Source organism: Euleptes europaea, chromosome 21 (genome assembly GCF_029931775.1).
Source record: "Euleptes europaea isolate rEulEur1 chromosome 21, rEulEur1.hap1, whole genome shotgun sequence".
Lineage (NCBI taxonomy): Eukaryota > Metazoa > Chordata > Lepidosauria > Squamata > Sphaerodactylidae > Euleptes > Euleptes europaea.
The window spans coordinates 1,080,015-1,358,579 of NC_079332.1; the positions used below are offsets into that span (position 1 = coordinate 1,080,015).

The following is a 278,565-nucleotide window of genomic DNA, read 5'->3' on the forward strand; positions in this document are numbered from 1 at the left end:
TAGGCTTGCTGGCCTCCAAGCGTGGCCTGGACGTCTTCTGCAATTACAACCGTTCTCCAGATTACAGAGGTCAGTATCCTTGGAGAAAATGGCTACCTTGAAGAATGGACGCTATGGCATGCCGAGGCTCCTCTCCTCCCCAAACCCCACTTTCTCCAGGCTTCACCCTGGGAGATGGCCACCCTCCCCCTGAGTGCTAATGCAAACTGGGTTTTTTGTTCCTGCGTGGTGGCGCTGTTCCTCCCTCTATCCTCCAAAGCACAGAGGTTTTTTTTGGTGTGAATTCCTCCATTAAAGCAGACCAAAGCCCCAGGGGTAACAACACTTAAAAAGAGTGGTGAGGCCAACCTGGAGGCATTCTCAACTCTGTGAGATCCAAAGAAACCTATTATTTCACCAGGCTGGACTCTGGAAACTGCTCAGGCTGTGCATGATGCTGATTGGCTGCCCTCTGCATGATGTCACTTAAACTTCCTCTTTTCTCTCCCCCCCCCAAATCCCCAGATTTGTCAACAAATAAATCTTTCTTTCTTTCTTTCTTTCTTTCTTTCTTTCTTTCTTTCTTTCTTTCTTTCTTTCTTTCTTTCTTTCTTTCTTTCTTTCTTTCTTTCTTTCTTTCTTTCTCTTTGCAATTGTGAAGGAAGGCAATGCACAGCGAGGAATGAATATGTAAACAGATGCATAGTCATGTGGTGCATTTAAAACTCCCCAAATATGGTTGGGCAGCCCAGGAAGCAGCAGCCTTGCTCGGCTGGCGACTACGGTCAACGCCAGGAAAGGAGGGTTACCGAGGGGACCCCTCCTTCAGCCACCAACTAAAGTTCCGCGAAGGAAGAAAAGCAGGATGCCAACCATAGAATCATAGAGTTGGAAGGGAACACCAGGGTCATCTAGCCCAACCCCCTGCACAATGCAGGAAATTCATAACTACCTCTCCCCCCACACACACCCCTACTCCATGCCCAATAGGTGCCCAAGATGCCCTCCCTCTCCTCATCTGCCTAAGTTCATAGAATCAGCATTGCTGACAGATGGCCATTGCTGACAGATGACCATGTGAATGCCTGGTTGGCTGTCCTTTAAAAAAAATTATTGGGGTGCCACGTGGTCCACCCTCCTTCCTCCCCCCCTTTCCCTCCCACACACTGGAAAACTTTGGGCCTAAAATATTCTCTCCAAAACAAGCTTCGGTTATAGGTGTTTGGCAAACCGCTGCCCTCTCCTCTCCTCTCTTCCCCCAGCTCCCTGATGGAATTTCATTTTTGAAACGCTGTTTTTTTATGCCTTTTTGGATAAAGAAGCCAGCAGAATTTGGAGCCATCATACAGAATGTGTGTCTCATTAAAAGTATCCCGGCAGCTGCCTTGCAGAAGTTGCTGTGTTAGTTGGTTAAATAACAAAACACATTTGGATGGGCGGGGGGGGGTGGTGGTGGTGCCCAAATATGTGCTTAACGCTGATCTAGATTTCTCTCCCCCCAAATGTTTTCTCTGTTCCAAGATTTCTTTTTTGGGGAAAAATCAAGTATAAAACCCTGTGATTAAATAAAACGACCCTCAGCAAAATGGCCGCGAGCCCGTTTTGAGTTCTTGTGAATCCCCGTGCCTTTCCGTTCATCAAATCTAGCACAGACGGGACAACCTCTTATTTTCCCCCTTGGCACGTGACAGGACTCGAGATTGTTTCCTGGGATGGCAGGGCAGATCAAGAGGCATCGAGCCACTCTTCTCAAGCCTTAGAGGTGCCCCCCGCTCTCTTGCCTCAAGTAACGTACCTCTTCCCACCCTAAATATCACAGTTTCAGCCAGGGAAACTGGCCACAAATCACAAACCAGCCCACAACCAGATTAAAGCTACATAAAAAGAGAGAGAGAGAGAGAGAGAAGGGAAAGGAAAGCTATTAAAAGCACACTGGTGTAGATGCAATCGTGGCTCATGTTCCGTTAAAGAGATAAACCTCTTTTCACAATTTCTCTCCCCCCCCTTTCCAGCGCAATTTTGTCTACCCTCCCTGGTTGCTGCTGGAACAACATCTCCTGTAGACTCCCTTCAAGTTTTATCCTTGGAAAACTCAATCAATGTGAATCTCCTAGTCGGGGAGATGGCACAGAGAAGTGCGTGCTTCTGGCATTAATAATGTGGGCATTTTGGTGGCTTTATTTCAAGAATACAGAATGTCCTTTATGAGGGAGCAGGGATTTTGTGGCCCCCATGAAAGGGAAGATAAGCGACTCATGCATGTCCACGAGGGCACCCCCCCCTTACCCCTCATTTGCAGTAAGGAGGATCTGGCTTGGATGGTGCTGAAGACAACCCCCTCCACTTGGGAGGCCAGCATTTGTGGGAGGAAGGGGTATGTTTTCTGCCTCTCTCGCACCGCTTTTTTTGGATAGACAAGAGTCAAGATTTTAACCTGATCTGCCTGGGAAGACGATCTGGCTGCAGTTCGGCTCTGCTGAGCGTTCACAAGGCTCCCCGGGGAAGGAAGAGTGCAGGTGTTTTGGTGGCTGGCAGGCCGCCCGGCTCTAGCCTCCCAGGTGCAGCTCCACTGGGCTTTCCCCCCTTTTGACCGCCTGCCTGAAGGGGGCAAATCGGTTCATCCTTCACACCCAGACCCAGAGACCAGAACTTGTTCCTGCCAGCTGGGCTTCAGCTTCTGTGCAATTCAGAGGAGATGCCTCCCTTCTGACTGAGCACTGAATAGGAGAGACTACCTTGTGTTCGGGGTGTGTGTGGAGCAGGAGCTTTGGCCAAGAGCAGCCCCCTGTGGAGGAAGATCACAAGGAAGAGGAAAGAACCCTGGGGGCTTTGCTGTAGCCCCGGAAGCTTCCTTGGCAAAAAGAATCAGCTCTCACAGCAGAGGGTAGCTGAGCTCCATCCAAACTTTGCCCCATAGGCTATGTGCTACTTAAAATACCCTTGCCTTTGTCCGGCAGGCTGGATCAGGCCAGTGGTCCATCTAGTCCACCATCCTGGCTAACACAGCTGACAACCAGTTGCCCTGGAGGTCCAAACAAGCAAGGCAGATAGTCCGAGCCCTGGCCCTGATGCTGCCTCCTGGCACTGGTGTCTGCAGGTTTGCTACCTCTATATATGGAGGCTCCCTTCAGTCACCATGGCTAGTAGCCACTGATGGGCCTCTCCTCCATGAATCTGTCTAATCAATCCCCTTTTAACGTCATCTAAGTGGCCATCACTACATTCTCTGGCAGCGAATTCCGCATTCCCGGAGAAACAGCTTAACTCCACCTGGAAACTAGCCCACAGCATCTCACCTGGTGCAGTATGGTTTGCTAGCCTTTCCGACAGGGGTTGTGCGTTTGGGCATGTTGAATGCGGCCTTCTCTATCTTGCACGAATCCCAGGAGAGTGTCATCATCTCTCCGTCCATTCAGCAACACTACCCAGAGGAATCAAGCACCCCTGCAGGAGGGATGGATCAGGGACAGAGGGCAGTCTTGTTCTCACAAGACTGGGGGTTCTCTCTTGGGCGTGATGTGACAGCCATTCGCAGATCAAAGTGTTCCAGGAACTGACCACTTTTGAGGACCAAGCTGAGACAGCAGCTCTTCGTGGCCAAAGATCCCTCTTCTACTGAATAGAGAAAAGCAGAAGACTCTGTCTTCTATCACATGTGGCTCAGCGGTAGAGCATCTGCTTAATTTGCAGAAGGTCCCAGGTTCAATCCCCAGCATCTCCAGATAAAAGGATCTGGTAGCAGGTGGTGGGAAAGACCTCTGCCTGAGACTCTGGACAGCTGCTGCCAGTCTGAGCAGACAACACTGACCATTATGGACCAAGAGTCTGATTCAGCATAGGGCCGCTTTGTGCATGTATTTGAATGTGGCTATTCCATGTTTGCCACTGCTCAAGACAGTAATCCCAAAATGGGATGCAGCTTCCTAGGCACCAAATGGACACACGTGCCCTAACCTGCGCATCGTTTATTTAAAAGCACAGTGCTTTCTATTTGAAAAGTAATACTTACAAGAAAGGACAAAGAGGCATGAGATTTTCTTTCCCCCTTGAAGGAGTGGAATTGGCGTGAAGGAGAGGGGGGTAATCTAGCTCAAATTAAATGTCTCAGAAGATCTTAACAGCATCGCTAAACTTTGAAATGATTTAATAGCTGCGGGGAGATTCACTGATCCAGTCCTGCTGCAGTTTTTCTGCCCTAGATTCAAAGTTGTTCATCTTCTTTAAAAAGAAAGCGTTTGGATCCTACAGACAAGAGGAACTTTTCCACCTCCCCTCTTTAAAAACAGGCTTCTCTAAAAACCATCTGATTATGGCCAAATCTCCCTCAAACAGCAGCCGCGCTATACCGGGTGGCCCCTGTAGCTGCAGCCGGCGTTCCTGGCCAATGTAAATACGCCACAACTGCACATGCAATGGGAAACTCTCGCAGACAGGAGGATAATTCACAACCAGCCTTGATTTCTCTTTTCCCTACTCACTGGTGCGAAATACCCTCTATTTTGGATCCCCGCTTCATCTCTTTCTAACCTGTTTGTTTTGCAAGATGCAGTCCAGGTTCGCGGCTGCGGGCAAACCAAGCTGGGCCCCGCCTTGCCGGCAAGGAGAAGAATGGAGGATTCTTCCCAGGCTGCGTAACCCCAGGGCGCTGGCCACGAGCCTCTCAGCCAGTGGAACTGTTCAGCCGACGTGGATTTTAGAAGTGTTCCCCAGTGCCCACTTGCAAAAGCCACGGGACAATCACCCCTTTGCTGAGCAGCAGCCAAAACGGGGTCCATCAACGAGAGCCCTCCAAGGACCAATAGAGGCCATGGTTATTTCCTCCCAGATTATCTGCAAGACGGGGACAACTTCACTTCTTCATGGCCACATTCCTGGGTGCCAGGCCTGAAGCTCCAGCTGCTTTCCTCTCCAGTGGTTTTTCTGCTAAAAAAAGTAAGCAGTGAAGATTGCACTTTCTGTAATCCATGGGGCAGGGTGGGAGATATGGGACTTGTTGAGATAAAACGCCTCCTTCTGAGCTTCACTTATCATTCAATCCTCAGAGTGGATTCCATCCAGAGTAGATTCCACTTGGGCACCCTCTCCTGTGCCAGAGCAGAGCCACACCAGCATAGTTAAGCAGGACAACTTAACTCCTCCCCAAGAAAGGATTTTGGGACAGGCTTGCTTACATGTGAGCCTCAGCACTGAGAAGACTCTTGCCTGGTTGATCAGCGGTATCCCAAGAACACCTTCTTTACACCTCATTCTCCCTGCACCTCTGCCTCACCTTGCTCTGGCCTCGGCTCAGCAAGAAGAAGGTGGGACTGAAACTGCCTCCTCCCTACCAAGCAGACCACTGAAGACTCCCCCTCATTGAATCCCACAAGTTGTGATACTGTCAACCCAACTGTTGCCACTTAGGAGGGCAGGCACATCGCCAAGTTCTGCTCCAGAACCATTGAAGACATTTCTTCCATGCACCCTGCAGGAGTCCACAGAAAGCTACTGCCGAATCTTCCTTTATTCCCCCAAGCTGCCAAGAAACCTAGGCTGATTCTTGCATGCAGGAGAATGCAGTCGTTGAACGGACTGTTATCACTTCTGACTGCCTGTGACTGATTCCATCTGTTGAATGGCCCTTCGAATTAAAAAAAAAACAACTCCCCACAAACAAAACCAGTACAGCAGGAAAGAAAGCCCTGTTCCCTTGCTTTGCTTTCATGATTCCTATTCGCAGGGATTTTAAAAATTTAACTTCGGAGGCCATTGGCAGAGTGGCCTGGTTCGTTCTTCGCCACCTCGTTCCCCTTGTGTGTGCAGACTGGGCCCTGACTGTATAGGCTTTTTAAAAAGAAAAGAACGCCCGGGAAGCTTGCTTTCGAGCTCAGCACACCACATCCTGTCCCTACCCAGAATTATGTACCCGTCCCAGAAACTCTCCACTCTGTTCCTTCACCACTTCCAAAAGGGACTAATGCATGATGCAGCATCTTCCAAAGAAGGGACTGTGGGGATTGTCAATACAAGGCTGCATGCTCTCTCTCTCTCTCTCTCTCTCTCACGCACACAACACAATGTTTGGGTCTGTAGCTATGGAGCTTAACGAGTGACCAGCTCGCCTTTACAGATTAACCACGGCTCTCTGCTGCCTGCCAGCCCTACAGAGTTATCTGGGCAGCAGCCCGGTGCCAGAATCTGATATCACCTCTTTGTTGCTGCGAGGAAGCTAGGAACGGTCAGGTGATGTAGGGGGACCATCCATCCACTGCCGGGCAGCTGCAATAATTAATCGGCCTCCTCCTCCAGGGCAGCGGTCTTCAAATGCGCTTCTTTCGAGGATCTCTTTCCATGCGAGCTCAGCTGCGAAGTAATCTCTGCCTAGCGAAAGAGCGAGTCCTGCAAAGAGGATTTGGGGGGACACATTCTGGAGCACCCACTCATTTCATAGAATCATAGAGTTGGAAGGGACCACCAGGGTCATCTATGCAGGAATTTAACAACTACCTCCCCCCACACCCCCAGTGACCCCTACTCCATGCCCAGAAGTTGGCCAAGATGCCCTCCTTCTCATCATCTGCCTAAGGTCATAGAATCAGCATTGCTGACAGATGGCCATCTAGCCTCTGCTTAAAAACTTCCAGGGAAGGAGAGCTCGCCACCTCCTGAGGAAGCCTGTTCCACTGAGGAACCGCTCTAACTGTTAGGAAATTCTTCCTAATGAAGGAAACTCTTCTGATTTAATTTCAACCCGTTGGTTCTGGTCCAACCTTCAGGGGCAACAGAAAACAACTCGGCACCCTCCTCTATAGGACAGTCCTTCAAGTACTTGAAGATGGTTATCATGTCACACGGAGTCCTGGCTCAGGCAGCGCACACACAAATGTCCTCCGCCACCTCCTCTTAATTTTACTCGGTGCTTAAGTATTAGTATCCGTCTAAGGCTCTCGGCTGATTTTTACAACACCAGGTGACCCAGATGGGAATCCGATGCACAGTTTCAATCCAAAAAGTCACTCCGCTTGTGTGACTTTTATGGGAATAAAGCGACATCTGGACACGTTGGACAGAAGCCCTTGCTTTGCAGCAAGAAAAAAAAATCACCCTGATGACAATTTAATAGCTCCAATTGTTTCTTTGGATTAGTTAATTCGCTTTTTTTGAGATTCCGCTACGCTGTAAACTAGTTGCCGGCTGGCGAAGCACAGATAGAAAACCGCTTCAGGGAGGGAATTGAAATAATTCATTCTTTGCCTTGGAATCTCACGCCACCATCGGTATCTGCCTCTCAGAGCCATCTTATCAAGATTCAGGGGACTTTTACTTTGTCCTTGAAGGGGAAGAGGAGAGAAGCACACCGGGGGAAGTTCTTCTTTCCCACATGGCGCTTATGGAACCGCACGGCTCCCAAAAATACACGAGCACACACAAGGTAGGACAACGTGCTGTCATCAAAAGCAACCTCCATGAGGGACGGCAGAGAGCAAGATTATTCCAAACAATTCCATGGAACGGTTGCGTCACAGGTCAGCCAGACGGGCCCTCTGCCCGTTCACCCATCGCCCCTCCAGTTTCCGCAACCGCGAGCTCACTAAGCAAAGGAAGGGCCTCCATTTTGAGTTTACGGACCCTTTCACTGTGTCCTGGAACCTGGAGCTCTGCCCATGCAAAGCTAAAGAAAGCGTTGCTCCGAACACGTGCAGAGTGCCTTCCCTTACCGGTCAGCAGTAGCCACCCTGGGCAAGCACATCCCTGCATCCCAAATTAAGGGCGAGGGCTTCCAGACCGTCTCAGCTGCCAAATGGTGCTGTCCAAGAAGCGCCCCCAGCAACCACCAGCAAGGATGCTCTTGGGTCAAGCTCCTCTGTATCTCTGCAAGGGATTGTGATCTGTCACCTGGGGAAGAAAACACTTTGGGATGGCTCTTTTTTTAGGCTCTTTTTTATCAACCCAACATTGCCTTTAGTGGCATAAGCTCCACTGGACAGCACGTACATCGAGAGCAGTTTAAACAAGGGATATTGCTGACTTTCACTTCAGCTAGCATCCAAGTTAGGACCCTGAGTACAACATAAGAAAAGCCCTGCTGGATCAGACCAAGGCCCATCAAGTCCCGAAGTCTGTTCACACAGCGGCCAACCAGGTGCCTCTAGGAAGCCCACAAAGAAGACGACTGCAGCAGCATTGTCCTGCCTATGTTCCACAGCACCTAATATAATAGGCATGCTCCTCTAATCATGGAGAGAACCAGAACTGGGGTAGAAGCATTTTTGGAAGTAGAGCCAGGACTCATCAGGATTCCAGGCCACATTGTGTTGCAGGGAAGAGACAAAGAGTGTGGGGAGCAAGCAGTACATTGAGCACCTGCTCCTTGCACCAGAGCCTGGAGTGGCGCTACACCGGCTCCCGTGCTTTGAGTCTCAACTATATGCAAAGCCCCCAAAGACTTCTGCAAGCCCTCTGGCCTGGGGTGGAAGGCATCCATTCTGCTCTCCACCGACACCTTTGAGAGTGGAAGCAAACGGTAGCATCCACCCATCGTTTGTATGAGAGCTGCTCTTTGGTTCGAGCGTCTGCAGGATCTGTCCCCCTCCTGTTATTCCCGGCCTGCCACAGACCCGCCCAGCACCGGTAAGGGCTCTTGGCTCCAACCATTCCCTTCCCTTGGAAGGGAGGAAGGAACATTCCCATGTGAAAGCCATTAAGTCCGTGCACAGAAGCTGCGCACGAGGCATAACCCGTGACCATCCCCCTTTCGAGGGCTGGTTCCAGAGGGTGATCCCAATGGAAAACAGCAGCGGGAGCAAAGACAAGGCCCCACCTGCAGCCACGGGAAGAGGACGGCCCAAGCCCGGCTCAGGAGCCACCAGAACTTGCCAGCCCATCTACTGACAGCAGCTGGTGCTATTAAAATTCCAGCTCAAGAATCAGCGAGAAAAATCTGATGGGTCAATCAGGAGTAGGAGTGCGCTAACAATAATAATGATGTTGATAATGCTTAACTACTTCGACAGTACCCGAGACTGACAGTTCCCAAACCATGCTAAACTGGCCTGTGTCGGCAATACCTGAGAGATCTCAGCAGACCCTGAGGGAAGGCGGCAGTTGCTTGGACTACTTCCAGATGTGCCCTACTCCCTCTCTGCTGGCCCTGCAGCTTAGAACTTAACCAAGACGTAGAGGAGAGGAAAAGTTTGGAGGCAAAGATGCTAACTTGCTCAGGTTTGCACACACAGGCCCTCGGGAAACACACGTTTGGGTCTCCCAATTGGATTAAGTGAGGATCAGCAACGGATGTGGGAAAGAGCATGCCCAGTGCCTTTAGACAAACACCAGGATCTGAGAACCTTCAAGACCCAAACTAGCATTCTCGATTCTGCCTAGAAGACGAGAGGAAGGGCCTAGAAACTGCTTTTGGGTTGTAGGAACGGTTCCCACCAAATCACTGCCTTACTGGACTGGGTCTCTTACTGGATAGGCAGCCCCACCCCGATTCACACTCAGCGTTTCCCCCAAATGCTCTAAATTGAGTACCACCCTCAGCTGCTTTGGACAGCAGCTTCTTTTTTCAGCCGTCAGCCTTATCTTCAGGCTTTATTTCCCACCAGCTGTTATTTTTGGAACTGTTATGATCTATGCCACCAGTGAAGGAAAAGGGCCCAAGCAAGAGAATGATAAAATGCTAAATCGCTGCAAAGACTAACGATTGGAGGCATCGTTCAGACTTTACCCCATCGTTCAGACTTTATTTCTGTTGAAGGAAGAAATAAACAGAGCAACGCTTTCCCGGATCAGTTTCTAAAACAAGTGCAGAAGAACGGGTTGGAAACTGAGGATCCGTTCTGCTAATTAATCGCCAGCCTCTGCGATGGCTCAAAGCCAAAAGAAATCTGCATATTACCTAAAGCTCCATACGCGCACCTTTCTCAGACCTGGTTGGGAAAGGGCGGGATAAGAATCTAAAAAATCAACAAAAGGAAGGGCGAAATAACTTGCAATTTTATACATTAAAGCTACTGCCAGCAGTAGAAACAAGGTGAGCAGGTGTCCAAGTGCTCAAAAGCAGGCAGATGGGCCCTTCAGGCTGAACAAAAAATTGCCCGCCTTGTCCTCAGGGCTTCTGTAAAATCAGAAGAATCCCGTATCCTTGAAGGAGAGGGTGTCAAGCTGGTTTCCTCACTGCAGAGAGAGAAGGCGCTGGACGGCTGTTCTAAAGACAAGCTTGGAAATGCACATTTCCCCAACTGTAGCCAATGGAACGAACAAGGAAATTAGAGCTGTCTGAAATGTCTCCAGACCAGACCTGACATCATAAGACACTTACAAAGCTCACAAGGCCCTGCTCAAAAGCCCAGGCTGTTTCTCCGTTCCCTGGCATCATCTAAAGATCTTGCAAGCGGAAACAAATCCTAAACATTATTTAATTTCATTAGGGAGTGACAGGCTCTAAAATGGGATACACAAGTCATACTTGGCATGCCGTTTGCATTTCTAGTCATTAGAAAAATGAAGATCTGATAAAGAAAGGAATAGCGGTGAATCACCGATTAGCGTTCAAACAACCATCCAAGTTGCAAAGACTAAGCAAATGTTTTAATAGTTGGCCTAAGCCAACCAGGCTGTCTCTGGAAAGTTGATTTTATTTTCCTTTTGAGAACAGTACAAAAAGATTTCTGTGTGACTAAAGGTCACCGAGGCACTCAAAAGTAAAAAAAGCAAAATGTAAACAAAATAGGCCTTCTCCCCCTTTTTTTAAAAAGTACGTCAGGCCGCAAGAATAATGACCGCAGGAGTTAAAAATAAACCCTCCGTTGCGGATTTCTGTTTTTACTGCATTGTTTTCTAATTTCTGTAATCCAGTTTTTGCTGTTTCTTTGGTTGTGTCTGATCCTAGTCCGATGGCATTGTTTTCTATGTTTGTAATCCATGCATTTTCATATGGACTCGAGTCTAAGTATTATATATTGGTCTGTTGCATTGCTAAAAGTCAAAATGCACCTTGACTCTCACCAAGAAGTAAGTAAATACCGAGGGGCCATTTTGTCATGGACAAGTTAATTCACTACCGATGGCGAAACCTTCTGTGCAAACTGGTGCCTCTTCCCAGGAAACCTCTCCTGAACATCAGCAAGTAATTCTCACTTATTACATGGAGGACGAAGGGTGTTATAGATTTTGGCACCTGGCTGTTCACCCATTCTTCCACTGGACATTATGTCCTGTTAATGATTCTGGAATTACTGTCCTAGAAGAAGCTGATCAGCAAAAGGGTTTTTACGAATTTGACTGCGCACACCCCAAGAGGCAGCATAAGAGCAGCCCTGCTGGATTAGACCACAGATGCAGCGCCACTGACATCCTGTTTTCGGCAGCGGCCATCCAGATGGCAATACCCGTCCCTTGCCAGATGTCCCCAACATCTGGTCCTCAGAAAAGGTTCTAGGCGCTTTAGCTGTCTCGGGAGCAGCACGCCAGCATCTTCTGTGACAATGCCGTCATAAGCGTTTAGGACCTCAATGAGGCTTCTCAGGAACCCCTAAAACTTAGGCTGTGCAGCCAAGACCAGCCTGGGCCAAATCATCCTCTCTCTCTCTCGCACCATTCTGCTCACAGTTTCCACAAGGCGCAAACCATGAGCCTCATGTTTTCCCCTCTCCATCTTCCAAACCAAGTTACGTAAACATTTCAGCAGCACAGTCACACCTTCCTCGAGCAAAGCTCGTCCTTCTTGCCCCAAGCCTGGCAGCAGCAGAGTCCCTGTGCTGAGGATGTCTCACCCCACAACCACCGAGACACCCAAATCCACCCACAGCCCACTGATAGTCGGCATGGTGCAGTTTTTACTGCATTGTTTTCTAATTTCTGTAATCCAGTTTTTGCCGTTTCTTAGGTTGTGTCTAATCCTATTCCGATGGCATTGTTTTCTATGTTTGTAATCCAAACATTTTAAATGGACTCGAATCTAAGTATTATATATTGTGACGAGGATCCGGGAGATCCAGGTTCCCTCTGATATGGAAGCTTGCCTCTGGATCCCAAGCCTGTCAACAGGTCCCTGAAGATGCTGCTGCCAGTGTGTCGGACCCCAGGTTCTCCCCCCCATGTCACCCCAGCCAGCGGGAGGGGTAGAGATGGCAACCCCAGAAGGAAGCAGCCCAACTGCCAATCCACCAGGCTGGTGGCCCGTGGTCCGGCTAGGGAGCCAGATCGATGCTTGAGCATGCATAGCGCCTTGCAGGGCTGGGACCCCATCGAGGCTAGGAGCAGGCAGGGGTCTGTTTTCAGGATATTGAAGCCATGGGCTAAGCTGACATTCTTGCTGTTTGAGCCGGCGAAGGTGCGTGAATCACAAGGTGGGGCCGAGCGACGGCAGCACTCTGCTGCTGACCTCCGGGTTCTTCAGAAGGCCACACCTGCTCTCCACGTACTGCGCTGGCCGTTTCTCCTGAGGAGTCCATACACCACCACCCCAGTGCTTGCTGCTGGAATCCGGACAGGTATTGATGTATCATTTGCTATGAACCCTGCTCATGTTAACTGTCACGATACCAGCTTAACTTTTATTTGGAGCCAATGAGATGTGCGGTCGCCAAAACACCTTAGGAAGTAACTGTATGTGGTTGTTGTCATGATTATAGGGAGGGGGGCATTCATCCTCAAAGCAAACCAAGATAATTAAACTTTGGTTTCATAGCAACAGCAAAGTGGGGGGGGGGGGAAGACTGCCCAGTCTCTATAACTTGAGTCCAGCTGATGCGGGAGAAAAGCCGAGCGTAACAAATGTATGGCAGTATCATTTGTTGAATCTGCCTCTGGAGAAATAAGCACACCTCAGACTTACACAAAGCTACTGCATTGGGAGATAATCATATGACATCAGCTATTGCCCTGAGAGTTTAAACTGCAGTTTCAGGATAATTCAAATACAAGAAAAATGTGTTTATGTTGTAAAACGTGGTTGTCCCATTTGTTAAAATGGGCCTGCATTGTAAGTTGCCTTGAGTTACTTAAGGTGGGAAGGCAGCTATTAGATGTTGATTTTGTTGCTTATTTACTTGAAACAATACTTGAGAGAGAAGAGACTCTGCATCACTCTCCCAGGGATGCTTTTAATACTCTTTTCAAGACCCAGATGGCAGTTTAACGAGGGATATAATTTTACCCCATCAACAGTTCTTGTTTTTTTACAGAACTTGTGCGCTGCCTTTCTACCCGTCAAAAGCCCGTTCCTGGGTGCCAAAGGGGAAACAGCCTTCTGCTTGATGCCGACTCAGCACCTTTGCCAAGGGGAGGTTGGGGCTACCCAGGCCTCATTCTTGAGAAGAAAGGAGCCAGAGATAAACTCTAGCAGGGGGAGCGGGACTTGTTTGGCAGCCCACCCCCTGATGAGTCTGAGTTTGGGGTGGGGGCAAGGGAGAAGGGCCCCCAACACCTACAGGGGCTAACCACTGGCAGCTCCCCGCTTTTCCCGCCCCCTTCCTCTTATGGGTTCCTGTTGCCTGATTAGGGCTGCCAACAGGCAAAAGAAATGACCTGCCCTTTTAGGAGAGCAAACAGGCAGCCAAAGCTCCGTCTTTTGTGGCAGGGAGGTAAAGAGCATCACCTGGTATTTGCTGCAGGCCGAACAGATATTGAGGGGGGCAGCCAGAGGGGCAGGTTGGTCACATGAACACCTGAAGCTCCCTTCTACTGAATCAGACCCTTGGTCCATCAAAGTCGGTATTGTCTACTCAGACCGGCAGTGGCTCTCCAGGGTCTCAGGCAGGGGTCTTTCAGCTCCCCTACCTGCCTAGCCCCTTTAACTGGAGACACTGCCAGGGATTGAACCTGGCACCTTCTGCATGCCAAGCAGAGGCTCTACCACTGAGTCACGACCCCTCCTCTACTCTCTACTTGGCAGAATGTGAGACGGTCCGGCCACAAAACAACCCAAGACGAAAATCTGCAACGTTCAGAAGAGCTGGTCCGGCATCCTGTCTCCATTGGTGGCATGCCAGCTCGGCCCAGTAAGGTAGGCTGCCTCTCAAGCCTTCCGGTTCGGCTCTTCTCCCTCCTCCCCTCTGCCTAGTTATTTGGATATGTTTCGTTGTTTGGACTATGGCTGGTTTGTAATCTGAGTTTAATTGGGCACTTTTACACAGCCCAAATAATGTACTTTCAATCCACTTTCAATGTGGGTTTTACTATGTGAACTGTGCAAAATCCACTTGCAAACAATTGTTATGGTGCTGTTATGGAGTTATGCAAATATAAGGTTAAGAAACATAAAATACAGTTACAAATTGTGGCAATTAAGGCATGGAGGCTTTAAAATCCCTGCTGGAGCTTGGTAAGGGCAAATCGTTATCACTTGCTGAAGGCTAAAGAAAGTGGATTGAAAGGGCATTCTTTGGGCTGTGTGAAAGTGCCCTAAAGAAAGAGGTCAGAGGGAGACTGGAGTCCAGCAGCACCTTAGAGACCCACAAGATTTTGGGGGGTGTAAGCTTTTTTTTGGGGGGGGGGGTCAAAGCTCCTTTCCTCAGACTCTGGTCTCCCGGTCTCTGCCGAAGGGAGCTTTCATTCTCGAAAGCTGGCCCCCTGGAAACCTTGCCCGTCTCAACGGGGCAACCGGACCCTGATCTAAGCCCTTCTGGGGCGCACCGACGCGACCCTCCTCCGGAAGCAGATTCTCCCCCCCCCCCGAACGGGGCCCAGGGGCGCAAGCGCCGCATTTCCGACGGGTCTCCTCCAGCGCGTTTCCTCCCCGCCAGCCAGCGCCGGGTTCCCAGCCGGGCCGGTCCAAAGCGGCCAGCCCTTTAAGCGAGGGTGGGCGGGCGGCGAAAGGCGCAGCTCTTGCGGGCCGGGGGCCGCGGCCGCTCGCCCCGACCCCCGGGGGCAGGGCTTGGGGGCGGCCGGGCCGGGCCGGGCCTGCAGCGCCGCGCGCCCCGCGCGTCAAGACGCACGGCTCCCTCCCCGCGCCCCGCGCGCCCCGCGCGCCCGGGTACTCACAGCGAAAGGGTGGCGGGCGGCCAGGGCGGTCCGGGCGGGCGCGCCAAGCCCCGCGCGGCGCAGTCGACGGCGCAGGCGGCCCCGGGCAGGCTCCGGCAGGCGCAGTCGGGCCCGCAGGTCTGGCAAGAGCGGGCCGCCAGCCCGCCGCCCAGCAGGCAGCACAGCAGGCACCAGCCCGGCCACGAGGCGGCGGCGGCTGGCCGGAGGCGGCGCAGGGCAGGCATGGCTTCAGCGCGGGCATGGCATGGCCGCGGCGCCCCGGCCTGGCTCCTCGGCTCCCAGCGGCGGCGGCGGCGGCGGCGGCCCTGCCCAGCCTCCTCCGCCGGGCGGGACGCGGCTCTGGACGGCCTGCCTGCGAGGCCCGCCTCCGCCCGCCAGCCCGCCCTGCCTCCCCGCCTCCCCGCCTCCTGCCCAGCCCAGCCCCGCCGGGGCCGCGGCCAGCATTCCGCGCAGCCCGCTCCGGGCGGCTCCCCTCCCGGCCGGCCGGCGGCCCCACCGTCCTGGGGACGCGCGACAGGGAGCCTCCGGCTTGAGCTGAATCTTGCCGGGGACCCCTCCGTCCTTCTCTTGGGGGCCGCCCGTGTTTCACGCGGAGCTCCAAGAGTCCCCCTTCCCTTCTTTCTACAGCTGCTCAGACTCATCCCGGAGTTCGAATCCTAGAGCTGGAAGGGACCACCGGGGTCATCTAGCCCAACCCCCTGCACAAGGCAGGGAATTCACAACTACCTCCCCCCCACAAACACCCAGTGACCCCTACTTCATGCCCAGAAAATGGCCAAGGTGCCCTCCCTCCCATGATCTGCCTAAGGTCACAGAATCAGCATTGCTGACAGGTGGCCATCTAACCTCTGGAAAGTTTACCACCTCCCGAGGAAGCCTGTTCCACTGAGGAACCGCTCTAACGGTTAGAAAGTTCTTCCTGATGTCTAGACAGAAACTCCCCAGTGGGTAGCCGTGTTAGTCTGTTTGCAGTAGTCAAGAAGGGCAAGAGTCCAGTAGCACCTTAAAGACTAACAAAAATATTTTCTGGTAGGGTATGAGCTTTCTGAGGGTATCTGAAGAAGTGAGCTGTGGCTCACGAAAGCTCATACCCTACCAGAAAATATTTCTGTTAGTCTTTAAGGTGCCACTGGACTCTTGCCCTTTTTGACTACTAGACAGAAACTCTTTGCATTTAATTTCAACCTGTTGGTTCTGGTCTGACCTTCTGGGTCAACAGAAAACAACTCTGCACCCTCCTCTATACTTCTTTTATCGAGACAGGGTTCCTGGTACAGTGTTATCAGTACCATCACTACAGATCAGCTTCCTATACTGTTTTCCATGCTAATGGCTTACTGGTTTCCATCTGGGGTCCCCTCACCCCGTTATTCTCATGGCTTGCTCCTACCGCCAAATTCACCCCTGTTTTACCATCCAACACCGGAAGAGCTGATCTTTTAAATGTGGTAACATCTGCCCCATTGGAAGAGTTAAGATGTGTTAGAGGGTCAATTTAGATTTATATTATTTAAGGATGGAATGTTTTTAAACGGCTGCATGTTATATTGTTGCTAGCGGCCCTGAGCCCTACACTGAAATAATAAATAAGGAAACGGGAGTCCGATGTCATTCTTGCAGCTGAGAAGCTGTACTTTGAATGTGCGGGTGTAAGAGCCACCCAGCCTCCTAGGAGTGATCCTGCTTCATAGCCAGCAAGTGGCATTCTGAGGTATACTGCCTCTGAGCATGGAGGTTCCATTGAGCCATCATGGCTAACAGCCATTGATGGCTATCGTTTTTCATGAATTTATCAAAGTTTAGCAAATGTAGGTAATTCCCTTTTTAAAGCCGGTTTATTTAGTTTCTTCATTTATTTTGGGCAAAAATATAATAATCTAGCGGTGCTTTAATTTCATTTGTAGCCTGAGGTTCAAGGTTGCTTCCAAAATGTAATATAATCAGACAGAATCATGCATGCAATTGGGCTAAGTTTACAAAATGAGTGAAGCTCTTCTGGCCTCTGAAGAATGGGCTGATGCAATTCCAGCCATGGAAGCAGAGACGTAGTGCTGGGAAGAGCTTTACCTGTTGAAGTATGTCTTTGGAGGCTGGGCCTACGAAGAAGGTGGAGGCCACAGCAACCAGCCTATCCAGCCTCATTCTGTGTGTGGGCTTCAGCAAGCCCTGCTGCTGAGAGCACAGCTTTTCTGGGGAGAGGGGCTTCTTACCGGTAAACTGGTTGCCCACCAAAATCTCCCGCCAAGCTGCTTGTAGCCCTGTTTTAAGCCCTGCTTTTTAGAGAACCTGAGTTCGATCCCAACAGAAGTCGGTTTCTGGTAGCCGGCTCAAGGTTGACGCAGCCTTCCAGCCTTCCGAGGTCGGTGAAATGAGTCCCCAGCTTGCTGGGGGTAAAGTGTAGACAACAGGGGAAGACACTGGCAAACCACCCCGTAAACAAAGTCTGCCTAGTAAGCGTCGGGATGTGACGTCACCCCATGGGTCAGGAATGACCCGGTGCTTGCACGGGGAACCTTTACTTTTTTTAGAGAACAAACTCCTTTCTCATGCTTGAAATATCCCCTTCCGCCACAAGGAGGCAAATGGCTGCAGAGATGAGCCCTAGAAGGACCGCCTCTCAGTCAGACAGGCTTGCAGAAAATATCCCCAGGTGGTCACCTCCATGGTTGATGTGGTGCAGATGTCAAAGTAGTGACTTCCAGCCATGGCAGCTGGTGGGAAGAGCGTGACCTGTTGAAGTCAGTCTGGAGGCTGGGCCTTTGGAGGGCCTCCAAAGAAGGTGGAGGCCACTAACAATTGGTATAATTTATACCACAAGCAGAAACCAACTAGAATTGATATCTAAGGTGTTCAGTCCGCTTGGTGACTTTAAAGAAGGGGAGCTCCTTCTGGGGAAAGGGTTACTTTAATTTGTTTTTAGATGTGGAATGAGGTAGATGATTCAGTCACTTCAAAAATAAGTATCTTGAACATTATCCCCCCACCCTTCAAAAGTCTGGTGAAACCAATTGATCCGCAAGACATTTCGAGAAGCCTACCTCCTAGCGAAAAAGGCCATGCTTATTTTTCATAATGGTGTCTTTTGACCAGGCATCCTTCTAACTTCTACAGCTATAACATTGAGCATCTGGGGACATCCTGGGCACAATGGTGTGAACAAATGTGGGAAAGAAACGAAAAGGGTACATATCAAATCCTTCCATTCTGCAGAAGCCTGTAAGAGCATCCTGAGGTTAACCTGCTCACCAAGAAGATTAGAGACAATAATTTATTGTTGCCCTCATCAGGAAGGGAAGAGGGAAAATCTCATTAGGAGATTGGTGCTGGTGTTTTAATTTTCCTCTGCAACACTCATTAAAAATTAAATTCCGAGTACATCAAATATTGCTGTCCTAGCCTGTTACTTTAATGGGGGATTTTAATAGGGGAAATCAATTCTGGCTTGGTATTTGCAGGTCTGAGCATTGGCACTTTTTAAAACGCTGGCTGTATAAGCTGCAAAGCAAAACAAGTTCAGCGTCGCCTGAAAAACTTTTACTCAGGTGCGGCCTTGGCTATTTTGCTTCTTCTTGGCTCATATAATGACCAAGAAGGCAGCGTCTGGTGGCTGCACGATGCAGATATGAGCCTTGCTGAAGGACATTCCATCTTTCTCGCCGTAGATGCGCTTGGAAAGACTTTTGGAGCTCGGAACACGGGCAGAAAAGCTCGGAGCTACTGATCAGCCGCAACCAGGTCCTGCAGGGACGTCCTCGGAGTCCTAGAGAGAAGCCGACACGCTGAGTAAGTGGGATTTGTATATGAATTTGTGGCCAAGCACCGGTTTTGACACAGAAGGCCGCTGCTGGCCGCTGGGGGGCACTCTCTCAACGCAGGACACATTTCCCCACTGAGAGCCGCCCAGGCTGATCCCGGGAGATTTCCTCCCATTTTTATCCTTTTTTGTAAAAAGGCTCCCACACTCGGCTTTACTGACTTGTCACGTGTGTCAATTGGAAAGGACAGAGCCTCTCAGGGCAAATGTGACCCCTGCAAAGTCAATGAGCCCTTTGGCCAAACTTCCTGTTAAGTCTGAAAGGGGTGCAGCGAGGCAGGGATTCTCTGAAATGTGTCATGCAGGGATCAGTCTAGGTCTGGGAGCAGTCGCTCGTCAGCAACCCCAAACCCAGGTTTCGGCTCTTCGCCAGCCCCCACCCCGAAGACAAGAAGAAAGTGTGTAAACCAGAGGAGGAGACACCTGCTCTCCAGGTTTCCTCAGCTGGTGGTAGCCGGGGTGGCAGAGATCAACCCCTGCTCTTGTTTGCTTTAGTACCTGCTGACTCGTGAAGAAGAAGGAAGGGCCATGGCTCTTTGGTAGAGCCTCTGCTTGGCATGCAGGAGGTCCCAGGTTCAAACCCTGGCATCTCCAGTTAAAGTGAGTAGGCAAGGAGGTGATGTGAAAGACCTCTGTACCTGAGACCCTGGAGAGCCGCTGCCGGTCTGAGTAGACAACACTGATTTTGATGGACCAGGGGTCTGAGTCAGCATAAGGCAGCTTCATGTATTCATGTGTTCAGGAACATGTGTCCCTAATTGCAGACTGGCCCACATGAGGGTGGAGCACCTGATCAGGGTCCAGGCTCGTGTTTAGGAGAGCCTGCTGCTTAACTTTGTCTCCTCACAATAATCCTGCGAGGTAGCTCAGGTGAACAGTGTGTGGCTGGCTCAAGGACCCCCGGCCAGCCGGCCGGCCCCCAGAGCAGAGTGGGGCTTCTGCACACCAGCGTGCCTGGCCTAGGCCAGGAGGGTGTGCCTTTGCCCTGTGCCAGGTGGGAGGGAAAGCAAGCCCCAGGTGCCCTTCCCGGCGCCTCCCTTGGGGCAGGTGGCAGGAAAGACCCTTCTCCGCTGGGCAGGGGGGGAGGGGGGTTAGCCGTAGCCTGATGTGTGTGAGGCGCCAGAGATGGCCGGGCAATGCCCAAACGGCTTGGGCACGTTCTCGGCTGAGTGGTGCAGCACCTAAAAGAGTTTCTGTCTAGACATTAAGAAGAATTTTTTAACAGTGTGGTTCCTCAGTGAGCTCTCCTTCCTTGCAGGTTTTTAAGAAGAGGCTAGATGGCCATCTGTCAGCAATGCTGATTCTGTGACCTTAGGCAGATGATGGGAGGGCATCTTGGCCCTCTTCTGGGCATGGAGTAGGGGGTCACTGGGGGTGAGATGATGAGAGGGAGGGCACCTTGGCCATCTTCTGGGCATGGAGTAGAGGTCACTGGGTGTGTGTGTGGGGGGGAGATACCTGTGAATTCCCTGCAGTGTGCAGGGGGTTGGACTAGATGACCCCAGTGGTCCCTTCCAACTCTGTGGTTCTATGGTGGGTCGCCTTGCCAAAATGCCTGGGGTGGCAGGGACGTTTCCCAAAGAGGAGCCGGGGCGGGGGGTGCCGCCATCTGGAGCTGGGAAGAGCCTTCCGGCGGCCCTCTGCCACCTGCTCTGCCTCTGGAGGTGTGAGCGGCCGCACGTGTTGCCTGTGTGCCGTGGCTCCGTGGCAGAGCCTCTCCTTGGCACGCAGAAGGTCCCAGGTTCAATCCCCAGTGGCATCTCCAGTTGAAGGAACCAAACAGGTAGGTGATGGGAAAGACCCTTTTCTGCCCGAGACCCTGGAGAGCCGCTGCCGGTCAGGGTAGACAATACTGACTTGGATGGACCCTCAAAGGGTCTGGTTCAGCATAAGGCAGCTTCATGTGTTAGGGGAGGGGCCGTGTGGCTCAGTGGGAGAGCCTCTACTTGGCACGCAGAAAGGTCCCGGGTTGAATGCCCAGTGGCCTCTCCAGTTCAAGGGACCGGGCAAGGAGGTGATGGGAAAGACCCTTTTGCGCCCGAGCCCTTGGAGAGCCGCTGCCGGGCTGAGCAGGCGAGACGGACTGGGATGGGTGGGTGGGCGGGGGGGGGGGGCGTTTCTGGTCGCGCCCCAGGCAGCGCCAGGTGTTCCTGCGGGAGCCGGAGGGGGCGAGGCGAGGGGCGCGGCGCCGGCAGTGGCTGAGCGGCGCCGAGGGGCCGGCCGGCGGGCGGAGCGAGGCGCGCGGGCGGGCGGACGGCGCGGCAGCGGCGGGGCGGGCAGGCAGGCAGGCAGGCGGGGATGGCGGCGGCGGCGCTCCGGCGGGGCGGCTGGAGCCGGAGCCGGGTGGGGCGTGCGGCGCCCTGAGCCGGCATGTCCCGCAAGAAGAGCCCCCGCGGCAAGGGCTCCTCCTCCGCCGCCGCCGCCGCCGCCGCCGCCTCGTCCGCCCTGCCCGCCGCCCAGCAGCAGCAGCAGCAGCAGCAGCAGCGCGACGGGCAGGCGCGGGTCGCGGCCGGATCGGGGCCGGCGGGGGGCGAGGCCGCCAACGGGGTGGCGCTGCCCGGCAGGCCCTCGCTCAGCAGCAGCGGCGAGTTCTACGACGTCGCCTTCAAGGTGAGCGGGGCGGGGAGTTCCGCGGGCCATCGGGAGGAGGAGGAGGAGGCGCCTGGGACCCCCCTCCCCGTCCATGCAGCAGGGGTCCCTGGGGGCGTGGGGGGCAGGTCGTTGGGAATTTCCCGCCTGGTGCAAAGGGGGGGTGGACTAGATGACCCTGGCGGCCCCTTCCAACTCTAGGGTTCAGTGGAACCGGCTTCCTCGGGAGGTGGCGAGCTCTCCTTCCCTGGAGGGTTTTAAGTCGAGGCTGGACGGCAATCTGTCAGCCGTGCTGATTCTACGACCTGAGGCAGATTGTGAGCAGGAGGGCATCTTGGCCATCTTCTGGGCATGGTTTTTTTTTTGGGGGGGGGGGGAGGTAGTTGGGAATTTCCTGCATCGTGCAAGGGGTTGGACTAGATGACCACGGTGGTCCCTTCCAATTCTATGATTCCCCTTGGTGGCCCCTTTGGGAAGCTGGGGGGCGGGGGAGGTGGCCCCGGATTGGCCTCGGGGGTGTGGGGGACCCCCAGGAAGCCCCATGCTTTTTTTGGGATGGTGTGTTGTACTTGCAGGGAGAGTGCTGCTGATGGTATCGAGCAGGGAGGCAGAGATACTCTGCACATGCTCCATGACGCAGGGCTGCATATCTCCGAGGCTCAGAGCCTGGGATCAGAGGGGCTGCGGCTGGCTGAGCCAGGGGGTCCCATTAAGACTGTGGAGTGGACTGATCACATTCTGAATCGCAGCATCAACGGGTGCCCTTTTCTCCTGACTTAAGCCTTTTGCAGCTGGAGGATTTGTACCAAAGAAGTTGCTTCTCTGGCCAGGGAGCGGGCGCTGTCCAGGGTCCCCATTCAGGGTCTTTCTCATCGCCAGTCTTTTCAAAGAGCCGTGAACTGAACCTGGGACCTTCTGTACACCAAGCAGCTGCTCTGCCACTGAGCCAGTGTCCCTTGCCTGACATACTGTTTGGCAGTGCCAGAGAAGGAAGGCGGTGGCGTTTGGCAGTGCTCCCAAGGCCAGGGGCGTCCTCTGCCAAGCTCCTTTTTAGAAAAGTGGACCAAAACAGAGGCTCTTGGGAACGCTGCAAAAACCGTAGAAAGCGCAGAGGGCGGGCGCCGTCTGTCCGGTTGAGTTGCTCTCCATGAGCAGGTACAGCTGCTGTGGTCAGTCGCACAGGATGGGCAGGAGAATTCAGGGCTGGGTCCCACCTTGCAGTGAAGCCGGGCGTCCAGGTTGGTGCCCTGGGCTGCCCTCTTCTGCCACTGTATTTAATGCACGTTTTAAGTCACATTTGAATCAATTAATGACCGTATCGTCTATTTATTTGTTGATTTACTCAATACCCTATCTTTTCCCCCCAAAGAGGACCCAAAGCAGCTTACATTGTTTCCTCTCCTCCTTTTTTATCCTCACAACAACCCCTTGAATAAGTTAGGCTGAGAGCGTGTGACCGGCCCAAGGTCACCCAGCAAGCTTCCCTGGCAGAGGATTCGATCCTGGGCCTTGCATATCCTCTTCCAGGGCTCTAACCACTACCCCACTCTGGCTTTCTCTGACAAAAGTCGCAGTATTTGCTTTTGGTGGGATTCTGGGCTCTGTAACTGCAGGCCGCGAAGCAGCCCTCAAACCAGCGAAAGACGTCCAGGTGTAATTCCTGTGGAAACTTTGCCAGGGTTACAGAAGAAAGATTTTTACGATCTGAATTCTATACCTTGTTATGGGAGCCCCTGATGCCTGGGAAGGGCTGACGCGGTCAGGTTCCGGGCGGAGACCGCTGCGTGTGCTGAGGCTCCATCGCTGCAGTTTTGCAAGTGCGGCCGAATGAGTCGGCTCTAGCTGAGAATTCAGGTCTCTCTGTAGAGCCCTTCTGGCCGTGCGTCTCATTCTGGGGTGGAGCTTCCTGCCCTGAAAGGAACCAGCTGCCCATCTGGCGCGTGCAGATTGGGACCCCTGCGAGAGAGAGGTGATCCTCAGGCACAGAGGGAGGAAGATTGGCAGGCAGGCAGGAAACCTTTCCTTATTCCCTGGAGCGTTTTCTTGGGCTTTGAAGTCCAGGATGCCCCTTTTATGGGGGTGGGGGGAGAGGGAAAAGGTAGAGAATTGTGGGAACTAAGGAGCGAAGGCTTTGTCTGAAGGAGATGCACAGCCCGTACAATTTCTGGCAGTGTGGAAAACCACTCCAAGGCCTGGCTGCCAAGCAGATGCAGTTCTCGGTACTCCGAGGGGTCAGGTTACACGGCGTTGCTCAGAAATGGAATAAGCTTGAAATGGTGATCTGAATCCACCCTGTTGCCCGTTGCATGAAAATTGTGGTGGAAGAATATTCTCAGGGGCTACTTTGTTAGGGAAACAGTGGTCCAGAGGATGGGGCGGGGGGACACACCGGGCTTAAAGCCCTTGCAGAATTGTGCTCTAGAAGGTGCAGCCTTACATTGCACTATGCTTATGTACGTGGTTGTGTACAAAATCCTAACAATGTATGTGTTTATTCAATTCATTTATGCCCGGCTTTCCTCCCCAGTGGAGACCCAAAGAGGATGACACAGTTCTCTTCTTCTCCATTTTTATCCTCACAACAACCCTGTATGGTAGGTTAGGCTGAGGGTGTGTGACTGGTCACTCAGCGAACTTCCATGGCCAGAGTGGGGATTCGAACCTGGGTCTCCCGGATCCCAGTCCAACACACTAACCACTACGCCACGCTGGCTCTCAACAAGGAAGGTGTTCTGCAGAATTATGATCTGTCTTCTTCTTTCCTTACGTTTTTTCCTTCCTATATTATTTTGCCATGCCTGATTTCAAGTTTGGAAGACAAGGGAAAAATGGCTTCTGTGGGCTAAATCTAGGCCGCCAGTAGACCTGCTCTGATCTGTGGGAGTGGGAACCCGGGTTGGAATGAAACAGAAGGTCCCTGTGCACAAAGTCAGGTGCCTCCGCCCCTGGTAGTCAGCCAGCAGTTCAACCGGTGACGAGCAGCTGCCCAGCAGAGTGAACCTGCCAAGCAAAGGCTGCCTGCTGCTCAACCCCTGCCGCCTCCTCTGCCTCTGACCTCTCCTTCCGTGTTCCTTCCTTAGGTCATGCTGGTTGGTGATTCTGGCGTTGGGAAGACGTGCCTGCTGGTGCGGTTCAAGGACGGCGCTTTCCTGGCTGGGAGCTTCATATCGACGGTGGGGATTGACTTCCGGGTAAGTCAGCTCCGGGGAGCTTCGTCCCTTGGCCGACTGATGGGGTTTTTGGTGCCTAACCCTTAAAAATCCACATTAAATCAGGACGAAATGCAGATGATGATTCTTTCCACCGTCAGCCACACTGGTTTCTGACCGGCATCAGCTCTCCAGGGACCCGGGCAGAGAAAGATGTTTCCCCACAGTGGCCTCCTGAGACATTTTGAGATGCTAGGGGTTGAACCTGGGACTTTCAGCATGCTAAGCAGGGGCTCAGCCGCTGAGCCATGGCCCCCGCCCATTCGCCAGGAAATTCTTCCATGTCAGCTGGGTAGAAATGAATGGGAGCTACTAAGGATTGTGCCCCGTAGGTCAAGGCTGAAGGCCGCTGCCCGAATTACCTGTGTGCTGCTGTCATCTGGCTGTTGCTTAGACATCCCAAGATGGAGGGTTTCCATCTGGTGGCTGCCCCCCCCCCCCGCCTGGGCATAGCGAACGTGGCACTGCAAGTCACACTTTTGTGGAACAGAAAAGAAACCTGTGGTTCAGAGTTTGCATGTTTGGCCTGCCAGGATTACCTGCCAAAGGCCCCTTCTGGAGGGATCCCTCTTTATTGCCAGCTCAGGGGCTGGCTTGCTCTTTCCCTGTCTGGCCGGCCACCCGTTTCCTGCTCCATATGGAGGAGCAGATCTTCTTGCATGGGTGGGGGGGGGTGCGGCTTGTTAATGCAGACTCGTCTCTGCAGATTTCATAATGCTGGTGAATGGCAAGCCGTTGGCTTTGAAGTGGAGGAAGCTTTTTTGTATTTGTGTTTTTTGTTGCTGTCTTCGGTGGGTTCTTTCATCAAGTCCTCTTTCTCCTGTGGTGGAGAAAGAGGGCTTGATGAAACATCCGGAGTCTTGGGATGTAGAAGGAAGGAAGCAAAACGTTTGTACAGAAGCAAAACACTTCTTGCAGAATCTTCACATCTGTCTGCCTGTGGCTTGCATCTTCAATTCAGTCATACAAAAGAAAGCAAAAGGGACATTCAGTTGGGAGAACAAGACTGTCGTGTGTGATTTCAAATGGTGGTGTCTTTTTTTTTTTAAAGCATGTCAGAAATTGACGGAGATTATATTTCTCTACTAGAGCATGTGGCAGGCACTTTTAAAATTGGGCCATAGAATGTCAAACCTACCCAGGGTAAAACTTTTTTTGGGGGGGGGGGGAGTTAGGAAAGCCTCTTAATTTACATCGCTGGTAGCTGTATGGTTTGGCTTTAAAAATGGGATTCTTTGCTGCTGTTCCCCCCCCCCCACTCATTTTTAATTGCATTATTCTCCTGTGCTGTTGTGGGTTGTTTTTTTTTAATGGACATGGTTTAAATAGAGAAGCAAAACAGATGTATTTTTTAACAAAGTCCATGTCAGGAACATACTCCTGCGTCTCTGGTCCAAACTGTTGCATGTAAGGACATGTTGCATGTGGGGAAGGGGCCGTAGCTCTGTGCTACAGCACCTGCTTGGCACACAGAAGTTCCCAGGTTCAATCCCCGGCACCTCCAGTTAAAGGGACTAGGCAAGTAGGTGATGTGAAAGACCTCTGCCTGAGAGCCTGGAGAGCCGCTGCCGGTCTGAGTAGACAAGACTGACTTTGATGGACCACGAGTCTGATTCAGTATAAGGCAGCTTCATGTGTTCATGAGATTTCCCCGCCCCCCCTCGGTAACGTCAGCTTTCTATTTCGGCTGCCTTTCTTTGGCCCCCTACAGTATCTCCTCAGATCTGTCCTGGAGGGATTGGGGGAGATCAGAGGTTGCTTTCAAGCCGCAAGCTGGCCAACAGGTGCCGTCTTTCACCTCACTGTGAATCCAGGGTTTGCTTAGAACTCTCCCCAGAGTGCTTAGAACCATCGAGTGGAAATGCCCACGAGATCTCAGCGTCGGCTGACTTAACTGGTACCTTTTCCTGAGCTTGTAAAGGAAAGGGCAGCTTTTATCCTCTGGTGTACTGGTGCTCAGCTCCTGTGGGCAAGTCTCAAGTAGCTTTTTCTTCTGACAGTACCCGCATTCCCTTGTTCCCTTGTAGGGGTTTGATATCCGTTTGTGATTTATGGATGGAGCCTCCTTACCATCTAATTTCTACCTAAAGCGGTGGAGTTGGCGAGATAAGAGTCTGGCCTCTCCAAAATATACGAATTCATCAACATACAAGTCTTCTTGGTTCTTTATTTACTATAGTTTTCTTTATTGCTTTCCCATGAAAGCTTGAACACCCCCTCCCCGGCCAATGCTTTTTATGTTACACCTGGTCAGACTATCTCCTCACCAAATGGTGGACGTCTAATTGGTCCTGGTCTGATTTGGGTACTGTGAACATAACTGCAAGAAGAACCCTGCTGGATCAGACCAGTGAGGGTCCATTTATTCCAGCATCGTCTTTCGCCCAGTGGCCAACCAGTCACTCTAGAGAGCCACTCAATCGAGCACAGAGGCTGGGGCCTTCCCCTGATGTTGCCTCCTAGCGCTGGGTTCCAGACGTTGACTGCCTCTGAATGTGGAGGTTCACTGTAGGCACCATGGCTAGGAGCCTCCAAGGGGCCTGGCTGCCCTCCACTGGACAGCTGGAAGTTGGGTTAGCAAAATTCAGAGCCCGGCGGAGGTCTCGCTTACTCGGGCAAGGCCTGAATCCCCTGTCCCTTGAGTGGGGGTGGATGTCAAAGCGTAGTGCTGTTCCGGTGCCGTTGAACGGCACCTTCTCCCACAGGGAACCCCATCCTTCAGGGGTTAATGTGATCTTGATAGGTGATGTCGGTGGCCCTGGCAGCAGCCTGTGGTCGTGAGTTCAGGAAAGCGCTTCCTTTTTTGTCCATTCTGAATCTGCTACGCAATCAGTGTCCATTGGGAAATCCTCAGCTCTGGTGTTTTGAAAGCATAAATAATGTTTCTCCTCTTCTCTGTGCTCTCTTTTCCTCTGCGCTGTCAGGGAACATATTTTGAAGCCTCTGTCATGTTCCCCTCCGGTTTTCCTACAGTCGCCTCGTTCCTGAGATATGGAAGGCTGTGCCGTCTCTTCTGAAGGGAGTGGGAGAGTTTTGCTTATTTATGGGTCCTGTGTAATTACCCGTCCTCTTCCATTTGAGTTGCAAAAACAGACAAGTCCGCTGCTTGGATTGTGCAGGAGGGTTTTGTTTGCCTGAGCTTTGGGGGGTGTTACGGTAATTTGTTTTCCTCTGGTAACAACCCTGCCCCCCTGTTTGCAACTTTCCTGCATCCATTGGCCCTTCCCTGTCCTGGAAAATGAAGTTTGTTGCTCTGCTTGGGTCTTAAATGAAGATTGTTGTTTTCGCTGATGCTGACAGCTCTTGATTCCCTGCAGGAGGAAAAGTAAACGGATATTTCCCCCCCTGTAATTGGGGCAGGGGGTGCCGACACAGGGAGACGGTAATATATTTGCACGGCTCACCAAGGTGCCTGATACTGGGTCAGTTCTTGAGCAGAGAAAGGACTCCCATGTCACCTAGGACCTGATCCTTTTAAGCGGAGATGCCGTGGGCTCTCCTGTATGCAAAGCCACTGAGCCTCAGCTCCTCTGCTCCTGGCTTTTTGGTGGTCTCATCAACGTTTCCAAGTCAGGCTTGCCAATATCCTCACCTGTAGCAAGTGAGAATGGGCTCACAGAGAGCAGACAGGAAACCCTTGCGTAAATCAGAAGAAGCGCGAGGAGGAGTTGTTTTCAGTCTGTTGACGTCTCCCAAATTTACTGAACTTTGGAGAAAACAAACTGGAAGAAATTTGACTCAGACCAGCCTGATCTTGCCAGATATCGAAAGCAAAGCAGGGTCGGCCCTGGCTAGTATTTGGAAGGGAGACCACCGAGGAACAGCAGAGGCAGGCAATGGCAAACCACCTCTGAACGTCTCTCTGCTTGAAAATCCCAATGGTTGCCCTAAGTCGCCTGTGACTTGATGGCAAAAAAAGAAAAAAAAAGGGGGGGGGAGAAAAAATAAATTTGGAGCTAATAATGGAACGAGCTAATAAGCTTTTGTGGATTTGTTTGCAAGGCGACTATAAATATTTAGGGTTTCTCAGGTTCACTGAGAAAACCGGACACCCCGCAAGGAGGCAGGGGGAGAGACGGGAGGGCCCTGCCTCTTCCCACTGACGCAACCTTGGAAGAGTAGCAGCAGAGGGGGAGGGATTTTCACCTGGCTTCTTCCCTTTCCCATGCGGCTCCTGGGGGCCTGCTTCTTTCAGGGGGGGCTCAGCAGGACCATCTGGACCCTACTTAGGAAACGTTCCGCTGGTGCCAGAACCACTTTTTCGGCTGTTGGTTTGGGCTTGGTAGCCAAGCGAAGAGCAGTGAGCTCGGAAGGAGGATGAATTCTGGCAGTCCTGGGCGGGGAATCTTGGTTTTCCTGACACCCCTGAGGTGGATCCTTCCTGGATGCTGTATATTCCCCCCCCCAAATGGGTTTCAAAATGCAGGTCGCCAGGCAGCGGCTGCCTTTTTAGAAGACGTGCTCTATTGGCGTACAAAGATATGCCAGGCTTTTTAATTAAAATGGGTGGTTATCAAGCCCGTGTGCGCTGGTAATTATTCTGCTGCCACAAAGTGGAGACGGAGCCAGAATTCTGATAGGTAGTGAGGCCGTCCTGATTGGCTGTCATTTTTTCGCTTCTCCGACATCCAGTTTTCTGGGGGGCAAAATCATGGCTAAACCATAAGCTGGCAGAGCCAGTTTACTGCCAAGCCTGAGCCCCCTTTTGGGGCAATGCCAGCCAGTTCCAAGCCAGCCTCTTTATTTGGGTATCCAAAGGATGTGTGTATTTAGAGTTTGACTTGAGAATGTGGGGATCTTGTAGGGGGGAAATGGCAGAAGTACTCTCATTTGTCCCGGGTCTATTGCCCGGCAGTGCTCTGACTTCACATTTTAGTATTCTGTGTGTATGCGAGAGAGATGTCTTTCTCTATGCTATTCATAAGTTTAGAAATCTCTACTGTATTCCCATCCTCTCTTTAATCTTGCTGTGTACATTTATATTTCAGAGTAAGCCGGCCCAGAATGCTCCTTAGAGTAGGCAGGCAGGATATGAATTCTGTAAATAAACCAATTACTTATCTGTTTTATAAACCAGAAAGCCCTGGACGCTGGGGCCCTCCCTCCTACAGAAGTTGCTCCCAGGTGTTTCTCCTGGCCTCTTCTGTATCTTTTTTCCATCTCTACAACAGCCTTTTCTTTGGGCGGGTGGGGTGAGGGGAAGATGCGGTGGTAAGGTTCTGTCCCCAGGAGCGTTCTGCATCAGGAACGCTCCATCGGAAGGTTCCTGCAAAGAGACGTTATCTGCGGGACTGATTGGCAACCCAATCCCCGTGCATCGGAGGAAATGGCGAGGAGGGAACGTTCCGGCTGTGTCCTTGATTGCTGCGAGTTTAATCAGCGATGCTGCCGGCTCTCGATAAAAAAGCTGCTGTGACGGGGTGGCCCTGAACTCCCAGGTATCCTCCCGTCCTTTTGGGCTCAAAGCTGCCGGTTGGTTCCCAGACTTCTTCCGTGCTGCTGATTCTTCTCCCTGCGAGTGCCTTTCCCCTTGGGCTGACACCTGCCACTCTAGTGCCAGGCAGATGTTCCTGTGGATCACTGTTTGCATTCCAGGGACTTCAGCAAATGTGGCTATTATTTTTGGAGCTGCGGCCCTTTCAGAGGGTGCCCTTTTTCTGCATGGGATTCTGCGGAGAACCAAATCCCCCACGCTGCCCTGTGTACCGGGCCCAGTTGTTCCGTAGAAAATACTTAATGTTATCTGTCATGGGTGGAATTGCAGATGTTGAGAAGCAGGAAGGCTCGGCTGGTAGCGGGGAGAGTGTGTGTTTACTGCTGGGCTCTGGCCCTTTTCTCCAGGTGAACCGACCTCTGTCACCTGGAGATCAGTTGTAATAGTGGGGGGGGGGATCTCCAGCCACCACCTGGAGGTTGGCAACCCTAGCTGTGGGCTTGTAAGGCTTGCTGGAAATGGGGAGTATGAGTTGCTACTCAGGAGTGCACCGGAGCATGTGAAGAGAGCCTGCTCTTACTACTGAGCCCCTAAACCCTGCTGGGGTTCATGGGTAAAGTCTCTGGATTTCAGGCTGGTGCCGTCATCTGTTGTTTTTGCAAAAAATGAGTCTTGGGCGCAAGCAGGCTGCGTCCTTGTACTCGGAGGGCAGTGTAAGATCACACATACATGAAGCTGCCTTCTACTGAATCGGACCCTCGGTCCATCAAAGTCAGTATTGTCTACTCAGACCAGCAGCGGTGCTCCAGGATCCCGGGCAGAAGTCTTTCATATAACCTACTTGCCTAGTCCCTTTAGCCAGAGATGCCGGGGATTGAACCTTGGACCTTTCGCATGCCAAGCAGAGGCTCTACCACTGAGCCATGGCCCCTCGAGATACTTGGAGACGCTGGCCGTGGAGACAGTAGAAAGCAGGGGTGGGAATATCAGGGTTTGTTAAAGACACTGTGATTGTGTTCAGAATGGTCAACGCCTTGAGCCCTTGGTTGCCTGGGCACCTGTGAAATGTGGCGTACAACCTGGTAATAGAATTGAAGGGTGCTCCGGCTGGAGGTTCTGGGAGATGTCACCAGCCACTCTGGACGGAGAGAACCAACGCCTGCTGCTGATCCCCAATATCTGGCACTTGGAGATATTTCGTTTATGAATGAGGAGGTTCCGCTTCTGCCTTGGAGCTTCCTGTAAGCTTATCCCCCTAAGAACCAGCGTGGTGTCATGGTTAGAGTGTCGGACTAGGATCTGGGAGACCCAGGTTCAAATCCTTCTCCTGCCCTGAAAACTTGGAGGGTAAGCTAGGGCCAGTCGCACACTCTCAACCTAACCGGTTGTTGTGAGGAGAAAATAGAGGAGGGGGGGACAATCTAAGCTGTTTTGGTCCCCGTTGCAAAGAAGAGCGGGGTATAAAAGGAGTAAATAAAAATCCCTGCAGAATAAAAATCCAAAAGCACTACTTTCAGCTTTAAAATCTTCATCGTTCAGCACAGGCCTTTGTGTGCTTCACCCGCATTGTGTGCCGAAGGGGAAGTGTGTGGACTTTGTGCAGCCGCAGCAGAAGAAATGGGCTGAGGAGGAGGATCAGAGCGATGAAAATTAGCGAACGGCGGACCAATTTGAAGTTTTCAGAATGGGCGCCTGAGGATTTCATAACCTCCCGACAACAATCTGAATTATTCACTGCAGCAGAAGAACCAAATTGTGTTCTTGTCTGATTTAATAGGATAGATATTGAAACTCCAAACGCACGTTCGGAATGGCAGATTTGCAAAGGCAAAGACCAACGTCTGGTTAACTAAGGAACGGCTTCAGAATGAGTTAGGAGGCTCAGAAGCTGCAAGGATATAACGCAGGTGCTTGTTCACCGGGAGCTGTGCGTGGAGATCTCAGATTTAGGGATGAGGCTGTCTTTCGAGCACGGCCAGGTTCGATGCCATCCCAATTTTGTTTCTTCCTTGCAAGACTTGAAACTGGCAACTCTTGGCTTTGCACCATTTTGCACCTGACGGCAAACTTTTCTTGTTAAAATGAACACATTCAGTGTTGATTTTCCAAAATTGTGTTGGCATCAATTGAGTTTTTTAAAAAAACGCAGCAACGAAAATGAGACAAACCCGAACTTAGTGAGGGCAGAGCAGAGCTGTGTACAAAACTGAAAAGAAACAAGCGTGGCTGTCGCTTGAGGTTTCTCTCTGCTGAGAAATTTTGCAGCTGTGCTAACTTAATAAAGTTTGGGCCCTGATTCTGAGGAGCTGTCTCTTTTTATTTTAACATGCCGAGCATGCTTCTAGTCCTCGTCGAGACCCAGAGAGTGAATCCAGTGGTGGTAAGCCAGCTGTGGGGTCGTCCACAGCTGAGGGGCATGTAAGCTGTTGACTCCGCTCCCGGATCCCATCCTGGGCATGGTCCCTGTCAGCCGCTGACCTGGAGTAGGGACCGAGGGAGATGCAGCGTGCTCTTGGGAGATTTGGAGCCGTGCTTCCGAACACGTGGCTGCAGCCCCACCAGCCAGTTCTGACCACTGCCAGGGACACATAGAATCATAGAGTTGGAAGGGACAACCAGGGTCATCTAGTCAAACCCCCTGCACAATTCAGGAAATTCACAACTACCTCCCCCCGGCATCCCCCAGTGACCCCTACTCCATGCCCAGAAGATGGCCAAGGTGCCCTCCCTCTCACCATCTGCCTAAGGTCATAGAATCAGCATGGCTGACAGATGGCCATCTAGCCTCTGCTTTAAAACCTCCAGGGAAGGAGCACTTACCACCTCTCTCAGAACACCCAAGAGTCCCAGTGTGTGAATTACTGATTTAGCTCGTTACGTAAATGTGAACAGTTAGATTTGAGTCCAGTTAACACCTTAGAGACCAACAAGAATTTCAGGTGTGTCAGCTTTCGAGAGCCACAGCTTCCTTCTAAACTCTTGTTGATCTCTAAGGTGCTACTGGGACTCAAACTTCACTGTTCTACTGCAGACCAATGTGGCCACCCTCTGAAATTAGAAATGTGAAGGGGTAGTTGTGAATTTGGCGGCCCTGTGTTTATAGCACAGTCAGAATTGTTTAGAGCCCTTTGCAAGGGATGCAGCGGTGTTAAGAAGCCGAAGTAGAAAAATAAGCGGTCCCTTGTGAGCTGCAGGCAAGAATGGGGGCCTTAGCCTTATTTCCTCGGCCAAGAACAACAGTCTAATTTGTAGCTTCCGACACTGATTAGCTCCCTTAATGACTGCCTGCAACTTCCTCTCCTGTGGGCCATTGCAACTGTCTTCCTTGCAGGAGCTGGGCAAGAAAGACCCGCTCTTCATCTAGATTCACGCAGGGAATTCTCTGTGCTTTGAAGGAAAAAAAAATCCCAGTTTTGTGCCAAAAGATGCTACGTTCTGTGACCTGTGCATGCAGCGAGTGTGTGAAATCTTCACATTTTGCATAATGTTATCATGGTGCAAGCAAACCCCAGGAGACTTACAATGCAATCCTAAGGAGAGTTACTCCAGTCTAGGCAGCCAGCGTGGTGTAGTGGTTAAGAGCGGTGGCTAGGAGCAGCATTTATACCCTTCCTTCCTCCCCAGCAGGGACCCAGAGCAGCTGACGTTGTTCTCCTCTCCATTTTCTCCTTACAACAACCCTGTAAGGTAGGCTCGGCTGAGAGTGTGTGACTGGTCATCCAGCAAATTTCCATGGCGGCGTGGGGACTCGAACCTGGGCCTTCCAGATCTGAGGCCAGCACTAACCACCACGTGACGCTCACAAGAAGGCTGATAAACTTTCTATATTTGAATTTTGCGTTGAAGTGGGGCCCGTGGGCCCCGAAGCTCTGGCTGCCCCCTCCAGCCCCATTTTGGTGGAAATGGCACAAGATCGGCGCTCTTCTGCCACCGCTTGCCCTTTCCGTTCCTTTCCTTTCCTGTAACTATTTGTGCTTGGAGGTGACTCACCGCAATGTCAGAAATATCAACTGGCAACAGCAGAAAATATCTCGAGCACTTCAAGTCAGTTTATTCGTGCCTGGGAGGTAAAAAAACGAACCTTCATTTGAAATTCTAATTCTTCTATAATGATGCACTTTAAAAAAGAACAGGGAGTGCAGTGTGCCAATAATGCAGGGGTTGCTTGCGAACAACGGCAGTCCCTTGAAAATGTGGCATTTGCTCTCCCCTATTCTAGAGTCGGTAAGAAGAACTTGGGGGGATTCCCCCCCCCAGTTAATCTTCTTGATGTCCTGAAACGAAAACTTGCTCTGTATCACAGGAGTGCACATAGCTTTTGTAGAATCTTTTCCCCCCTCAAAGGCACTGCTTGTATTTATTTATTTAAACTATTAATAAGTTTTTATTTAAAATTTCCAGTAACATACAAACAAACAAACATCTACCATCCACATCCATTCACAATGTACAATGTAAACTGTCTTTCAGGGGGTTCATATTGTATTAATTGTACAGATCTTACTGGTCATTTGTTTAATCAAAATTCTACTTAAATCCTTTGTCGGTATCCCCACTGTTTCCAAATTATCTCTCAAACCAATACTCATACATAATACTTAATCCCTTCCAAGCTATCTAACAAAACAATAACAGTACTTTTAATAGTACAATTCTTCTTATCCTACTATACTTCACTTTTGTAGAATCTTCTCTGGCAAGGTCGAAGAGACGGGACTGGTCAGCAACCAGAAATCAGCCGGCATGATTCTGTCCATTTGGAATCTAGTTCTGATTTCTCTTAACTAGTGGCAACTTTTCTGGTCACCTGTAGCAGGGATGCTTTTGTGAACAGGAAGTGGTGTCTCCCCCCCACCCCCTTCTCTTCCAGGCCATGCCAAGCAGACAGACCAGTAAAAATGCTTGCGGGGGTTATTTGCAGGCTTGGGATGGAAGCTTGCTTTTTTTCAATAGCCAAACTCTTCCTTGCCCTGAAGGGAGATGTCGATAGAGACAAGTGTTTTCTAAAAAGATAGGCAGTTGGGGTATTGGAACACTTCCAGTTTACTGGAGGCAAGAAAGAGAAATGGCTCTGTAGAGGCTAACAGTGAGGGTGGCTCCGGCGAGCCATCGATCCTGCGGTGTGCACAAAGGTATTTTTCATTTTGCTGGAAACCATTCTGATTTTTACTCTGGCACTGGCTGATCCTTACTTGTCAGTGAACAGATGAGACCTGTTTGCAAGCTCAGAGGCGAGGGGGGCTCTGGCAGAGTTGGAAACCTGCTAAATGTAGCGAGAGCCTTTTAAGGGCCGGGGGGAATGAAGGAAAAGTCTGTTCCGCTGACCTCCAGCCGTGGCACGGAGGTGGGGCGCTTGAATGAATGTGCTCCCATTTGCATCAGTGTTCTGGGATGAAATTGGCCTTGGAAGTCTTCGATAATGTGGCTTGATGTTTGTTTGTGCTTCCAAATTAATAGTTGCAAATTAATCCCCTGCTTGCATAATTTCCAGGCAATGGAAATTGCTGCCCCAGTTCTGCTGGGAAGTTGTTGTCTTCAAAAGCTTGTTCTTTTCCTGGGTGGACTGAAGCAGTGGGAGATAAAAAGGCAAACTGAAATTCAAAATAGTGATCAGGGCTCCTGAGAAGAGGGAGGGGACAGGAAGGGGTGCTGGGCACATGTGAGTTTGAGGGGCGGGGGTGTCCTGGGCCCTCCACTGCTTAGAAAGAAAACCCCATGCTTTCTTTCAGCAGCTAAAATGGCATGAATGCTGTTGTGTCTAGTGTAACTGGGGAGATTTGGGGTTCTAATCTCTACTCAACCCCTGAAACACACAGGCTGATCTTTGGCTGGTTACTATTTCTCCATCTAAGCTACCTCACAGGGTTGTTGTGAGGTTAAAATGGAGCAGATCCTTGTGCCATACACTTGCAGGAAAGGCAGAGGAAAAAATGTCAAGGGCAGAGAGGCGCATTCGGCTTTCACCACCAGGAAGCCAGGCAGGATCAGAAGAGGGGCCCAGTTTGCATGTTTGTTCATTTCATTCATTGACGCCCCATCTTTCTCTCCAATGGGAACTCCAAGCGGCTTACATTCTTCTCATCTCCTCTGTTGTATCCAGGAGAGCCACTGCTGGTATGAGTAGACAATACTGACTTTGATGGACCGAGGGTCTGATTCAGTATAAGGCAGCTTCATGTGTTCAACCCTGTCAGGTAGGTTAGGCTGAGAGAATGTGACTGGCCCCCCAGCCCATGTCGGAGCTTTACTGTCCAAGTGCCGGCGTCCTGTTTCCACTCTGGGCTTTGTGTCTGCATTCCCAGCCGACAGGAAGGCGGTGGGTCGCTTTCCTTCCTTCTAGATCCCAGTGGCAGTCGAAGCAAAACAAGTTAGCTCTCCTGTTGGCATTTTCAAAAACTCCTTCTCTGCTTTCGAAGGGGCTGGGGGAGGCGGCTTTTGCATAGTCCGGGTTGGGATTTCAAAACAGCAGAGCACAGAGCGGAACGTTCATGGTTGCCGACCCCAGGGAGGGAGCTGAAGAATTACAGCTGACCTCCAGACTCCAGAGATCGGTTTCCCTGGGGAAAAAGAGGCAGCAGGGGAGGGTAGACCCAGCTTTGGAGGATCTGGCATCACATCCCCAGCCTCTGCCTCAAATCTCTAGGAATTTCCCAGCCCATAGTTGGCAACCGTAGGTGTGATAAATGCCCCAGAACTGTTCTCCACAATTCACTATTAGCTGCCTCTTGGTATTGGGCGTTTTGTCTCAATTGGTATAGTGGTGTAGCCAGCGTGGTGTAGTGGTTAAGAACCATGGTTTGGAGTGGTGGACTCTGATCTGGAGAACCGGGTTCGATTCCCCCACTCCTTCACACGAGCGGCGGAGGCTAATCTGGTGAACTGGATTTGTTTCCCCACTCCTCCACATGAAGCCAGCTGGGTGACCTTGGGCTAGTCATAGCTCTCTTAGCCTCACCTACCTCACAAGGTGTCCGTTGTGGGGAGGGGAAGGTGATTGTAAGCCGGTTTGATTCTTCCTTAAGTGGTAGAGAAAGTCGGCATATAAAAACCAACTCTTCTTCTCTTTTCTAGGTCAGAGATGTAGATATGAAGGGAGGGTGCGAGATAATGGCCGAATTGCAGGTTGGAATTATACCCTTGGGGTTTGGGGGTTTGTGCAGCCCATACCAGGGCAAGGCACTTGGCTCAACCATGGAGAGGATGGCTCCTTTGATTAATATTTTTGCATATTAGCAAAGTCTCGATACGAGTGCCCTTTTGGAGATATCGATTGCGGGATGTGATAATTGATAGTTTAATCAGCTGGAGTTACTGGTGTACTAAAAGTGTTTTCAGTGCGTTTCCTCTGGCTCCCCTCTCGCAACAAACCTCCAGATCCAAACTGATGAGCAGGTGTGCTCTTGACTCTCTGCGGCTGATTTAAAAATGGCCTCTTGCAGATTAATCAATGAACAGCTGAATGAGCAAACTGAATGCCTCAGTGATGGATGGCCCTGCTTTACATTTGGTGTGGGTTTCGCGTTAAAAGGGGCAGCAGCGGGGAAAGTCTTGGAGAAAAGGAAGGCCACGGGCCAGACTGAAGCACCGTTAACTGGTTATGCAGTTGGTTCTCTGCAATTGATTTTGGAATGGTGGTGACATTGAAAAGCATTTTGGTCATATGACATTATAATCAAACAATCAGAGAGTTGGAAGGGACCACCAGGGACATCTAGTCAAACCCCCTGCTCAATGCAGGAAATTCACAACTACCTCCCCACACACCCCCAGTGACCCCTACTCCATGCCCAGAAGATGGCCAAGATGCCCTCCCTCTCATCATCGGCTTAAGATCATAGAATCCAGAGGAGTGGCTGTTGTTCAGAGGGGCTGTTGACCAGTGGAGAAAGAGCCAAATTCTGAATGGGCTTGCTCCAGCCTCCCGGCTGAAACTGAAATAGCTCTTTGGATCCTCCTGTGTGTAACGTGCTCTCCTACAAATGGAGTTTGCATTGATCCACCCGTCTCTCTCTCTTTCTCATCTGCTTCCCTGGGTTCTTGGCTTGTGGAATGGCAACCTGGGATGACTGGGCATTGCCATTTGTGAATTTATTTTGTGGTTGCTTTAGGTTTAATCAAGGAGTTTTCATCTCTCTTCTCCGCCACCCCCACCCCCCAAATATACTGCCTGTTTATTTTATGGACCTGGAGGCTTTCTCTCCCACCCCCGACCCGAGATCTCCTTTATTTAATTGTGTGAATGGTCTCTGTTTTTGCTGTTGATAGCTCTGTAGAAATAATGAACTGCTGCAGTTGCCAAAGAGCACAGTTGTCAGAGACTTTGGGAAAGAAGAGTGGATTTGCAACAGATCGAAAGCAAACATGCTTTACAGGCAGACCCAGTCTCTCTTTTCTCTTTATTTAAGGGTTGGGGTGTTTTTTTTGCTTTTTTTGTGTGGCCTTTGGGCAGAGTATCTGTGAAATGGGTACAGATCATATAGCATGTGGGCATGGTGGAATGGAGGATGATACTTACCTCTCTTGCATTTGCCAACTGCACAAGAGTTTGGGGACTTGGGATCCCATGCTGAAGTGTCAGAAAGGAAAGAGAGCCCTCTCCTCCCTCTCCTGGAAGGCTTTTGGCCTAACCCCCTCGCCCTCCTTCCTGCAGAAACCGGCAGCATATGTCTCTTCTTCGCTGGTTCCTAGGGTTGCCAACAGTGGGTTGGAAAATTCCTGGAGATTTGTGAGTGGAGCTTGGAGAGGGGCAGGGTTTGGAGAGGGGCCTCACCAGGGTATAGTGGCATAATAGTCTGCCATTGTCTCCGGGGGAACTGATCTCTGGGGTGTGGAGACCAGCTGCAATTCTGGAAGATTTCCAAGCCCCACCTTTAGGCTGGCAATCCTACCTTTCCCCCTCTTTCCTCCCTCTGAGTTCTGGCAAATGTGCTCCTCCTTCTTTTCTTTTTTGGGGTTAGATTTCAGATGTTACCTGCAGCCTTTTCCTTTCACCCATCTTTGTCGCTGCGCTCTTGATTATTTTTAATGCCGTGTTTATGTCAAAGCAAACCCAAGAGTTCAACAGGTAAGTCCGTGTTTATGTTGTAAAGGGATAGATAGTCTACTGTCAAGGGCCAAGAAGGTCAGGTACATATAGTCTCCAGAAGACCCCTGGCAAGAGGTAGATCAAGAAGACTAGCTCTCCGGAGGAATTCTGTGCTCCGTTTATGCTTTTAGCTTCATCAGTTGCTTGATCCCCAAATAACAATGTTTTCCATATGTTTTTTTTAATCAGACACTTCTTAAGAGTCCATTTCTACTGCATCGCTCCCAACGTAGGCTGCCTAACACTGAGAGCAATGCAGTAAAAACTGATGAAGCTAAAAGCATATAGCTCATAAGACTTTATAGCCTAGTGTTGTTCTGTTTTGATAACTCGGTAGTTTGCACAACACTGATTTGTTTGATTGTGTTTATGTCCAAGCCAGCCGCTGATTTCAACAATAATATTTCTCTCCGATTGCACTCAGTGTTGTTGGGCAGGGAAAATACATCAGCTGCGGTTCCGTCCCGATCAGAGCCAACCTGCGTCAGAAGCGGGAATCTTCTGATCCAAAGAGCGGGGCCGTGGAATTTAGTTTCCACACTGGCGATCCACGGCCCCTTTTCAGAGGTGTTCCAAAACTGAGCAGAAACAACCACCATTTATACCACGAGACCCTCAGAACAGGGACTTCTGTTGCCGCCGTTGAGCTCTGAATTGCCGTGTCTTGCGGATGGCTGCATTAGAAATACTATTATGATGATGAATGTTGAGTAAAACACCAGCGTGGGCTGGCGGAGGGAGTCGAACGGCCCTCTCCGGGACTGTTCTCCACATTAGCTGCTATCAGACCATCAGCAGCACACAAATCTCAATGGATCTCCTGCCTAAGCAGAAAGCCATCCCATAAATCAGCCGCTGCGTGGATGACGTGGGCTTCATGGGACTCTGTGCAATAACAGTGTTTCTTAAAAGCTGCGCCTGGCGATAGAAATTATATTTTAACGCTAAATGCAACTCAGGAGCACGCTCCCCCTTTTCGGCTCGGCCGCTAAAAGTCTTCGCAGGTTTGTTGCAGCCATGTTGACGGAACTGCAGAGGGCATTGCATGTATCGTGGCAGTGGCATGCGTGTCAGTGTAGGGAGCTCAGTGTGTGCTGGGGGTAATGCTGAGAGCCCCCCAAGTAAGGTTGCCAACCTCCAGGTGGTAGCTGGAGATCTCCTGGAATGACAGCTGATCTCCAGAATAGAGAGATCAGTTCCCCTGGAGAAAATGGCTGCTTTGGAGGGTTGACTCTATGGCATTATACCCTGCTGAGGTCCCTCCCCAGCTTCCGCTCCCAAATCTCCAGGGATTTCCCAAGCTAGAATTGGCAGCACTGTACCAGACTGAGGCCCTGGTATAGAAGACATACCGGTTATCACGCCTGTGTGGTTAAAAATCAAAGTTCTGTACCAAGGAAAGGGCTGTTCTTGACTTCTGTAAACCATAAGTACATAAGAAAAGCCCTGCTGGATCAGGCCAAGGCCCATCAAGTCCAGCAGTCTGTTCACACAGTGGCCAATCAGGTGCCTCTAGGAAGCCCCCAAACAAGACGACTGCAGCAGCATCCTGCCTGTGTTCCACAGCACCTCATATAATAGACATGCATGCTCCTCTGATCCTGGAGAGAATAGGTATGCATCATGACTAGTATATGACTAGTATGCATCATGACCATGCAAACCTGCTGATCTGTGTTAGATGGTCTTGCATAATCTCTTCTGCTTTTGTTTGTCTTGGGGGCCACACAGGGTTCTGAAACCTGCCATCCCCCTCACACACACCACTGGCACCTTCTGTGCTCTCTGAGGCCTGTACTTTTGAAAGAAACAAAAACTTTGAGGAATTTGCAGTCTTCTTCTGGCCTCATGGGAGGGAATGCGGCCTGGTAGGAAAAGTTGAGGGCAGCAGGAAAAGAGGAAGACCCAACAAGAGATGGATTGATTCAATAAAGGAAGCCACAGCCTTCAATTTGCAGGATCTGAGCAAGGCCATCAAAGACAGGACATTTTGGAGGACATTGATTCATAGGGTCACCATGAGTCGGAAGCGACCTGACGGCACTTAACACACACACACACATAGCCCAATCTCGGAAGCTAAGCAGGGTCAGGACTTGGATGGGAGACCACCAAGGAAAATTCTGCAGAGGAAGGCAATAGCAAATCACCTCTGCTTCTCACTTGCCTTGAAAACTGGGGTCACCATAAGTCAGTTGCGACTTGATGGCACTTATGTACATAGGTCTGGCCCCACGTTCTGGCCCCATGTTCAGGTATTTTTTTTACAGAATTCTTGCCTACAGCAAAGGCCTGGCAGCTCCCTGCCTCTTTTTCGTGAGCGACCAACCATGCGAGAGGGAGAGACCACCTTCTGTTGGTGCCTTTCAGCCCCTATAATTGGGGACCTGCAGCCTCTGGATCTGGAAGCTGCATTTAGCTCTTATTGCGGTTGATAGACCTTGATGGTCCCTCCTCTGTAAATGTGTCTCGTCTTTTCTAAAAGCTGTCTCGAAATGATGGCGAAGGCTGTTGACTGCAAATTTGCAATACTTCCCAAGGTCTGCTGCCTTGCTTTCCAATTGTTCATCGGGAGGGAGAAAAAGACTCCCTTTTCTTCCTTACAGATGACAGCTAAAAGCATTTGATTCAAATAGCTAAAAGGCAGAATGGGCTGCCGCTAAGGTAATGCGCTGCTTTTATCAGCGTCTCCTTGGGAACAGGCTGGGATGCCGATCAGTTGAAGATGGGCAAGCCCTTGGCTTCGGGATGGGGCCGGAGATGGAGATCCAGCTGAATTGTTCACCCTCTTTAATTGCAGAGGAAGAAAACAAGAAGGGCGGATGTGAGAAATGCACATAACACAAAGTTTAAAAGCAACGGCTGTCTGTGAGCCTCCCCTTCTGCCTTAGCCATTGGCCAAAGGGCTATGATGTCACAGCAGGTCCACAGATGTTCAGGGTGTGTTGTGGAAATGTGTGCAGGAAGTGGAAATGGGGCGGGGAGACGCTTGGTAGCTAGCCGTGAGAATGGAGTTCTCTGTGGTTGGCCGCTCTTGAATCCAAGGCATTTGGGGGAGGCCTGGGGACACAACCTGGTCGCTTGGGGTGGCTCTAGGGCAGGGCTTGGCACACACTGCCGGAGAAACGAGCACTTCGAGGACAGGTGGGCTGGGGAAACCGAGACCGAAGGAGCACAAATGCCTGTAGAAAAAATGAACAGCAAAACAGAGGGGCTGCTGAAGCATGCTGTGAACAAGCCAGGAAACATCCTGAGCTGGGGAGTTGATGGGGTGAGTGTCACAGGCTGTAGCCAGTGGCTGCCTATGCAACTGCGGGGTGGGTGGGGAGTCGGCTTGCTGACGTTTCCACTGTTCTGTGGTCTCTGCCCAAGCAGGAATTGCGTGTTGGAAGGAGCCGTGGCTCAGGGGCAGAGCATCTGCTTGGCATGCAGAAGGCCCTGGGTTCGTTCCCCAGCATCACTAGTTTAAGAGGACCAGGCAGCAGGCAACGTGAAAGACCTGCACCAGAGACCCTGGAGAGCCGCTGCTGGTCTGAGTGGAGAGTAGTGACTTTGATGGACCAAGGGTCTGATTCAGTAGAAAGCGGGTTCGTGTGTGTGTGTGTGTGTGTGTGTGTGTGTATGTTCAGACTGAATGAACAATTCCCTTCGCGGTGGGATGGCCACGTCCCTCAACAGGAGTGCTCAGTCTTTCCAAATACCTTCTCCTGCCTTCCTTAGGCACAATCCTGCAGGGTCCTTCTTCTGAGCATGGGGAATGTTCGTGTCCACTCCACTGGGCCTTGTGCCCGGGCAGCCGTTTGGAGCATTTACCACATCACCCAGCACTTCCTCACTTGCTGTTTTCAGCTCAGGATCTGCACTTTCCCAAACATATAAACGCTTCTTTTCTCTTCCCGCCCGTCCCTCCCCATTCTTCGGAGGCTAGCAATGATAATATTTATTTTGAAAACCCCTTTTAAACAAAGAGATTAAAACAACCCAGTTCAATCCCGCAAAGATAATTGCTAGAGAGCTTAAGATTTTTTTTGGTAGAAAGGGCATACCAATTAGCAACAATTAAAGCATTTAATTACAGAGGCAAATGCTGTTTGGTTACAGAAAGGAGGCTTTTTATTGGGGAGGGGAGGAATTAAAACCCCTGCTGAGTGCAAAGAGGGATCAGGTCTCTTTATTCCATTTTGGCTTTCTTCAAAACCCAACAAAAAGTTGACTTGATTGTGGAGAGGCGCAGAAGTGTCTCTCCATCCTCCTCCTTTGATTTTGAGCCCTGAAGATCAGACAGGCTTTCTAGATTTGCAGCTTCACACCAACACGCATGAAGTTGCCTCCTACTGAATCCGGACATCTGTCCGTCAAGGTCCGTGCTGCCTACTCAGACTGTCTGACACTCCTGTGGGCCACGGTTGGCAATTTAAGGCATGCTGGAGATCTGCTGTTCAGGTCTCGAGAGCCGACTCTTCCTTTTCCAGGATGGAAAACATTACTGAGCTCCCCCCTTCCCTCCCCCCTCGCAAGTCACGTTTTCTTGGCAGCTGCCGTGCCACGTCCCTTCTTCTCCGCTTCAGGCCGGCTGCTTTCCATACCTGTTTCTATGGTAATTGCAGGTCTAAAGATCAAGTGCTTGTTTACCTAACTGCCACTGCGCAACCTGGAACATGCAATTGTGCAAGCCCTTTTTTTTGGTGTGAGATTGCGGAGAAGAGAGCCCTTCAAAGTGGGGGAGAGTTTTGTCATTGGGATGGGATGTATTGTCACTGAGTATTTTCCAGAGCACTTTTTTCCGTTTATTCCTTTTCAGTTTGCATTATTTATAGCCTGCCTCAGGTCCCAGTAATATTGGAAGGGTGTGTTAGCCCAGAAACTCACAGTGTAAAATGTATCTCCCTTAAGGTGGCAGACTTTAGCTTCCTCCCCTCCCCAGCCTCTTACTGTTAAATTGGGACTTGGTTCTTCTTCAACTCACGAACACCCTCGGTCCATCAAAGTCAGTCTTGTCTACTCAGACCGGCAGCGGCTCTCCAAGGTCTCAGGAAGAAAAGGGTCTTTCACATCACCTACTTGCCTAGTCCCTTTAATTGGAGATGCCGGGGATTGAACCTGGGACCTTCTGCAAGCCAAGCAGATGCTCTACCACTGTGCCACGGACCCTCGTTTACTTGCTCCCCACTTTTTAACACTCCAGCCATTCTACCTTTTCCTGAGTCCCTTTATTGTTTATTTACTTTCTAGCCCACCTTTCTCAATGAGACGGCTTAGGGTGGATTTCACAGAGACAAACAATACAATCAAATAGCATGAGGCATCCAGAAAATGACAGTGCACGAGGATAACAAGAATGAGAAACAATGCAAAAAAGTATCAGGCGTGGTATATCGTGTGTGTTATGTGCCACCAAGTTGCTTCTGACTTACGGCGACCAGCGTGGTTAAGAGCCGTGGTTTGGAGCAGTGGACTCTGATCTGGAAAACTGGGTTTGATTCCCTGCCTCCTCCACATGAGTGGTGGAGGCTAATCTGGTGAACTGGGTTGGTTTCCCCACTCCTACACAAGAAGTTAGTTGGGTGACCTTGGGCTAGTCACACACTCAGCCCCACCTTCCTCACAGGGTGTCTGTTGTGGGGAGGGGAAGGTGATTGTAAGCCGGTTTGATTGTCCCTTAAGTGGTAGAGAAAGTCAGCATATAAAAACCAACTCTTCTTCTTCTATGAATGAACGACCTCCGAACATCCTATTGTTATCAGCCTCGTTCAGGTCTTGCAAGCTGAAGGCCATGGCTTCCTTGATTGGATCAATCCGTCTAATGTTGGGTCTTCCTCTGCCTTCGATTTTTCCAAGAGGTATTGTCTTTTCCAGTGAGTCTTGACTTCTCATGATGCGACCAAAGAATTATAGCCTCTGTTTAGTGATACATCATAAACAACACACTAAAAAAGGAATGGAATTACAAAAGTAGAAAGTAACACCATAAAATAATACATACAACTAGCAGGGGAATAGGCTGCAATCATATTCCCTCATAAAAGCACCCTTCGTTGGAGTGTGTGTGTGTGTGTGTGTGTGTGTGTGTGTGTGTGTGTGCAAAGTGCCGTCAAATTGCAGCCAACTTATGGCGGCCCCTTATTGGGTTTTCAAGGCAAAGAGACTAACAGAGGTGGTTTGCCAGTGTCCTCCTCTGCGCAACAACCCTGGCATTCCTTGGTGATCTCCCATCCAATTACTAACCAGGGCCACCCAGTCTTAGCTTCTGAGATCTGACGAGATCGGGCTAACCTGGGAAATCCATTTCAGGGCTCATTAGAGTATACTACTGTCTTATTCCCGGTATGCCCTCCTGAAGCCTTCCGTTTTACACATTCTGCAGAATATGCCTTCCAGTTCCTCCTCAGGCAGACCGTTCCTCAAAGAGGGAGCCGCAACAGAGAACGCGAGCGAGAAGTTCCCCAAGTGGTCTTGTTCTTTGCTGCCGCTTTGGACTGTTACTCAGTTGGAAGAGGAGTTGTGTTCCTCCTCTCCTCCTCTCATACAATTGTTTCTGTCAAAAGAAAGGGGGGCGAGTACACCCTGTACGTGGCAGCCATGATAGACAAGGACAGCTAACTGACAAACATCTCCCTTTCTTTCCCAATCTGCTTCTCTTTGGATCGTGCTAAATTTCTACCTCCCTGACAGGTATGACTCTTAACACAACAGTGTGAATGCGCACAATGCGCATTAAAGAGTCAGGTCTCTGCCCCCAAAGGGTCTGCAATGTGAAGCAAAAGAGAGGGGGGAAATGAGGGAGCCCTCCTGAGATACCCATGTTGCGCGTGTCAAGCCCTGGCGAGAAAGTCTGCAAAGATTTTGCAGAAAAGGCAAGATGTGAAGGAAAGAATAATAGAATCCTAGAGTTGGAAGGGACCACCAGGGTCATCTAGTCCAACCCCCTGCACAATGCAGGAAATTCACAACTTCCATCCCCCCCACAGTAACCCCTACTCCATGCCCTGGAGATGCCCAAGGTGCCCTCACTCTCATCATCTGCCTAAGGTCATAGAATCAGCATTGCTGACAGGTGGCCATCTAGCCTCTGCTTCAAAACCTCCAGGGAAGGAGAGCTCATCACCTCCCAAGGAACCGCTCTAACTGTTAGAAAATTCTTGCTAATGTCTAGACGGAAACTCTTTTGATTTAATTTCAACCCGTTGGTTCTGGTCCGACCTGGAGCCACAGAAAACAACTCGGCACCCTCCTCCATATGACAGCCCTTCAAGTACTCGAAGATAGTTATCACGGGACCAATTATGTCCTGGCAGTAGCCGCAGGGATAAGAGGGAGTGAATGGGTAGCGTCTGGGGCCAGTTCAAGGGGCCGTGTTGGCCGAAGCAAGGTAACACCCGTCCTCTTCCTGGGCCTGGTTGGGCTGCCACAGGGGCATGGCTCAGTCTGGCCAGTAATGGTGTGGGCCCAGAAGATGATGCCACTCATCTACTGTGCCGCCCCACACAGCCCCTTGGCACCTGTGTTTTCTAAGCAGGGAGGGCTGCCTGCGCTCCTGCCTCGGAACAACCTCCCTCCAGGCATCTCCGGCTACAAGAGAGGCTAGGCCTCCCACGTTCGCTCCCGCTTTGAGTAATTCGTCTCCGAAGCTGAGAAGCATAATTCATCCGACCTTTATTAGTCTAAGAAAGACATAAAGTATTTTTAGCATTGGCTAAACATCAGATCATCGCCTGAAGAAGAATATGGCAAGGATTTGAGGAGCGGCGGCAGCCCGTCTGTGGGGGACTTTTGCCGAGCTGAGCCTTCCTCTAGCGGCAAGTTGGTGCTCTCTGTGGAGAAGAGCCCTGCGTGACACGGAAGCTGGATATCTCCGCCAGTTCAGATGATGTTGCCTGTGCTATCAGAAGGGCACGGACACTAGTTTTTGGGATGTATCTAGTACATTTTTCTTTATCCTGCCCTTCCTTCAGTGAGCTCAGGAGAGCATGCCTACTTCTCTCTCTGCCATTTTAGCTTCACAAAAACCTCATGAGGCAGGTGAGGCTCAGAGAGACTCTGACCCAAGACCCACTTCATGGTGGATTGGGGGGGGGGGCTTGAACCTGGACCTCCAAGATCCCGCTCCAACACTTTATTCACCTGGTTGGTCACTGTGAACACACTGCTGGACTTGGTGGGACTTCTTATGTTATGTTCTTACGAGAAGTGAAATGCAACGAAGAAGTAAAAATCCAAGCTTGTGAAATTTGGTCTTGCCCCCATTCCTAACCATTGTAGGAGCAGGTCTGTTGTTTTTTTCACTGTCCCCATGTGGAGCTAATCTGATTCCCGGTCCCCTTTTCTGTCAGTGTTTCTGCTTTGCATTTGAGGCTTACCTTCCTTCCTTCCCTCTTCTCCCTTCAAGCCGCAATGATTCTACACCCAAATGTCTCACTGGGGAGAAGGGAGGCTTTTTCCATTTCATGCTTTGCTTACACCAGCATTGCTATGGAAACTGCTTATCCCCCCCCCCCTCGTCCTTGCCACGGGCTCTTTAATGGAGTAGCTCTAAGTGACAGGGCCTGTATGACGCGTCCTGTTGAGTTGTGTTAAAAAGCACGATTATTTGGAGGAGCGTTCTCCTCTTTGAGCTCTATGGGTTGGAAGCAAAGGGCAGAAAATTAATTGGCTTTTTATTTTTTTGGCTCCATGAAGGAGGTTAGGCTGAAAGATGGCGCCGGGCCCAGGACCACCCAGCGAGCTGGAAAACGAGTCCGGTTCTTCCCAGTAGAGTGGAACGTGAGGAGATTTGCAAATCTCTGGGCTCTCTTGCCAAGCTAGGATTTATAGTTGCCGTTGCCAACCTCCAGGTGGGGCCTGGAGCTCTCCTGGAATGACAACTGATCTCCAGACTACAGAGATCAGTTCCCCGGGAGGAAATAGCTGCTTTGGAGGGTTGATTCTGTGGCATTACCCCCCACTAAACTGCCTGCGCTCCAGGCTCCACTCCCCAAATCCCCAGGCTTTCTCCACCCAAAGTTGGCAACCCTACCCACACCCCAAGGCAATAATTTGTAGGAGGGGGACTTCTCATCTTGGGCTGGTTTCTGAAATGGGTAAATGAAAACTACTTTCTTGGCTTCAGGATATTGTTCAGCATCCCCCCCCCCCCTGCCTCGGTCCACATCTTTCCTTGCCTGATTCCCTAATGCAATTGCGTTCCTCTTTGGAAACGGACCTAAGAACATCAGAAGAGTCCTGCTGGATTAGACCAGTGGTCCATCTAGTCCAGCATCCTGTTTCACGCAGTGACCTGCAACCTCTACATAACTACGCTCAGCTTTCACGCGATGCTGCCAAGTCAGCCCCGATTGTCAGCTGACACTGAAGAAGGCCAGAGGGGGCCCACACCTCTTCCTTCTCATGTGCTTTCCACAATGGAGGCATGAGAGACCTTTGTCTGTTCCCCTGCCCTCCCACCCCGAAGACTAGGGTGGGCCAGGAATATCAGTGAATATCTGGCCATTTCGGTTAATGATGCACATTGTGGGCAGGAGAGTTTGCGTGGACCTTGGATGTCTCTCTACCACCTCTCTTGTCCATTCCCCACATCGGAGGAAGTAGACTGTTGTCTCCGGCAGCGCTTCATGCCAGACGTCTGCCTCGGCACCGATTTGCGAGAGTTATTTGCGGCACTCGAACGTGGGCCTTGTGAGAGCGTTGCCTCCAGAGCTTTATTTAGATGGCCACGGCCCCCTGAACGGAAATCCTAATGAGGCACAATGCCTGGGGGGTGTTTGTGCAGCTTGTGCCGTTTTCAGATTCTAACGAGCCAGGCTTCCCTACAAAGAAGCAAGCATCATGTGGATGGTGCCAGCCGGGTCGGTTCCTAGGCGGCCTCTGGTGTCTTGGGAACAATCTGCAGATTACTTGTCGGAAAAGCAGGGGACTCAGCGAGAGAGCTATTCAGATTTCATCCAGGTTGTGGTGGCTTTGGGCTGCTGAGGTTTCTCCAGGCCTTCCGGGCACCCTTGCAATTTTTTTTGGGCGAATAGAAGAACAAGAACCCTTTAAAGGGTGACTTTCTTCCCTTTCTGTGCGCTTTTCCTCCACTGGTCCAGAGGGGCGTGGGGATTTAAGGCCTGGACTTAGTTTGCAATTTCCACAGAGCAGCCTGTGGAAGGATGTTAAGGAGGAACATGGCTCTCTCTCTTGCTTGGGATGTAGAAGAAGAGTTGGTTTTTATATGCTGACTTTCTCTACCACTTAAGGAAGAATCAAACCCATCACCTTCCCTTCCCCACAACAGACACCCTGTGAGGTAGGTGGGGCTGAGAGAGCTCTAAGAGAGCTGTGACTGGCCCAAGGTCACCCAGCTTGCTTCATGTGTAGGAGTGGGGAAACCAACCCAGTTCACCAGATTAGCATCCGCCGCTCATGTGGAGGAGTGGGGGAATCAAACCTGGTTCTCTGGATCAGAGTCCACTGCTCCAAACCACCGCTCTTAACCACTACACCACTCTGGCTCTCCTGTGAAGGATGGGTGGTTCCTGCACAGTCTGCCTTGGTCTTAGGAGGACTCGGATGAATATCCCGCAGAGGGATGCCAGGATGTGGGGTTTCCCCAGTTGCACCCTTTGCGCTTGACCCGTTGCTGTGGTGGTGTTTGAGCAGAAGAGCTTTGCAAGCAAAGAGCTGCGGGACTCTGTGTCCCCCCTTCCCCCCCCCCCCGCACCAGCTGCATGTGGCAGAGATGTCGGGTGGGTTTAGCAGGGCTCCTGCTTGCTTTCCACGTGGCATTCACCTGGTGGGGGTGGGCTCCTGTGTACCTTTAGTCAAGTTCACTCTTCGAGTTCCCTTAGCAACAGCATGGTAATTGCCGCTGTGGTGTGTTCTCCTTGAGATTTTTAAAATTTATTTATAAAATTCTGGTTTCTGGGTGAAGGCTGGAACTCCAGGCGAAAGCAGATGATTTCTTTCAGCTGCCCCAAAGTCTCATCACTGGTTAGATAACATCTAGGGTTAGAGAAGCAGGATTGAGGAGTCTGGTCAGAACTGAGCCCCAGGCGGTGCAGATTAGTCCACGGCTTCCAGAGATGTAAATTTGTTTTGCTTCACTTATAACCTGCCCAAAGCAGCTGACGTCATTCACCTCTCCATTCGGTCCTCACAACAGCCCTGTGAGGAAGGTTAGGCTGAGAGGCCGTGACTGGCCCCAGGTCACCCAGCAGAGCTTCTGTGGCAGAGCAGGGATTCGAACCTGGGTCTCCCAGATCCTCGTCCGACACTTCATCCGCGACGCCACTCTGGCAAGGCTTTTGCTCCTTGGCTCACCTTGAGTAGGGTTCCTACTCCCTCCTTTGCAGTAAGAGTTGAATTGTGGGTCACCGTCAAGGGCCAGAAGCCCCGCCTGCATTCGGTCATGATGTCGTGGTGCATCGGGGTGGAGCCAGTGGTCCTGTGGTTCTGTATTGCTGCTGCAGTCTTGCTAGCATCTTTGGCCGAAGGCGGCCTTCCCTTCCCACATGTGCTGTGCCACGTTCTGAGCTCTGGCACTTCGTGGACCTCCAGATTTGACGGCAGAAGGGAACAGCTGCTGCCCCTGCCAGAGGAGGTGTGAGATGCATCTCTCTTGAGGAGGAGCAGTCAGGCAGCATAAGCAGCTGTCCAGCTGGTCTGAATTCTCCTCCAGCAGGTGTCTTATGCCCCTGCTTTTTGCAGGCAGGGATATGTTGATATCCTGGTGTTATTTCTCCTACAAATGCTTCAAAATATTTAACATATTTTAGACTGAGAGGGGATATAGTTGCGCCTGAGTAATCATACCTGCATCACTCTCAGACATACACACAAAGCATACACGCAAGCTACACGCAAAAACCGCTAGCTGACAGAAGCCACAGAACCGCAGAAGCCGCTTCCCCCTCGCCCCCTTCCTTCCCTGCACAAAGATCCTCGTGCACACACAAAACAGCCCACTCTCCCCCTTTCACTCAGCTTCAAGTACTTGAAGGGCTGTCTTAGAGAGGAGGGTGCCAAGTTGTTTTCTGTTGCTCCAGAAGGTGGGACCAGAACCAACGGGTTGAAATTAAACCAAAAGAGTTTCCGTAGACATTAGGAAGAACTTTCTAACAGTTAGAGTGGTTCCTCGGTGGAACAGGCTTCCTCGGGAAGTGGTGGGCTCTCCTTCCCTGGAGGTTTTTAAGCAGAGGCTAGATGGCCATCTGTCAGCGATGCTGATTCTGTGACCTTAGGCAGATGATGAGAGGGAGGGCATCTTGGCCATCTTCTGGGCATGGAGTAGGGGTCACTGGGTGTGTGTGGGGGAGGTAGTTGTGAATTTCCTGCATTGTGCAGGGGGTTGGACTAGATGACCCTGGTGCTCCCTTCCAACACTGTGATTCTATGAGGCTTAATAAATCCCTTCTTTTAAAACAGCAACAAAGGCAGTTATTGAAGAGAAAGAACTGTCACCTCGTCTGCCTGCGTTCTTGCTGCCTTTACATTCCTGCTTTGCTGGTGTGCAACGTTTTGTGTGTTGGCGGGGGGGGGGCACTGCACCAGCAGCCCTTCAGCTGGCTGTTCAAAGGGGGTGGGAAGGTGCTGGGCTTTTCTTTGAACCCAGCACAATCAGGACTCATCCTGGCGAGGTCTGCAACTTGGCATCTTATTCCTCCTCCAGTGGCGTTTGGCCTTTGAAAGGCAGCTGGCTTCAGCAAGTGGGAGAACAGACTAATTGCTGACTCGAGAGGGAATTGGGCCCTCCTTTCCTGTGGGTCGGGCTACATGCCCTGATTTTGGAAGGGCCTGTTTGGGGTGCTGGAAAGTCGCTGGCCATGCTGACGGCCCCACTGGGGGATCTTCATGAAATCTGGAGCGTGGCCAGTGAGTGGAAAAGCGTCCGTCTTTCTTTTTAAATCCTAGAATGGGTTTGTTTCTAAATAGCCATGAAGGGATGTGGGGTTTAGGCCCTGCAAATAATTAGCAGTGGTGCTTTTGAATCAAGACGTTTTACCCAGTTGCAGTTCGTGATTTGCTTATGAGCTGGGAGTCTAAACCGTAGTTTGCGAGGAAGGAACGAACACACCGGCATCAGTAAAAAAGCACCTGATTCAGACCTGGCAACCAAGGAAGGACATTTGTGGGAGACCTTGACCCTGGCAGATTTTAGGGATCTAGCACTCCCCAACCAGTTATTATCAGGTGACCCCCGCATGATGTAAAAGGGGTGTTTCTGGCACCATGGAATGCTGGACGCTGTTTGAATGCAACAATTGACTGGTCAAGACAGTTGAAGAGCTGACTCTGAAAACTACCTTGTGAGCATTTATTAGCACAACATTTTCCAGCTGGCGTCTTCAGAACAGAAATGAACAGAAAAGAACCAGGATTGGGGCCAGCAGTTACTGTCAAGAGCCAGCGTGGTGTAGTGGTTAGAGTGTCAGACTAGACTAGATCTGGAGAGACCCATGCTCAAATCCCCAGTCTGCCATGGAAGCTTGCTGGTTGTCCTTGGACCAGTCACACACACTCAGCCTACCTCACAGGGTTCTTGTGAGAGTGAAATGGAGACAGGAGAGTGTCCGTGAGCCCCCTTTGGGTGCCCGTTGGGGAGAAAAAGCGAGGTATACATGAGGTAAATGATAGTCTCTCTTGGATCTCCTCCGTGGCCTTTGCCGAATCCTGCTTTTCAAGGTTTGAGCCTCCCGCCCCCACACAGTCTCCGCCACAGCCGGCTCCTGATGTCTGACACGAGTTTTTCAAAATGACTGGCTTATTTTTACAGGCCTGCTGCTCCTGTTCTTTGCCAAGAAAGGATTCCGGCTGACTTGAGATTGTTTTGACAACCCCGACTTGCAAGTGAAAAGTGTGATGTGTGCCACCTTCTTTCTTCTGGTTCCTTTCTACACCCTGGTAGAGTCGTGTGTAGCTGGCATCGAGGGGAGGATTGGCAGCTCCGGGGACTCGGTGGTCTGTTGTGTGCCGTTCATTCTTTCCCCCCTTTTCATTCTAAAATTCTTGGTTGGCAGGGAGAGGGGAAGTTTTCCTGGGAGGAATCGGCAGTTCGAAGGAGAAGAAGAAGAACTGGTTTTTATATGCCGACCTTCTCTACCACTTAAGGAAGAATCAAACCGGCTTACAATCAACTTCCCTTCCCCTCCCCACAACAGACACCCTGTGAGGTAGGTGGGGCTGAAGAGTGTGTGAGTAGCCCAAGGTCACCCAGATTAGCCTCCGCCGCTCAGGTGGAGGAGTGGGGAATCAAACCCGGTTGTCCAGATCAGACTCCACCGCTCCAAGCAACCGCTCTGAACCACTACACCACGCTGACTCCTTGCTTTGTACCGTGGTCGGACTCAAGGGCCAACTCAACGGCAGTCTCCGTTTCAGTTATTTAGACAAAATTCTTGCCCTTGTGGCTGCGAAGGTTATGCTTGGAACTGCGTAATGCCTACCAGTTTTGAAGCCAGAACAGATGTGGCTATTGTTGCGGACGCCACACACCAGCTGCCCCGGGGGCTCAGTGGGGGTGGCAAAAAAACGGGTGTGTGTTCACAAGGCCACACTGACAGTCCCCGCAAGGGCCGTTCCACCCCCTACATGCACACACTTAAAAGTGTTTTCTGTTCTGCAGGTGTGTTTGCATGGCAGGCGTAGCGTGGATTGCTTTTTACAGCTCGGTCTATGAGTGGGCGCCGAAGGCACGGGAACAGTGAAGCATACGTACTCGCTTGGGGACCAACATGTTCACAAGGAAGGATGCATTTGTGTCCCCGTTACCAGGTCACCTCTGCCAAGCCGGCCTCCCGCTCCTCTGTAGTCTGCAACCTGTTCTGTTAAGCGCCTGTATCTCTTGACCGTTTGGTTGTTGCTTCGGGCTAGTTTTGGTGGTGTTGAACGATCCCTGCTACGAAGGGCTTGCTTTCGAGAGGGAAAGGTTCTTGCATAAGGCTGTTTCTTTAACGCCACTCCGACAATAACTGATTTTTAAAAAATAGACTGTGAAATTCACACTGCAGCAGATGCAAAGTTAAAAACCCCTCACGTTTACTTAAATCACAGAACCTCATTTAGCGGGAAGGAACGAACAAGCAGATGTCTTACTCCGTGCCGGAAAGCTAGTTTGGCAAGCCATCGGAATCGCCTGGAAGGTTGCCTTCTCTTGTCACACACGTTTTAAGCTGACCTTTTGTGGCATTTTGCGCGCATCCTTCCAGAAATCTTCCTTTGCAGACATGAGATCCAATTCTTGGTTGCCTGCCAGCCCTGGCTGTCCCAGACCCAGGGTGCGGGAAGGAAGAGAGACAAATGTGTACCTTGTGGAGGCTCCCATCTCTGCACAAGGTGGCCGAGAAGGGGGCTGCTGCTTTAGAAATCTCAGAAGCTTGTAAGGTTCCCCCCTCCCGCCGCCAGTATATCTGTAAGCTAATAACCAGCTTGTTCCTGGCCGGGCCATAAAAAGGTGTACCAGGTTGTGTGTTTACTGAGTGGGGGAGACGGGAACTTCAGAAGGAGCAGAACCGCGAACTTTAATTAAAATGTATCTTGACATTTTGATAGCGTGCGGTCCGAGCATTAATATTCATGAACATTCATACTTCCTGCCTTGTTGTGTTCTGCCTGGGTAATGAGTCTGTAGGGTTGGAGGAGCGGAGCCGCAGCCTTCGAAAGGGGAAGGCAGAGAAGGGCAAAGAAGAACAGCTCCTGGTACACAGCAGTGGTTTATTTCCTCCCTCCCAATCACCTTCCTTTTTTCCCTTCAAATTTCGTTCAGATTTTCCTTCAGATTCCTTCAAATTTACATGTCTTGTGAGCTGGCTGACTGTGGCCGGTTTTTGGGGTACCTTGAACCACAAGGCTTCCTTTGGGGATTTGTAGAGGCTTATTGACTGTGTTGATTTGGGGAGGGGCTGTGGCTCAGTGGTAGAGCATCTGCTTGGCAGGCAGAAGGTCCCAGTTTCAATCCTCCATGTCTCCAATTAAAGGGAGCAGGCCAGGAGGTGATGTGAAATACCCTTTCCTGCCTGAGACCATGGAGAGCCGCTTCTGGTCATGGGTCAGTGGCAGAATATCTTCTTGGGAAGCAGAAGGTCTCATGCACAATCCGCAGCATCTCCAGTTTGAAAGGATCTGGCAGCAGATGATGTGAAAGACCTCTTCCAGGGGGACTGGAAGAGCAGCTGCCAGCCTGAGCAGACCATACTCACCTTGATGGACCGATGGTCTGATTCAGAATAAGGCAGCTTTGTCTATCGCTGTCATGCCTGCCAAGCTGAACTGGTCTCCTTTTTGCTGGCACAGCCAGGGGCAGCATGTGAAATTGTGTGTGTGTTGTGCGTGTGTTGTGTTTGTTTGAGAGAGAATTCAGATGACAAACTCCTCTTCCGTAGGTTACTGTTGGGCACAATCTGCCGGGAAGTTCTCTGGCATAAGCCCTGTTGAAACTGGGCACGAGCAGGAGAAATTCCTGGCAGACTGCTCCCTGGGGTGGGGTGATATAGATCCATCTCTTGTCCACGCCGTTGTGCTCAGAGAAACCCAAATATCACTCTCATGTGTGTATAAAGCTCCCTGGAGTTTTTCTGACCATGGTTCACATGACTGGATGTACTCCGGGGTCCACGAAGTGTGTCTGGGCTTGGTAGCCAACCATTCCTTACTGCTAGCCTGAGCCTCTGCCATATTGTATATCAACAATACACAAGGAGCTGGGTATGTTTAGCCTGGAGAGGATAAGACTGAGAGGTGATATGATAACCATTTTCAAGTACTTGAAGGGTTGTCATATAGAGGAGGGTGCCGAGTTGTTTTCTGTTGCCCCAGAAGGCCAGACCAGAACCAACGGGTTGAAATTAAATCAAAAGAGTTTCCGTCTAGACATTAGGAAGAATTTTTTAACAGTGCGGTTCCTCAGTGGAACAGGCTTCTTCGGGAGGTGGTGAGCTCTCCTTCCCTTGGGGGTTTTTAAGCAGAGGTTAGATGGCAATCTGTCAGCAATGCTGATTCTATGACCTTGGGCAGTTCATGGGAGGGAGGGCATCTTGGCCACCTTCTGAGCATGTAGGGGTCACTGGGTGTGTGTGGGGAGGTAGTTGTGAATTCCCTGCATTGTGCAAGGGGTTGGACTGGATGACCCTAGTGGTCCCTTCCAAATCTATGATTCCATGAACAATAAGACACTGCTTAGTCTAACCAGACCTGATGCTAATTGAGTTAATTAAAGGAAAACTGCTATTTGTTTAGTTTGTAAATCCACTGACTTGTTATTAGTGTGGGGCATCTGGTCCTAGGAGGTTTCCGCGCCAGGAAAGAAAAAATCTCGCCGCTGGCATGTGGGCGCACATGCTTTTGCAGAAGGCTGGGTAGAGCGTATGAAGTTCGAGCTGTAATTTAGGGTTCTGCCTCTTGCATGAACACTGCGCCACTGCAGAGATGGGTTTTTCCCCATAATCCTATCAGAGGAGCCTAATACATAAACGAAGGTGGTGTTGGGTGGGGTCTATGGACCAGTCAGAAGTCTAATATTGGATGTAACCTTTTCTCTCCACACCCTGTATAAATTTATAAACCTCATCTCGTCTTCCAGAATCCACTAAGGCTGGTTTGCACTGGGAAGTGTGTAGGTTTTCGGCCTCTTTAGTTCCCGTTTTTTATTAATTAATATCGGTCTTTTCCATAACCATTGTTATCCGCTTGTGACCATTCTACTGTTCATTTATCGTGGGGTGGAAGTAGGAGTTGGAAGCAAAATCAATTAAGGTCTTTTAATTCTAAAAAAAAGTCTCTTTTAATACACAGACTCATCGGTCCTATTCCCTGGATAACAGTTTGGACAAACTGACCTTAACGTCTCTCTGCTGTTCCTACTTCTTTTTCCTGGTCAGCAGCTTTGTTTAAACCAACTGGCTCCCTAAATGAAAATCGTTAACTAATTATCAGCCTGTTGGCTTTTTGAAAGTTTCCCCATTAATTACATCACCCCCCTTTATCTATTGCACTCTGTGAGAGAAAGTTTGGGAGCTGCCAGGAAAATGGCAGCAGAGCTGTGGCTCTGTTTAAGCGGAAACAATTTGAAGCCAGTTCCTCTTGCTTGGAGCCATCCAGTGGCCCCGGTCTGAGTAGACAATACTGACTTTGATGGACCCTCAAGGGTCTGATTCAGTATAAAGCAGATACATGTGTTCATGTGTGTTGTGGACACATTTTGTCTAAAGGCCAAGCTGTCTCAGGCCTGTCCCGATCGTGCCCAGTGCTCGGCCGTGTTGACACGGTGACCCCTCTGAGGGTCTGTTTGTGTTGGTGACCCCTAGGGTTGGTGCCAGTCCTGTGCAAAATGTTGGTAGCCATTCAGGGGACGGACTAGCGAGAGTGTGATAAGTAAGCAGACGGGTGCGCTGTGTGTGCCGCCCCCATCGTTGAGTTTGGGAGCTGTCTTTGGGGCCCTCCCTGCTGTGTCCGAAGGGCTGGGGGGTCTGGAGAGATTGGGCCGCTCTGCATGTTCCCTGCTTGGGAGGATTGTGGCATTTTGTGCGCTAAATATTTTGTATTTATAGCTGTAGAGTGCAAATGTGGAAACCACCGGGGAAATAAATAAATCAATAGCTGCAGCAGGAGAAGAGAAGGATGTTTTTCTCCTTGCAGAGAAGCTGATTTCTGTGGAAGGCGGGCGCCACACAGCCGCTCCCCCTCCTCCCTTTGACTCCACCATTCTCTGCCCGTTGCCTGAACCAGGGACTTTCTGTGGCTCATCACTTCCGCTTCTCTGTATACTTGCCGGTTTTTTGCTAAATGCATAACAAAACTTTCATCAAGGTCACCCTCAAGAACCCTGCGAGGTAGGTCGGTGCTGTCCCTTCAGGAGACTGGGGACACGAGAGAGATGCGATCCGAGGCTGTGTGCTGAGTCTGTAGCTTGAGTCCGGGTTTTCCGTCTCTGAGCAAAGCCGTCTTCCCCCAGGGCCTCGCTTACCCCCTCTCCCCTTCCTCATCCACAAGCTGATTATTTCAATCCCTGATTTATACAAAGTGGGTTAGAGAAGCTCGGCCCCTCCACGTCTCAGCTGCTCCCCTGACTTTCTGCCAGCATGGTACATCTCCCCCCCCCCCAAATTGGGGACTGACACAAACAGGGCAGCATCTGTTTTTCACCCCAGGGGCCACGTTCTCGCCCCCCCCAAAAAACCTCCCCCCGCTGGTTGGCTTGTCTTCCAAGAATGGGTCATTGAACACGCCTTGTTGCCAATGAGGGGAGCATCGCCTGATCAGAAATAAGCGGGGGCGGGATGGGGGGACGACGACTCCATACATGACGTCCTCTGTGTGTTTGCCATGTGCCGGGTCTCTGGGCAGGCTTGATAAATAATGCAGCTTCAGACAACTGGCCTGGAAAGCCAAACAAAGCCCCCCCAGAACAAGAGATCCCTTAATTATAAGCCTGTTTTTAATAATGCATGTTTAATGCCTGCCATTTTCAGCTTTGCTTTTATCTCCCGCTCCCAGTGTCTTGTTATTTTCTCTCTCTTTTTAAAAATTAGACCATGTATAATTTGGTAATTACACAGAGCAGGTCTAGAGCGCATTCACACCTCCTAGCCGTGACTCAAACTGGCACATTCTCTCTGGCTTCCCTCTGAGCCTGCCGCTGCCTCCTGGAATGCCTCTGCGATTTCTTTCTCTCCCCCTTAAAATCCCTCCTCAAACCCACCTCTCCTACAAAGCTTTGGGGTCAGCCCCTCTGTCCTGATCCTACCACATAAGAACATAAGATAAGGCCCTGCTGGATCAGACCCAGGTCCATCAAGTCCAGCAGTCCGTTCACACAGTGGCCGACCAGGTGCCTCTAGGAAGCCCATAAACAAGACGACCGCAGCAGCATTATAATGCCTGTCTTCCAAATAGGGTTGCCAACCTCCAGTTACTAGCTGGAGATCTCCTGCTGTTACAAGGGTGTCCCTTGGTTGCTAAAAATGCAGGGTTAGCGGGGAGAGGTCCCCCATGTCTTCGACGGGTGCTGGGTTGGTGCCTTGACATTACACGCTTTTGCGCACGGAGTGACACAATTCAAAGGGGACGCCTGTTTAAAGCGGGCCTTTCTTGAAGGCATGGGTAGGCATACCCCATGTGAACTCACCGCAGTTCTGCTGGTCAGTTCCCTTGGTTTCCCCTCTTCTACCATCTGGCTTCTGCTGTTGCTGCCGCCTCTTGTCACCTGGCCACTAGTTCAAAAACGTGAGCACAAAAAGTCAAAGGAAGTGACCCCACCACCCTGGGTCTCCCGCTGCCCTCTCTAAACCCGAGCTTAAGGTTACCCTGATCGGACTGATGTCAAGCTGATGGATCGGGGCCCTGCTATTGTTGATAGGCCAGGCATGCTGGCAGCGATAATTAGTTTCAGGTTAAACCATTTGTCTCTGTACACATTTTAACGAGCACTGGCACGTTTTAATTCACCCCAGGGACGCGGCTTCTTCCTTGACTGCTCTGCCCATGGTAATGAGCAGATCGGAAACCTCAGCTTGGGTACCAGTTCTCCAGGGGTTGGGACTTTTCCCTCTCTTTAGAACAGCAACGGTTTCTTCCTTCCAGATTCCAGAGTCCTGCTTGTGGCCATTCGAGGGGGGGGGGAACCCCTCCTTAAACCAGGCTGAGAAATGCAGTTATGGATAACAAGGTTTGCATAGCGGATACATATCTTGGTAGTACCTCCACAAGGCAGAGCCAAATTATTGCTGGTAATTAACTTGGAGGTTGTTTTAGGTTTTTTGCACTCGGGCCCCCGAGCGCATCCTATTTTTCTTAATCATTACTTCAAAGTTTCCCTGTTCATTAAGCCTTAAAACAAACAAAGGCTTAAAGGCAGAGTTAGCTGTTGGGCCCAGGCAGGAGCCCCGGGACTCCGGCCTCGGAGGCTGTGCATTGTCTGGCCCAGGCCGGAGGCCAGGGGGCTTGAAGGACAGACAGTAGAACTTCCAGCTCTAGGTTGGGAAATACCTGGAGATTTTGGGGTAGAGACTGGGGCTGGGGGGAGTTCGGGAAAGGAAAGTTTCTCAGCAGGGACATGATGCCATCGACTCCACCCTCTGAAGCTTCCATTTTCTCCAGGGGAAACTGATCTCTGGCATCTGAAGATCGGTGGAAACTCTAGGAGAACTCTGCCCCCCCACCTGGAGATTGGCAGCCCTGTGCAAAATGTCACATGAAGCCGCCTTCTACTGAACCAGACCCCCCCCCCTCGGTCCATCAAAGTCAGTATTATCTACTCAGACCGGCAGCGGCTCTCCAGGGTCTCAGACCCAGAGGTTTTTCTCATCACCTGCTTGCCTAGTCCCTTTTTAACTGGAGATGCCGGGAATTGAACCTGGGACCTTCTGTATGCCAAGCAGAGGCTCTGCCACTGAGCCACGACCCCTCCAATCAGTATTGTCTACTCAGACTGGCAGCAACTCTCCAGGGTCTCAGGCAGGGGTCTTTCAGATCACCTGCTTGCCTAGTCCCTTTAACTGGAGATGCCGGGGTTGAACTGATCCACGGCCCCTCCCTCCCGCTCGGCTGACCATACAAAGGCCGCGTGGAGCATTTTCGCCATGCCTAGCCAATCTAGAGACTTTACACTGATTGTTCTTCCCCACAAGACCTGTTCTTCCCCACGAGACCAGCTTGGCTCCATGCCTCAAGTCCGATGGGATCTTTTCTCTTTTCTCCATTCTCCCCTCGCCCCCCCCCCCCAGCAAAAAAAGCTAATTTCCCTGTGGCCAGGAGAATCAGAAGCTACATTAAATGGGGAAGGGGAGAGCTACTATTTGAAGTTTGCAGTCCTGAGCATGTTGGAACTGGGTTTTCCCCCCTCTAATTTACTTCTAAGAAAACATATAATGAGCTTGCGCTTAGGGCTGAGCCAAGGGGGTTATTATGGGGAACTGAGCATTATTTTAAGTATTTAACTAGTTGAGTGTTTAACTATTTTAAGTGCTTTGTGGATTTGCAGTTTTAATACTGCGTTGTGCTGGTTATAAAGATCTATTGCCTCCCCATTCCTTTTGCGTTAAATTTAGGATTCAGATCCTTGGAAGTTACCCTTTATCAATGGACTCTCTGTTCAGCTGCCATCGACGCATGGGCCCAGGTTAATCTCCGTGCCGTTCTTAAAAACAAAGCTTCAAGTCTCTGTGGGGCCAGTGCTGGAGTGTGACAGTATCAGGTGTGATCACAAAATCACAGTAAAGGAAACTGGGGTGTGTGGAACAACCTCAGGAGTGCTCCTGATTTGTAGGGAAGAGCGCAAGCCGTGAATAGCGGTTCAAGAATGTATTTGTTTGCCGCAAAAGTGAGATGAGGTCACCGTGTGTGAACTGGAGGATCACCCCAGGTGCACATGCATAGTGGCAGGCCACACCTGTGTGTGCACAGCCTAGCAAAATTGGGTCTGGATCGAGTGTTAAGCTTCTTGTTTCTCTCCCAGGTCTGGCATTATTTATTTATTGGAGCGGTGGACTCTGATCTGGAGAACCGGGTTTGATTCCCCACCTCTCCACTTGAGCGGTGGAGGCTAATCTGGTTTCCCCGCCCCTACCCATGAAGTCAGCTGGGTGACCTTGGGATAGTCAAAGCTGTCTTAGAGCTCTCTCAGCCCCACCTACCTCCCAGGGTGTCTGTTGTGGGGAGGGGGAGGGAAGGTGATTGTAAGCCGGTTTGATTCTCCCTTAAGTGGCAGAGAAAGTCAGCATATAAAAACCAACTCTTCTTGTTCTTGATCTTGTTCTTCTTATTCTCCTCCTTCTCCTCTTCCTCCCCGCCTTTCTCCCCGATGGGGACTCTAAGCGGTTTCCATCATTCACCTCTCCTACATTTTATCTGCACGACAACCCAGTCAGGTAGGTTAGTCTGAGAGGGTGCGATGGGCCCGAGGTCACCCAGTGTGCTTCCATGGCACAAGTAGGGATTGGATTCGAACCCGGGTCTCCCAGATAACTAGTCTGACACTCTTAACCACTGCACCCCGCTGACTCTCATATTTGCTTATTTGCCCACACAAGTAAGTTAGGCGGAACAATCAGAATTATGGCCGTGTGCCTAATTTGCAAGAGACGAGTTGCAGAATTCATCTTTCTGTGGTGCAGAATTTGGATATACACGTATGTATGTGTGTTTGGGTTGGTCTCATCAGCTGGACCGGAGCATTTCGGGGTGCTCGGTTGCTTTCCTCTTGTTTACTCAGCGAGCAAGCCCAGGGAGACCCCAGCAAAGTGAGCGGAGTCTGTGGATATTAGTCCTGCGAACTGTCTCCAAATCCCGCTTCCGCCATGGACCAGTGGCGCTGGGGTCCTGGGTTGCTCGTTTGCTGTTCAGGATTCTAATTGGCATTAAGCATTTTATTTTTCTTCCAACCAAATGTAGGGCAGTGCTAATGAGGACGAATCCCACTGCTGCCAGCTCTGCTTTTAATTAAGCTTTTCTGAGCGCGATGCAACAACCACCCCGGCTCCGTGGGCCCTGTTGCTGGAGAGCAGAGGGGGCAGCTGCTCCCCCTCCTTTGCCTTGGAAGTTTGGATGCCGCAGAGAGGAGCAGAGGGAAAACAGACGGGGCGGTTTCTGTCAGCAGAGAGAGGCTTAATGCTGTAAGGAGTCTCTTTTCAGTCATCACAACATCTGGTGTTTCTCTCGTGCAATCTGAGACGTCAGAGCACTTGACAACACCCCTACGGGGCAGGCCACTTACTTATTTCCAAGGGGAGGGGGAACTCACATGAACACATGAAGCTGCCTTATGCTGAATCAGGCCCTTGGTCCATCAAAGTCAGTATTGTCTACTCAGACTGGCAGCAGCTCTCCAGGGTCTCAGGCAGAGGTCTGGCACACTCTTGCTGGATCTCCACCGGAAGATTTGGACTGCTGCCAAAAGCATTTTCATTTTGCATCCATCCATCCATCCATCCATCCATCCATCCATGCATCCATCCCGCTTTTCACCCCAGTTGGGACTCAAAGCAGCTTTAGAACATGGTTCTCCCCTCCTCCACCTTCACACAACAGCCTTGTGAGGTAGGCCAGAGGGTGTCTAGATAGAGACTTTTTGCTGCCCAATGCTTCTGATCCTCATTTGTGTAAAAGGACATGAGGTGTGCTCCGAAGCTGCCCGAAATCTCTTTCCAGCGAGCCAGCAAAATCAGTTAGTTCCCTGGGGTTCACGTAATTATCCCTGCTGCTTTGTCACTCTGACAGTATATTGAGGATGGGTATTGATCTTCCTGAGACTCTCCCTAACCCCTGGTGCGCTGAAGCCAATCTCTGCCTGGAGATCGGAGATGCTTCGGGAATACACATGGGCAGTGGCTCCCTTTCCAACCTGTCAATTGTAGCTGAGTTCATAGCTCCTCTGAAATCCTGCCCCCGGCTGCCTTACTGATTTCCTTCTTCGGTTCTTCCCCCTTTCAATCTAGGGTTTTATTGTGAACTTTTAAGAGGGGGGGGGGGACAGCAGTCTTTGCCAAGAGATCTGTAGAAGCTGCAGGAACACAGGAAGAGAAGACAGAGCTGGTGTGGATGTTCTCCAGAGCTCTGCCTGGGGAGCTGCTTTTGAATCGTCTGCAAGGGACTCTCTAGATCCTGAGAACAGAATGCAGTGGCTTTGGGTAGGTTAGAGAAACGAAGGCATCTTCCCCAGAAGCGATTACCTTCCTTGCAGTCATCTGGAAGCGGAACGGAAACTGGGCACGGCACACTGCTATATTCCTTACCAAACCCCTACCGATGTCCATTTAGATTTAGACTTTTTTTTTAATCTGCATTATTTATAGCCTGCCTTTCTCAGAGGGAGTCAAGGCGGATTACGCATAGTGAGTGAGTACAGTCAACAAAATGGGAAACGCAGAAACCGATGCTTTAGGATTTTTGAAGTCTAGAACCACCGGAAAGAACTGACGCATCGCATGAGCCAGTGTGGTGTAGTGGTTAAGAGCAGTGGTTTGGAGCGGTGGAGTCTGATCTGGAGAACCGGGTTTGATTCCCCACTCCTTCACATGAGCGGCGGAGGCTAATCTGGTGAACTGGATTTGTTTCCCCACTCGGTTTGAGTCTTCCTTAAGTGGTAGAGAAAGTCGGCATATAAAACCCAACTCTTCTAAGTATTAACAGGACACATTAAGCGGTACAGAGATTACATAATAGGATCCTACTACAATAAGCTATGCATAGCAGTATAGACTGCAATCCTGATCATTTATCCAGGTAAATTTGTCAAACATTTTGGACAGTGCAACCCTATGACCGACAAGCCCTCATGAATGGTTCGGTTTTGCACAGTTGCAGAAGGCCAGGAGAGGGGGGAGCTTTCCTGAGCTCCTTGGGCAGGCCTGTTCCACAGGACTTAGGCTTTTGGCGACTCTCCAAAATCACACAAGCAGCCGACCGGCGTTGGGAGGGATCCATTTGTGGGCTGTCTGAGGAAATATGTCTGCATGATTGTGAGGAGTCTGCATATTGAGTGTGAGATAACAGTCAAAGAAATAATCTCAGTTGCTCCAAGTGAGTTAACAAGATGTGTAAAAGCAGTTGTGATTTCTAGATGTTTTGAAGGCGGGGGTTTCAAAGTCCCAACAGCTGTGAAAAAGTATTTTAATTTTTTAGAATTGTATTACATTTTGATCACATTGCTTCATCTAGGCATTCTTGGAGATTTGAGTGGTTCTCCACCCCACCCCGTGTTTATATTCACAGCAACCTCACAGAGGAAAACCTAACGTCACCTGGTGAGGCTAATGGCAGTGTATGGATTTGAACCCAGGTCTTCCCAGTCCTTGCTGAGTGTCCTGAGTGTTGTCCTGCAGTGGCTCTTTCCTTTAACTGTCGGAAGCGTGGTCACAGAGAAGTAGGAGGCAGTGCTTGTAATTAAATTTTTAATAATCGCTGCTGGAACAGATGGGCAAAGCCGGCCCTTTTTTATCGTCCCCCAGATGTAGCTGGCGGGTAGAACTGTGTGGCTCGCTGCTGGTCTGCTTCATTTCCCCTTCAGCAGTTTGCTCGCTCCTGAAATTAGTTCACTCCGGTTGTTTGATGCTGCTGGGCAGAGCAGTTTCCACGATGCCAGGGGTTTGCTTGGAAAGACCCCCAACTCCAAAGCCTTCATGAAATGTCTACCGAGCTGGTCCCCCTTCCTCTGTCCCCACATAGCCCCCCGCCTTGAAGCTCTCGTCTGTGGCCAGAAGCAGAGTCTTCTTGACCTGGTTTGTGTCCTTGGGGTCAAAACACCAGTGCACCTATTTGGAGCTTTGGAGCTCTGGCATAGAATTGAACACGTGACGCTGCCTTCTCCTGAATCAGACCCTCCTGGGTCCATCAAGGTCTGTATCATCTACTCAGACTGGCAGCGGCTCTCCCGGGTCTCAGGCAGAGAAAGGTCTTTCACCTCACCTAATCCCTTTAACTGGAGATGCCGGGGATTGAACCTGGGACCTTCTGCACGCAAAGCAGGTGCTCTACCCTTGACCCACAGTGCTCAGTCCCTTAATTCAGTATCTCGGCTCACAGGTTTTTGGGAGGGGTTGTAAAGTTTCCAGTCTTTAGGGCAATGGGAAATAGACGTGGAAGTGTCTGGGCCTTGCCTTGTGAAGGGACCCTGAATAGAGATTGGATCTTCTGTGTCTCTCACAGAAACCCCAAACTCCTGCACCCGCCCTAAGCTTGTTGTATTTCTAGCATCTTTCACATCTCCTGACTACGTTCTCCTCCTGCTTGCTGTTTGTTCCTTGGCAGTTTTATCCACCTTCTCCCCACTGTGCCGTTTATCTGCTGTTTTTCCATTTCAGCAGCTCTTCTGATGCGACGGCTCCGCTTCTCCATGCTGGAAATGAAGCTGCCCCTCCGCTTTACACAAGCAGCCATTTTCCAAAAACAGGCGATGCTGTTCCAGGGGTCTAACAGTGCATGAGCCCCCCCCCCCCGGCCCCTCCTGTTTTTCACTGCAGATGTGCCATCTGTACCATCACTCCCATGAAATCAAGAAATCACATTTGTGTGTGTGGGGTGAATCAGCCCTCATTTGTGGTTCTGCCTATTCCAGGTGGGCTCGTTCCAAGAGCTTTCGCCGCTGAGAACATCTGCGCTCTTTGGGGTGGGCAGATGTTGCGGGGGCTAAAGAGAGCTTGTGGAGGGATGTGAAGGGAAAATGCAGTTGGCCAAGGCGAATTCTGTCTGCTGCAGGACAGAGAAAAGCACCACCGTGGAGTTCATTTTCCACCCAACAAGTGTGAAAAGAAGGAACGGGTTTGGGGACTGACCAGTCCCCCCTTAGCACCTTTTGCAGTTTTGTTGATGGGCTGTGTGTGTGAATGGTTCTGCTCTTTAGAGGAGGAGGGACCATGGCTCAGTAGTAGAGCATCTGTTCGGCATGCAGAGGGTCCCAGGTTCAATCTCCGGCATCTCCAGTTAAAGGGACCAGGCAGGTCAGTGATGTGAAAGATCTCTGCTTGTGACCCTGGAGAGCCGCAGCCAGTCAGAGTAGACAATGCTGACCTTGAATGGCCTGATTCCGTAGCCGGCAGTTTCATCGGTTCACGTGTGTGTGAGGAGAGATTTCTAGCTCTTTTCCAGCCCTGTTTCCCTTTCGCTCCGTCGGTACACCTCAATAATTGGTCAGTCGGCTTCAAGTTAAAGAATAAAGTGACTGTTTTGGGAGTTTTTCTCCTGCTCTGTGTTCGAGGCCTGCGTGCTGGCATCCTTGCACATGGTACCTGTACAGCACCACTTCCCATCTTTCTGGTTGCTCTGGAGTTCAAGGGGCCCAGGCCAGGCCGAGGCCTCGGAAGAAAGGGTTGGCAAGATTGGGGCCGGGGGAGCCCCACTGTGCAGGCTAGGAAGGTCTTCAGGCTGGGCCCGAAATGGACAAAGCAGACAGACCAAGAGGAGGCCAAGAGGAGATCTCTATCTCTTGCCAAAGCAGGACCAAGCTGTGAAGGGTACATGCCACAGACCCCCCATTTCGACGCTGTGAGCTGGCAAAACACGGCGCTTTCATGCTTAGCACGAGGTTACAGTTGGGTGAGACCCCCTTGCATGTGGCAGAAGGGATTTCCCTGTCACGCCAGAGAGTCTTCCGTCAGAGGAGAAGGCCTCTGCTGGTGGAGCGCAGCTGCAGAATCCAGCCCCGTGTCTGAGCTTACCAGGTGGATTGCCTGACCTCTGAGCACTCTCCAGCTCTACACAAATACTACTGCAGCTTCTGAACAGGGGTCTCCTGGCTCACTTGTACTGGGGGGTTCAGGGGTGCTTAGAGTAGTCAAACCAGCCCTGCGTGCTTGTCTGGAAGGGCCAGACTGGCTCCCCCCCCACCTCCGTGGTGCCAGCGACCCCCTGCTCCCAGATGCCTGCTTGTCCAGGAGCTGCGGCTGAAGCAAGCGTACCCACCCGCACCGCTGTGCAACCTGACGAGTTTTATGCTTGTGTTTTTAAAAGCCACGGACCTTGGGAAGGTGCAAAGTGACCCCTAGAGCTGCGCGTTGCCCTGGCAGGCGTCTTTGGTGTGGGAAAGAATCCTCTCCTGCTTGCAGAATGCCGGCAAGAGGAGCGCAAGCAGAACTCAATCACCGTAGCCTTTCTCCGACACGGCCGTGACAGCTGCGCTTAGTTTGCCTGGCGGAAGGAAGGAGCGAGTGGCAAAAGCCGTCTGGTCTCGCCGCAGTGAAACGTGCGAGGCGGCAAGGAAACTTCCGAGCGATTCTGTCCTCTAGCTGCGGGCAGGCACAGCTGTTGATGCTGGACGGGGACGGATTGGGGACTGAGGGTAGCTGGGAACCGCAGCGGGCTGCCCTTTCCTGTTGGGGTTGGGACAGGAGACCAGATGTCTGCCTCCAGGGTCATGGGGCAGGGGAAAGAGGAGGCAGTGCTGAGTACCTGGACAGCAGGGAGGAGGCCTGCCGGGCACTGAGGGCGTGCTGTTTGCTTTGAGGAAAGGGATGCTTTTTTGTGGGCTCTAGGGATTCGGGTGTCATATTTTGGGCAGGCCTGAATGTTTGCTTTTTATTTTTTCCATTAGGGTCCTAGTCCTCATGGTTGTGGAGACTAGCTTGGATGAGATTTCCGGGTGCCTGAGGACTGGCGTTTATATCACTCCAGCCCAGTGTCTGTTCCAGTGGGGCTTGTGCAAGAGAAATTATGGGGTGGATTGTACCCAGTGGGCTACAGGTGTTCTTCGCTCACTCTGTTGCCTTGAATGGTGCTCAAACCTGACCCCACCTTGACCCGTGGCTGCCACGGCTGGGAAGGCCGTTCCAGGCGACTGGTTCATTGCAGGTTTGATGCAGGACTCAGCCGTGCCCTTCAGTGAGCAGCCACTTCAAAGATCTTTTCCCATTTCTGCCCCCCACGTTTCCCCTCCGTTTGCCTCGGATGGAGCTCGCTTCCTTTCTCCCCCTTCTCCCAGCACTGTGATTCATTCTCTTCTGCTGTTCAGAAGGTGGCTTTTGAAGGTATTTTTAAACCTCCTCGATCCCCATTCCCTCTCCTGCAAACGTTGTAAATTTAGCCCTTTCTTTCCCCCCTTTTTCTAAAAGGCTTGTTTCGTGCAACAAGAGAAGGGAGCAAGCAGCTCCCGGATGGATCCTCAAGGAAGCCGCCGCAGTCTCAATCTCTCCAGTCAAGAAAATACATGGATTAGCCACCAGACTCTCTCTCTTCTGCGTGGATGCGTGCCCACAAAGTAGTTGGCAAAATCTGTCCCCCTTAGTACAGAGGGGATGGCGATAGTTTTGAAGACGTGCCTCAGCTTGCAGGTTCGGCCCCCGCCAAGACTTTATTTGGGAATCTTTCCTAAGAGTGATTCCTAGCAAGGGAAAGCGGTAACTCGGACCCAGCTCGGAGCGCTTAATGACGAGAAGAACTGTGTCAAGGAATTAAGAGGTTGGTAGAAAAGGTGAAAAAGAGCAGCCGGTGAATGTCGTGTTAACAAAGCAGAGGAAAGCTCCGTGCTCTTTTCCTTTACTTGTCGGGAGGGAAGAGGCCTAAATTGAGCCTGGTTGGCCACTGTGTGAACAGACTACTGGACTTGATGGGCCTTGGTCTGATCCAGCAGGGCCTTTCTTATGTTCTTATGAGCCTCTGATTCTGAACGGGTGTCACTTGATGTTTTCCGCTGGGATAGCCCACCTGCGGCAAAATCAGCCCGGAGACCTTGTGGCATCTTAAGGACTAATCGCATGTATCATGGCAAAAGCTTTTGTGAATGGGAGCCCCGCTTCGGCCGATGCGTGAAGGGTTCTCGGTTGGCAGACATATGTATGTCCTGGGGTTTAGTTAGATGGGGTTCCCTGAGGCATCTGGCCTATCCCTGTCATCACCAAGAGAACGCTGGCCTAAATGGCCACGCTTCATGTGCTCTCGGCCTGCAGCTGACTCTGGAGGAGCGGCTCCGTGGCTGGGAAAGGGAACTGGTTTGGGCAGCATTTCCCTCCCTCTGCTGCTTGGCCCATCAAGGATCGTGCGGGAGGACAGGGCCTTCTTTCTCTCTCTGGCCAAAGACCTTTGCTCCTAAAGGGATCGGCCTGAATGGAGAGAAGCCGCGGCCCCAGCCAGTGTGTCTCTGTCTCCTTCACCATCTAGTGGAGGGGAGTTCCATAACCTCCTTCCACTTGGGCCCCTGGGCCCGTGTTGGCTTCCCGTGTTGATTTTCAGTTGCACCCAACGGATCGTGGTGCATCAGCATGCGCAGACTGTGGCCGGCGGGTTGAGCGGTGTTTAATCAAAAAAGAACAAAGGGCTAGGATTGATTTCTTTTTGAAGCAAATTGGCGAGCGTTGATTTTGTGCGCGCTCTCTTTCTCTCCGCTCCCATTCTGTTGGCTTTGCACCGGGGGTGTTGTTTGTTCTCTGGCTTTGTTGGCACCTGGAGACTCTTGTGGACTTCTGGCTCAGAAATGAGTTTTCCCACAATTGCTGAGGGCCTTAGACGTTCCTGCTTCCCAATCATTTGCTAACTCGACTGAGGGAATCTGCCTCTGCCCATCGGTGGGCGAGAAAGACTGTCTCTTGCTTGCAAACAAAGAAAGAAAGTTTCTGTACCCCTGTGGAACCGGCACACACAGAGACAGCCCTGAGTATAGGACTGAAAGGCCCTCTCTTTAGCAGAAGCCATGAACACCCTTGACTCTGGTCCCCTCTGCCTTCCTTTGTCCGTTCCTGTTAGATCTCTGCTTTCCCCGCCTCTTGCATGCTGAAGGTTAGTTCTCAGTTGTCTCTCAGCCTCCCCCCTTCCCCAGTGATGGCATCTGATTCAAGATTCCTTTGTAGCTCTTTCTCCGAAGCATCCCTTCCTGCCAGTTCTGTCTTGCCCTGTGAAGTCTCTTTCAAAGCAGATGCAAAGATCTGAATCCCTAAAACTAATGAGTCTTACAAGGGGTGGAGGCCACTGATCTACAAGGGGCTGCTAGGAGGCTCAACCCCCCCTCCCCTTTGGGGCCAAGACTGAGGTTGGAGACCTGGGTACCGTATCAAGGAGTCGATTTGCATCTCCATGCGAATTCCATATGCTTCCATTTCCCCGGTTTGCTAGGAACTGTCCTGGCTTTGGGGGAACCTGTGTCTGGTACCTGGCAGCCCCTATTTTGCCTTTGAGGGAGACTTTGGAGATTCTTTTGAAGGGAAAACACACGTTATCATTGGGCACCTTGACTAGCCAGTCTCCAAACTCAACCCCCTCTCCTAGATCTCTAGAAAAGACACATCACAAGTGCTTGTCTGCAGTGTGTACATATGTGTGTAAATGTAGGTATGTTAACTACCTGCTCTTTCCCTCACTGCAACTGGTGAGGGGAGGGCCTGTGGCTCAGTGGTAGAGCCTCTGCTTGGCATGCAGAAGGTCCCAGGTTCAATCCCCAGCATCTCCAGTTAAAGGGACTAGGCAAGTAGGTGATGTGAAAGACCTTTCTCTGCCTGAGACCCTGGAGAGCCGCTGCCGGTCTGAGTAGACAATACTGACTTTGATGGACCAAGGGTCTGATTCAGTATAAGGCAGCTTCATGTATTCATGTGAAGTTTATTTGGGGGCTGTTGATAAACGACTGTATTTGTTAGTAAGACCACCCTGTTTTGCACCAATGGCTTCCCACTGTTGGGGCAGGATGCCGGTCTGCATAGACCGCTGGCCTGATCTCGTAGGGATGCTGGTGAAGCTCTGAGCGGGAATCCTGACGGGTTCTGCTCCTTCAGCACTGGCATGATGATCCCCAGCTCGGGTCCAAAGTGGTTTCTTGTAGGAGAGGGCAAATCTGCAGGGAGGGCATCCATGTCCCCGTGTTTAATGCAAGCTGTTCCAGGCGTCTAATCTGGCTTCCCTCTGGGTTTTATTGACGAGTAAATTGCGCGTTGAGGGAGCGTGGGACGAGGCTGAACATTTCTTCCAGGACGAATGGCCAGATTTGCATGTTTACACAACACCAAGCGTCTCCCGTTTCCCAAAAACGCTGCCTGGGGCTGGATTCTGCTGGCGGGGCCGCATTTTGAAAAAATGGACGTGGGCCCTGCACATTGGTGCTGAGGTTGCCAGTCAGCTTCCCGCTGTGTTTGTGTGCAATTAAAAAGATACATGGAGAAACACAGAGCTGGAAGGGACCTCAGAGGTCATCTAGTCCAACCCTTTGCACCACGCAGGAAGTTCACAACTACCTCCCCCCCCCTCCGCCTGTGGCCACTGCTGTCTGTTCACCTGTTTCGCATAGGATGTTGGTCACACATCGTGCATAGTGAACACATGAACACATGAAGCTGCCTTATACTGAGCCAGACCCTGGGTCCATCAAAGTCAGTATTGTCTACTCAGACCAGCAGCGGCTCTCCAGGGTCTCAGGCTGAGGTCTTTCACATCACCTACCTGCCTAGTCCCTTTAACTGGAGATGCCAGGGATTGAACCTGGGACTTCTGTATGCCAAGCGGATGCTCTACCACTGAGCCACGGCACCTCCCATGAGATGCAACCCTTGATAATCAATTTCAAAAAGAAAAGGGCGCTTTGTGGATGCTGGGTATCCTGCTGGGAGGACTTCCAGATGGCTGTTTTGCCAGAAAATGCTTTCTGTCTCTTTCAACCAGGGTTCCTAGCCGATGTCTGAGAAATGTCCAGGAGCAGAAGGGAATTGGTCATCTTGGTGGTGAATTTTAACTCCAGGGGAAAATAGCAACCCAGGCCTCCCCGCCCCAACACTGAATTTATCTATTTTTCTCTCTTCCAGAATAAAGTCTTGAATGTGGATGGTGTGAAGGTAAAGCTACAGGTGAGACTTGTGTACCTTTCCCCCCATTTTATCATCACAACAACCCTGTGAGGCAGGCTGTTCTGAGAGGGGGGTTACTGGCCAGAAAGCACCCAGTCAGCTCCATAGCTAAACTGGGGGTTTGAACCTGCCTGTCTCCAGTTCTAGATGCAATATAACTTCTGTGAGAGACTACTCTCTCCTTTTATCGGCTTGCCGGTCCCTGATAAGGGTCAAACCCAGTGAAAAATGTCCATGCATACCAACAGCAGATGTAGTGGCCTCAGTTTGGATTGGGACCTTGGTGTGGAAGGGGGGGGAGGAATTTCATCCTTCCCCGTGCAGTTGAAACTTGCAGATTGCCTGGAGCATAGAGCTCTAGGAAGAAGTTGTGAGAAGAAGGGTGGTTAAGCAACTTTCCTCTTCATGAGAGCCAGCCTGGTGGTGTGGTTAAGAGCGGTGGTTTGGAGCAGTGGTCTGGAGAACCAGGTTTGATTCCCCACTCCTCCTTCACATGAGCGGCGGAGGCTAATCTGGTGAACCGGGTTGGTTTCCCCACTCCTCCACATGAAGCCAGCTGGGTGACTTTGGGCTAGTCACAGCTCTCTCAGCCCCACCTACCTGACAGGGTGTCTGTTGTGGGGAAGGGAAGGTGCTTGTAAGCCGGTTTGATTCTGCCTTAAGTGGTAGAGAAAGTCGGCATATAAAAACCAACTCTTCTTCTTCTTTCTGATGTGGCCCTATTCCAAACTGGGGCTCATGAGGAAACACATGCTGGAGATCCGTATCTCATCAGCGTTGCCCTGGGCAAGTCAGCATTTCCGCCCAGCATCCACCATCTTGTTTAATAGCAGTAGTAGTGGTACCTTTGGCCTTTAACACCGTGTAGAGTGAAGACAGCCCAGTATCTGGAGAGAGGGCCCAGAAAGATCCTTGACAGAGGTCCAGGCACCACGCTTTGCAGGCCGTTGTATTATTCATTCGTTTTTGCCCGTCGTCTCATTTTTTTGAGCAAACCTGGGGTGGGGGAAAAACAACACTAAAGGTTTATTCTTTTATTTATTCATGCCACATTTTTTTGGTCGTTGTTCTTAAAGAGAGCTTTTAAAAGTGAACCGCTTGGGACTGAATGGTTGACGTCACAAGTGCTAGCTAATCAGTGCCTTTCACAGCTGGCTTTCGCTGCCTAGCAGACCGGGTCCAACCATCCAGGCTTGGAATGCTGAGTTTTCCCTATATGCCTCTCCGTTCTTGCCTCCCCCAGAAAGGCCGGACCTGAATGGTGTGGGTCTGGGGCTGGATGGACAAAGGGCTGGAAGCATTCCTGTTCCCTGTTCCACAAACGGGGTGTGTGTGTGTGCTATTTCATCCCCTGACTGTGGAAATGACCCTTCCCGGAGCCGGAAGGGCCCACAGGAATGTAGAGGAAAGGGGGGGATATCTGTGGGTTCCTTCCACACACAGATGGTTAGAGACAGGACAAAGAGTGTTTGAAAAAAAAATTGTGAGATTGTAGGGGAAAATTTGGCAGAGGAGTAAATCCGAGGTGGAAAGGTGCCTCTGTATCTGATGTTTTAAAATGGAAACTAACGAACCCAACTGAGTTCCTGAAAATAGACTGCTTGATGGTTCGACTGTTTGATGGTATGCCAATAAAGGTATTGAAATTGACCAACATATGGGGGGGCACGCATCCGCTCCCACCCCCACACCTGAGAGGTGCACTAGGAGGGATGGGCACGAGAAGTGAGTCTTGGTTCTCTCTGCTCTGCTTGCTTCACCAGCCCGATGGGGTGAGGAAACCGCACAGCTCCGCTTGAAAAATGTATTACTCATGTCCCCTTTTGTCTGTCGCTGTCTCTATCAGCAACCCCCCTCCCCTGGACTAGGAATATGAATAATCTTCTGAATTGATTAGACCCTTCGCCTCGTCACTGATGAAGGGCTCTTTCTAAAGAGCTGCCTTGGTGATGGAGGAGAGATGTTTGACTTCCTGTTCATTTTCAGAAAGCGGGGCTGTATTATTTCCCCCCACCATTTTTTCCCAAGCCTGTTGCATTTTCTGTAGTAAGTCAAGGGCAGCTGGTAGCTAGCTGACAGCCAGCATGGTGTAGTGGTTAAGAGTGGTGGTTAGGATGGGTGGACTCTGATCTGGAGAACCGGGTTTGATTCCCTCACTCCTCCACGTGAGCGGCGGAGGCTAATCTGGTGAACCGGGTTGGTTTCCCCACTCCTACACATGAAGCCAGCTGGGTGACCTTGGGCTAGTCACAGCTTTCTTAGAGCTCTCTCAGCCCCACCTACCTCACAGGATGTCTGTTGTGGGGAGGGGAAGGAAAGGTGATTGTAAGTTGGTTTGCTTCTCCCTTTAGTGGTAGAAAAAGTCAGCATATAAAAACCAACTATTCTTTTTCTTCTTCTTCTTCTTCAGTTCTCTGTCCCCTTTGTTCTGGAGGCTTCCCTTGCCTGGACCAGTTCTTTGCCCACCCTCGTTTCAAATTCTACGTACAAAATGTAATTTGGCAGGTGAAACACAGTGCGCTGGCCTGTAATCCTATGTAGCCATTGGCTAAATTGCTCTGCTGTCACAGAATGACCACAGACTAACTGTTCAGGAAGAAACTATCAGCGACGGAATGTTAACAAATTGCAGGCTATAGTTTGGAAGAAAAAGAGTGCTGTGGTTGGAAAAATTAATCGATAAGCTATATTTTTATCTTGCTTGACTCTTGCAGAAGAAGGTCTAAATAAATAGGCTGGGGTCCCGAATCTGGTGCAGAGGAAAGGGTATTGAATTGGCAGAATTTTGGAACAGTTCGGATGACTGAAAAGTTGTTAGAGGATGAACTGTCCCTTAAGTTGTCCTGTAGCACACAGCCTTTCCAGGAATCACTCCCTGTCTGCTTTCGTGGCCTATATTTTCCTCCCTTGGTTGTCTGAGTCTCAGCCAACTTGACAGGGGTGGAGATATTTTTGTGCAATTCAGCTGCTGCTTCCTGATGAGCTCTGCCCTCTTGCCATTCTCAGATCTGGGACACGGCAGGCCAGGAGAGGTTTCGGAGTGTCACGCACGCATACTACCGAGATGCCCACGGTAAGGAGAGCCACATGTTTCTTGCTTTGTGACTGAGCACAGACTGGGAGGAGGCCAAGGAAATATTCAGGGTTTTTACTGAGGCTAAAATCTAGGGTTGTGCCAAATGTTCTCCTGTTTCGATTTCTGAGTTATCTTTCCTTTATTCATTCAGAATGGTTCATTTTGCATTTCAATTGGTGCCATCATTGAGATCCAGGGCCATTATTTCCGAATAGGTCAATTAGGGATCCACTAGAGAACAATTAGGGATCAACTTAGAGAACCAATTAGGGATCAACCAATCCAGGGATCAATGTAGGGAACAGGTAAAACATCCAGTTTTAGCGATCAACTAGGGATCAACTTAGCCAATTAGGGATCAACGTAGAGAACAGGTAAAACTTCCAGTTGCAGCCAATCCAGATGGAGAGGAGTTGAAACATTCCTGCAAAACAGAGCATGCTTCCAGCTCGGCTGTGAATTGCCTGCATTGTGCAGGGGGTTGGACTAGATGGCCCTGGTGGTCCCTTCCAACTCTATGATTCTGGGATTCTGCCGAAATGTCTGAGGTGTCATACCTTTCTGAGGACCACTGACAAGGTCACTGCTACAGTAGGGAGGGGGAAATGGGGTATTTCCTTGCTGGGAAATTCCTTTAGCACAAGAGTTCCCCAGAAAACTTGTCTACTCAGACCTGCAGCGACTCTCCAGGGTCTCAGGCACAGAGGTCTTTCGCATCACCTACTTGCCTGGTCCCTTTAACTGGAGATGCCGGGCATTGAACCTGGGACCTTCTGCATGCCAAGCAGAGGCTCTACCAGCCAGGGCCTCTCCCCAGGACAAGGGCTGCTCGTGATGGAAAGTTCCAGTCTGTCGTTCATGAGGTTCTTCTGGTGGCATGAAAGGAGTCCTGTGTGCCCAGGGAAAAAGCCCTCTCTCCCTCCCCCAGCCTGGCTACCAGGTTTGCCCTGTGACACTCTTTGGAAAGGGACACCGTGCTCTGGGGTGGGTGGGGGGATAGATCAAAAAGGCTGCTCTGCTGGAGGTGACTAAAAGGGCTTGGTCCTAACTGGGGGTGGGACCGGGCGCTGCCTTTGTAGTGTGTTTGGAGGGGTGGTGTGGGATTCCCAATGACTTGAAAGTCCCCTTCAAATTGTCAAGGGCTGAAGCGGGGAGGCGCTGGCAGCTTCCTTTCTTCCGCGAGGAGCTTTTTATTCAGGCTGGAGTCCCGTCCCCCCCACTCAAAGGCAGCCTTTGTGAAGCGGCTTTGACATCTCACTCTGCTAATTAGGGATGGGGAAATTTTCCACCCGTGGTGGAAGTTTCACAGGTTTGCAGTTGCAGGGAGCAAGTGAGATGCAGCTTTCATTCTTGATCTGCTGCCTTCTTAGGGTGACCGGCGGCTCCCCCCAGCCCCTGAAAGGGAAAATTTGCAACTGCAACTTCCTCCCCCTGGTGACACACCCTTGGCCCATGGAAAGACCACTGCCCGATCAAGCCTGACCCGGGAAAATTGGTTCACAGAACTCCCCCCCCCCAATACATACCAGAATTATTTCTTTTGGAAATCGGAACCTTTTAAGTCATTTGCATCCAAGAGACTTTGCGTTCAAGATGGGCGCTGCACCGCTGTTCAGCTCGGTTTTATTTATACATCTTAGTCACAAGCTGAACATGAAGAGTCTAGATGGCCATCTGTCAGCAATGCTGATTCTGTGACCTTAGGCAGATGATGAGAGGGAGGGCATCTTCTTGTCACTGGGGGTGGGGGGGAGGTGGTTGTGGGTTTCCTGCATTATGACGGAGGTTGGACTAGATGACCCTGGTAGTCCCTTCCAACTCTAAAATGATTCTATTATTCTATGTTTTTCCCGGCATCTTATTAAAAATTGGCTAATCAAATGTATCCTTCCAGTAACAGCAGAATGGTTATTATCCAGTTAACAGGACCCCAGTTGCAAGTTCCTTCGTCTTAAAAGATGCTTCTCTGGGCAGGTTTAACATTGGCCTAGGTGCATAATATCTTTTTATTTTTTTTTATTTTTGGAAATGCCTACGGTTAAAAGAAAAATTTGGTATAACTTCCTGGCTCACCCCTAGCATTTTAGAATGTGTAGGCTTAATAAATCTCTCCTCAGTTGTTCTAGGTTTACTTTAGGAGCTATCGATCCAAAGCAAACCTGAATTCTCCCTTCACCATCCCCTGATATTTACGGACGCTTTTGTCTCTGTACAATGGAAATTAACCTTCCCTGACAGAGCAGCTGGTTTATTCCACAGAGTTATCCATCTTGGCTGAATGAGAGTCCTCTCCAGAGGGGCCTCCGAAGTGGACGAATGCTAATGGGGACAGCTAAAGTTTCCTGGTGGCACACACAGCCCCTAGAACTGTTTCTCCGGGAGAGGGGGATGATGGCTTAGAGGTGCCTGCTGCCACAGCGGCGGTGGGGAGGTTGAGAAACTTCCCAGTAACCGTAGGTTTTACGGCTTCACCTCAGAGTGGTGAAGGATGAAGCCGTTTGCAGCGATGATTTTCTGTCAACTGCTTGTTCTGGGGGTTGTGGTTTTTCTAAGAAGCGAGCGGTTTCCTGGATGCCGACATCAGTTAGCCGGGGAGGCTCTTACTGGGGAAAGAGGATTTGTGTCCCTTGTCACAAGGGGGAGTTCCTCGTCCATAATCAAGTGACCGGGAGAGCCCCTGTATTGCGGGGGGGGGGGGGCTGTTCTTGCATGCAGGTCCCCATCAGGTTCCTGGAATCAGGGGTTGGCTCTGGACCAGGGCTGCTTCTTCCAGCGGTTCCTCAGTGGGACAGGCTTCCTCGGGAGGTGGTGGGCTCTTCTTCCCTAGAGGTTTTGAAGCAGAGGCTAGAGGGCCATCTGTCAGCCATGCTGATTCTATGATCTTCTATGATCATGAGAGGTAGGGCACCTTGGCCATCTTCAGGGCATGGAGTAGGGGTCACTGGGGGTGTGGGTGGGGAGGTAGTTGTGAATTTCCTGCATTGTGCAGGGGGTTGGACTAGATAACCCTGGTGGTCCCTTTCAACTCTATGATTCTGTGATTCTGTCTCCTCCCTCTGCCCTCGGTGCGTGGCCCTGAGCACCAACGGCCATATCTCAAACCCCTCTGCATGAAGTCTTGACCGGGTGTTTTTTTCAGTTAAGTAGGCTTCTTAAGAAGCACCCACTAAATATTTTTTCCCTTTTCTCCTCAGCTTTACTGCTCCTGTATGATGTCACAAACCGAGCATCCTTTGACAATATACAGGTAAATTGGCTGCTGTGATGGCTTTTGATGGGGGCTTTGAACCAAGCGGCACAAAAACATGGGTTCTCCCCCCACCCATGCCTTGACTGGATCCTGGAAGTGGGGGCTGCCGAAGAGGGCAGGAAGTGGAGGGGGGGGTCTTCTTTCAGCTCCCAGGTAGTGCCTGGAATGAGAGGCGGAAAAGTCAAATTGGTCTCCCCCCCATCCCTGCAAAGCTCATTTCTTCTCCTGGAGGGGCAATTTAAATAGTGGGTCCCATTTGGGAGGACCGGGTTAAGCACTTCCTTCCCCATCTTCTGCTGATCGGGCTTGGGGGCTGCTAATTGGATTAAAAACCGACCTGCCAACCTGTGAGCGATCCTAATCACAGGTCTCCGGCATCTCTCTGGCTCTGAGCGGCTTCCTCCTCATTAGGATTTAGGCCGACAAAACAAATTAGATAAGGAAGGGGAAAAAAACTAATTCTTCGGCTTCCCGGCTTCTCTGGAACAGCCCAGATGTCTTAGAGGTGCGCTGAATTGTTTCTCACACCTAGAAATTGGGGTGCCCCCTCAGCGTTGGTGTGCCAGATTTGAGGCCTGATTTGGTTGTGCATGGGGGGGGGGGAACCTGTAACTCAGTTTATCGGCTGGCATGAGAGATGTGGCAGAACAGATTGAGGGGAGAGGCCGCAGCAGAGGGGTGGAGCTCCTTCGCGACATGCTCAATGTCCTGGGTTCGATTGCTGGCATCTCTGGTTGTGGATCCCTGATATCAGGGCTTGGGAAGCTGTGTCCTGAGAACTGGGGGAGGGGCAGCCCGTTGGAGCAGATGAAACTGGGGCAAGGGGTGGGGCTCATGGTCCCAGCCCCCTTTGAAATCATGCAGTCTCCTTGGACAGTTTGCTCTGCTGCTCTTTCGCTTAGGAAGTTCTTCCTACCGTTATATCGTAATTGGCCTTCCTGAATTAAAAAAACAACAACTATGCTTTCTCATGCCGAAGCGGCTGGTGCTGGAGCAATCCTCCGGAGAAAGTGGGGACTTGCGTTATTGCCCTCGAAACATGAACTGTCTCGACTTCCTGCTTCGAGGACCTCTCTGTGTCCCGCTCGCACGGGGACAGCTCACCTGGTAGACTGACCAAGAAGGTCAGCGGTCTGTGCAGGTGAGCGGCTCTGCTTTCCTGGGACTTTTGGTGCATGGCCCCTCCTGGTGCGTTCTTTCCGCGTCGGCATCTCTTGGGCTGGGAGCCCAGTCGCTGCGCAGTTGCTCTTCTGCCGGCATTTCATTATGCAGATTTCTCTGGCACGGTGCAGCGTCTCTGTTTGTGAATAGAATGTTAGATGTTTGTCAAAGGGGGCTAATAATTACAGCGTTCTCTCCCTGCTCAAATAAAAATAAAGAATTAGACATCTGCTGACTTAAATATTTTTCTGTTCTAGAATGGAAGTTTATCCTCTCTGAGGAGTCTCTTTCCCTCTCCCTGGCTCGGTTTGCAGTTTTCTCGCGTTACTTGCCTGCAAAGGATTTTTGGGGTCACCGAGGTCTTTGCCCATCCGGCTTCCATTGCTAGTTCATAGAATCATAGAGCTGAAAGGGACCACCAGGGTCATCTAGTCCAACCCCCTGCACAATGCAAGAAATTCACAACGACCTCCCCCCCCCCACACACAGTGACCCCTACTCCATACCCAGAAGATGGCCAAGGTGCCCTCCCTCTCATGATCTGCCTAAGGTCACAGAATCAGCATTGCTGACAGATGGCCATCTAACCTCTGCTTAAAAACCTCCAGGGAAGGAGAGCTCACCCCCTCGCGAGAAAGGCTGTTCCACTGAGGAACCGCTCTAACTGTTAGAAAACTCTTCCTAATGTCTAGACGGAAACTCTTGATTTAATTTCAACCCATTGGTTCTGGTCCAACTTTCTGGGGCAAAAGAGAACAACTCGGCACCCTCCTCTATATGACAGCCCTTCAAGTCCTTGAAGATGGTTCTCATATCCCCTCTCAGTCTTCTCCTCTTCAGGCTAAACATACCCAGCTCCTTCAACCTTTCCTCATAGGACTTGGTCTCCAGACCCCTCACCATCTTTGTTGCCTTCCTCTGGACACATTCAGTTTGGACGGATGCTGGCGAGGTGGCTCGTGGTCCTTGCAAGCCGTGGGTTCCTTTCAGACTGGAAAGGAACCCACTGGCGCGTGCACCGGCTCGCTCTGTGCGGCCCCGCCCGCCTCCCAGCTGGCCGTCGGGGTGGGGAACGCTACGCCGTCCCGACGGGCACCCGCCCAGCCGGCATTCGCTCCATAAGACGCACGGACATTTCCCCTCACTTTTGAGGAGGGAAAAAAGCGTCTTATGGAGCGAAAAATACGGTATACAAATGTCAACGTCTTCCTTGCCAGTAAAAGGGGTGGGAGGGAACACACAGTGACAAGCTTTGGAAGCAGGGGTGGGGGCCAGACTGAGGGCTGAAGCAGCATTGCCGTCCTTTTGTGATGCAGATTGCAAAGTCAGGCAGAAGCGCCACCCTCCCCTCCTGGTACCTTTGGCAGAGAAAAGAGTTCCACAGATGAAAGGGCATTTATGACCTGGACCGTGTTGAGTCTTTGTACTTATTGACTTAAGAAGAAGAAGAGGAGTTGTTTTTTATATGCTGACTTTCTCCACCACTTAAGGAAGAATCAAACCGGCTTACAATCGTCTTCCCTTCCCCTCCCCACAACTGACACCTGGGTGAGGTAGGTGGGGCCGAGAGAGCTCTGAGAGAGCTGTAACTAGCTCAAGGTCACACACACACAGCCTACCTCACAGGGCTGTTGTGAGGATAAAATGGAGGAGAGGAGAACAATGTACGCTGCTTTGGTTCCCCATTGGGGAGAAAAGGGGGATATAGATAAAGTAAATAAATAAATACAAATGCATTTTCCGCCAAGCGCCTGATAGCAACCAGGCAGCAGTTTTTGTGCCTACTGGCTTTTCTAAGTTAACTTTAAGGGCAGCTCCATGCAGAGTCCATTGCAGTAGTGCAGCCTTGAAATATCCATAACATGGATCTATTATTATGGATTTTAGTAATGAATACATTTTTTTCTTCAGTGGATCCAATGGACTGTCCTCGTATTGCACTGCCAAAAAAACACACGCATGCCTCACTGTTGTTCTACCCCCTAAAGAGGGAAAAGGGAGCTCTTGGGGGAGGTTGTGTTGGCACCCCCTTTTGGCAACCCAGCGTGTTTTTCTAGGGCCACGGTGGTAGGTCGGGGCCCAGAGCCCTGCCAAGCAGTTCAGGCTGCTGAAGCGATGCCCGTTTTTTTGGAGCCCTGGCAAATTAGTTCCGCACAGATGCTCCTGTTTGTCCGGTCGTGCACAGAGTGCGCGTTTGTGGCTTATTGTCGTTTGCAGACTCCAGGCAATAATTGTGCTAATTGTGCCGGAAACACCCCTCCTTGGAACATAATCGTATGCGTTTGGAATAGGCCTGTGGAGTCAAGCCCTTGGGTGCCAAGCACAGCTGTCCTTGTGGGGAAGCAGCCTTTACGGTCCGTCTAGCGTGGAATTACCCACTCTGATGGGCAGCTGCTCTCCAGGGTGGGAGGCGAAGAAAATGGCTTTTCTAACGTTTGTTGCCAGAGATCCTTTTAATTTGGAAGTGCCGGGGATTGAACCTGTGACGCCCTGCATTATGCACCTCTTTCCTGCTGGCTTTGGCAGGGGCTGGACCACTGCTTGCTGGTTACCCCACGGCGAAAGCAATAATTAGTTCCCGTCCCCTGTTGCGTTGATCGTTCCAAATGCCAGCATGAAGTGAACTCGTCCTCCGAGTCAGTACCAGAAAGAAAAATTTGTTGTGGTGCAAATTAAAGGCCACCCCAAGGTCTTTGTGTCCGTTTTTGGAAAGAGGCCAGATCAGTTATTCTGCTCTATCAGCCCTTCCAGGAAGCGGGGAGAGGGGAGTCTGTTTGAGCAGCTTCCTTTGTGACCGAATCTCTTTATATCTAATTTGTGCAGCTAATTTTTGAGTGTTTGTATGTGTATTGAAACAGGAAAATGTAGCCTTGCTCTTCCAGGTGTCGAGTGGCAGGGGAAAGAGAGTGCTTGCAAGAGAGAAAGAGAGAGAGAGAAAGAGAGAAAGAGAGCTCTCCAGGGCCCGGCAAGTACACCTTTTTCTGTGCAAACTCTTGCGTGTGGCAGACGGTGCTTTTGCGAGCACCCATGTGTGCAGGAGTGGCTCATGACAGATTGGAGCATCGGTGACGAACACCGCTTGTGCGCTGGACCTGGGCCAGCGCTTCAGGGTTGCCGGTTATTAGTTGCCATGTGGAAATGTTCCTCTGATGCACCCAGTCGCCATGGTGGCAGGCCGTGAGGGAAGTGGGGGATCTCTGCCCGCTTCTACCTGGGCTGCTGAATCCGCAGCCAGAGGGCACATTCGACAACCCGAGGTCAGCACGACCCATCGGGCGCTTCGCCTCGTGGAAGCTCGGAGAAGCGAACTCTTCTTGTCGATAAAGAAAGCAAGTCTCTGAGTCTCTCTCTCTCTCTGTGGGCTTGCTTTGGCTGCAGCTGCTGAAGCCAGGGAAGGGTCTTGAGTGGCAGGCACTGCCCGTCAGAGCAGAGCAGCGTGGTGTGGGGCAGACAGGCCGAGCGCTCTGCTCTGTCGGCCAAGCGAGGGTGGAAAGACAGAGCTCGGGGGACCCAGGGCAGGCCCCGCTGGCGCACAGGCTTCATTCTCCCTGCCAATCACAGGCACTGATGTGCCTCTCGGAGGGCAAGGCTGAGGCTGCTCGCTAGTGGTAAAATAAAGGGGAGGGGACAAATTGCTGCGGCCACCCATATGTTTAAGTAGAGGCTTATCTAGTGATAACTGCCCCCTCCTACACACAAGGCGCCCCTTTCCAAATAGCTCAAGGGAGTTAAGACATTTTGAGAATATTGGATTCTGCCCTCCCACCTCCACCCGCTCCACCGTGCACAATATGCCGGCGACAGTTTTTGGCAATTTTATGCCGTGCGTGATTGTCAGACAGACAAGGTAGCTGCCGCCCAGTAAATTCCTGCAGCCAGTTTTATGGACGAGACAGCAAACTCCTTGAAAGAGCTCTCATTTGTCTCTCTCCTGTCTGTAAATCGATTCCTTGGCGGGGTGTGCGGGTGTGTGTGTGATCAGCCGCAGGCAAGTTCTGCGGCTAATGAAGCTGGCGTGCTCTTCTTTTTTTTTGAACATTTCCTATTTTTGGTAACTTTTCGGCTGGGCCAGATCCCCCTGGTGTTGGAGAGCCCCCCCCCCCAGCAGATTAAACCCACAGACCAGGATAAATTCTTAAAGGCTTCCCGTACCGTGGATTTTCCCTTCGCAAGTCAGGAGTGTCGAGCAGCAGCGAAGCCGCGGATGGCTTCGGAGTGGCGGGGATTAAATCCCCGGTATCTGCGCTCCCTCTTGGAAGCTCTGCGAAAGACTCCACACCCATCTGTCAGCGGCCTGTTTTGGAAGGCGGAGAGCTTTGAAACCAGCCTGCCTCCAGCCATTCGAAAGCGGAACCTGGAGATGGATGTAATATTAAACAGAGCTCACAACGAGTCCCTCTGAGCCCAGCGTCTCCTTGGCTCGCCTGCCAAAATGACAGACGTTCTTCTTGGCAACTGACTGAACTATTTCTCCCCCACCCCCAATTACTTTCAAAAGCTCTGCCTGCGCGTCCCTGGGCTTCTCCATTCTTTCATCCATGCCCTTGTTAAAAATGGATTGTGGGTGGTTTTGTTTCTGTTTTGACATGCTCTGGGGATGGGAGGGGGAGGCTTCTTGGCGACAGCGTGGCAGGCCAGCGGATCAGCGCTGGGCACAGCCAGCTTGCGTTACCAGGACTTCCCCAGTTTTCCTAGTGCAGGGGTCTCGTTCGCTCCCAATTCCTCCAAGGTAGCAAATGTGGTTTTCCCTGCCTCCGTTTTATCTCTACCACAACCTTTGCCGGAAAGATGGTGATCGGCCTGTATGGTTGTTTACCATACAGATCTCCAGCTGATAAAGATCTCTTCACCTGGGGGAAATGGCCGCTTTGGCAATTGGGCTCTCTGGCATTGGAGTCCCTTTCCTCTCCAAACCTTCTCAGGCTCCGCCCCCAAAATCTCCAGGTATTTTCCAACCTGGAGCTGGCAACCTAGTGTGCCAGTTTGCCGGCAATTCACCTGGAATTTGGCTTTTCGTTCTGGAGAACTTGCTTTGAAAACCCAGGGTGCTTTCCGGGCCTGGGATGAACGCAGCTGTGTAGATGGGCGGCCTCCGGCAAAATCGGCAAGACGCCTCCTCATATGATCATATGAAGCTGCCTTATACTGAAACAGACCCTCGGTCCATCAAAGTCAGGGTTGTCTACTCAGACCGGCATCTCTCCAGGGTCTCAGGCAGAGAGGTCTTTCCTGCCTGGTCCCTTCAACTGGAGATGCCAAGGTCAGACCCTGGGACCTTCTGCATGCCAAGCAGATGCTCTACCACTGAGCCACGGCCCCTCCCTTTCTTTATTTCATAGAATCACAGCCCCTCTCCAGTCATGTTCCTGGTTCCCATTTGCTCCCCGACAACTGTCTACACACAGCTCAGCGCAAACATCTCATTTGCAAGAGGGAGATTTTTCAGCCATACGGTGCGTCTCCTTCCCATTGCCACGACAGGCAGGCTCGTTTGGGGGAAAAAGAATTAATTAGCTGTTGACACTTGGAGGCTCCTTGTGGTCCCAAGTGGAACGCTTTCCCTGAGCAGGGAATGTGAATGGCAGTCAGGGGAGAGAGTGGGTCTCAAGCGCAGGGCAGGCCTTCTGCCGAACCGTGGCCCTGCGGGGGTGTCTTAATCCACCCTTTTTCTGCATGCCTGGGTTGCCGAAGTAAGCATCTGGACCATATGCGCTTTTCTCAGCAGAGGGCTGAACACAGAGAGAGTTCCCTTAGGGCAGGGTGTTCAAACCAGCGGCCTTTTAAAGCATATTTTGTGAGAATGCATGCATTCATTGTATTCAGTTTGTAGCCTGGCCTCTCGTGGGGGCTCTGGAAGACTGGGAAAGATGCGGGTTTCTCCTCCATATCCCTGGCCACCAAATGCCCGCTTGAGAATGAATACAGCAGGCTGTTTCTGGCAGGTACATAATGTCAGAGTTTGAGAAGAAGAGAAGAAGAAGGGTTGGTTTTTATACACCGACTCTCTACCACTTAAGGGACTCAAACGGGCTTAAAATCACCTTTCCTGCCCCCCTCCTCACAGCAGACCCCCTGTGAGGCAGGTGGGGGCTGAGAGAGCTCTAAGAGATCTGTGACTAGCCCAAAGTCACCCAGCTGGCTTCATGTGTAGGAGTGGGGAAACAAATCCAGTTCACCAGATTAGCCTCCGCCGCTCAAGTGGAGGAGTGGGGAGTCAAACCCGGTTCTCCAGATCAGAGTCCATCGTGCCAAACCACCGCTCTTAACCGCTACATCACGGTGGAGAATGCCAGCGTGGAGAAGCGTGCCTATCTGAGCGAAGGTGCCAACCTCTTTCCACACACAGATGCTGAACGTGGTCATGGTGGAATGGAGAGATGGAGCTGGGATCTTGGAGTGGCCTCAGAGAGCACTGAATTGCCCTCTCCTGGCTGGCTCATTTCATTGGCGTCATTTATACCCCACCTTTACTCCTCAACGGGGGCCCGAAGCAGCTTTCGTCCTGTTCCTTGCTCCAAGCCAGTCTGTTGCCCCAGAAGGTCGGACCAGAACCAACGGGTTGAAATTAAATAAAAAAAGTTTCTATCTAGACATTAGGAAGAATTTCCTAACAGTTAGAGTGGTTCCTCGGTGGAACAGGCTTCCTCGGGAGGTGGTGGGCTCTCCTTCCCTGGAGGTTTTTAAGCAGAGGCTAGATAGCCATCTGTCAGCAATGCTGATTCTATGACCTTAGGAAGAATTTTCTAACAGTTAGAGCTGTTCCTCGGTGGAACAGGCTTCCTCGGGAGGTGGTGGGCTCTCCTTCCCTGGAGGTTTTTAAGCAGAGGCTAGATAGCCATCTGTCAGCAATGCTGATTCTATGACCTTAGGAAGAATTTTCTAACAGTTAGAGCTGTTCCTCGGTGGAACAGGCTTCCTCGGGAGGTGGTGGGCTCTCCTTCCCTGGAGGTTTTTAAGCAGAGGCTAGATGGCCATCTGTCAGCAATGCTGATTCTATGACCTTAGCCAGATGATGAGAGGGAGGGCACCTTGGCCATCTTCTGGGCATGCAGTAGGGGTCACTGGGTGTGTGTGTGGGGAGGTCGTTGTGAATTTCTTGCATTGTGCAGGGGGTTGGACTAGATGACCCTGGTGGTCCCTTCCAACTCTATGATTCTATGTTTTGTACCGGGGTGGGGAGAGGGAGGGAAGGGAGAAACCAGGAGCAGAACCAGCGATCGCATCCGATCTTGTAGGATATTCCGCAAGAATTAAATTGCAAACGAGACTAATGCCCCTAATTAAAGCCATTATCGAACAGAGGTAATAAGCAGGCGCTGCTCGGCGGTCGCCGTGCCTCCCCGTGTTTAAGTCATCTCACGCTGCCTGCTGGCTTTGTGTGGGAGCGTACAGCTCCTAATTGCTCGTCCCTAGGGGGGGCTGAGCCCTGTGTACACGGAAGGCATAAGAAGTGTGTGTGTGTGGGGGGGGAGCACAGTACGCACTCCAAACTCCTGCATGCTGGAAAGAAGCCTCTCTTTGTGCGGAGTGCTTAGCTGGAGTGCTTGCTGTGACAGGAGCGGTGGTAATAGCTACTTCGGCATTTAAATGTTCACTGAAACACTTGAAGCTGTCTGCCCTTCCATAATTCGCCGACCCCCGGGGATTTAGGAAGAGCGGGCTGTGGAAATATGAGCATTGTCTCTGTCATGACTCGGCCTTCCATCCTTCTGAGGTTGGTAAAATGAGGACCCAGCTTGCTAGGGGTAAAGGGAAGACGACTGGGGAAGGCACTGGCAAACCACCTTGTAAAACAAAGTCTGCCTAGGAAACGTCGGGATCTGACGTCACCCCATGGGTCAGGAATGACCCGGTTCTTGCACAGGGGACCTTTTCCGTTTATATTTATTTTTAAACATTTGGTTCTTGCCATTAGTTTTAGAGCTATGTAAAGTTTTGCCTGGTTTTTAATAGTGTCTACAGACGTTTCCCGCCCCCCAATGCGATACTTTTAATACATGCTGCTGTTTTAAAACGAGCTAAATGCTAGTTATCTAATTGATATTTAGATGCATGGATGTTCTAACGTGATAGTGAGAACTGCTTTATATGGAGAGTGGAGGCTAGGTTTTCTAAATCCCTCTATCTGAAGGAAGAGAGGGGGTGGCGTAACGCTTCCAGCACAGATTAAGCAGTGGAGATTGGCTGAACGTTGCCTGTGTTGTCTTGAACGTGATGCTTTTCAGAGGGAGCCAGTTCATATGAACAGCTGTAGACTGTCCAGTGTGGAATAATCATGTCCCCAGTCCAAAGAGAGGCATTAGAAGTGAATCCGGGGCAGGGGTTTATACCCTGACAAGAGGCCGGGTCTGCTCTGTCCCCTCCCAGGATTTCCAGAACATGAGCTGGGAACTGGTACCCATTTTCTGCTGCTCTCCAGATCTTTTCCATTTCAGATACTGTGCATACAAAGATGGTTCTCTCCTTCCCATCTCAAAAATGTCTCTTTAGCACCATCTTGTGTTGAAATCCCATCTTGGATGTAAACAATTCTGGCTGCTTCTACTGACAATTTTTCACATGTTTTTCAAATAGCGCAATCGATATGTGGAGGCAGTGGGATGCAGTGGGATTCATAATTTTAATCGTTAAGTGACAAAGCGTGGATGAAAATATTTGGCAGCGCCGGCGGGAGGAACGCCAGGCCTGGGATTGGTAAAGCCAGTGGAGGGAGACAGGGCTGCATGGAGGAGCGTGGGTCCTCCCTGGCCCTGGGGGCAGGGGGCATGTAACTCCAGGAAGATCCCTTCATTACAGATGAGCTGCCACACACGAAGCCACACAGAAGGGGAAAAGGGCTTCTTGGCGTGTCTCTATGGTAGATGGAAAGCCAGAGAGCAGAAGCTGCTTTTCACAAGACAGAAGCTCAGTCACCACCGTGTGAATTGGTGCCGCGGGCCGTTTGCCTGGTGCCTAACCTTTATCCCCCCGTGTCCTGTCCTTGTTTCTGTTTTCTCTGCTAGGCCTGGCTGACAGAAATTCAAGAGTATGCGAAGCAAGACGTGGTTCTGATGCTTCTGGGAAACAAGGTGAGGCGGGTGAGCATGGGACGGATCCAGACCAGGAGATGCCCCAACACCTCGGTGGCACCAAGGGAGGCTATTTGTGGGAGGGGTGTGTGAGGCTCTTTCCCATGGTGACTTTGCTGGGGAGTGGGCTGGCGGTTCTCTCGTGCACTGGCCTTGCAGCCGGCTTGGATCAGCAGCACTAGAGGCGTCCAGGAGGCGTGGGGTCTTGCACCGAGCGTGCAACCCAAGAACGGGTGGATGGTCCGCTCCCCAACGCTGTCGCTTTCTTGTTGCTCCTAGGTGGACTCTACTCAAGAGCGAGTGGTGAAGCGAGAAGATGGGGAGAAATTAGCCAAGGTATGGGGTGCCTGCTGCCACCCAGGGTTGGGTGTACTCATCACGGCCACAAACGGAGATTCTGCTCCAAGAAAAGATTGTTTCTGGGAAGAGCTGGACTCCTTCCAAGAGCATCAAATAGGCTTTCTTTTTATATAGTCAAGTTTATTAATACGGTCGACTGACCAATCACATGCCAACACATCAAAATTTCGACACAATAGTTTTGCACCGCAGAATCAGACTGCCCATACATATAAAGGTGTAAGGTCAATAAAAGCAACCCCTGGTTAAAATTATCACATTAAAATTGATAAAATTGTAAAATATTTGTAACAATCATTCTCTAATAAAGCTCTGCGTATTTTAATAGCAACAGTGCAGAACTTGGCAGTTTGGAGCATAAGTTGAGGGCCTTCTCCTAATAGGAGCTTCTTTGCCAAAAGCTCAATTGACTCGTCAGGGAATTTACCAAGTAGGGGGGAAATAAGCTTTGATCTAACTTTGTGGTAGAATGGGCAACATATCAGTGCATGTTCGATGGTTTCAGTGTCCCCTTCTTTTTATATATCATTTATTGTCTTTCTGCCAGAGCCACGCTGGGCAAGAAGGCCATCTCCCCATCTCTGTGGCGAAAAGCACAGAGGTTTCTCAAAGGGAAGCGTGAGACCTGTTTCAATCTTTCATGGATTTCCCTACACGCACACAATGCCTTTGGTCCACGCTTATCCTTTGGGTTCCCTGTGGGGGTGGAGAACATGGGTAACTCTGAGGGCTTACAGGTCAGTCAGCCAGATGACGTTCTGTTCCTTTAGTTATGCTGTTGATTAAGGGGAAGAAAAGCCCTGGAGGAGGCAAACAAGACTTCATTGAGGTATCTGGATACACGGAGCCCCTGGTGTGTCCGGACTGTAATTTGTTCAGGCCTCTCCAGAGAGTGTGTATTGAGGAAAGGCAGCTTCTGACGCTTGTCTTGTTGGACAGGAATATGGAGTGCCCTTCATGGAGACCAGTGCCAAGAGCGGCTTGAACGTGGACCTGGCCTTCACAGCCATTGCCAAGTAAGCAGCTCTCTGTGGGCTTTCCTTCACACACGGAGGTTTTTAAGCAGAGGCTAGATGGCCATCTGTCAGCCATGCTGATTCTATGACCTTAGGCAGATGATGAGAGGGAGGGCACCTTGGCCGTCTTCTGGGCATGGAATAGGTGTCACTGGGTGTGTGTGGGGGGAAGGCAGTTGTGAATTTCCTGCATTGTGCAGGGTGTTGGACTAGATGACCCTGATGGTCCCTTCCAACTCTATGATTCTATGACTCAGTTGACCTCTTGCATCCCGTTTGCAGGGAGCTGAAGCACCGATCGATGAAACTGCCCAATGAGCCCCGGTTTAAACTGCACGACTATGTCAAGAAGGAAGTCAAAGGCCCCGGCTGCTGCAGGTCATAAGCGCAAGCACTTTCCTGTGTGCTTTGCCCTCCGCAGGGGGGTGGGGGGGTGCGCACCCCTTGTACAGAGACTCGCAACAAGCATCCCTTTTGTTGTGCCGGATCCATCCATATGCTGCTCCGCTCACCCCCTCCCTGCCTCCCCGCTGCGGAAAGTCCATGTCTCTCCTGCATCTCCGTTCCATCTCCGTTCGTGTCTCCCGGTGAATAGGGCAGCGGGAAGCTTGGAGGTGCAGGTGGAAGCCGGTGTATTTTTCCCGGGGGGGTGGGGGTCAGCTCTGGCGAAATGGCTCAAACATGAATCAGTTGGAGGGAAGTAAATTGAGCCACCGGCTGGCCCCAGCAGGAGGTGGGGAATGGAAAACCATGGCCCGCTCTTGCAAAGGCCATGAGAATGGGAGTTGCGTCAGCACACGAGGGCTCACACAGACCCCATTCGCGCCTGCAGCACTTATGGATCCTACCTCCTTGTTCCTTCCGTGTTGTTGTGGGTCAGTGTCTGGGTGGGAGGTGTCCCAGTCCCTCCAGGCCTCGATCCCCCACCACTTCTGGAGGTTTGGGTTTGTGCCTCGATTGCCCCACATGCAGACCTGGTGGCTCTGCCCTTCCGGGGCTTTTTGTTGTTCTCAAAGACCAGCGTGGGCCAGTAGGCTTAGCTAAGCGTAGTGTGGTATGCGTGCTATGCTTGACAAGTTGTGTTACCCACACGGGTTTACTGTCATCCGAGCGGGGGAGGCGGTTGCTGTTCTCCACCGTGTTTTTTTGCTAGCCCTCCTCTGTCTGGAGAAGAAAACATTCCGTCTCGTTTCCTTCACGGCTCTTTTTGCCACTGGAATTTCTATTGCTTCACCCCAGAGTGCAGACGCTTTGGGTGTTTCTGTGGTGTGCGCGTGTGGCTTTTTTTGTAGAAAGATGTGCAACACCAAGAGAGCTTTTTATATATATACACTGGAGAGTTCCGTGCTCATTTCAAATAGGGGTTTGTCCCCCCTCAGGCCTTCGCTGTGATTCCCACAGCCGCTCTTGGAAGCATGTCGTGTGGCGGGCGGGCTTTCCTTGAGCGTTGCACCAAGAAATCCCAGCAGTTGCCATGTTTGCTGGAGGCACATTCTGGATCCTGATGTGCAGCAGGATGTGGGAGAGGAGACAGCACCCCTTCACCCTGGAAGGAAGGAGCAGCAACAGCTCCCCGCAAGCAGAAAAGTAGCGCTGCAGGGGGGATGGCAGGGCTAGGGCCCTTCCTTCCTGAGGCAGTAGTTTTCTTTGAGGGGAGAATTAAGGAATGGGCACTTTTGGCCAGAGGATTAAAAGGATGGTCTTGGAGCTGGCTTGGGTTTGTGTGTTTGTAGGAACGCTGTCCCTGGCAGGCACCCCCCATCACTAGGACTTTTGGCTCTTGAGTGGCAAGATGTCTTCTGTTCCTTGCTGGGGTCTGCATAGCAAACTGGTCAGCCATCTCTGGCTCAGTAACCAGATGCACTCCTTCCCCCCCCCCGCCTCTCTCAGCCTTAGCCCCTTGAGACGGGGGTGGGGAGGAGATCTCAGCCCCCCTTGCAGGGCTCTTGGAAGTAGGGAGATTGCCTGCCAAGATCTTTGCAGCCTCTGCCTTCTCTCTCCCTGTTGGCGTTTATTTATGCTTGCTGTAGTTTTCTTCTTTAAAAAGCTGCTGCGTCCTGCTGGTTGTTTTTCTTAACGTGCCCCCAAACCAGCTTTCAGACAGAATGTGCATGTTGTCTGTGCCCAGTTCAAAGGGTAAAAGCCGCACCTGTGTGGCCGGGACCCAGATGGGCTTTTAGATTTTGTATCTTGCCTCGGAAAAGGCAGCAGTAGTGGCTGCTCCCTCCCCCCGCCCCGGCCGTGTCGCTTTGCTTCCGCAACACCCCTTTCGGGAGGGACGCATGGACGCCTGCCTGCCTGGACGCAGCTGCTGTTTTCGAGACAGGCCGTTCCTGCCCTCTAGCGATGGAAACCTGTCCGAGCACACAGCCCCTTCGAACAGTGTTACACGTACACCAACAACGCTGGCTCTCTTTATAGTTTTTTCCCCCTGTTCCTCTTAATAAAAGATTTTTTAAAATAACGGTGTTTGCCTGTGTCATGTGCTCCAGCCTCCACAAAGCAAATCAAAAGTTTATCAAAGCAACGGTTCCCTACTACCAGTCGCCATTTCAAAGGTGGCCTTTAACAAAATGGGAGTGTTTCCTTCTGCTAATTTGTTTCCCCTTCAGAAATAGCACACCTCGAGAGTTGAAATTCACACACGTGAAGCTGCCTTATACTGCATCAGACCATAAACCTACTGTGAGAGGCCTGTGGCACTAGAAAATGAACTGGGGCATAAGAACATAAGAAAGGCCCTGCTGGATCAGACCAAGGCCCATCAAGTCCAGCAGTCTGTTCACACAGTGGCCAACCAGGTGCCTCCAGGAAGCCCCACAAGCAAGAAGACTGCAGCAGCATTGGCCTGCCTGTGTTCCACAGCACCTAATATATTCGGCATGCTCCTCTGATCCTGGAGAGGATAGGTATGCATCATGACTAGTAGCCATTTTTACTAGTAGCCATGGATAGCCCTATCCTCCATGAACATGTCCACTCCCCTCTTAAAGCCTTCCAAGTTGGCTGCCATGACCACATCCTGGGGCAGGGAGTTCCACAATTTAACTATGTGTTGTGTGAAAAAATACTTCCTTTTATCTGTTTTGGATCTCTCACCCTCCAGCTTCAGCAGATGACCCCACATTCTGGTATTATGAGAGGGAGGAAAGCTTCTCCCTGTCCAATCTCTCCACACCATGCATAATTTTATAGACCTCTGTCATGCCTCCCCTTACCCTCCTTGTTTCCAAGCTAAACAGCCCTAAGTGTTTTAACCGCTCCTCACAGGGCAGTTGCTCTAGTCCCCTGATCATTTTGGTTGCTCTTTTCTGCCCCTTCTCAAGCTCTGCAATATCCCTTTTTAGGTGTGGTGACCAGAACGTTACCCAATACTCCAAGTGCAGTCTCACCAATTTGTACAGGGGCAGTATGACAGCAGCATGCACAAGGAGCTGTTTTGGGTTTCACCGCCTGGGATGATGACTGCATTTGAGCAACCGTTCTCCACCACGCTCACGGCACCTGGAAACAGAGAGGGGTCGGTGTGTTTCTGCTTGAAAAAACAGATCCGCGTTCTGTCTCTATGTTATCACACAGAATCTGGCGTTGTTACATTTTTTTCGTCAGCTCATGATTTTGCTGAGATTTACTGATGCCTCTGTCACTTTCCCTGGATACATGGATCTTCTGACTGGAGCTGCACGGTGTCAGTTATTTCAGCCTAGAAGTTAATTAGCTCACTCTTCACACATTCTGCACTTAACACACACATATAAGAAAACCAGAAAAGTGGGGAGAGGGTTAAGTGCCATGGCAAATCGTCAATGTTACTTCCCCTACTGGGGAGGAAAGGCACAGGTAGGCACTGTTTAGTGCAATCTTAAACAGCGTTCCACCCATGGAAGTCAACGGGCCGAGAAGGGTGTGACTCTGGATTATATTGCATAGCCCACAGGTCAGTTTCTGCAGAGTGGCAAGGCCTTCACACCTTGCTAGCATGCTGGAATTACAACTCGTCTCCGGGCCCAGGGTGCATTATTCGCCCTGCTCCAGGGCATTGACTCCCCAGCCTGGGATTGCCACTGGTCTCCAAACTACACAGATCAGTTCCCCAGGAGAAAACAGCCGCTTTGGATGGTGGACTCAGTAGTGTTATACCCTGCTGAGATCCCTTCCCAGATCCCCACTCTCCACCCCCAAATCTCCAGGAATTTCCCAGTTCGGAGTTGGCAACCCTAAGCAGCAGAAAAGTCACCTTAAGGAATGAAAAATGATCAGTGTTCGTAAAAGATTTACGAAGGCTCATGAAAGTAAAGAATAATAAGGGTTATTATTATCGATAATAATAATAACAACCCTCATCAAAGTAAAGAATAATAATTAGGGAGCCCCCAGATGCGTTTTCCCAGCCAAACTACAAAACCCACACGTGGAGAAAAACAGCAAAGGGTCTGAGGGGCGGGCTCTCACAACCCCGCCCCCTCCTCCCTTGAGCCAATCGTATCCTGGTATGATTGGCGACGCAGCCCAATCGCCTCTCACAACGCCTGGTGGTCAGCCTCCTAGATTACTCCCGCCCTCTTTCCTCACGCCCGTTTCCTTCTTTTTGATTGGACGAAGGCCGATGATTTGATTTTTGACGCCGCTTGAGGGGGGCGACTTTCCCCCGCCCCGATCGACGGCAGCCAATCCCCAGCAGGCTAACTGACGAGGCGGGAGAGGCCGGAGGCCGACGGGCTGGCGCGGGCGCTTTCGGGAGTTGTAGTCCGCGGCTGCTGGGAGGGGAATAGGAGCCGGCCCAGGCGCGGACTACGACTCCCGGCGCCCCGCGCGGCCCGGCGTCGCTTCCGCTCCGGCTAGGCCCGGACCGGGCTGTGAGGGAACCGGCGGCGGGTCGGCGTTGGGCCCGGAGGAGGGGGACGATGGGACGCCGGACGCCCCCTCCGCGGCCCGCAGGTGAGCCCTGGAAGGGAGGGGAGCGGGAGAAGAGGGCGGCCGTCAGGGCCTCGCGGGCGGCGGGAGAATAATGCCGTTCCCTCCGCCTGAGAGGGGGGGGACCCAATAGGGAGCCCCCCCACCGGAGGGGGTGTCGGTTTTAAGCACTTTTCTTGCCCCCCCCCAAAAAAAAAATATGGGTGTGAGGGAAGACACCCCTGTGATTGACGGTAATGATACGTAGGGTTCCCAGTTCCGGGTTGGGAAATCCCCGGAGTCTTGGGGAGGGACCCAAGGTTGGGTGGAGGAAGGCGACATAACGCGATATAGGAATGCATTCATTTTAAGGCCCTTATATCCGGGTTAAAACATCTAGGGGAAAAAAATGATTAAAAAAAACAAGGCTCGGTGACAACTAGTAGGTTGATGAAACTTTTAACTGCACGTGATTCGGCCAACTGGCCAGTGGTCAGATAAAAAACCCATATAATGCGCACACAAACAATATACACAGTCACAATATATAGACAGAACTATAAATATACAGACAATATACAAAGGTATCACAATGTATAGACAGAATTATAAATATACAGACAATATGCAAATGCATCACAATGTATAGACAGAATTATAAATCTTCAGACAATATACAAACACATCACAATATATAGACAGAATTATAAATCTACAGACAATATACAAATGCATCACAATATATAGACAGAATTATAAATATACAAATGTATTACAATGTATAGACAGAATTATAAATATACAAACAATATTCAAATGTATCACAATGTATAGACAGAATTGTCAATCTACAAACAATATTCAAATGTGATTGTAAGCCTGTTTGAGTCTCCCTTAAGTGGTCGAGAAAGTCGGCATATAAAAAACTATTCTTCTTCAATTTGTTGTCATGTTCTCAAAATTACAATCGTTGGGAATTTGTTTATGGGATATGGGCTTGAAAAAACTCCCCCACCCCTTTCCAAATGTACCTTTCCAAATTCAGTCTTGCAGGTGGCTAAACTTTTCAGTTTCATGTCTGCTCTGCATGCACATATTGTGGTGCTCCTGTGTGTCGCTGTCCAATTTTTAAGCGCCCTGAACAGAACAAGAGCCTTTTGGCGGATCTGACAGGTGCTGATCGTCTCCTGCTTTTTTGCTTTCTCGGACTGCTTGGGATGACTTGAAAGGGCTGGATGGGAATCCAGCCGCCCCGGTCACTGCTGGAGCCATCTTTTCCTGAGTGCAGTGGACTCTGGCAGCAGATCAGCGTGAGCTGCTGACCGACGGCGCTTCTGCTCCAAGGGCTGTTGGGTTCCATTGCTTTGCTTGACTGTATTGTTGTGTTGAGGTTGGTTGTGTCGCCGTGTCAGAATGTGGCAATGTGTAGGTTTGAAGAAGCTTCTTTGCTGGTTGGAAGTTGACAGGTTGTGATGCTGAGTTTGAATAAGGGTGGGGGAGCAGGCCTTGGCTGGGTATCCCCCCGAAACCAAGCTCTTTGCTCCTGCCAGTGAAATATCTGCTGTATTTTCTGTCAGTGTGAGTGCTAGTCTTGCGGCAAAGGGGAGGCAGCAGGCTTGGTGCTTGATCCTGTTCAACCTGGCTGTGGAAAGGCACCAAAAATTGCTTTTATTGCTTTCCGTGGCGGGGTCTGGAAGATCAGTTGCCAAGTTTCTGGTGGATCATGAAGGCATAGTAGTCACGAATCCTGTGTGGGGAAGGGGTAGAGCATCTGCTTGGCATGCAGAAGGTCCCAGGTTCAATCTCTGGAGTCTCCAGTTAAAGGGACTAGGCGGGTAGGTGATGTGAAAGACCTCTGCCTGAGACCCTGGAGAGATGCTGCCGGTCTGAGTAGACAATGCTGACTTTGATGGACCAAGGGTCTGATTCAGTGTAAGGCAGCTTCATGTGTTCAAGTGCGGGGCCTAGGAACATCCAAAGGAACACTTAGGCCCCCTGAAAAACTGCTCCTAAACATCAGGTGCCCTCTGGCTCTTCAGTTCGTGCATGCTTCCCCTCCCCTGCCAAATTAGCAATTTCTTCAGTGCCCAAAAAGCACTTGGCGCATGCTTGTGAGATTGTCTTTATCCCAGCCATGTGTCTGTTCTGCTAGCGGTGAAGCTTTGGAGCTTCTCCCATCGACAGAAGGGAGGAAGGCGCCACGCTTAACGTAACGGACTGCAGGATCCAGCCTGAGATCGGCTTGAGCAGAACTGCCGTGGCAAGGTGACGGAGAACTTCTTTATCCATCACTATAAAGTCACGTATGACGGTCTTTCTTCTTTTGCCAGCAGCAGCTTTTACGAATGGCGAATGCGGGGCTAGATTATGAGCGCCAACAAGAACACCCGCTACAACCGTTTCCCCAGTGGCACAGCCAACGGCGCTTCTTCAGAAAGCGCTAACGGGGTAAGAAAGATGGTGGCAGTTTTGGGGAAACAGGCACTTGCTGGCCATCCCGGCGCAAAGAGGTTCTGGAAGTGCCGCTCGTGAAAAAAGCGGCTGCCTCCTTCCCCAGGGTAGCTCTGTTTGGAAACGGCAGCCTCTTCCTCAGTGCCCCAGGCGAGTGAGCGCTCTCCCACTCTGGGGAGGAGCGCTGAGAGGGTAATGGGGGTCTCTCTTTGTTTCAGACCAGGATGGAGACCACGTTTGGCCCTGCGTTCTCTGCAGTGACCACCATCACCAAAGGTAAACGCAGCGAGCTCCACGTCTTCCTCTCCTGCCCAGAGAGGCCGTAGCTCCCTGGCTTGTCTCACTTCCCTCCCTCTTGCCATGGAAACCAAAATGCCAGCTTTGCACCTTCGCCCTAGACCTCAGAATTGCCTTGCCGGGTTGCAGAGAAGGGCTCTTGAGGCCCCTGTTATTGTGGGCAGTGGTTAGCACTAGAGTCCATCTTTTGGCTGAGCTGTGGCTCAGCGGCAGAGCATCTGCTTTGTGTGCAGGAGGTCCCCGGTTCAATCCTCAGCATCTCCAGTTGAAAGAATCAGGTGGGAGGTGACGGGAGATCTCTGACGAGAGACTCCCTAAGAGGAGACCATGAGAGAGCAAGCAGGTGACCTGGCAGAAGGCAGTTTCCTGCATTTGCATGGGAGGGGCTGTGGCTCAGTGGTTGAGCATCTGCTTGGCATGCAGAAGGTCCCAGGTTCAATCCCCGGCATCTCCAGTTAAAGGGACCAGGCAAGTAGGTGATGTGAAAGACCCCTGCCTGAGACCCTGGAGAGCTGCTGCCAGTCAGAGTAGACAGTACTAACTTTGATGGACCCTCAAGGGTCTGATTCAGTATAAGGCAGCTTCATGTATGTGTCACATGAGCCCCTCTGCTTTGCCTTTGGAAGTCCACAAGGGAACGGCAGCCCTTCCGCATTGGGGGCCAAGGTGTTTCCCAGCCCCACTGATGAATTTTGGATCATGACATTAGCTTTCCAGGGGTCCCACATTTGTGCCCTGGTCAGCAATTGTTTTCTGATTTTGCCAAGTTAAAAAAGCTACGGATGTGAGCTGGGATGCTTTTGGTGTGTGTTTTGAGCCCCCTCTTCTAGCATTGCCCAATCTGTGGGTGGACATGAAGATTTTTTTTAAAAAATTGCCCCAGTTTCTGAATAGACGATGCGAACCTGTCAGGTTGCAGAACGCCTCAAGTGCCTGTCCTCACTCTCCTTCCAGCGGACGGGAGCAGCACATTCAAGCAGCACCGCCGGACGCCCTCCTCTTCCAGCACGCTTACCTACTCCCCTCGGGACGAGGACGATGGCATGGTGGGTGCCTCAATGTGGGGAGAAGGGCGGGAGGTTGCGGGTACAGGAGGGCCTGCATAGCTGGGAGAGGAGAGGAAGGAAAGGAAGGAGGGTGCTTCGGCTACAAGGTTGAAGAGCAGCCCTAAGTCTGCCCTCGGTTGATAGGTTGTGGAGAATAGTACTGGCCTTCCTCACAAGGTTGTAGTGCAGACTGTTGAAGAAATTTGAACATTTAAGATGCACTCTGCAAATGCTAAACCGTCACCATTGTCTTTGTTTGTGGGCCTCGGCTTCACCTTGGGTGCCTCTGCTGCCTTTTGCGTTAGAAATCTCTCAGGCCACTCTGGAAACCAGTCTGACCTATTGACGTTATCTGGGATTCGTCTTTGAGTGAGCCTGACCGCTGTTCTTCTCAACAGGCCCTCTGGTGCTGTGTGAAAGACACAGAGGAGGGTATAATTCCATTGGCAGCATCCCTTGCTGAGCCAATCCTGGAGGCCCGGAGGCCGAGCGGCCTCTGCAATTGGCAGGCAGAATGCCTGGCTGGCTCTCCCACCCCCAAACAGGAAGCCAGAAACCAGAACCCATAGCAAATTGAATTGGAGGAAGTCTCCAGCCATCGACGCAAAGCGATTTGGCAGGACTTGCCGAGAGCACTCTTAGAAACGGCAGAGCCCAGGAGCCTCTGCCCAGGAGCATGAGAAGCTTTCGGTAGGATCGGGGGCTGCTGCCGGGCAGAAGCCTGGCATTCATCCTGCCGGTTCCATTTATGGAAGGTGAGAGTGCAGGGCAAGGTCTTGGGCAGCGGGGCAAAAGTCTGCGGCTTCTGCTTCAGGAGGCATCTCATGGCTGCGTGGCACTCTTTCAAGGGGAGCCCAGCCCGGGTTTGTGGCTTTGGATGTTTGCCGGCCTGCGGGAACTGTGTGAGTGCCTAAAGAGGGGGGGCATTTTCCAGGGCATCGGCTGGCATTCCTCCAAGGCTTGTCCAGATGATGACTTTGCAGGCCAAACAGCGGATCTGCCGTTTTCCTTTTCCTTCCCTCTCATCTGCCACGGCCCCAATTTGCCTCTCCATTTCGGAGTAATTGAGGTGGCGGCAGTTTATGTTTGCCCCTCCCCCCAAATAAGTGGACTGATCAGTTCTGTGCTGGAGTCCCGCTGCCTTCCCTTGTTGCCGCATCAGCTGCAGAGGAAGGTCCGAAAAGTAACGGGCTGCATGCAGCACACTGCCTTTTGTGGAAGCACAGAGATGCGACAGGATGCAGTCCTGGCCACAAAATCTGGCTTTGAAAGAAGAAGCTCTGCAATTGGGGTTTCCTCCTTCTTAGCAACTTAGCGGCCGCTTGATAGCCCTGTGAGCTTTGCCAGAGCGGGTGTTGTGAAAGGTTTTCCTGGCAGCTTCCCCATCGGCGACGGAGCGGCAGCGCTGTAACTCTTGCAGGACTTTGGAGAGCTGGAGGGGGCATTCCAGCCGGGTGCTGCCCTGCAAACTTAAAGCGGTTGCAGGGTGTAGATTCTCCCCTCCTTCCCCTCGCCCTTGAATGGCTCATGTATAGCCCTGGTGGTGTGTTTTGCATTTTGTTAAGCGAAAGGGGGATTGGGATACTTCTGAGATCTGAATTTAAGGGGAGACGTCTGTGGGCAAGATTCGGCCCTCGGAGCCCTTTCTGAACAGCCCGGGTGAACAAGGTGCCACGCTTTATCCGCTTTCTCATGCCGTTTCTCTCTTCAGCCCCCTATCAGCACTCCTCGCCGGTCCGACTCGGCCATCTCCGTCCGCTCGCTGCACTCCGAATCCAACATGTCCCTGCGCTCGACTTTCTCTCTCCACGAGGAAGAGGAGGAGCCAGTAGGTATTTGGGGGCCAGGGGGAGTTGTGCGTAAAGTGAGGCCGACGCAGGGCTTGTGTGAGGCAGAGGTGGGGTCTCGAAGGAGAGGCCCTGCGGGAGAAGGTCATTGGTCACATGGGTTTGTGCCGGGCGCTGTCCCCACGGTTCTTCCATTGTCCCCCAAGTGGGACAGTCTCTTCCTGATTCCTGGTAACACCAGCATCCTCTTTGGCCCCAGATTCCTCTCCTTCCCCTTCCTTACTTTGATTGCCACTTGGGTGGCCGTGAATGTTGAATCCTGAGAGGCTAGGGGGCGGGGCCTCTGTCTGGTGCCAGGTGGGGGCCCCTCAATGGCAACATGTGGTCAAACCCAGCTCTGGGCACTGGAGCCAGCCGTGGCCAGCCTCTCTCATGCCCGGAAGCTCAAACAGAAGCATTTCTAGGGTGCCGCTCCCACGAACTCGAAATGTCATTCCTGCGTGCAGCCCAGAGCACAGCTCTGTGCGAGCATCCGTGGGCAGGAGCCATGAGTCGGCCAGAGATGCCCTCGGGCTAAACCTCTTTGGGTCGTTTTTTCCACAGAGGAAGGCAGGTGCTTCATGGTTGGGGGCTCAAGCTCTAGAAGGAGGGGTTGCTCTTTGCCAAGGAGGCATTCTGGCTTCGGTGGTCTCACCATTACTGCTAAAATCTCTTCCCCCCCCCCCAGTTGATAGTGCAGCTGAGTTGGAGTGGGAGGGGCAAAGCTTGCCATTTTACTAGAACACTCTCCTCCCCCCCTGCCCATTCAGGAGCCGCTGGTGTTTGCTGAGCAGCCCTCGGTGAAGCTTTGCTGTCAGCTGTGTTGCAGCGTCTTCAAGGATCCCGTGATCACCACCTGTGGGGTAAGGATCCCAGGCAGGCCGAGGGGCTTTGGCGGGAGCGAGGGAGGCAATTGGGGTGGTGGTGTGTGTCTTGCATCTGTATTCAGCTCCTGGATGGTTTTGGGCATGGTTCGTCTGTAACATCTGGGTTGGAAACACTCCAGTTGGAGACCCAAATCCGTTGTCCTGCGCACGCCCTCTGAGAAAACAGATGTCAGAGCGCAGCTGCCCAAGCAGGAGTGGTAGAGCATCTGCTTGGCATGCAGAAGGTCCCAGGTTTAATCCCGGCATCTCCAGTTAAAGGGACTAGACAAGTAGGTGATGGGAAAGACCTCTGCCTGGGACCCAGGAGAGCAGCTGCCCATCTGAGCAGACAATACTGACTTGGATTGATCAAGGGTCTGATTCTGTATAAGGCAGCTTCATGTGTTCACGTGTTCTTTGAGCTGGGTGGGGAAACTCTGGTGTTTGCAGAAAGTTCCGGGTTCAACCCCCATCAATGCCAGTGAAAATGGCTCTTGTGTAGCAGGTGTGGAAGAGTCCTGGGACTGAGACGTGGGCAACCTTCTGCCGCTGAAAATGGATGATATTTGGGGGGTGGCAAAGGGAGGCTGTGGTCTGCCTTGACTTGTCCAAGGGTCAGGGTGTACCCGGCAGGAGACCCATCAGCAGAAGGGAAGGGCCATGTCTCTCCTGAGCTCAACTGAAAGCATTTTTCGCTGCCCGCAGAACTTCCCTGGCTCTTTCAGCCGTTCCCCCTGCAGTGTTTTTGTTTTATTTTCCTGGGGAAAAAAGAGCAGTTGGAAGCTGGCTGGCTTGATTCGCAGGCCCCGCTCCGTCGCCGCTGGAGAGAGAGGGTGCTCTGCAGCTGTGCAGGCCAGGAAAGGGAAGTGAGCGCGAATAACCCCAGGCTGTAATCGCACTGCGCCAAGAGTGCTCGGGAGAAGGATGCCGGTGGCTGCAGCCCAGCTGAGCTCCACGGCCAGCCGTTTCCTCTCTCTCTCCTGGTGCTTCTCCGTAGTCCGAAAGGGTCCCTTTTCTGTTCTCCTTGGGTAGCGAGAACATGTTCTCAAAGCGTCGCAAGGAGTGAGTCCCATTTGTTCTTCATACTAGCCTTCTCCCACCTCCTCTGTGCTAAGATCAAGCAAACAAAATCAGGTGAGGAGCGAAAAGACATGCTGGCAGGTCAGTTTGCCAGGCAGCAAAGAGGAAAGAAGCCCAATTTGTGTGTTGTGGTGGGGGAGGTTGAAAAGGTCCCCTCTGGCATGTTTTCTTGCCAGTAAATGAATGCATCTTCTAAGTCTGCAGCATCTCTTTCGATTTCCTGTGGTCCGTGACACTTTTCTCCAACACAACATCTGACCTTTGTGTCTTACATATTTGGCTCTCTAATGCGCCCCTTTCCATTATGTCTTTAGATCTGCATCCTATCAAGGGGCAGGTGGCGATGGTCCAGTTCATCTGTGGGGTGGGGGTTGAGGCCTTCAGTGGAGTTGGGGGACAAGGTGTCTCATGAGGATGGGTGCATCGAGAACTATGATTCGAGATAGCTAAACAAAACCTTCATGTGTAGAAGCAGTCTACCTGTGAAGATCCAGGTGCAGAGGAGAACCAATAAGGGTAGTCCCCACCAATGAGCTCTTTGGAGGCCATGGCTGCGAAATCCTTGCTTACCATCTCTGCGTTCTCTCTTTACAGCACACGTTTTGCAGGAGATGTGCCTTAACCTCTGGTAGGTCCCTGAATGAAGCCGCTTCTCTTTCTCTTGGGTCCCCCTGCAAAATGCAGTCTGCCTTGCGAGGGGCGGGCACTGCCCCGTGTCCTTTAGGCATTCTTACCCACTCGTGTTGATGTCTCTTCTCAGAGAAGTGCCCGGTGGACAATGCCAAACTGACAGTGGTTGTCAACAACATTGCCGTGGCCGAACAGATCGGAGAGCTCTTCATCCACTGCAAATACGGCTGCCGGCCCGTGGCGAGCAGCAAGCCTTCTGCCTTCGAAGTGGACGCCCGCGGGTGCCCCTTCACTATCAAACTGAGTGCCAGGAAGTAAGTCGCCCACATGTCCCAGTAGCTGGCCGCTTCCCAGGCTCTCGGTGTGTTCCTTGGGCCTCGAAACCCCTTGGTGTAGTGGTTAAGAGTGGTGATTTGGAGCAGTGGACTGTGATCTGGAGAACTGGGTTCAATTCCCCACTCCTCCACATGAGCAGTGGAGGCTAATCGAGTGAGCTGGATTCGTTTCCCCGCTCCAACACATGAAGCCAGCTGGGTGACCTTGGGCGAGTCACAGCTCTCTTCGAGCTCTCAGCCCTGCCTACCTCACAGGGTGTCTGTTGTGGGGAGGGGAAGAGGAGGTGATTGTAAGCCGGTTTGAGTCTCCCTTAAGTGGTAGAGAAAGTCGGCATATAAAAAAACCACCTCTTCTTCTTCTCTCTCTCCCTCGCCCAGGGACCATGAAGGCAGCTGCGACTATCGGCCGGTGCGGTGTCCCAACAACCCGAGCTGCCCGCCCCTTCTCAAGATGAACTTGGAGGCGCACCTCAAGGAGTGTGAGCACATCAAGTGTCCCCACTCCAAATATGGGTAAGCTCTCCTCGGCTCAGCACGCATGGGGGGGGGGGGGGCGCGCCGATCGCGCTCTGCTCGGGTCGCCTGAAGCTTCTGCGCCAGACCTCAGCGGCGAGAACCTCTTACAGGTTGTGCAGTTCTTTCCAGAGAAGCTACACGCATTCTCTCGATACATTGCCAAAAAGAGATTGAAATCCTAGAGTTGGATCCAACAGCAGAAAATCTAGTGTGGATCCAACCCGCAGTCCTTAACCTGGGGACCAGAGAGAAGCCCTGACTTGTCGTTTGCTGCCTTTCTCTCTCTCTCTTAGCACAAGCAAAGCAGTGCAGCAAGGAGGGTGGCCCAGCCATGCAGCCTGCGCTGCGCTGCACTGTGCTGAAATCTCCGTCAGGAGCACAGAATGCCGTTGACAATATTCTCCTTTACGAAAATGATGAATTTAAACAAAAAGAACACTCCCCTGATCTTTTCAGTCAACATTTTAAAAGTAGCAGGGAGTGTTCAGAGTGGGGAACAACCAGTAGGACGAGGAACTGTGCAGGAAAGTGGTGTCGCTACTCAGGGATCTCCAGGCCCCTGTGTTCTAAGCCGCTGAGCATCATGGTTGATCTAGGCTTGGTTAGCGAAGGCGTCTTGCAGAAAGAGAGGGGGGCCGGAGGCTGGTCCGAGCCCAGGGGCCGGTCTCCTGGCCTCCTCCTCCACCTCTCTCCTGCCCTCCAGATGCCTGTTCATCGGGAACCAGGACACATACGAGACCCACCTGGAGATGTGCAAGTTCGAGGGCCTGAAGGAGTTCCTCCAGCAGACGGATGACCGCTTCCACGAGATGCAGGTGGCCATGGCCCAGAAGGACCAGGAGATCGCCTTCCTGCGCTCGATGCTGGGCAAGCTCTCCGAGAAAATAGACCAGCTGGAGAAGAACCTGGAGATGAAGTTCGGTGAGTCTCCCTGGGGGAAGAGGAATGTGGGGCGCCAAGACCCGGGGGGCAACCCTGCCCAGGGTGATCGGCCTGAGGACCGAGGGGTGGTTTTCAGACTGCACGCTGGCACTCTGTGTTGGTCGGCATTGCCCACGGGGCCGGCACTGCCCCTTGACCGACCCCCGGCACTGCCCCTTGACCCCCCTGCATCTCTCAGGCAGTTTGTGAACAGAGCCCCTGTGGAGTAGAGGCATAGATCAGAGGGACCCTTGCTGGGACCGACCCTGCAGCTGGCTAGGTGATGTCAAGCAAGCAGCCGAACCTCCCTCCCGAGGTGGTTATGAGGATAGAATGTGGTGGTGGTGGGGTGATGGGACACCCTGCCTCTGCCACCTTGAGGTTTTTGGAAGGATGGTAGTGTAGAAACGTGGCTGATGGATTCAACACCTAGGGCCGAGAGCGTGCCCTGGAGGTGTTCTCAGCAGTCTCTGCAGGGCTGGGTACAGCGGGCCCTCTTGGGAGGGAGTTGCTACAGGAGTGAGCCGGTGCAATCTTGGCTGACAGCTCACAAGACTCCCAGCTGCCTTCAGGGGTGCTGGAGAGCTGTGATATCCATAGGGCCGGGTGGTGTGTCTGTGCGGCCTGTACATACGGCGACAAATCCGCCCGCTGGAATTGGGATGTCAAAAATTTCCTGCTTGTTGCTGTGCAGACGTGCTGGACGAGAACCAGAGCAAGCTCAACGAGGACATGATGGAGTTCCGGCGGGACGCCTCCATGCTGAACGTGAGTGTCGTCACTTGCAAGAGCAGCCAGGCTGGCTCCTTCCTCCCCCTCTAATTGTTGCGGGGGATCCTCTCCCTTCCTCGAGCTCTCCGCCCTGGGGAAATGTCCTCTGTCTGAGTCTCCCTTCTGGGCTGTGTCGAAGGACGGGTGATTTTGCCCTGTGAGGGTTGGTGGCCTCCTCCTGTGCCCCGTGGCCCCTGTGTGAGCTGCCGCCTACCTCACCTGCTATGTGCTGTGTCTTTTCAGGATGAGTTGTCCCACATCAACGCCCGGCTAAATATGGGGATCTTGGGCTGTGAGTATCCTGTTGCGTCTCTCTCTTATGCGTAACCAGCTGGGTTATCAGGATTATGGTCGTCTAAAGTTGCCAGATTGTGGACATTCTTTAAAAAATTCACGGCATGTTTCTGGCATGGCATTTCAGTCTGTTGTGCTGAGAGGGGGTCACAATGAAAGGAGTCTTCCAGGTGTCTTGTCCAGTGTTGGGGGGCTCAGCTTGACTGCAGCTCTCCCACTGACGTGCCTTTTCTCCCTTCCTCTTCACAGCCTACGATCCCCAGCAGATCTTCAAGTGCAAAGGCACCTTTGTTGGGCACCAGGGCCCCGTCTGGTGCCTGTGCGTCTACTCTATCGGAGACTTGCTCTTCAGCGGCTCTTCTGACAAAACCATTAAGGTGAGCGAGCGCCAGGCCACTTCAAGCTAGTGGCCAGGCACAGGCGGAGGTGGGGGCAATTTATCCCCACCATGTCTGCAGGCCTCTTTCTCTTCATCTGGGCACTTGAGTCAACAGCAGAGCAAGAGCTGCCGGGCGAGGGGTGAGGGGCGCGTCGACCCGCTCACAGTCTTGGACCAACTGTATGCTGTGTTGTGCGTTTTTGTCCTTGAGGGCTTCCAAGTTTCCACTTCTGGGATCCTTCTGTCGGCTGAGTTCTCCTCAGTAGAGTGCCTGCTTTCCGTTGCTCACCATTCCGCCCCTTTCTCTTCGGCCCAGCTTTTTTCACCGACCCAACAATTGTCCTCCCTCCAAATAAGCAGTCCAAATGTCAGTGTGCCCCTGATGCCAGTTACTGTGATGACGCATCGGCTGGCGTAATCACCACTCCACATGCCCACAAACCCCGCTCACCAGGCCGGCCCTGCCCTTGTTCGGAGGCGGACTCTGTCGCCTCTGCCCAGAAACCATAGCGAGAATTGCTGGGGCTTGCAGTTCTTTGTTCTCGAACTCTTGAGGAAACCTGCCCGTTCCTTTCCTGTGCCTTTTGTGCCTGCCTGAAAGAGGGGAAAGCAGGTGCGCGACTGCTCTTCCCGTCTTTCAGGCTGAGAGAAAGCAGCCCGGCTGTTTCCTGCTTTGGCCGCCTGCTGGGCTTCTTGGCCCGGCTCCCCACCGCTCTGGAGTGCCGCCCCCCTGACCCTTCTCTTTCCTGTTAGGTGTGGGATACCTGCACCACATACAAGTGCCAAAAGACCTTGGAGGGCCACGACGGGATTGTCCTGGCGCTCTGCATCCAGGGGTGAGTCAGAAGCTGGGAGAGCCACGCTTTGCATGTTCGCCTGCTTAGATTGGCCAATCAAATAGGCAAAACGCAATCATGCTGTAAGGTATATGAATTGTCAAAAGGAAACAGCACTATAGCTTTATCCCAATTACTAAAGGTCCTGCTTAGTCTTAACACTTTACAAATAGGGCACAGTATATAGATCGATCTAAAATATATTTGAATGGTCGTCCTATAGACCACAAGTACATTTGAATGATCGTCCCAAAAGGTTTTTTGTATGTATTTTTTTATGTAATGTATTAACTTGTTTAATATTTGTTTGTGTCCTATAGTAAATTAAAATGAAGACTTCTATACTGTGCCCTATTTGTAAAGTAAGTTAAGAATGAGCAGGGCCTTTAGTAATTGGGTTAAGGCCATAGCGCTGTTTACTTTTGACAATGCTTAGATTGGCCAGCAGCACCCTGGGGCGTGCGGAGCACTACCAGCCTGACCTGGGTTGCTGCTGCTACCATTGCAAGGGGGGCGGGGAATTGAGCTGCCCTGTAGCTGAACCGACAATCCTCCCGGTGGGCAAGGTGAGGTCTGTGCGAAGGGAGGGACTGTGTGGGGTGCCCCAGTCACTGAGCATCTCTCCCTGAGTTCTCATTGTGCCTAACTCTGCCTTGATCCTGGAGAGGCCAGGAGCCCCGCTGGCCTCACCGGTGGTCTTATCCTGCAACCCGTCTGGCCAGCGAGGCTTGAGCAGGCAGCTCACCCGCTTGCAGCCACGAGGTCTAGAAACTTCTTTTTCTAAAGTCCAGATTGTCAAGAATGGTCCTCGCTCTGTGTTTTCCTGCACTACCGCAGAGTGGGGCCAGTAGCCGTTGTGTTAACAATCCACAAAGTCCACCCGGCTGTGCCATCTCAGCTAGGCCCATCGTGGCTGCTGACTGCCTTGGCGGCCCTTCTTCCTGGGGGCTGCAGGCTCAGGGGTTCCAAGCTGCCGTCCTGAAGCCCTTTCCTTGCCCTTTCCCCAGGAACAAGCTTTACAGTGGCTCTGCGGACTGCACCATCATTGTAAGTTTCCTGGCCTGGGAGAGGGGAGCCGACCATGGCTGGTGCTGGTTTAGCTGCGGGCTGCAGCCTGCGAGGAGCCGTCTTCCCTCCGTGCTGTGAAGAGGCTGCTCAGCAGGTTGTTTCCTGGTGTTCTCCCTCCCTCCCACCCCCAAATTGCAGGTCTGGGATATTCAAACCTTGCAGAAGGTCAACACCATACGTGCCCATGACAACCCGGTATGTACTCTGGTCTCCTCGCACAACATGCTGTTCAGCGGCTCCCTAAAAGCTATCAAGGTGAGTGCGGGGTGGAGCCCGCTGGGGCCTTGGCCTTCCCAGGCAGTCCCCCCAGGACGGCTGCCTGCCTGCCGAGCTTCCTGCCCTCAGCCTTTGCTTGCCAATGGCCATTGTTGCCTTGGGCAACTCCTACCGCTGTTTTCCCCAACCCTGGCCTCTCTTCTCCCTCCCGTTCTGCTCCCTCTGTCTGTTTGGCCGGCAGATCGGCCAAGGAAATCCCCCCAGCTTGTTTGAGGTGCCTTCTCATTTCCCCAAGTCAAAGCGACGAGGCTGAGCACCTCAGAAGAGCCCTGCTGGATCAGTCCAGTGAGGGTCCTTCTGGTCTAGCCTCCTGTCTCACACAGGGTCCAACCAATTCCTCTGCAGGGCCAGCAACAGGGCATAGAGGCTGACGCTTTCCCCTATGCTGGCTCCCGGCACTGGGATTCAGAGGTTGACTGCTTCTGAATATGGAGGTTCCCTGTAGTCAACTGTAGCTACTGCATAGTAGCAGTGGCTAGTAGCAACTGATAGACCATGAATCTGTTTAATCCCCCTTTAACACCACATCTGCTGGCAGTGAATTCCTCATCCGTTGAATACAGAAGTATTTTGTTTTTGTCCATCCTGAATCTATTGCCCGTCAACTTCATTGGGCACCCCCCAAGTTCTGGTATTTTGAGAGGAGGAAAAGGTCACTTTGTTTACTCTCTCTCCCCTGTGTGTATGCGTGTGTGCGGAGACAACTTGAGACGGAGCAGCGGTTTCTCCGCAGTGTCCTGGAGGGAGACTGTGCTGTCTCCCGGCCTTGGGTTCATGCGCACACTGCCCCCTCCCACCTTTGCAATGAGGGTTTTAACCGAGGGCTTTGTGCCCATGTTGAAGGCACGGTGGGGGTCTTCCTTCCTTTGTCTAGGTCTGGGACATCGTGGGCACGGAGCTGAAGCTGAAGAAGGAGCTGACGGGGCTGAACCACTGGGTCCGGGCACTGGTGGCCTCCCAGAACCATCTCTACAGCGGGTCCTATCAAACGATCAAGGTTGGTATGTCCCCAGTTGCCCCCGCGGTCTTGTGACTGCCCCAACAGCTGAACGGAAGGAGGGCAGCCGCCCCGCTCTCTGTGGGAATCGCCCCCCCCACCAGCCCTTTTGTTCCTTTGCCCCCCAGATCTGGGACATCCGCAATCTGGAGTGCGTGCACGTCCTGCAGACGTCAGGTGGGAGCGTCTACTCCATCGCTGTCACCAACCACCACATCGTCTGCGGCACCTATGAGAATCTCATCCATGTAAGGGCGGGTGAGGCGCATGGGTGCCCCCCTTGGCGGTTTATAGACTGTCTCGCAGACCACCAGGTGGCCGTGGGAAGGGTTTCCCAGCAGCGGTCGGGAATCTCTTGCTATGCTCATTTGCAAGCAGCCCCCGGGAGGAGCGGCTGGGGCAGCTGGAGTGTTTGGAAGGCGATGCTTGATCGGAGCTTGATCGGTCCTTTTGCTTGCAGGTGTGGGACATTGAATCCAAGGAGCAAGTGCGCACGCTGACGGGACACGTGGGCACCGTGTACGCCCTGGCGGTCATCTCCACGCCTGACCAAACCAAAGTGTTTAGCGCGTCGTACGACAGGTCCCTGCGGGTACGGTCCCTGAACTGCTGTGGCGGGGGCTGCGTGTTCCGAGGGTGGCATGCTGGGGAGGAAGAAGTGGAGGAGTGGGCCCACTCTGAGGCTGGGCCCACTCTGGAGGAGCAGGGAAGGGTTAGCGGCGTAGCCATCTGGGTTGCATGGTGGCAGTTTTCCTGTTCACGTAGCAAGATGCCCAGCCTGTCGCATGCTTTTGTGTGCTGCTGATTCCACAATCCAGTGCTGAAGGGTAGCCTGAGAGAAGCAAGCCCAGAGCCATTGACTCAGCCCCTCTGAGAGCGCTGGCTCAGCCCTTCAAATACTTAGAACAATCCTGTCCCCCCTCAACCCTTTCTCCAGACTGATCATGCCCAAGTCCCTCAGCCCTTCTTCATAGGGCTTGGTCTCCAGGCCCTTAATCATCCTCGTCACTCTCCTCTGCACCTGCTCCAATTGTGTCCATATCTTTTTTGAAGTGATGGCTCCAGAACTGCACACAATACTCCAGGTGCAGCCTTACCAATGCAGTGTACAGAACTACACTGTGAGTTGGATGTTATGCCTCTGTTGATGCACTCCAAGATTGCATTAGCCATTTTTGTCGCTGAATCACACTGGCTGCTCATATTCAGCTTACGGTCCACCCGTACCCCAAGATCTCGTTCACACCCACTGCTACTCAGAAGTGTATCCCCCAATCCAGTATGCATGTCCCTCATTTTTGTGACACAGATGTAGAACTCAACACTTATCCTTGTGGAATTGCATCTTGATCACATCCAGCCACTTTTCCAGTGTGTTCAGATCTTGTTGAATTCTGTCTCTTCTGGTGTGTTCGCTACTCCTCCCAATTTGGTGTAATCTGCAAATTTAATGAGTAGGCCAGAGAGAGTCTTGGTAGGCCTGAGAGTATTTCTTGGGTCTCTCACTCTCCTCCATGGGTTGTCTCTCGGCGTGCAGGTGTGGAGCATGGACAACATGATTTGTACGCAAACACTCCTGCGCCACCAGGGCAGCGTCACAGCACTGGCCGTCTCCAGGGGACGCTTGTTCTCGGGTGCCGTGGACAGCACAGTCAAGGTAAGCCCCCCTCCGTGTGTGTGTGAATGTGAGGGGCAGCAGGTGGGTGACCGCCTGGCATCCCCAAAGTCTGTGTGTGTGGAAAGGGACTCTGGTATCCCTGGTTTCCCCGCCAAAAATTCGAATGCACCTCCAGTCACAATAGATGGTCTTTATTGGAACATTTTCATCATGCTGTCATCTGCTAGGTGCATCGGAGGGGCCGGGGCGATGCACTGGGGTGGTTTCTGGCCCGCCGAGATACCACCTTTGTGCCTTCCCCCTTGCAACTTGTAGGGAGAGCTGGCTGGGGCTGTCTTTTCATTTAAAAGCTGACATTTTGCAGTCATAAGACCATAAGAAAAGCCCTGCTGGATCAGACCAAGGTCCATCAAGTCCTGCAGTCTGTTCACACAGTGGCCAACCAGGTGCCTCTAGGAAGCCCACAAATAAGGCAACTGCAGCAGCAGCATCCTGCCTGTGTTCCACACTACCCAATATATTTGGCATGTTCCTCTGAGCCTAGAGAGAATAGGTGTATGCATCATGACAAGTATCTATTTTGACTAGTAGCCATGGATAGCCCTCTCCCCCATGAACATGTGCACTCCCCTCTTCAAGCCTTCCAAGTTGGCAGCCATCACCACATCCTAGGGCAGGGAGTTCCAAGTCTCGTGGAGCGAAACTTGGGCTTGTGTCCCACAAATTGTTTTTGTAGCTGGGGCTGCTGACTGTGACACAAAGCATCTTCCTGCTGGTAAGATCGACGTGCGGATGCATTGCTTTCTGAATTTGGCACTAGATTTCTTCTTGCCAACGGAACAGCGTAGGGCCAGGCCAGACACTGGGTGCCATGTACAGCGGCACTCAGCCTTTCCCTCAGAGACCGCACACAAGGCTAAGGTGCTGTTGAGCCTGCAGGGGGTGGGGGGAACGCACTGAGCACGACATGTCGACCAGCTGTGCAGGCCTGGTTCCTTTCGGATCCTGTGAGAAGTCCTAGAATCATAGAGTTGGAAGGGACCACCAGGCTCATCTAGTCCAACCCCCTGCACAATGCAGGAAATTCACAACTGCCTCCCCCCCCCCAGTGATCCCCTACTCCATGCCCAGAAGATGGCCAAGAAGACGCTCTCTCTCGTGATCTGCCTAAGGTCATAGAATCGGCATGGCTGACAGGTGGCCATCCAGCCTCTGCTTCAAAACCTGCAGGGAAGGAGCACTTACCACCTCCCGAGGAAGCCTGTTCCACTGAGCAACCGCTCTAACAGAGGAAAATCTTCCTAATGCCTAGATGGAAACTTTTGATTTAATTTCAACCTGTTGGTTCTGGTCTGACCTTCTGGGGCAACAGAAAACAACTCCTTCTTGATTAGAATTTCCTAGGTGCTGTTCTGGGACCCTTCTGTGGTCGGGCGGAGTGTAGCTGAGGAAGGCTTGATAGCAAGCCGTGGTGGGCAGGCCTCTTCCTCTTGGTTCTGACGACCTTCCTCCCCCTGCAGGTCTGGACTTGCTAGCAGATGCCGCTGCCCATGCTGAGATGCTGGACTACCAAATACCCCCCTTGGCTCTCACTTGACACACTACTTTGCTTATCTCTGAAGCCACCCGCGAGACAGTGCCACAGCACCCACATACCTCAGCAGGCTGCCCCTGTGCCACATGCTCGGCCCCTGGTGGTGTGGCAGGACGGTTGGTGCCCTAGTCTGCCAGTGTCTCAGCGATTGTGGACTCCCAGGTCTCCTGGGTTTGCCGGAGGGAACCGACGGGCTGAATGGGGGTTGGACCGGGCAGCTCACGTGCTGCCAAAGCACCCTGCACACTCCAGTGCCGGAGGCAGACTCGGTCTCTGGGCTCCTCTCTGTATTTATCTGCTAGCTCCTTCAATTGTGCCCACTGCTGAAATGGGAGACCCGTCTCCTCACCCCCCACCTCCCCTCATGTTAACCAGGTACGACTCCTCTGCCACATCAGGTACCGCGAGCCTGTCTGCACACAGAACATGTCACAGTGGCCTCCTCGGTGCAGAGATGGGGAGGAAAGGCCACCGTTTGTGTTTGTAACGACATTTTCTACTGTTTTTAAAATTGTGATATAGATTTGGACTTTTTTTCTTCCTTGACAATAAAAAACCGGACCACTCTTTTAGGTGTGCACGCGTTCTTGTCAAGCGTCTGTGGGGGTTGAGGTGCCTTGTGAGGATCAGTGAGGGGCTTTCATGTGTATTCAAGGGGGCAGCGGAGAGCCATTTGCACCATCGGTGGTCCCCTGTTCTCACTGTCCCCTTGGCAGGCCTGGAGGCGACAGTGCCTTCCTTTCACAGACTCTCAAAGCCTCCAGGGCATGTGAGGGACTGGAGCAAAGGGCCAAGATGGTGGTGGTGCTGGACTCCCCACGCTGTGCTCTTGCCAAAAGGGGTTCCCCAGCTGCTCCTTTCCCCGGACCACAGCATCGCCCAGGGTGGCCCGATGAACTTTTGAGTGGCGAATAGACCAGCCGGCTCTGGCTTCTCGGAGTAAGCGACAAACTTCCTTCCCAGCTGGGGAGTGGTGGTGGGGGGGTTGTTTCACTGCCCAGCTGTCCCCCCTCCTCCAGGTGTGATTCTTCCCTGCCATGCAGGAGTTCACGGGACACCCACCGAGTAGCCATTACCAAACTCTCCAGATTGAAAGGGATACAAGAGAGGTGTGCAAGCACAGCAAGTGCATTTACATAACCTGTCACGCTGCCGTGTTATCCTAACGCAAAGGGCCCATCACGAGGGCTGACACAAAAGCATAGAACCATCCACGGCAACGGGGTGTGCGCTCTTTTCCCCACCACCACTCTGTGGCGGAGACCTGAAGTCGAGGTTGCGGCCGCTCATCCGGGCCTCTTCGGCCTAGCGTCTCCCCCCCCCCCCCCAGGGCGCCTTCTGGGGCGGCTCAGCCTCCGAGGCGGGGCGAGGTCGGGCCAAGCCTGGCCTATGGGGGTCACGTGGCCTCCAGGTTGCAATTCATTAATTCGGCCACGGGATGGCAGCACCCCCTCTCCACGGCTCGGCCGCTTGGGCAGCGGGTTCATGGGAGCCCCGGACGGCCGCGCAGTTCCCGGGTTGGGCCACAAGGCGGCAGCATCTCCTGCCCGGGTTTCTGAGCAGGTGGAGGGTCAAAAGGGTATTTTTGCTTTGTTGAATTTTATAATCTTGTATAATTATAATTGATACTTTTATAATTGATACTCTTTTGTATTTCCTTTTTATCTTGTTTTGTTATTATTGTTTGTTTATTTTGTTTTATATTATAAAAATAAAATTATAAAAAAAAGAAAAGAAAATGCAACAGCGGCTTTGCAATGAAGGTCTCCGTGGACACGACTCTGGGGCTGGGGTGGCGGGTCTCACAATGCACCGACAGCCCCTGGGAGGAGCAGAAGGGCCCAGGCCGCTCAGACCGCCGCCTTCAGATGAGACCGGGCGTCGAGGCTGCAACCACTTCCCTTGCCTCTTGGGCCGAGGATTTCCCCAGGGCGCCTTCTGGGGCGGCTCAGCCTCCGAGGCGGGGCGAGGTCGGGCCAAGCCTGGCCTATGGGGGTCACGTGGCCTCCGGGTTGCAATTCATTAATTCGGCCGCGGGATGGCAGCACCCCCTCTCCACGGCTCGGCCGCTTGGGCAGCGGGTTCATGGGAGCCCCGGACGGCCGCGCAGTTCCGAGCTGGGCCACAAGGCGGCAGCATCTCCTGCCCGGGTTTCTGAGCCGCAGCAGCCCAGGGCTGTTCCTCTGCGCATGTGCGTTCTTCCCCCCACCACCACTCTGTGGATGAGGCCTGAAGACGAGGTTGCGGCCAGTCATCCGGGCCTCTTTGGCCAGGCGTCTCCCCCCCCCCCTAGGGCGCCTTCTGGGGCGGCTCAGCCTCCGAGGCGGGAAGAGGTCGGGCAAATCTGGCCTATGGGGGTCACGTGGCCTCCCGGTTGCAATTCATTAATTCGGCCACGGGATGGCAGCACCCCCTCTCCAGGGCTCGGCCGCTTGGGCAGCGGGATCATGGGAGCCCCGGACGGCCGCGCCTCCTGTTTCCATGGCAACGGTGCCCAAAAGTGTCACAGCCAAATCAGTCCCCATTGTCCCGTGGACCGGAAGCGTAACATTGAATCCTTGCCCCCCGTTCTGTAGTCCGGTGCACGAAAGCGTAACAGTCAGCCAAGTCCCTTCGGTAACATTGGCCGGAAGTGTTACTAGACTTAATGCTCCCGTTCTGTAGTCCGCAACCGCTTCCGTTGCCCGGAAGCGTTACATCTAGCTAGGGTCCGCCGGCAACAGTGACCGGAAGTGTTACTAGACTAACTGCCCCCGTTCTGTAGTCCGCAACAGCTTCCGTTGCCCGGAAGTGTCACGGCCGACAAGGTCCCCACGGGAACAGTGACCGGAAGTGTTATTAGACTAACTGCCCCCGTTCTGTAGTCCCCCCCGCTTTCGGTGCCAGGAAGCGTAACAGCCAGCCGGGTCCCCCCGGCAACATTGACCGGAAGTGTTCCAGACTAGCTGCTCCCATTCTGTAGTCCCCCGCCGTTGTTGATGCCAAGGAGCGTCACAGACATTGATGTATCCAGCGCCACATTTACCGGACGTTACTAGGATTGTTGCTCCCCGTTTCGGGAACTTTCTTCTTCCCGAAATGCTGTAATGTAATGGTACGTTAGATGTGTTTATTTATTGTATTATATTTATATCGCGCCCTTTCCTGACTACAGTGACTGTGACGCTTTGCGGTTGCGTACTACATAATAGCGGCTCAGCCTCCGAGGCCGGGCGAGGCCGGGCCAAGCCTGGCCTATGGGGGTCACGTGGCCTCCCGGTTGCAATTCATTAATTCGGCCACGGGATGGCAGCATCCCCTCTCCACGGCTCGGCCGCTTCGGCAGCGGGTTCATCTCAGCCCCGGACGGCCGCGCAGTTCCGAGTTGGGCCACAAGGCGGCAGCATCTCCTGCCCGGGTTTCTGAGCCGGAGCAGCCCAGGGCTGTTCCTCTGCGCATGTGCGTTCTTCCCCCCACCACCACTCTGTGGCGGAGGCCTGAAGTCGAGGTTGCGGCCGCTCATCCGGGCCTCTTTGGCCAGGCGTCTCCCCCCCCCCCCACCAGGGCGCCTTCTGGGGCGGCTCAGCCTCCGAGGCCGGGCGAGGTCGGGCCAAGCCTGGCCTATGGGGGTCACGTGGCCTCCCGGTTGCAATTCATTAATTTGGCCACGGGGTGGCAGCACCCCCCTCTCCAGCGCTGGATTTCGAATAGGAAAATTCTACAAATCCATCTGTGCTGTATGTTCCTATATGCTTTAGGTGGCTTATAGATGAAACCCCATAACACACTCTGGCTAAGAATTCCCTCGGGGTGGGGTGTCTTGTGCACAGCTGAACTTCCGTTCCTGGATGCATATATGCATGTCCATAGCAACGTTCCCTCACCCCCCCAGCCCGGTGCACAGAAGTGTAACAGCAAACGAAATCCCCAGTGCTACACAGAACAGAAGCGTCTCGAGATTAGTTGCTCCTGTTCTATAGTCCGCCACCAGTTTCGGAGCCAGAAAGCGTCACGTCCAGTACTGGTCCCCCTCCCCCGCCTACATTAACCAGAAGTGCTGCTAGATTCGTTGCCCCCGTTCTGGAGTCCCCCGCCGCTTTTGGTGCCAGGAGGCGTCACAGCCACTCAGGTCCCCGGGCCACAAATACTGGAACTGTTACTAAAATCGTTGCCCCTGCTTTGGACCTTTCTTCTTCCCGAAATGTTGCAATAGTACGTTGGATGTGTGCGATACCAGTATAGTCATTTCATTTATTTATTTAGATTACAGTCAAGCTCAAGGAATAACCTTGCAACAAACCTACCCCTTGCTACAGGCCCACAGGCACAGAAGTCCATCCCCATAACCACAAATGCCTGCAAAGACACATGCATACTTCAGTAATGGGCAGACAAATGAGAGGGCCTTTGCTAATTCCTGACTCACTGACAAGTTTTCTTCTTGTAAAGCAAACACAGTCTTATCCCAAACACAGGTGCTGTCCCATTCAAAATGTTCTTCACCGCAGAATCATTATCTTCTTAGGGAGAAATCCCCAACGTATTTTCACTTCATGCACACAAGCCCTGAAAAATGCTGCTTGGTCTGATGCAAAGGAGGTAGATGAGATTACTAGATCACAATGAGTAGCCCTACTGGATAAGAAGGTCGGACAGCAGCTTGTTAAGAGAAACAATAATTAAATAGCAATTTCTCTTGCAGCCTGAGATGCCGTATCACCCAGCCTGCTCACATGCAGAGCTGTCTATTAGCCAGCCATGGACAGCTGTCCACAGGAGTACATTGGATGCAGACCTCCCAAAATATTGGCTCAGACAAGGTTCAGAGAATCAGAAGGGATGGAATTTAGTTGTCCTGGAAGACCCAGCACTGAGCAGATCGGCCAGGTGAATTCCTTCATGGGGAGTCGACCCAAAGTCCTGTATCTCCATGCTGGTGCGTCTCAACCTTGGGTCCAACTGTAAGAGCTGGCATTTCTGTCACCCCTTTTGGAATGGCATGCTTGTCATCACTGTTTCCACCTGGAAAATTGAGTGTGGTTGAACTCAGAACTCAAGCATTGAAATTTGCACGGTTGTATATATTCAGTGAGTCCTGCCAAAACCTCCCACCTTGAGCACCAAAGTATTTAATGAATGAAAAGCTCCTTAAGTACCGAGATATTTCATGTGCAGAATACCTCAACCGCCCAAAAACAAGACAACCCACAAACGACTCATCTCTGCTCTCGATGCTCAAGCTGGCAAAGTCCCCTAAAGCATGGCAGTACACACAGTCTGAAGGAAACACAGTCAGGGCGGAAAGCCTGAGAAGTCCAAATGCACACATCCCATGTTGGCGGAAAGAGACACCTCAGCACTGATGCTTCAGTTCCCAGGTGAACAAATGCTTCATTTCCCAGGTGAAGTAGTAAGTAGCTGGACCTCGTCGCAGTAAGTCCAAGCCCTGCCACGCAACTCAAAGAAAAGCCTCCTACTATCAAACCCACCCCTATATTCACGTCGATGGTAGACATACATTGCTCTCTCATCTGCCCCTTGGGGGGGCCCTTGTTCACTGGATCTCGACTTCCTAAGACAGACCCAGATCTTTTGATGGAAGACAAAAAGATCTGCTACTTGCTTATCGGTCCCAGTGAATTTGGTAACACCGACTTCTAAATTGCCACCTTAAGAGTTGTACAGTAATTGGAAAAGAATTCTGTTGCACTTACTCAGGACAGCTTCATATGCAACTCCATGCTGAGTTAATAATTCTTTCAATTTCTGTGCATCTTTGGAAAGGCGTTCATATTCCTGGAAGAAGAAAGGGAAGCCCAGTCTCACACAAGTATAAAGTTTAGTAGGTACTGAACAACAAGGTGGAGAAGGCCTTGAAAACGAAAACAGTTAGTAGAGAAAGGGCTGCTTTCCTTTACAGAGTGATTTCTGGGGTCTGTTCTAATTCTCTTCCCCCTCCCCCGCCCCACCACCAAAAAAAAGGAACATGGGCTTTGCCATAATCATACAGTGAATCCCATAATGCTCTCAAACACCTAGACAACATTCATAGGTTGCTTTTGTTTGGCTAGCTCTTTAACAACTCTCCCACCTCTGCCCCATAGTTATTTAAAAACATCATTATCATTTCCCGCTTTTTTCACCAACGGAGACCCAAAGAGGCTCACGGCACCATTCTCACCTACTCATCCATCTTATCTTCATCACAACTCCCTGAGGTAGGTTAGGCAGAAAGAGCGATTGGTCCAAGATAACCCAGTGAACTTCCTTGGTGGAAGGGGGATTTGAATCTGGTCTCCCGGATCCTAGTCTGACTCGCTAACCACTACAGTGAACATTTATTCAGTAAGGGACTCAACTTAAACAGCAAATTAGGGCATCAGTGAGTCACCACCAAAACAGTTCCTTTCAGTATTTGTACCGTATTACACTTTTCCAGAGATCCAAATTCCTGGTGATGAAGTTTATTTTGTCGCTTATCCTGTGCCTCTCTTGTAGATTTAAAAAACGTGGCTTCTTCAAAGATCTCTCTCAACCTTTTCTCGTACCCCTGGAAAAACAAAAACACCAAATCAAGCTCTACCTCCTGGCAAGGCCGCCTGTTTGCTTTTCAGTTCTTTTTTCTGTGGCTTGATATTAATGCTAATCAATGACAGGTTTAAGCCACATTTCCCATTCTAAAATGAAACCATTTCCTGGACAAGCTGGGATAACAACTGGCTGCTGTAACTGTATTAGTGAGCAGCTCATCAAAGCTTTTATACCTCCAAGGTCTCAGGAGAATCATCCAAGACCTTTGGCCAGGTAGCTTAGAAAAACACTGCAGAACTCTATCTACTTCTAGAAATGAGACCCATCTGCTTGGATTTCTCAGTAGCTGTGCAAAGGAACTAAAGCCAGATCCACTGTGTTCTTATTTGGAAGTAAGCCCCTTTGACTAACTGGGACTTTCTGCCAAGAAAAAATGCAAAGAAGTGATCAAAACTCAGTCTGGCTCTAGTGGAACAATATGACTTGGGCAAGACTTACCAGAAATCTTTGTGACTTTCTGGCCAGACACAACTCATGGAGCAATTGAGAGTAGGACTTGGTTAGAGCAGTATGCTACTTGGGTGCAAACTGCCAACGCTACACCACACCCAGGGCTTTCCAGATGCAAGGAAGAACGCTGGGGGACAAGGGAGGTGCTCAATAAGGTAAAAATAAATGTCCAGACTGATTTCTGCAGCCATCAATGTTCTAATTGGAGAAGTGAGAACACAGTGGAGCATCAGAGGACCAGAGAGGGGCTTTGTGGACAATGGCACATTCTCTTGGGGCTTAGTGCCTATAATGATGACCGACTTGTCCCTGGGCCACAGTCACAAATCTAACAAGGGTTTTGTGTTTGTATTTTTACACTCATGGTGTTTTTATGCAGCTGCTAGTTCAAAGTTTGACTGACAACCTATGGGGTTCACTTGAAGAGTTTATTGTCGGTTGTAACGTATTTGAACTCCAACCGGATTTTCATGTAAACAAGGTTACTGTCCTTAAAGTTTGCTATAAATTGCAATTTAAAAAGCAAACCCCAACCTTGTAAAAACAAAAACCCTCAACATAACATTAACAAACTACCCTATGCATGTAACTGAAAATACCCTCCTTGGCTACAGTATAAAACAATCAGTTCCTGAAGGTATGTCTAGCTAACTAACATGAGGTCTTCCCAATGTGCAAGAACAAACCCAAAAGGCAGCTGCAAACCTGTTTCGTGACCAGCTCTTCATACAGTGCCTGCTCCAGGTCATCCCACTTCCTTCGGAGGGTTTCAGGCAAGGCTGGATACACTGCAAAAGGAAAGGGATCCTTGCTCCTGACCACTGCCAGGGGCTCCAGCCGCCTTTCAGCCTGAACTTTCCGGCACGCTGCCTCAATGGTTCAGTCCTTGGGACTTCCTCTCTCCCTGATCAGTAGTAGACCTGGAGCTTAGCCCTAATGGATGAATGCCACCGGCATGAGGAGCGTGTGCTGTTCTCCTGGACTAGGGAAGCTTCTGCAGTCCTTACTGCATTTGTCCCAAGTTGTATTGGAAGGGGGGTCAGATTATAATTCTATTCCTGCTCCTCCACCCCAGGCCTATCAAATCTGCACAGCACTCCTCAAAGGTCAACTTTACCTTATGGGGCCCTTCACCATCTCCCTCTGTGGCGTGCGTGAACACAAAAGAGCCTTCCCCCACTGCCAGGCTCAGCTCTACAAGCAGCAGATCAAATTGCCCTACCTAAAAGAGAATGCAGGTGGCAAACAAGCGGCGTTTCAAATGTCAGAGAATAAAGACAAGTGCTTGGTTCCGACACGAGAGCCAATCTGTTGCTCTTTCCACAGACCAGGAGGACCTAGAAGAAAATAATGGAGAGCATCTGAAAACAGCCAAAATATAGCTTTGCACTGAATCAAAGTCCCCTTTCACCCATAATCACATGCTCAAGGGCTGCCACTGCATCTGAAAACACAGGTTCTACTTGCTCCCCTGCAGGAGCACAAGAAGCCACTGCATCTTCTTACCCTGGCTATGGCACTACAGACGGGCAGCTGCTGCGGCCCTCCTCTCCACCATTCCCAAGAGGAAAGAAGAGGCCACTGACTGTCTTTTGAAGGATGAATTGCCCCTATCAAAAGAAGAGTTGGTTTTTATATGCCAACTTTCTATACCACTTAAGGGGGACTCAAACCAGCTTACAATCACCTTCCCTTCCCCACAACAGACACCCTGTGAGGTAGGTGAGGCTGAGAGAGCTCTAAGAGAGCTGAGACTTGCCCAGGGTCACCCAGCTGGCTTTGTGTGTAGGAGTGGGGAAACAAATCCAGTTCACCAGATCAGCCTCCGCTGTTCATGTGGAGGAGCAGGGAAACAAACCTGGTTCTCCAGATCAGAGTCCACTACTCCAAACCACCGCTCTTAACCACTACACCACGCTGGCTCTCAAATTCTTCTTCTGTATATGCACCACTTCAGAGGCTGTAGGTCTGAAGAAGGAAAGCCATTCTGACTTCCAAATAGAGTCTGACTGCTGTACCTTGGTCTGCCTGTTCCTGGTTTCACACGCATCTCCGTCTCTCATCCACATGCCGACAAAGGTATTGTTTTCAATTTCCCATTCATGCCAGATTCTGAAAGACCGAGGGTGGGGGGGGACGAGAAAAGCTTGCATTCCCACTTCCTGTTTGTAACATTTTGTGGAAGGCTTTACCACATCTCTTAGTAAAAGCTCACACTACATATACACGTTCTAAGCTCATGGTATGGGGGAAAGCCTCCTGCACGCACTTATCATTTTGTCTCTTGGACTGTGGAAAGGAAGCACAAATGTTTCTACCAGACACTAGCTCATCCTCACCCAAGAATTCCACTGTAAGCGTTCCACCGGAAGGTTTGCTCATGCTGTGTGACATTCTGGAAGGGGCAGAATTCATACTTGTACCTAAAAAGAGTCCAAAGATGGTCACAGCAGTCTCCAATACAGCCTTTCTTTTACACCCAGGCCCACCCCGGCTACTTACGTGGACTCCAGGTAGCTGAAGCATTTACCTGCCAGTTGGAGGAGATGGGCAGGGCCTACAAATGAGAGACAGACAGACCAAACTCAGCAACCCCTGTTGCAGAATGGCTGCTTTCCAGGAGATGGGTGTGTGGGTGTGTGCAGAACCAGGGCAACATGTGCCTGAGAGGCCCATGTGAGCCTGGTTTCCGCCGGACACGGCTGGGCGTGTACCCTGGCCTCCCTCCCACTCACCTGAAGCTGGTGCTGGGCTGGCTTTGGGCTGCAGGCGCTGGACGGGAGGCAGGAAAGGGTTGTGCAACCTGGGTGAGAAAGAAGCAAAGAAGGAAGGCTGAGGCGAGGGTGGCCACCTTGTCTCTTGGGATACTCCTGGAGATGGGGGGAGGGTTGACGAGTGGAAAGGGCAGGGACCTCTGAGGGGTCTCACATGAAGCTGCCTTATACTGACTCAGACCCTCCGTCCATCAAGGTCAGCATTCACTACTCAGACCGGCAGCAGCTCTCCAGGATTTCAGGCAGGGGTCTTTCACATCACCTACCTGCCTGGCCCCTTTAACTGGAGATGCCGGGGATTGAACCTGGGACCCTTCTGTATGCCAAGCAGAGGCTCTGTATCAACTACTGACGTAATCTTTTAAGATAAGGTATTTGTACAGATGTTTCAGCAGACATTTTAGCAGAAGTAAACTTTTGTTAGGATATGCTGCTCCCTACTGGCTTATATAGATAACTACAGCTTACAAATATTATTTTAATACAATGATATTATCTTATAAACTTGCGCCTTTATAGAATAATACTTTTGGTGCTCCCATATTCTTTATATATCTTGTGAATGACTAACCTGCTAGGAATAAATCAAATAAATTGAAATTCTACACTTCCCTCACCAGCCCGGTCCCTTTAACTGGAGATGCCACTGGGGATTGAACCTGGGACCTTCTGCGTGCCAAGCAGAGGCTGCACCACTGCACCCCCCTCCCCAAAACAGCAGCCGTTTCCTCCGAGGGAGCCGATCTCTGTGGCCTGGAGATCGGTGGCAAGGGCAGGCCCCACCTGGAGGCCGGCAGGCCCTGCAGCCCACGGCTGAGCGAGGGGCAGAGAGAACCGAGCTGCGGCCTCACCCGAAGCTGTTGGGCTCCTCCACCACCTTCATCTTCCCGGCTGCGGCGACGGAGCCTGCGAGAGAGAGATGGTGATGTGGTAAACGGGGGTTCGTGGGGGAGAGAGAGAGAGCCGAGATTGTTATCAAGAAAAACAGTTTATTCCAACTGGTCACCCAGTCGCTCTAGCAAGTAAAATAACTGGGCCCCGATTATACTGGGGCGCACACTTTTAACCAAAATCGATGCCTTGAGAGGACGTGTCACCATTCCCCGCCTATCCGGTTGTTTACAAAGACTGGAGCCTCTAGAGCTCAGGCAATTATTTCCAGTTCTTGTTATTGTTCACAGTAACTTTCCCCTGACATTTACCCTACAAACTTAGCACACACACACACACAGCTAGCTAGTATCCAGGCAGACATTCTTCCCCTGGTAACTCAACACACACACGCATAGAGTTATCCTGCCCAGCAACAAGCCAATCCCTTGTTGTCCTAATACATTGTCAATACATTTACAGAAAGGAAAAGAGGTTGTTACAAACTTATTAAATCAGACTGCTGAAATGGATCTTCCATATTCAGGGGAAATCTATCTGGCTGTCACAGCACGGTTTATGGAGAGGAGGGACTTCAACGCCATAGAGTCCAGTTGCCAAAGCAGCCATTTTTCTCCAGGGGAACTGATCTCTATCGGCTGGAGATCAGCTGTAATAGCAGGAGATCTCCAGGTGACTCCTGGAGGTTGGCAACTGTATGCATTGCCGGTCAAGTCAGCAAAACAACCCCTGGATGCTTGGGAGGACTGAGCAACAAGCTAATCCCTTGCTGTCCTAATACTTTTACAGAAAGGAAAAGAGGTTGTTACAAACTTATTAAACCAGACTGCCTTAAATGGATCTTCCATATTCAGGGGAAATCTATCTGGCTGTCACAATGGGGTGAGGCCACCAACCTGTCCGCAGCAGCCAAAGCAGCAGGAGCGGCGCCATCCTCGGGAGCCGGAAGCTGCCCGCGCTGGCCCCTCCCGGCCACCGTCCGGCCCTCCACTAGCGTCATCACGCAAGCACGCACGCACATCCCGGAAGCGGAAGTCCGCCCCAGCTTCCGAGTCGGCCGCAGGTCCTGGCCGGCTGGCCTCGATGGGTGGGAGCCGCGGGCGGCGGGCGGCGAAGGGCCTGGCCCCGGCAGGCCGGCGGGAGGGACGGAGGCGGGCGGCGCCGGGCGGCGAGGACGGGTCTCCTTCGCGTGGGGAGGAGGAGCGGGGCGGCGAGGCGGGCCCCCCCCCGGCCGGCCCGCCCTGCCCGCTGGCCATGTGGGACTTGGGCCAGTGCGACCGGCGGCGCTGCACGGGGCGGCGCCTGGCGCGCCAGGGGCTGGTGCGGACGCTGCGGCTCGGGCAGCGCTTCGGGGGCCTGGTGCTCAGCCCCGCCGCCGCCCGCTGCGTCTCGCCCGCCGACAGGTCAGTGCCGCCCGCCACGCGGAGGGCTCCGCCGCGGAGCCGCAGGTCCGGGCCCCCCCCGCCCCCTTTCCCCTGGGAGAAAAGAGCCATTGAGCCCGGTAGAAGCGGAGCCCAGTCAAACTGGCAAAAGTGGGTTTTACTATTTTAGTTAGTGAGGTATAGAAACAAATTTATTTACTTTTATACTATTAACAACTTTTAAAAACTATTGTCGAAGGCTTTCACGGTCAGAGTTCATTGGTTCTTGTGGGTTATCCGGGCTGTGTGACCGTGGTCTTGGTCTTTTCTTTCCTGACGTTTCGCCAGCAGCTGTGGCAGGCATCTTCAGAAAACCTCCAGACTAACAAAGACTACAGTCCACAATAGCCATGCGGATTAGCTTTGGATTCCACATGTTAACAGATCATTTCAGGATACAATGGTTCCATATTAACATACCACACCCTCATTAGCACATTACCCGTTTCTGACTATATATTACTCTTCCTACACACTTGACACTGAGAGACACTGTCCTTCAGTGTTACTCCTCTGAAGATGCCTGCCACAGCTGCTGGCGAAATGTCAGGAAAGAAATTACCAAGACCACGGTCACACAGCCCAGATAACCTACAAGGACCAACTTTTAAAACTATTTAGACACTTCTGCAGAAGTCAGGTGAAGGGTCACTTTTTAAGGTGGGTGGAGGGTCCAAAGGGTATTTTGGCTTTGTTGAACTTTATAACTATGTACAATAATAATTGATACTCTTTTGTAATTTTTTTGTATTTTCTTTTTATCTTTTTTGTTATTATTGTATTTGTTTGTTTTGTTTTATATATATATATATATATATATATATATATATATATATATATATATATATATATATATATATATATATATATATATATATAAAGAAGTCGAGTCCAGGGAAGCGTGCAGGGGGGCCCTGGCTTTGCTCCCATGCTCGCCCAGGGAATAAATGCGGTAGGAAACTCAGCCAACGAACCTGACCTCCTGCTTTGGAAACAGCAGGGGAAGGGGCCGTGGCTCAGTGGCGGAGCCTCTGCTTGGCACGCAGAAGGTCCCAGGTTCAGTCCCCAGTGGCATCTCCAGTTAAAGGGACCGGGTGAGGTGGTGATGCGAAAGACCTCTGTGCCTGAGACCCTGCAGAGCCGCTGCCGATAGTACTGACTTTGATGGACCAAGGGGGGTCTGGTTCAGTAGAAGGCAGCTTCAGGTGTGTTCATGTGTGTCAGATACCTGTAGCCTAAACATGAGTTGCATTGGCATTGCACAGGTAGCAAACAGTCCAGTTGAATACTGGATGGGTATGCAGTCACACACAGGTTCCATCATTTTTTTATGTAGCGCTTTCTACCTGTTACTGTTGCAAGCCCATCCCCCCGTGACCCCACACACAACCATGATGCTCTTGTAGGGCCACCAACTCATGGGGGCACAACTGAGGAGGGTGGAGAGTGGGAAAGTTGCTGTTTACGCAGTGCAGCTCCACTAACGCTGCCCGGTGTCGAGGCCTTCATCTTTAACACTGGATTTCAACGTCCTACTGCATTTTTAGACAGGTTGTGGCTCAGCACGGAGTTGCCGTGATTGACTGTTCTTGGGCAAAGCTGCAGGAGACGCCATTTCACAAGATGAGGGGAAACCACCTCCGGCTGCTGCCGTACTTACTAGCCGCAAATTCAGTGAACTATGGCCGACCGTACAAGCTGTCCTGCGTAGAAGCATTTGCTGCTACTTTCTATATTGCAGGTAAGGCAGTAGATGTACAAAAACATTAGGTTGTCTGTCAAATGCATTTTTACTGGCCCTTCTCCAAAGGAGCTCAGGACGCTCCCCCGCACACCTTAAACCTCACCACAAGCCTCAGATAGATTAGCCACTCCACTCCACGTGAAGCCAGCTGGGTGACCTTGGGCTAGTCACAGCTCTTAAGAGCTCTCTCATCCCCACCCACCTCACAGGGTGTCTGTTGTGGGGAAGGGACGATGATGGTAAGCCGGTTTGTGTTTCCCTTAAGTGGTAGAGAGAGTCAGCATATAAAAACCAACTCTTCTTCTTGCCTTCTCTTTGCCTCAGCGAGCGATGGAGTCCCCATTCATTGGCCTGCCCATTTTGAGCAAGCACGCTGCAGAGTGCAGCTGCCAGTCAGTGTGGGGCCCATACAGTACATTTATTATTACCTGGCTAAAAAAAAAAAGTTTCAGGTTGGCTGACCAGCTTTTTCTTATTTCAGGGTTCTCAGACATTGCCACAACTCTCTTGCAAAAATTTAAGTGGGGAATGGTGTTCCTGGATCTGAACAGGGACCTCCTAGAGAAATACGCAGCCTGTAACCATGAAGAAGAAGTGCTGAAAGTAGAGAGAGAATTTCTGGCCACCGCTCCAGGAGAAGAAGAAATAGGTGAGAATGTTCCCACCTTTGCTGCTGCCTTGACATATTCACTCATTCCTCAGTGGTGTTCAAAAAGGTGCTGTGTGGAGTTGTGTAGCGGCTGCTGCTCTTTTTTGGGGGATACCGGGACCACTCTGTCCCAGAGATTCCCTGGGGCTTCATCTCAGGTTCACTGGCAAAGGAAGTCAAGCCCTCCCAGGCAACTGAGAGGATTTATTGCATGGATTGATTCAGAGTTATCATCTACTTCATGGGTGTACAACTCCACTCTCTCTGAGGTGGCTATTTAAAAACACACACACACAAACTGAAAAGGGCCACACTGCTGTGCAAACTGTGGGAAAAGTGTTTCCTGATACTCTTAGCTCGGCCTTTCCCAAAACTCATTCTGCTGCTGTCCCTTTCTCTCTGCAGTGCTGTGGGTCAGTCTGTCTGTGACGGTACCTTCCTTTACTTTCTCTCCAGACCACACAGGTCTGCAGATTTGCTGCTTACACCCTCCCTTTGTGTAGCCAAAAGAAAGGCTCTTTGCAGAGAGGCGAGAAATAACTTGCTACCTCTGCTTCCAGCAGGACTTTTCTTCTGACTCGGCAGAGCTAACAGCAGTATATCCTCCTTTCATCCGCCTTTCCTTCCTGTACCCTTGCCACCCCCTGCAAGACCTGGTTTAGGAACATGTGCAAAAAAAGGCAGGCAAGAGAAGGGAAAAACCATCTGTGCTGGGCCAATCTGGTGAGGGGTCTGTAGCAGTAGTTTAGGGAAGAATCTTGACACAACCACCTAACCGTTTTAATTTCTGGCTTCTCAGACCCTTTCGATGTTGATTCTGGGAAAGAGTTCTGCAATCCCAACAGGCCTGCCAGAGGGTAAGAATTGCAGTGGTGTACTTTCTCTTTCAGGTAAGTTTCTCAGTCTTTTTTTTTTTAAACACTGACCTCTATTGCTTTGTAGAGTGATTACTGCTGATGAAGAAACAGATGATGAGTCGAGCAGCAGCAGTTCAGAAGAACGGGAATGAAATGTGTTATGTCTACAGAAAGGCAACTGTGTGGAAGAGTTCAAAAAGGCCAAGACTACGAGCCAGTTGGCCCTTGTCCCTCAGCAGGTCTCTGGCTGCCAAACAGCTGTGCTCAGGTGGGGCTTACAGACTGCTTTCCCAGCTCAGGTTTGGGCCAGCTGGTTCTAAGCAAGAAGCACTACCTCTGGCACATCTCTGCAACTCTTCTCTCCTTCTTCCTCACCTGACTGTGTTCCACCTGGTTAGGATGACTGCATTTATGTTCCCCATTTCAGTTATGGCTGATACTTGTAAGATTGCTAAGGAGGATTTGAAAATGAAAAGGAATAATGATGAGAGCCTTCATTGTGCTGCCAAGATCAGTACATCTTACTTCTAGAACAAAAACATCACTGGGCGGGGGGAGAGGAGATGTGACCAGAACTGGTCATATGAGTTGAAATGAAGCCTGCTAGGTCAGTCACAGTTCTCTTAGAACTCTCTCGGCCCTACCGACCTCACAAGGTGTCTGCTGTGGGGAGGGGGAGGGGATTGTAAGCCACTCTGAGACTCCTTAAAGGTCCAGAAAAGGGGGGGGGGTATAAAAACCAGATCCTTTTCTAGTGAACAAACCTACAAATCTGTCATGGCTCCTTTTAGCTGTTTAAATGGCAAATTATATATTGTCGAAGGCTTTCACGGTCAGAGTTCATTGGTTCTTGTGGGTTATCCGGGCTGTGTAACCGTGGTCTTGGAATTTTCTTTCCTGACGTTTCGCCAGCAGCTGTGGCAGGCATCTTCAGAGTAGTAACACTGAAGGACAGTGTCTCTCAGTGTCGAGTGTGTAGGAAGAATCAGAGAGGGGTTGGGTTTGAGCTGAGTACTGTCCTGCAGAAGTAATGTGCTAATCATTGTCCTGTAAGTATCAAGATAATGTACTAATGAGGGTGTGGTATGTTAATATGGAACCATTGTATCCTGAAGTGATCTGTTAATGTGTGAAAACCAAAGCTAATCTGCATGGCTATTGTTGACTGCAGCCTTTGTTAGTCTGGAGGTTTTTCAGGGCAGGAAGCCAAGCCTTATTCATTCTTAAACTCTCTTCTTTTCTGTTAAAGTTGTGCTGATGTTTATGAATTTCAATGGCTTCTCTGTGCAATCTGACAAAACAGTTGGTAGAATTGTCCAGTCTTTCAGTGTCTTGGAATAAGACCCTGTGTCCTGTTTGTGTCAGTCCATGTTCAGCCACTGCTGATTTCTCAGGTTGGCCAAGTCTGCAGTATCTTTCATGTTCTTTTATCCTTGTTTGTATGCTGCGTTTTGTGGTCCCAATGTAAACTTCTCCACAGCTGCAAGGTATACGATATACTCCTGCAGAGGTGAGGGGGTCTTTTTTGTCTTTTGCTGACCGTAGCATTTGTTGTATTTTCTTGGTGGGTTTAAACAGTTTGTAGGTTGTGTTTTTTCAAAAGTTTATCCATCCTATCAGTGACTCCTTTAATAAATCGCAAGAATACCTTCCCTATGGGTATTTTACGGATGACAAGGGTATCAAGAAATGGGAGTTTACCATCAATTTCCTTTTCCATTAATGTTTTGATTATTCCTCTTTTCTGTCGGGGGTGGTGGTTGGAGTTTTTGTGTAAGTAGCGATCTGTGTGAGTTGGTTTCCGGTAGACCTTGTGACCGAACTGAAAGTTTGTTTTATGGTTTAGAAAGTCCATCTTAATAATAGCCATCCAAACATTCAGTTTACCATGGAAAAGGAAATTGATGGTAAACTCCCATTTCTTGATACCCTTGTCATCCGTAAAATACCCATAGGGAAGGTATTCTTGCCATTTATTAAAGGAGTCACTGATAAGGATGGATAAACTTTTGAAAAAACACAACCTACAAACAGAGTTTAAACCCACCAAGAAAATACAACAAATGCTACGGTCAGCAAAAGACAAAAAAGACCCCCTCACCTCTGCAGGAGTGGAGCTGTGGAGAAGTTTACATCGGGACCACAAAACGCAGCATACAAACAAGGATAAAAGAACATGAAAGATACTGCAGACTTGGCCAACCTGAGAAATCAGCAGTGGCTGAACATGGACTGACACAAACAGGACACAGGGTCTTATTCCAAGACACTGAAAGACTGGACAATTCTACCAACTATTTTGTCAGATTGCACAGAGAAGCCGTTGAAATTCATAAACATCAGCACAACTTTAACAGAAAAGAAGAGAGTTTAAGAATGAATAAGGCTTGGCTTCCTGCCCTGAAAAACGTCCAGACTAACAAAGGCTGCAGTCAACAATAGCCATGCAGATTAGCTTTGGTTTTCACACATTAACAGATCACTTCAGGATACAATGGTTCCATATTAACATACCACACCCTCATTAGTACATTATCTTGATACTTACAGGACAATGATTAGCACATTACTTCTGCAGGACAGTACTCAGCTCAAACCCAACCCCTCTCTGATTCTTCCTACACATCGACACTGAGAGACACTGTCCTTCAGTGTTACTACTCTGAAGATGCCTGCCACAGCTGCTGGCAAAACATCAGGAAAGAAAATTCCAAGACCACGGTTACAAAGCCCGGATAACCCACAAGGGCAAATTAAATGTTCATATCACCAAACAGTACAGACTACTAAATTATCATTATCTTGAGGGGTGGGTTCCACCCCCTACTCCTTTATTTACCGTACAGCATAAGGACCGGGAGGGGGGTGAATGCAAGGGTTATGCTGTTGTATCTCCTGTCTGCCTCCCTGTGCCAAAGAGCAGGGAACAGCCAGCGTGTGTCAAGTTTTCCCAGGGGCAAATTAAAGCATTTGGCATCTCTACCCTTTCACTGCTTAAGGGATGCCAAAATAAAATTACAAGCAGTTTTTGGACCCAGGAAACTATTCTTTCTCATCAAACTAAATGCACCCTGGGCTAGCAAGTTCGCCAGTGGCTCAAGGCACGGGTTCTTCCTCTCACGCTTTTGCAAAAGCTCATACCTACGGCAGGTGCCCTAAGCTGTGTCCACAAACCGAACATTAGTTTTTTCTGCAAAACTGACTTGACAAAGCGAACCAGAGAATCAGTGAAAGGGAGATAAGAAAGCTTTATAGAAACAGTTTATTTACTCTAAACAGCAACACAGACAAAACGCCAAAACACAAAGGAAGTGACGCAGAATCAAGATGCTGGCTGACTTTGGATCTGAGGCTTGTAAGCAACAACCACCTAAATCTTTATTGGTAGAAAACAAATTAAGGGAAGGAACAGGGTGGAGAGCTCTTTTCATACAGCCAGGTAGAGGCAAAATATACTTCTAAAGCATGCCTGCATCAGAGAGCAAAGAAACTAGGAGATACTAGTGAATTCGTAGAAGTATAAAAGTTCATAGTTTTACAGCAGTTGAAATACTGACATCAATATTAAAATAAAAGCCAGTTTTACATAACAATCAAAATACAAAAGACTGAAGGAAGAGACCCTGTATGAAAAAACTGGGGGCAATTCAGCAAATTTAGAGCTGTATACAAGTGGCGAATATGGAAAAATGGCACACATACAACCCCCTCCCCTAAGTGACTATTAATTTTACATAGCGACATTAGATTTGCAAAAGTTTTGTAAACAAGTTCTTGCCAAATTAATCCCTTCCTTTAAGATGCGGCATGACAGGAGCTTATGATGGCGCAAATTTCTTGGCTTGTGCTCGAACCCTCTTTTCATATTCCACTCTGTTTTGGCTAGATAAAGAGAATAAGATTACTAGGCTTCTGGAAGTGTGCAAGGGCGCTGTTATCTGGTTCTCCCTAAAGCAGAGCTTCTGGCCACCATACTTAAAAACTGGTGGTGGTGGGGGGGAAGTCACGTCTCCCATGAAGCAGTCGAGTCTGGGCCAGGAAAGTCTCCAACTTGTGCCAATAACCAGGCTAGAAGGGGAAAGCAACCACACCCAGGAAGCGCAACCTGCAAGCATCACACTCTTGAAGGCAGCCCCTTCCCACATACAGCCCTGGCGTGCCTTTGCAGATCAGCCCCTCAATAAAAGGTTACCAGAAACCAAATGGCCTGCCCTTGGAACGGGGTTGGGAAAAGGAGGAACTGGGCAGCAGTGGTGGTCCAAGAGGAGAGCGGAAGTATCTTTTTTGGCCATGGGACTCCTGCAGCTGCCTGTACCCCTCCTTCCTTTGTAGCAGCTATATACCTTCATCTCCTGCCAGGAAATTTCTATTTTAAATGGAATTTGAGGCTGCAGCAGCAAACTGGCCTGAACGTTCACAAGCAAACATGAGCTGGTTAACTTTAAAAGTCTTCTGCGATTTAGTTACTCCAGACAACTCAATGATTTTTTTGCAACAAAAACAAGAAGTTCATCTGTGCTGAATCGCTGCCCAGGGGTGTGGCTCAGTTTTGGTTTATACAGTAGCTCCTGTCTGCTAATCTGCAATCTCTCAGGCTGCCCTTCTTTGACACACTACTGCTAGGCACAGCAAGGGGTAGATGGGCACCCTTGCCCCTCCCCCCCTTTGGTGATAGGCAACATCACTGTCTTTTTGAAAGTGAAGCAAATTTTAATTAGAATTTTAATTAGAAGTGGGTTTATTACATAACTAGAAGCAAATTTTATTATTTAAATGTAAAACTGTTGTAGAATTGAATCTTCAAGTCAGTGGACTCCATGGTATATATCCTTTTGCACTGTCTTTAGATATACCAACTTAGGCTAAAATGGATTTATACCATGTTTTAACAAATGGTCCACATCTTCTCGAGCAACTTTGGAGAAAAAGGTTCAGTTCCTCTTAGAGGACTGTGACCCTCAGTGTACTTATTTTGTTGCTCGTTTTTTGGAGGCTGCAGAGAAGAGACAAAGGGAGGTGTTTTTAGAGATGAGTCTTATTTAAGTTTATGGTTTTATTGTTCAAGACCTCAGTCTAGGAACAGGGGGAAAGAAAGGCTGTAGAACTGAATTTTCTGTTAAGTGATTGTATTTTGCTGGAAGCCGCCCTGAACCCAGCTTTTGCCAGGGGAGGGTGGAGTATAAATTGAATAAAATAAATAAATCAAATAAACACTAGAGAACAAGAACTGCCCTGCAGCAAGTGGGAGAAGATATAAGTAGAGATCATAGAAGATTATTCAGAGACCCCTCAATTCCTTCCTATTCACTTAGAAACAGGGACATTTCCAGGATCAAAGCTTAGCTGAGAGAACAATGCTTGAGGCATGGCTTAGTACCTCCTGTGCCCCATTTCTGGGTCTAAAGGCAATCTACACACAAATACTCTACTAGAATCCCCCAAAACTCAGTTGTGCCAAACGTGATTTGCTTCCTTGGATTCTGAAGTCTGTGCCTTTACCCACTGAGCAAATTTTTACCACCTACAACCAAGGAACCTTTTTTCCTCTCGGAAATTAGGCAGAGTCAATCCCTTAAGCAAGGGGAATGATTCCTGGCTTTGTTAACTGGGTGAGGGGGGAAAGGCTGTTTCAGCCAGATTTTTGTTTCCTATTGTAAGGAGTAGAATAAAATATATACTATTAAAAAAGGCTTAAAGAGAGACACCCCAGAGCAACTGTCACCAAATTTGTCCAGGTTTAACCAGCTACTCACCAGTAAATTGTGTAGGCCTCTGCTTGAGCTGGGTCTTGAATATTTGGTTCATTTAGGAGTTCTTGAATTCCTAACAAGATCTATGAGATACCAGACACACGTTACTTCAAAATGCAGCACGCTGGCCTATTAAAAATACATTTCTTGAAAGTAGATTTTTAAAAACACATTGTGTCATATCACAGGCAACGTGGGTGGCATATTATGGGATGATGTTCCTGAACATAATTATAAATCGGCGTCCACGTGGTTTCTGGAAAAATGCCTTAGAATGCCGTACACCTGATCAAAGTTGGGAGTGAAATAACGATTCAGCTAAAAATCGTAACAATAGATTTAAAATCCATTTTCCCCTGCCTAACTTTGCCCACGGAGTGATCAAATGACATCAGGCTCCCAAGAGCACTGTGTCAGAAAACAACCTACCTGTTTGATTGTGATGGCAGGCCTCCAATCCTTATCCTCTTCTAGGATGGACAGACACACTGTGCCTGAAGGGTACACATTCGGGTGGAATAAAGGGGGCTCAAATTTGCCTGCACAAAAAGGAAACTTTTGTTGTTACAAATTAGCGCAGACGTCAGTACTTTAGTAAAGCATTTGGCTGGAGTGTCTCTTTTGGGAAAGAACGGTGAAATATTTAAGGCAAGGAATTTAAAATACAGCACTGTACCTTCCAACTCTGAAACATAATATCTGAAGGAGTATCTGAAGAAGTGAGCTGTGACTCACGAAAGCTCACCCCCTGCCAGAAAATGTGTTAGAATTTAAGGTGCTACGGGACTCTTTTCTGACTCTGAAACAGAAACCTTTTTTTTTGACCCTGGAGATTTGGGCTTAAGAGACCGATTTTGATTCAGTTCTGAATGAGGCTTGTGCAGGAGCTTCTAGGTTTGAACAAAAGCTTACTTGAAAGAACAGGGAATAATTTAGGGAATACATCCTTCCCAGAGGCGTTTACTGACCCATCCCGCCCCAAAAGGCTGAAGCAACCCCTCAGAGATCCAAGCACCATGCAACTGGTTCCAAAGAGAATGTGCAAATACCCCAGGAGAACTTGCTGAACTTGGCTGCTAAGTTCAGCTTCGAAGTAAAACGCAATGGCTGCAAAAACAGTAGTTCAACGTGAAAGAAGATGTCACGAAAATAAAATTTGAGTGATTTCAGCTATGTGCTCTCATGTACTAAAGCTGTCAAGAAAGAAGGAGAAAGAGGTGCCAAGGGGGTGATTTTTTGATAACTGAGCCATTTATGTATTTTCACCCAGTGTGGTCAGTGTGAGAAGATCGAGAGTGAAGCAGCCTCAGCTCATGAAAGCAGTCTGTGTTGCCATAACGACTGTCGTGTTTTCCAGCAGGGTCTTACAACTCACATTTTGGTGGCGAAGAGGGATAATCATCCTTGAAGAGCATCCGTAATTTAAATAGGCCTCCTTCCCACGGTGTCTGTCAGGAAAGGATAGAACACAGAAGCATTTGAAGTGGCATTTCATTAGCCAGGATTAATCAGAGATAGGGCCCAGCTAGACCAGAGAGGGACCTCGTACATACAAGCACACAGAGAGCAGGACACATACTATCAAAGCAGCTATAGCAGAGAATCCCAAACCCATTTCAAGAGTCAGGCCAGGGTAAGAAGCTATCTTGACTGACTGACTGGTGTGCTAAGGTTTCACCTGAGAATGGAAGGCTATTCTGCAACTCTTGAAGTAAGTCACACATCAGAAAGCGTTGCCAACAATGATCTCAATTAAAAGCAGCAACACCATGGCAAGAATGCTGAAACCAAGCATGCACGGATCCCCCTTCAATGTGGCCCCACAGCTTGAGCAGAGCCTTAGGAGGCTGGTGGCTCACCTAAGCCGAATATTAATGTTCCCAGAATGAATGGTGCAAGATTCGGCTCCATTTGGGGCCTTTCCCAAGTCACTGAGAAATCGGGAATACAGCATGAAGACAAAAAGCAAGTCAGAGCAGCCGTTTCAGTATCAGAAGTTCCCAAATATGTGTGGTGCCATTTGCTACAGCACAACACTGTACCTGTGGAGCCGAGTGCTAACCAAACACGCAATCCATTCCAAGCATAGCAACGTGGCACTCCTAAGCAAGTGTATGCTAACTTACCCCTTTCTTGCCTGGAATAGCACATTCCCAATTCATGAGATTCATCGTGCCATCTGGATTTTTTGTTGGTACAGCTACAAAACCCTGAAATAATAAGGATATTAGCAGCACAAGAGGCCTGATTACAATACACAGTGGTGGTGAGAATACTATTAGGAGACTTTCATGCTCTAATAGGGAAGATTTACACTTCACAATGAGTTTTAGCAACACACTTGAAGACTTTCCAGAAGTAAATTTTCAGGGCATGGATGCCGTTCTAGCGCTAACACGGGAGTCACAACCACCTTGCATTGCTTGCTGTAGAACAGCTGGGCAGACAGCACAGGCCTCCACCCAATTTGTGGGAGTCACCGCTGCAGCAATGCCAGATCCAGCCGCCCTCGGTCTGGGACTCCTGAACACCTCTGAGTTACCCCCTGATGGTTAAGAGGCTCTAAGCAGGCACACCTGCTTTGTGAGGCTGAACAGGATGACTGGCGGTTGAGTACTTGAAAGGCTGTCATACAGAGGAGGTGGCTGAGTTGTTTTCTGTTGCCCCAGAAGGTCGGACCAGAAACAACGGGTTGGAATTAAATCCGAAGAGTTTCCATCTAGACGTTAGGAAGAGTTTCCTAACAGAGCGGTTCCTCAGGGGAACAGGCTTCCTCGAGAGGTGGTGAGCTCTCCTTCCCTGGGGTTTTTTAAAGCACAGGCTAGACGGCCACCTGTCAGCAATGCTGATTCCATGACCTTAGGCGGGTGATGGGAGGGAGGGCATCTTGGCCACCTTCTGGGCATGGAGTAGGGGGTCATTGGGTGTGTGTGGGAGGGGGAGGTAGTTGTGAATTCCCTGCATTGTGCAGGAGGTTGGACTAGATGACCCTGGTGGGTCCCTTCCAACTCTATTGATTCTATGATGTTTTCCCCATGGAGGGAGGCAGGCAGGCAGGCGGGTGTCTGTCTCCTCGTCCATCTCCCAGCTGCCATCTGAAGCAGCGGGTTCGCCCATAGGGAGGGAGGGAGGGGAGGGGCTGGGGACCACCCAGCCCACCCGGGATTTGACCCCCGGCTCTTTTCCAAGCCTCCCACCGCCAGCCTTGCGTCCCCCGAGGTGGGGGCTCGGGCGGCTCCAAGCCCCCCACCCCCCACGACGGGGGAGGTGGTGGGAGAAGAGCCTCGGCATCCCCCGTCCGCCCGCCAGGCCGCACTTACGAAGGGGTGGTCCTTCCTCCAGGCCTTCCTCTCCTGGGCGAGCCGGCTGAGCGCGATGCCAGACATGGTCGTCGGTCCTCCTGCAAACACAAGGCCGCGCTCAGAGCCGGGGGGTGGGGGAGGGGCGGCAGCGCGCGCGGGGGAGGGCCTAGTCCCGGGGGCGCGCGCGCACCTCCCCTCCCCCCCCCCGGGCCCTGACCTTGAGGGAGCCCGGCGGCCTCTCTCTCTCTCTCACCGCCCCCCCCTCGGTCGCCCCCCCCCTCACCGGTGTGAGCAGCAGCAGCAGCGGCGGCCGCAGCAGGACCCGCGTCGTCTCCCGGATTCAGGCGGCGGCGGATGACCCGGATGTTCCCGACGCGCTCCCCCCTCCCTTTTGTCTCCCAGGCCGGACTTCCCCTCGCAGCAGGCGGATCGCGCCGGCGCGACTTGGCCCTCGCCGCCACCCGTCCGCGCCTGCGCAGTGCCGCCGGCGCCCTCCCCAGCGAGCCTGCGCGGCGCGGGAAGCCCTGACGGGCACTGGCAGGAGGCGGGGCCGAGGCTCCGCCAATCCCCGGCGCCGAGGGCGGGGCCGGTTGCCGTAGAGACCGGAGCGGAGCCGGTCCTCTCCGCCGGCCGAGGTGTTGCTCGCGCAGCGCTGGTCCGGCTGCGAGAGTAGGGTTGCCAACCTCCAGGGGGTAAAACCCGAAAAAGGAGGCTCTGCGCTGTATATAGTATGAAGAAGACAAAACCAGCACAAATTTCCAATGCAATTAAATATATTAAGTGCAAAAAAAGTGTACAGTGAAAACACATACAACAAGCAATTCACAAAATACAAAAGATCAAAAAGACAGGTTAGTTTTACCCTACTGATGATGCATCTTCATCTTTTCCAGCTGTTCCAGTTGTTCCTATGTCCTCAAAACGTTTGGACAATTGCACTTACCTGGAAGTTTGAACTCTGTGAAAGAAATTGTCAAAGTCATTGATAAGCAACAATATTTAGTACTTACCTTATCTTTTTGATCCTTTGTATTTTGTGTATTGTTTGTTGTATGTGTTTTCACTGTATACTTTTTTGCACTTAATATATTTAATTGCATTGGAAATTTGTGCTGTTTTTGTCTTCTTCAAACTCGCACCGAGTAGCACCCTTTCCCCACCTCAGCCCTGACATTTCCCTCTGAATCGGTCCCAGGAGCATCTCCGAGACTCCAGCCGGGTCTGTGGGGCCCCTTCCCTACCTCTGGCATATTGCTAATGTTTTTTAACTGCATTGAAGTTTTTAGCAAATAACAACCTCATATTCTCCCTCCCTCCCCCCAGCCTAACAGCCATTTGTTTTGCCCAGACCAGTGGTGAGTGCTCCTCCCTGGAGGTTTTTAAGCAGAGGCTAGATGGCCATCTGTCAGCAATGCTGACTCAATGACCTCAAGCAGATGAGAGGGAGGGCATCTTGGCCATCTTCTGGGCATGGAGTAGGGGTCACTAGGGGTGTGTGAGGGGGGGTATTTGAATTTCCTGCATTGTGCAGGGGGTTGGACTAGATGACCCTGGTGGTCCCTTCCAACTCTATGATTCTATGACCCTACCTGGCCCTTTTGCAGACAAGGCAGTTGTAGGGCCCTGGCAATCTTTTCCTTCCAGTAAACCACTCTTCTTTGGAGCTAGAGATACACATTGGAAGCAAGTCTGCCCAGGGACTCACAGCAGGAAGTTAGTTGAACAATGCCCCCGAAGCACCACCCCCCACAACCTCACAGAGTCAGGAGGGCTGGATACCGTTTTGTCCCACTGGAAGAAATGCTTTCCCTGAGGGTGGGGAGTCTGTTTCAGAGCCAAAAGCAGTCAGACCCAAACGACACATGGTTCATTCCACACATGACGGCGCTGGTCAGATGCGTGCGGTGCGGTATCAGGCAAGACTCACTCCTGCAGAGGGAATGGCTCCATGGTTCACTACAGAAATAGCTGTTGGGGAAGGGCGAAAAAGAACTGATCCCCCCCACCGCAAGATCAGAACCAAATTCTACCGTGCAGTTGTTTGTTCCCGCCATTTGCAGGTTTCCAGAGTACCCGGAACGTCCTTGAAGCTGGGCAAAAGACAAACAGAGCTGGGAAGGGCCAGGGAGGCCAGAGACAGCCAGCAGAAAAGTAGTATAAGAGAGCAAAGTCTCTCCCCCCCGTCTAACTGCTTTCTGAGCTCTCGTCAAAATTTCCAATGGCAACTAATCTTGAGAGCCAGAAACGCAGTGCTTTGAGCGATGAAAAATAAGGTTCTCAGCATGCCACAGATCAGATCCCCAAAGATGGGCAGAATACAAAATTCTGGGATACAATACTTGATAAAACGATAAATTCAGCCTGACGCGGGTATCATGTTGTTTAACCTTCCACACTGCCTAAACATCCCAGAATGCTCAACAAATTCAACAAGCTGCCAAAGCAAGCCCCTACAACAGGAAAGTCCTGTCAACCAGGAACCAGCAGAGATAGCAAAGGAATCCACCCCCACCTCTGGGGTCCACACTGACATCTGCAGCCCACCGCTCCAACCATACTTATTGCAGTTCCAGCCAGAGGTCAGCGAGGGGAGAAGGGAAACCAAGTGTGGAAGTTAACCCCCCCTCCAAGCCAACAAGCACGCTAACCTGCAACTTCAGAGGTCTGCGTGCATCTCCCTTTTCCACCCAATCACCTTCCATGAGGTTGCAACTCTCCCTCTTCGAGGTGGCAGTTCACAAATATACCACCAGCTCTGAGAGAGCCAGAGTGCATATGGTAAGGGAATTTGCGTATGGAAACTCCTTCCAGCTTCCTTTGTACAGCGCTTCCCAGAACAGCCAGGAGGCAGGAGCTCGCCAGCTGCCTCACTGCCAACTCTGGAATGGGCACACTTGGCAGGCCTAAGAGGCTCTTCCCTAGGGTCAACGGTGGCTTTAGCTCTTAAGGTGATCAAGCACAGAGACCTAAAAGTGCATAAGTAGAAACATCTTTTCCCTCCGGAAAAGTCCAGTTAGCAAATTCAATCACAATTTTAACATCTTTAGGGGGGAAAAACAAACGCCTAAATGCTGAGAAGGACCCACCTGGTCAGACGAGTCTGGATGGCAAAGTGGAAGAATAGCAACAGGAGAGGCAGGTAACCCAGCCCAACTGCAGGGGGGGGGGGGGGCTGAACTGGAAAGGAATTCTGGGCCAGAGTCCAGGAGCCAGAGAGAGCGAGAGAGGACTCCATACATCATAAAGAAGATATACACAAAAATTCTGGAAGTTATTTAATGAAACGGTTTGAAGTACGCTCGGAGTGCAAAAGGGCCTCGGAGAAACGTGGGGTCCTTTGGCCAGTGCACCATTGAAGCAGCGCAAGAGCTGAAGTCGGTACTTGTCGAAACCTGTATCAAGGACATGCTAACGGTTTGATCTAAACACGGCACACACAAAAGCTCCAGTTGCTTCTCTTCACATTTACCACCAAACCTCCCTCAATGAAAACCACAAGAAGGGCTTTGGCCAAAACCCTTGGCCAAAGCACCAGATAGTACTGCATAGATAAGAGATTATAGAATTGACTGTAAACATCAGTTATAAAGACACGCAAGAATGCATTCCTTTTTTTTTTTTTTTGGATAGCATACGCCGGGACGCCTCAGGCCACATGGGGCCCCTGCACCCCCCAAACATGAGGAGGGAGCCCCCAGGAGAGTCAGATCACAGGCCTACCTCCAGATCTGCCACAGTTCATGAGGGCACGACTATTTGCCGCCATTTCTGAACACAACTTGGGTGGAAGCATACATGTGGAGCAGGGGGCAGAAAAGTTGGGGGTCACTCTTTTTAAAATGGACCTTCAGTCTTAAAATGTAGCTACAAATGCATTTTTAACATCCGCAATACAAAAGGAGGAAAGCCAGTTCCAGAGAAGTGGGCAAAAGGTGTCTTCCCTGAGCCAACTCTTCCCGTTGAGCACTGAAGTCAGCAGGGGTGAGAAAGAGATGCGCGTTCTTCTTCGGCAGCCCTTTTGCCCTGGTGAGCGCTGCTGAATTCCAACAGTGTGCCCCAAGGACTGTACAAAAAGTCATCTGGGGTGACCCAAAAACTTGCCTGTATGGACTGCAAGTGATCAGTAGCACCAAAAGCACGCTGCCCTGCAAGGGTTGGAACCAGGCTGCTTCCAAGCACTCAGCAAAGCTTCCTCCAGTCACAGCGCTGAGCAGAGAGCTCCCCTCTCCACAGAAGAGTTGGGGGGGCACACTTCTTTGCACGGGATTAAGGTCTCTTGGACCACAAGACACCCCCCCCCAACCTGGCCCAAGTGCCAACAACACCCTTCGAGCAGCAAGGCGGGCAATCCCCCCCCACCGCCTGCTCCGTTTGCACCAAACATATGCATGGGGCAAAATCCAGATCAATAAACAAATGTCTGAAGTAAGGACTCTCTCCCCCTGGCCATGGCTCTTCATGGGGCCGTTCTTCAGCATCCAATACTGGGATGTTACATCCTAGAACCACGTTCCTGCAAGATCTGGGGTGGGGGAGGAGAGAAGAGGGGGGATATAACACAGGTGAGGCAGGCAACCTTCACCAACTAGGCCTAACTAAAAGACTCCTTCCTTCTCCAGCAAGTCTCAGCCCTGTCTAGGACCTTCTCGAGAGCCAAGCCCTGAGGCAGGCAAAAAAACTGATATCCTGACTCAGCAACCAGGAGCCTTCTGGCAGGGCAGCCAACAGAATGTTTGTTTGCAAGCTGCTGCTAAGCACAAGGCGGGGGTGGGGGCAGGAAGCCGACAATACACCGGAACTCTGGAGGGCCAGACCCCCAAACAGACCCATCCATCGGCAGAGAACAGATGAGCATCGTAGCTGCTTGTGACGCTGAACAGGCTGTCCCTGTTTCATGAAGCTGGCGTCCCCACAAGCAAGCACAGCTATAAGGGCCTTCCTGCTACAGCAACCTGCCCCACCCCCCGCCCCTGCTCACTCCAGCACATTAAGGAGCAAAGCAGCTCCCACAAAGTGCTCCAAAGGGTCTGGTGGCTGAGCATGTCCCCCTTTCAGACCACCCTGAGAATCAGGATGTCACGGGCTGTACAAAGACGAGAGCTGTGACATGCAGTAAGTGAGGGAACCCAGAAATAGTCAAGGGGGGTCCTTTCACCTCCTAGAGAGGGATAAGCAGGCCGCAGGCACCCCTCCCTGAATTCCTGAGGTGAGACATGGGGGGTGGGGGTGGCAGCAAGCACTGTTTTCTGGCCACATCCACCTCCTGCCAAATGGCCAGTGCCCCAGGACCCAAGTGGTAAGCTGTCCTTCCCTGGAGGTTTTTAAGAAAAGGCTGGATAGCCATCTGTCAGCAAATGCTGATTCTATGACCTTGGGCAGATCATGAGAGGGAGGGCACCTTGGCCATCTTCTGGCCATGAAGTAGGGGTCACTGGGGGGTATTTGGAAGGGGAGGTAGTTGTGAATTTCCTGCATTGTGCAGGGGGCTGGACTAGATGACCCTGGTGGTCCCTTCCAACTCTATGATTCTATGACCCTGCCTGGCCCTTTTGCAGCCAAGGCAGTTGTAGGGCCCTGGCAATCTTTTCCTTCCAGTAAACCACCCTTCTTTGGAAGCGAGTCTGCCCAGGGACTCACAGCAGGAAGTTAGTTGAACAATGCCCCCGAAGCACCCCCCCCAACCTCACAGAGTCAGGAGGGCTGGATACCGTTTTAGTCCCACTGGAAGAAACGCTTTCCCTGAGGGTGGGGAGTCTGTTTCAGAGCCAAAAGCAGTCAGACCCAAACGACACATGGTTCAAAGTCTGCCCGGGGTGGGGCACAAGAAGGGGGCTCTACCTTAACTGGGGCCTTGCTCAGGACCTGTGCCCCCCCCCTCACAAATGCACTCGTCCCTACGTCCCCATTCCCTAAACCACTTTCAGGCATTCTCCGGAGAAGTCTTCCTCCCTCCACCTCTGCAGGGTCAGAACCAAATCCCTTCAAGGAAATTAGGAAGAATTAGGAAGAATTTTCTAACAGTCAGAGTGGTTCCTCAGTGGAACAGACTTCCTCGGAAGGTGGTGAGCTCTCCTTCCCTGGAGGTTTTTAAGCAGAGGTTAGATGGCCATCTGTCAGCAATGCTGATTCTGTGACCTTAGGCAGATGATGAGAGGGAAGGCATCTTGGCCATCTTCTGGTCACTAGGGATGTGGGGGGGGGAGGTAGTTGTGAGTTTCCTGAATTGTGCAGGGGGTTGGACTAGATGACCCTGGTGGGCCCATTCAACTCTACGATTCTATGATTCCAAGGAACCAACGCACAACTCAACTACACGGCCATCACGTGCCATTTTCACCTGGCAAGGGGGAGTGAAGCAGCTACAGCCACAAGACACCACCAAAGGGAAGTGGGGGGGCAGGCGGGGGGGAGGCAGAGTCCTAGTGCTCACCATCGGGCATTCACACTTAATCTGAGTCATGCATCTCCCAATCCGTCTCCTCGTCTTCGCTCTGAGTTGCATGCAGCCAGTGTAAAGAAAGGGGGAGCAAAAGAAAAGAGTGCAAGAGTTGAGTCGTGCCGCGGCAAGTGCCTCCCTCTGGGGCCAGAGAGAGAGAGAAAGCGTGCGAAAGAAAGGGGGGTGGATGTAGGCAAGCAGCCGCCGGGCAAGCCTGGGGCTCTCAGAGTGGCAGCCCATCAGGACAGGTTGATGGCAGGCCCGCTGGCTGCCAGGAGATGCCGCCAGACTCGGACCTGCCCCGAAGCCCCACGCCAGCCTCTCTGCCCACTAAAGCCAGCAGAAACATCTCCATCTCAGACTGGAAAAGGTAGCAGCTCAGCCAGCCAAGCCCCCGGGCAAGGAGGGTGCAGCAACAGAAAAGAGTTACGAGGGTGAGCAGCCAGTTAAAGCAACCTGTAGAACCCACAAAACAGTCCCATGTCTGTCCTCCAGAAGAAGATGCATGAAGACGCTGGCTAAGGATATGATATATTGGCTCGGTGGTTACTCTTTCTACTCCCCGCCCCCAATACTTCCGCAATGTACATGGGGTGTGGGGTCACTAGCTGGAAGATGTTCTTTTCCTTCAGGCTAGGACTGTTGCGAGCTTCCCTATGGGCCTGGATCTCAAAGGACTGCAGAACCGCTGCTTAAAAAACTGACCTCAGAATCTAATGCCTCTATACAAACACTGCTTGTCCAGTTTTGGGTCGTGAGCAGACAGGGATGCTTATATTCTTTTCCTTTTTCATTTGTTCCATTTCCCCCAACTTGGGGATTTTGTGGTGAGAAGCCGAGCGGTGAGATGGGGCTTCAGGCCCGGGGCCTGGTGCGTAAGTCTAACCTCTTAAAGAACTCTGCCTCACCATGCCATGCCTGTGCACGCCCTCCACTCTTGCCCACAGCAGTTCTATCCCCACTCCCTGCTTCGCACCTATCGCAGCCCTCATTTTGCCACAAACAGAGAGACACGGAAGCAGATTCCCTTCCTGTCTCAGAGCCCTCAGCCATCTTCTGGCCAGCAGCTGCCCCTTTCCTGCAGATCGTCCCAGAGGCACAAACCTCCGTCTGCACTTCTGTCCAGACAGCAAAGGAGCGCTGACAACCACAACCCACACTTCGGCCCTTCTTCAAGCTGAGCGGAGTCACTGAAATTAAAGAGTGCCCAGTTTGCTGTCAGGCACGCACTTCTTTCCCTGCGTCACAACAGAGCCGGTGCAGACCCGGGCCCACGTTCCAGTATCCTCTCCACTGAACCAGAGTCAGGGCTGGTACGACACGGCCGCCGCTCACACACAGCCCTCCAGCCCAGCCATGCTGCTCTCCACTTGCCCGCGTGGGCTAGTTTCTGGGGGAAGGCTTCAGCGTTCCACTCCAAACAGGAGCACACAGAAGGCCCCCATGATAACTCAGACCCAGATGCAAGTTGGTGTTCAGTGGGGGGAGACAAGTGCCCCCCCTCCCCAAGCCAATGCCCTAAGGGGCAGCAAGCCCCACATTACCCCCCGGCAGCAGCTGAGAAGCCAGCCCTGCCCTCACTCGCAGGGGCCCTGCCCACGCCTCCAGTGCTCGCAGTCTTCTCTGCCATCAGGAAGAGCCTGGTGCCTCCCAGCTCTGCCGCTCCCCCCTCCGACCCGATGACTCACCTTGGCCTTCTCACTGGGCTCACTGGCAGTCCCAGATGGGGCGTTGTGCAGCTCCTTGGAGACGACACACAGAAATTCAGCCTGGTCTTCGTTCCCGTAGTTGTAGGAAGAGCCAATGCTGACGAGCTGTGACGTAGCAAGAGAAGGGGGCTCAGGGCAGGCACGCTCCAGGGGCTCAGGGCTCTACTGCAGAACTAGTCACTGGGGAGGCTGAAGCTCTCTGCCTGGAGCTGCTCGCTGCCAGCCCCACTCTGCTTGGGAAGACCAGAGTTCAAATCCCTGCTCGCTGTGGAGCTAACCAGGTGACCAGGAGCCACTCATCCTGGCCTACTCGCAGGGGCTTTGGGAGGATAAAACAGAAGATGGGAGAAGCCGTGTCAGGGGCACAGGCTTGTCTGGAGGAGGAACCACTGCAGCAAATCAGTTAGAAGAGTTAGTTTTTATATGCCGACTTTCTCTACCAGTTAAGGAAGAATCAAACTGGCTTACAATCGCCTTCCCTTCCCCTCCCCCCAACAGGCACCCTGAGAGGTGGGTGGAGCTGAGAGAGCTCTAAGAGAGCTGAGACTAGCCCAAGGTTTCCCAGCTGGCTTCATGTGTAGGAGTGGGGAAACCAACCCGGTTCACCAGATTAGCCTCCACCGCTCATGTGGAGGAGTGGGGAATCAAACCCGGTTTTCCAAATCAGACTCCACCGCTCCAAACCACTGCTCTAAACCACTACACCACACTGGCTCAGTTAACAACATGAAAGCCTAGAAAGCCCAGGGGGGTATCTCAGCCAATCTGGGAGGAACTGGGGCTGAGCTTGCGTTAGTTCCCAGGTTCAACACCCAGCATCTCTCTCAAGCAGAAATAGCTGAGAAAGGCCTTTCTCCACTTCAGATGTGGCAGAGGACATCCGACCGAGTGGTAGAGACTCAGGACAAGGCAGCTTCAATTCCTGTGCCCCCACCCCAGTGTGTTCCGACGGTTGCCCCCAAAGTTCCTGGGCTAGGGCCCATAGAGGAAGTCACCTGAAGCTGCTCAAGTCTTTCCCGTTGCACCTCGGGCAGGTTTCTTACCTGCTCAAACTTCCAGCCATCAGACATGGTGGAGACCATCTGGGTCAGTTCCTCTTCCTGGCACTGCAGGACCCTGTAAACGTGCTTGGCCGGCAACTGCCATGAGAAAGGGAGAGGTGGAGCAGGAGGCCAGGGAGCCAAGGAGGAATGCCCCCCTCCCCCAGGCCTTCACAGCTTGCTTCTCCCCCCCACCCCACTACAGGCTTCAGAATCTCTTCTGGCTCAGGCACACTCACGACCAGCCCTCCAGCATAACCACCCTCGGCTGGCACTGAGGGTGGCCATTACTGTGCCGTAATAAATGTCCCCAGTCCCAAGAACACTTCCCTTTGGGAAGGACAAACACTTCTCTAAGGGAACGTGTCACAAACAGAAAGGCACAGCCCCCCCCCGCACCCTACTAACAGAAATCTCATCAGAGTGACGTCTCCCAATCCTCTGCCTTCTAGCACAAGCCACCCGGATCCAAATGAAGCCACAGAAACAACACTGCGAAAGAGAGAAGCCCTCACCTGTGAAACTTTGCTGTCCCTCTCCCTGATTTTGTCCTTCACAAGCTTTATTAAGGATGTGATGTTGTAGAATTCAGCTTCTTCAAGCACACCTAAGAGGAAGCGAGAGCGCAGGCTCATGTAAGCGCCCCTGGTCACAGCCAGTAAGGCCTGCCCCCCTCCCTGGAAGAAGCTGCTGGCCATCCTCCAGGACCCTGCCATCTGCCCTCGGTCTACAGAGGTGAGCCTAGCCTCAGGCCGGTTGCCAAAGTGTGCCAGCACGCATGTGCACACGCACACACAAAACTGAGTCAGATCAGTGGCCTCTGCCATTCAGAAGAAGAGCTGGTTTTTATATGCGACTTTCTCTACCACTTAAGGAAGAATCAAACTGGCGTATAATCACCTCACCTCCCCACAAAGGACACGCTGTGAGGCAGGTGGGGCTGAGAGAGTGTGACTAGCCCAAGGTCATCCAGCTGGCTTCGTGTGTAGGACTGGGGAAACCAACCTCGTTCACCAGATTGGCCTCCGCCACTCTTGTGGAGGAGTGGGGAATCAAACCCAGTTCTCCAGATCAGAGTCCACCACTCCAAACCACCGCTCTTAACCACTATGCCACCCCTGGCAAGCCACGCACTATCCAGACCCACACAGAGCAGGAGCCAGGATCCGCTGGGGTAATCTGCAAGTGTTCCAGATGAGTGCAACGCCAGTCAAGCAGCCAAGACTTGGTTGGTAAAGAATCGCTCACCGCCAGGAGATTCAGACATGCCGGCCCTCACCCTGCGTTGCAAAGTGATGCCAGGCCAGACTGACACGGGATCGCTCTGCAGCGGATCCCTCAACAATATCGGGGGAGTGCAGAACCTGGCTCACGGCAGTACGAAGCATTAGACCGGTTGCCCCGCGGATAGTGCAAGACAGCAAAAGGTACCTTCCTCAGCGAGGTCTTTGTTGATCACCAGCTTCCCGTGCCGGAGATAGTTCAACACTGGTCCAAAGTAGGTCGGATCCCGGTCTATCAAGTAGGCGCCTGTTTCATCCTGTGGACAAGACCTGAGGTCAGAGCGAGGGACTCTTTACCCCTCTCTCCCCTCCAGCAGCATCCCAGTGGATGAGATGGACAACAAGCTGCACCTCTGTCCGGACTTGGACTCCCCCCACCCCGAGACACTCCAAGAGGGGAGCAGCTGCCACAAGCCACTCCATGAATGTGAGGAAGCACGGCTTGGGTTTAGATTTCTAATCAGGGGCCTAAAGAGCTCCTTGGCCAACACTCCCGTCTCCAGCTGAGCTCACTGGGCGGGTGAACAGACTGAAGCCTAAGCAAAGGCCAAGGTGAGGGAAGAAGATCACCACAATCAAGGAGGAATCTTCTGACGGGCAAATCTTGTATTGCGCTCAAATGAAATGAAATACAACACATTACTCCTAGACCAAAGGCTGCAAACAACAGATAGCCTAACCACACTATAGGCATTGGTAAAAAGTCAGATCTTGTAGGCCCTACAGGGAGCCTCCGGGATTTGCATCCGTTGGCTTGGATTCACTTGGATCTCAGAACACGGGGCTCAGATCCTTGTCTACAGACCACACCCTAAGAAACCAGGGATGTGGGGCACTTCGCTGCGCTGCCACGAGGCAGAATCTGAGATCCAAGGCATCGACCCTGGTGATTCTCATCCGTCACAATCAGCTCCCCGGCTAATTACCAGCATGACCAAAAAACACGTGTCTACCATTCCCTGTTGTAAAGCTGTTGCTCTCAGGCACAGATCCCCGTTCTTTCTACACACAAACAACTGACAGCTGGCATCCACTGCACAGACAAACCTCAGGGCATCCCTGGGCACAAGAATCAAGACTGAAGATGTGGATGTTTGTGGTCCCTTATGATTTTAACTAGCAGATGCTCAACCTGTAATAAGCAGAAATGTGCTTAATTATGTAGCAACGGCACACGTCCCTTATCAAGAGATGATGTTCAGGCTCTTAATTGCAGCTAGAGTTATGCTTGCAAGATACTAGAAAACTCAATCTTTGCCTAAAGAGTGAAAATGAGGCTTAAAAAGTAGGGACACAGTGACAGGTTTTGCTCCACAGATCTTCAAATGCTAGAGCAGCCCCTACAGGCACATACATCTGATGGTCTTTTAGCATATCACTGTGTAAAAAGTCACAAGAATCCCTGAGCATCTTGCTTTCCCTCCTGTTACAAGACAGCCATAAGAAGAAACGATAGCTCCGAATTCAGAAATCCCAATCTCTCCCCCACCCTGCACCAACCCAAAACCAGGAGACTCCAGCAGGCACACTGCCCTTCAGCCCCGTGCCCGCCGGCTCTTGGGAACAGTCTTTGCTCAAGGCAGGGAGAGGCCCAGGGCATGTGGGGATTCATCTCCGGGGAGGCCAGGCAGGCTGAGTGTCGCCCTCCCCATTCCCCAGCGCCACCTGTGACCCTCCCTGGGGAAGGGAGGCACGCTTGGCTCCTGCAAAGAGAGGAAGGCAGAGAGGCCAAGGGGAATGGCAGCAGAGGCTCCAGGAGCGACAGGATCCTTGGCGGCGCTCACAACTCAGGTGGACACCCCGAGAGCGGCTGGGTTGCCACAGGACCGGCGCAAGTCACATGAACACAGGAAGCTGCCTGATATTGACCCTGGGTTCATCAAAGTCAGTATTGTCTATTCAGACCGGCAGCAGCTCTGCAGGGACTCAGGCAGAGAGAGGTCTTTCACATCACCTGCTTGCCTAGTCCCTGTAACTGGAGATGCCGGGGATTGAACCTGGGACCTTCTGCATGCCGAGCAGAGGCTCTACAGACTGAGCCAAGGGCCCTTATACTGAATCAGGGTCAGTACTGTCTACTCAGGCTGGCAGCCACTCTCCAGGGTCTTGGACAGGGGTCTTTCCCATCACCTACTTGCCTGGTCCTTTTTAACTGGGGATGCCACTGGGGATTGAACGTAGGACCTTCTGCATGCTGACCACATGCTATGGCCAGGTATGGGGAGGGACTTCAATGCCATAGAGTCCAATGGCCAAAGTGGCCATTTTCTCCCGGTGAACTGATGTCTATTGGCTGGAGATCAGTTGCAATAGCAGGAGATCTCCAGCTAGTACCTGGAGGTTGGCAACCCTAGTTGCCAGGTCCCTCTTCGCCAACGGCGGGAGATTTTTGAGGAGGGCGGGGTTTGGGGAGGGGCTTCGATGCCATAGAGTCCAATGGCCAAACACGGCCATTTTCTCCAGGGGAGATCAGCTGTACCTGCTGGATGGCAACCCTACCACCCACCCACGGCCTCGAGGCCGCCCTTTCCGGAGGACGCCCGCCCCTTCCCCGTTGCAACGGCCGGCCCCCTCCCCTCCAGGGGTCGGCCAAGGGAATGAGACCCCCCCCCCATCCCCCGGAGCCCCTCGGCCCGGCGGGCCTGACCTTGTCGGAGTCGAGGTCCGGGTCGGCCTGGCAGAGGCGGAAGAGGAAGCTCTTGGGGTCCCTGCAGAGGGTCTGCCGGGTGGTGAGGAAGCAGGTGCCGCCCACGTTCAGCCGCACCCACTTGCCGCCCCCGACGCCGCAGCGCCGGCAGCCCGCCCCCGCCGACGCCCCCACACCCGGCAGCGGCAGCAGCAGCTCGCAGGCGCCGTCCGCCGCCATCCTGGCCGCCCGCCGGAAGAGAGTCCGCCCCCGAAAGGCCTCCCTTCCGGTGGGCTCCGCTGCGGTGCTCCGGGGACACGGTTCCCCCCCTTTCCCTGTCCACACGGACGCTTGGACGGAGAATGGGGGCCGAAAGCCCGGGGCCGGCCCTCTTCCCCTCTCCCTCTCCCTCTCCCCCACCACGCTCTGTGCCTCTTTGGCCGAGGGTTTTCCCCGGGGAGCCTTAATGGCCGCTCAGCCTGCGAGATCGGGCCAAGCCTGGCCTATGGGGGTCACGTGGCCTCTCGGTTGCAATTCATTAATTCGGCCACGGGATGGCAGCACCCCCTTCTCCAGGGCTCGGCCGCTTGGGCAGCGGGTTCATCGCAGCCCCGGACGGCCGCGCAGTTCCGAGTTGGGCCACAAGGCGGCAGCATCTCCTGCCCGGGTTTCTGAGCAGGTGGAGGGTCAAAAGGGTATTTTTGCTTTGTTGAATTTTATAGTCTTGTATAATTATAATTGATACTTTTATAATGGATACTCTTTTGTATTTCCTTTTTATCTTTTTTGTTATCATTGTTTGTTTATTTTGTTTTATATTATAAAAATAAAATTATTTAAAAAAAGAAAGAAAATGCAACAATGGATTTGCAATGAAGGTCTCCGGGCCCAGGTGGACACGACTCTGGGGCTGGGGTGGCGGGTCTCACAATGCACCGACAGCCCCTGGGAGGAGCAGAAGCGTTCTGGGACTCTTCCCTGTCCACACGGCCGCTTGGACGGAGAGTGGACGCCGCAAGCCCGGGCCCAGGCCGCTCAGACCGCCGCCTTCAGATGAGACCGGACGTCGAGGCTGCAACCACGTCCCTTGCCTCTTTGGCCGAGGAATTCCCCAGGGCGCCTTCTGGGGCGGCTCAGCCTCCGAGGCCGGGCGAGGCCGGGCCTAGCCTGGCCTATGGGGGTCACGTGGCCTCCGGGTTGCAATTCATTATTCGGCCACGGGATGGCAGCACCCCCCTCTCCAGGGCTCGGCCGCTTGGGCAGCGGGTTCATGGGCGCCCCGGACGGCCGCGCAGTTCCCGGGTTGGGCCACAAGGCGGCAGCATCTCCTGCCCGGGTTTCTGAGCCGGAGCAGCCCAGGGCTGTTCCTCTGCGCATGTGCGTTCTTCTCCCCACCACCACTCTGGAGGAGACCTGAAGTCGAGGTTGCGGCCACTCATCCGGGCCTCTTCGGCCAGGCGTCTTTCCCCAGGGCGCCTTCTGGGGCGGCTCAGCCTCCGAGGCGGGGCGAGGTCGGGCCAAGCCTGGCCTATGGGGGTCACGTGGCCTCCCGGTTGCAATTCATTAATTCGGCCACGGGATGGCAGCATCCCCCTCTCCACGGCTCGGCCGCTTGAGCAGCGGGTTCATTGCAGACTCGGATGGCCGCGTCTCCCGCCTGTTCCCATGGCAACGGTGCCCAGAAGTGTCACAGCCAAATCAGTCCCCATTGTCCCGTGGACCGGAAGCGTAATTCTGAATCCTTGCCCCCCGTTCTGTAGTCCGGTGCACTAAAGCGTAACAGTCAGCCAAGTCCCTTCGGTAACATTGGCCGGAAGTGTTACTAGACTTAATGCTCCCGTTCTGTAGTCCGCAACCGCTTCCGTTGCCCGGAAGCGTTACATCTAGCTAGGGTCCGCCGGCAACAGTAACCGGAAGTGTTACTAGAATAACTGCCCCCGTTTTGTAGTTCTTTGCCGCTTTCGGTGCCCGGAAGCGTATCAGTCAAACAGGTCCCCCGGCAACAGTGACCGGAAGTGTTACTAGAATACCTGCCCCCGTTTTGTAGTTCTTTGCCCCTTTCGGTGCCAGGAAGCGTACCAGTCAGATAGGTCCCCCGGCAACAGTGACCGGAAGTGTTACTAGAATAACTGCCCCCGTTTTGTAGTTCTTTGCCGCTTTCGGTGCCCGGAAGCGTATCAGTCAAACAGGTCCCCCGGCAACAGTGACCGGAAGTGTTACTAGAATACCTGCCCCCGTTTTGTAGTTCTTTGCCCCTTTCGGTGCCAGGAAGCGTACCAGTCAGATAGGTCCCCCGGCAACAGTGACCGGAAGTGTTACTAGAATAACTGCCCCCGTTTTGTAGTTCTTTGCCCCTTTCGGTGCCCGGAAGCGTATCAGTCAGACAGGGCCCCCGGCAACAGTGACCGGAAGTGTTACCAAAATAACTGCCCCCGTTTTGTAGTTCTTTGCTCCTTTCGGTGCCAGGAAGCGTAACAGCCAGCCGGGTCCCCCCGGCAACATTGACCGGAAGTTTTCCAGACTAGCTGCTCCCATTCTGTAGTCCCCCGCCGTTGTTGATGCCAAGAAGCGTCACAGACATTGATGTATCCAGCGCCACATTTACCGGAAGTGACTAGAATCGTTGCTCCCCGTTTCGGGAACTTTCTTCTTCCCGAAATGCTGTAATGTAATGGTACTTAGATGTGTGTAATACCAGTACAGCCCTCTGGTTTATTTATTGTATTATGTTTATATCCCGCCCTTTCCCGACTGCAGTGACTGTGACGCTTAGCGGTTGCGTACTACATAATAGCGGCAAGGATTCATTCAGTGCTGCGCTTCCGGTCCAAGGGGGGAATGGGGACTGGTTTGGCTGTGACAATTTTGGGCACAGTTGCCATGGAAACAGGAGACGCGGCCGTCCGGTGCTCCCATGAATCCACCGCGCATGCGGCCGAGCCCTGGAGAGGGGGTGCTGCCATCCCGTGAAGCACCCTAGGAACAACCAAACAGCCAGTTAATAAAATACGGGAAGTTCAATGTTGAGTAGCAGCTGTTTTACGCGGTCCGCAAAAACAGCTGTTGGTCAACAATGACTTTACGTTATTTTATTATGGCTTTTCGGTGGAACGCTTCCGGTCCACGGGACAATGGGGACCGATTTGGCTGTGACACCGCTGCCATGGGCACCGTTGCCATGGAAACAGGCGGGAGGCGCGGCCGTCCGGGGCGCCCATGAATCCGCCGCGCATGCGGACACAGAGTGGTGGGGAAAAGAACGCACATGCGCAGAGGAACAGCCCTGAGCTGCTCCGGCTCAGAAACCGGGGCAGGAGATGCTGCCGCCTTATGGCCCAACTCGGAACTGCGCGGCCGTCCGGGGCTGCGATGAACCCGCTGCCCAAGCGGCCGAGCCGTGGAGAGGGGGTGCTGCCATCCCGTGGCCGAATTAATGAATTGCAACCGGGAGGCCACGTGACCCCCATAGGCCAGGCTTGGCCCGACCTCGCCCGGCCTCGGAGGCTGAGCCGCCCCAGAAGGCGCCCTGGGGAAATCCTCGGCCAAAGAGGCAAGGGACGTGGTTGCAGCCTCGACGTCCGGTCTCATCTGAAGGCGGCGGTCTGAGCGGCCTGGGCCCGGGCTTGCGGCGTCCACTCTCCGTCCAAGCGGCCGTGTGGACAGGGAAGAGTCCCAGAACGCTTCTGCTCCTCCCAGGGGCTGTCGGTGCATTGTGAGACCCGCCACCCCAGCCCCAGAGTCGTGTCCACCTGGGCCCGGAGACCTTCATTGCAAATCCATTGTTGCATTTTCTTTCTTTTTTTTAAATAATTTTATTTTTATAATATAAAACAAAATAAGCAAACAATGATAACAAAAAAGTTAAAAAGGAAATACAAAAGAGTATCCATTATAAAAGTATCAATTATAATTATACAAGACTATAAAATTCAACAAAGCAAAAATACCCTTTTGACCCTCCACCTGCTCAGAAACCCGGGCAGGAGATGCTGCCGTCTTGTGGCCCAACTCGGGAACTGCGCGGCCGTCCGGGGCTCCCATGAACCCGCTGCCCAAGCGGTCGAGCCCTGGAGAAGGGGTGCTGCCATCCCGTGGCCGAATTAATGAATTGCAACCGGGAGGCCACGTGACCCCCATAGGCCAGGCTTGGCCCGATCTCGCCCGGCCTCGGAGGCGGAGCCGCCCCAGAAGGCGCCCTGGCGGTGGGGGAGACGCCTGGCCAAAGAGGCCCGGATGAGTGGCCGCAACCTCGACTTCAGGTCTCCTCCAGAGTGGTGGTGGGGAGAAGAACACACATGCGCAGAGGAACAGCCCTGGGCTGCTCCGGCTCAGAAACCCGGGCAGGAGATGCTGCCGCCTTGTGGCCCAACTCGGAACTGCGCGGCCGTCCGGGGCGCCCATGAACCCGCTGCCCAAGCGGCCGAGCCGTGGAGAGGGGGTGCTGCCATCCCGTGGCCGAATTAATGAATTGCAACCGGGAGGCCACGTGACTCCCATAGGCCAGGCGTCAGGGAGTTGATCAGAATGGCTTTCAACATCCTTGTAATACAGAGACCAGTTTAATGAGAAATGGCAACCATTGTATATGGTTGTATTTTTTGCATTTTTTTAGTAACCTAGTAAGCTAAACATAAGTAATACAATAGTTGTAAGAAATGTTTTTGAAATGTATAATAATGACCATAAGAATACACACTTATTGTAGATGGATTGTTTATCCCTCCCCTTCTTTCTTTCCTGTACCCCATATCTATAATAAGTTTTTTTTAAAAAAAATCCTTGTAATACAGAACTCTGTTTCTTAGTGCTGGAGGACCTGTTCACAACAACTCCGCAGTGTAGTCCAGTGTAATTCCCATCATGCTAAGGGAGGAGCTATGACTAATAGCTAGTTGTTAATGGCATCTTGGCCATCTTCTGGGCGTGGGGAACAGGGGTCACGGGGTGTGGAGGGGAGGGTAGTAGTGAGTTTCCTGCATTGTGCAGGGGGTTGGACTAGATGACCCTGGTGGTCCCTTCCAACCTTATGATTCTATGATAGCTTTCCCATGGAACCCAACGTGTACAAACATTTGGGACAGATCCTAGCCTTTTGCAGGTTTAATAGGGTTTAGACAGTAACTGCTCCTTTCTTTGGCCGGTGCGGTTTTTACCAATATAGAAACGCTCTTGTGGCAGGAAAAGGCTACTGTACCTAAGCCAATGGATCTCTTCTCTGCCCAGCTCCACCCAAGGCGCTGTGTCCTCATAAGAGGCACTGTATTTCAACAGGATTTTAACTACCAATCGCTATCAGCAATCAGCTGTGAAGTTCAATTGCTTTTCCCGCTGATTTCTTCAGATTGAGGTAGGCCACCGCTTCGAAGCTCTTGTGTTGTAAGAAATAAAGGCAGTTGCCCTAACGAGTACATGAAGATAAACATCTCCGCCTCAGAGGCTTCATTTAATTGCCTCTGAAGCAACACACACCCCAGCCTTGATTCAAAGAAGCCCCCGGGTCTCAGTGTGAAAACACAATGGTTGGAAAGAGGGGGTTGGGTCAAGAGTACATTGGGCTCCTCTAGGAACAATATCCTGGACACAAACGCTAAGGGGAACAAGAACCCACCTGCCATCTCTTCAGAAGCTCTACAGACTGCATTCCTCTCTGCCTGCACTGGGTGGTCTTAAAAGAACTCACCTGTGTCCCATGAACCCCACAAGAATGCAGGATACAGCAAGCTTGGCAGACCCCCTCATGCCCCTCCTGAGGGTTGCTCGAGAACCTTTCTACTTTTCCTCCTTTAGGGGCCAAGACATCTTCCTTCAGAGGGATGTTCATTTGCAGTCACCGCCCCCCCCCCCCCGGGAATTGTGTCAACTCAACTTCAGGGTCCAAGGAGGCTTGGTCCCTTTCCACATCAGGCCTCCCCCCCCGCTACAGACACACCTGGGCACATCACTGCTGGGGCAAGAGATGCCCCTCCTGCCCCACCATCCTCCTGCTTCCTCAGTCAAGAAGACTTCTGCCTGTTCTCCCTGTTAGGGGGCTTCACCAGGCATACCGGTGCTCTCTGCATTCTCATACAAAGCATGTTGCTACGAGCCTGAAGTCAACTGGGCGCACTTGCTGGGTGCCAAAAGCCCACCCATCCCACCATATGCCTGCTCTCTCTCTCTCTCTCTCTCACACACACACACACACAAACACACAGGATGGGAGGCCTGAATTGAGAAAGAAAGATCTTTGCTCTTACAAGAAACGTTTGACCATAACAGTTTAATTGGAAAAGGACAAAAGAACGATATGAAACTTTTGATAGATATGACTCAAGTACCATAAGTTTGTCCCTCCTTAAGTATCAACATTTTTACAGGAACACAACAATTAGTCCGATTAGTGGAGGGGCTTAAATATATTTAAATCATGTAAAATATTTTCAAAGTCGCTAAAAGATCAGATGCTTGGCTAATGAACCAGACAGGAATATTTGTACACCTCATTATACAAAGGGACACCCACCCAAGTCATCAGTTGTACAAGAGCCTCTCGGTTGCTCGGTCTTCTCCTCCCCCCCACCCCCCTTCCCCGCAACGCTATGTCCATGCCGCACCCTGCAAAGAAATGGGGTCGCTCTCCTCTTCTGAAAAGGTGAAGAGTCTATTTCACTACATCAAGAAAGTCTTGTAACGAACTAGTTAACCTCGCAGTTAGTATTAGTTAAAAGCATGCTGGTAACTTTAGCGCTCTAGTTAAACATGTAAATGTGTCAAATTAAAATTTCATTTCAAAATTTTTTTATGAGATGAGAGTGCCCAGATTGCGAACATCTTAAGTGCCGGGTTCAACAATTCCCTCTCCTCCTTCCACCTGTGCTGGAGTGTGTGCCTGCAAAATGTGCAACTCACAAGGAAGTACCATCCATGGAGAATCCTGCAAATCCAAATGCGACCAGAGAGCCCCAGGAGGGCATGCCCACGGCCATCGCAAGTGCTGGAGGACAAGAAGCCAACAAAAGGAAGGTGGGGTGGCGGCAGCGGCAGCAGCAACACGGGGACCCTCTCCCACAGGAAGGCCCCCTCCAAGCTCCCTGATGAAAGACGGTTGGGTTGCACAGTCTTCTTCCGGCCCCGACAGGACCTGGCCTGCGCCCGTGGATTAGATGAGACGTGCCTCGCTTAGCTGACCAACACCACAGCCGGCTACGCCAAGACCCCCTCCTTTGCAGCAGAAACAGAGCTGAAGGGCACGCGAGAAAACAAGCTGGGTCACTGACTGCAGCGGAGGACGTGGAAGCCTCAGAAGACGCCGAAAAGCAAGCAAAGCCACCCTGAACCCTGTGGGCTGGTTTTTCCCTTAGGGAGGAAATTAGTCTGGGCGGGCGGCTCCCCCTGGTGGCGGGCTGGGAGGGTCTGCTGGCCGTGGCATGTGGCGCTCTAGCAGCACGGAGGGAGACGGGGTGCCGGAGAGCAGCTTCATTTCGCAGCGTTCTGGTGGTATCTGTGCCGCCAGACTTCGTGGATCTTTTTGCACCATTTGTGCGCGTTCCCGCTTGGGTCCATCAGGTAATACGTCCTGTTAGGCTGGAAGGAAACTGACAGTTAAACATCTGTCCGCCAGCTCTGAGGACAACGCGGCAGGCAAACTCAGGTGGCAAAAGAGGACACCCATCCCCACCACGTAAGGATGAAGCCCGGTAAGCTCCTTCCGTGCCAGACGTGCAGCCAGGCACTCTGTGACATAGCGGCCCCGTCCCCGCCTGGAGAGCCACGCCAGCTCAAGCTGGGAGGAAAGAGAGACCCCAGCGGCTCTCCAGTTTCCCATTCCTCTGCTTCTGAGAGAGCCTCTCTCAACATGGCCCCTGCTAACTGTTTATAAGTAGCAACTCGACCAGATCTCTCAAGAACACCCTTTGGCCTACTGCAACTGGCCCAAGGCACGCCCCACTCACTGTGTGAACGAAAAAGGTCTTAAAGTTCTTGGCTTCTGGCCGTAGCTCGAGCGACCACGGAATTTCCCCTTTCAGAACTTTGTTGACAGGGTCTACGTAGTACAAGTGGGGTCCTTCCGTGAGAAGCAGCTGCCGCCGCCGAGCAAACAGACCCTGACGCAGAGAGAGAGAGAGAATCAGCTATTTTCACTCTACAGCCTGCCCCCGCTCTTGGGACCCCTTTGCCCTTTAAAAGAAGCTTTTACGTGCTGCCTCACTGCCAGAAGAATTGGCAGCGCCCGTCTCCGCCCAAACCAGACTCCAAGCATAGGGGGAAAAGGACTCACCTTCCTCTTGTCCACCGGCCCCATTTTCAGGATTAAATTGTTCTCTACAAACGGATGCCTGGGGAGACAAACCCGGGGCTTGGCTCATTTCCAAGCCACTCCCAGCCGGCTGAAGTCAACAACTCCTCGGGGGTGGGGTGAACACCAGAAGCAGCTGGGCCAGCACAGCCTACCGAGATGGGCCGTCGCTCTCTAAAACCATGCCCAAGACCCTTGGACTGGAGAGGATGGAGTCTGAAGCTCCTGCGAGCAAAGGGCGTGCTCCATCCTGGGCCACGTTCCCACCCTCCGGAGGGGCCTGCAGTGCAGCAATTGGGGCTGACGGTGGAGGAGCAGATGCACCCCCCCATGGCAGCTCTGACAGTCTGAGCAGATCACCCTGGATCGGACCCCAGAGCACCCATCCAGCCCAGCAGTCCCTCCCCACAAGGCCCAACCAGCAGGGCACAATGTTGCAGAAAGCCTCGACCCCAAGGTGCGATGGGCCCTTTCCCAAGTGGCCCCGCTGACAGCTCTTCCTCGGCCAGACCCCCTTTCAGATGTCTAAGCCAGCTGCCGGCCTGGTGCAAGACACCACTTTGAGTCCCCAATGTGCTGCATGAGGATGCGCTGCTTGGTTTTTATCTCAGACACCCCAACCCCCCAAAGCAGCCACTCCTCCCATGGGAAGGGGCCAGCCGCTCCGGCCCCCAGGCTCACCAGGGGTTTCCGCCAGCCTGTTTTGCCAACAGCAACCTTTTTTCTTCTTCGGAGAACTGGAGGTCCAGCTCAAAGGAATTGTTGTCGAGGTCGTGAATGTATTGCTCTATATTATTGCCGGACATGGGTGGTGGGCCGGGCTCCAGGGCAGACAGCGACTGAGACGAGGCAGAGCCGGACACTTGCAGGCAGCCGAACTGGCTCAGGAGATTGTCGTACTGCAAAACACACCGGAGAGAACCCTCCTGGCGTCCCTGTGCAAAGTCTTCTTCGCCTCTGCCTTCTAACCCAGGACTGTGAGCAAAGAGTCCCTCCGGAAAAGCTCCGCTTCCCCCCAGCACCTTCGGGGCCACCCGGAGAGACGCTCTCTGCTCCCATCGTGGCACCAGTGAGAGGCAGCCCTCACAGCTGTGGGGAGGGGTGGAGGAGCCAAGAGTTGCAGGCTGACTCTCCCCTTCAAGGATGCAGGGCCCTTCCCTGGAGCAGGAGGGAAGGAGGGACCAAGAGAAGTCCCCACTCGGGGCGTATGGGGCAGCCCCCTTGCTCAAAACCAGCAGGCAGAGAAACGGCCTGGCCGCCGCCACTCACGGCCCCTCAATGGCCTCTGCAGGGGAGGACTAACCTCCAGGTCAAGATGGAGACTTACGTTTCCGTAGCAGTCCTCGTCATCTTCTGACATGGCAGGCAAGTAGGCCGTCAGTTTGGGAGGCGTCTGGTGGTGCAGGTTCTCCCAGGTGATGGAATCGAAGAACGGGTGGGCCTTCAGGGGTTCGTACCCTCCCATTTCTTCGCAGCCCAGCCTCTTGGTTGCATCTAGAACCTGAAAACATTGCCAGGGACAATACTGAGGAAACGTTCCATGCCAAGAGGTCACCATGGAGGAAGGGGCTGGCAGGAGCTGCCAACCTGCAGTCAGGGAGAAGGGAGTGCTACACAGAAGGTGACTGAAGGCAGGGGCTGGAAAGCAGGCACCCGAGGGAGCAGAGATGGAGGGTTGGGAGGAAGCGGGAGGCCAGCTTGACAGGGAACCTCAGGGGAAAGGGCCTGGGGTGGTGGGGCCAGGGGAGGGGGGGAGGTCCCAGGCAGGGGCCACTGCATTTGGAAGAGCTGCCCAGCCTTCTCTGGTCACTTCTCAATGGTGATCTGGGCCCCAAAAACAGACTGGCTGGAAGCTGAAACGTGACACGTCTGTGACGATGAAAAGAAAAACCATTTACCAAAAGCTTTTCTACGAGATCTTTTGCCTTCGGAAAGAACTTCTCTGGGAATTCATACTCCAATTTGATTATCTTTTGAAATATAAGATACTCATTTCTGTAAAAAAGACAAAAAAAGACACTGTGACATTTTTGCAAGCATCTCCCTTCATAAGTCAGCCCAGCGGGGGTTTGTTCGTGTGTGTGTCTGTCCAAGCTCCCCTTGGGAAGAGAAAAAGACAGACAAAGAACAGGAGGGATAAACTATTAACCAGAAGGACAAGCAACCAACTGCAGAAGAAAGCAAATTCCCTGCATAAAGAGCATCAGGACTATGAGATAAGAACTCTACGAAGATGCATGTGTAATTTATCCCAAACTTTGAGGAAACAGGGACTTCGTCATAAACCACATCTTAATAAATGGGAGAATAGGATCAGAACCAATTTCCAGGAGTCAGGGAAGAACAGAACGAAAAGGCTCAGGAGTTTGCCAGGATGTACATTTTGTGGTTCATTAACTGAGGACTGTGTCATTCTCTTCAGAGTGCTCTAGGCGTCATTCTTGACAGCAGATAAGAACTGCTCCTTGGCCAATGCCAAAGTCTGCACAGAGTCAACCCATACTTACTTACAGCCCAAATAGTACCCAAACCCTGGAGTTTAAATCAACAGCACCTAACCAAAAAACAAAAGAAGTTACATGAAGTCCGAAGTCTCTTACCCAGCTCGGAATGGTGGCAGACCGGCTACCAGCTGATATATGATGCAGCCAAGAGCCCACAGATCAGAGCTTCATCAAGACACGGAGGAGAAGGAATGTGCATGTGTGTGTGTAAGAGAGAGAGAGAGAGAGAGAGAACGAACACATGATTCACCCTGTGCAGAAGTACCGTGCTGCCAATTGTTGACTTCAGCCTCTGCCAATTACAAAGGCCCAAAGTAGAACTCATTCTGTTGATGGAGACCAAGGGAAAGGAAAAACTCCCAGGCATAGGGGGGTCCCCCTGCGCTTCCCTCCAAGGAAAGCACGACTGAGATCTCCCTCTCCTCCATGGCACAATGCTTCCAAGACAGAGGAGGCAGCACCGGAGGACTTCAGCCACGCGACAATCGAGTCAAAGAGACCGAAGAGCATTTCAGGGGTATTTCATAGAAGAAGCCCCTGCGCAGGTGGCGGCAAGGGGCTTCCCAACTGCTTAACGTAATATCTAAACGGGCTGGAGACAGAACACCAACGTTCACATGATCTCCTGCAGCCTGGGAACCCCTTGCGTTCATTAGCGTTTGGAGATTTGAATACCTTCAGCTCTACAAAACCAATGAGAAAGTCCACTCAAATCACTGTTTTCACTTGAGGGCCTAACGCTGGTGAAAACATTTCAGTGGGGACACTGACAAGTGCTTCAGAGCATGAGGCGCTCCACCGTGGAAACGGCTGATAAGAGCTTGCTAAACACTCCCTTCCTCTACCCGGTTTTGCAAAGCCCCCCAAATCTCACCAGCTGCTCACCTTTTGCAGGCCGACTTCTCCGTCAGCAACTCCGGAGACACGTACTGCGCCGTCCCGACAAAGGAGTTTGCCCGTGCTGGAAAAAGAAGAAGAAGAAACCGAGAGCTGAGCTTTTGGACTTCCAAACGCTTTAAGACCCTACTGAAGACTTGCCCGGTGGCTTGCAAACAGGACATGCAGTTCAGCGACGCCATTCAAAGGGCACCAAGAACAAGAGAGCTGATTTTAGATTTGACTCCCTGGGGCTTATCAACAGAGAGAATATTGCACCGGCAAGCACAACTTCCTCCACCCGAAAGCCCCCAGACGGCTCCAGCTCCCTCCTCTCTGTGCCCACCGACGGCTCCAGCAGTTCGAAGCAGTCCTGATTCTCCAAGCTCCTGGGTTTCACTAAACTGGATTTAATTTTCCACCATAAGGATTCAGAAGACAGCCGACATAAATCCCACTGAGACTGTCGTGGTGAAGACTGCAACGGGAAGACCTGCCGGCCCAGAAGGATGCTTCAGAGGAACTCGAAGAGTGACTGTACCTTGTTTACTGTCTGCAGATAATACTTTTGCAGTCCCAAAGTCTGTGATCTGAATGTGCATCTCTCCGTTGAGCAAGATGTTCTCTGGCTTGAGGTCCCTGGAAAGGCAGAGTTGGGTTTACACCAGACCCGCACCACATAAAGCCAGCTGAAGCTCCTTCCCGGTCTGTGCTCCCACCCCAGGACATGCCAAATGCCTCCCCCTGCTCTTTTCACCTCTTTGTGAGAACAACTCTCTTCCTGACACAGCTCTAGCAGGAGGGCCCCCCCTGCAGAACAGCCCCTCCCCACACGGACGGGGGTCACTTACAAAGCCCACGCACAGAGGGAGGAGAATATATTCATTATCATCATCATCATCATCACCTTTATTAGGCATTTACATCAGCCCATATTCTACTCCCACCTCCTATGACAATGGCCCCCATGCAGGGTCGTGCAAGGAGCCCCAGTCCAGGGCTCCTTGCACGACCCTGGGAACAACATGGGAGGGTTGTCTGCTGCAGCAGCTTCCACGTCACCGAGGTAACAGAAGGAGGGGCCTCCAGGCCCTTCAAAGGCCAGGCTGGGGATGGAAAGAGGCTGGTCTCCCTGCAGCTGTATTGCTCCTCCTCTCCCGGGATTCCGAGGGAGCTGGCAAATGAGTCCCAGTGTGCCTACCCAGCCTCGCCACACGGCCTGCCCACATCAGATGCCCCTGTGTGAAGCAGATGAAATAGCGGCAGAGAAAACAGCGCATGCCGCCCCCGAGCTCTCTGGAAGAATGTCAGGATAAAAATCTAACTGGATGGACAGACATACAGAATTGTTGTGTCAGCAGAAGCCAAATGTGCTGATTCAGTGGCGTACAGCAAAGAGAGGAAAGGTGGGGGGGGCAGGGGAGAGCCTAGCTGAGCAAGAGGCGCCATAATGAAGGGAAAGGGGGAAATGGAGGGGAGATGAGGCCAAGGAAACAGAGGGGCCAGCAGGCAGAGTGGGAAGGCAGGCAAGCTACGGGGCGCAGAACACAAAGGAGGCAAAATTCACAGAAAATGGGTTGTTGAAGTGTAACCAAGGAGTAACACAGACATCTGTGGGTGTTCAAAATACGGCCAGGGAGCGCCAGAGATTCTATATTCAGCCCACAGCGGTAAAGGGTGGGGGGAGACTTGAAGCACACTCATGAAAGCTGAAATGGAACAGCACAAGCTTTCGGGAAGAACATCACTCATTTCACGCATCTATCAGTATATTGTTTCTAAAGGGAAACAATCAGTGTCGAGGCAGTGAAGTCTTCACGAGCCCAGGAATGTCAGTTTCCATGGAATCCTGAGCCCCCTGAAGCACCATCTGCACCAAAGCACAATACACACCAGAAATTACAGTAATTCAAATTCATAACCTTACCTGTGAATAATTCCCTTCCCGTGCAAATACTCTAACGCAGACACCATTTCAGCAGTATAAAACCTGGTGCAGGTCTCATCGAAGGAGCCGATCTTGCGGATATATTTTAAGAGCTCCCCGTTTTTGGCATAGCTGAGGCCAAAGTCTGAAACTAGCGTTAAGGACTCTTGCCGAACCTGCAGATTCCTAATGAAAATGGACCGTCCTTCCAGACCAGAGAGCCGCGTGGCAGAGGGTACGGGCCAGGGTCAAAGCCAAGAACCCTAAACCCTTCCCTACAGGCGGAATTCATAAGACCCAGCACTGGAAGGCATTTTGCGCCTGTACCCCAAATCAAGAAGACCAGCTGCTACTCCAAGAGTGATTACAGATTACATCTCTGGGGATGGCGCAACGGAGAATGCAACACTCCATTTCTTCCCTCATTCCTTACACCAGAAAATATTCCAGAAATAAAACTATTCCCTGCAAGCGGTGTCATCCAAAGGATACAGAGCTTCTCATCGTCCTGAAACGTGAAGTAGAGCTTGACAAAGAAAGGGTGATCCAGGCGCGACATGACGTCTCTCTCGCGGGTCACGTACGGCACCTTGTTCTCTTTGATGATATGACGCTTCTCCAGAATTTTAACTTGGGGAAAGACAAAGACATTCCGGTTGACTACAGACAAAGGTGACCGGCACGTGGCAGCCCTTGAGGCCCAAATCCTCCTTGCGTTTCCCCACAAGAGGGTAAGGAAGTCTACCTCACAACCCAGCCCCAGAGGAGGAAAAAGCTACTCACCAGCATACTCTCTGGAGGTGGCCAATTCCCTGGCCAGAACGACCTGCGTAAGGGAAGAAAGGACTCTTTCAACATGGAGGAGCATGAGGGGCAAGAGGCGGCTGTGTGGAGCTCGCAACGCAAACAGCCTCTGGGGCTTGAGCCCCTGTGAGAAGCACACGCTCGACCCACTGGGCTCAGCAGGGCAGGCAGGGAGAATAGAGGCAGCACAGGGCCAGCTTCCAAAACACGCAGGGGAGGAGGGAGAGGAGTATTTTGGAACTTTGGTGGGGGGCAGGACAAGAGAACAAAAATCCTCCCCACTGTGACTGGTACAGAGTCAGGGCCTTCAGGCGCTGCAGCATCAGCCTCAGGAAGAGACTGGAACCGCACTGGCTGCTTCGTCCCCAGCCAGCAAGCAGGGAGGGCAGCCAGGCGGCTCATTTCTCACACGAGCCTGTCCCATCCTGCCACCCGCAGGCCAAAGGGGCTTGCTCCAAACAGCTTCCTCCCTCCTCCTTGCAAGCAGCACCCTAAACATATTCAGAAGAGAACAACAACCCAGAAGTCCTTTTAGCAGTTCTAGGGAACCACGAGACCTCTGGGGCACGTAAGAGAAAAAAGGAAGCCACAGCACGCCTCTGCTCCTTTGGCAAGCCTGCAGGGAGGAAAGGAGCAGCTTTTGGAAAACAAAACCCGGAGTGAGGCCGTAGATGCCCAGGGAATGCCCTGGTCGTAACAGAAAAGCCCACTTCGTCTGGCATGGGCCTTGGGCGGGGAGCTATGGCCACAACAACAGGACAGGCCGGTTGGCTGCATTATTCCCTTCATGTCTGTTGGAGGAGGAGGGAGGGGGCTCTTCCTGGGGTAGTACAAACACGGTTCCATGAGGCTCATGTGCCACACCTTCAGCATCAGACACCTGCTGCTGATACTCACCGTAGAGAAAGACCCTTCGCCCAGAATCTTCCCAAACTTGAAGTCCTCCGGGCGTTTCTTCCGTGGCTGCGAAGGCTGCTGCAAAGACTTCGGAGTGGCCCTTGGCTCAGCTGTGGTGCTCTCCATGTTCATCCCCTGTCTGCGGCCACAGGGGGCAGCAACAGGCGGAGAGCTGGAATCTGCCTGGTTCCTCACCATTGATGGGGACGGGCAGGAACACAGAACCACACTGGACTGGATGGGAACGGCATCGTACTGCAGGGGTAGAAGAGAGGGCAGAGCTGTCAGTCTCCAGGATGGCACATCTCAAAAACATGCCACGCCCCAGAAGCCCCCCTCCCCACACACACACTTTCATTTTCTGTTACAAGGGCCGGCGTGCTCACACGCAGCTGAAGCCCACCCGTCCCGCCAATCTTGCAGGGCATTAAACAAGCACAAAAGGTGAGCTGATAACAGACATTCTGTGCATGAGTTTCAAAAGAAGAAGAGTTGGTTTTTATATGCTGACTTTCTCTACCTCTTAAGGGAGACTCAAACAGGCTTACAATCACCTTTCCTTCCCCTCCCCACAACTCCCCTGTGAGGTAGGTGGGACTGAGAGAGCTCTAACAGAGCTGTAACTTGCCCAAGGTCACCCAGCTGGCTTCGTGTGGAGGAGCGGGGAAACAAATCCAGTTCACTAGATTAGCCTCCGCCGCTCATGTGGAGGAACGGGGAATCAAACCCGGTTCTACAGATCAGAGTCCACTGCTCCAAACCACTGCTCTTAACCACTACACCACACTGGCTCATGCGATGCTTCAGTTCTTTCCGCTCCAACCCCAACACGGAATGCATGGCCTGGCAGTTGCTTATCAACCCTGCTCAGCGAGGGAAGCAGTCCTCCTAATGTCTAGACGGAAACTCTTTTGATTTAATTTGATAGTCCGGACAGTCTCCTAAACCCATCTACACAGAAGCAAGCACCACTGAGTTCAATGGGACTACGTGTGCTTAGGATCACAGCCTTTGACACTTATGGGACGGAGCGATATCCCAAAGACCCAGGGTCAAGAGATGCTAAATGTCAGCAGAAGGGATTAAGCGTCTGGTGGGTAGCTGCATTGGCCTGCAGCAGAAGAGCAGGTTTCAAGCCCAGAAGCACCCGAGAGCACAACAAAATTTTCATTGCGTGATATTTCAAGAGTCAACGCTCCCTTGGTCGGATAGGAAGTAAGGTAGATCTACGCAGGCATCTTGGCCCTTGGAAAAGCAGCGTGTAACACAGGAAAAGCACACAGGAGCACATCTCCAGAGACCCTGCTTCTTATATTAAAAACATGGCAAGGCAAGATGCCCTCATCAGGGGCAAGCTTCCAAGTATGGAATGCCCTCTTAAATGAAGCCAGCCTGGCTCCTATACTTCTAGCATAGCAGATGAAGGCCAAGTTCAAAAAGAGTTTTGTGGACACCGCTCCTTCCCTGGAGGTTTTTAAGCAGAGGCTAGATGGCCATCTGTCAGCCATGCTGATTCTATGACCTTAGGCAGATGATGAGAGGGAGGGCATCTTGGCTATCTTCTAGGCATGCAGTAGTGGGTCACTGGGGGTGCGTGTGGTGGGGGAGAGGCAGTTGTGAATTTCCTGCCTTGTGCAGGAGGCTGGACTAGATGACCCTGGTGGGTCCCTTCCAAGGTTACCATTCTCTAATAGGCTGAATTGTTGCTCGCTTCCTTTGGTTGTTTTTTGTTTTATCAGTTGTTTCCTCCCTACTATATAATTTCAGCAGAGCAAAAGCAAAACTAACCTGCCCCTCCAGAATATACCTTTTTCAAAAAAATGAAATAAATTTTTAAACCAAGCCGATAAAATCGTGAAAGAGTTTGCACAATTACCACTTTAGAGGCAAAACTTAAAAACAACAGCCTCCGAATTTTAAAAAGCCCTCATTGCAGTCACCCTTTCCTGAGAGTTACTGCAGCAGGGGCACCCACTAGCCCCAGGTTGGGGGGGGGGGGATCCAGGCAGAGAAGGACCTGAGTTCGAATCCTCCGGCGCTCAGCCACAAACCCGCCTGCAGGGCGGAAGCTTTTGCCCCTGACGTCCCTGCGGCGAGGGGCGCGGCCGTGTCCTGCGCGCGCCCCTCTTGCCCCCCAAGAGGGCCCCACGGAACAAGGGCCGGCGCCCGTCTCCCCCCCCCCAACGGAGAGAAGAAGCCCTCCCTGCAGGGGAGGCCCTCCGCCGCCTCCGATCCCCCGGGCGCCAGGCCAAGGAGGCCCCGGGGAGCCCCCCGGAGGGGAGGGTGGGGGGTGGTCTGGGGCGCGGCCTCAACGACGGATGGACCCCTCCCCCTCCCGGAAGGAAGCGTGGAGGCCGCAGCGCCGCCGCCCGCCCGCCCGGTCCTCCGCGGCCTCCCTGGCGGCGGGCCTACCAGAGGGCTGCCGGTGCTGGCCATGGGCGCCGCCTCCGCCGGGGCCCCGCTGCGGCCAGGCCGACTCCGGCGCCGCCACCGCCGCCGCCCGACAGCCCGACCCGATGGGACGCCCGCGTCCTCCGCGAGTGACGTCAGCCACAACAAAGCTCCCTTCCGCCCCGGGTGGGCGGGACGTCCGCCGGCGCCGCGCCCCGCCACTGGCCCGGCGGCACGCCGCTCAGCCCGCTCGCCCGCCGCGGCGGCTCTCGCGAGACGGCGCCGCGCGTGCGCCCTGAGGGGGCGGGCGGGGAAGGCGCCGCTGCGCGTGCGCGGGAGCCGCCCTCCTTCCCGGAACGCTCCTCCTTCCCCCAGGGAGCGGAACCCCCATAGGCGTGAGAACTGCTAGAGCGGCCCGTGTCCGAAGGCGGGACTTCCTGGCAGCGCTGGAGGCCGGTGCCCGTGGAGGCGGCAGCAGCCCTTCCTCCAAGACGCCCACACTGCAAGGTCGGCTCTTCCCCTCGTGCGTCGCTGTCGGCGGCCGGCTGCGGCTCCCTCCGCCCCTCCCCTCCATCTCCTTTGCTTTTCCCGGCTCGGCGTCCTCGTAGAATCATAGAGTTGGAAGGGACCACCAGGGGTCATCTAGTCCAACCCCCCTGCACAATGCAGGAAATTCACAACTACCTCCCACACACACCCCCAGTGACCCCTACTCCATGCCCAGAGGATGGCCAAGATGCCCTCCCTCCCATGAATTGCCTAAGGTCATAGAATCAGCCTTGCTGACAGATGGCCACCTAGCCTCTACTTAAAAACCTCCAGGGAAGGAGAGCCCACCACCTCCCGAGGAAACCTGTTCCTCTGAGGAACCGCTCTGACTGTCAGAAAATTCTTCCTAATGTCTAGACGGAAACTTTTGATTTAATTTCAACCCGTTGGTTCTGCTCCGACCTTCTGGAGCAACAGAAAACCACTCGGCACCCTCCTCTATAGGACAGCCCTTCAAGTACTTGAAGATGGTTCTCATGTCCCCTCTCGGTCTTCTCTTCTGCCTTCGCGCAGCTGCCTGTCCGCCAGAGCCACAAGCCCGTTCAAAATGCATGCGCCTGCCTTACAGGGCTGTTGTGAGACCTTCAAAATGTGCTGGAATGATTGACAGGGTCCTATTTTCCCTCTACCATAGAGTGACTGTCTGCTCAGGTTGCAGCAAATTGCTGAGATTGTAGTTTTGGTGTAAACATTGTGGAAGGCTGAGCCATACCCACAGGAAACTTTGCAGCTCAGGGGAAAAGAGCCTGACCCCCATGAGCTCCTTTGCCCATTGATCGTGGGGGGGGGGGCTTTCTAGTGCCTGCAGTTGCTGCTGCTGCTGCTCCCGTGGCAAGGATGTGGGTGCTGGGACATCCATGCCTGTCAGCTTGCCTCGGCTTAGATCTTGGCTTGTGATTTGGGCATATCTGTTGGAAACACTTGAGTGGCAGATCTGAGCTTCACATCAAAGGAACAGAGATAACACTGGGGATGATTAAGCCCTGCCTGCAGCCTCCTGGGGCGGAAGTGATACGCTTGAGAAACAGGGCTGGCACAGAGCTAGGCAGAGCTGACCAGGCAACCTCTGCAAAACCTTGGGGGGGGGGGCTGTTACACTTTGCACCATTCCCCACACAATGAGAAGCCCGAGGGCGATGCTGTGGGCGAGAGAATGCAAAAGGGACGCCATTGTGCCTTGGTCGTGCCTGATTTATTGCAAATACACATGCAGCTCATACAGGAAACAAGCAGACACCTCTAAGAAAGCAGCACAACCGCTGCTCCACATCTGACCTCTGGCACTCAGAGCTGCTCCACCAGTCAATTCACAGCCTACTCAAAGTGCAAACTGGCTCAATTTGACTTCTTCGCTCCTCTCTGTAAGCTCTAGGGGTTTCTGTGGTCAACAAGGGTGGCTCGCAAACATTTTAGCCCAAAGCCCATCTATTTTGAATATCAGCAAGCAGCCAGCATTCCTAACGGGTTGTCCCTTCAGTAACTGTTCTCAGGATACAATTATTCTGAGGAGTCGGGGGAAGCCAGAACCTGCTTGCAGAGAGCTGTGCCGGCAGTTATGAGCTGCTCTCCGCCCTGCTTGGGCTCCCTTCTAGGATCCACCACACGGGCACCGCAGAGCGGGCGCTGGTACCCAGGGGGCAAGAGGCGGAGGAGACAATCTCTCTCCTGGGAATCCTGCTCTGCAAACAGGGAGTTCCTGTAGGGCAAATAAAGGAAGACCCTGCCTGCAGCATTCAGGCTTTCTAGGTGGAGAGGAGCTCTTCCAGGCAAGCTCACGGCCTTGGCTTCCCCTTGTATGACAACGTAGTTGCTGGCTTTGTCCAGCTGGTCCGGGGCACTTGGCAAGCAGCAGACCTTCTCCCCTGATGGCAGCTCCACTCCTGAGATGCGCTTGACAGAGGAGAGCTGGGAAATGGCCTCCGGGGGCCTCGGGATCGCCGTGCTGGGCCCAGCGTCCTTGCAGCCTCTCAGCCACACGTCCCCCTCTTTGATGCCTGTCCAAGCCTGAAGGGGATGAGAAACCCGTCCGGGGCGTTGAGGAGAGGGAGATCCAGCTGTAGCCACAGTGAGGACACCGACATCTTGCTGGGCAGGAGTGGGCCAGCAGGACTCTGCCCAAGACTCTTGCTCCTGTGCCATCTGCCCAGCTAGCAAAACTTGGAGAAGAATGGGTGGGGGGCCCATCTTGTGCAATCGCTAACCCCCCCTTACTGCTCAGCAGGTGCTCGGCGCTCCCCTCCACTAAGGCCAGGGAGACGGGTGCTTTTACCTTGAAATTCCCATTGTGAGAGGCGTAGAGGGGCAGGAAGAAGGCTGCAGGGCTGGGGGTGTTCGCCAAGCAATGGCTCTTGATCCTGCAGGGAGACAGAACGGCGCACACACTTCCTGAGCCAGCAGCAGCCACCACCACCCCGCCCCAATGGCCCAGGCATGCGTGCCTGGTGGTCAGCCAGCACAAACGAAGGGGAGGCTTCCTTCTCCGCGCACCCCCTGTACTCATCAGCTGGCTCACTGCCTGCTGCAGCAGCTGCTGCTAAGGGCTCCTCGCTCACCTGCCCTCTGAAACTGCCCTTTAGAGGTATATTGACGGGGGGGGGAACCCCAACACAGAATGAATGGCCTGGCAGTTGCTTATCAACCCCACTCAGCGGTGGCAGCATCGTGTGCCGGGACAAGTGTTCGCCACACTGTACCTTGAGTAAAAGCTGGAGAGCAGGAGCAGAAACAGTAGGGCGCCAAGGCAGAGAGGGACGGAGACGAAGACGGCCAGCAGCGCCGCAGACTCCTCCCGCTGCAAACGTCCTGGGAGCAGACAGAGCCAGAGCATCCCTCAAGCAACAACCCTGAGCAGGCAATGGAAGAAAGGCCACGGGGCAGCCTCGGTGCTGGAGGCGACCAGGAATTCAGCTCCAGAAGAGCCTTTCGGGTCAGGGTGGCCGAGTTCCCAGCTGAGGGAAGCAGAATGACCGGGATCCACACTGAACGTGTCCTGGGCTATGCAGAGAAGCACCATCCTCTCTACATGACAGCCCTTCAAGTACTTGAACATGATTATGATATGCCCTCTCAGTCTTCTCCTCTCCAGGCTAAACATACCCAGCTCCTTCAACCTTTCCTCCTAGGACTTGGTCTCCAGGCCCCTCACCATCTTTGTTGCCCTCCTCTGGACACGTCCCAGCTTGTCTACATCTTTCTTAAATTGTGGTGGCCAGAACTGCACACAATACTCTAGGTGAGGTCTAACTAGAGCAGAGCAAAGTGATACCATCACTTTGCGTGATCTGGACCTCACCTAGCGTATTGTGTTCAGTTTTGGGCAGCACAATTTAAGAAAGATTCTGAGGGTGTGCATTATTTGCATTCAGTTTGGCACGTCACCTGCCTTGGCTCTAGGAAAGGTACTGAATACACCAAATGGGAACGCAGAAGGAAGAGCACGTGTGTGAGCATGTGCAAAAGGCAGGGTGGGGCCTGGTGCTAACAGGTGTGCTTTGCGGCAGCAGCTCAAGCCCCCCCCCCCCGCCACTTGGCCCCTGTGAGAAGACCTGGGGGGACGCTCCACTCTGTCGTGGCACTCCACTCGCTCCACTGGCTGACGTAAGCGTCGTTATCGTCCGGTGTTTTGCATCGCACCCGCGCAATGTAGTTGGTGCCTGGCGTGAATTCGGAGCCGGCTATTTCCATCCATGTTTCTATGGTGACCACGGTCTTGGTCTCCGCTTGCTGTTCAGGGATGGAGAGGGAGAAATGAGGCCTGGCCGGCAGACATGAGCCGTGGCCCCACCCGCCTGGGAGAATGCTGCCAGGTGGCTTTCCTTCACGGTGGAGCTTGATGCCCCAGGCGGGGCCTTCCTTAGGGGACCCCTGGACAGGCCCTCCTCTCCCTGGCTTCTCCTTACCTCCCAGGGGACATGGGTGGCCCTGAACTGCAATTGCCACTGCAAGGCCTCCCAGATAATCTCATAGGCCTCTGGCTTCTCCCACGCGATCAGACACCTGCTGGCACTCATGTTGCTCCAGACGCCATGGGGCGGATCACATTTAACTGGAAAGAAGATCGGTTGGGAAAAGGCAGCCTCTACCGTTTTCAAACCAAGAGCGGCATTCCCGGGGAGGGGGGGGCAGCCCAGGACCTCTCCAGCTTTCCCCCTCCCCTTCTTCCACCCTGGGCACCGTTGTGGCGCACTCACTGTTCCGCATGGGCTCATAAGTCTCTTCCCAGGCAGTGTAGACAACGTCTTTCTCCCTGGAGGCATGCAAGGAGACTGTGTATTCATCATTCTCCTCAAACTGCCCCGGTCCCTCCGCAGAGCAGCTGAGCTCATTTTGTGGCCCATCGGAGGCTGAGAGCCAGCAGAGGAGGTCGCTCAACTTGTGGTAGGCGCTGCAGGGAGCAAGACAAGAAGCATCTTTCTCTGACCCTGGCGACCGACACAGCAAGTGACCGTGCAGACGGGAGAGCGCCTCTGAACATATGCAGAATGACCACCCTCAGCCTGCCTTTGACTACAGTGGAAGGTAAAGACTCGCCGGCGGCATGTGCTCAACGCGGATGGTCAGGCAGCCTCTGGACTTGGGCCCCATCCCACCCCCGCAACAGAGGCTGGGCGCCTGGACGGGCTGGCCTTACTCGGAGAAACTGAGGTAGAAGGTTCCCTCTCCTGCCGTCTGATTCCGGTTCCAGGTGCAGTCCACTCTACGGTCCTGAAACCCGTAATTGTTCAGGCAGCTCACGCCGCTAGAGATGCCTGCAGGGAGAGCATGCAAAGGAGGTCAGGCCGGAGGAGTCTGCCAGGAGTCTGGTCTGGCTTCTCAAAGGGCGCCCTGCCCTGCAAAGGAACCCTGTGCCCAAGACCATGCCCACTTGCTAGCTACCACAGGATGGTTCAAAGGCTGGGGGAATGTCAGAGGCAGGAGCTGAGGGGAGGGGGTTGCTTTGGGCTGCTTTGATTGCTTAGAAGGGGCTTGAAGAGCTGAGTTGGGATTTGAGTGGGTGCCACACTCTGCCCGTGCCTGCTCTCCCTGTATACTTGCAAACACAAAAAGGACTGAACGGTCCCTAGTAGAAATATGCCTTTGTGACATACAGCAACTGGTCCTGGTTTGCATTAAAACACCTCTACTGCATGGTAACTAATCCAAACTGAAAAACCAGTGGCAGGAACACTTGGAAAACTTTGGGGCTGGGAGAAGAGAGTGACTGACAGAAGAGAGCGACTGACAAGAGATGTATTCCAGTCATCTGAGCTGGCTGCCCAGAATAGGACTGTGCGGATTTGCATCGACAGCCACCTGAAGGCAGGGCTTCTGGTAGCCAAGTTAGGGTTGCAGGCTTCTAGGTGGGGCCTGACCTTCCCCCAGAGGAAGCCGCAGCTTCAGAGAGTGGACTCCCTCACACCCCTGCTCATCTCCCTCCCCTCCCCAGGTACCGCCCCCAAATCTCCAGGAATTTCCCGAGCCGGAGTCGGCTTTGGTGTGGGCAGTTCTCCCCCTGCCTCCCCATACCTGCTTGCTGTCTCTCTGCAGCCAGGAAGAGGGGCAAGAAGAAGAGCATCGGCAGCAGACGGGCTGCCCGGAGGTTCCCCATTCTCCAGCGGCCTGAAATGCAAAGGCCATGAAATGCGTTTCCAGGGCTGGGGGCTTCTGCCTGCAAGACCCAACCCTCTGCCCAGGCAGGCTGTGCATTCTGCACATGGGCATGCCTGCTCTAACAGGCTCACAACGCACTCTCCAGCCCAGAATTTGGCACCCAAGCAATCTCACCATTTACTTACTTAAAAAAAAAAAAAAGCTTCCAGCCTTTGTTTTCTAGCAAAGGCCAGCTAGAAGCAGGTCCGTGCATGGGGTGCCGAGTGAAGACTTGGAAAACTGGGTGGGTGGGCTGGGGCTAGAAGAGGTTGACGGGGGCAGGGGCTGATGGCTCCTGTCCCTTCCGCCTCCCCAGGCAGCCTCTCTTTCCTATTCCTGCACTCTTTGCCGCTCAGGTTTTGGACGCAGAATTAACCAGGCAAGAAAATATAGAGAGGCATGTTTAATTCATGCCATTTTGCCAGCTCTGGTCAGAGAATGGGGGGCATTTGGGGATGCCGGCATACCCCCGCTGATTGTTGTCGTCCACTGGTGGTAGGATTCCAAACGGGACCCCTTCAGCCCCTCTTTGGAGAAGGAAGGCTTCCCCTCAGCAGAAAAACTCTCTGTGTGCCATAAAACCCTGGGCTGGCTGCCGAGCCAGCGTGGGGCAGTGGGCAGTGTGACGGAGCAGGGTCGGGGAGACCGAGGTTCGAATGTCCTCTTCTACCACAGAAGCTTGCTGGATGCCTAGGGCTGCTCACTCTCTCTCTCTCTCTCCGCCTAATCTACCTCACAGGGTTGTTTGTTGTGAGGGTAAAACTGGAGAGGACGACGTTGGCGGCGCTGAGTCCCCTTTCAGAAGAAAGACGGGGTATAAACGAAGCAACGAAATAAGTCGGCGTTCTGTAGAAAATGCTTCAGGGCGGCCTTCTTCGTAGGTGTGCCAGTTTCCTCTCGTGTAGGTTACAAGTGGGAACGCATTAAAAATAGGACTTATTTCCCCTCCCCAGTTCTATATAATAGACAGATAAAGCTCGGGTGTGGCTGTTGGATTCCTTTCTCCACTCTGGAAGTCCGCTTTTCCAGCCAGAGAGGCAGGGAGCCCTGCTTGGACTTGGGTCCCCTTGCTGGGGACTTCCCCCCCTGCTCCAATGCCCATCCCAGCACCGTGACCCCTGCTATGGGACCCGACTGGCCCCATGAAGAGTACCCGTGCCACCCTTCCCTTGCTACTGTCCCGGCTTGCAAAGGCCACGCTGACCAGGAAGCCGCTCGGTTGGCCCTGCAATCCCCGTGGGCCAGTTCTGTGGACGGCACGACAGTGCCTGGCTCTGCCCGGCTCCCTTTCCAGGCAGGGTAAGCCCTCCTCTGTGCCCGCTCACGGATCTTACCTCAAAGCTGCTCCCAGTGTATGTGCGTGTGTGCATGGTGGTGGTGGGTGGTGCATCTGTGAGCTGGTTTCATGAAAGGCAGGGAAAGGGGGGGCATCTGCTGCAGCTGGTCCCTAAGGCCCAGAACCGCCTGGGCAGACCAGCCGGGGATCTCTGTTGCCCCGGCCAGCGTATGCCCGCTGCTGGGCACCCAGGGCCCTTCTGCCCGGCCCAGCTTCCTTACCGTGTGGGCTGCTACCCGTCTGCGGCCACCCCGGGGATGCTGTCCCGGGGCCTCTGCCCGCCCCGTCGCTGCTGAGCCAAGTGTCTCCTGACGGGGCTGGGGCAGCCTTAGCAGCGGAGGGGAAGCGCCTGCGAGATGCCCAAGTTGATTAGAGGGGGGGGCAACACAAATCAGCCGCACAGTCACATCCCCCCCGTTGCCTGGTTCAGCTAGAGATAAGCGAGGCTGCCTGGAAACCTCGGTGCTGTCTCCCACCCGCCCTGACCTACAAAGACTTCCTTCCCCTGGGGGGGCCTCGGCTGCTGCGCTCCACTTTCAGGCATCACATCGTGGGCCTGGGGCGGGGGCTTGCCCCCTCCCCAGACACACACATAGTTGTGAATTTCCTGCATTGTGCAGGGGGTTGGACTAGATGACCTTGGTGGTCCCTTCCAACTCTATGGTTCTAGGTTCTCCTGCACAGCTCTCTCCGCTGGCAGCTGCACACAGGTGGTGGCCCCTTGGGCCCAAGCCAGGGCCTTTGTTCCGCCCCCTCCCCCCACGCTTCTCAAGCCCCCTCCCAGGATTGCACAGCCTCTAGAGTCGCCAACCTCCAGGTGGTGGCTGGAGAGCTCCTGCTGTTACAACTGACCTCACCTGGAGAAAATGGCCACTTTGTATGGCGGACTCTGTGGCATCATACACCTTTTTAGCCCCTCCCCTCCTCAGGCTCCACTTCAAAACCTCCAGGTATTTTCCCAACCCAGAGCTGGCAACCTTATTCCCAAATATGAGCACAGCTTCGGGCAGAAAGGCCAAAGGCCAAGGCTGCCTCCAGGCCGCCAGCGCAGTTTTGCTGCCATAGACATGGACAACAGGCTGCCCCTTCAGCAGAAAGGAAACTTTATTCTCCCTGCTGCGAGGCAGGAGACAAACCAGGGGATAGGGGAACCATCAACCCCCTCCCTGCTCTGGAGCAAGGGTCCGGGTTGCCCGGTGGGCAGCAGCACCAGGCCCCCAGAGAGGCTGTGGCTGGGCCACGGGAGGTGTGGCTGCCCACTCTAGCTGCGCTCCTCCGGGGGGGTGTAGCAGGTGACCCACTGCTTGACATAGCTGGGCAGGAAGGCAGCCCCGTCCTCCTCCGCAGGGGTGGTGCAGCCGGCCCGTCTCCCCTGGCAGTCACAGTCCGTGGGGCTCCCGCAGTCCGAGTCCGCAAAGCCGCTGTCGACTGTGTCCAGGTCGAGAGCCGTGTCTCCGTCAGGCCCCCACGTAGGAGAGCACGGCTCCCTGCGGAAAGGCTTGGCGGGGGGCGGAGAGGAGGCGCCCACGGGGGCTCCGTAGAGGGCGCTCAGCTGCTCCGGGCAGAGGTCTCGAAGCCAGGGAGGGAGAGGAGGTGGCATCTCGCTGTAGGGCGCCAGGCTCCCGGTGTGGCCGCTGTCCAAAGGCAAGTGCCGGTAGGCCTCTGGCTCCAGGCCGCACACGTCGGCCACGGTGACCGTGTCGATGGAGAGGTGGCCGTAGGCCTGCTCCAGAGCAGATGCAGGTTCCTCTCCAGGGACGGCGGCTGGCAGGGTGGCACCGCAGGGCAGTGCGGAAGTCTCCCCCCGGGCCGCTGTGGTGAGAAGGGGCTTGAGGCTGATCTTGAACACTTCCGGCTGTGCTGTGCCACACTCATGGACATCCAGGGTGGCTCCAGAGCAGGAGGTCCCCGCCCACTTCTGTCCGGAGAGAGAGGAGGAGAGGATGGCACCCAGAGGGACCCCAGAGGCAGGGAGCTGTTTGCAGAGGGACCAGCTGCAGCCCCCCCCCTGGGGGGGAAGGCCTGCTCCTGAATCAGTACCCAAACCAGGCTCCTCTGGAGCAAACGGTGAAGGGGCAGTGGCTCAGCGGTAGAGCCTCCGCTTGTGCATGCAGAAGGTAACATGAACCTGCCTTATACTGAATAAGACCCTCGGTCCATCAAAGACAGTATGGTCTACTCAGGCCAGCAGCGGCTCGCCTTTCATCCCTTAGAAGTTCCTTGATCTTGAGCAGCATATATCTAGTGTTTGAGGGATATAAGGACTGAAACAAATCTTGCCACTGACAATTTCACCTTGGGATCCCTGTCGCTTAGTAGAAAGGGCATTATGTCAGACACAGAGGCATTAGATTTATATGTTAAAAGGGGGGAGATATAACGTGATCGAAGTTCCTCATAAAAGTGGCATTCCAAGAGGGCATATGAGCTAGTGAATCGATAGAGGCAGAAGAGCAAGGACAGGTCCTGTCTGGATATGGTATATTCAAAATTCTGCCCTGCATAACCATAGAGGGGTTAGCATTCAATCTAGCTAAACAGAAGGCTCTAAACGAGGAGTTGTCAAATAATATGTATAAGCAGGCAAACCACGTGGTGGTGGTGGTATTCCGAAGAACTGGGATGAACAAACGCGGTGAGCACGAACAGTCGTGCTGTTAGCAGCGGATCTCCAGGGTCTCAGGCAGGGGGTCTTTCACATCACCTCCAGTTAAAGGAACCAGGCAGAGGTGAAAGACCTCAGCCTGAGACCCTGGAGAGCCACTGCTGGTCTGAGTAGACAATACTGACTCTGATGGACCGAGGGCAGGGGGTCTGATTCAATAGAAGGCAGCTTCAGGTGTTCAAGGGCGTGCAGAGGAAGCTGGCTGGCCAGCGGTCCACCTGGCTGAGCCCTTCCGCCCCTCCTTAGCGGGCCCTGGGTCTCCCTTTAATTTTTCAGGCTGCTTTTCCTTTTCGGGGGAGGGCATTTTGACATTAGCAGAGGGGGTGGGGGTGGCAAGGAGGGGGTTTCTTGCCTAACACAAAGTGCCCTGCAAAAGCCGCCCCCCGTGTGCTGGCGACAAAAGCCACCCCCACCCCCCACCCCCCGTTGCTGGTACCTTGAAGTCTCCGTTGTGGACCAGATAGAGGGTCTGGAAGAACGGTGCTGGGCTGGGGATGAACTGCTCCAGCTTCTTCCACCACCTGGAACTGGGAAAGGAAGGGGGGTCTGTCAAGAAGGGCCCCCAGCCCTTCTAGTCTCACATGGGCCCTCTGGGAAGGACTGGTCCTCAGCATCACAGCTTCCCTTTGCCTGGGGGGGGGGGGTATCCTTCATCGAGCCACCTGCTTACAAGGCCTAGCAAGCTCCTGGTGTTGGGGGTGAGATGGCATCTCCTGGCAGAGGAATGGGGCTGAAAGGCAGGCTCGGGAAGCGGCTCCTGCAAGCCGCAGAGGACTGGCCCCAGGTGCCCTTTCCTGGCCCTTCCTCCTGGAATCATAGTCATAGAATCATAGAGTTGGAAGGGACCTAAAGGGTCATCTAGTCCAACCCCCTGCACAATGCAGGAAATTCACAACTACCTCCCCCACACACACACCAGTGACCCCGACTCCATGTCCAGAAGATGGCCAAGATGCCCTCCCTCTCATCATCTGCCTAAGGTAATAGAATCAGCCATCTAGCTCCTGCTTAAAAACCTCCAGGGGAAGGAGAGCTCACCACCTCCCGAGGAAGCCTGTTTCACCGAGGAACCGCTCTGACTGTTAGTTTCCGTCTAGACGTTAGGAAGAACTTTCTATTTTGATTTAATTTCAACTCCATTGGTTCTGGTCTGACCTTCTGGGGCAAAAGAAAACAACCTGGGGGGCTGCCCCCCTTTCCCAAGCAGGGACAGGTCAGAGTTGTCCTTTCCGAGCCCGTGGGAATGCCCCTGCAGCCGCGCACTCACCTCCAATGCCTGCCCAGGAAGGCCAGAAGGGTCACCATGAGGCTGAGGGCCAGGAGGGGAGTCACCAGCCAGACAGCTCCTGCGGTGCCTGAGGAGAGAAAGAGAGTGGGAGGGAGGGGTCCTGCTTGGCTGCGGCAGGATGGCTTTCTTTGGGCAGCCCTGGGAAGCAGCGCAGCTGGACCCGTACTTACCCGCGGGCAGAGTCTGGAGGCTGCTCGAGGGGCTCCAGTCGCTCCAAGTGCCCCTGTAAAGAGAATGGTCCCTGGGTCCGGTTCGCACCTGCAGCTCGTACTCCACGCCCCCAGCCAGCTCCTGCGGCAGCAGCCACAAGGATGGGGTGTCCTGCAAAACAGACTTCAGGCCCTGGGAAGGGAGAAGTGGAAGGACTCAGCTTGGGAAATGCTCCTCCCAGGACCATACCTTGGTTTGGGGGTAGGTGGGCAGAGGGCCCTTGGGAACGGCGCTTCTGGGGGTGGGGTGAGTGGGCAGGCAGGCAGGATTATACGGACGAGGTCTGGAAAAGCGGGGATGCAAAGAGACCCGTCTTGGGGTTTGGAGCACCAATAAAACTCAAGAAGGCAGGAGAGGTGGGCTTCCTGTCACTGGAGGGAAAAAGAACACTGGAGAGCCAGCTTGGTGTAGTGGTTAAGAGCAGTGGTTTGGAGCGGTGGACTCTGATCTGGAGAACCGGGTTTGATTCCCCACTAGGACACATGAGCGGCCGACTCTTAATCTGGTGAACTGGATTTGTTTCCCCACTCCTCCACATGAAACCAGCTGGGTGACCTTGGGCAAGTCACAGCTCTCTCAGCTCCACCTACCTCACAGGGTGTCTGTTGTGAGGAGGGGAAGGGAAGGTGATTGTCAGCCGGTTTGAGGCTCCCTTAATTGGTGGAGAAAGTCAGCATATAAAAACCAACTCTTCTTCTAGCAATCTAGCCAGTGTGATGTAGTGGTTAAGAGCAGTGGTTTGGAGCGCTGGACTCTGATCTGGAGAACCAGGTTCGATTCCCCCACTCCTCCACATGAGCGGCGGAGGCTAATCTGGTGAACTGGATTTGTTTCCCCACTCCTCCACACAAAGCCAGCTGGGTGACCTTGGGCTAGTCACAGCTCTCTTAGAGCTCTCTCAGCCCCACCTACCTCACAGGGTTGGGGGGAGGGGAAGGAAAGGTGATTGTAAGCCAGTTTGATTCTCCCTTAAGTGGTAGAGAAAGTTGGCATATAAAAAAAACCCCAACCAACAGCAAAGTGCCCGAGGAGGTCATAGGAGCACAGGGGCACCATGTATGGCTATGGCCCTGCTGAGACCCTGGGCTCCCAGCGCCTCTCCGGAGCACTCTGGGCCCCCCCACTCTGCCTCCCCCCCAACTCACCCCTGCCGTGCCCCCCTGCAGGCTCCAGGGGTGGCCCTTCTGCCTGTAGTGCAGCTGATACTGCAGCTCCCCATGCAGGTAGTGGTCGGCTGCGTAGCCGCTCTCCCAGGAGATGTTGTAGCCGCCTGGGCAGGCCGCTGCTGTCACGTTGAAAGGGGGCCGTGGCTTCACTGGGGAGAAGAAGAAGAAGAGTTGGTTTTTATACGCTGACTTTCTCTACCACTCAAAGCAGAATCAAACCGGCTCACAATCACCTTCCCTTCCCCTCCCCACAACAGACACCCTGGGACTGAGAGAGCTGTGACTAGCCCAAGGTCACCCAGCTGGCATCATGCGTAGGAGCGGGGAAACAAATCCAGTTCACCAGATAAGCCTCCACCACTCATGTGGAGGAGTGGGGAACCAGACCTGGTTCTCCAGATCAGAGTCCACTGCTCCAAACCACCGCTCTTAACCACTACATCGTGCTGGCGGAGGCGGCAGAACAGAAAATCAAGGCCGTGCCCCTCTACCACTTAAGGGAGACTCAAACCGGCTTACAATCACCTTCCCTTCCTGGGAGGTAGGTGGGGCTGAGAGAGCTCTAAGGGAGCTGTAACTTGCCCAAGGTTGCCCAGCTGGCTTCGTGTGTAGGAGTGGGGAAACAAATCCAGTTCACCAGATTAGCCTCCGCTGCTCATGTGGAGGAGTGGGGAATCGAACCCGGTTCTCCAGATCAGAGCCCACCAAACCACTGTTCTTAACTTCTGTGGGGCGGGGGGAGGAGACTCAACTCTGGCACCCGCTCCAGGAAAATGGGGTGTCTAGGCCAAGTGTGGCAATTCTGGGGGGATCCCTTCAGAGGTCTCCCTGCGAGCAGCTCCCAGAAAAGTTTGGGGGTGCACACCTGCCCAGCTTCCAATGGGTGCTTCTGGGTGTTCCCCTCTCCCTCAGTCACACACTCAGGTGAAGCACCGCTTCCTCAACCCTTGACAGCCCCCCCCCCCATCCATACACACATACCGTTTTCATGGTACTGGAAGGGCCCACATGTCTGGCAAACGGCCAGGGTGCCGTCCACAAGCGTCACCATCACAGCAAATGTCTTGCACAGCTTCTGCTCGGAGGAGCAAGCGTATCGCGTGGGGCTGGCATTCTTCACGGTGGGGAGGAAGTCGCAGGTACCCCCCCGGCCACAGCCCCTGGAAAAATGCAAGGCTTCTCTGAGCGTGACAGCCATCCATGTGCAAGTGCCCAGCAGTCCCAGGGCAAGGGGCAAAGGCGACGGGGAAGGCACCACGCAGCCTCTTCGCCATGTGGGTCAGAAGCCACTGACTGAGCTTGGCTAGGCTATCAGGAGGAAGGGAGGGGATGTCTCCTTGGAGGGCAGAAGGGAGACCCACTTGGCAAGAGATGGCAGCGTTTAGGAGCCAGGGGGATGCCGGCTCCTGCCCCCAAACCCTTCCAGGAAAGGGTTCGGGGAGGGGCCGTGGCTCAGTGGTAGAGCATCTGCTCGGCATGCAGAAGGTCCCAGGTTCAATCCCCAGCATCTCCAGTTAAAGGGACCAGGCAGGTCAGTGATGTGAAAGACCTCTGCCTGAGACCCTGGAGAGCCGCTGCCGGTCGGAGTAGACAATACTGACTTGGATGGACCCAGGGTCTGGCTCAGTAGAAGGCAGCTTCATGTGTTCGTGACACAGGGGGCATCTGAGGCACCAGAGACGGGGCCCCAGGTGTCTCTCCCTCTCTCTCTGTCTGCTGGCACGTACCACGTGGCAGTGAGATTGTGCAGCTTCCCTCTGGGCATGCCAGTCCCCCATATGCAGGTCAGCGTCTGGATGTAGTCAGCAAAACACTTGAGGTTCTTGCAAGCCGAGTCTGAATGTGGAGGGGGAGAGAGAGAGAGACGACAGTCCCATCACTATGCACCTGGAGGCTAGAACTTGCCTCAAACAGCAGCACCAGGCTGGAAGAATGGGAACATAAGAAAGGCCCTGCTGGCTCAGACCCAGGCCCATCAAGTCCAGCAGTCTGTTCACACAGTGGCCAACCAGGTGCCTCTAGGAAGCCACAAACGGGGCTCAAGGGGTTGCCAGAACCAGACCTAGAAATGGGCAGAGAGCACAGCAAGTCCCCCAGAAAATACTGGAGGGAGGGATGTCTTTCTAGCAAAGCACCGCAAGAATCGTCTTACGTTTTTGGAACCAACAGCTAACAAGTAACACAACAGAAAGCTCAAATGGAATTCCCCCCCCCCAGCATTGTAATGATCGGCTCCCTTTCAGGAAACAGCCGTCCTTCAGCAGCGGGGTCGTCGTGACCATCTCTAAAGAGGGGGGGACGTCAATCATCACAGCAGCAAAACCAAGCATCCGCAGACAGAGCAAGGTATTTGACAGGCTTTAGAATCGTAGAGTTGGAAGGGACCACCAGGGTCATCTAGCCCAACCCCCTGCACAATGCAGGAAACTCACAACTACCTCCCCCACCCCACCCCCAGTGACCAGAAGATGGCCAAGGTGCCCTCCCTCTCATGATCTGCCTAAGGTCACAGAATCAGCATTGCTGACAGGTGGCCATCTAGCCTCTTCTTAAAAACCTCCAGGGAAGGAGAGCTCACCACCTCCCGAGGAAGGTGTGTGGGGGGGAAGGACCTTGTAAAGTAATCAGAAAAAAAGATATGTGTGTGTGTGTGGGAAGCCCACCTAAGGAGGACTGAGCTGGCTGCAGGAGAACATCGAAAGCAGCGGAGAATCAATTTTAAAAAGAAAGGAAGATGAGAATTTGGCTTGCTCAAGTCCGTGAGAATCTACTGCAATCTTGGAAGAAGAGAGATGGGGGTATTTCTTTCCAAATCCTCCACCCTTCTGGATTCCATCTGGGTCCCCAGTTGCCTCCTATTATAGAGCTGGGGGGGGGGTTGTGTGTGGGGGTACACAGAGCTCTGGCCAAAGGTGAGGGCTGAGCACTGTTAGCACAGGTGGCTGGCAGCCCCTCCGTGTGGGTCTTCTAAGGAGTAGAGCTGCTGCATGGGAACTCCCTCCCAGTTTATGGAAAGCTTGCAGGTTTTAAAATAAATAAGAGTAAAACCAAAATATTGGTTAAAAATATGACTCTCTCACAGCAACAAGATTTAATAAAAAAAACCGGGCTTCACTATTGAACATAACATAAAATATTTGGGTATATAGTTATCTCAAAATAGTATTAATTTATTTCAAAATAATTATATTAAACAATGGCAACAGATTGTAACAGATTTTAAAAATTGGGAAAAAATACCACTATCACTATGGGGCAAAATTGCTGTGATTAAAATGATGGTATTACCCAAAATGCTCTTTTTGTTTCAAAATTTGCCAATTATAAAAGGAGTACATATATTCAATGGTTGGAAGAAAGATATTTTAAACTTTTTATGGGGAAAAGAAAGACATAGAATAGCATATAATAATTTAATTCAACTAAAGGAAACGAGGATTGGGGTTACCCGATTTAAGAATGTATTATGAAGCAATTTGTTTTAATTGGATAAAGAATTGGATATTATTAGAGAATCTAAAACTTTTAGAATTGGAAGGTTTCAACTTACATTTTGGATGGCATGCATATTTGTGGTATGAGAAAGAGAAAGTAAATAAAGAATTTAATTCTCATATTATTAGATATGGTTTATTCCAAACTTGGAGAAAATATAAAGGATTTTTTGAAAATAAAACTCCAGGTTGGATTAATCCAGTAGAAGCATTTATGAAGAGGGGTATGCAACTAAATTTAGATACGGATATTTATAGAGAGATTATAGAGTGTAAGGAAGGGACTTGGTTGTTAAAGAGTAGAGAAGAGCTAAAAACAAAAGACTGGTTTATGTATTATAAATTAAAACATATATTTAATAAGGATAAGTTGAAGGGTTTTAATGAAAATAAATCCAGATTTGAAATTATATTAAACAAGGAAAATAAAGGATTGATAGGATGGATTTATAAATTATTAATTGAAATGAATTTAGAACATGAAAGAATTAAACCAGTGATGGTGAAATGGATGAAGGAGTTAGGATATAATATTGACTTGGAAATATGGGAAAATTTGTGGAAACAACAATATAAATTTACAATTTCCACTAAAATAAGTGAAAACCAATATAAAATGTTTTATAGATGGTATATTACTCCTGTTATGATAAGCAAGATGAAAAAAGGTGATTCGGATTTATGTTGGAAATGTGGAAAAGACAAAGGAACATTTATGCATGCATGGTCGTTTTGTAAAAAAATTAAATTTTTGGAGAAAAGTATTAAATGTAACTAATAATTTAATTAATTCTGAAGTGAAAATGGACCCTTCCTTTTGTCTATTGGGTATACCTGAAAACATTTTAGACAGATGGGATAGAGTCATATGTCAATATAGTTTTGCAGCGGCAAGAATTATAATAGCTAAAACCTGGTAGCAAGTAAATAAACCTTCTATTAAAGGTTGGAGAGAGAAATTATGGATGTATATGCGAATGGCCAAATTAACAGAGTCCTTACATGGAAAGGACATGGAAGATTTAAAAAAAAAACATGGTCAAAGGCCGTCGCATATTGGGACAAACTGGCGAAAATGAATTTTATAAATTTAGTTAATGAGTTGTAAACTGTTTAATGGTTTTTATGATGATTTTATTATATCTTTTTTTTAAACTGTCATAACACTTCTCCAGAAGTCCAAAGTGGTGATGGGACACTGTATCAGGGTGGGTGGTGGTTTCTCAGGGCATTATGAATTTTGTAATTTTTATTATAATAAGTAGTATCAATTGTTAAGTGCTCTTTTGCATTCTTTTTTCTTTTTATTTGTATGTTTTGTTTTATGTTATAAAAAATAATAAAAATTTAGACGTACCGGACTTGCTGTGCTGAAGCAGCAGCAGAAACAGAAGGGCCGGGGGCCGCATCCTCCTCCTCCTCCTGTGAATCTTGGCTGTCTCGCTGCCCTGCAGGACGAGGCATGGGGTCAGTGGGGTGCCCTGGCCATGGGAGCCGGAGGTCTGCCCTGGACCTCAGGGGCTGGGAGCGGGGTCTGGGACCCAGATCTGCCCGGGCGGCTGTTCCACAGGCTCAGGGCTGGCTCAGACCTCCCAGGTGTGTGGGAGGGGGATTTTTTTTCATGACTGTGTGGGAGCACTTTCAGAAGAACACACCACCCTTCAGCCAGCTGCAACGAAAGCGCCCTAAAGGGGACAGAGCGTCGAAATGTTTGGTGTCTGGAAGCAGCCTGCCATGCAGCATTTTGAGTGGTCCAGCCACTGGGAAAGCGCATTCCTCCAGAAGAGCATCACTTGCAGACATGACATTACCTGCTTGCAGCCGAGCTCAGGAGAAGCCGACTCATCGTCGGCACCTTTGCACCAGAGGCTAGTTGCGTGCAGCACTGACTGGCTGGTGCCTGCAACATCGCTAACCCCCCTTCACCCCATCTTGGCAGCACCTTTAAAACCCTTTTAAAATTGATTTTTCCTTTTTGCTCTTGACAAATACTTAGATGAACCCTCATGTTGTCTTTAAGGCTTTTTTAAAGTATGTGATTTTGCTAAAGATGGGGTGGTGGTGGAGGGAAGACAAAAATTATAGACAGCGGGTGAATTATTGAGAAGTGCATCTGTTTACCACAGTTCGCCAGACCTGAGCAAGGCTGTCAAGGATAGGACATTTTGGAGGACGTTGATTCATAGGGTCGCCATGAGTCGGAAGCGACTTGACGGTACTTAACACACAATATTTTTTGTAATTATATGCCTGAGAAAAGTGCTTTAAAAAGAGAGGAATTTGTTTTTGTAACAAGGCAACCAACCTTTGATTTTTTCTTTGTAAAGCCAAGTACAGACAACAAATTTACATGTTATCTTTGCAAGATATAATTTGACAGCTAATATGGAAAATTCTTTAGTAAAACACACCGTCTCGTCACGATCAGATCTGATTTCTCAACTGTAGTGAAGGTTCTAATCGCACTTGTGTGGATTTGCATCTACGAAGGGCAATTCAAACTTACTTTAATGATACTATTCATATGGCCCATTCGGCCCTGAACCGAATTGGTCTCACACTGAGATCAAAATAAAAAATAAAAAGGAAATAAAAAAGGAACTATCTAAATAACCCACAAGGAAATTAGTATTTTTTTTAATCTTAATTGACTGGGAAAGAAATTTGGCGACTGCCAATGTAGTATTAAAATCCACCCCTGCTAAAAGAACCCTCAAATTACCCAGTTTAGAGGCAGATTCCCGAATAAAAGGCTTTGTCCATCTGTCTCGAGCCTCGCTGAGCAAGTCACAGCTAAACAAGGAATGCTGAAGAGTGTCTATTTGGCCAGAACGGGTAGCTAAAACTAAAATGTTTACTATATATATTAATCCACAAATAGGCTGATGGCTGTTTCTAGTGGCATTCGGCAATTAGAGCAACAAGGATCCCACGGCCGCCCGCTCTTTGGGAATGAAGGACTGTTCTCCCCCGGACGTGAGAAAAGGGGGAACCCCTATCCCCCAAGCCAGGCTCTTGGGCCATTTACGCACTGGAGGTTTTGCCACTCTGTAGATGCAAATTTCCCCCATCCGAATTCTCAAAATTCAAAAACAAGCCCACCATTTTAGTCCATGTAGCTTGTTTTATCTGGCCAAGGGCTGCAAATAAACTATCAAAAACAAGCCCGTGTTGAGTTTTGAGCATTCGGACGGGGAAAATGTGCATCTAGAGAGAGGCAAATCCAAGGCAAAACCTCCCATGTGTAAATGGAATTGGCCTGCCCCCCCCAGCAATGCAATGCTACCATCCCAGCAGAAGCCACAGCTGGCTCTCTGGGGGCAGCCACCTGCTCCAGCCCCTGGCGTTAGGTAGGGGATTCCCCTCAGTGGCAAGACGTCCAGCCACACCCTTGGAATCCCTGCCTGGCCGCCAAGGTGGCCGCCAAGGTGGCCACGCAGCTGCTTCAGAATCAGCCCTGCGCCATCTCCCCTCCTGGAGCTATCCCCCACACCGTCCCCCATGGTCTCAGGCCATTTTGTCCCAACAGGCTCACCCCAGACTTACAGTAACAGCCCCTCCTGATGGCCAGGGACTCTTCGGTGAGTAAGAAGCCAACCTCACCTCTCTGCTTTGGAGCCGGTGACAAGAGCAGGTGACGTCAGCCCCTCCAGTTATTACTGTACAGGCAAAGGATGTGGTCAGGCCGAGAGGCGCCAGGCCCACAGAGCTCACGACTGACAGCTCCCCCCGCCGCCGAAAAGCCGGTGTGGCTGGGCCTGCCCTGTGCCCCCCACCACCAGCGCCAAAGGACTCGCTTGTCATGAGGGGGCTGCTGTGTATGTGTGCATCCCCACGAGCACCTGCAGGCAAAGCACATCTGGCTGGTGGGGGTGAGGGGGTTTGGCACTGGTATAGAATCATAGTCGTTAGGGACCACCAGGGTCATCTAGTCCAACCCCATGTGCAATGTAGGAAACTCACAACTACCTCCCCCCCACACCCCCAGTGACCCCTACTCCATGTCCAGAAGATGGCCAAGATGCCCCCCCTCTCATCATCTGCCCAAGGTCATAGAATCAGCATTGCTGACAGATGGGCATCTAACCTCGTCTTAAAAACCTCCAGGGAAGGAGAACTCACCACCTCCTGAGGAAGCCTCTTCCACTGAGGAACAACTCCAACGGTTAGAAAGTTCTTCCTAATGCCTAGACGGAAACTCTTTCGATTTAATTTCAACCTGTTGGTTGTGGTCCGACCTTCTGGGACAACAGAAAACAACTCGGCACCCTCCTCTATGTGACAGCCTTTCAAGTCCTTGAAGATGGTTATTGTATCCCCTCTCAGTCTTCTCCTCTTCAGGCTAAATACGCCCAGCTCCTTCAACCTTTCCTCATAGGACTTGGCCTCCAGACCCCTCACCATCTTTGTTCACAAGGTTGGAAGAGACCACAAGGGCCACCCAGTCCAACCCCCTGCCATGCAGGATCCCACAATACAACCTCTGGACCCGTTCCAGCTTGTCTACCCCTTGCAGACGTCTTTCCTGTGGTTAGCGGGGAGGAACTCCACACGTATCCACACCCAGCCGTCCCATGGGCTGCCCGGGCGCCTGGCAAGAGCCCCCGCTAGAAGAAACTGGCTTCCATCCCCAAACGGAAGCCTCTGGCTGATCAAAGCCCCCTTAGGCAAAAGGCCATTGTTCCGGGGACCCTGAGGAAGCGCTGGGTTCTGGTCACCACCAAACGGTCACCCTGCCCCCCCCCCAAAAAATCTGCAGGTTTTCCACCCACCTGAGCTGCGACCATCGCCCAGGTAAGCTCCTCAGTGTTTCGAAGAGCTGTTCTCTGCCCAAAAGCCTTTTGCAGCGGGAGGGGCCAGAAAGCCATCTGAAGTTTAGACTGCTGCTTGCTACAGAGCCCTGGAGAAGCGCCAAGTGCTCAATCATGCTCTTATTTCTGTGTCAAAAGCACATTATATACAACTCTTTGATTGAGCCGGGGAGCGGACTGATCTTGTTTGGGCAGGGGGGCATCTCCAGCTCGCCAGAGACCCCTCCCGCCCCCCAAGTCTTGCCCAACTGGAGCTCCATTCAACCCCAGAAGCCTGGGACCGGCTATCTACAGAGGATGCCCTCTGCCCCTGAGCCACGGATGGTCCTCCTCTCCCCAACTTTCAGGCCTGAGTCGGTACACGCAGAGGAAGCACACGCCAGCCGGAGCATCTGGATAAGTATCTTTAATGCTATAGGAAAAGGTGATGTCTCAAAACCAGCCCCTGTCCCAGAAGGAAGTCCGGTGGAGCTCCTGCCCTCTGCCCAGGAGGCGGAAAGATCAGCCCCCGAATTCTTCTCTTGTCTGGCTTCTATAAGGCTGGGGCAGCAGCCTGCCTCTGGATCGGGACCCCTGGCTCATCACTATCAACAGCTGTCCATGAAGCAAGGGGCGGAGCGGAAGAGGCTCACCCATGGGGGCAAAGGAGTGGGCTGTGTTCTGTTCCCACGGGGTCTCCCCTTTCCTAAACGACTCGCTTGCAAGGTTCCCAAGATGTCCGCAAACGGGTACAGTCTGCCAAAGGGGAAATCTGATGGCCAGCTGAGTTGCCCCATTCAGTGCCAAGGAGGCCACTGGTCGGGTGGTACCTCCCCTACCCCCAGCCTTGTCCTGCCCTCCTGGGGACAGATCGTGCCCCTTCCGTTGAGGAGGCCACCTCGGGCTCTGTCATTGCTCCAGTCACAAAATGGCAATGGGGACCTGGGGCAGGAAGCCCCCTGCCCTCTGCCTGACACCCCCTTGGCCAGAATCTTCCTCCTCTTCCTCCAAGCACTGGCTGAAGGCAAAGGTCAGGGGTTTTTCCCAGGGCACACTGTGCCAAGCCTCTCTCTCCATGTCCCACGTCCTCAGGATGGGGTCCCGAGGCCCTTCTTTGGGAGCGTCCTTGAAGACCCCAGGGAGGGGCTTATAGGGGGAGCCTGAGCTAAGACAGCCGGGATCTTGAGAGACCGCGCTGGGCGGAAGAGCCTGTCTGAAGGGCTGGTAGCCAGATGAGCTCGATTCAACGGAGCAAGGAGATTCCCCAGCGTTCTGGGAGAGGACTTCTTGCTGGGGAGGGGCAAAGAGCCCTTCTCCGCAGGAGGGGGGCCAGCTGCCGAGCGGCAGGGTTTGGTCAACCCCAGGAAAGTCCAGCTGGTGTTGCCACGGCTGATGGAAACTGGCTGTGGGCAGACCCACGAGGCTGTGGAAACTCTTGTAGCCGGAAGGTCGGGGTGTCGGGGCCCCACTGGCACCCTGGGGGCCGGGGCCGCCTGTGACGACTGCACGGTACGGGGTGCTGGGCAGCTGCCGAGGAAAGAGAAGCAATTTGTACTGAGACGCAGAAAAGAATCGGTTGCTGCCTTGGCGCTGCTCAGGTGCCGGGCTCTCCGCCTGGGGAGAAACACCAATGTCGAAGTTCCGATAGCCAGATTTGGAAGAAACCCCAGGATCCTCTGTGGGCATCCCGCCAAACGAGCAAAGCCCCCCAAGCGCCAGTTCTGGAGCCCTGGCAGGAGGGGGCTCTTCCAGGACAGGCTCAGGGGTTTCGGCATCTTCTGCGCTGCCCCCACCCCCCAGGATATCCAGAAAGAGGTCTGCTAAGGCATCGTGACGAGGGACGTGGTCTTCCTTGCCCTCCATGGGGGCTCCGGGGCCTGGATCTGCCATGGGGCTGCAGACTGTAAGAGAGGGCTCGACAGAAGGGACTTCGGGAGTGAGGAAGGCCTCCCATCTCTCTCTCGGCCAGCTCCCGGGAACTGCCAGGGCCACTTCGTCCAGTCGGCCAGCGAACGAAGCCCCATCTTCAGGTGGAGAATCTGTGGAGCTTCTGTTTCGGGGAGCAAAACAAAACCCCAGTGAGGGAGCCCCCCTGACCGATCCAAAGCCAAGGCCTGGCCTGCTGTCCCCAGCCACCTGCCCGGCTGTCTTGAGTCGAGAGCAGAGACGCCTCGTGCCCCCTGGCAAAACGGCGTGCTGGGCAGGCCCCCCCCCCCGCCCCCGAAGAAGGAAGGGCGACAGAAGATCTAAAAGGGGTTCTTTGCCAGACATACCGCTGCTTTTCCAAGAGATTCTGCGATGCGGAGCAGAACGGCACCTTTCCATCGTCCCCCTGGAACCTCTGCCACATGGCTGGACACTGAAAGAGACAGAAAGCAGACGTCAGGCCTGGCGGCCCTGACCACACCACCTGGAGCCACCCCCAAAGGGAGCCCCTGCCCACGGGCGGCCTTCCTACCGGCTCCTTCCTCCAGTCCTCGGCCACCTTGCTCTTGGCGGGGCTCGGAACCTGGTCCCACCACTCTTGCTTCAGCCTGCAAGGAAAGGAAGAGCCGTTCGGTAAACCAGTGCTCCGCCTGACCTCCTTGGCTCACAGGCAGAGGCAGGAAGAACTGCAAACACCCCCCCCCCCCCAGCCTGTGCAGCGACCCCACAGGAGGTGCCTGGGTAAGGGGGGGCAGGTATCAAAGCACCCTGTGGCGAAGGGGAGGTGAACCCAAAAAGCCACTGGCCCTGCAATGACCGCAAGGGGGTGGCAAGAGGGCCGGCTCAGGCAGCCCATCTGTCCGGGAAGCCACGGACACTGTTACAGGGAGTCACAGATGGTGAAATCAAGAACACCCAGGTCATGAACACACACGAAGCTGCCTTACACTGAACCAGACCCTTGGTCCATCAAGGCCAGTACTGTCTACTCAGACCGGCAGCAGCTCTCCAGGGTCTCAGGCAGAAAAGGGCCTTTCACATCACCTACTTGCCTAGTCCCTTTAACTGGAGATGCCGGGGATTGAACCTGGGACCTTCTGCATGCCAAGCAGAGGCTCTACCACTGAGGCACGGCCCCTCCCAGGAAGCGGCACACAAGGAGGCAGGAGCAGTGCAGCACCAGAAGCTAATTCCTCGGGACATGGATCCGTGGCTGCCTGTCGCACGGGGCCTTCAGGAACCACAGCCCCTGCCTTGTGATCAGCTGGCCAAGCAGGTGGCAAGAGCCCCTCGCTTGCCAGCGTGGGCTGAGGGCAGGAGAGGGAGGGAGGGGCCGTGGCTCAGTGGTAGAGCATCTGCTGATGTGGAGAAGGTCCCAGGTTCAATCCCCAGTGTCTCCAGTTAAAGGGACTGGGCAAGTAGGTGTTGTGAAAGACCTCTGCCTGAGACCCTGGAGAGCCGCTGCCGGTCTGAGTAGACGATACTGACTTTGATGGACCAAGGGTCAGGTTCAGGATAAGGCAGCTTCATGTGTGTTCATGTGTGGAGGGGCCCTGTGGCGAAGGGGCCCGGGAAGCATAGAATCACAGAGTTGGAAGGGACCACCAGGGTCATCTAGTCCAACCCCCTGCACAATGCAGGAAATTCACAACTACCTCCCCCCAATCCAGTCCCCACTGCCATCCTCTTGGAGAAGTTCCCTTTCATTAAGGGCAAATGTTTGCCAGGCCTCACAGGACACGGCAATTCCTACCTGGCCAAGCAGAAGTAACAGGCAGAAACCAGCACCGTCACCAGGAAGCAGACCAGGAGAATCAGCCACCAGCGGTCGTCTCTGGGTTCTGGCTCGAAATCTGGAAAAGAAGCCCTCTGATGTCGACCGAGGCCACGCACATGTGGGGCCTGGAGGACACTCCTCGCAGCAGGGGCCAGCGCATGGACAGAGGAGGCTCGATCCAAACCCCTGGCCCTCAGCAAGGAGCTGCCCTCCCACGAGGAAGGTTACGGGTGGAGTTCTCCAAACCCAGCATTGTTGATACAGGACAGGAAAAGCAGCTCTTGCAGTCTCGAGAACAGAGACCCTGCTGCAATTTCCAGTGGGATCGTTGCTGGCAAAGACCACGCAGCTTCAGATGGGGAGTGGACATGGACGGAGGCCGGCACTCACCATTGGACCATGTGCACGGGCTGCTCCACTCGCTCCAGAAGTTACTCCACCCTACTTTATACCGTACTCTTGCGGTGTAGCTCTTCCCTGGCAAGAGGTCCTGAGCAAAAATTTCATGGTGTTCCCCTTGCTCTGTAACATTTTTCAGTACCTTGGAAGAAGGGAACATAACAAGACCATTGTTGGGCTATACGGAGTTTTGAGCTTGACCTTAAAAACCCAGGTGTTTTTAGAAAGTGGGCAGGGGCCAGGTAGAGCTTTCACCCAGCGAGGCTTCTGACGGACTATTGGAGATTTGACCGGCTGTGCAGATTTTTTTAAAATGCTGATGGAAAAGCTGATGATTGGCAGTTTGTGGACCTCTGATTCACTCCGACCAGGGAAGCAAAAGCGTTGCTTCCGTTGGAGATGTGTTCAAAATAATAATTCACCAGTGCTGTATGTAGGCTATGCAACAAAAATAAACCAGCACTAGACTAAACCTCTCAACATGTATTGTGTATCTTCAATTACAATGTGCAAACACAACATACAACCTATAAGGAAAAATACACACAAGAAAACCTACTCTTACAACAAACAGAAGAAATAAGTCCATACAGATCCTCTGTTTCCATAAACTTGAACAAGTAGCATTTCATTAAGGTTGCAAAGGTAATAAATCAATTCTTTTGCTGACAAAATAGCAGTCCAACTTCCAATGGAGAGTTGTTCAAGTTTATGAAAACAGAGCATCTGTATGTACTTATTTCTTCTGTTTTGTATTGTTGTAAGAGTAGGTTTTCTTATGTGTATAGTATCTTTATAGGTTGTATGTTGTAAGTGTTTGCACATTGTAATTGAAGATATACAATACATGTTGAGAGGTTTAGTCTATTTCTGTTGGAGATTTGGGGAAACGGAAGCGGACAATTAAGGTGGTAACCCCGATTCACAGGGCTATTCCAGAGGGAGGGAGGGAGGCAGAACAGGGACAAGTGGGCGACCTACCGGATGCTTTTGCCCTGTGGACGAAATCAGGACTTGGGATAATTCTGAAATGCCTGACAGAATGTGGGATGAGTCGTAGTCCCTTGCCCAGTTCAGGATAAATGAATGCCTGTGGCTCTTGGTGACCGTGAGGTTTCTGAGCGCCCGGGGCTTCACTGTGTTTGGGGGAGGAACAAGAGATGAGCTGAGAAAGGCAGAAACGAGAGACAAAGAACAGGGCCAGGTCCTGCGGGGGGGCTTCCAAAGGAAGGTGCTTCTCCAAAGGCCAAGGAGGAAAAAACCCCTGCGTGGCTGGCCTTCTTACAGCCACTAGCGGTGAGGGAGGGTCGGGGGTCGAGGGAGGTCTAATTAGTTCACCCACCCACACACATACATGCACTACTTTTGTGGACCCACACTGAGAGTCCGCCGCCCCCACCCCCAACCACAGCGTATTCCTTTGCACCTGAAACCAGTGCTATAAGAACATAAGAAAGGCCCTGCTGGATCAGACCAAGGCCCATCAAGTCCAGCAGTCTGTTCACACAGTGGCCAACCAGGTGCCTCTAGGAAGCCCACAAGCAAGACGACTGCAGCAGCATTGTCCTTCCTGCCTGTGTTCCACCGCACCCAAAATAATAGGCATGCTCCTCTGATACTAGAGAGAATAGGTATGCAGCATGGAGACGGGAAAGGGACACTGGGCACAAAGGCCAAGCGGTGCCTCACCAATGTTACTAAGAACCACGGCCTGTTCCTTGGATTTTTTCATCCCAGTCACCAGGGAGAGAATGTACTTGGTCCCGTGGAATCTCGTCTCGGGAATGACACAAGAACAGCTGAGGGAGGCAGACTCCGGGGTCCTCTTCTCAGGAACACACTGCAGATTGCTGGAGAGATGGAAAAGGCATCTTTCTCACCCACTGCTTTGCACTCAGCCTCTTGGCAGAATGCAGCCCCTGTAGGCGAGGATCTACCCCCCCCCCCCCGGTTATGATGGCAGCCCCTCGTGGCCCACAGTAAGTCTCCTTTTGAGATGCAGAAGAGGGAAGCAGATGCTCCCTCCCCAGAACAATCGGTCCAGTAAAATGTATCTCACGAAGCTGCCTTATACTGAGCCAGACCCTTTGAGGGTCCATCAAAGTCAGTATTGTCTACTCAGACTGGCAGCGGCTCTCCAGGGTCTCAGGCAGAGGTCTTTCACATCACCTCCTTGCCTGGTCCTTTTAACTGGAGATGCCGGGGATTGAACCTGGGACCTTCTTCATGCCAAGCAGAGGCTCTACCACTGAGCCACGGCCCCTCCCTATCAGAACAATTTTGGATTTGGCACTTTTTGCAGTGAGGGGAAGGGAGTTTGCAGAGATGTCTCATGCGAGAACTCTTGCCTAGCCTACTTACTGGCACAGACCTGAACTCGCTGCTCCTTCCAGGGGAAAAACCCTCCTTTCTGGCCAGAACATGGGAGTGGGAGAGTCAACCCGACTCATTCCAGCATACCTCAAAGCCCATCCAGCTGACTCCTAGACTGACCTTGGGGGCAGCTGGGTGGAGAATCCCCCCTTCACTCTGACCCAGGACAACCCCCCCTCCCCAAACCCCTTGTTTACACATGAAGCCCCGCAAGGGACTCACCGGTGAGTATTGGTGCGAACAGCCAGCCGGAACTCCGTGGCGCAGTCGGCCGCCCCCTTCGCGTCCCATTGACAGACCACCTCTGTGACATAGTCTGTGTGACACAACAGGGCAGGCGTCTCTGCAGCCCCAACTGGGAAGAAACGGGGGGCTCGCTGAAGGAAGGGCTCGGCACCCTCGTTTCCCTCACCCCAGTGCAGTGCGACTTCGCAGCCCCCCTCCCACCCTCCCTGCAGCCAGCTGAGACGGGCACCGGGGAACGGGACGCAGGAGGGCCGAGGCGAGTGCCCGCGGGTGCCATGGCCACCCACGACTGTGCAAAGTCGCAGCACGGTGTACAACTTTCCCCCACCCCCATGTGACACACTGCTGAGGGGGAAAAAATGGGTAGCCATGTTGGTCCGCGGTAGAAGAGCTGAATTCAAGTCCAGGAGTGCCTGAGAGACCGAAAAGACTTTTTGAGCTGTAGTCAAAACTCCATTAGATACAAGTAAGAATGGAGATCCTTCTGTTCCGGCCAGGAGATGGGGGAGGCTTGCAAAGAAAAGGAGTCAGGACTGCCACTCTTAGGTTGCCAAAGCAGCGCCCTGGAAGATTAAAATGTTTTCCCACTCGTTTTGGGGCGCTGGGATTTCTGATGTCAGAAAAGGGATGTCTGAAGGAACGATGGAGGGAAGCCCAACATGAGAGCAGGCAAAACTACGGGCCCTCTCCGGAACCAGACTATAAATAAAGTAAGCCAGCACATACTCCCCTCTTCTGTTCCACAGCCTCTTTATGTTTAACATACTACTTCCTGATCACTTTTGCATTTAGGGGTCGTCTGCCAGGATCTTCCTTAACCCCTTTACTGGGGGAGGGGCTTTGTTGCTGCTTTTATTTTTTTCCTGTGAAAATGGCTGCAGTGTTACTTTTTATGCTTAGCCATTTACACCTTGCCTTTTTCCTGAGAAAGGATCCAAAAAGGGACCCTCCCTTCCTCCATTGTATCCTAACAACAACTCTGTGAGGTAGTTTAGGCTGACAGCATGTGGCTGACCCAAGAGTAGGGATTCGAACCCGCATCTCCCAGATCCTAGTCCAACACTCTAACCACTACACCAGGCTGGCTTTTTAAAACTTTTCATGGCTGTAATTATTAACCACACAAAAAGAAAAGTCATAACAAGGGGCTCCCCCATCCCTGGACCCAATTACGCCCTTGTTGACAAATCCCACCATGATGTCTTGGGGCAAAGAAAGACGTCAGTGACGCAAAGACCGCTCCCAAAAAGCTGTTTCGGGGGAGCAATTTTGGAGCTCACAATCAACTGCGGGCCCTGCAACTGGAAACAACTATTGCCACAAGCCAGATGTTGGGAAATGACGAACCGCAACCCACAAGACAATGAAATCCAACGGAACGATGACTGGATTGTTTGCAAAAAAATAAAAATAAAGAAAATGCGAGCAGGCAAACGCTGGCAAGTCCCGACTCGGTTGCTCACTTGGCTTCAGCCCAGGTTCCCTCCCTGCCCTTTGCATACCTCAGAAGGAGAACCCAACCGCTCACTTCCCGTTTCGTCTTCGGGAGAAAAAAACAACAACTGCCAAGAAATGTGAGCTCATTGCTCTGAAGCTGTGAAGCAACTTCTTGGAGGCCCGGGAGCTTCCTGCCAGGGACAGAACCACACCCCCCCCCCTCGGGTCTCCACATCCAAACAGTCATCCGGAAGTCCCAAAGCTTGTCAAACCAGACACTGCTCCAACACACCAAGAAGCAAAGCCTGGTGTTGTGGTTAGAATGTCAGCCTGGGATCGGGGAGACCCAGGTTCGAATCCCCGCTCTGCCATGGAAGCTCCCTTGGGTGACCTCTGACCAGACTCGCACTCTCCACCTCACCTACCTCACAGGGTGGTTGTGAGGCTAAAATCGAGAAGGGGGAAATTTTGTAAGGCCCTTTGGGTTCCCAGTAGGGAACAAAGTGGGGTATAAGTGAAAACAAGCAAACATTCAGAAGGCGGCAGCTAGTGGTTTGACCGGGACCCCCGGCAAGGAGCCCCCTGCTCTGTGACCAGGACAGCCCCTTCCCCTTTGCTTCCAAGCCCAATTCCAGACGCCAGGCTTTCACTGAGAAAGCCCAAAGCCATCTGGACACGCAGCACTTACCGTGAGCGATCAGGCCGGTGAGGAAGACGGTTCGCCAGAGGCTGGGAGCGCCAACACAGGCCTTGGGCATCCTGAGGGCCATCGGTGGAGGAAGCTGGACCAGGCTCTGCCAAGAGAAAGGGCCGAGGAAGGCCAGCGTGACTGATGGCCAAGGACCTGGCCAGCTTCTCCTGGTTGCCCTGGCCTCAGCCAGGAGGGCAAGGATGGACGGACAGACAGCCCAAGAAGGCAGCAGTTCCTGAAGTGGCGGAGACCCTCCAGGGCTTCTCTGCAGAGTCCTCTTTGGAGATGGCGCTGCCCACCACTGTCTGCAGCCTGCTCAGGCGGCCCCAGCAGAGGCGGACGGGTGGGTGGGTGTCCGAGGGCTCTCCCAGGAAGCTGTCTGGGTCTGGAAGGGGAAACACAGAAGGTAGAAGAAGAGTTGGCTTTTATATGCCGACTTTTCCTACTCCTTAAGGGAGACGCAAACCGGCTTACAATCACCTTCCCCTCCCCACGACAGACACCCTGTGAGGTAGTAGTAGAAAAGAGCAAGAGTCCAGTAGCACCTTAAAGACTAACAAAAATATTTTCTGGCAGGGTATGAGCTTTGGTATCTGAAGAGGTGAGCTGTGGCTCAGGAAAGCTCATACCCTGCCAGAAAATATTTTTGTTGGTCTTTAAGGTGCTACTGGACTCTTGCTCTTTTCGACTATAAAAACCAACCTTCTCCTTCTCTAGTAGAAAAGGGCAAGAGTCCAGTAGCACCTTAAAGACCAACACAAAATATTTTCTGGTAGGGTCTGAGCTTTCGTGAGCCACAGCTCACCTCTTCAGATACTTATATACTTATAGACTGGACTCCTGCTCTTTTCTACTACTGCAGACAGACTAACACGGCTACCCCCTGCGAGGTAGGCTGGGGCTGAGAGAGCTGTGACTAGCCCAAGGTCACCCAGCTGGCTTCGTGTGGAGGAGCGGGGGGAATCCAGCCCCGTTCCCCAGACGAACCTCCGCCGCTCGAGTGGAGGAGGAGTGGGGGACTCGAACCCGGTGCTCCGGACCAGAGCCCCCCCCCCCACCCGCCTGCCTGCTGCTCCCCCCAGCAGCTGGAGCCCAGCCCAGCCCAGCCCAGCAGGGGGGGCAGAGACGGACCCCCAGCCCCCTGCCGGGAGCCACGCAGCAGCAGCAGCAGCAGCAGCAGCAGCATGGGCAGCCCCGACGGGCGAGAGCAGCGGCAGTCCCGGGGCGCGCCGGGCTTTGCGCAACCTCTGCCAGCCCCCCACCCCAAACCCCACCCCTGGCCTCCCCCGGGGCCCTGGCCAGAGCCGGGCTGGGCGAGCCGGGCTGGGCGCGGGGACCCCACCTGCCGCCGGAGACCCGCACCTGCGCGCCGGGCGCGCGGGCCGACCGGCCAGGTTCGCCCCGACGGGGCGGCGGCTGCAGGCGGGGCTGCCAGCAGGAGGAGGAGGAGGAGGAGGAGGAGGAGCGGCAAGAGGGGCCACCCCCGGAAGGCCCCGCTCGCCCCTCCTCCTCCTCCTCCGCGCCAAGCCCGGGACCCTCGCCCCAGAAGCCCACCCACCGACCCACCCGACAGCGGTGAGGGGAGGGGCAGGCCCGGAGGACCCCCGCCCTGGCCCGGCGCAGGGAGGGAGGGAGGGAGGGCTGCCCGGCCCCTCTTTGCCCCCGGCGGGCAGGGTTTGGGGAGGGGCTTCAATGGCCACAGAGGCCCTTTCTCCGAGGGGACTGGTCTCTACCGGCTGCAGATTTAGGTCGATAAAGGTTAGCCAGCTGTGCAGTTAGTTAGCAAATGCGACATAGCCGACAAACAAGCATGCGATAAATGCACAGGATGTCTTTGTTCAATTTGGGCGTGTAGTTAACGTACGAGGATATAATCGTCGTCTGTGCAATAGTATGCAGGATAAATCGTTAACCACTGGTAATGACAAAGGTCGGAATCCCATTCAAAGAGCCTTTGTGCGAACATCTCGCCAAACTTGCACCAAGGAGACGTGGATATATTCTCAATAACGTCCAGACTTGGTAGTGGAAATAGCAGGTCTCTTCTGTGGCTGCTGTTCGGAGTATATTGACTCCTAAGAAGAACGAGTTTTCCTGCTATTTTGTATTTGCTAACTTACCACCTGGAGGTTGGCAACCCTAAGCGGCTCACGACCTTCCTCCTCCTCCCCCCCCCCCGCCTCCCTCCTTGGGAGCCTCACGACCACCCCGGGAGGGAGGGGGGCAAGGCGGAGAGGGCATCTTCTGGGCGTGGAGTAGGGGGCCACTGGTGGGGAGGTAGTTGTGAATTTCCTGCATTGTGCAGGGTGTTGGACTAGATGACCCTGGGGGGAACCCTTCCTACTCTGTGATGCTATGAGAGCCTGAGCCTGGCCCAACCCAGAAGGCCAGTTCCCGTGGCCAGAGGAGGATGCGGTCCGAGTCCAGCCGTCTAACCACTACGCCAGGCTGTCTGTCTGCCAGCGGTGGTCTGAACCCCTTCAGGCGGGGCGGGGCGCTGCCTGCCAGCCCTACCCCAGACAGCCCAGGCCTGGCCCCCTCAGGCAGCCAGACACCTCCCCAGCCACAGGCTCCTTCGCCCCCTCTCCAGGCCTGGCCTGGCCCTCTTGGCATCCTCGCCAGAGGCAGCAGCGCCAGCCCTGAAGTGCAGCACACGCGTGCGCATGGAAAAGGCATGCGCTGCTTCCTTTAGGCCTGGACAGATGTCGCAGCAACTGGTCAGGAAGAGCACCAGAAAAGAGAGGGCAAGTGCAACGGGGCAACCCTCGGCCAGGCACCCGACCACCTGATGCCCCGCCTGGCTGCACTAGAGAAACACACATCCCCGCACCTGTGGCTCCCTTCCCCCTTTCTCTGGCTGGGCGCTCTTCTTTCTCACAGCTCTCCCTCTCCTTTCTAGCTCCTTGCCGCTGCCGACCCCTCCCGCAGGCCCCGTGGCCAGAGCCAGGATGGCCGCTGTCATGACTGATGCCCACCGCCAGTTCCTGCAAGCCCTGCTGTCTCAGGGCATCGTGCAGAGTGAACGGGCTGCCTCGCTGCACCGGCAGTGCTGCGAACTGCATCGGGGTGAGTGGTGGCGATGCCTCCTCTGGGTAGAGGACGGGGGAACACTAGCCCACGGGGCTCTGCCCAGAAGCCACCCAAGTGGCAGCGAAAATGGGGGGGGGATGCCTCCTAGGGGTTCAGCAAGGCTGAGCCTGTGGGTCCCTCCGCACCTCTGCAGTTGTCCCAATTGCAGCAAGGAGCTTAAAAAGCAGCGCTGTGGACCATTTATTCCACACCATGATTCACATGAACACATGAAGCTGCCTTATACTGAATCGGATCCCTGGTCCATCAAAGTCAGTACTCTCTACTCAGATCGTCAGTGGCTCTCCAGGGTCTTAGGCAGAGGTCTTTCACATCACCTGCTTGCCTGGTCTCTTTAACTGGAGATGCCTGGGATTGAACCTGGGACCTTCTGCATGCCAAGCAGATGCTCTACCACTGAGCCACAGCCCATTCACTTGAGAACAGCAGGCCTGTCTTCGCCCCCCTAGCCGGCTCTCCCAAAAGGGCCCACGGCCTCTGCTCTGCAGAAGCTGCTGCAAAGAGGTGAGGGTGTTTGTGTGTGCCCTCTCACAAAGTCCCACGGCTGATCAAGGCAACTGAATGCAGACAGGGAGACATGCCCACCATGCCCCTGAGACAGCGAACCCTCTGCCAGGTGTCTGTTCCCAGGCTGTACAGGTGGGGACCCAGGCAAGCACCAATAGGCTGGAGGAGGCTCTTGGCGCCATGCATGCATCACCAGCCAGTGCTTGCACAAGGCACAGATGTGGTATCTTGTGGGGGCGGGGAGCAGCGGGATTGGCTGGGTGGGGCAGCAGCACTTGTTTGCTTGATTTGGAGGGCAGCTTTGGAGGGTGAGGACCCAGATGGGGGTCCGTGGTTCGAGCCCCCCCCCCCGCCCCGCACAGGCCTTTGCAGGTGCTTCCCGTTTCTCAAGATCCGGAGCTGGCCTGGATTTCACAACCCTGCAGTCAGGACTCAAAAACACCCTGATTTGATCTGGCGTCTGTGAGATGAGCCCCCAAGAGTCTTTACGCGTGCCATCTTCTCTTTCCCCCTAAATTTTTTTTGCTGAAGTACACAGTTTTTAATGTTAGTTTTGCGCCAACAGAAAACAAGCGGCGTAAAAGAAATCGAGCAGGGACCTAAGTGATGCGCCGAGCATCTTGTGTATGCCACCCCAGGTTCTCTGGCAGAAGGGCACAACAAAAATGTATCACAGATGAGTGTGGGGATCTGTCAGAGCAGATTTACTTAAAAAAAAATCCATCCCTTTGAAAACAAGCAGCGTTTCCACCGAGCAGCCCTTCCTGCCCCCCGAGAGCCGACTTGGCCCAATTCCGACGGGTAAGGAGCCGGCAGCCGGGCAGTGCCACATGCACTCCTCTCGGAGGCCTCAGGCCCTGCGCTGTAAGCCAGCCCCACATGAACGCATGAACACGTGAAGCTGCCTTCTACTGAATCAGACCCTCGGTCCATCAGCATTGTCTACTCTGACCGGCAGCGGCTCTCCAGGGTCTCAGGCAGAGGCCTTTCACATAACCTGCTTGCCTAGTCCCTTTAACTGGAGATGCCGGGGATTGAACCTGGGGTCTTCTGCATGCCAAACCGATACTCTACCACTGAGCCACAGCCCCTCTCTATGGCTCCTGCAGGGTCTCAGGCAGGGGTCCTTCACATCACCTACTTGCCTGGTCCCTTTAACTGGAGATGCTGGGGATTGAACCTGGGACCCTTCTGCATGCCAAGCAGATGCTCTACAAAGTGAGCCCCAGTGCAGGCCGTCTCACGCAGGGCGTGACTGACTCATGTGTCTTCTCTCCCCCACCCCTCCACCCCCAGTCCATTACGCTGCTGATAAACTGGACGACTTCATCCACGTGGCTAACCTTCAACTGCAACCTCTGTTTATGGAGATCAGGAAAGGCATGTCGGAAGACACTGGCCAGACATGTTATGCTCTGGTAAGACAGACACGCGAACACATGAAGCTTGCCTGATACTGAATCAGACCCTTGGTCCGTCAAAGTCAGTACTATCTACTCAGACTGGCAGCGGCTCTCCAGGGTCTCAGGCAGAAAAGGGTCTTTCACATCATCTACCCGCCTAGTCCCTTTAATTGGAGATGCCACTGGGGATTGAGCCTGGGACCTTCTGCCTGTCAAGCAAATGCTCTACCACTGAGCCACAGCTCTGCCCTACTGAGGCCTCCTGTACGGTGGCCTTGGACGCCAAAAATAGTGGAATAGAGCCCCTCTCTCTCTTCACAGCCTGCAGATTTATCAGAACGCTTTACAAAATGCACCTCATTTCAAGCCAGGGTCCAAGCCCCCCCCCCCCAAGATACCCGGAGGTGCTGGAGGGAGCCATGCCAGAGGCATGAACAGCAGGAGAAAGCCGGATGCAAACACGGAAGGCTTCCCGCTCGGGAAGGGTGGGCAGTTCTGGGCTGAGACGGAACACCTGCGGCATCGCCGTAACCACACTTGTTTCTGCGCAGGTGAATCTGGCGGAATCGGAGGTCACACGGATGGCAAGCGACTACTCCGAGACGGAGCTGGAGCTGTTCAAGAAAACAGTTAAGTGTGTGTTTTAAGGCCAGTACACACACCCTGTGTGTGGGGGGGGGGGGCGGGGCGGAGAATGTGTTCTGGTGTACAGTTGTGTGTGGAAAACACAGCTGAAGTGATTCATAGAATCATGGAAGGGACCACCACGGTCATCTAGTCCAACCCCCAGCACAATGCAGGAATTGTGGACAGGCAGTCTCTCCCCCCCCCCCCGACCTGCCCCATCTTTGCTGCTGCTCAGCTTGTGGCCAGGAGGAAGCCCCTCTTTGGACTTGGTCTCCATTTCTCTCTTCTGGGAAAAGGGGTGAGATGAGGGGTGTGGAGGAAGCAGTGCAGGCTGCAGAGAGGCAGTGTGTGTGTGGGGGGGTGTGCCCCCCTTGAAGAGCCAGCAGAGGCTTCCTCAGGGCCCCCGTTTGCCTCTTGCTGCAGATGGATCTGATCGTCTTGTCCGAGAACGGCTTCGTGTCTTCCACGGCGGTTTTGAACTTGGCCGACCAGCTGAAACCCAAGAAGATGAAGAAGAAGGAGGCAGAGCAGGTGCTGCGGCGTTTCGTCCAGGACAAGTGGCTGTCCGAGGTAAGGGCTCCGGTCAGCCCCCCGGGGTGGGTGGCCTTGGCGGAAGGAGCTCCTCCTCCCCCTGGGAGCGGCAGGGCAGACACGGCCTTGGATGTGTTGTGGCGTTTGCTGATCTGAACTGCAGCCATGCCGGACAGCAGCAAAGAGAGTGCCCAGTTCAAATATCGCCTCACTGAGCATCCTTCGGCAAAATAGGAGCAGTAGCTCCTATTACAAGGTAACAAGTAGCTTACAAGGTCTGACAAGGTAACGCAGGAACTCCTTTGGACAATTAGAACCAGCATGGTGCAGTGGTTAAGAGTGGTGGTTTGGAGCGGTGGACTCTGATCTGGAGAACCGGGGTTGAGTCCCCACTCCTCCACAAGTGGCGGAGGCTAATCTGCTGAACCGGGTTTGTTTCCCCCCCTCCTATACATGAAGCCAGCTGGGTGACCTTGGGCTAGTCACAGCTCTCTTAGAGCTCTCTCAGCCCCACCTACCTCACAGGGTGTCTGTTGTGGGGAAGGGAAGGTGATTGTAAGCCAGTTTGATTCTGCCTTAAGTGGTGGAGAAAGTCAGCATATAAAAACCAACTCTTCTTCTTCATTGCCCACTCCTTGTCGCAAGTTTGCCGGTCGTTTGGGACTGCAGTGTTTTACTACACTTTGCCTACCCCCAAGAGGTGGGAGGGCTCAGCCTCAGCAGAGATTCGAGTTTATTTGGCCCGTTCTTCCGTGGGGGAGGGATCAGCCCTTCCCTGCCCGCTGCCATCTTTCCATGGATCAGAACGGGCCCGACCCACCCTTCCTTCTGGGTGAATGCTCACCTTTGGCGGGATCCGCCAGAGATTTGGCCGTCTACCAGAGAAGCGGGCCCTGCCATTTCCAGCCACGGGGTTGGGGGACATGGTCACGTTCTCCAGTAGCACCTCGGCAATCTCTAAGACAATGCCATTTGTCTGGCAAGGAGGGCGGGCTGCTTCCCCCTGGCAAGCGGGGAAGAGGGAGGCCCGGCATAACAGCACCTGCTCCCCCCCCCAGAAAGAGGGCGAGGTCACACTGCACACCCGCTGCATCCTAGAGCTGGAGCAGTACATCCTCAGCCACTACCCGGACACGGCCCGCAAGTGCCACATCTGCCACACCCTCGTCATCCAGGTAAGAGGGGCAGCTGGGGGCCACTCCATGGCCCTTTGGGGCCTCCCACTTTTCTTGTTGGGGCTGCGGGCAGCGATTTCTTAGCGGTAATGGACTCAGCTGCTTGTGGGCCATGGGAAGGGCCGTAGCTCAGTGGTAGAGCATCTGCTTGACATGCAGAAGGGTCCCAGGTTCAATCCCCGGCATCTCCAGTTAAAGGGACCAGGCAAGGAGGTGATGTGAAAGACCTCTGCCTGAGACCCTGGAGAGCCGCTGCCGGTCTGAGTACACAAGACTGACTTTGATGGACCCGGGGTCTGGTTCAGTATGAGGCAGCTTCATGTGTTCATGACTGCCCAGAGGATAAGCTAGCTCTTCTCTGGGCTGGGAGGGAAACCAGAAGTCCAGAAGAACCTGCTTGCCTCTCGGCCTTCCCCGGCCGCAGTGTCTTGCCCGCTGTTCTTTTCATGCCTTTCTCTTTCAGAGTCAAGTATGTGCGGACTGTGGGGTCGCCATGCACTCGCCTTGCCTGGCCAGATATTTCCAAGCTCAAACAGAGCCCCGTTGCCCTCAATGCAAACAGTTTTGGCCTCACAAGCTTCCAGGTACGGGCACTACCAAGACCCCTGTGGGCAGCACGGTGGGCACGGTCTGCAATTGAACCAGGCCTGGAAGACCAAACACAAAACGGTTTTTATTAGGGCAGTCTCCTGAGAGAGAAAGCAAGCAAGGTGCCTTGCGCCAAGCACAACGCATTATCTGGAAGAAATCTATAGCCTTGCACACACATGATAGCTCAGCGAGAGGCCTGTGCTCACAAGATGCCAACTCCGCCGGCACCCTGGCAGTGCTTCTATGCAGTTCTCGCCTCAGTGCTGCTTCGGGCGGCTGTGGGGTGGAGAGAGGGAAGGGCCGTTTCCCCCTCTTCAGTCACCAGTCTTGCCTTTGTTCTCTCTTTCTCAGCAATAAGCCGACCGGCTGCTGTGCCGTCCTGCAGCACCTCGAAGGAAAGCAGAAGAACCTCTTCTGCATGACTCAGGTGGCAGCAGGGATGCAGGGCAAGGAATGGGCCATCCTGGCTTTTGCACAGAAGGACGGAGCCGCTTCAAGCTGGGCCGACAGAGCCACGGTCCCCCTTGGGCTTCTGGTTTTGGTGTCGTTTCTGAAATTAAAGTATTGTGGTATTTTCGTCAAGGCTCATTTTGTCCCTTCACTGGGTTAGGGGAGCTGTCTGAGGGGCTCTGGACCACCAGCCAGGGCCCCATCTCCCGCTCAGCCAAGAGGAACTCCTAAGCATCCCTGGAAAAAAAAACTTGCATCCGAGAATCATGATTGCAGGGTCCCTGGAGCGGGCCTTTCCAGCAGCTTGGGGGTGTTCTCCTGCTCCATTTCTTGTTGGCCTTATTGTGCCTCTGCAGCTGGGTTTGGGAAGCGGAAGCCAACCCCTCGCTTGCTGGCTCCCTCCCTTCCTCAAGAAGCCTCTGCAGACACTCGGTGTCAGCATAGTCAGAGATCAGGCTAGCGGAAGAAGGGCCACACTCTCGGTCCCCATCCCCACCCCGCACAGGCCATGCGAATGGCCCTCGGGAGGGGGTGTTGCTGGGAAGGAAGAGGCCCTCCTGGGTAGACCAAGCGGCTGTGTCTCACTCCTACAGGCCGAAGCATCCCCACACCCCAGTTCACGGAGCGCCCCTTCATGAAAGGACAGGGCCTGGAAAAGCCTGTCGATGGCAGCCGGAGCCTAGCAGTGTTTCTGGCTTGGACTCACCGTTTTGGGAGGATCGAGCCCCGCCTGGCGCCAGTCCCCACAGGGTAGGGAGTCGCTGCTATCATTCCTCTCTTTCTCTCCGCTGAAGGTGTCTGCTCTCCAGGCTGGGGCTACGACCACCAGAAGCTGACAGAGAAGCTAGTGTCGAGGGCCCTCACGTAGTGCCAGTACTGAACCGGGATAAACAGGACCTGGCCAGGGCTCAGGATGCAGGTCTGAGCCTCAGCCGTCTCAAACTGGGGGAAGCTCGCCAAGTCGGGTTCTTCCACGTCCACCTGGGCACAGCAGGACAGAGGAGTCTGTTTCGCTCCCACAACCACAACCGGGAGAATCACACAGCCCTCATGAGGGAACTGGGGGCGGGGGGCAGGGGACGACGACGACACACACCTGGCTAGTGTTGTGGAGAAGGTGGCCCTCGTGGGGGTACAGCTTTTCTGACTGGGCGGGAGAATAGAGGTGCAAGTATTTCCGGCCCAGGACCTGCCGGTGGGAAAAATAGACATCACAAAATCAAATTTATTATAATACAGTCCACTGACCAATCGCATGGCAACACACCAAAATTTCCAGACTCAATAGTTTTGCACCGCAGAATCACAGACTGCCCGTACAAATAAAGGTGTAAGATCAATAAAAATAACCCGATTAAAATTACCACCTTAAAATTGATAAAATATTTTAACAATCATTCTCTAATAAAGTTCTGCGTATTTTAACAGCAACAATGCAGAACTTGTCAGTTTGGAAAGATGGACAGTTCGACTGAGGGCCGCCGGACTCTGGCACATGGGCCGCCTGCCCTTCTGGGAGGTGCACTCTGCACATGGTTGCTCCAGAGCAGAAAGGGATCTGGGCCACCGAGCTTCCTGCTGCTTTGCAGAGGGAAAGGCAACGGTGCTGCTCTGGGCTCTTTCCTCCGAGCCCTCATTGCCACCCGACTCCAGGGGACGGAGGGAGGGAATATGCTCTTATGACCAGCACACCAAGGTGGGGAGGAGTCCTGTGGGCTGGCGCTTGGCCCTCGTTTTGGACCCCGTTTGGGGATGAGGCTGCCAGGAGGGCCGGAGACACCGCCCTTCTGTGGAGGCTGCACCTTCTGCCCTTCCAGGCGCTCACAGCCTTTGCGTCCCCCTTGCGAAAAGGTACAGTGAGGAGGGCCAGACCTGGACCAAGAAATTCTGCTGCGGGTCCTGGTGGAGGGGCGAAATGGTCCCTGCTGGCCCAAACCAGGCGTTGACGGTAATGTCGTCTTCCTCGCCTTTGCCCAGGCAGCAGTAGTCAGGGATGCCGATATCCTGCTTCAGCTCTGGGATCTGCCAGGAAGTAGGAGAGAGACAGAGAGAGAGTCGCTCAAAGGCTGACCTTTTTATCCTGGATGCAGAACATGTGTGAGCGGAGAAACTGAGCTTCTGACCTGGTGGACGAGCCTGCCTTTGGCTCCGTGGGCCCCCTGGAGCAGAGGCAGGCTCCATGTGTTCCCACGGACAGAGAAGGGCAGCCCCACCCGCTGTGGATTACTCCTTAACCAGGGGAAACTAGCCTGCACCAGTTGGATATTGCACCAGGTGTCACTATTTCTAGGCGTGCATGTGAGAGAGAGCCCTTTGACAGGTCCCGTTCCCCCCCCCCCACACACACACACACTAGTGGAGGCCATTCCTCCAACCTCAGGAATTCCTGGCAAGGGGGCTTTCTCCTTTGTTGCCCCCCCTGGCTGTGTGTCTGGGAGCCCCCTGGAGTTCTTCCTCCATCACCCTCTGAGCAGCCACACAATGTCAGGTGGCAGGAAGCCGTGCGTCAGGCAGCTTCACTGGAAATCAGTCAGAGGAAGGCTTTGGGCGGACCCCACAATTTGTGGTCAAGAAGGGCTTTCCCCTCTGCTTAGACGGCTCAGCGATGACCTGCGCAGGGGGGAGGGAAGAAAGGCCCCTTCTGGACACTTGGCTCCTCCTGGCACCGTCCCCCAGCACTCCTGAGCGCTGCACCAGCTGGACTGCAGAGGTGGGGGTGGGACAGAGTTGGACTAGACAGAGGAACCACGGCTCATGGGCAGAGCCTCTGCTTGGCATGCAGAAGGTCCCAGGTTTGATTCCTGACAGCACCAGGCCCTTGGTGATGTGAAGGGTCTCCACCTGAGACCCTGGAGAGCTGCCGCCAGTTCTTCATGAACTGGGGGGGGGGGGTGTCTGATGCAGTTCATGCCCATTTTGGTCCCTCCCCGCTGCCGTTCCTCTAAAAAGTCGCTGTGGGCCTTTACCTGGTCAAAGAGTTGGTGCTGGGCCAGGTACCCAGTGTGATTCTAAAAGGCAGAGAGAAGGAAGAGAGAAAATAAACCAGTGGGGTCTTCGTATCTAAGAAAGCAACAGAGAATAGGGCAGGTGGGGCTCCGTCACTCGCCCTGAGTACCCCCCCAATCCAGGCCTCCTCCTTCCAGCTTCTCTCCCTGCCCAAGTGCACAGGACCCGCCTTCCCATACTGTGGAGCTGGCAAGTTTGGGCAGGGGGGCAGCCACCGCCCACTGAGAAGGGTTTCCTGATTGTCCCCGGCCAGCCTGAATTCTCGGCTGACCCCCCACCAAAGGCTCAGACCTCATTCTCGATGTATTGGCTGATGAAGTCATCAACAGACATGAGGGTCTGGGACCACTCCTCGTCTGTGTAGCGGGAGCCGACTTCCACGGGGACGGTGCGGCTGCCGGCCACTCGGCGGATGTATTCCACGCTGCAGCGAGAAGGAAAGGCTGGACTCAGCACCAGGGTGGCTGTCATGCCTTATAATCATAGAGTTGGAAGGGACCACCAGGGTCATCTAATCCAACCCCCTGCACAATGTAGGAAATTCACAACTGCCTCCGCCCCCACACCCCCAGTGACCCCTATTCCATGCCCAGAAGACGGCCAAGGTGCCCTCCCTCTCATCATCTGCCTAAGGTCATAGAATCGGCATTGCTGACAGATGGCCATCTAGCCTCTGCTTAAAAACATCCAGGGAAGGAGCCCCTACCACCTCCCAAAGAAGCCTGTTCAACTGAGGAACCGCTCTAACTGTTCCGAAGGGCCCAATCCGCTGAGGCTGTTTCCCCCCTGCCTGATCCCATTCCAAAAGGAAGAGACGGCTCTATCAGAGCCGACTCCCGCGTATCCTTGACCTGTCTTTCTGGTAAGCTGACAAATACCCTGCAGAAGGGGGGGGGGGGCTGATGGCTTTACAGCAACCCTGCAATGTGGTCACATGTTACCCCTGGACAGCGGGAGGCTGATCCTGATGGAGAAAGCTATAAGAACCTAAGAAAAGCTCTGCTGGATCAGACCAAGGTCCATCAAGTCCAGCAGTCTGCTCACACAGTGGCCAACCAGGTGCCTCTAGGAAGCCCACAAACAAGATGACGGCAGCAGCATTGTCCTGCCTGTGTTTCACAGCACCAATTATAATGGGTATGCTCCTCTGATCATGCAGCAGCCCTGAAATGCCAGGACAGAGGACCGGTCCACTCATGGCTATTAGGCACGGAAGCCTTCCTCACCTCCACTTCTTCATGCAAGGCCAGTGGTCGACAACCCCTTCCAAGATCACAGGCTTTTGAGGGAGGAGGAAATTATCTCGGAAGTATTCCAGCGACGGGCAGCGAAGCCGCACAATCCTCTCTGGCGCTTTTATAGCCGGGACGTCCTCTGAGCCTGGCCGGATTTTCTGCAATGGGAAGACATTCTCAGCATCGCCAGTGCAAACGTTCCTTTCCGTGCAGACAGATTCTCAGGGCATGCCACCAAAATGTCGGGCAGTGGAGCAGTGGGTACCCGTGGACCTTCTGGCACACATACAAGAACACATGAACCTGCCTGATACTGAATCAGACCCTTGGTCCATCAAAGTCAGTATGGCAGTGGCTCTCCAGGGTCTCAGGCAGAGGTCTTTCACATCACCTACCTGCCTGGTCCCTTCAACTGGAGATGCCACTGGGGATTGACCCTGGGACCTTCTGCATGCTAAGCAGAGGCTCTAACACTGAGCCACGGCCCCTCCCCTAACACATGAAGCTGCCTTATGCTGAATCAGACCCTTGGTCCATCCAAGTCAGTATTTACTCTGACCGGCAGTGGCTCTCCAGGGTCTCAGGCAGAGGTCTTTCACATCACCTACTTGCCACTGGAGATTGAACTTGGGACCTTCTGCATGCCAAGCAGAGGCTCTGCCACTGAGCCACGGCCCCCTCCCCATCTGTGCGGGATGGTGAAGGGTGGCATTTCAGGCCATGCAACTCAAGGGTACCCAATACCTTTGGAAGGGGCTCCTTTACATCTCCAGCCATGGGTCTTTTGGGGCGTGGCAGGTGTGGCTGAAGGACGCCGATCACCCTGGCCAAGACGTTGTCCAAGATGGAGGCCCCCATCAGCAGCCCCAGGTCGCAGGTACGCACGGCCTCGGCCACAGCCCCTCCGTCATGGCACAGGCAGAGGGCTTTGAAGAGGCAGCCGTAAGCGTAGACCCGGCGCCACTCCTTGTCCACGTCCCTCCATTTCCCAATGTTCAGCTTTTCCCAAGAGTAGTCCAGGACGATCTCGCTCAGGCGCAGGCAGGAGTTGAGGCTGCCACCCTCCCCGTAGAGTAGATCCGCCGTCTGCTGGAGCAAGAGGACGACGCTGCTCTCCACGGCCTCGCCGAAGTCCAGCTGCAAGCCCTCCCTGGTGCGGGGCAGCAGCGCCTGGAGGTCAGCCCACAAGGTGCTGGCAGATGGGGCTGGGACCAGAGGGGTGGGTGACTGGGCCCCACTGCCCTGGGCGGGACCGCTCAGCTCCTTGCCCCCTGGCATTGCTCCTGGGGCGTCCTGGACTGGTATCCTCGCCCTGTAAGGAAGGGACAGTAGCAGGACCCCCAAACTCACCCCCTGAATCTCATAAAACAACAGGCAGGCAGCTCAGGGGGCTCCGCAGCAGCCGTGCCAGCTGAGTCCTCCGGGGCAGGGGTCCAGGTCCAAAAGGATGGAGGGGTGGGACCGTGGGCCTCTATTCCCCCCCCCCAAATCAGCGATTAAATCAGGCCTAAGATTTCCCCAACCCCAATCTGGATCTTTGTCTGATCTCAGCAGCAGCAGCAGCTGATGTCACACACAGCTGCCTTACACTGAACCAGACCCTTGAGGGTCTATCCAAGTCGGTATTGTCTACTCAGACTGGCAGCTGTTCTCCAGGGTCTCAGGCAGAAAAGGGTCACATCACCCACCTGCCTGGTCCCTTTTAACAGGAGATGCCACTGGGGATTGAACCTGCATGCCAAGCAGAGGCTCTGCCACTGAGCCACGGCCCCTCCCCGTCTGAGATAGACTGCACCTGTGCATGGAGGCTCCCTCAACAGGCGCAAGATGGGGGGGGCTCCCACACTCCCCCCCCAGCACGAAATCCCCCCTGGAGGGAAGCCTCCCCCCCTGGGCCGGGACCGACCTCCCCCCGCCCCCTCGCCACTGAAATGTGGGGCAGAGCTGAGCAGGACCCAGGTCGCAGCACGGCAGGAGGCGCGGCTGACGGAAGTCGGGCGGGCGGCCGCTCTGGGCACGCCGGGGCCAGCGAGGCGGCCACCGAGACCGACCTCCCGCCGATGCCTAGAGCGTCTCCCCAGCTGGGACCGGCCCGGCAGCTTCCGCGCAGCAGCGCCCCGCGCGCCTCCGTGCGGCCGAGAGCGGGATTGCAACTGGGGCGCCGAAGGGGCGGGGCTCGGAGGGTCCAGCGGCTGCAGCAGCTGCGTTGGACAGGCGGGTCCTTTGCGCACACCCCCTCCCCCCCCCGCTCCGGGGGTGGGGGGAGCAAAGCAGAAGTGTTAGCAGAACCGCACGTGAAATGATGCAGGGTTAGAGAAGGGGAACCAGCCCCTTGATCATGAGAGGGAGGGCATCTTTCCCCAAAAAGTGTATCTTTTGGGACTGTACCTACTTTGGACTCTTTGAAGAAAAAGTCTATACATAATTGGAAGAACGTGGCAATTTGTGCACTGAGATTGCACTCAACTTGAATTGTGGATACTGTATATAACTTTGGTTGTTCCTAGATGTACTTTTCACTTTGTCTTGTTCATGTTACTTATGTGTAAGCATCAATAATATTTTTTGCTACTTTTGTATTGGAGACTCCGTTGCGGTTTTTGCTAACCATTTGGTATTGGCACGGAGGTGCCGACTTTGTGTTGTAACCTCCAGGTACTAGCTGGAGATCTCCTGCTATTACAACTGATCTTCAGCCAATAGAGATCAGTTCCCCTGGAGAAAATGGCCACTTAGGCAATTGGACTCTATGGCATTGAAGTCCCTCCCCTCCTCAGGCTCCGCCCCCCCAAAACCTCCCGCCGGTGGCAAAGAGGGACCTGGCAACCCTAGGCATCTTGGCCTCTTCAGGGCATGGAGTAGGGGTCACTGGGGTTTGTGTGGAGGGAGGTAGTTCTGAATTCCTGCATTGTGCAGGGGGTTGGACTAGATGACTCTGGTGGTCCCTTACAACTCTATGATTCTGTGATTTTAACCCAATACTAGAACAGACCACAGTCCCCCATCATTTCTTCAGGTAGAAGAAGAAGAAGAGTTGTTTTTTATATGCTGACTTTCTCTTCCACTTAAGGAAGAATCAAACCAGTTTACAATCACCTTTCCCTTCCCTTCCCCACAACAGATACCCTGTGAGGTAGGTGGGGATGAGAGTGCTGTGACTAGCCCAAGGTCACCCAGCTGGCTTCGGGTGGAGGAGCGGGGAAACAAATCCAGTTCACCAGATTAGCCTCCGCCGCTCATGTGGAGGAGAGGGGAATCAAACCCGGTTCTCCAGATCAGAGTCCACCACTCCAAACCACTGCTCTTGACCACTACACCACACTGGTAACTTTGTGCCACCTTTTTCATAGTGCTACCCTACTGCCTGTGCTTTGGCACCACCGTTTGCACCCTGCCGTGGTGCCTCTTTCTGGCCCTGCATCATTGTGCTTGGCCCATGAGTGCCCGGTGGCCACCTAGCCCAGTCCCACCCCGGTCACGCAGATTCAAACGCCAAAGGGCAAAGAGCCAGGGCAAAGAGTTGCGTGCTGCAGGCAAAGGCCGGCCTCCACAGCAGTACACAGCCGGGAGGCAAATCCCGAGGAGGTCAGCAGGGATGCAATTTCACAGCACTTTCTGCTCTGGGTGACTAAAGAGGAGGTGAGAAATGCAGGGAGGGAGGGAGGACAGTCTTCCTGGAGCCCTGAAAAACCATGTTGTGCCTTCGTTTGTTACGGTCCGGTCCGTTTTATAGCTGCTGAAAAGGCCCTCCGTTTGGGGCAGAGGGTGGTGGGCTTTGCTCGTGCTTCCAGGCAGCCGACCTCCACCGCCCGAGGAGAAAAGCATATTTGCAGAGGGAGGCCTCCAGTGGGCCCTGGGGCGAGGAAGCCCCCCCCCCGGCCCCTGCAGCTGGAGCCTGGCCTTGCCCCGGGCAGGACCCTCTCCTTCCTGAGCAGGCTCTTCTCTGGGAGCAGCAGGTGCCCGGCTCATCCCTGGCAGACTTTCCTTCTCCTCACTGACTAATCTGAGCGAGTGTCCATGACTCCACCGGTGTCTTTGGACTCGGTGAACAGACACCCCCTCAGTCGTTCCGCGCCGGAGCCCTCAGTGGAGCGTTTTCACCCTGCGGATCGATTTTTAAAATGACAGCATCTGTTTGCTTGTACACATTTATTTATAATTCTTCCCCTGGCGATTATCATGGGAGCTCGGTGAGTAATAACCAGCTGTGTGAATTAGCAAGGAGAGGAAGCTGTGATCTGATCTGTGAAGGAAGATGGCATGCGAGGCCGGAGGCAATCAGCGCTCTGCAGATGCCCCTCTGAATACAGAGTCCCGGGGAGGGACGTGGGCATTGGCGGGAGTCCGCCCCGCCACAAGAATCATAGACTCATAGAGCTGGAAGGGACCACCAGGGTCATCTAGTCCAACCCCCTGCCCAATGCAGGAAATTCACAACTACCTCCCCCACACACACCTCCAGTGACCCCCTACTCCATGCGCAGAAGATAGCCAAGGGTTCCCTTCCTCTCATCATCTGCTTAAGGTCATAGAAGCAGCGTTGCTGAGAGATGGCCATCTAACCTCTTCTTAAAAACCTCCAGGGGAGGAGAGCTCACCCCCTCCCGAGGAATCGCTCTGTTAGGAAATTCTTCCTGATATCTAGATGGAAACTCTTTTGATTTAATTTCAACCCATTGGTTCTGGTCCGACCTTCTGGGCCAACAGAAAACAACTCGGCACCCTCCTCTATACGACAGCCCTTCAAGTACTTGAAAATGGTTATCATATCCCCTCTCAGTCTTCTCCTCTTGGGAGATGTTTGTCTCCTGGCCTGATATTAGTTGCCCACCCAGAGGGCAAACGGTACAGGCCTCTCCCCTTCCCCAAGTGGAGGTGGTGCAGCCCAGGAGAAAGGGGAAGGGTACGGATTAGCCGGCGGCGTCAAATCCACTGTTCCACTCGAGGGGTTCTCCCTGGGTCGGTGGGCTGCTCCCACTCCAGATGCCGGCGCCAGGCATTCCAAGGGTGTCGTGATGGAGCGCGGCGCGAGTAATGACCGCAATGTCTTTATCAACCTGTTCTCGGCATTGTGTTTTTATCAGGGCCATCTGCTCTGTGGAGAGTGGCAGCTGCCAGGCCCCGCAAAGCCCTCGGCTGCGTACTCGCGTGTAGAACAACATATTGTCATAATTTCCCTGGTATTACGAGATGAAATAACGTTAACTGAGATAAGGAAGGGGACGTTGTTGCTGTGCTTGCATTGGCAAGGAGGGCTTCTGCCGTACCCTGAAAGTCACAGGAAGCCCAACGGGCCTTTGCGTTCAGGCAACGAAGCAATGAGGCTGATTTGGCGTGCTCGAGCAACGGCTGCTTTTGGCGAGGCACGCTTGCCCAGCTGAATCTTGGCCCTCTCCCTTGAGGTTCAGCCTCCGCCAGTTGCTCAATGTCTCCCAGAACTTCTCGCTCCGCTGGGTCCCTTCAGTCCAGAGCTTCCAGCCGGTCTTTGGCTGTCCATCCAAGCCAGCCCGTCAACTGTGCTGAGCCTCCTTTGGCCACAAGATTGAAGAAGAAGAAGAAGAAGAAGAAGAGTTGGTTTTTATATGCCGACTTTCTCTACCACTTGAGGGAGACTCAAACCGGCTTACAGTCACCTTCCCTTCCCCTCCCACAACAGACACCCTGGGAGGTAGGTGGGGCTGAGAGAGCTGTGACTAGCCCAAGATCACCCAGCTGGCTTTGTGTGGAGGAGTGGGAAAACAAATCCAGTTCACCAGATTAGCCTCCGCTGCTCACGTGGAGTGGGGAATCAAACCCTGTTCTCCAGATCAGAGTCCATCGCTCCAAACCGCCGCTCTTAACCACTACACCACGCTGGTGGAAGAAGATTGGCTCTTCTTCCACCCGATGGGACCAGTCCCTGGACAGACACGGGACTCAGTGTTCCCAGGGGTTATAGCCACCCAAGTTACAAAAAAAAGTAAATTTCAAAAGAAAGAGTTTGTTCTGAGCTCAGGTTTTAGCCACAGCGCCTGCTGCACTTTAGATACTTTCCTCGGAGCAGCCCCGGAAGAAGCAAGAAAGGGGATCAATTACTGCGCTCTGTGCCATGTTTGATGTCCAGGGCAGCTTTTCACCTTTTCTTTTCCCGAGCAAATAGCGTTTGAGAGCAACACCCTGGCCTGCCCCGATTGCTCTCCAAGGCAGTGTAATTGTTTGTCACACAGCAGAGCGGCTGCACACGCCGGAGCTTTTCCAAATGGCCGGGCAGCGATTTGAACAGTCGAGCGCTGCTTCCTTCGCGTCTTGCCATTTCTGCTTAAAAACAATTGAGGTGTTTTTGTGAAATTCAAGGGCTGGAGCCCGAACCATGCTATTAGGATAAGTGAGCCTGAAAGGGAGCAAGAAATCATACAGTCGATTTATAGAACAAACAAAAAAAGGAAATAATTGAAATGGATTTAATTTAACATGTAGGCAGGAAGCTTATTCTTTTGATCTGCACATGGAGAAAGTTGTGGATGATGGCAGGGGAGGTGGAAGGAGGTGTGTGTGTGTGTGTGTGTGTGGGTTGTTGGCGGGGGGTTGTATGCCTGTAACATCCATGCAGCAAAACAGAGGTGACTTTTGGCTATATACACACACACACACACACACACACACACACACACAGCCCTGCAGCATAACCAGTGGAGCATGATCTTTATTTAACTGCTCCCTGTTTCTCCCACCATCGCTGGGGTGGGGGAAGGCCAGCGATACTCCAGAACAATTTGTCACAGGAAGTGAGGAATTAATTGCAAGACACACCCTGCAGGGGAGTTTTTGATAAAGCAGAATGTAATTATCCAAGCTGGAATTTAGGCTCTTAGCTAATAGCCCTAAAGTGCCCTGGGTTTTTAATATCCCTGTAAAAATACTCACCTGTTCTTGAAACTGTGACTTCCAACACCAGGTATTTATCTCTGCTTGCAGATAGATCTACTCCAGGCTTCCCTGGCGGTTTTGTTTCGATGACGCGGCTGCTGTATATAGCGGCGTAGCCAGGACAGAGACTCAGGTGCGCTCGCCCTCTCTTTGGGGGTCACGTTCCTGGTGGCGTTTCAGGGCCAGGGGTCTTCTGTCGGGTGGGTTTCTACTTCAAAGAGAACCTTGGTCAGCCCGCCGTGATCAGAAGCTGGGCAGAACCTCTAGGCATCTTCTCCCGTCGTTCACCCCTCGTCTCCAGCCAAGAAAAGTGAAATGGTGCCTGCTCAGTTCACCCCTGACAAGCTCGCACTTGTTTTTTTTAATTATTTAAATATTTGTATCTTGCTTTTTCTCTTGCAAAACAGGACTCCAAGTGGCTTAAAGGTAAAGGTTCCCTGTGCAAGAACCGGGTCATTCCTGACCCATGGGGTGACTTCACATCCCGACATTTACTAGGCAGACTGTGTTTACGGGGTGGTTTGCCAGTGCCTTCCCCAGCCAATCTTTCTTTTACCCCCAGCAAGCTGGGTACTCGTTTTACCGACCTCGGAAGGATGGAAGGCTGATTCCACCTTGAGCAACTGTCCTATGGGGAGCAGTTAGGACTCTTAGGGCTGTTTAGCTTGGAAAGAAGGCGGCTAAGGGGAGACATAATAGAGGTCTATAAAATTATGCATGGTTTGGAGAGAGGGGACAGGGAGAAGTTTTTCTCCCTCTCCCATAATACTAGAAAACGGGGTCATCTACTAAAGCTGGAGGGCGAGAGATTCAAAACAGATAAAAGGAAGTATTTTTTCACACAACGCATAGTTAAATTGTAGAACTCCCTGCCCCAGGATGTGGTGATGGCTGCCAGCTTGGAGGGCTTTAAGAGGGGAGTGGATATATTCATGGGGGAGAAGGGTATTCATGGCTATTAGTTAGAATGGATACTAGTCATGCTGCATACCTATTCTCTCTTTTCTATCAGAGGAGCATGCCTATTATTTTGGGTGTGGTGGAACACAGGCGGGATGGTGCTGCTGCAGTCATCTTGTTTTGTGGGCGTCCTAGAGGCCCCTGGTTGGCCACTGTGTGAACAGACTGCTGGACTTGATGGGCCTTGGTCTGATCCAGCAGGGCCTTTCTTATGTTCTTATATGCTCTTATGAGCCGGCTACCTGAAACCGACTTCCATTGGGATTGAACTCAGGTTGTGAGCAAAGCTTGGGCTGCAGTAGTGCTTACACAACCCCAAAGCTCCCTTAAAAGTGCCAGGCTCTGGAGGATCCATTCCTTCTCTGCTGGAAGTCTCTTGGTGTTCTTCTGCAGTAGAAGTGACCCTCAGGGGCCAAGGGTTGGCTGGCTGTAGTGGATTCTAGGGGCGTTTGCCTTCTGGTCCAGGGAGGGTCTGTCTTTGGGAACGACCTGGCCTCCCCAAGACACCTGCTCCTTCCTGTGGTCTGTTTCCACACATCTCTTTCCCCCTCACACACACACAGGCTGAGGTCTTCCGTGGGGCTCACCGCTACCTAGGGTTGCCAACCTCCAGGTACTAGCAGGAGATCTCCTGCTATTACAACTGATCTCCAGCCGATAGAGATCAATTCCCCTGGAGAAAAATGGCCTCTTTGGCAACTGGACTCTATGGCATTGAAGTCTCTCCCCTCCCCAAACCCCGCCCTCCTCAGGCTCCAACCCCCCAAACCTCCTGCCGGTGGCAAAGAGGAACCTGGCAACCCTACTGCTTCCCCATGGCCCTATGCTAAGTACCTTAACCTTTGGGAGTGCCGGTGAAGGGCCCGTTCGGTTCCTTCTCCTCTGGCACCTTCAGGGCACCCCTTTGTTTTCAGGTTTGTGACCAAACAGCTCTCTCCCCCCTGCCCCGGTATTAATGAATGCCAGACCGTGATTGGGAGGGGGGAGTTAGCTCAGGCCTCTTTGGCTGTGTTTTAAATGTGTTACCAGAGTCTGCCTGCAGCACAGAAATTAAGTTAGGGCCGGGATTTTATTACCCCCTTTATTTAATTCATCTTAACTGTTGCTTTCAAGCTGCGAACCAGCTGTTGACTGTGAAAATGGAATTTTAATTTGCAAGGAGCATCTTGAAGCATCCCTGTGAGAGATGTCCGTAATTGCTCTGGTAATGGGGCGGTGGGTCAGTCTTCCATTGCCTGTCATGAAGTGCCCCAGGGCCTGTCCTGGAAGGAGAGGAGAGACCCCCCCCCCGAAACAGCACCAGGCATTGATCACCCAGCAGGTAGCACAGGAAGAAGCCGCTGGGGGGGGGGGACACCCACACCTCAGTCCACTCTTGCTTGACCCCGGGCCCTTGGGTCCTGAGCTGATGAGACAGGAGACAGTGAAGGGCTGCCGCTGACCTTGTAGGGACAGTATGGATGACCAAGTCCTTGCCAATGTGGAAGAAGCCTCAAGCCCTTCCGGAGAGCAGAAGGGGCTTGTGGCAGACAAGGCTGGTGGCCCAGAATCCCCTCCAGCATGGTGTAGTGGTTAAGAGCGGTCGTTTGGAACGGTGGACTCTGATCTGGAGAACCAGGTTTGATTCCCCCCTCCTCCACGTGAGCAGCGGAGGCTAATCTGGTGAACTGGATTTGTTTCCCCGCTCCTACACACGAAGCCAGCTGGGTGACCTTGGGCAACTCACAGCTCTCTTAGAGCTCTCTCAGCCCCACCTACCTCACAGGGTGTCTGTTGTGGGGAGGGGAAGGTGATTGTAAGCCGGTTTGACTCTTCCTTAAGTGGAAGAGAAAGCCAGCATATAAAAACCAACTCTTCTTCTTCTCCTCCTCCCTGCCTCCCTCCCTCCAGGCTGACTCTTGGCACCGTCTGCAGTGGACGTGTATACAAATGACCACCCCACCGAATCTGTCAAGAGGTGCTCTCTTATCACTCTTATCTTGGCCAGATCATCTCTGTATTTCTTCCCAGCACAATGAGCTCAACTGGAGAGCAGAGAACCCTTTGACAGGTCATGTGCTTTGTTCTCACCCGCGAAGCACGGCCTGCTGACAACTGTGGGCAAACTTGTCAAAGACGTCAGCTGGGGCTTCCCGTCTTCAAAGAACCTGGCGCTGCACACAACTTGAAACCGGCAGCTCCCTCGTCAGGCTGATCGTAGCCGCCTCTCACTGTTGGACGTGCAGATTCACCTGTCTGATGCAGAATCATAGAATCATAGAGTTGGAAGGGACCACCAGGGTCATCTAGTCCAACCCCCTGCACAATGCAGGAAATTCTAAACTACCTTCCCCCCACACCCCCAGTGACCCCTACATGCCCAGAAGATGGCCAAGATGCCCTCCCTCTCATGAACTGCCTAAGGCCATAGAATCAGCACTGCTGACAGATGGCCATTCAGCCTCTGCTTAAAAACCTCCAAAGAAGGAGAGCTCACCACCTCCTGAGGAAGCCTGTTCCACTGCAGAACCGCTCTGTTAGAAAATTCTTCCTAATGTCTAGATGGAAACTCTTTGGATTTAATTTTAACCCACTGGTTCTGGTCCGACCTTCTGGGGCAACAGAAAACAACTCGGCACCCTCCTCCATATGACAGCTCTTCAAGTACGGCCCATGAGGGTGCAGATGGAGCAATGACATTTTAGCTGTGACTCTCCTTTTGGGGTCTGGTGCCCTCCTCTCCCCAAGTCTGAACTTGTGGGAAACCCGCTTCTCCAGATGCCACAGAAGCGGGGTCACGTTGACTGGCAGAGATTTGAGTCGACCACAAATCTATGCATTGATTTAATCTGTATGCTGCTTTTCTGGATGTGGTACCCTTAGGGAGGCTACAACTGAGCAGCACGGTGTGGTGTAGTGGTTACAGTGTCAGGCCAGGATCTGGGAGACCCAGGTTCTAATCCTCTCTCTGCCATGGAAACTCACTGGGTGACCTTGAGCCAGTCACGCCTTGATGAGAAAAAAGTGGGGTATAAAGTAAGTAAATAAAGTAAAACACAGAAAAATATCACACGATCCTAATGCCACCATAAAAGCCTAGAAGCACCCCCAAAATCCAATAACCATTAAAAGCCATGAAAGCATAAAATTCACACAGCTGAAACCCACGGATAAAACCTCCACTTAGCACAAAAGCAATCTGGAACAACCGGTTCTTCTTCTTGTCAGGAAGGTCTGCAATGAGGGAAACTGGAGAAAGCTCCCAGGGCGGGGAGTTCCAAAGTTTGGGGCTACCGCCAAGGAGGAATTTGGAAGGCCCCTCGCTAAGTTGCCCTTTGGACACTGGAAGGTTTTGCTTGCGAGGGATACAGAGAAGCTGGAGCACCCCGGGATTTTCTTGGCTGCCCTGAGCTGGTTGTGGCCCACACAAGCTCAAACACATGGAGAGAAGCAGCCCCAGGCCTCTCACCCTCTTCTCCACCTAGGCTGCCTCTGCAGGCTGGGAAAACCCCTCTTTCTCAACACGCACCTGATAACAACACCCACCCACCACCTGACGTTGGAGCCCCCATATATTCTGAGGCTTCGCTGGCCTCCCCGGATTCCTCTTAACGGAGGTCGGCGCAACCCCTCCGGGTACTGCAAATGAGACACATAAAGGGTAATGTCCTATGAAATCTCCGGGAGACAGATGGAAAAAACAACTTGAATGTCAAAATAAAAATTGATAGGCCCTGCCTTGGGTAGCCCAAACGCCAGGTATTACTTTAACAAGCTCCCAGAGTATCTGCAAAGTATCTGGCAGCCCTTCGGAGTCTTTGTCCTTATAGAGTGGCAAAGGACAGGCGCCCTCCAGTCCCGGGTCCTTCAGCCTCAAGGCCCCTGGCTGCCTTCGGCCCCTGGAGGCGGGGGGGGGGAGAGACAGCCAGTCGCAGCGGGGGCTCTCCTTTGCTTGCCCCCCCCCAAGACCCGTACCCCTGGGCGTGGGCTCTCTGTGCCCCAGGGAAGAGGGAAGCTGGCTGGCCCCTTTGGGGGAGAGAGGAGCTGTCCGCCCAGGGTAGTGCTGAAAGGAGTCCTGGTGCCACCCGGTGGGCACCTGAGGCAGCTGGAGGCACCTGCCCAGGTCCTGTGGGTCAGGCTGGAGGGCAGGGGAGGGAAGGGGCTGGCCAGGGGGAAGGGCAAAGGGAGAGGAGGGCCATCTTAACAGCTTTATAGGTCCCCTGGGCAAAGCAGTTCGCTGGGGCCCCTGCTTACACAACCGCTCACAGGAACAAAAATGTCAACAGTCGATAAAATTAAAGATATATTTATTGGTGCTTCTGTAATGAACAAGTCCTTTTTACATTATACTTCAGTATTTATTCTTAGTCCAAACCCAAATTAACATTAATAGTGTTCACTTTCTTTAGTAAAACACATGCTAAATATACAAGTCACAACACAGATAGATTAGCATGGGGCCCCTATGCTTGTGGGGCCCCTGGGCAACTGCCCAGCACATCCATGGGGGAGAGAGGGGCTTTTGCCGGTATAGTTGAAAACGAGGCTTCCTCGCCAATGGGCAGTGCCCCCCTGGGGTCTAGCCCTCCCCCACAGCCCCAGAGTGGCCTCCTGGCCAGCCCGCCCGGGGTCCTGCTCAGCGTCTGCCCCTGCTCTCTACGGCCCAGTCCTCCTGGCTTGGCCTAGCCTACCACGCAGGGTTATTGTGAGAAGAAAACGGAGGAGGGGCACGCCAGAGATGCTGCTGGGAGCTCCCGGGAAGGAGGGAGGAGCATGATGGTATTGGGGGTGTTTGGGGTGAGTGGCCTCTGCCTCCTCTGTCCATTTGGCCCCGCCTGACAGAGAGCCTCCGTGCCTTATAGCTGATGCAGGGGCTTCGCTCCTCCTGCTCAGAATTCTGGCAGGCAAGCAGAGCCGGGGAGATCCGCTCCACGCATCTCCTCCAAATGCAAAACATCAAAGTCAGAGGAAACCCGGCTCTCTCCTTCGGATGAAAAAGAGATCTGGCTGACAGGGCGCTCAGAGCTTCACCAGGCACGGAGCGCACGTCAGGCGTTGCAGGCTCGGGGAGGGGGCTCTGGGGTGGGGGCGAATCAACAGGTTCTGAAGCCCCCAGTTACCAATGCGCATCTGGCCCAGGGCCACTGAGACAATGAAAAGTGTGGCCTTCTGGGTGATGACATCCAGTACATCCCTGCGAGGCTTGGATGGTTGGCCTTCTCCCTGGCAGAGGGGAAGACAAAGGGGCTGAGGAATCAGGAAGTGAAAGGAAAGGGCCTTCCCTGGTTTCCAGGGTGGGGAGAGAATGACAGCTCCTTCTGGGGGAGGTACGTGGGGTTATGGCTGCTTCCAGAACTTGCACATCTCCCCACAGAAGGGTGGCTCAGAACAGGAAACACCAAGCAGTTTGCCTTCCTGCCTGTTTGTTGTGAGCAGGGAGCCCAAATTTGGCTGCATCCGGTTTGCATAATCCGCCTTCTCGCTGGACTGTATTGCTTTCCCCCGCAACTTCCAAAATGGGCTTTGCACAAAGGGGGGACCACGCCTTTCTCTGGATTGTGGCTACTGGCATCCCAGTAGCCCCTCCGAGGCAGGGAGGCTGCACACGGGGCATGTTTGGCCAGCAAAAGTCCTAAGCTTGCCCAGAGCTGTCGAATACAAGCCTTCAATTACCACCGAAGAGATCCTCCCTTCAAATGTGAGAAAAGAATTTCAGGTTTGGTAACGGCACCACGTGTTGAGATACGCATTTGGGGGAAACAAATATTGCTTTAATGGCATTAATTATGGATCCGTTGCCACGGCACCAAGGGGACTGGAAATGATCCAAAGGCAGAACCGGAATCAATGGTCCCAGTGAATAATTCATGTGTCTCCTTTGCAAAGCCTCATTCCTTCCGACGCCTCCAGCAGCAGGGCCCAAAGCTGCCTGGCTTGCAGCACCATCCTGAGCACCGGAGAAAGAGGAAGAGAGCCGTTCCTGGTGTGTGAGCATGAGTGCGGGCATTCACATGCATCAGTGGTGTGGGTGGGTGTGGGTGTGGGTGTCTTCAGGGAGAAGAGGGTGCAGCCTGCCAGGCCCTGGGGGCATCTCCTGGGATATCTACAGTACCACCTCCCCACACTGGGGGCAAAGCCCTGACTCTGGGCTTGCGCTCCCCAAATCGCCCCCTATCCTTTGGCCTTAGGGTTGCCAGCCTCCAGGTAATAGCAGAAGATCTCCTGCTATTACAACTGATCTCCAGCCGATAGAGATCAGTTCACCTGGAGAAAATGGCCACTTTGGCAATTGGACTCCACTGCATTGAAGTCCCTCCCCTCCCCAAACCCCGCCCTCCTCAGGCCCCACCCAAAAAAACCTCCCGCCAATAGCGAAGAGGGACTTGGCAACCCTATTTTGCCTACAAGGAATACCAACAAAAAAAGGGGGGGGGAAACAAAATGGAACTCAACCAAAATGTTGACTCCAAGCCGAAGAGGTTGAGCTACAAAATGCTAAAATTATAAATATATAAATTTTAATAAAGTGACAGTCAAGTTAAAAACATAAGGCCTCTAACATAGGCACATCTTTCACATTCAATATATACATATAAACTTATACACGTGTGATGTACAATCTTACATTGACCAAAGTAGGATCCAATAAGGACCAAACGCGTTTCGGCCTAAAAAGGCCTTCTCCAGTGGTCAGTCATAGAGATATAATCTAGCACACATCCTAATAATATAATTGTGTCATAATGTACAGCAAAAAAATGCACAAAAGCCCTTCTAGTATAATGAAGCTCCCCGTAAGGTTATTTACTCCTTATATACTAGAACACAGCTTCCATGTCTTACCTTCTGTTACATGCTGGGCTCCTGAGGATGTGTATACATCAAGCAGTGTATTACCGGTAGGTCAAGGAACACACCACAGGTTGACAGCATCAGTGTCAAGTTTTGTTTCAAAGACAGGACATGACGCAACCAGGGAACCAAATGGCGCCTTTTATTGGGCCGGCTTGGCCTGGCAACGCAGCCTGTGGACTGCCCACGGGCGATGGAATTTGGCCTGATGCCACCTGAGCCATTCCCACCAAGTTCCCAGGCTGGTGGTGGAAGTCGGGCCCCGAAGGCCAGGTGGTATGAAGTCCTGGGGGGCACGGCGTGCCTCTGGCCCGGGGGCATGGCGTGCCTCTGGCCCAGTGGCTCGATCAAATACCAGCGAGTTCTGCAGCCACGCTGCCTCAGAGCCAGGGGAGTCTTTTAATCTGAGAAGCTCCCGCCAAGCTCATCATAACGCCACATCAATTTTTGCTCAAAGAACGGAAAAGCGGGCTTCACCTTCTTATGGAGATTGATGGGTTTCATAAACAGCTTCTATTTACCAAGGCAAGGTTAATAATTAGCAGGAGGCAGAAAATCTATTTCAAAATTTCCCCCAAGCACCACCGTGCCCAAGCAGGATGTCAGGCAGGTGGTCCTCAGCAAGTGAGCATGGGTTTGATTCCCCACTCCTCCACATAAAGCCAGCTGGGTGACCTTGGGCTAGTCACAGCTCTCTCAGCCCCACCTACCTCACAGGGTGCCTGTTGTGGGGAGGGGAGGGGAAGGGAAGGTGATTGTAAGCTGGTTTGATTCTCCCTTAAGTGGTTGAGAAAGTCTGCATATAAAAATAACAACTCCTCCTCCTCCTCCTCTTCCTATTCTTCTCCTTCTTCTCCCCCCACCCCGAAGGAGCATGAGGAATGGAGCCCCAGTCCCCCCCTCCTTCCCAAGAATCCCATCTGCTTCTGGACCAGAGGAGGCCCCCCCGGAGACGCCCCACTCCACCCTGGCACTTCTAGCTCCGCCGCTTGCTCTGCGCCACCTCTTCCCGGTCTCAGCACACATGCACACTCCTTCGCAAGCAGGCAGGGAGCCCATGGAGTGCAAGGCGCATTACTCCAGTCCCAGTGGTTTGACGGGCAGGTGAGTGTCTCCAGGCCCACCTCCTTCTGCGCCTGGACCGGCTGGCCGGCCTCCCCATTTGTTTAAAAAGGCCCTGATTATGCGAATTGAATTCTGTGGCCAAGCTGAGCGAAGGAGCCGTCTGAGTTGATTTAACCAAGCGGGGAGAGGAGCCGCTCGCCGGCTGGTGCACTATCAAGATCAGAAACCTCTTACGGGAGTGATTGCCCAACTGAACCTCGACACTCATAATTTCCTACGCCGAGTCCCCCTCCTCACCCCCCGCACATCACTGCCTGCTTGAGGAGCAGACGCAGATCTGTCAAATGGCAGCATTGGGCTGCGGGGGGGGGGGGGAATTCATCTCTAGCTCTCCTTCAGCTTGCTAGGCCGAGAGGAGGGCCGCTGCTGCCCTCCCAAGGGTTAGAGTCACCTCCAATTTGCTGGGAGTGGCCTGAGCTGTTTGTATGGCGTGTCTCAGCTAGCGAGATGCCATCCCAGAGCCCCTGCTGCCAGCCTAGTGAAGGAAGAAAGCACAGCCACCCACCCTCTGGCCAGCATCACTGGTGCATGAATGAGGAGAGGGGCCGTGGCTCAGTGGTAGAGCATCTGCTTGGCATGCAGAAGGTCCCAGGTCCAATCCCCAGCATCTCCAGTTAAAGGGACTAGGTAAGTGGGTGATGTGAAAGACCTCTGCCTGAGACCCTGGAGAACCATGGAGAGGGGGCCATGGCTCAGTGGTAGAACATCTGCTTGGCATGCGGAAGGTCCCAGGTTCAATCCCCAGCATCTCCAGTTAAAGGGTCTGATTCAGTATAAGGCAGCTTCATGTGTTCATGTGTACCCATTTACAAAGTGTAAAGGAAATACACCCTGCATTTCCTTTTGCTACAATACTGCACAACATTGGCCCAAACTTTAATTCAGGCTGCGGCCTAGTTACCCCTAGCAAATGCATTTCAAAGCTCTGTTTGTAATCTGTGAGAGCGGGGGGGGGGGGAAGGAACTCTCTCAAGCCCCCTTCCCTTTGAAGCTTGCTCACTGATGGCCCATCTGTCTCCAAGGTGATACATCCTGTCACACCTTAGCCCTCGCTGACTCTTGGGGTCTCCTGATGGTTTGCATTTACTGCAGGAATGCAATTTATCCCTTGTCTTCAAAGAGTTGGCTAGTGACATGACATATATGAAATTGGTTTGTTGTTTTCCTGAGGAATTCATTGGCTGCTTGATCACCAGCTGACGAATTCGGACGGTATAAGAATAAACTTCTTCTGATATAGTTTTCATGACGCTTGGGAGGGAGACATGCTGGTCATGTCTCCAAGCGATCATCATCTGGCAACCATGAAGGGCTGACACTCTGCGTGTTAGGACCAGAACTGGGTCTTGGTAACTATAAATCAACTAAAACCTTGCATTTGTTACTCTCTTGGAAACTTTGCCTATTTTGCCTGAAACTTAAAGAACCACTGTGAAGTTAGAGATTGCTAAGATTTCTTGTTTTTATGCTATTTGCCTCACAAACAATTTCCTTTCTGTAACGAGCCCATTTTATTAAATAAACTTATAGACTTTATATTGAAGTCTGAGAAACCTTTTTTGGGTCTCAGGGCTAAATCCAAGTGCCTGAGTGTGTGTGTGTGTGAGAAACCACCTACCCTAGTGTTTTGTGGCAATAAGCCTCCCCTGGCAGAAGCTCTACTCTGCAGGGACGGTTTTTGCTTGTTTTGACTTTTGGGAAACTGGCTGGGGAAGAGGAGCTCTCAGCTCATCCCTGGGAAAGCCAGCCTTTTGGAATTGAGAGCTGGTGGCGAAATACCTGTACTACGCTCAAAGGGGGAATCCTGGAGCGCAGTAAGGAATTTGGGTTTCCTTAGGGAAACATTTGGTGACTTTGAACTACAGAGGAATCGGCCTGCTGGAGAGCAGACAGAGTCTCCTTGACAAAGTAGCAGAGTCTATCCGCATTGTGCTTTAGGGAGAGTCCTGAAGCCCAGTGGGGAGTTTGGCAACTTTTGACCCAAGGAGGAACCGGTTTGCTGGAGAGCAGGCCGGACCTCCTTGACACAAAGTGATGAACAATATACAACAAAAAACAATGCAACCCCCTCCCCTAAAACTACAGAAGTGATCAGGGCATGAACTCAACCGGCTGACACCCGACCACCAAAAGCCACAGGGCAGAGAGATCCTAACAGCCGCCCTATCGAGCAAAGGCCTCTGCACCATCCTTCTGGAGGAGAAACAGGTTGGTGCCGGGTGGGAGGCGGCACCAGGGGCAGAAGGGAGGCTCCGTGCAGCAGAGAATCCCATGGGCAGAGAAGAGGTGCTCCCACTGGAGCTGGGCTCACTCTCCGCTCCCAGGCAGAGGCAGTGGCTGAGAAGCTTCCTTTCCATCCCTGCCTGGGCCAGGAGGGGCTATATAGGTCAGAGGGCCCCAATGGGAGGGGATGGAGGCCTGAGTCCACCCCCAGGACACTCGGTGAGCCCGGGCGAGTCCCAAGAAGCTGAAGGGAGCCAGAGATCTTGGGAAGGCCAGTCAGCCGTGAGGGGATGAAAATGGGGAGAGCCCTGGCCTGGACTGACGAGCCCAGGCCGGAAGAGCATCACAGAGCATGTGGCCTGTGGGGCTTGTGGCCCCCAGTCCCCCCAGTTTGCAGAGGGGGAGGCCTTCTGGGACTGGTCTTCCAGGCCAAGAGAAGAAGAAGACGGGCCGCGTGTCGGTGCAGCCGGCAGGGGCTGCCTGGTCCTCTTCTTCATCAAATGATTCTTTCCCCATTTTTGATGAGAGAGAATTATTCAGGCCGACAAGGCGAGAGAGAGAGAGAGAGAGAGAGACAGGCCTCCCCGGGATCCAAGCCCTGGCAGGCAGGCAGGCGCTTGGAGCCCTTCCAGCTGAGCGGCTGCTTTTAAATAATAGAGGGCTCGAGTTCAGCCCTTTAATTCAAACGGGGGACATCATATCTTTCATCTGGACTTATTACGAGCGGAGCCCCTGTCAGCTGGAAGCCTTCGCAGGGCAGGACATTTTGCCATCACTCTTCTAAATCTTCTCTTCCTGTGACAAAAGGGAAGGTCTGTCTGAGGCAGGCGCCGGGGCCTAGGTTGCCGACACTGTCACCGCACGGGAGGAAGCCGAAGCCGGGCTCGGGGCCTTTGAGCCATGAAATGAGCTCCCAGGGCACTGCCCGTGGAGGCAGGCCGAGCACGGGGCTGCCCCACCACCTCCCCTGGCAAGCCGGTCTCTCTCGCCCAGCGCCGGAGAGATGTCTTATTAATTGGATCCGTGTTTTACAGGGCCGAGAAGACTCTTTAGTGGGGCCAGCGGGCCAGAGGCTGCGAAATGGCAGGCCTGCACAGAGAACGCTACGACCTGGGTGGCTGAGAAGAGTGGCTCGAATGGCAGCCCTCCGGATAAACCATTTTCAGGCCGTTGAGTCGGCCAGAAAGGGAGTCACCCTCGGGAGACCATGCCTTCAGAGCCTCTGTGTGTGTGTGCGTGCAAAGAGGGCCTCCTCCACTTTCCCCGTTAGACTCCCCTGTTGGAATTCAAGGTATCGCACTGAACCTTTGAACCCTCATTATTGTTTCCTGCTTGCCCATATATCTTTGGTAATTGCTCGTACGTACAGACCTGGGATATTAAATATCTCATCTGGCCTGCGTGTCTGAGAAGACCTTGCATTTCCTAATTAATAATTGCTTAACCATCTCCCTACTTAATCAATGTGCACAGAAAGACCGAGAAAAGCCCCGTTTGGTATCACCTTGGACTTCTAATTCTCCTAGGGAGGGATAGGAAACTAAAGCTCAGTTGTCAGTATGCAGGGGCTGCGATCCTAAGAGATTTGTAAAGCCCATGATCGCCGCTGCTGTTATTGCAAATACAGAGGTTAACGTTGGTTAAGCATATTCCAAGTTTAAAAAGTTGAACCAAATTGCAGGAGTTGTTTGACTGTTGAGCAGGCCTGAAGGTGACTGGAGGAACATTGGCTCGTTTGCACGTTGTCTGAGTCCAAAGATGCTCTCTCTTCCGAGGTTATTCTCTATTGGGCCCAGGACAGAACCGTCCTGGTGAATCTCCTAAGAGGCAGATATTAATATCCCATTAAGCAGCTCACACGAGCCTCCAGTAGAGGGAGAGAGGAACTCTCTTTTGGTCTCTTCTCCAAACAAGATCCTCCAAGAGTGAGACTTATAGTCGACGGCACCTTCTTTAATTCGGTCTGGCATTCTCTCAGGGATCCCTCCTTCCTGCCCTATGTTTTAATTGTTGTGTTTGTTTTTTTGTATGTGTATTTTAGCTTGGCTTTAATTGTTTTAACGTTGTGTTTTTGTTTGGCTGTAATGATTTTTAAGGCATTTTTTAAAATTATGTATGCTTTTAGTTGGATCTTGGTGGCCCTGAAGTGGTCAGAAAGGCAGGGTATGGGTTTTGCAAACAAATAAACACGGGCACATTTTTTCAACAACAGAGATTTTGGTTCGCTTGGACTTCAGTGTTGTCTGGAAGCTCTTCTCATTACATCAGTGAAAATGGCTGCATTTGAAGAAAAAACACACCTTGAAATGATTTTTTAAAAAAAGGAAACCCGATTTCCCCCCAAGTGATTATGTTGGCAGAAATGGTTGTTGCTTTTCAGTTATCAGGAAGCTTAAAATATTGCTGGGGTGTGAATGCGTTTTATTGAGTAAAAAAATAAGCTCCCAAATTGGGGTTTAGATAAAAGACACATTTTGTCTCCCGAGTGGGGAATGCCAGACTGACAAGAGCCTTTGTCCTTGGAAGAGTTTGTCTTCAGCCGTCAGCCGGTTCTTCCGTCTTTCCGCCGGCCAGCGATAGGCCTTCCTATCTGAAAAAGCCTCCGCGAAAAAGATAGTGGAAGGCTCTGAAGGACAAAATAATTAAACTTTGATTTGCAGCTTTCAAATGGGGAAGAGCTTTGTTACTTTGAAAACAATGATTGGTTGCCTGCAAAGTGGAAACAGGTGGCTGAGCCGTTTGATTCCGTTTTGACATGCTTTTGTAGCGCTGAGAGGGCGAATTCCTGCCGAGGCTTCCTTGGCACAGCTGCTTATTTGAAAACTTGCTGATAAAATGTTTCAAAACGGGGCAGGCTTCAAACGCCATTTTCCCTGCCAGCAAGAAAACTTCCCGGGACTTTCTTCCTTTGTCCTGTCACGCCCGCCGTTTGTGAAAGGAATTCAGCAGACGGACAGATAGGGTTGCCAGCTCTGGGTTGGGAAGAGGGTTGCCAGGTCCCTCTTGGGAACCGGCGGGAGGTTTTTGGGGTGGAGCCTGAGGAGGGCAGGGTTGGGGAGGGGAGGGACTTCGATGCCATAGAGTCCAATGGCCAAAGCGACCATTTTCTCCAGGGGAACTGATCTCTGCCGGCTGGAGATCAGTTGTAATAGCAGGATATCTCTAGCTAGTACCTGAAGGTTGGCAACCCTAGTTGGGAAATACCTGGCGATTTGGGGGGTGGAGCCTAGGGGATGGGGTTTGGGGGAGAGGGGAGGGACTTCAGTGGGGCATCATGCCATGGAATCCACCTTCCAAAGCAGCCCGTTTTTCTACAGGGGAGCTAATCTCTGTCTCCTGGAGATCAGTTGTAATACCGGGAGATTTCCAGCCACCACCTGGAGGTTGGCAACCCTACTGCCAGATAGTCCCCCGGGCTGGTGACGACTCAGGAAGCAATCCTGCTGCTAGCTGTTGGATGCCCCTGCCCCATTTCCCACAAAGAAGCCCCCACCCGGGATGTGTCAGGTCATAGCCCTTTCTCTCAGGAGGTGGTAAGCTCTCCTTCCCTGGAGGTTTTTAAGCAGAGGCTAGATGGCCATCTGTCAGCAATGCTGATTCTATGACCTTAGGCAGATGATGAGAGGGTGGGCATCTTGGCCATCTTCTGGTCACTGGGGGTGTGGTGGGGGAGGTAGTTATGAATTTCCCGCATTGTGCAGGGGGTTGGACTAGATGACTCTGGTGGTCCCTTCCAGCTCTATGATACTCTCCCAAATGTTGCACTTTTGCTGCAGACGCTTGCCACAGCCGTTGGAAGGGCTGGGCCAGATCAGTTTCTGTTCCCGTTCCAACGTGTCGAAAAGCGCACAGAATGAAAACGGGTGCAGCAACACCCCTCCCCAAGCAATTCAAATTTGGCAACGCTTCTGAACGGGATGTTTCGAATTTTGCTTTTTGAAATGCCACTTTGAGGATTCCTTTCAAAAATTTGCGTCTTTGCTCTCATCTAGCTGTAATGTTAAATATCAAGGTGCTAAACTGAAACTAATTTTTTTTAAATTCAAAAGTGGCATACATTACTAGTGTTGAAAGCAAAATGTTACAGGGAGGGGTTTTTTCTTGGGGGGGGGATCTGTTTTCTGCTTCCACACTCAGTTTCCTCCTCCTCGCTCAGCCTCCTTCCTTCCCACCACGGAGGCAGCGGAGTGGAACAGATGAGGCCTCTTCCCAGCTGGTGGGGCCAGGCCGTGTCAGCGGAGGAGATGCCATCGCAGTTTTACTGGTCAATTGTTTTGTATAGATTTTAAATAAAAATAAATTGGCTCCTTTTCAGAAAGCAAAGCCTTTGTAAGCAGAAATGAGTCTGACTGGCTTGCGCTGCTCTCTCTTCCCCTCGTCTCCCACCACAGCAGAACCTGAGTCCTCCTCGGCTTCTTCAGCAGCTCCCCGATAGCCCCCTGCCCCTGTTGAACGAGGGGAGACCACGGGGCAAAGAACAGTCCTCTTCTTGGTCTTGGAATGGAGGTTGTTCTGGGCTGAGATCACGCCTCTTCCCCACTGGACCCTCCCATGCCTTTGCAGGGAAGACCCCTCTTCCATGAGGCAGGGTGAGGCCCCTTGGTGGGACCCTGTAGGCAGATCCTAGTCAGGGCATGCCTAATCCAGGGCATGCCTCTTGTTCTATCCATGTAAAAGGTGCTCTACAGCCTAACCAAAATAAAAGAAGAAGAAGAAGAGTTGGTTTTTATATGCTGACTTTCTCTACTACATAAGGCAGAATCAAACCGGCTTACAATCGCCTTCCCCTCCCACAACAGACACCCTGTGGGGTAGGTGGGGCCGAGAGAGCTGTGACTAGCCCAAGGCCACCCAGCTGGCTTCGCATGTAGGAGTGGGGAAACAAATCCAGTTCACCAGATTAGCCTCCGCCGCTCATGTGGAGGACTGGGGAATCAAAGCCGGTTCTCCAGATCAGAGTCCACTGCTCCAAACCACCGCTCTTAGCCTAGCTGGCTCCAGGGTGTTATAGTGGAAAACTGATACCAGAGCGGGGGAGATCATGGAAGAAAGGAATGGAGGGAGGGACGGGATTTGGGAGATAACAGAGGGAGGAACATCAAGAACGGCAGTGAAAGGTACTCAGTCCTCATGCCCAGATCACCCTGAATGCCCAAGGAATTTGGCTTTGTGCGAGCAGTGGGTTTTGAGTGGAAGTCTGAAAGGAGGGGGGAGCAACATACAGATGTTGTGGGGTGGGGAGTTTCAGGTTTCACCCCCCAAGGTGGCCTTCAGGTTCTGCTCTTCCCATCTCCTGGTCCACCAGAACTCCGTCCCGAAGCCCCCTCCCAGAGCAAGAAAGCCAAAGCCTGTCTCTTAGTGGGACTCCCTTGCGACCGCTCCTGGAGGAGAAGCCAGTCACAGTTTGAAGATCAGAATGCAAATGCGTTGGCAGAGCTGATTTTTAAAATGTGTGCATGGAAGTTTCTCATGCCATGAGTGGGAAGGGCAAGGCAGCCATACGTTATAAGCATCATGTGCTTTGGTTGAAATTCCCCAGCCGGAATACTCTTTGTTTCCATTTGATAGGGATTTGGGGGAGTCTCTTATGTGTGCTTTTAAGATAATGAAGCCGAGGACTGTTTAATAGTATGTGAAGAAATGGGGAGAAATCCCTGGGGGAAACCTGGAGCCAGCTAACAGGCAAGAGGAATTTCCTCTAAAAACTCTCAGAAAGGCCCGATGGGCCTCGAGCGCATCATACCTCCCCCCCTACACCTGCACCGCAGTCCCCGGCTGAATCAGGCCCTCGCAGGGAAGCTGCTTCCCTTTAGGAACTCAGCTTTATGTCTCTGTGTGGCTTCAAGGAGGGCCGAGGCAGAGGCCCTGGTCCTGAACCTCTCCAGCCACGCTTGCTTGGCTTGTGCCGCTCAGAAGTGGCCAGTCTTTACAACCGGCACTGACCGAGTGCAGGCGTCGTGGGGCTGGCCCTCCTCCCTTCTGCCACAGAGAAGCGCCTTGAAGCAAAGGGGCAGTGTGTGTGTGTGTGTTCATGTCTCCATGGCTGCTCTGCTTCTACTGTTTGCTAAGAAGGTTGCTGAGAGTTTCTCTCCTGGATTTAGAGCCTTGGAAATGGTTGGATTTGGCGTTGGCTGTGAGCCTCCCACAATGCAGAGAAGATGAGTGGGAAACGGACAGGAAGGATGTGTGGGGAAAAGGGTTTAACTTCTCCAGCTTGAACAAATTTGTTTGGTATGTGGCCAGCATCTGCCACTGAGCCAAGGCCCCACCCAGGGAACTGCCTTTGAACGTGCTCCTGAGCCCTTGAAGCGACACCCGCAGAGCTCAAGGAACGGCTGCCTGTGCCGGATAATGCCAAGAAGCCTGCTTCGTTCTGCCCATGCCTCAGTCAAAAAGCTGCCTCATCTGGGCCCTCCAGGATGGCAGGGTTTGGGGAGGGGCATCAATGCCATAGAGTCCAATTGCCAAAGCGGCCGTTTTCTCCAGGTGAACTGATCTCAATCAGGAGGAGATCAGTTGTAATAGCAGGAGATCTCCAGCTAGTACCTGGTGGTTGGCAACCCTACCAATGGTGTGTGTTGGTGGGAGCTGTGGCCGGCGTGAAGGCCGGAGCGCAAAGCTGCCCGGCCAGATGAGGGGTCCAGGTGTCCGCTTAATTATAAAGCAGATTTTATTGCCTGTCGATATCTTAACCTCGCCTACGTATTACCCTCAGGGCAAGGGAGCAGCATTAATAATGGGACTCGTAATAATCCCCCAACACGAATAAAGCGATTGTGAGGGGCGGGGTGTGTGTGTAAATCATCCAGCCGAGATGACAGATTCTGCCGGCTGGCCACGGTGGAGCCTCTCTGCACGGGGCCCAGATGGTGACAGCTTTAATGGGGAAAGTAATAAAAACAACAATGAAGCCATTTAGAATATGGAGACTGATTTGTGCGCCCCGCTTTATTTTCATAGCTAAACAGAAGATAAATGTCCGACGAGGAGCGAGATCTGCAACTCTGGTTAAGACCTTATAAGTTTCCTGGCCTGGATCATCCCCCTTGAAGGCCCCGGTTAAGAGGGGGGGGGGATTCCCTCCTGCCTCCTGCTCATTGCTCATTTAAATGGCCCTTTCCTTGGCTGAGCGTTCCAGCTGCCCGAAAGGAAGACATGTGGCCGCCAGTCTCCATCTTAATGATCTCAAAGAGGCCTTTGGGGTCTCCCAAGTAATTTTCAAATGAGGAGGGAGAGGCTACCTAGCGATCCATCACCTCATTAGCCCAGCATTATTCTTTGCCTCTCCATTTCACCTTCACACCAACCCTGCGAGGTAGATCAAACAGAGGGAGAACGGCTGTTCCCAAGGCGGGTGGGGATTTGAGCCTGGCTCTCTGTGGTCCTAGCCTGCTACGTAGAGTTGCCACGTCCCTCTTCGCCACCGGTGGGAGGTTTTTGGGGTGGAGCCTGAGGAAGGCGGGGTTTGGGGAGAGGAGGAATTTCAATGCCATAGAGTCCAATGGCCAAAGCGGCCCTTTTCTCCAGGTGAACTGATCTCTATCGGCTGGAGATCAGTTGTAATAGCAGGAGATCTCCAGCTACCACCTGGAGGTCGGCAACCCTACTGCTACGCTAACCACACTGGCTTTCCCACACAAGGAAGAGAGGGTGCCCCGGGAAGCCACCAGAAATTGGCTCCCCAGGAGCAAAGCCCCTTCCCTTCTCCAGCAGGATTTTAACCAGACGGCTCTGAGCCAGAGGCCAGGCAGGACATGCCAGCACCAGCTTCCGCTGCACGGATGCCGAACCCCTCCGGTCCCAAGCAGGACTGTCAGACGGCCAGTGGCAGCCCTCCTGCAGTGTGTGGAAATGGCCCGGTGGGCAGTGGAGCAGGTTCTCCGCTGCGGCAGGCAGGCAGCCCCTCTGCAGGACGTATTAATCAGGTCTTGGAAGTGCATCGATCAAGAGGAATCCAGGCAAGCATTAAATCACGTCTGAAAGGCGGCATTTGTCTGGCAGCTGAAAACAAGGCCACCAATTACTTCCTTAATTAAATGGGCCAGCCTTAAGCAGGTGGGAGGTGAACTGCCAGTTAGGGGCTGAGCGGCCCTTGCTGCCTCTCAAGCGCTCCTGGGGAGGGTTGGCTTCTGCCTCACTCGCAGCCTTTGGGGCTGCGACTCTGAGATCTAGACCGGCCTCCTCGATGCCTCTCTGTGCTTCATTGGGTGGCTCATGGGGCAGGCACGGCTGGGTCACCGGGATGCCCATAGATCGCGGATGGAAGCTAGAAGCTTGCAGGTCTGTAGGGCAGTCAGTGGGGTTTGGGCTGACGCCCTTGTGGTGTTAGCTGCCAGGGGCTGTCCAGGAAATGCAGGTCCAGGCTCAGTCGGAGGTGGAGTGGAAGGTCTCACCATCCAGAGGAAAATGGGGAGGGGACGTGGCTCAGTGGTAGAGCATCTGCCTGGCATGCAGAAGGTCCCAGGTTCAATCCCCAGCATCTCCAATTAAGGGGACTCGGCAAATAGGTGATGTGAAAGATCTTGGTGCCTGAGCCCCCGGAGAGCCGCTGCCGGTCTGAGTAGACAATACTGACTTCGATGGACCCAGGAGGGTCTGATTCAGTAGAAGGCAGCTTCATGTGTTCAAAATTCGCCTGCCAGGGTGCAGATGATAGAAACATTATCTGTTTACCTCAGCTGGAGGAGGGGTGCCAGGAGGGGAAACCTGGCCGTGGCCGAAGATCTTTAATGCCGGTCCCAGAGTGGGGTCGGCAGGGCCCCCAGCTCACCTCCGGTCTGGTAGTTACAGGATTTGTGGCTGTCGGACTGACAGGTCGGGCTCGATTACAAGAGTTCCCTGCGCCGTGTCTGGATTTGCAGCTCTCTCGCTGCCCTTTCCATCAGCGTGATTGCCTGTCATTTGTAAGCTGCACAAACGCAGGAGGCGCCTCTTCCTGGGAGGCCCTGGACCTGTCTGGGGAGGCCAGGAGACGTGCGTTCGCCACGAATTGCAAACAGGCTGATGGGGAGAACGGCCGGAGAAGCCGCCATCGACGCTCTGTTGGGCTCACGGCACTGAGGAGGCTCCTCGCAAGGAGGCCAAGCCCCCTGTCCTCTGTGTCTGGGGAGGTGGGGGGAGAGTTCTGGAGCAACTCTCCCCAAAGGAAGTAAAGGGCCTGGGAGACCTTTCAAAGCTCTTGCCTGGGTTTGTTCAAGAAGCAGAGGGAGGCCTTGCCTGTCTGGAGGCCTTGCCTGTCCCAAGTTCAATCCCCGGCATCTCCAGTTAAAGGGACTAGGCAGGAAGGTGATGCGAAAGACCTCTGCCTGAGACCTTAGAAAGCCGCTGCTGGTCAGAGTAGACAATACTGACTTTGATGGACCCAGGGTCTGATGCAGTGTAAGGCAGCTTCAGGTGTTCACGTGTTCATGTGTACTGGTGTTTGGCATGAGCTGTGGAGACAGAGAGCGACATTGTCTCTGCTGCCAACTGCTCTTCCTTCGTGTTGGCCAACAGCGGGATACTCCCTGGTTTTTTCCGTGCTGGCCTGGAGGTCTAAACTCTTCCCTTCCCCCATCAATGCTGAAGGACCTTTGGGGTGAGACTCACATGAAACAGGCCTCGTTTTCCATCCATACACTTGTGAATTTTGCGAGACAGCCAAATTCTCCCAAAAAGAAGAAGAAGAGTTGGTTTTTATATGCTGACTTTCTCTACCACTTAAGGGAGACCCACACCGGCTTACAATAGCCATCCCTCCCCCTCCCCAAAACACCCTGTGAGGTAGGTGGGGCTGTGAGAAAGTGACTTGCCCAAGGTCACCCAGCTGGCTTCATGTATAGGAGTGAGGCAACAAACCCAGTTCACCTGATTAGCGGCCGCTGCTCATGTGGAAGAGTGGGGAATCAAACCTGGTTCTCCAGATCAGACTCCACCTCTCCAAACCACTGCTCTTAACCACTACACCATGCTGGCCCTCTGAGGTATGACACATGGTCCCTTGGTTGTCATTCTGATGGCATATCTGAGCCTTCAACATCAGCCAAGCACCAAGGCCAGGACACACTGTGTGCGCGCATGTGCATGTTGGGGGCATCTCATGAGTCCTTCCCTTCCTGGATGCATTATTTCCTTTTGCTACTCCCCACCCCTTTCCCTTTTCTCCAGGGAAGCCATAAATAAAGCCCCTGGCAAGACAGTTACTCAGCGTGGCTCTAATAGGTTACACTTGACCATTAAATTATCCTTTGCTGAAAACTTATTTAGCAGGAGGAATGAGGTAGGAACCGCTCTGTGAATGGTCCATTAATCTCCCCATATACCTCTTGTCATAATGCAGACTCCCTTCTTCCTAGCAAGCCCAAAGGGCCCCGTTTGGCAAGACTTCCTGTGTTTGTGTGTGTGTGTGTGTATAGAGAGGGGGGTCTGAATGAGTAGGGTTGCCAACCTCCAGGTAGCGGCTGGAGATCTCCTGCTATTACAACTGATCTCCAGAGATCACCTGGAGGAAATAGCCACTTTGGCAATTGGACTCTAATGCATTGAAGTCCCTCCCCTCCCCAAACCCCACCCTCCTCAGGCTCTTCGGTGGCGAAGAGGGACCTGGCGACCCTATGAATGAGGCTTGTCCGCTGGGGCGTGCCCAAACTCCGCTGGGTGAGCGGAGAGCTGCTTGCATCGGAGCAAGTGAGCCTTTCAGCCAAAGGACCGCTTGGGGGTGGGGAGGAAGGAAAGAGAAGGAAAGGGGGAGCCGGCTTGCTGCTCCTGCGGAGGGGGGGGGGTGCGCGGAGAGCGGAGCCCGTCAAGCTTGGCATGGCCAGATTAATCAAACTAACTGCTGCAAGTTAATTTGTTTCCCTGTAAAGTACATTCAATAAGTGTAAAACAAAAGTAATTGGCTCTGTTCCATACAAATTTAATCATACCATAAAGTGTGATCAATGCAAATAAAAAGCCTTGACTAGGTTAAGCATCGCGAATCCATAAAGGCAAAAGAGGCCGCGCAGATCCTATCTGCGGGGATCGAAATCCCGGCCCAGAAGGCCTCCCCCCCGCCCACCCCATGAATCACCCACAATCATCGGCTGGATTTGCGTGGCTGTGATTTCCGCCTTTCATGCCGCCTACCTGAAATAATTTCCCATTGACTCTTGCTAGGGCCTGTTATCTTTTAATAACTTGAGGGCGATATCAGGGAGACGGGAGCTGCATTTTGCATTCTGCGGCAGAAAGGCTTGCCCTGTTTCTTTCTATTAAAAAGACATTCCGCTTCGAGACCTGCTTCCCCAAACACAGGCAGATAGCATCGGCTCCTTTGGGAGACAGGCAGCCGGGCCCCAGGCCAACGCCCCCGAGTCCCTCCCGGCACAAACAAGCCCCGATTGGGCTGCAGCTGCCGGAGCAGGTTTGGAAAAGGCCCCAAGACACTGGGAAGGCGGGGTGGAGCGGGGTGAATTTTGACAGTCTCTTCCCACTCGTGCGGGCTCTGTGTGCCCTGAACCCATCCAGCTGAGGGTGCCCAACACGGCGCAGAAGAGAGCATCCCACCCACTGGTTGCCCCAACGACACCCTTCTTCTTTGCTGTCTCCCACCTCTGGAACTCTTTGCCCCAGGATGTCCGTTGCAGCCCTGGGACACGCCAAGGCTGCTGCGGCACCTTGGCACAGAGCACAATAGCCATGATTTGAGATAAGTGGCCATAAAGAGCCGAACAAGGAGCGGCCGGCCTTGGCAAGGTGTTCTGCCGCTGGAAGAAAGCTCTGCGTTTTCAGAACACATGTCAAACTGTTCTGCTGCTGGCCCCTGAGGACTTCGACCTTGAAGAGGAGAAAGAGGACTAGAAGCGAGGCCGGGGAGCCAGGAGGGAAGGTGTGCCAGAGTAAGAAAAGCCCTGCTGGATCAGACCAAGGCCCATCAAGTCCAGCAGCCTGTTCACACAGTGGCCAACCCGGTGCCTCCAGGAAGCCCCCAAACAAGACGACTGCAGCAGCATTTATCCTGCCTGTGTATATCCACCTGATATAATAGGCACACTCCTCTGATCCTGGAAAGTTGTGGCTACAGACCCATCCTCGGATTGGATCAGAAGGGAAGGGACACCCCCCCCCCCAGCACGGCTGGTGTGTTCAGGACACCTGCAGTACCACATGAAGGAGGAGCCCGGCATCCTGGATGGAGAACCTGCCTTTGGGCAGCTATGGTGTCTGTGTTGGAGGGATTGCCCCCGCCAAACACAGCTGGGCACAGGATCCGAGAGGGGCTTTAATGCCGGGAAGGAGGCCCTTGAGGGCCGGGGGGGACCCAAATACTGGCATCAGCCAACTTGCCCCCGCCAGGTGACTGCCGTCTCTCCCCTTCTGCTTCACGCAGGAAGGCGCTCCTGAATGCAGGTGGGTTCACACCAGGTTCCCAGAGGTCCCACGCCAAAGAAATGACCCAGAGCCACCAACCCCCACAAAGCCCCACAGAACATTTGGGCCCAGTTCTGAAAGGAGCCCAGCCTTCCAGGCCCCTCCTGGCTAGGGTTGCCAACCTCCAGGTACTAGCTGGAGATCTCCTGCTATTACAACTGATCTCCAGCCGATAGAGATCGGTTCACCTGGAGAAAAGGGCCGCTTTGGCTATTGCCTCTATGGCATTGATGTGCCTTCCCTCCCCCAACCCCACCCTCCTCAGGCTCCGCCCCAAAAACCTCCTGCCGGTAGTGAAGAGGGACCTGGCAACCCTACTCCTGGACGTGGGAGAAGCTTCCTGCTACAGATGGACTGCTCAAGAAGAGAGGGGGTGTGCCCTGGGCATCCGGAGGGTAGCCAGGTGGGGCAGGAGACGGACATCCAAGGCTTGTTCTGAGGGAGCGCCTCCCCCTGCCCGCGCCGGCCCCCGCCTCCAATCTGTCAGGGCCTTTAATTGTATTTTGAGTGAGTTACTCTATATGTAAATACTAGCTGCTGCTGCAATTGTTTATAGCCAAACTGTCTGTTTATGCAAATTGCCTTCTAAAACCACAGCGATCCTTGTTGCGGAATAAAAATGTCTTCTTTCATCCTGCCAGCGATGGCTCCTGCTAGAGGGGGAGCCGCTCGGCGGCCTGGCGGGGCAAGAGAGAGAGGACAGCTAGGGCAGGTGTGAGTGTCGGGGGGGGGGTTGTCTGGTCTCGGCTTCTCAGCAGGATTCACCTCGTTCCTCAAAGACCCCGATCACATCAGCCACCGGCTTATGGCGTGGCTTTCAGCGGCCAGAGGAGAGGCGCGGGGGTCCAGATGTCCCAAGAGCAAGAACGAGGAACTTCTGGTCGGGGACTAAAAGTTTAAATGTAGACAATATATATATTTTCCACAAGGACTGTTCGGCCTTGAGAAACAGGCTGTGAGATGTGGTGGGTTTTCCCCTCGAAAAGAGCCCTCTGCCCACAGGGAAGGATGCAACGTGGATTCTTGCTCAGCCTCAACTTTTGCAAGGAAGTTTGCTGGACTGGCGGTGTGGGGGGGTGCTTCTGCTGCCTGAAAAGGAAAAAGGGCCCTGGTAGGAATCACCCAACGTACACAGTGGGACCGTGGGCTCGGTCGGCTTTAACCCACAGAAGCGCTCTCCGTGAACGGCTAATTTAAATCAAACACCTCCAGCGGGTGCAAAATCTGCAGAGCCCATCAGATTCTGCTCCTCAGCGATTCCAGGAAGCTCTTATTTGCCTCTGAAAAACAAGCAGAGATTAGCTTTAAAAGGCTCCCCTCGGCCACAAGGAGATGGAGCTTTACCTAAGGCGGGTGGGTGGGGGGAGACCGGCACTGTCTTCTGTTTCCTCTCTCTCTCCCCCCCCCCGCCTGCTGGGGTAGTGCAGAGCCTGGATGTTGGGCCTGAAACCTGCTTCGGACACCTCTCAGCGCCTGGACTAACTGAGCCCCGGAGGAACCATTAGGACTGACTGTTTCCGTGGGCAGACGAAACTTCGTGGCTCCCGAGGGTGCAAGACGCATTCCTGGGGCTGGGGCTTGGGTGCTGGGCCAAGGCTCTCTGAGGCTGTGAAGGGGCTCTGGTCTTAGGCTAAGCTGGTGCTGGTGAACCAGGGGCAAATCTGGACTGCCCACGGTCAGTGGGCCCCTGCCCTCTTGAGCACAGGTCCCTCTCTCTGAGTCTCCAGGTTTGGCCCCCCACTCACCAGAGCATGGCAGGGAGCTCAGCCCGGCTCAGCAGGAGCCTCTCCCCAGCAGCAGCTGCCTCTGGTATTGCAGGAGAGTAGGGTTGCCAACCTCCAGGTACTAGCTGGAGATCTGCTATTTCAATTGATTTCCAGCCGATAGAGATCAGTTCCCCTGGAGAAAAGGGCCGCTTTGGCAATTGGACTCTATCGCATTGAAGTCCCTCTCCCCCCAAACCCCACCCTCTTCAGGCTCTGGTCCAAAACCTCCCACCGGTGCCAAGAGCAACCTGGCAACCCTACAGAAGAGAAGGGCCCTCAGCAGGATCGGGCCCTCTTCCGAGCAGCAGGAGAGAGCCCAGCGATAGGGAGAGAAGGTCTCCGCCTCCACTTGGTGTGCAAGACAGTGGTAATCTTCCTCTGCAGAGATTGTCTCCAATTTCTCTCTCTCCATAGATTTTAATTAAGTTCACTCGGGGTGGGGTGGGGAGAGGAGCCCCAGAGAAGCCGCCCCGGAGTCTTCTGCCCCCTGCCCGCATCTTCTCAGCGTGAAGCCACGGCACTGCCCAGGCCAGGCCTCCCTTCAGCTGGTCTCCAAGTAGTAAACATAAAATTAAAACCCTGTCCAAGCAAACCACAAAGTCATTACCAAGCGCCTGTTCCAATCGCAGCGTTGATCCAATCTTTCATGCAATTTCATGGCCTTTTGCAAAGGACCAACCGTACAAACACACACACCTTGTGTGAGATGCAGTCTGATTTTCTGCTCCCAGAGCAACAAAGCAGCCGGGAAAAAGCAGAAAAGCAATCTCGACTCTCGATTTGGGCTTCTGTCACACCTCTTGGAAGCAGCTGCAGTGTGTGGGGGGGCATTGGGGGTGGGGTCCTAGCAGGCCTGGGGCTCAGTTTCAGCAGCAACTGGAGGCACTCACCCCGAGCTCTTTAGGTAAGGGGGACTGAGAGGGGAGATTCATGCAGACCCTGGCTGGAATTCAGGCGACCTCACAGCCTAGGGTTGCCAACCTCCAGGTACTGGCTGGAGATCTCCCTCTATTACAACTGATCTCCAGCCGACAGAGATCAGTTCCCCTGGAGAAAATGGCCACTTTTGGCAATTGGACTCTATGGCATTGAAGTCCCTCCCCTCCCCAAACCCTGCCCTCCTCAGGCTCCGCCCCCAAAACCTCCCGCCGGTGGCAAAGAGGGACCTGGCAATCCTATCCAGAACTCATCCCTACGGGTGGCAAAGGGAGAGAGCTGCTCTCTGGGGGTCTCCATCCCCCCCCTTGCGAGGCCACCAGCTAGTCTGAGACAATTACCATCCCCTGGCTGTCATTGTGCATTTGCTAATGGTCGAGCAAGAGGAACTACGTGGTGGCCAATTAGCTGCAATTGGATCTGACAGGCCCCACCAAAGGGCAGCGGGAGCCGCCCGCCTCCCCCTGCTTGGCGGCGGGAGGTCAGGAGCTTGTTAGGAAGAGTCTCTCTAGTGCAGCCGCAGCCCCGGGGAAGAAGAGCCTCAGGGAAGCCCCCTGGGGGGCTGGGAACACACTCAGAGCCCCCTCTGCAGCAGGGTCCCTGGTCTGTGTGCCTCCCCTGCCCTCCGGTGGACAGAGAGGCCCTGAAGGAGGCTCTCCCGGCACCAGAGGTGGTGCCTTGGGCAAAGAGCGTGGCGGGGAATGGTCAGAGGAAGCCCCTCACTCACCCTCTTGGTTCCTCTCCTCATTCCTTGAGCCAAAGGAGTGCCTCGCCCAGGGGGCGAACAGGCAGGGGTTGGGCTGAGGGGCGCCCGGTGCTGCTTGCCCTCCCTTGGGAAAAGCTCGCCCCACATGATTCAGCAGCAGAGTTTCGGGGGGATTCTTCCCTCCTGGCATTCCAGCAGGGAACGGAAGGTTTTAGGATTTAGCCTCGTCAGCAGCGGAGGGGCGATGTGCTATTCTGCAAACCGCGCATTGTTAAGCACGCCAGCCCCCTCCCTCTCTGCCAGGCAGCGGTGACACCCCCACCCCCGCTGCAGAACTCACCTCCAGCACTTCTCCTTGTTAATAGCCCGGCAGTGAAGTTGGCATAAACGGCACAATTTATGGCGTATACCTTAGCTGCCAGATGGATGCGGCTGCTCCGCTCCCATCTACAAGCCCCCCCCCCAGGAAGGTGCTGGACCAGGCTGCTGCAGGTGGGGGAGGCCCCTCTGTGCGCCTCACAGCTGGGGGGTCGGGGGCCCACCTCCCTGAGCCAGCACCTGTTTGCAAACAGACAGGCCCCTCTTCTGGCGGGAGGGCAGGCGGAGTGTTCCTCTGGCTGCCAGGCAGCCTTTTCCTCTTTACATGCAGCTAGGGTGGCCAACCTACAGGTACTAGCTGGAGATCTCCTGCTTTTACAACTGATCTCCAGCCGACAGAGATCAGTTCCCCTGGAGAAAATGGCCGCTTGGGCAATTGGACTCTATGGCACTGAAGTCCCTCCCCAAACCCTGCCCTCCTCAGGCTCCGCCCTAAAAACCTCCCGCCGGTGGCGAAGAGGGACCTGGCAACCCTACATGCAGCTCTCATTAGGGATGCTCAGTTTTAAAAAGAAAAGGATTCACAGATGCCACGTGAGGCTGAGCCACATCGAGCTCCCTCTGCTCTCCCGATGCCTGGGGATTCAGTGACGTTCTTTTGGGGCACGGAGGCTTGCTCAGCTGGGAAGCGGCTCAGGGCCCGGGCCCCTGACAAAGCCCTCCAACGATCGTGCTCGGCTGGGGCCTCTCCACAAAGATCCCACAGGCAAGCATTTTTTCTCGGTGCTTCCCTGGCTGTTGTCTGTGCCCAAGAGAGGATTTGCTGATTGTGGTCATGCGGGGAGTGGGAAGTGAGTACATTTTTTTTTTGCAAAACATTATCATCTGCGTTTGTGCCGGGCGACTTAAAACTTGGCACAGAAGAACTCAGAAGCTGCTCCAGAGAATGAGCCAGCAGCAGCAGCCCCACCGGTCCTTGTGCCCTTTGTGTTGGCAAGGATTTGCCAACTGAGGCCTGTTTGCCTCTGCTTGGGGAGGGCAGTGGCTCAGTGGTAGAGCCTCTGCTTGGCACACAGAAGGTCCCAGGTTCAATCCCCGGCATCTCCAGTTAAAGGCACCAGGCAAGTAGGTGATGTGAAAGACCTCTGCCTGAGACCCTGGAGAGCCGCTGCCAGTCTGAGTAGACAATACTGACTTTGATGGACCAGTTTAAGGCAGCTTCATGTGTGTGTTCATGTGTGTGCTTGACATTGGTGAGGGGCCATTCAGCCCTGGAGTTTAGTTGCCTCCCCCCGCCCCCCGGGATCCTTCTAGCCAGGGAGGATGGGAAGGGACCCTCAGCTCTGGAGTAGCAGAAAGCACCAGTCCTACACAGCGGCAGCTTCTCAGGGCCGGCCGAGCGCCAAGAGCTTCCAGCAAAGACAGGCTTGGAAGGAAGTGAGGGGGAGAGGGGGGGAGCAGCGGAAGGAAGCGGGCGAGGGGGGTAATGTCTCCCCCCTCTGGCAGCAGATTCTGGGCTGGGAGAAGAGTCGGTCTCTCACAAACAAGCCCCAAGGCCAAACCGCCTGGTGCATCCCTGCAGATTGTCACCTGGATTTGAGTCAGCAGCATGGAAGATGCAGGAGTGAGGAAGCTGCTGTGGGGAGGGGAGCATGGCTCAGTGGTAGAGCCTCTGCTTGGCATGCAGAAGATCCCAGGTTCAATCCCCGGCATCTCCAGTTAAAGGGACTACGCAAGTAGTGATGTGAAAGACCCTTTTCTGCCTGAGACCCTGGAGAGCCACTGCCGGGCTGAGTAGACAATACTGACTTGGATGGACCGAGGGTCTGATTCAGTAGAAGGCAGCTTCGTGAAACTGGAATCTCAGCAGGAAGGAGGGCACCATGGATGGGGGCGGAGGCAACTCTGACCTCTCCTGGCCCCCTTTCAGGCTCAAGTGGTACAGTTTTTCAGAAGGGTGGGGGGCAGAGAGGGATGGCGTAGAAAAATATCGTGACTTGAAAATAAATGGCGTGGTTAGCATAAAGGGAGTCCCTAATTAGCCAGCAATCATCCATTACTGTAGCTTTCAATTCATTAAATTGCATAATTACATAAAAACAGTGTTGACGTGCTCTTCAGTGTATCTGGTATTGTCTTCTCAATAATTAGTTCCAGAATTGTCAGTTTGACAGGGCAATTAAAAATGCTTAAAGATGCCACATCTCTCCGCCTTTCCTCGGCTCTGCAGGGCATTTTTAAGCGCTGCTCCTCTGTAAGCCACAACGAGAGAGGCGGCCCCGCTTTTGTTTCACAACAATCTCAGACGAGACTGGCCAGGTAAGTTGATTCTCCGGGTGACACTTCTGCACAATTGGGTTTGCGCTGAAATGCAGGCGCAAAAGAAACCGGAGGAGCCTTTTTGGTATGTTTTGTTTGGGGCGCGGCACCAGAAAGGGGCAGGGAGGTAAGGCAGGTGAGTCCTCTGCGTACAGTTCAATCCCACCCCTTCTGCCAAGAGGCTCGGGGAAGCCTGGGCACCTTCTCACTGTTGGCACGTACCACGACAATCTCTGACCCACAACCCTCAACTGCCACAAAGCTCCTGCCTCAGGTCGGCTCTCTGGAGGGGCAGCGTACATATCCTCGGAAGTAAGCAAATCATCCCCCTTCCAAGCTCCCCAAAGTAACAGGGGAGCTCCCCACAGCTCGGCCCCCACTTAATTCCTGCCCCCCTTGTCTTCCTGCAGTTGCCAGGAGGAGAGGCCCTGCCCCTGGCAGTCAACCCCCCCCCCCAAGCCCCTCCTGAGCCTATGAGGGCCTTCTGACCCACCAGCCCTGCAGAGGAGAATGGAATGGTGGTTCCCAGGGGGAAGACCGGACTTCCCCACAAACCCTTTCTCCAAAGCCCAAACCGTAGCGCCCCTTGCTTGTTTATCCACATACACGCTATGTGATTTGGGGTGGGGGCTTTGTGCTAAAGCAATCCAGATGAGCGCCCTTCTCTCTCCGAGGGGTCAAATGCTCCCCACACCCCTCCCCAGTATCAGTGTTGCCCCCTGACCGCGGCCCGTGGAGCAGAGGGGCCTCTAGCTGGCGGGAGGGCAAAAGCCACACTCAGCCCAGGCAGAGACGGACGGTCTGGTCTGGCCGAGGGATGCAGGATGAGAGCTTCCGATTCTGCACGTTACAACCCCAGAGCTGGGTTACCATAGTTACTGCGGGAGTGCACGGATAACAATTGGGGAAGGGGTGGGGGAGAGAGATGGATTTAAAAATGGATTGTTGTTTTTGCAACAATTCACCTCTCCCCGGCAGCCTTGGGCGGGAACTTCAGCCTTTGGAAAGTTCAGGAACCATTTGTCACCATGGTGGGAAGGGAGGGGAGGGGGAAGGCAGCCTTCTGCCTGACAGACCCCAGTGCCGCTGGGCCACGGGGTCAGCAATGCAGAGGAACGGGAGACGGGGCCTCGCCAGCCAAATATTCTAGGGAAGGAGCCATGTCAGCCGCTGCACCCTTGGAGGACTTCTTCCAACGGACGAGCGACGGTGAAGGAACGCATCTACTGCCTGGCCAGCAAAGGCAGTGGAACCGCGGCCGGCAGGTACCCGGGTGATGTACAGGCATCTTCACCAGCTGTGGGTACCATGCCTGGAGTGAGGTCCCAATGCCCCACCTTCCTGCTTTGGTAGTAAGCCTGGCTTTGTGGGCTACCTGCGTGATTAAATCCATCTCACTGCATCCCGTGAAAATGTTGATACTCCTGGGGTGTGGCTGAGCCGGTCCCACCCAAGCATCCCTCCCATCACTTCCACTGCCCCTGGGGAGGAATTGGGAGACCAGGGAGGGACAGCAATGAAGGCGGCAAAAGGGATTGGACCAAGGGGACTGGGGGACCTTACGTTCTTGCGGCACGAGCATGTGGTGGTCTCGAGCACAACCTTTGGGGAAAGCCCTGTCTGAGGCTGCTTGTCGCTCCGGGGAGGACGGATAAAAGGACAGGACAGAAAATAGGGTTGCCAGGCCCCTCTTCACCATCAGCGGGAGGTTTTTGGGGTGGAGCCTCAGGAGGGTGGGGTTTGGGGAGGGGAGGGACTTCAATGCCATAGAGTCCAATTGCCCAAAGCGGCCATTTTCTCCAGGTGAACTGATCTCTATTGGCTGAAGATCAGTTGCCATAGCAGGAGACCTCCAGCTACCACCTGGAGGTTGGCAACCCTACCTCAAAACCATCAGAAATATAGGGAGATCCCTGAAAGCAACGTGCATCAACCAACTGGGCCAGGGCAACGATCCATTCAGTTCAGGGTTGTGTTTTTTTGTTTCTGCCCTTGAGCACAGGAGGGGTGATCCCTCTCAGCAGCCTTGGCGCTGCCCAGGTGAACTGGTGCCTGCCATGCCCGCCCCTCCCCACCTGTCTCACTGGGCTGTTGGGACCAACTGAGGGAGGGGGTGCGCGCCAGAGGCAAGACCTGGGTAGGCAGGGAGAAACCGGAGGCCCCTGACTCCTGGCATGCTTCCTGCTCAGAGGTTCTCATGTGACATGAGGTTTTCTGGCCAGGATGGGGGGGCGGATCCGAGAGCCATGAGTGGTATGGGTGGGTCATGCGCATGTTTTGTGTGGCACCCAGTCTGACAGCAAGCAGAGTCGGGGACGAAGGGCTGCTGGGTGTCCTGGGGAAGTTTCTACTTTCCGTGACTTTAGAGCCGCTTATGCAATGCCCTCATGTTCGTTTTTAGGTATAGGTATAATTATTTCATTATGCTTTCCTGTGAAGTGTGAAAACTATCTTTACCAATCCTCCTAAATTAGTTAAATATAATATTCAGCGAGACAGGAGATAGAGAAATGTTAATTGAAACTGCAGAGGTGTTTATAGGGTGATATAGGGCTGTTGACTGTGACTGAAATTAATGTCCGGGGTCCTGGCAAGTGATTCATGGCCCAGAGTTTATTAAACCCTCCTCCCCCACCCACAGCCTCTGGCATGCCAGTTGGCCCCTCTGCAAGACAGCTGGCCTGCGGGCACCGGACGCCCACTGGGTGGGACATGCATGGGTGGGCGGCGGGGGTGGCCAGATGGACAAGAGCTACAAAGGGAAATTAAACCCCACTGAAGCCTTTCCCCTCCCCAAACCCCCACCTTCCTCAGGCTCCACCCCCTAAAAGCCCCCAGGTATTTCCCAGCCCAGAGCTGGCCACTCTGCCTCCCTTCAGTGAGAGCCAGCGTGGTGTAGTGATTAAGAGCGGTGGTTTGGAGCGCTGGACTCTGATCTGGAGAACCGGGTTCGATTCCCCCACTCCTCCACATGAGCGGCGGAGGCTAATCTGGTGAACTGGATTTGTTTTCCCACTCCTACACACGGAGCCAGCTGGGTGACCTTGGGCTAGTCACACTCTCTCAGCCCCACCTACCTCACAGGGTGTCTGTTGTGGGGAGGGGACGGGAAGGTGGTTGTAAGCCGGTTTGAGTCTCCCTTAAGTGGTAGAGAAAGTCGGCATATAAAAAACCAACTCTTTTTCTTCTTCTCCTCCTCCCCGATGCTTCCCCTCCCCAGCACTGGTTTTTGGAGGTTACTTTAATCCCCTTTGGTGGACCTCTCTGCCCCGAGTCTCGGAAAGCCGTCTCCGCCTGCAGCCATCGCTGCACCCACTGGCAGTGACTCCCCTCATTTAGTTACTTGATTAGAAGTCCTTCCTTTTGTCCACCTCTCAGACCTCTTGGAGAGGCAGAGGTCCTTCAAGGAAGGGGGCCTCTTCCCATCTGCTTCATTAAAAAAACATCCCCATTAGCAATTTCAGACACGCAGGCTTGGCTCCAAGATGGATGAGGCATCTCCTCTCCTGGTTGCTGGATTCAATCATCGCAACGGTTCTGTGGTCCCAGGGGGATGGGGACGGGAGGCCCGCTGGAAGCCAGGCCCTGTCACCCCTGATGGATCGTTGGCACCCATTGGCTGCAAAGGCACATTTCCTGTCCCTCCGCGGGGGTCTGTCATTCGGAAGGGCTGCAGCACTGCTTTACAGGATGAGAACTCCAGGCTGTGGCACGGTGCCCGGTTGGAGGAACGGGTTTGCAGCAGCAGAGTGTGGGAAGGAAGGGGGAAGCAAAGGGCACAGAGAGGCCCCGGGGCTTCCCTGAAAGGATCCGGCAGGGAAGACCTTCAGCAGCTGGCGGGTGAAGGATGGCCGTGTCCCCTGGTCAAATAGCTGGGGTCAAGGGGATGCAGACACCCACCGGTGGGAGGTTTTTGGGGTGGAGCCTGAGGAGGGTGGGGTTTGGGGAGGGGGAGGGACTTCAATGCCATAGAATCCAATGGACAAAGCAGCCATTTTCTCTAGGTGAACTGATCTCTATTGGCTGGAGGTAAGTTGTAATAGCAGGAGATCTCCTACTAGTACCTGGAGGCTGGCAACCCTTCTGATGAAGGATCCCTGAAATCTCATGAAGAGACCTCTTGGGAGAGAGAGCCTGGCCCAAGCCACATCCAAACACCCGCCGCTCCTGGCTGTTTGCGTGGAGACACAGAAACTCACGGAGAACAATACAGTGTCAAGACAGGAGGTGCATCACAGGCAGCCCAGGGAGCAAACTCTCCCCACCGCCTGGGGGTGTTTCACCCAAAACTTTAAAAAAGAGAAAAGGCACCTCTTCTTTTTAATATTCCCGTTTGCCGAGGTGTCAACCCCCCTGCATCCAATGGGTTTTACCCCCAAGTCAGTAGGCTCACACCCCAAAATCCGCACCCCCATGCTGCCATCGGTGTTCGTGGCGTGGGGGTGGCAGGTGGGGGCCCCTTTCCAGCGACAGCTCCGCCTGTGCTGAGCCCGCTTCTTCTCCGTGTCTTCTGCAGGACTCTGCCGCCCGCCTGCCCTGGAGGAATTGAGCCATCTTCCCCGAGGCCGGTCCTGCCATCCGCACCAGAAGGTTAATCTCTTCCTCTTCCCCACAAGAACATTCATCACAAGGAAGTGGATTGTTGTGGGAAATATTGATCAAAAGCCTGTCTTGTTGCTTGGCGGGGTGAAAATTGAGTGCTCTCCGTAGTCAATCGCTTGGCCTTTGCAGATCCGCCAGGCAGCCCAGACAGGTGCTGGCCTGGCTCAGATGCTCGCTCTGCCTCCCAGCAGGCTTCCCTCAAGGGAGCGAGATGCAACACACACACACACACCCGGCTCTGCCATTCCTGCCCAGCTGAGCTGAAGGGCCTCTTTGTGCCTGGTTCTGAGTTTGGCCGGCTCTTCCCTGTGGATCAGTACTCAGGGTTCAAAAAGGTTAGACCCAAGCCCCCCTTGTCCCCATCCCTGGGGACGGAGGATCCTGGCAACCCCAGCAGGTACTGTGCAGATCCCCATGTGAGAAGGAAAGCCAGGGAGCCAACAGCAAGCCGGTAAAGAGCCTGGGGGTGGCCTACAGGGTTGCTAACCTCCAGGTGGTGGCTGGAGATCTCCCACTATTACAACTGATTTCCAAAAGAAGAAGAGTTAGTTTTTATATGCCGACGTTCTCTCCCACTTAAGGAAGTATCAAACCAGCTTACAATCACCTTTCCCTTCCCTTCCCCACAACAGACACCCTGTGAGGTAGGTGGGGCTGAGAGAGCTGTGACTAGCCCAAGGTCACTCAGCTGCCTTTATGTGGAGGAGTGGGGAAACGAACCAGGTGCACCAGATTAGCGTCCACCGCTCATGTGGAGGAGTGGGGAATCAAAACCGGTTCTCCAGATCAGACTCCACCACTCCAAGCCTCCACTCTTAACCACTACACCACACTGTCTCCAGCCGACAGAGATCAGTTCACCTGGAGAAAATGGCCGCTTTGGCCATTGGACTCTATGGCATTGAAGTCCCTCCCCTTCCCAAACCCTGCCTTCCTCAGGCCCTGTCCCAAAAACCTCCCGCCGGTGGTGAAGAGGGACCTGGCAACCCTACGTTCAACACCTGCAGAACGAATTCCTCCTGGGAAAGGTTTGGGAGAACCATTTGTCTTTGTTCCTGGGATTTTGTGCCCCTTTCATTGCTGTTAGAAGATGGCCAGGGGCCAATTGCCATGGGTCCTGCCATGGGTTCAAGACTCCCCCTTTAGCTGTTTTTGCCCCTGCCCCCCTCTCCCCAAGGCCAGGTGTAATTGGAAAGCCTGCTTTGTGGGCGGCCTTGAGCATGAAACCTGAACACCTGTTTGCAGACCGAGCGCACAGGCCAGCCTCAACATCAAGCGCATGTTCAGAAACGCCTGTGTGGGTTTTTCCCCAGCCTCCCCCGAGAAAGAGTTCTGCTTCACTCAAAACCTTGCAAGCTGCCTTCGGAAGACGGGTTGATCTCCACAAAGGGCTTTGTGTCTTCCGCCTGCTCTGTGTGATTCACTGTTGTGGCCCCGTGGGGTTCCTCCTCTCGCTCTCCTCCCCATCCCTTTCTCCCAGTGCCTCACGGCAAGCAAAGCTCTCGCAGCTCACACTAAAAGGATGTTTGCATATTCAGAATATTGATTTGGAAAAAAAGCAGCTCCTATTCTTTTTTTTGCAATCCGAAGGCACAAAAGGCCCTCTGCTCTTGAAAGCCCCCCCATCCCAATGTGAGCTCCATTTAATAGGCTCTGGGATTGTGGGGGCCTGCGAGGGTGGGGCGGGAGCAGGCGCTGGCTTGAGAAGGCTGCAGGGAACTCATTAAAACCCGCTCGGCTATCAGAGGGTTTCCCTAATCAGAGCCGGGAACCTTCTGCTCCAGCAACTACCCCCAGTTCCCAGCGGGACGGCCCCGCTCTGTGGAGGTCAGCCTTGCTCAGAAATGGTTCACTTCCTGCTATATTCCTTCAGGGAGACCTGGTGATCTCGAAAAGCCGGCTTCAGGCACCGGCGCTGATGCCAAAGGATCCCTGTGGGCCGGCCAGCCAAGAGGAAACGCCACAGAGGCAGACAACTGGGAGGTGGGTGGGGTGGGTGGTTGCAGCTCTTAGCCGGTTCCAGCGCAAGCTTGAACGCATGAAGCTTCCTTATACAAAATCAGTCCCTTGGTCCATCAAAGTCAGTATTGTCTACTCAGACCGGCAGTGGCTCTCCAGGGTCGCAGGCAGAGGTCTTTCACAACACCTCCTTGCCTGGTCTCTTTAACTGGAGATGCTGGGGATTGAACCTGCATGCCAAGCAGATGCTCTACCACTGAGCCACAGCTTCTTGGGACCCTCCAGAGACCAGCCTCCCTAGGCCAGGGAAGGCCATGAGAGGCAGTCATCTCTGCGGACTCATCCTGGGGCTGGCCAGCCAAGGCGCGGCATCATTCAGAGGCAGATGCGCAGAGCATTGCTCTATGGTTGGATTCCAGTGTGCGCGGGGGGGGGGGGGAGAGGTCCTGGATATGGGTTGCCTTTGATGGGCATCTCCTTTCCAGCTCAGAATCTCCTTTCCAGCTGCCGCTACGAAGGAAAGCCTGTCTGCAGAGTTTTCTCACGGGCTGATTTACGCTGCAGACTCCAGGGATCTGCGCTCCGGAATTAATTAATAAAAATCCGAACGGGTGCGAAGGGAGTGTGCGGCATTTTGATTTTGAAATTGAACTCCTCCCCACACTTGAGGATCTAAGGAACGGAGAGAAAATAGCCACTCACGAGGCAAGGTTGTTGCCCGCCTGAGCCTGCACTGCAAGCGAAGAAGGCCTTGTACCTTTTCATACTTTCCCCTCTCCTCCTGAACTTTGGCAGGAAAGGTCCCTTAGGGTTGCTGGGTCCCTCTTTGCCACCGGCGGGAGGTTTTTGGGGTGGAGCCTGAGGAGGACGGGGTTTGGGGAGGGACTTCAATGCCATGGAGTCCAATGGCCAAAGCGGCCATTTTCTCCAGGGGAACTGATCTCTATCGGCTGGAGATCAGTTGTAATGGCAGAAGATCTCCAGCTACCAACTGGAGGTTGGCAACCCTAGGGTCCCTGCATATAATTTTCTAGTAGTTAGAGCGGTTCCTCGGTGGAACAGGCTTCCTCGGGAGGTGGTGGGCTCTCCTTCCCTGGAGGTTTTTGAGAAGAGGCTAGACGGCCATCTGTCAGCAATGCTGATTCTGTGACCTTAGGCAGATCACGAGAGGCAGATCACCTTGGCCATCTTCTGGACATGGAGTGGGTGTCACTGGGTGTGTGTTTGTGTGTGGGGGGTAGTTGTGAGTTCCCTGCATTGTGCAGGGGGTTGGACTAGATGACCCTGGTGGTCCCTTCCAACTCTATGATTCTATGATCCCTACAGTCCTTTGGAATTAGGTAGGGAAAGGGGGGGGGAATGTTTTCCCTGTTGAAAGCAGCAGGGACAAAAACCAAAGTCACAAAGGAAAATGGAAGGGAGTGAGAAGTGAACAGATAATCATGGGTAGTTTTCAGCAGCAACACTTGAACGTGAACAGTGTCCTGTGGCTCTGAGTTCCACGGGCAAACTGTCTCCTTCTCCCCCACCTTCCCCCCTCTGCCCTCCCCAGCAGGGAACTTTTGTTCCTGAAAAATACCTTTGCAAATTTCTGCCTCGTCTTGTGCATTTGGCAAACGATGGAGAGCTGTGGGGAGGGGCTTCTTCCACTCTCCCTGGACCCCTGAGAAGAGAGGTGGACTAGGAATAATCTGCATTGATTTTTTACCCCCTCTTTACGGAGTGGTGTTGATCCTGGCACTTAGGGAAGGTTAATTTCAGATGATGAACTCAGCCACATTGTAATATTTGATTTTGCTTGGCCTGGAAACACTTTATGCTTATTGATTTTCAATATACTGCTTTTAGCTGAGCAGCCAAATGCCATTTCAAGAAAGGAAGGGCCAGAAGAGCAGAAAATGGTCACCCCTTTTTGACTGGAAAAATCCCACTCATCCCCCAAAAAGGACTTTTGCAAAAGGTCTACAGCAACAGGCAAGCTTCTGTCCTCCTCCTACAAAGCCCACACTCTGCAGGCCCAAGACTCAGCAATTCCTCTTGCCAAAAGCTCTGGATCCCACCGGCTTCTCAAGGCCTCCTTGTGAGCCACCCAAAGGCAGCAGGAAGCCCCCCCACCCCTCCCAGTCCAGACTGAAGACTTCTTAAGGCTGTTCCAGAATGTGCAGGAAAAGGACACATCTGGACCTCCCTTCGCGGGAGAGAGAGGGCTTGAACAGGCGTCCCACCGTTGGGTGTGGCTGAAACAAAGACGGTGAGAGGTCTGGAGACCAAGTCCTATGAAGAAAGGTTGAAGGAGCTGGGGATGTTTAGCCTGGAGAGGAGAAGACTGAGAGGGGACATGAGAACCATCTTCAAGTACTTGAAGGGCTGTCATAGAGAGGAGGGGGCCGAGTTGTTTTCGGTTGCCCCAGAAGGTCGGACCAGAACCAACGGGTTGAAATTAAATCAGAAGAGTTACTGTCTAGACATTAGGAAGAACTTTCCAACAGTTAGAGCGGTTCCTCAGTGGAACAGGCTTCCTCAGGAGGTGGTGGGCTCTCCTTCCCTGGGGATTTTTAAGCAGAGGCTAGATGGCCATCTGTCAGCAATGCTGATTCTATGACCTTAGGCAGATGATGAGAGGGAGGGCATCTTGGCCATCTTCTGGGCATGGAGTAGGGGTCACTGGGGTGTGTGGTGGGGAAGGTAGTTGTGAATTTCCTGCATTGTGCAGGGGGTTGGACTAGATGACCCTGGAGGTCCCTTCCAACTCTGATTCTATAAGGAATTCCTGCTGCTCTGAGCCAGTACTTTGGGTCCCTCTGTGGGATGTTTCTGTCACCCCGTTCCGCCCACCCCACTCAGCCTCTGGGCAAAAGTCAGAGTGACAGATGACTGCCTGGCCAGAGGACCAAAGGTAATTTCAGTATCATATCGTCTGAGGGCCATTTGCATTTTTATGGATAAATTTGAGAGAGACGGCGCCGCCGCCAGCCCATCCCAATTTCCATCCCTCATGTTCATCAAAACGGCCGCCCTCTTGACTGCTCCCGTCTGCCTTTGATGAGAACCTGAGTGGGGGTCCCTTTAACCCACCGTGAGGTGGGGAGAGACCGGAGTTCCCGACCCAGCCCAAGAGCCCAGAGGGGAGGCGGCAGAGCAGCCTTTTCCTGGGGAACTTTTCACAAATGACAACACCGACCGATGCAGCCAGCTGGGGAAGAAACGCTTCGCCCCCACTTAGCATCTGCTCGCGGTGAACAAAGCCCTGCTCCTTCCCCCAGCACTGAGAAGCACTTGGGAAACGGAGGCCAGTCGGCTACTAATCACAGTTCAGGCAGGAGTCGGGAACAACCAGCAGTTTCTATGTCCTAACTAATTGTGCCCCCAAGCAAGGTGCTGCCGGTACAAGGTGTGGGGAGATGACCCAACACTGGGGGGCTTCAGTGGCTCCCTGCTGCCCCCATTCCCATGGGGGGGGGTCAGAGGCTATTTCAAGGCAGGGAGAGGCCGTGGCTCAGTGGCAAAGCCTCTGCTTGGCATGCAGAAGGTCCTAGGTTCAATACCTGGCATCTCCAGTTAAAGGGACTAGGCAAGTAGGTGATGTGAAAGGCCCTTTTCTGCCTGAGACCCTGGAGAGCCGCTGCCGGTTAAAGTAGACAATACTGACTTGGATGGACCCAGGAGGCTCTGATCCATTATAAGGCAGCTTCATGAGTTCATGTGTGTGTGTTTAGGTATTCGAGGTTGGCTGTCTTCCAAGAGCTTCACTGCCCCAAAGAATGCGTTTGGTGTTCCTTTTGTTCTTCCCCTTTGTGGAATATTTTGGCCACCGTCGCACCAAAGAGGCCGCCGTTCTGATCCGGTGGTTCTGCCGCTGAGCCGTCCTCATCACTGATGGCAGGAAATTCCCTTGAACCAGCGCTAGCCTAGCATGAGGGGAAAGTTTTGAGCAGTTCATCAATCTACAGTTCCGCTTTTTTATTAAATTGATTTGCATTTTAATGAAAAATAGTCAATCCATCCTTGCTTTCCTGATGAGGCAATAACCGGGAGTGTAGTTAAGAGAGCGGAGCTGGCTCAGATCAATGGACCTGAGTCTGTAGCCCAGCCGGGGGGTGGGGTGGGAGAGTAGTTTGAGGGAAGATGGAGCAAGGCTGGGAAGCCCCCTCCCCCCAGCCCCTTGTCCTTTCAGCACCGCTGCCCCCCGGGATGCCAAGTCCACTGGCACACAGCTGCTCAGGTATACCACCGAGTTACCAAGTTAATTTGCAGGGGTGTGTGTCTAGGTGTCAAGGGGTGTGTGTCTAGCTCACCTTCTCACCCCTGTTAGACAAGCCATCTCTCCCCACACACACACACTTGTCTTCCAGTCGAATAAGTCCAGAGATGGCTGGGCCCTGTGCCTTTTGCCACACCTGGGAGCTGAAAAGCCACAGACATGGAGAAAAGGGGGAGATGGAGAATAAAGGGTCAGAAGGCACCCAGCTAATTAATACTTCTCAAGCAGGAAGCTCACCTGAAGAGCAAGAGGCATGCCTGCAGAGCAGGAGGCACACTGCCCCACAGGGGACCCCAAAGCCTTGACTGACTCCTTCAGAAATGGATCTGTTAGAAGGACAGGATTTAAGTCCAGCAGCACCTTAAAGATATCCAGGGAGCAAGCTTTCAAGAAGAAGGAGAAGGAGAAGAGTTGGTTTTTATATGCCGACTCTCTCTACCACTTAAGGGAGACTCAAACCAGCTTACAATCACTTTCCCTTCCCCTCTGCCCAACAGACACCCTGTGAGGGAGGTGAGGCTGAGAGAGCTGTGACTAGCCCAAGGTCACCCAGCTGGCTTCATGTGGAGGAGTGGGGGAATCAAACCCGGTTCTCCAGATTAGACTCCACCGCTCCAAACCACCGCTCTTAACCACTACACCATGCAAAGCTCCCTCTGTCGCCCCCCTGTAACTGCTCTGTTAGACCCACACACCTGCCCCCCTCCCTCCCCCAAACGCCTCTGGGCAGTTGACCACTCAGGGCCATTTCCTAGCCATTGTGGCCTGTCCTGAACCATCAGCCTAACACATCCGGTGTCTGCTGCAAAAGAAACAGAGTGGAGTCTAGAGGCACCTTAAAGACAGAACAAGCCTTGATTCCCACACAAGCCTTTGTGGTCTAGAATCCCCTTTCTCAGAGGCAACGCACTGGCTGGGCCCTCCTCAGGATCACAGGGGTGTGTGAAATGAAGAAGCGGAGGTGTAAACTTCAAGGGAAGTCCAGAGCTATGTAGAATAGCAGGAATCGGCTGGTTCTCTGTTTTTGCTAATACCAGGAAAGACAGCAGAGTCTGGGCTTTACCGAGACCCAGGGTCCCTCTGGTTTACCACACGGTCACACACACACATTAAAAAAACACAAGGGCTGGAATCTTGGTCCAAAGAAGGGATGCCCATTTGCATCTACGGCCGCTGGCCTCACCAGATTCTCGGGAAATCGGCACACCCCAGCAGGGCAAAGCTCCACTCCCTTCAAGGTAGAGCGGAGAATCCTCGTGGCGTTTATATTCTTTGGAGATTTACTAATCCAAGTGGAGAGAAAATGAGAAGCGCTCCATCTAAACCCCCATCTCCTCCCAATCTTTTTATCATTAGATTTTCAGTTAATCTCAACCAGCCATTTCACAATTCCTTTATTCATCCTAGACAGGTTAATTAAAACACATCTCTACAGTGATCGCGCACACACACACACCCCGCACACCCTGTGCAAGCAACCAAATGCTGGCAGGCAGAGGCCTCCCATGACCCTCTCACCTTGGCCTGGGGGGTGCTCAGTGCAGGGTTTCCTGTCTTTCCTGCCCCTTTCTTTTCTAGGCAGGGGGGCAGAGGTGAAGAGACCAGAAGGGAGAGAGACCCTCCCCGTAGTAGGCACAGGGGTCCCCACAGGTGGGCCCTGGGATTCTGTCATCGCCTTTGGGCTTGAAGCCCCAGGCCCTGAGGAGCAGTCAGGTGCCAGATCCTCTGCTAACAGGCAGGAACAATCATCATGAGCCAATGGATCCCAGGTGATCCCTGGAGATCGGCTCCATTTCTCCATCTGCTTTATCTGAGATTTGGGCAGATGAAACCCCTTACAAATAGACTCCCCCCCCCCCCATGCCCAATTCCATAATGACAGGACAGATCGTCTCGACTTTACAAGAAACGGCACTTTCCAGGCCTTACAAGATGAGGAGGATGAGAAAGAGGCAACCCCCCAGTGAAGCACTGCCTGGGACTGAGATGGGATCGGACCCCTATTTCAAAGCCTTCTGCACCATCCAGAGAGGGATTGCGCCGCTCTATTAGAGAACGTGGAGGTGCGGTGCCACATGGCTACTAGTGGGCACCCTTGCAGCCAGCAGAGAAAACTGCCCCAGCCCAGCGGGAGAAGACAGAGAAAGGAGGAGGTCTCTGAAGAAGTCGCGTGGGAGAGGGGAGAAGGGACAAGCACGAAACTCCAAAGAATCGAGACATTTCAGAATTCAAATAATTGTCCCAAAGAGGGGGGAAATATGATGGGGGTGGAGACCTCTCCTGGCAATGAAAGGCCCATTAGCTGCCCCTTCCACCCAGCCCTAATCTGGAGTTATGAGTCTCCATTACAAATCTAATCAAATGCAATTTTCTCTATTCCCCAAATCAAAAAACACCATATGGATAAGAGCCTAGTTTGTCTTTTTGTTCCTGCCTTCTCCTGGAACAGCCTCTCTCTCTCTCTTTCTCTCTCTCTTGATTCCTCGTGTTATATATATATTGCTCTGATGTCTGCTAAGGGCACAGCGCCCTCAAAAATTCCCATTAAATAACAGAGAGCGAGTACTCCGAGTAAAGAAAGTGAAATGCTATCTAGACAGCTGCAAGTAAAAATATGAAAAGTGTTGCACTTACTGTCGGGGGAAAAAGCCCATTTTTATAACTTGAATAGACAGTTTGGTATAAAGAGGAATTCCTCATCCAAGATCAGAAGCCGCCGAGAGGCGTCGGCAGGGAGGGAGGGAGTGGGTGGATTGGTCACTGGGAGAGGCAGCCATCCTGAGGTGTGTGTGTGTGTGTGTTTCATGCCCACACACAGGCCACAACACACAATTTGTGATGCGTCTTGTTGGCCTAGGCAGGCTGACTGTACGAGGTGACAACTCAAACCAAGCCTACGCCAGGGAAGAAGGAAGCTAGGCTCAGCTGCCGTTCTCATGTAAATCATAGAGTTGGAAGGGGCCACCAGGGTCATCTAGTCCAACCCCCAGCACAATGCAGGAATTTTGCAACTACCTCCCCCACCACACCCCCAGTGACCCCTACTCCATGCCCACAAGATGGCCAAGATGCCCTCCCTCTCATCATCTGCTTAAGGTTATAGAATCAGCATTGCTGACAGATGGCCATCTAACCTCTTCTTAAAAACCTCCAGGGAAGGAGAGGCCACCACCTCCCGAGGAAGCCTGTTCCACCGAGGAACCGCTCTAACTGCTAGAAAGTTCTTCCTAATGTCTAGACAGAAACTCTTTCGGTTTAATTTCAACCTGTTGGTTCTGGTCCGACCTTCTGGGCAACAGAAAACAACTCGGCACCCTCCTCTATATGAATAGTGGAGTGCCTCAGGGATCTATCTTAGGCCCTGTGTAATAATAATTCTCCTTCCCCTTCTCAGTTGTAGAGCATCTGCTTTGCATGCGGAAGGTCCCAGGTTCAATCCCTGGCATCTCCAGTCTGATGGTAAGTGAGGTGAAAGACCTCTGCCTGAGACCCTGGAGAGCGGCTGCCAGTCTGAGTAGACAATACTGACTTTGATGGACCAAGGGCCTGATTCAGTAGAAGGCAGCTTCAGGTGTAAATGTGAAACACTTTGTGAGGGGCTGTGGCTCAGTGGAAGAGCATCTGCTTGGCATGCAGAAGGTCCCAGGTTCAATCCCTGGCCTCTCCAGTCAAAGGGTCTAGGCAAGTAGGTGATGTGAAAGACCTCTGCCTGAGAACCTGGAGAGGCATGGAGAGGGGCCGTGGCTCAGTGGCAGAGCCTCTGCTTGGCATGCAGAAGGGTCCCAGGTTCAATCCCCGGCATCTCCGGTTAAGAACCAAGGGAGGGGGGCAGTACTCAGACCTGGAGAGGAGGCATGTCCTTTGGAAAGGTGCTAGGCTGGGACTCTGTGCATGGAGGAAGGCTGGAGGAGCTCCACCCTCCTCCTCCTCACAGCGTGGAGGGTGGGGGATGGGGATGCCGCGAGTATCTCGTGGGCTTCTTGTTCTTTCATTAATGGGGGCATGCGGGGGGAGCCAAATATCTCAATTGCTACTATCATTTTTGCGGAAGCCTGTCTCCTGTGACACCCGTGTTCCTCCATCTGATTGCAAACTCCAGACTGTTGGTGGCCACTTTCTATTATGCAGCCCGGAAAAATAGAGATTTAATATTCCCTGTTATCAGCATAAGTGGGGGTCAAAGCAATTCGCACGCAGAGCTCGTGGCTGGGGCTTCTTTGGCGAAACAGGCAGGCTAGCCAAGGCGGGTGCTCGGGCCCTCTGCCGATACTGCCCCCCCCCCTCCATCGTGGGCAGACATGTTCAGGCACGCAGCTAGCATCTCCCCTTTGGCATTTCGGCAGCACTTGGGAAGATCACCGAGTCCTGGAGGCTTGCAAAAGGGAGGGGAGGCTTCAGATGGGGGAGGGGGCTTCTGCACGCGCTCCCAGTGCAGCACCATGGGTGACTGTCACACCCCCAGAAATGCAAGCAACCCCCCAGCACTCTGCCCTGCACAGAGAGCTTGCACAGAGGGAGGGGGCCGTGGCTCAGTGGTAGAGCATCTGCTTGGCATGCAGAAGGTCCCTGGTTCTGTCCTCGGCATCTCCAGTTAAAGGGACTAGGCAGGTAGATGATGTGAAAGACCCCTGCCTGAGACCCTGGAGAGCTGCTGCCGGACTGAGTAGACAATACTGACTTTGAAGGACCAAGGGTCTGATTCGGTATAAGGCAGCTTCATGTGTTCATGTGTACTCTCGCATACGCAAGAACTACTTTCAAGCCCCCGCAGTCAGCCATGAAGCTCACCTGGGAAAATCACTGAACATGATGAACATGAGAGAAACCCCCCCTCAAAAACCACCTAGGGGGTCCTGGAGGTCTCTTGCTTGTGGTCTTGTAGCTGGGGAGTCTGTTAAGTCAATACAGAGCCAGCCCTAATCCTGGATGGCTTCAGGTGAGTCTCTCCGCCCATTCTGAGATTTCAGACCCCCTTTTAAGGCCGGCCAGTATTTTGTTCCCCCTTTAATTTCGCCACCTGTCCAAAAAATAATAATCTGGGTGCCCCTCTGCTCTTCCCATTGTGGTTATGCCAAGGAAAAAGCGCTCTTCTACAGAATGTATCTACAGGTGCATTTAAACAAAATCCAGTCTGATACACACAACGTTTTGTTTTCCGCATTCAGCCCCTGCTCTCGGTGCTCATGTTGAGAAGCGCAGGAAAATATTCATCTGCCAACAAAACAGGAGCGTTTAATTACAGCTTGTGGTTGTTTGGAGGATGTGATTCTGGAATGTTTGCCAAAGGACAGCAAGAAGCAGGAAACCAACTGTGAGAGACGGAACCGCCTGTTTTCATGTCTGAGATGTTTACGGCTCGTGATACTCAGGCACTGGGAGGCAGTAATTTAAGGATTTAACCAGAAAACTATTAAGTGTGATTCAGACAAAGGCTATCTGCATTCTCTTTATCTTTCTCTGTGTGTGTGTGTGTGCATGAGAGAGAGAGAGAGAGAGAGAGAGAGAGAGAGAGAGAGAGAGAGAGAGAGAGAGAGAGAGAGAGAGAGAGACTGTCCATCTTTTTGGACCTGGAAACTGGCAAAAATATATATATTCCCCGGCACATAATGAGGTTTTTATTTGTTTTACAGTGAACAACCCTGATTGGAAAGGCTTCTGCATCTAACTATAGCAAGACTTGCCAAGAGGAGGCATTTATCAAAGAGAAGGGGGCCTTTCAGGGTGAAATCGGGAAGCAGAAAACCTCAAGAGGAGGTGAAACAGTCCAGGGATCTGATCAAAGGGAGAGGGAGAGGGAGGGAAAGAGAGGGGAGAGGGGGAGGGGGAGGGGGAGGCTACCAGAGGAAGCAAAGACCTCTCTGCCGTTGCCTGGCTGGCCTTGGGCTGCACGACACATGAGTAGGCAGGAATGAAGTGCTTTGGCTTGGCCGCACTGGGTGGAAGATGGGGCAGAACGGATCGTGGCCCCACACCCAGAGCAGCCTGCAAGGGAGGAGTCCGGGCCTCGGAGAAAGACATGTTGCTGGCGATGGCCTCCATCCCATAAAACCTCCCTGCTCACTCTATGGTTTTCCTGATCCACGAAAGGACTGCAATCCCTTTGCTCCTGCTCCTGGTAGCAGCAGCCCTGCCAGGCAACATAGCATCTGCAGGGCCCAGGAGCTGTCCAGTGCTGAAGAGTGAGCATCATGATCCCCACTGCAGGAGGGCTGCGTGCGCACACTGCCCTCCATAGGGGAATGTCAGCAAAACTGGAGGTCCAGTTGAACACACATGAAGCTGCCTTATACCGAATCAGACCCTCGGTCCATCAAAGTCAGTATTGTCTACTCAGACCGGCAGCAGCTCTCCAGGGTCTCAGGCAGGGGTCTTTCCCATCACCTACTTTCCTAGTCCCTTTAACTGGAGATGCCGGGGATTGAACCTGGGACCTTCTGCACGCCAAGCAGAGGCTCTACCACTGAGCCACAGTTTCTGCCCTGAAGAGCTATATTTGCTGTGATACAAACCCCCAGGGCTCCCCACCTGTGTGAACGGCGGCTGCTGCCACAAACACCAGGAGGAGCATTCAGGAGGTGGTGGAAGGAAGCAGGGGGGGGTTCCTTTGGGGCTGGCAGACAGAGGCCGGCCCTCAGAGGGCCCTGGAGCATCAACCACCGTGAAAATCTGCATCTCTCATTTCCTCCCTCCAGAAGACAACGCTTATTATCTGCCAGGGAACCTCATCGGAAATGCAGGCCCATCCGAGCGTGCCTCTTTTGCCGCCTCCGGGGCTGCTTGCCAAGCTCCGTGGGCTTAGCAGGGTCTGAGATGTTCTGCCGGTGGGAGGCGGCAGGATGCCGTTCTGATCACTCTGTGCTGAGTGGAGGGGTGTTTGCTTCCTGGGCAGCATTCCTCCACCCCTGCGGGGTGGGCTCCTTCTTCTCCCAACAGGCAAACAGTTGCTGCTCCTGCTTGTGGTCTGCTGATGTTACACATGTGCTCATCTGCATGCACGGTGCATGCAGCTGCAGCACACATGTGCACTGCAGGAGATGCCAGCCTGCCCCCGGGACGCAGCAGTGCCTGTGTGAGGCATGGAGAGGTGCAGCGCTGATGGGAAAAGATGGTTGGAGGCCTGGCTGGCTTCCCTGCTTCCAAGGGAGGAGGAGCAGTTATTGCCCAAATCCAGCTTGGATGTGGACCATCGGTGCCATCTCTCTCAGGCTCGAGCGCAGAGAGCTGGCAGGCAGGAGGAAGACGTTTGTTATACTCCTGTGAACACCGTGGCACTCAGGCAGATGCGGCCTCCTGTTGCTGCTGTGCGTAATTGCTCCTGGAAGGCTGGCTGCCTCCCAGCCTTTGCCAGAGCCCAAGTCGGAATTGCTCCCTTGCTTCCTAATGTCAGGACCCCGGAACCATGCAGAGGGAACATTGAAGAAGGCCTCCTGAGTCTCCTGAGTCTAACAACATTTATTCCAGCAGATGCATTCATGGAGTGGGGGGGGGGGGGAACTGGGGTTGCCTTTCAGGCTCCTGCTAGTTTTTGCTGTGACAGACTAACAGGGTGGCCCTTCTCAAGGTCTCCGGCTGCCTCACAGATCAACAGCTGTTTCTCTGCAGGGAGACGGCAGTGCCACAGAGAAGCTGCCAAGACACAGTGGCTGCAAGGATGGAGATTTTGACGGGGGGGGGCCTCCCCTCTGCCCACCACCTCAGTCAGCCCCCACTGCAAAGAGGGCAGAGAAGTGCGGGCAGGCTGAGCAAAGTCACTGGAAGAGCCCCCACCTCCTCCCATGAACACCTGAACACATGAAGCTGCCTTATACAGAATCAGACCCTCGGTCCATCAAAGTCAGTATTGTCTATTCAGACCGGCAGCAGCTCTCCAGGGTCTCAGGCAGAGGTCTTTCCCATCACCTCCTTGCCTAGTCCCTTTAACTGGAGATGCCGAGGACAGAACCAGGGACCTTCTGCATGCCAAGCAGAGGCTCTACCACTGAGCCACATCCCAAAGAATGGACACATGAACACATGAAGCTGCCTTATACTGAATCAGACCCTTGGTCCATGGAAGTCAGTATTATCTACTCAGACCAGTAGTAGCTCTCCAGGGTCTCAGGCTGAGGTCTTTCATATCACCTACTTGCCTAGTCCCTTTAACTGGAGATGCTGGGGATTGAACCTGAGACCTTCTGCATGCTGAGCAGATGCTCTACTGCTGAGCCACAGCCGCTCCCTATGGCTCTCCAGGGTCGCAGGCAGAGGTCTTTCACATCACCTACTTGCCTGGTCCCTTTAACTGGAGATGCCAGGGATTGAACCTGGGGCCTTCTGCATGCCAAGCAGATGCTCTACCGCTGAGCCACAGCTTCTTGGGACCCTCCGGAGACCAGCCTCCCTAGGCCAAGGCTGGCCATGAGAAGCAGGCATCTCTGTGGACTCATCCGCAGAGATGTCTGCCCAGCAAGAGAAGCAGGAATGTTCAGGTGACAGAAGCCATTGTTCAGGGCACATGTGTACGCACGCACACAGAGAGACCCATCTCCAGCACAGGTGTAGCTAATGCCGGCCAAGCAAGCAGAAAGGGGGCTCCCTTCCCAGCCGTGCTCCCAGTTTCACTTCTCACGGAGGGCAATTTACTCAAAGGGGAGGCTGATTTGGAAGAGAGGGCACAATGCACGTCAGCCCACCCCACCTCTGATTCCGCCCTCCTGCAGCTGAGCTTCTGGGTCAAGCGCAGAGAAGCGCAGGTCCCATCCTGCAGGGACGCAGAGCCCTTCGGAGCCCACTTCAGCATGAAAGGGCACCCTGGGCCAGCAGCACAATCCCCTCAAGGGGACGGCAGCCCTTTGCCAACCAGCGACCTGGTGCAGAGAGCAGAGGAACACAATTATGCTGGAGATAGGAGACCTCCCTCACCTCTTCCAAGGGGAGACTTCATTTCCATGCAAATCCTTCTCTCAAGAGCTCACAAATCATAGCTCCAAAGTGCACTCGGCTACAGATAAATCCGCGCCCTTTGGCTCTGGGGGGCTGCCCCAGGGGCCACGGCAGTCACAGCAGAGTCTTCTTGCCTGAAGACTTGCTCTCACGGCTGCCAGCGTGCCTGGCGCCAGAACCAGCCAAGGTCCGCCCTCCTGCCAGCTGCCGCTTCTGGGCCAAGACTGTCCTTGGGTCACAGAGAAGCTCTGGCTCAGTCCCTCTTGCTGGGACCTGCTTTGCCAGCTGTTACACCTCTGGCCAAAGGAACAGGGCTAAACGCATCCACACTTTGTCCTGTCGGATCATTTGACATGGCTCCATTCATCACGTGTGGGGCATCCAGTGCCGCTTGCCACAGAACACCTCCACAGGGGGATGCTGCCATTGCTGGGAAAGGCAAGCGTCCATCGAGTGGGAAGAGGAGTGGACTTTGCCTGCAGCTGGAGGATGCCTGGAGAGGAGCGTCCATGGCTCAGTGGTAGAGCATCTGGTTGGCATGCAGAAGGTCCCAGGTTCAATCCCCGGCATCTCCAGTTAAAGGGACTAGGCAAGCAGGGGATGTGAAAGGCCTGAGACCCTGGAGAGCCACTGCCGGTCTGAGTAGAAAGTACTGACTTTGATGGACCCAGGGTCTGATTCAGGCTCAGGCAGCTTCATGTATTAATATCTGTCCTGCCTCCACTCCCCAGCTGGAGACTGGGGCTGCTTGTGGGATTGTTTTACGAAGAACAATTAAGAACAGAAGAAATTGAGAAAGGGAACTAGAGGAAGGAAGCCCACCCAGAGGGTAGGGAACGTGCCTCTTTGCTCCCAAGGAGACCAGTTCTCCTGGGAGCTGCTAGATGCATCTCCTGCCTGGGGACAGGACCTAGGCACACCATCACAGGCGCACTCCTTGCGTGCTCTGCCGCAGCCCCTCCTTGCCGGAGGCCTCTTCTGTGCTGTGCCTTCTCATTCCTTGGGGGCCTGAACTAGGGTTACCAACCTCCAGGTACTAGCTGGAGATTTCCCACTATTACAACTGATCTCCAGCAGATAGAGATGAGTTCCCCTGGAGAAAGTGGCCGCTTTGGCCATTGAACTCTATGGCATTGAAGTCCCTCCCCTTCCCAGACCCCACCTTTTGCAGGCTCCGCCGCAAAAACCTCCCGCCGGTGGGGAAGAGGGACCTGGAAACCCTAGCCTGGGCTGAGGAAGGGGGCCTCCGAGGCACTGCCCGTGTGGTGTGCCCCTTCCCTCTGCCAACCTAGACCCCCCCCACTCTCCCTTTGTGTCTCCACCTTCTGGAAAGCTCTACGCAGTCCCTTCCCATGAGCCCGGCGCACTGGTGAGGCCCAGTTTTGACGGGATTATAATTGGATCTGACATGGCAACGGGCCGTGGCTGCACATCTCCCTCGCACCACACCAGGGAACTCAGCCGTTCTCGGTTTCCCAGGGTGTGGGTTGGCAGGCAGGCAGCTCAGGCTTCAACCTCGACACACACGGCTGCGCCGCCGACTTAGCCGTCGCCGCCATGATGGCTGCTTTTGGAGATATTCCAGCCTCATCTGTCTCGTGGAAATCAGGCGCAGGCTGGAAACATCAGAGGAGACAAAATGTAAAAGCAATAAAGCACTCCGCTGCAGAAATAAAAAAAAAAACTCCAGGCTGTCCTTTGAGTCTGGAGTCAGCCTGACGTGACTGCCGGCAGCAGGAAGATTTGGGTTTGAGCAGCAGAAAGTGGGATGGTTGGGGGGCAGCAGCTTTCTGGGGAGAACTTGGCCTTTCCTTCCAGACGGTCCAAAGGGCTTCCACTGGCCGCTTACTGACAGCCCTTTCCACCTGCAGCGCGAGGCAGAGATCCCCCCCCCCCCCGGCCCTGCTGTTCAGCAACAACAAGCACCCGGGAGAGAACCCGTGGCGTGTTTACATGGTAAAACTTGTTGCAAATCAATTGGCTCCACATGTACCAGATCCGATTGCATTTTGTTAGCAGACAAAGGGAACGGTTCCCCCTTGACGGCAGCCGGGCTTTGTTCAAGGCAGCGTTTTGGAATAATTGAGACCAAGCAACCATCCTCCTCATTAATATTAATCCAGACATGCTTGGGAAATTTTGTCTTTTTGGGATGAATTTTTAATGCGCTCTATAATCTATTGCATGGACAGAAAAGACAGGCGATGGTGGGGGGAGGGGACTCCGGTGCCCTGGGAAGCAGCCAGCCCCCTGGTCCCCCTGGGGATGAACCAGCCAGCTTCTTCAAAGACCAGAGGGGGGTGGCGGCAGATGCAGTAGCAGCTTGGTGCGGGGGCCTCACTACTGCACCTCCACCCAGTCCAGAGAGGCTCCTCTAGGAGAAATCCCCCCCATGCGAGAGTTGCTTCTCCTCTTTCTCATGCTGGATGAGGGCACCCAACCTGGAGCTTCTGGGCCCAGTCTGGGGCCTGCTATAGAGGAGCACAAAAATATCATTTGGGTCTGTTCTGTCCTTCAGCATCTTAATTTGTTTTCTGTATAGTGATCGTGCCTTCTAGGGTATGTTTAGCCTGGAGAGGAGAAGACTGAGGGGTGATATGATAACCATCTTCAAGTACTTGAAGGGCTGTCATAGAGAGGAGGGGGCCGAGTTGTTTTCGGTTGCCTCCAGAAGGTCGGACCAGAACCAACGGGTGGAAATTAAATCAAAAGAATTTCCCTCTAGACATTAGGAAGAATTTTCTAACAGAGCGGTTCCTCAGTGGAACAGGCTTCCTCGGGAGGTGGTGAGCTCTCCTTCCCTGGAGGTTTTCAAGCAGAGGCTGGGTGGCCATCTGTCAGCAATGCTGATTCTAGGACCTTAGGCAGTTAATGAGAAGGAGGGCATCTTGTCCATCTTCTGGGCATGGAGTAGTGTGTGTGTGTGTGTGTGTGTGTGTGTGTGTGTGTGTGAAGTAGTTGTGACTTTCCTGCATTGTGCAAGGGGTTAGATTAATGACCCTGGTGGTTCCTTCCAACTCTATGATTCTATTCCTCCCCCGCCCCAGATGAAACCTCCCTCTCCTCTTATCCATGATGGCCTCAATAAATGCCAGCACTAAAATCTCCTGAACCATCCCACTGTAAAAAGAAGGAAATCCCTCTGAAACTCCAAATCACCAGCTCTGTCCTTGCAGGGTGCTGCTCTTTGCGAGTGCTAACAAGCCTGGAGCTCTGAGGTGCGGCAGAAGCCTGGCCAGCCAGGCCCCGTAGCCTGGGACACCGGGGTGCCACAATCAGACCCCGCTCCCACCACACAGAACGGTCCGGCCTCTTCCCGTGGTGCCCGGAGCTCCTGAGCACGCCTTTATTTCACATTCCGAGATCCATTAACATTCAAAGCTGCCACGCAGATATCCCAAAATCCTCTGCAGCAAATTGGACAGTGGGGACCGAGAGGAATGTGCATCTGCATTTGCTTGAGGAATGAGTTTGTCACCAACCCGTCTGGAGGCAGCTACTCATTTCCGGATCTGTGGCAGTGACTGGAAGTGGGGACGTGCCGCACTTACTCATTGGACCAGTTTGATCTGGTGATGATTTTTTCAGAACTGGTCCTGCATAACGAGGCCTGAGGTGGTAGAGCAGTGGCTGTAGGACAGCCTGTCCCAAAATATCCTACTGCCGGAGGCCCCAAACCCCACATGCCACTGTCAACTCTCTCCACCAGGCAGACCACCAACATGAGGCTCCCTCCTCTGGCGCAGCTTCCCCTCAGAGCAAGGGGGTGGTCTGTGTGCAGGAGTTGCCTCGTTTGACCCCCGGTGGCCTTTCCCAGGTGCCCTCTCTTTCCCAGATCTGGCAGCTCTCACCATACAATCCACAGAACACTCATTCGATCTCAAGCCCTGCAAAGTTCTCAGATAACCTCCTCAGTGGCTTGCCTAAGGACCACCTGGTGGGGTCAAGAACATGAGAACATAGGAATATCCCTGCTGGATCAGACCCAGGCCCATCAAGTCCAGCAGTCTGTTCACACAGTGGCCAACCAGGTGCCTCCAGGAAGCCCTCAAACAAGACGACTGCAGCAGCACCATCCTGCCTGTGTCCCACAGCACCTCATATAATGGGCATGCTCCTCTGAGACTGGAGAGAATAGGTATGCATCATGACTAGTATCCATTTTAACTAGTAGCCATGAATACCCATTTCCTCCATGAACACGTCCACTCCCCTCTTAAAGCCTTCCAAGTTGGCTGCCATCACCACATCCTGGGGCAGGGAGTTCCACCATTTAACTATGTGTTGTGTGAAGAAGACCAGCTTGATCTCTTCAGATCTCGGCTGCTAAGGAGAGTTAGTCCTTGGCTGCGGTAAGCGGTGGTCCAGGGACTTGAGGCTCTGACACTCATGCCCTTTGCCACAAGAGTAGACCTGAAAGGCTATGCACTCTGGACTCTTCTAGCCCTCTTCTCTTGAGAGGTAAAGGCAAGGGATCACTCTTTCCAGATGGGGGAGGGAGTGGTGAGTGTGTGCACAAGGGTGGGAGTGGGAGGAGGAGAGAGGGGTTTTCTCCCCTGTTCTGGCTTGGCCACTCTTTTGTCACCATGTACATTTTGTGGGCCCGCAACTCCTGATCCCAGCACTGAGTTATGGCCGAGCCGGATGCAGTAGAAGTTTGACTCTCTCCGCGTTCTGCCGCAGCAGGCCATAAACAAGCCAAATTACCTCTTTCTTTAGCTTCCAAGAGGACTAATCCCTTGTCTGGTGCTTTATCAGTCAGCTGAGAAAGAGTGAGACTGACCTGCCAATCCAAACAGAATATATTGGGGAAAGTCATATTACTCCTGTCCGAGGCTCCCTCTATAATTCAACAAACGGCACCATCAGGAACACTCTAATTCTTTTCACTGTAATGAGGTGAGGCGGCGACGCCGGCCCTTCCCTCTTCCTCTCTTTTGCCAGCTTTGATGCATTTTTGTATTCCATGTAATTGATGGTTAGTGAGGCCTTGTTAACGGATTCTCGCAAAATGCTTCAAACATTTGGAAAGGTGGCGTATGTGTAGCGTGGTGTAGTGGTTAAGAGTGGTGGAGTCTGATCTGGAGAACCGGGTTTGATTCCCCACTCCTCCACGTGAGCAGCAGAGGCTAATCTGGTGAACTGGGTTGGTTCCCCCGCCCCTACACATGAAGCCAGTTGGGTGACCTTGGGCTAGTCACTCTCAGCCCCACCTACCTCACAGGGTGTTAGGGTTGCCCACTGCCAGGTAGTAGCAGGAGATCTCCTGCTAATTCAACTGATCTCCAGCCGATAGAGATCAGATCACCTGGAGAAAAATGGCCGCTTTGGCAATTGGACTCTACGGCATTGAAGTCCCTCCACTCCCCAAACCCTGCCCTCTTCAGGCTTCGCCCACAACATCTCCCACAAGTTGGGAAGAGGGACCTGGAAACTCTACAGGGTGTCTGTTATGGGGAGAGGAAGGTGATTATAAGCCGGTTTGATTCTCCCTTAAGTGGCAGAGAAAGTCAGCATATAAAAACCAACTCTTCTTCTTCTGGGTGCTTCCCATGTGCGGAGTCATCAGGCATTGCTGGGCTTCTGTTCAGCCCACCTGAAGCCTCTGGCAGGTCTGATTGGCAGCTGATGGCCTGTGCCAGGGAGTCCAGCTGCCCTATCCTGCCCAGGCACTGCTGGCATCAATGTGCCAACTGCTGCCCTTGCACAGGGGACAGGTTTGCCAGGCCCGCAATGTGGCCCCAGCCACCAAGGACCCACCCGCCTGGCTCTTGCTTCTCAGCACTGAAGCACGCAGGCCGGGCAGCCCGGGTCGCTTGGAGCTTTATCAGGAAATGATAAGGTTAGAACATGTTCCAGCAGGCAAGGGGAAATTTATTGGTGCTCTGGCCCTGTAGCACAGCGGAGCTTCAATAAGCCGGGTGCTGGGAGAGCCATAAATCCCCCCATGGAAATCACACCGCAAAGAGGACAGGGGAACAATAGCAAACGGAGGCCAGTTAATATTTCTTCCACCTCGGAGTGAAGCAATATTGAAAAAGGACGGCTGCCGGCTGACTGACACGGAGGAAGACGGACAGGGCAGCGGGCGGAGCTTTTCTCTCCTGGCTTGGAGCGACTCCTGCTTGGGTCTAGATGGGGCTCAGCATTATGGATGGGGGAGGTGGGTCATGTTCTTGACTGGAGTACGTCCAGAGCCTAGTCCTGCGGGATGGGCTGCCCTCCCACTCCCCTGATCAGATTTACAGTAGAGAAGCTCATGTTTAGCCTGAAGAGGAGAAGACTGAGAGGGGACATGAGAACCATCTTCAAGGACTTGAAGGGCTGTCCTATGGAGGAAGGTGCTGAGTTGTTTTATGTTGCCCCAGAAGGTCGGACCAGAACCAATGGGTTGAAATTAAATCTAAAGAGTTTCCGTCTAGACATCAGGAAGAATTTTCTAACAGAGCGGTTCCTCAGTGGAACAGGCTTCCTCGGGAGGTGGTGAGCTCTCCTTCCCTGGAGGTTTTTAAGCAGAGGCTAGGTGGCCATCAGTCAGCCATGCTGATTCTATGATCTTAGGCAGTTCATGAGAGGGAGGGCACCTTGGCCATCTTCTGGGCATGGAGTAGGGGTCACTGGGGGTGTGGTGGGGGAGGTAGTTGTGAGTTTCCTGCATTATGCAGGGGGTTGGACTAGATGACCCTGGAGGTCCCTTCCAACTCTATGATTCTATAAGGAATTCCTGCTGCTCTGAGCCAGTACTTTGGGTCAGCCCAGAAGACAGCTCATGTGACCGAGCCCTCTCAGCGGGGGGAGTTCCTTCACAGGTCTCTTTGTCACGAAAGCTGGAGCAGATGTGAAAGGGAAACTCCCAAGGCCAATTTCCCCAGCTGATCACTCGGTGGGCAGGTGGCAGGAGATCTCCTCGACGCTCTCGGCTTTCCCTTCTCTCTAAAGCTCCGGGGATTACTGGCTCTCCCGCTAAAGTGCGGCTCCGTTGGGCAGCCCCAATTGGGGTTTCAGTGCATTTTAATCCTCCACTTGGTAAATGAATTCTTGGAGCTCGGCTGAATGTGAGCCTCGACTCTGAATGTGAAAAGAGCGCAGCTCGGTGCCCAGCCTTCCTTGGGGCAGCTCCGTCCCTGGTTGCTTCTTGGCCACTGAGTCTGTGGGCAAGTTCTGGGCAAAGAGTGGGTGGAGTTCTCTGAGTGGCTCCATGCATGTGGCACACACACTCCTTGGCACAGAGGCGAAGGGTCCCTAGTGCCTGGCAATACTCTGTACCACTGAATTACCAATATGAGCCCCCATCAACGTACCCTTCCTCCTCCTCCTCCTCCTCCTCGTACCTATTAAGTGCTGCTTGCTGTTCCCAGTTCATCCACTCAGGGCTCACCTAGCCCTTCCTCAGGAAGAAGAAGAAGAGTTGGTTTTTATATGCCGACTTTCTCTACCACTTAGAGGAGACTCAAACCAGCTTACAATCACCTTCCCTTCCCCTCCCCACATCAGACACCCTGTGAGGTAGGTGGGGCTGAGAGAGCTCTATGAGAGCTGTGAGTTGCCCAAGGTCACCCAGCTGGCTTCGTGTGGAGGAGTGGGGAAACAAATCCAGCGCACCAGATTAGCCTCCGCCGCTCACATGGAGGAGTGGGGGAATCAAACCCGGTTCTCCAGATCAGGGTCCACCGCTCCAAACCACCGCTCTTAACCACTACACCACGCTGGCTCCCCTGTTGCACGAGAAGTGGCCACACTCAGCCTATTGGGAAACGGCCACCTGTACTTCCCTACGGACCCATCCTCTCCTCCTGCACATGCTTATGTACAAAGTGAAGCAGCAGTGTGTGTGTGTGTGTGGGGGGGGGGGTCTAATGAGCAAGCAGCTGCCCCCCCCCAGCATGCTCAGCACAGCGCCTGAGCCTTTGCATAAAAAACTCCAGTGTGAATCGATAGCGTTTGAAACAGTCCGGGCTCTGCTCAGTCACACTTTGGAGCCCACAAATCAAGACCCCATCAGCGAGCAAATGGCAGAGAAGCCCTTTCAGCTGGGGAGGGGGGCCAGGAACGTCCCCGGGCCCTGGCAGAGAAAGGGCTTTGCTTCCCCTCTTCTCTCTCTCTCCCAACCCCCCAGCAACACCAGCAGCTGCCACTAGGCTACCCGGTCCATCTTTTGTTTTCCAGACGTGGCACGTAAATCCTTCTGGTGGGGAATCCAGAGCAAAGGATTTTCAGTCTAATCTGCTGTTAACAGAGCTATTAAAGAGAATGTTTAAGCTGCAAGGATCTAACCGATTATAATATTTAACAGCCGTGCTCTGAGGGAAACAACCCCTAAGCCCTCACCGCAAGGCAACCTGGACCGCTGTCCCCCCCACGGCGTGGGCGGAGTCGTTGCCCGGGCAAGCCCCGGCAACCAGGCAGTGCTGGCAGACTTAGGCTCACTGGGGCAAGCCGAAAACCGGGCCTCTTTCCCTCCTCTCTCCTGGGGAATACAAAGGCTCCGGGTGGGGCCAGTCGCACCCCAGAAAGCACCCCGGTACCCCCCTTTCACCCCAGAAAGATAAAGACGGCTGGAGAGATGAGAGACCTGGTCCCCACCTGCTACATAATGAGAACATCAGTTCTACTGCTGACTGCAGCCTTGAGAATCGTGCCTTTAAATGTCCCAGTGTATTTAAAAACCTTCCCTGCATGCAGAAAAGTAGCCTAGCAACGAGCAAGCCTTTCTGAAAGTCCGGAGGGTGGTGATGAGGTGAATTTTTCAGGGATCATCTCGGGCTTCACTGGATTGCTTTCGTGACCCAGTAGGAGCCTCTGACCATTTAGGGGAGTGGTCTGTGCCGACATCTGGCTTCCCTCCCGATGCCCTCTTGGCACAGGATCACTTTAATTGCCTCTGGACGGGAACACCTCTCCTCCTGCCCGTCTGCGATTTGGTAAGGTTCTTTGACGAAGAGCCCTGCCTGGATCCGGACAACTTCATCTTAATTGGATCGGGAGTGGGGGGTTAGGAGGGGATCCAGAAACATGTTTCTCACAGAAGCCAAACGGGAATGAACAATGAAGATAAGAAAGGAAGAAAACTGGCACCAGTGAAGGAGGAGAATACCGACAAAGAATAAAACGCCGAAGACAAAAAAGGAGCAGCACGCGGCGTGGCCCCTCTCCTTAGCACCACTTGGGTGAGCTCTGCCCCGTGGGCAAATTTCTCTCCTGCAAGGTCTTTGGCCGCCCTGACCTGGATGGCCCAGGCTAGCCTGATCTCGTCAGATCTCAGAAGCTAAGCAGGGTCAGCCCTGGTTAGTATTTGGATGGGAGACCACCAAGGAAGACCAGGGTTGCTGTGCAGAGGAAGGCACTGGCAAACCACCTCTGTTAGTCTCTTGCCATGAAAACCCCATAAGTCGGCTGCGACTTGAAGGCACTTTACACACACACACACACAAGGTCTTTGGCCAGGCTGGCCAGAACTAGCAGAGCTGGTGAGGTTCCCCAGCAACAACCGCTTAAAAGACAAAGCCCCCCAGCCCCCAGCTGCTGTTGGTATTCTGCGGGAGGGAGATATTAACTGTAGAAAATCTGAGGTCAAGACAGTGTCATATAATTTCATGGTTGACAACGCCGGGCCTTAGCAAACAACTTGCTGATAAGGTGTTCTGCGCTCGAGGGGAAATGTCATCAGAGAGAGTCTGAGCGCAGCTGGGGCCAAGGAACAAAGCCCCCCCCCCCAAGCCCCAAGCGTTGTCCTTTCCCAGGATCGGGGAGAAGGGGGGTGGGGCTTTACAGACAGCCCCACGTCTTCAGATGCCAGATCAGGGGTAGGATTTCCACAGTGAGGGGCAGCGGGGCTGTTGGGTGATTGTAGACTCTGGGGGCCTTCTGGGGAACCCCCTCCTGTAGATGGGAATGTATACGGGAAAGTTTACATTCTACGGGAAACTTTCCTGGCCAGGCTGCTGCTCTGGAGGGCCCCTGGGGGTCCCGGATGAGAGGGAAGTGGGGCATTCGGTCCTGAACACCCGGCGACTGCTGGCTACACAAGAAGCGCACATGAGCAGTTCCTCAGTGGAACAGGCTTCCTTGGTGGTGGGCTCTCCTTCCCTGGAGGTTTTTAAGAAGAGGCTAGATGGCCAACTGTCAGCAATGCTGACTCTGTGACCTTAGGCAGATCATGAGAGGGAGGGCATCTTGGCCATCTTCTGGACATGGAGTAGGGGGTCACTGGGGGTGTGGGGTGTGGGGGAGGTAGTTGTGAGTTTCCTGCATTGTGCAGGGGGTTGGACTGGATGACCCTGGCGGTCCCTTCCAACTCTATGATTCTATGAGCACTTGTTTATTGATTTTACTTCTTAAAATACATTTTAATGCTACCTTTCCACTTGATCAGGGTCCACATTAAAACATTTCAGCAATTCAAAATACAGCTGGAATTGTAAAATATTTTCATTAGAAACACATAAGCAAATGACACTAGAAGGAGGGCCAGTAATCCATTACTGGGGGTATGCCAGACAAAACAAAAAAAGTCTTCATCCACTGGTGAAAGACACTGATAGAGACAGATGGATTTCCCTGGGGAAGGAGTTCCAAAGTTTTGGTGCCACAACCAAGAAGGCCCTTTCTCAGGTTGCCACCCATCTTGGCTCAGATGTTGGAGACAACCAAAACAGGGTTGCAGAAGATGACCGTAGTGTATGGGCAGGTTCGTTTTGCATAGCCATTAGAAATGGTCTTTTGCATAGCTAAGCAGTGATTTTTTTCATGGTTCCTTCAGTAAATGCTTCGATGCAGGGGCGGAGCAAAGAACAACGGTCCCGTTAAAAGGGCGCTTAAGAAATGCGAAGTAGGTATGCGCCGGTTCAGCGTGATGGTTCAGTGTGAAGAAATCAAAAAAATACGTGGGGTGCGTCAGCCTGGAAGGAACGCGCTGCTAATTACCAAGCATAAAGGGCCAAGGAGTGAAGAGTGCCAGGCAGGTGTCCGGTCTGGTCACACAGCAAACCCTGGCAGTCCACCAGAGCGGCACAGGCGCTCTCTGCCTGGCTCTGACTTTCCCCTCTCCAGGCAGGGAGGGAGTTGGCACAGAGACCAGCTACCCCGTCAGTTCACACTCCGGCTTTTCAGCATTCAGCCGGTGTCACACCTGAACATTTTTGCTTGTCATGTAATAAAGAGGACTGGGCCTATCACTATGGGATTTGGAATACTTGGCGAGCGGCCTAATCCAGCCCCATTCCAGAGAAACCCAGTGATGACTGCCGAGCTTTAGAGCAGTCCACATGTTTTGGCTTTGGGGATGAAAGGTCTCCGCTAGCAAGCAATTCTCTCTCTTCCCCCTACACACTTCGGGCTCCTCCTCTGGGCAGTTTAAGCCATGTTTTAACATCCAGCAGGCTTGCTACCACTGAGAATCTGCTGCGTATTCCTGAAATTAGGAGGTTTCAAAGGTCAGATTTTAATGAGTAGTCAGAGAGGCGGCAGCATCTGTTTGGGAGACTGAAGCCAAGCGGAGCCACGAAGGTCCCCCAAAGCAAACGGCCCCAGGCTGGACTGAGAAGCCCTCAGAGACTGATGGAAACCCCCAGACTGTGAGACTGGGGGGCCCCTCACCCACCTGGGAATTTCCCCTGGGACGAGGCCAATCCAGGGAACTGGTTGCGGGTCTTTAATCAG

At 52.9% G+C, this 278,565-nt stretch overlaps 10 protein-coding genes across 10 annotated transcripts; 4 read left to right on the forward strand and 6 right to left on the reverse strand.

The window, feature by feature from the left end:
• Positions 1 to 21,130: 21,130 nt before the first annotated feature.
• RAB26 (RAB26, member RAS oncogene family) lies at positions 21,131 to 90,640 on the forward strand. The gene is made up of 9 exons (XM_056866313.1): positions 21,131 to 21,370; positions 24,430 to 24,540; positions 72,251 to 72,292; positions 75,299 to 75,365; positions 78,563 to 78,615; positions 88,782 to 88,847; positions 89,127 to 89,183; positions 90,147 to 90,223; positions 90,506 to 90,640. The coding sequence occupies exons 1-9, from the start codon at positions 21,131 to 21,133 to the stop codon at positions 90,606 to 90,608; spliced, it is 816 nt and encodes a 271-aa protein (XP_056722291.1). The 3' UTR covers positions 90,609 to 90,640.
• A 6,803-nt stretch (positions 90,641 to 97,443) lies between these two features.
• TRAF7 (TNF receptor associated factor 7) lies at positions 97,444 to 114,476 on the forward strand. Its single transcript, XM_056866537.1, has 22 exons — positions 97,444 to 97,564; positions 97,786 to 97,843; positions 98,819 to 98,910; positions 100,622 to 100,738; positions 101,507 to 101,599; positions 103,277 to 103,310; positions 103,443 to 103,626; positions 104,026 to 104,160; positions 104,867 to 105,084; positions 105,779 to 105,852; positions 106,099 to 106,147; positions 106,399 to 106,526; positions 107,282 to 107,364; positions 108,372 to 108,411; positions 108,571 to 108,687; positions 109,583 to 109,705; positions 109,834 to 109,953; positions 110,166 to 110,297; positions 111,243 to 111,362; positions 112,060 to 112,098; positions 113,293 to 113,315; positions 114,248 to 114,476. The coding sequence occupies exons 1-22, from the start codon at positions 97,484 to 97,486 to the stop codon at positions 114,474 to 114,476; spliced, it is 2,289 nt and encodes a 762-aa protein (XP_056722515.1). The 5' UTR covers positions 97,444 to 97,483.
• A 3,317-nt stretch (positions 114,477 to 117,793) lies between these two features.
• GNPTG (N-acetylglucosamine-1-phosphate transferase subunit gamma) lies at positions 117,794 to 124,602 on the reverse strand. The gene is made up of 11 exons (XM_056866538.1): positions 124,499 to 124,602; positions 123,563 to 123,619; positions 122,673 to 122,740; positions 122,440 to 122,494; positions 122,277 to 122,360; positions 121,956 to 122,049; positions 121,160 to 121,274; positions 120,643 to 120,725; positions 119,318 to 119,446; positions 118,611 to 118,692; positions 117,794 to 117,918 (listed from the first exon to the last, which is right to left on the reverse strand). Exons 1-11 carry the CDS (start codon positions 124,600 to 124,602, stop codon positions 117,794 to 117,796), a joined length of 996 nt encoding a protein of 331 aa, XP_056722516.1.
• An 83-nt stretch (positions 124,603 to 124,685) lies between these two features.
• Positions 124,686 to 128,425, forward strand: TSR3 (TSR3 ribosome maturation factor). The gene is made up of 5 exons (XM_056866539.1): positions 124,686 to 125,005; positions 126,571 to 126,764; positions 127,249 to 127,416; positions 128,216 to 128,273; positions 128,359 to 128,425. The coding sequence occupies exons 1-5, from the start codon at positions 124,686 to 124,688 to the stop codon at positions 128,423 to 128,425; spliced, it is 807 nt and encodes a 268-aa protein (XP_056722517.1).
• Positions 128,426 to 131,735: 3,310 nt separating this feature from the next.
• On the reverse strand, positions 131,736 to 137,409 carry UBE2I (ubiquitin conjugating enzyme E2 I). The gene is made up of 6 exons (XM_056866209.1): positions 137,344 to 137,409; positions 136,150 to 136,233; positions 135,399 to 135,471; positions 134,453 to 134,562; positions 134,027 to 134,106; positions 131,736 to 132,155 (listed from the first exon to the last, which is right to left on the reverse strand). Exons 1-6 carry the CDS (start codon positions 137,407 to 137,409, stop codon positions 132,092 to 132,094), a joined length of 477 nt encoding a protein of 158 aa, XP_056722187.1. The 3' UTR covers positions 131,736 to 132,091.
• Positions 137,410 to 141,770: 4,361 nt separating this feature from the next.
• LOC130492757 (BTB/POZ domain-containing protein KCTD5) lies at positions 141,771 to 150,659 on the reverse strand. The gene is made up of 6 exons (XM_056866540.1): positions 150,441 to 150,659; positions 147,942 to 148,050; positions 147,026 to 147,117; positions 146,514 to 146,609; positions 145,450 to 145,575; positions 141,771 to 141,847 (listed from the first exon to the last, which is right to left on the reverse strand). The coding sequence occupies exons 1-6, from the start codon at positions 150,657 to 150,659 to the stop codon at positions 141,818 to 141,820; spliced, it is 672 nt and encodes a 223-aa protein (XP_056722518.1). The 3' UTR covers positions 141,771 to 141,817.
• A 7,211-nt stretch (positions 150,660 to 157,870) lies between these two features.
• Positions 157,871 to 168,156, reverse strand: PDPK1 (3-phosphoinositide dependent protein kinase 1). Its single transcript, XM_056866243.1, has 14 exons — positions 168,115 to 168,156; positions 165,703 to 165,957; positions 164,785 to 164,827; positions 164,494 to 164,631; positions 164,002 to 164,146; positions 162,616 to 162,713; positions 162,084 to 162,159; positions 161,295 to 161,363; positions 160,593 to 160,689; positions 160,022 to 160,195; positions 159,376 to 159,593; positions 158,677 to 158,734; positions 158,351 to 158,503; positions 157,871 to 157,982 (listed from the first exon to the last, which is right to left on the reverse strand). The coding sequence occupies exons 1-14, from the start codon at positions 168,136 to 168,138 to the stop codon at positions 157,875 to 157,877; spliced, it is 1,656 nt and encodes a 551-aa protein (XP_056722221.1). The 5' UTR covers positions 168,139 to 168,156; the 3' UTR covers positions 157,871 to 157,874.
• Positions 168,157 to 176,867: 8,711 nt separating this feature from the next.
• Positions 176,868 to 185,838, reverse strand: IL21R (interleukin 21 receptor). Its single transcript, XM_056866470.1, has 8 exons — positions 185,787 to 185,838; positions 182,663 to 182,771; positions 181,917 to 182,095; positions 180,915 to 181,084; positions 179,730 to 179,901; positions 179,539 to 179,626; positions 178,708 to 178,798; positions 176,868 to 177,524 (listed from the first exon to the last, which is right to left on the reverse strand). The coding sequence occupies exons 1-8, from the start codon at positions 185,836 to 185,838 to the stop codon at positions 176,868 to 176,870; spliced, it is 1,518 nt and encodes a 505-aa protein (XP_056722448.1).
• A 15,178-nt stretch (positions 185,839 to 201,016) lies between these two features.
• Positions 201,017 to 206,414, forward strand: NSMCE1 (NSE1 homolog, SMC5-SMC6 complex component). Its single transcript, XM_056866542.1, has 7 exons — positions 201,017 to 201,134; positions 202,962 to 203,083; positions 203,620 to 203,697; positions 204,119 to 204,265; positions 205,285 to 205,401; positions 205,865 to 205,985; positions 206,344 to 206,414. The coding sequence occupies exons 1-7, from the start codon at positions 201,017 to 201,019 to the stop codon at positions 206,412 to 206,414; spliced, it is 774 nt and encodes a 257-aa protein (XP_056722520.1).
• Positions 206,415 to 207,258: 844 nt separating this feature from the next.
• On the reverse strand, positions 207,259 to 211,961 carry KDM8 (lysine demethylase 8). Its single transcript, XM_056866428.1, has 7 exons — positions 211,428 to 211,961; positions 210,675 to 210,841; positions 209,740 to 209,872; positions 209,409 to 209,450; positions 208,315 to 208,464; positions 207,539 to 207,631; positions 207,259 to 207,423 (listed from the first exon to the last, which is right to left on the reverse strand). Exons 1-7 carry the CDS (start codon positions 211,959 to 211,961, stop codon positions 207,259 to 207,261), a joined length of 1,284 nt encoding a protein of 427 aa, XP_056722406.1.
• Positions 211,962 to 278,565: the final 66,604 nt, after the last annotated feature.

Bases quoted from the DNA above. Each gene is read 5' to 3' on its own strand.
- RAB26 (XM_056866313.1), top strand. From the start codon at position 21,131: ATGTCCCGCAAGAAGAGCCCCCGCGGCAAGGGCTCCTCCTCCGCCGCC. The intron at 21,371-24,429 runs GTGAGCGGGGCG...TTCCTTCCTTAG, and splicing joins TCTACGACGTCGCCTTCAAG to GTCATGCTGGTTGGTGATTC. The intron at 72,293-75,298 runs GTGAGACTTGTG...TGCCATTCTCAG, and splicing joins GTGTGAAGGTAAAGCTACAG to ATCTGGGACACGGCAGGCCA.
- TRAF7 (XM_056866537.1), top strand. From the start codon at position 97,484: ATGAGCGCCAACAAGAACACCCGCTACAACCGTTTCCCCAGTGGCACA. The intron at 103,627-104,025 runs GTAAGTCGCCCA...TCCCTCGCCCAG, and splicing joins ATCAAACTGAGTGCCAGGAA to GGACCATGAAGGCAGCTGCG. The intron at 104,161-104,866 runs GTAAGCTCTCCT...CCTGCCCTCCAG, and splicing joins TGTCCCCACTCCAAATATGG to ATGCCTGTTCATCGGGAACC.
- GNPTG (XM_056866538.1), bottom strand. From the start codon at position 124,602: ATGACGCTAGTGGAGGGCCGGACGGTGGCCGGGAGGGGCCAGCGCGGG. The intron at 122,741-123,562 runs GTGAGGCCGCAG...TTTCTCACCCAG, and splicing joins GAGGAGCCCAACAGCTTCGG to GTTGCACAACCCTTTCCTGC. The intron at 122,050-122,276 runs GTGAGGATGAGC...TCGGTCTTTCAG, and splicing joins GCTTACAGTGGAATTCTTGG to AATCTGGCATGAATGGGAAA.
- TSR3 (XM_056866539.1), top strand. From the start codon at position 124,686: ATGGGTGGGAGCCGCGGGCGGCGGGCGGCGAAGGGCCTGGCCCCGGCA. The intron at 127,417-128,215 runs GTGAGAATGTTC...CTGGCTTCTCAG, and splicing joins TCCAGGAGAAGAAGAAATAG to ACCCTTTCGATGTTGATTCT. The intron at 128,274-128,358 runs GTAAGAATTGCA...ATTGCTTTGTAG, and splicing joins CCCAACAGGCCTGCCAGAGG to AGTGATTACTGCTGATGAAG.
- UBE2I (XM_056866209.1), bottom strand. From the start codon at position 137,409: ATGTCTGGCATCGCGCTCAGCCGGCTCGCCCAGGAGAGGAAGGCCTGG. The intron at 135,472-136,149 runs GTAAGTTAGCAT...CTTTCCTGACAG, and splicing joins CTATTCCAGGCAAGAAAGGG to ACACCGTGGGAAGGAGGCCT. The intron at 132,156-134,026 runs GTGAGTAGCTGG...CTCTTTATCTAG, and splicing joins GAGGCCTACACAATTTACTG to CCAAAACAGAGTGGAATATG.
- LOC130492757 (XM_056866540.1), bottom strand. From the start codon at position 150,659: ATGGCGGCGGACGGCGCCTGCGAGCTGCTGCTGCCGCTGCCGGGTGTG. The intron at 147,118-147,941 runs GTACCTTTTGCT...GCTTCCTCTTAG, and splicing joins CAAAGACCTCGCTGAGGAAG to GTGTGCTTGAAGAAGCTGAA. The intron at 145,576-146,513 runs GTAAGAAACCTG...GCTACGTCACAG, and splicing joins ATGGCTGGAAGTTTGAGCAG to CTCGTCAGCATTGGCTCTTC.
- PDPK1 (XM_056866243.1), bottom strand. From the start codon at position 168,138: ATGGCCAGCACCGGCAGCCCTCTG. The intron at 165,958-168,114 runs GTAGGCCCGCCG...CTACCCCTGCAG, and splicing joins CCAGCACCGGCAGCCCTCTG to TACGATGCCGTTCCCATCCA. The intron at 157,983-158,350 runs GTGAGTGGGGCG...GTTTCCTTCCAG, and splicing joins AGACCTTTTTCGTTCACACA to CCTAACAGGACGTATTACCT.
- IL21R (XM_056866470.1), bottom strand. From the start codon at position 185,838: ATGCGGCCCCCGGCCCTTCTGTTTCTGCTGCTGCTTCAGCACAGCAAG. The intron at 179,902-180,914 runs GTGAGTTGGGGG...CTCCCTTCCCAG, and splicing joins TGCAGGGGGGCACGGCAGGG to GGCCTGAAGTCTGTTTTGCA. The intron at 177,525-178,707 runs GTACCAGCAACG...CTCTCCGGACAG, and splicing joins TCCACAACGGAGACTTCAAG to AAGTGGGCGGGGACCTCCTG.
- NSMCE1 (XM_056866542.1), top strand. From the start codon at position 201,017: ATGGCCGCTGTCATGACTGATGCCCACCGCCAGTTCCTGCAAGCCCTG. The intron at 203,084-203,619 runs GTAAGACAGACA...GTTTCTGCGCAG, and splicing joins GCCAGACATGTTATGCTCTG to GTGAATCTGGCGGAATCGGA. The intron at 205,986-206,343 runs GTACGGGCACTA...TCTCTTTCTCAG, and splicing joins TTGGCCTCACAAGCTTCCAG to CAATAAGCCGACCGGCTGCT.
- KDM8 (XM_056866428.1), bottom strand. From the start codon at position 211,961: ATGCCAGGGGGCAAGGAGCTGAGCGGTCCCGCCCAGGGCAGTGGGGCC. The intron at 208,465-209,408 runs GTAAAGGCCCAC...ACTTCCTGGCAG, and splicing joins AGCACCAACTCTTTGACCAG to ATCCCAGAGCTGAAGCAGGA. The intron at 207,424-207,538 runs GTGTGTGTCGTC...TGCTGTGCCCAG, and splicing joins TTCTCCACAACACTAGCCAG to GTGGACGTGGAAGAACCCGA.